Here is a 237,336-nt window from a genome sequence, read left to right on the forward strand (position 1 = left end):
TCTACACATTGCTAAATTGTTGCCTACATTTCGGGGCAAAATTATTATTATTTTGATGATAATTTTGGACTCGCATCTTTTTTCGAAAAAGTATGACCATCGTTTGGTGTTAAAATGTGGTAGTTTTCAGCCAAAATTTAAATGTTTGTGGTGATGTTACCAAACTCCGAGAAAACTCAAAATATGTGTCAATTTTCGTGAAACGTTTTAACACTATATGTTGGTCGTACTTTTTCGAAAAAGGATGCGACTCCAAAATTATCAAAATAATAATATTACACCGAAATGTAGGCAACAATTTAGACATGTGTGGATTTGTCTTAATGGGCTTACCTTTCAATCTCCACTTGGCAAATTTGTAGCCTACATTTGGGCACAAAAATGTTACATTTTTGGCGGTAATTTTGTCCTCGCGTTCTTTTTGGAAAAAGTAAAATCATCGTTTGAGTTTCCTCGGACTTAATTTACATCACCACAAACATTTCTATTTTTTATTCAAAGCTAACACATTTCAACACCAAACGATGTTTTCACTTTTTCCAAATAGGATGCAAGGGCAACATTTTTGTGCCCAAATGTAGGCTACAAATTTGCCAAGTGAAGATTGCTCCTAAAAGAAATCATCAAAAAACGAATATTTTTCCGCCTAATTGTGAGCTACAAATTTGGAAAGGGCCCGTAGGACATAGAGCTTGATAAGCTTGATAAGACCGAGCTTAAAAACGTGTCCGAGCTAATTTTGACAAAGACTTTTCATATAATGGCTCAGCATATTTACAGTTGAAAAATTTATATTTTTTGTTGTTGTTTGACGACGATTTCCTATTGTTAAATTCGATTTGTTTTTAGTTTAAGAAATCTCTTAAGTGATAGATGGATACGCTGTGTATATGAGCAACCTTTGTTACAAGGGCAGCACCTTTATTATTTTAATAAATGTTTTCTTCTTCCGAGGAAAGTTTAGCGCGTAACTGATATCTAGGCTAAATATCACAGAATTTTGGTTACGTCATACAAGTCAATCAACGTGTACATCGTTGCAGCCATCAAACACACTACCCAAATTATGAAACATTTCTAGGACTACCGATGCAATATAATCGCTGGAAAAATTCAGAATTACCAGCGCGGATAATAACGACGTCGTAGAACGGCAGGTATACAAAATCGGTTCCCCATTCTTCACGAACAGTTTTTTTTCTACGTGGGATGCAAATAGAAATTTTGTAGTGCATGAGATAGTGTATATAATTGAAGAAAATGTAACAAATTTACAAGAGGCACACTATATGATATCCATGACGATAATGCCTTAATATTTGAATACTTGCCAAGAAAAGCTAACTTCTCGTTGTATAATGTCATACATGATGTGAGTGGAGAGCTAGAAATTGGAACTGTATTTCCGTGTAAAAATCTTTTGTATCCCAAACATAGGCAGTGCTATTATTTGGGTTAATGTAGGTTGTTATTGCTGGAATACTATTCATGTTTATCCAACGAGATATTTTGTAGTATTATTCAACAAACATTATGTGTAATGCTTTGATTTCAAACACCATGTCGTCTGGTGTTATTTGATATGAGTGGTACACAAATTCTGTACATTTCACATATAAGTTATCGTCCAATGCACTGTTCCACTCTTTTTTATCTTTTATATTTTACAATTTATTTACAGTGAAATTCTCGGATCGGTATGATGGCCTTATGTAGCCCTAAATTCTGAGACATTTATTGTGAAGAAAAATTAGTTGTCAAACATATCATAACAAATTCTGAAAGACAACAAAACCTTGTGGAGCTGCATATCATGCCAGCACGTTAGTAAGCGGGCGTGACGCAAGTCCACTACCAAAAAAGTTTTAACAAAAAATTTTTGAGGCTGGCGGAGAATATTTACAGCAACTTTTTGAGCAACTTCTCCCCTTAACTCCAACGACTCTCAAACTAGGATATTTGGAATCTACGATCATCATTCTGTCTGTGAAAAACGATAACACTGTTCATGCTGCAGCGCCATATACATTATGCGGAAATATTATTAACTTAAATCCGTCAAAGTTTCTACGTATCAAGATTGTGAAGAGAACGTTTGTTTTTGCTTGAATTAATTCAAATATGTCTAGAAATCGTGCGCAACGTGTTAACATGACTGAGTCCTAGCTTTGTATCTGTTTATTTACCGTCTAAACAGTAAGTTCGACACTTGTTTCTAATGACGTTTAATTCAGAGCGATTGTAGAGTCAAACCACATCGAAACTTTCTGTTTCGGAGTTATAAGTGAGAGTTTTGATATTTGAAAAATTTCGTCATAACCTAACTAAAAACGTGTACTGTACACACAACTTGTCTCTATACAATCAATTTCGCATAATATACCAGTATTTTCGTAAATAGTACAGCAAAGTTGCTATAATGGAGTATACATTTTCAGTTGTGGTTATGACGAAATTTTTCAAGTGCCAACGCCGAAAATGTCAAAACTGTTACTTTGAAACGGCGTTCGGACAAAATAACCCCGGACGAAATAAATCCGGACATAATGTCCCCTGGACAAAATAACCCCGGACAAAATAACCCGGACAAAATAACTCCGGACAGAATAACTCCCAAATAAAAAAAACGATATAGTTACTCGAATATTTTCAATACACTCAATATATTCGAATATTCATGAGTACATGGTCGATATGTTCGAATATAGTCGAGTACATAGTGGATGTATTCGAATATATTCGAGTATCTTGTCGAATATATTTGATATATGCGAATATAGTCGATATATTCGAATATAATCGATCATGTTTGCTATATGCGAATATAGGCGATACATACATACTAGTATGTAGTCGATATATTCGAATATAGTCTAGTTCTTAGTCGATATATTCGAATATAGTGGAGTGGAGTACTTAGTTGACATATTCGAATATAGTCGTTTATATTTGATATATGCGAATATAGTCGGTATATTCGAATGTAATCGGGTATATAGTCGATATGTTCGATGATAGTCTAGTACGTAGTCGATATATTCGAATATAGTCTAGTTCTTAGTCGATATATTTGAATATAGTGGAGTGGAGTACTTAGTTGATATATTCGAACATAGTCGTTTATATTTGATATATGCGAATATAGTCGGTATATTCGAATGTAATCGGGTATATAGTCGATATGTTCGATGATAGTCTAGTATGTAGTCGATATATTCGAATATAGTCTAGTTCTTAGTCGATATATTTGAATATAGTGGAGTGGAGTACTTAGTTGATATATTCGAATATAGTCGTTTATATTTGATATATGCGAATATAGTCGGTATATTCGAATGAAATCGAGTATATAGTCGATATGTTCGATGATAGTCTAGTATGTAGTCGATATATTCGAGTATAGTCTAGTTCTTAGTCGACATATTCGACGATAGTCTAGTATATAGTCAACATATTCGAATATAGTCGAGTACATAGTTGTAGTCCATATATTCGATGATAGTAGACATATTCGAGTATAGAGTCAATATATTCAAATTAATAGTCGATATATTAGAATGTACTTGAGTATATAGTCGATATGTTCGAATATACTCAAGTATATAATTGATATAATTTAATAGATTATATGCTGCGCCGCAGGCCGTGGAAAAAAAAAAATAAAAAAGCGGGGTCGAGGGGCGGCAGCCCCCGCAGAGGGGGGTGAAGGGGGGAGTATCCCCCCTTCAATGTCGTCATCATTTAGTCCAGGGGTTATTTTGTCCTGACCTGATCGGGGTTATTTTGACCGGGGTTATTTTGTCCGGGTTATTTTGTCCGGAGTTATTTTGTCCGGGGTTAATAAGTCCTAGAGCCTTTGAAACAGGAAGTTTCTATAGGTTTGTTCCAGAGTCACTTCGAAATGTCACATTTAACAGAAGGCAACTTAATCTCAATTTTCAGGTTGACGAAAAATTTACAAAGAAATTTGTGAACGTTTATCTTCACTCACCTCTGTGGATGAAATCGTTGTCGTTCATGTTGTCAAAGTTCGGGTTTATAGATCATCTTCAAGGCCGTTTGAAATGCCATACACGTTAGGAACTGTCATCCACGTTAGAAATAATGTCATTTGAACGAGAGATTTTGAACCGCCGCCTATTGTTCGTTCTCTTTTTTACACAGGATTTTAGACTTAGGACTCAAATGGCAGCTCATTTTTGACATAAAAGTTTGTGTTAAATAAAACCCAACGCCAATGAAACTAATGTGAGGTTACGTTTGAAAGTACCGTAACTTGAAGATGATCTATAATTTACAGTTATTTGGAACAAACCTTATACAGTGTTAAAAGAGCGTAAAACAGGGAAAAAACCAGTTAATTTAATTGATCTCGATGTCAAAATTTCGACTCTCTTCAACTCTGTAAATGGTTCATCAGAAATCATTTGATTTGAACCTTTACTTCAGACTTAGATCTTTGGTTTCGACCAATACATCCAATACCAGATACGAACCTTCTAAGAATTCATTGGTTAAAGAAAAAATTCTGTTTGTTTATTTATAAGATTGTCAACGAAGAAGCTACCAAAACCGAGTTTGTTTTATAGGTTTTCAAGAAAAGTACTAGAAGACTAGAAGTACGTTTACTACCCACCCCATCAGAAAGTTGACCATTACGTAACAATTTACCTCTGCGAAAATCGTCTATAACATGTGGACTATTTTTGGTTTATTTTTTTCGTTTTCCTATGTGGAAATCAATTTTCACAGAGGGCTGGTATTAAACCAGTATAAATTGGAACGCTGCAATGCTGCAACGTGCTTCATTACTTCGGAAAAAAACTTTGAGATACTCGCAAACTCACTCGTGTTTTTGGCGAACTTGTTTCGGCAATTTTATTTTGGACAAACCAAACACTTGTCGAAAACACAGTTAACATAGCTTGTTGTTCAAACACATTTGTTAGCTTGTTTTTATCACAAAATTGTTACCTCATGTAATGAATTACTTTCGCAGCATCTCATGTAACCTACTATTACTTGGTACATGAGGGCCTGACATTGTAAGGTTATGATAGAAACCAATCGATGTAATTCAGAAATTATATTCTATGAATCAAGATTAAATCAACTTGAAGAATAAACTTGAAATCTTGAATTCAACTTAGATGCTGACAGAAACTAGTCAAACCGTCTCGGTATATGCAGGATTTATTCAATTATTTTTTCTTTTTCTTTCAATATAGTTTAGCATGAAGTATGAAATGAGAGATGATATTTGAACCGTTTTCCGAGAACCATACCTCATTTTTTCGACATATAACATTATACCAAAACTTCGTGTTGAAATGTTATCAACTCAAAAAGTTTTCTAATTTTGTCAGTTCCTATTATACGACGAAACCAAGAAGAGAACATGTTATTTTAAAAATCATGTTGAAATGCTAACCCAATAATTAGAATCACCGTAGTCGTCCGTCTACTACTATTTCAAATGAAAGTTACCAATTTTTAATTGTTACGTAGTTGTGTGATGAACAAATTTAATTATAGTCGGGGGGATTTGCTGAACTTGTTTTAATTAAGTTATCTGGTTGTAGCGTTGGAAACACTACTTTCAATCTAATACGAAAATTTAATAATTTCAGCCGAAAGTTGTCATAAACCTCTAAACTGTTGGCGAACTTTAATGCATACTGCTACAAGTAATTAGGTAACTCATGTCCGTCTCACATTTTGTAATTTTGTTGTATGTAAGGTACATGCATGCAAATATTTGAACACCAAACTTTTAAATGCTGTGTTGAAGGAGTGACAGTGTATGGTACTGAAAATCTGATAAATGTTGATTGATGTAACAGATTATTGTAACTTAAATATAACCAGTCCAGTTACAGTACTATAATGCTAGCAGCCTGTATCGACTCACTGAGGCATGAGGCAAACTTGTAAAAGCTTCGGCACTCTGAAAGTAGGTAGGTAACGATTTGTATCCAATTGAAATTGCGGCGAAACCGCTTAATTTTTGAATCAGCAGATTTTTCCGTTGATGACAGTAGTAAATATAACCGTTGTACCACCAACCAATAGAAAACTGCTCTAGAAAGTCATGCTACAGGGTCCAGAAAAGTCACTATACAAATACACGTGAAGACAAAGTCATTGGCTCAGCTTCACTCTCAGCTGTACAAAGTCACAAAGTCATAGTACATCGCTTTTGAAGTAGTTTCCCCATCGAACACCAATCAATTCGTCTTTAGATTAGCTGGAGCACACATTTCAATACCTACCATATCCAACCTACCATACCATCATAATCGTTGCATCCTTTACTGAATTAGAGCTACATACATATCATAGATCGTACGATCAATTTCGAAAAGGAGAACCGATTCATTTCAGCCATAAAGCCAATACTGCACCACTTTTACCTGATATTCACGCTACAATTATTCCAGCTCACATTTGAAATGAATTTCCGAAATGATGTTTTATCGCATATGGCAACAAATAACTTAAAATTCAATCAAATATTCAAACCATTTAAAATCACATTTCCCAATGTAACATAACATTGCAGAGAACACACCAACAACAGGTGCCCTTTTTCTGAACTTAGGGAAATATTATCTTCAAATTTCTCTTGCATAATACACGGTGGGTATAGGTGGATGTGTTTTCAAACCAACAAAATATGTATTACCCGCTCAAAGTATACAATTTCGTTTCGTATGTGGACTGTTCTACGGTATGGAGCATTGTAGCATCGTGGTAGTGTGGTTTAACTGCATACAGATATTAGCAGGAAATTTTGACCTAATAGTATTTTAACGAGATTCTGATGGGTTGTTTAATGTAATGATAAAATATTTTAACCTCAGAATGGGTTCAGACTCTGAACTTCAGAGGATATTTCCTTTGTAAAGAAGGGAAATAAAAGGTGGATGATGGGTTTGTTGCATCATAATTTTTGTTGTTTTCACGGTTCGTTGAGTGGTATACTTCTAAAATAAATTGCATTTCTCATGTACCTTTCCCTATGAAAATAGTGGTATTGTTTTCTGAGGGTGGAACATTTCGATTGCACTTTCACTTACCCTCTAATTCCGAATCCTGACGACGAAGTACCGGAAATTTGGATAATCAAAAATCAGAGTTTTTAAACTTTTCAAAATTTAAAAATGGAAGTAATTGAGGGAGTTCTAACAGCAAGCTGAATAGAATTATAGGAACATCGGTTTTAATTTGGGATTTAATTGCATCTTCTTGGACTCTTTATAGTTTTTGACTGGTAGGCTGGGTGAAAGATGAGAGGTTGTGCGGTTTTTTGCTACTTCTTAATTTTAATTTGGTCTCCTGGTTTTCGCGTTAATTGTTGTTCTGTGTGGCGAGGACTTGCTAAGTGCTTCTGAGTGCGTGAGCTGTGCTTTTTCTGTGTTTGTGAGGGAAAAAGATTGATAATTTTGCGTTTTTTCCTTCGCTTGTCGCCATCTTGGTTGCTAAGTTTACGTGAAAAATGGACGTCAAGTGCAAACGGTAAGAATGCTCTCTAGGAGCATCGCAGCCCAAGCATCAGTGGAGCGACCGTTGGAGGTCCATTGACGATATGTGACCGTTGGAGGTTCCCGTGATGATCAAGAAATGTTCTGGATTATGAATTATGTGCAACTGTTTCCCGTACTATGTACCCCAGATTTTCCGGCGTTTGCATTTTGATTGTCCCTTTGTGACTGAAGCACGTGTGTGTGAAAGGTGAAACGAGTGAAGGATAAGGTAAGACAAACTAGCTGAAGGTGTTGAATTTTAGTAGCTAGTCCAGCCAAGACTGATCGGCGCGGTTGTTGTTACTACTGGGTTGAAGTGCGTAGAGATCGAATGAAAATGCAGGATGAACGTCAAACCACGCAGATTGGAAGAGACGAACAGACGGCGATAAGGAAGGAACATGACAATGGCGGTGAGCTAAGTGTACGGTAAGTACACTGATTTGAAGAATGTCTTAAGGTGGCACTCATCACAGAAGCAATCAAGGCGATTGATGTCAGTGATGACAGTATGGATGAAAATCAAGAATGAAAATTGTTTTTTTTTTTCAAACTTTTGAATTTTGTATTTTTTCTCATTTTTGTATTTTTATTTTATTTCTTTCGTGAGGAGTATTGGAGTATATTGATATAATGACATTTAGTCACCCTAACCAACACAGAAACGTGATGTATCGAATACGGTTTGGGTCAGTAATAAAATACTCGTTGAATGATTGACTTTTGCATAGCTGCATCCAGATACATTACAAGATGAGTGCTAACTTTTTGAATAGGATGAAAGCACTACAGAGTAAAGTTAACCAGGCAGGAGCGCTGATTTTACAAGGGACCTGAATAATCTAGTAGCCCAATATTTTTTGCGAACAAAATTTTTCAATTTATGTCAGTGTTCATTTGAGTTCATTTTCATACAATGTATTAGGTGCCTTATTTGACGTTTCGAAAATGAACCGCTCCTGCCTGGTTTATTTTACTCTGCCGTGATGAAAGTCTAAAAGGTTATTTGCAGGTTATTCCATAAATACCAATTAGGCGTTACCATTTTGCCTAGGGAACGTGGGGAAAAATGTTGGAAGCTCGCAGTTCCTCGAGCGGTGCAAATCTTGGCTTATATTGTAACATTCAGGCAACGGCTTCAAGAAGCCCTGATTCGAGCTTTCCAAAAATAAAAACAATTTATTGAAATCGGTTTTGAATTGACGGTGTGAAAAAAGTTGTTCCACAAAATATTAATATTTAGTAAGGATTTCAAAATAAAAAACAAAATTGTCGTGTTCAGTCGATACGAGCTTACTTTATACTAATGAACCACTTCTCCGACCGGAAAGGCGATATTTATATGCCATTTTCCAGTCTTCTACTAATTTTACTCCAACGTCAATCCACGCCATTAGTCGTATAAATTTATTCGTCAGAGAGAGCTTTTTTCTCCTTTGTTACGATCTGTCAGTTTTTCTATTTTGCGATTTAGCATGGAAATGAAAACTAAAATTGAGATATCTTTGCTGTTTTAAGTGGTTTTTCATATTTTTTTGGACCAAAATGTTTTAAAATGTGTTTGGAATCGATTGGCATTAACAGATTGTGTGAAAATATTATTTTCTATTTTATTATTTTGTTATTGTCAATCGAATATATCGAATATTCCAAACACACTTTAAAACATTTTGGTCCAAAAAAATGTGAAAAACCACTTAAAACAGCAAAGATACCTCAATTTTAGTTTTCATTTCCATACTAAATCGCAAAATAGAAAAACTGACAGATCGTAACAAAGGAGAAAAAAGCTCTATCTGAGGTATAAATTTATCCGACTAATGGCGTGGATTGTCATTTTAAAACATGAACGATGTGAAGTTTGCAACTAGTATCTGGTACTTATTTATTCACATTCTTGGTTATGCGCTTATCAAGCGTGTACATAGGGAAATGATATTTGTTAACTAAAGCTTAAATGTAATGGGTTATCATTCTATTACATTTTTAGTACATTTACGCTAATGTCATCGATCAATTTTTTCTGTGAACTATCTTCACTGCTATGACATTTCATGGACCGGAGTGAAGTTTATTTCACGTGAAAATAGAGCGGAAAGAATGAAGTACTGAAGAAAATTGTGGTGCTGTTACAGGCCAACCGACTTTTAATATGAGTCTACCAAACTTGTCTAAGCACGTGTAAGCAATTTTGTCTTATCTACTCTTTTGTTCCAAGTTGTCGTCATGCTGTAACGCATGTCGAATAAATAGAAATATTTGCATTGAAATTGTTTTGGTATGCATCACAATTCCTTCCTCTTAATTCATCTTTGCTCATTTTATTATATTCGCTAGTGAATACCTGTCCCAAAATAAGAAATTCCAAAAAAAGGATACAAATTGACACTTTCGATATAAATAAATCCATCCTCAGTTAGTGTGGTCCGACTATTTTCGTATTTCTACCTATTACTCTACCAACATAATTCTGATTCTGTTGCTACCGACATTCGAACATTTTAGTCAACAAAACTCGCCCGAAACTATTGATCTCAGCAACAAGCCCATTGGGATAGGTACTTAAACCGAACAGAACATGTTAATGTTTATTTTGTACTAGCAGTGAAATTGCTGCTCTAATGTTATGTGACATTTCATTATCTGGGAAATCACATGCTTTTAGTTTATATAAATGTGTGCACGCTATCTATGCCGCTATATTTAGATAGTACACACAGTATTGCAATGTGAATTGGAAATAATAATGGAACACAATACCAAAGCCGTATAATTTACAGATTTTTTTTTTTCCTAATATAGAACCGTTCATATATGCCACTTAATTGCATAGTGACATCATGAATAAGAGAGTAAAAAGCTAAACAGTTCTCGTACACACCGATCTGAATTTTAATTCTGACCAAGTCACATTCATTTATCGACTTCGATGTCGTTTGGTTTGCAGAAAAATAGACACTTCCAAGACCAGCAGACACTCATTTTATGAACAATCCCCCGACGGCAACAGAGGTCAAAATTCTTTTGAATTATACGGTGTCGGACAGGGCTTATTATTCGGAATAATTATTCTTCAATTCTTTAAAAATTCTTCAAAATTCATAAAAAAATTTAAATTTGAGAATTTGTGAGAATCGATGAAATAGAGGTTTCTTCTGTCAGTGTCAAATAAGTTATCAATTTCACAAAGCTAACCTCAAACAATGACAGATTCATATACATTTTTGTATAGACTATATGGACTATATGATCAGGGCGGGAAAGCCGAAGACTGGTTAATTATAACTTGCCTTTGGGTACTTGTCAAAGTATTTGCTTCTCTTTCAACATGATACGATGCGAGCGAGAGGACCGAAGATCAGTTTATTATAACTTGCCTTGTGGTACTTGTATTGGTAATATTTCTTTCTCTTTCATCAATATTCTATAAAGATTGTGGTTAGCTTTGAGAAAATGATTTATTTATGGAATTTAGCTCCTGAAATTCTTGAAATCGGCTGTATTTTCCAGTAGAATTTTTCACTTTCAAACTCGAGAGGGAGGTGATCAAAAACCGAAAAGATGCTGTTAAATCCTGAGTGACGAGTGTTTTCATCGAGTTAAAATGAATATATGATCAAAAGGTGCAATCGGTCTGTTCCAAGGCCATACGAGTGTAAATACGGTATTTTTCTCATGTAAACATCTGGCGCTTTCGAGCTGAGGAAAATATCCCAGCAGATATGGGAAATAGTTTTGAGGTTTGAAACAACCTGTAATAGACACAGTTTAAGGTTTATGCTGACTTGTATAGACATCGTTGTGAGTTTCGTGTGACGCACAGGGTCGTGTTGGGTGTCATTTGAAAGGTATCATTTGCATATACTATCGGTGCAAATAGGGTCTTATGAAGCGCTGGGAGCGTCTACAAAGCATTTTGAAAAGAATCCCTTAAAACATTCTGAAACATCTTGAAATTTGTTTTTAAAAAAAATTCTAAAAATTCCGACTACTAAGCCCTGGTGTCGGGTCTCTTTCCTTTTTTTTTTTGGTTCACACATAAATGTGTATTGCATTGCATATATGGAAATCTTTGCGGGCATTATTTTTATAACGAAATTCACTGCTCCATTGTATTAGAGACACGTACTTCCAGTTTCGTAAAATGAGAAAAAGTCGGTTGGAAATAGAGTGCGGAGTTTATTAAAAAAGAAGGAGAAAATATGAAGAAGAAAGACCAATGTGCAGAAGACTGTGTACTGTATATAATACACGGAGTGGAGGAGATATCGTGTAGATGTACCAAATCATCAACTCCATTGGGTGTAGTGTATAACGAGTATTCGTACATTCACGTGGAAATTAATGTGAGTACATTTAATTTATGGCAGAGACGAAATTTCCATAACTTTTTCGACTTAACACCATTGCCGTTGGATTTGTGTTTAATATTTATTAATTCCATTTAGTATTTTACTCGTTACCTCGCCATTTGTTCGGCAAATGTATATTCAATTTACATGGTTGTTTGCCATATGGGTCGTGTTACGTGCTCATATCTGTGGTTTTGTGGATTATTATGTCACGAAAAACATAACCAACTTTCTTTCACTCTCCGACGTTTCCTTCCTTGCAATTTACAAATTTCTCTTTACCCAAAAATTTGCATGCTAAATTGCACTCACAGTGATGTAGTCGTGTGTATACCGATTTTCTATTGTAGCTAAGTTAGATCCAACTGCTCCAAAATTCATATTCATGTAATAATAAGAGAATGTAGCACATTATTTCGTTGCAGCATGAATACATAAGCAAATTTTATCAAAAGGTTTTTCGCATGCAATTTAGAGGATACACAGTTAACATTATTTTTGTTGCATAAATCTAAATTATTTTCGACGGAAATTGCACTATTCATGAAGGTGCTTTCATTTTATGATAGATAAACTTTTAATATTTTCTTTTTTCATCATCCGATACGTTTGATAGATGTTATGCCATGAATTAAAGTTGTACATTACACTTAAAACGGCAATCCGCCTGTCTCCTCCGGATGAAAAAGAAGAAGAAGAGTTTCACATGCTTCTCTGTACCTCAAGTAGTTCAGTGAGCTTCTTTTAGAGTATTTGGTAAACGTAGCTCATAGATTAAGTATAAACTTGAATCCATTGGTGCAAGTGTACGACTATAGAGTGTAAATCATAAGTTGAGAGTGGGAGGATGTCTCGTATTCAAACCGCAGGTACCATGAATCGGACGGTCGATTTTACAGAGAACAAGAAAATTGAAAACAAACCAACAAACAACCCAACAAGATAGTAGCAGATCTTACTATTGTGACATGATAATTCCCCTAAACGTAATTCCAATACTGACAATCACATAGAGGGTGCATTTGAAATATACAGTCCTTTTATCCATTTACAAAAGAACTGATATCGGTAGGGGTGACCCTTTCATCTTCGACACGCAAAAAGTAATGCATCCCAAATGGCAGCTAATGAGGAAAGAAGTGTAAACAACTGAAAAACTAAATATGGTCTGTCACAAGTGGCAGATGTTGATGAAATCACTGTAAAGAAAACTGAAGAACACAGAGATGTCCTGGAAGAAGACCGAATCATGTGGCACTGTGTGAGAAAATGGAGAAAAGTCAAAAAGTTCAGTCCTACTGGACAAAATATAAAAGTTTTTAGTGTGTTAGGACTTGCGTCACGGCGCCTCAGTGTTCTTTTTTTCTTTTCTTTTTAAACATGACAATCGTACTTGTTTCATGAACATATATCCAGTGACATTTTATGTGTGAAATATTTAATTAAATTTATTGTTTTGATGCCTTAAAATGCGTCGAAAATACTATAACATTATTCAATGAACCAATTCTGACTGCAAATCATCCAATTCAAATGATTTTATTAAGCAAACTTCAAATATTTACTGCAACTTTCAATACCTTCGCGCATAAATAAGGTAAGTTGAATTATGTCAAATTCAAGTTACGTTGCTATCTGTACACGAAAACGACACACACACATTCAAGAGATGATTTTTCATTTTTGTCATTTTGTTTTATATGTCATTTTCATTATACGGTACTTGTCAACGTAACCCCATTTAATTTTTCGTCAAGTAGTCCTTAACCTCAATCAATTGACGTTAACTGCGTTCAATTTACTGATTTTTATATGAAAATCGTTCGTTCAATACATTCGATATTTTTCGACATGTCTGACAGTTGGGATCGTGTCTGACGTTTACAAGGTCATGAAAATGATCTATTGAGAGGGGCCCCCAGAAAACCCGTGCTTCCACTTACATAATAAACATATTATTAAGGGATCTACCCTTGATCTATTTTAACATTTGGTGTTCAACTGGAGCTGACGACAATATCACATAATTTTTTATTCGAATCTTTAAAGAGATGACGTCGAACCACAGGACTAACTTATTTGTTGAAACACGGTAATTATGTTTGACTTGTCAGATTTCAAATATAGAGCCTTCGTTAGCGTAATAGTGGCGCAAGTTTCAATGTAAAAAAAGAAATCAAATGCGATTATATAGAAACATAATTTGCCATTTATTAAATAACACTTCGCAAACTCCGACTTACGACTTACGAAATACAAAGATAATTTTTCGAAAACAAATAACTGATTTCGATGTTTTATTATTGAAAACATTGAACAGACACGGCTGAACGAATTTTTTGTTTTGTCCCCATAAGTCGTGTATACAGTATACTCGAGGACGACTGCACGTTTAAACAATCGCAGAATTCCGGAAATAATTGCTTGTAAAGGTACACAAACGAACAAAAAAGGAAAGGTCGAAAGTAGATTTTTTTTTGATTTTCTCATAAATACAAATTATTCAAAATCACAAACTGTGTATTTATCTACCTGATACTGTTATCCACAAAACGAATATGGGAATTTCCGGATAGGACATCCATAAAAAGGGAAATCACGCAGCACCTTTTTTCCACTTATCCGAACATGGAAAACAAAACGAATAATTTTCTTGTCCTTAAAAAAAGAGAACAAAAGAAGCTTTAAGTCGAGTTTAGTTAGGGTTTTTCATAAAATATTTATATGCATCAACTTGACATATTCGAAAAGGTACAAAAGTTTTATTTGTGTCGTAGATCCTATGAACTTATAACTATTTGTTACAGAACTTCGTTCGTTGGTTAAAATGAAAATGTAAACGATTTTGTATTGGTGTTTATCCGAAGCATTTGGCAAAGTTTACGAAAGTTTAAAAACTTTTTTTTAAAGTTTTTAGTGTTTACACAATATCATATCGTGGAAATTTTTTTTTGCATTTAACCTAGCGTTTGATTTCATAGCAGCAGGTGCTGGTAGGATTTTGTGTAGTTTGACATGATTTTTATTGGTTCACGTCTTTGACATTATTTTTTTACGGTTGTACGTAAATACATTTTCCCGTAACCTATTTGCTGATCAAACGTAATATTTTTATGTAAAAAATTCAATTGAAAACTGTTTCTAAAGGAACGTTTTCCACCTCATTGAGTTCGAACTATTCGGAAAAGTTTTGCTTATTGTTGGAATGTCGTTTTTGTCAGTTAGCTGTAGAATTACGGGTAACAACATTTTCTGGTATCGCCCAAAACCACTTACAGTGGAGGTGTGACGCAAGTCCTGTTATCCACTTACAAAAGAACTGATATCGGTGTAGGTGACGCTTACAGATTCGACACGCAAAAAGATATGCGTCACAAATGGCGAAAGAAGAAAATTAAAACAAAAAAAATTGTGTCACAAGTGGCAGACGATTCGGCTTTCTTCCATTTGAATTCCATTCTTTCAAGCAATATATTTCACAATTATAAAAATTTTCCTTCCTCAACATCTGCCACACTTGTGACGCAATTTTTTTTTAAATAATTTTCTTCCTAAAATTTTTCTGGTAAGATTTTTGTTGATAAAACTTTCGCGTAATTTCCTCATCAACTCTGAAAATTTGTCTTTTAAACGAACTTTATATCTGTCATATTTTCCGAGTGATAGGTCCCATAGCTTAACACGCTCATAGCTCCGAAATTATAAGCTTTTATAAAAAATCCTTCAAATTAGTTTCTTAGAATTACGTCCTTAACATACCCTGAAATTTTCAGCCAAATCCACCGGTAAATTCGAAAGTATCGTTGCAACAGAGTGACAAAGTAACTACAAATTTCCAAGTTTTGAAATTTAATATCACGGCCAAATTTTAACCTTATAAGACGTGTGATAGCTCGTTGAACTCGTATGGACGCCCAGATTCCGAATAAAATACTTTGGGGGTAGTAGGAGCAAAGGGGGAAAGTCAAAAAGTTCGTAATCATGTTCCTCAGTCCTACGGAAAAAAAAATTTGTCAAATTTTTCAGTCTGAACGGACTTGCGTCACGGCCCTTTACTAACGTGATATATTTGCGTGTAGATCATTGTCAAATAGCGGTTCATTGTCTAAAATTAGTGTCAAATTAGTTGTCAAATTCGCTCAGCTAAACCTGAAAAAAAGATTTCAAATAAATTTTTTAAGCTTTAGAGCTGAATGAAATTGACAATTAATTTGACAGATCAAACGACATTGACGTCTATGTCATGTTAGATGAAACAAAAGTTCAGTATAGAGTTTAGACATACCTCTTGCAGATCATAATGTGCAAACTTTAGATGTATCTGTTGCAAAAATCGTTGTATGAATCTCGGTGCAAAACTCTCCATTAGGCTCACGATGCGTATTAATACACAGCTTAGACTAATCATACCTAGACAGGAAATTACCAACAGAATTACGTAAAATGTGTGGTGCCGACATGGAATACGCAATATTTGACGGTGTGAGTTTTTCCGATAAACGAGACTTCATTTTTACCCCGAGCTATGTAACGGCTTTTATTGCTTGCCCCATGCGAAAGTTGATTCTTACTTATCAATTTGGCCCATGCGAAAATGGTCGATTACATGACACTATCGACAGTCAACTTCTACTTTCTCGGGGTACACAGGCATTCACGGAAAACGAGTTTTCGTGGGGTGCAGCCAGATGAAGAAGAATACATCATCTGAAATATTTTGTGTTTTTCAACATTAAAATGACAATAATAATTGATCACATTTGTGCGGTTGCTCTTATCTCAAAATTGTTCCCTCAGGTAATGAATCATTTTCGCAGCATGCACTGTAACTTACATGCTGAGGGCGTCGAAAGAAGTTCTTGAAACATGAAGAGTACGGTTTTCGACGCATTTACTATTACATGAAATTTTGAAACCTAAACCAAGTTTCTTGCTTTCCCCAGATGTGCAATAAGCCACTTTCGACCCTATTGAAAACGAAAGCATTTAAAATGACATTGTAGTTTTAGACTTTAAAGGTTTTCATATAAATGGATGAAAAGACAATTGTCCACTTTTCCTGAAAAACGTTGGTTTCACAACCTTTCGAGGCAAACAACATGGAGCAAAGAAAAATCTTAAAGAACTTAAGGCGCAGGGAACTACACAAGTGCCTGCACTATAAAATTTCTAAATTATTTCTGGAATTATTGGTTTCAACCGTCATTCGTTCCAAACTTTTATTATATTCAAAATCAGCCTTTATTCGCAACCTCAACTGAACGTAATCTCATGGTATCGTTTTATTGCCACACAATAGCATTACGAATGGATACAATAAACCAAACTGATATAAAACATTGTGATTTTACATGTCGGACTGCGACGAATAAATAAATCGAACAACAGAACATCAATAACGCAAAATAAATAGAAAATGTATTTAACTTCGACTCCATTTTTGTTTGCCGAATAAAAAACAACAACAGAAATCCCGAAAATAAATACACCAAAACCATAGCCCAATCGATTATTGTGGAAGGGTTATCGGCTGTCATTTGTATACAATTGTATATTACTACAAACAAATCAAAAATATTTTGCTGCATAATTTGCAAAAATGTTTTAATTGACCCAATTCAAGTATTTTCAGATTAAATGAGGTTTTTTAATTGGTAACATTGAATGTTATTGTTGCAAGTGCAATGTAATAATCGTTTATGCTAGTTTATTTTGCCACTTTAAATATTCCAAAATGCATGACTTCATCTCTGTTAATATATACGATAGATCAATTCAATTGGGTTCACTTACAGACGGCAACTATGTGTGCATGCATACCATGCATACGTACGTATACAACTTATTTTATGAGTGACAGTTCAATTAAAACTTATGCGGCAGCTCCCCAGTAAAGAGGGGTTCAGGTTATGGGCCGAGAGTCCGTGTGCGTTGAAGGCTATAGACGGACTATCAAGGCTGTATACTTGGGGAGGTCAAGCTAATGCAGATACGCGGATGACAAACACAAAATTTGTCACTGTCATATATTTTCGTAGTAGATGGATTCTTAAATTTGACAACTTAATCGTAGATGAATTGTTTTTTATGAGAAAAAAAAACATCGAATGATGTCCTGTCCATCGACTTACCTAAAATTGATGATAATCGAAATAATATGCAGCTGCTTTGTCACATATGTCTGTGACCAACTTCATTTACTAATAGCTGATCAATTTGGAGCAAATTCAATAGTTTCCTGTTTACGTTTGTCAACAAAGCAAAAATATTTTCCATTATTTCCTAATCGTTTTATTGTAACGAAAATACTTTCAGTAAATAATACCAGACTTTTACCAAAACCTACAAGCCATTAAGTAGTCCAACAATGAATCGGTTTCTCAAAATGTATTCGGGTCCAATGAAATGAAAATGATTATTTGGGGGGTGGAGTAAGAAAAACAACTAGATTTTCCTACAAGTTTTATTAACTGTTGGTTAACTAGACCAAATGCTTTATGATAAAATCCTAATTTAGCCGATAAATAAATAGAAGCGAGAAATATTTTCATCGAAACATTTTTTTTTGTTTGGTAAATACAAGAGCATTGAAGCCGTCAAGGCTTTCAGATATAATATGAAAGATGAAAGTGGTATTAATTCTATCAATTTTCTTCAACGTTCGTATGAGCTCGATTGTGTACATTTGTAGTATGTGCCTAGACGTAAGAGTATGATTCAGTCAAATGTAATTGAATCCTTCATTTCTATTGATATTGATTAGACTAACAAAACTGTCAGTTGCATAAAGAGTGGCATAATCAGTTCTCGCTTAATTAGTTCATTTAATGTAAGAGGCTGTACAAAAAATGAAGTACAGACTTTGAGGGTATATCGAAACTCGTACGGTAATGTACGATGTTGGAGGGTTTTAGACAATTGGCAAGTTATGTACGGAGAATTTTACACCAGGTCGTCAAAGATAGAAACGACAAATGCCGTGGCGGACCTTGGAGCTACACTGCTTTACTGAAACAACTAGCACTCGACTTCGTCTCGATGAAACTTACATACAATCGCTAAAACGAACTGGTGTGCATACGTTATTTTGCACCAGCTGGTTCCATTTGGAATTGTATGTGACCAGCTGGTGCAAAATAACGTATGCACACCAGTTTGATTTAGCTATTGTACTTATGCAAAAATTATTCTCGTGGTATACGAATTCACACGTATATTGTGATTGAGTAGTTTCAATCCTGTGATGCACACAATTTTACACTCGTCACGCCATGAAATACGCAAACAACAAAACCAAATATAATTGAACTTGAATGTATAGAGGAAGAATGAGAATAAAAACGAAACCGAAAATACGCGATATGAAGCCGAACGAGTTGATCGTTCGATGTGCATCACACTACTCGTAAATACGGAGAGGACGGAGAGTAAGCTCCGCCTTCATATCAAATTTCTCTCTTTGACGAATAACATAAACAAACTCCACCATTAAGGGAAACATCGCCTGGATCCCTTGACCTGTTTGCAAGGTCTGCTGAGAGAGAACTAAAAAAGTGTGGTTTCCGATAAATTTTGACGCGTTATATTCAGTGTTTTCATGGTTTGGCGAGTGTAAATTGTATTTCATTACAGCAAAACATTGTTTCCTAATGATCAGACAAATGATTCACCGAATTGCAAGTATTACCAAGAAACTCGCTCATTAAATCGATATCTTGTTTACCAATATCCATAAGCATTTTGTATCACAATCGACTTAAAATAACGATGCAAATTTCGGAATATACCTCCAATCCACGGTTCCGGTCGACATAAATCTGTTTATGGGTTTTATTTAAATTAGTTGAAAAGTTTCATCGGTTTCCAGTGAAGAGAAAAACAATCAACCAACAATACATACACTCGCTCCTCGGGTTCATTTACTTACCATTTCCAAGTTGTGAATGAATAATTAAAAATGTTGGAATAGCATTTTGTAGACAGCAGCTGAAACTTTATAATCCTTTTAGGAATATTCATATCTCGTGCGTCTCATAAATAATTGAATAACAAAGGAAATTTCATACATTAGGGCACATGCATCGTATTTTATAATGTATATGCCGTTTTGGTTTATTACGTAAAGTCTTAGAATTTATTTATTTCCACTATAATGCGGTATAAACAAAAAAGCATTTAATTTACTTCCCACCAAATTTGTTTAACGAAAAAACAATATTTTCATTAGTAATTAATTTACACAATTGCCATACAAGTACATAAAACCAGTTGATGTGGAATAATTTTGCTTTATTTTATGTCAACTTTATGTTGATTATTACATTACTTATATACACAAATTTAACTATTTTATGTTTCGGAATAGACGCTTATACATATCTCCATAGAATTTATATTAATCAACACGACACAATCGATGATTAACAAATTAGAAAAAAAAAGTGCAACTTCATTATGGTTCTATATCTTTTCAATGACATTTTTTTTGCTCTAAAACATCACTTTTTATTCGGTTCTGATATGAACTGTCATTGTAAAACTTCTTGAACTTCTTGTAAAAAAAAAAAAATGAAACAATATTATGAAAAATGATGGAAAACCAAGGGAAAATCGCTGTGTCAATAACATTGATGGCTGATAGATAATGTCGAGGGTAATGTTTTGTTTTGTCGAAAGAACGAAACTTATCAACACATTTTGAATCATTCGATATAGGATTTTCAGACTCGGAATCGGACCAATTTTCATGAATCGTGCCCGCACGTTAGTAAGCTGGCGTGACGCAAGTCCACTACCAAAAAAGTTTTTTTTTTTGGCACGGTAGAGCATATTTTCAGCAACTTTTTGACTTCTTTCCCTTGTGACTCAAGTTTCTTTTTGTAAAATTTTCTTTCACAAATTTGTTGGGTAAATTTTTTGGTTGATAAAACCTTTGCGTACGGCGCACAAGTTTTTTGAGTGATACTTTTTATTTGAAAGGTATTTAATGAAGCGGTTGAACTGTTTTCTTTTAACTAACAAAATAGCCGCAAATCGCCATATTGGATTTTAGCAAAAAAAAATAAAAAAATCACGGCAGACCAAAATAAACTAGGCAGGAGCGGTTCATTTTCCAAACGTCAAATGAGTGACCTAATACACTGTATGAAATTGACCTCGAATGAACACTAACAAATTGAATAGTTTTATTTGCTACGAGATAATATAGGTCGGTGAAAAACAGGTTACTCGGAAGAAGTAAAACTTAGAAAGTTTTTTTTTGGCAACAGGGAAGTGATGGATTATTTGTCTTTCCATCACTTAGGGGGGAGGGTTGATTTTCTGGGAGCGAATGAAACCGTTCCAGAAAAAAATCTGGTCTATGGACCATAGACCCCGAAAAATTGCTATTCAGACTACAATTATTATTAAAAGATTTGTATGTGCAGATGAATGCTTGATTTTCTCTTACGACGTTTACGTTCCGTTTAGCTAAACCCCGCCTCTTTTTTATTGTTTAAAGAGTAAACGGAGCGTAAACGGAGTAAGAGGAAATCAAGCATAAGCACCAGATGAATATCCCCAGCTGATCTACTACACACACTTCTTGTATGATAAACAATCAAAACACATTCTTAACAATGTTTTTACTTCAATCATATTTACTTGCGCGCATAGATGACGTTAACGTAGAAATATTTTTGTGTGTAGAGGTTGGCTTGGAATTGTTTACAATACAAAGTGTTTTTGTTTGTACAACAGCTGGTGCACATACAAATCAGTTGAAAATTTCGGGAACAACTTTAGGCGGCGAAATATATCGAAGCAAGCTGCAAGCTTCAACCAAAAAAAATCCATTTTCTATTGTTATTTTTGAAATTTCGAGTAGAAATTCAATTGAACTTTCAGGATTTTACGTTGAAGAATACTTGGCTGACCTCGTCTCAGCTTCAATTTAACTTTTTAATGTTTTATTTGCATTTTTGTGTTTAAATTATCACTGAGTTTTTGGAATTGAATATACTTTAGTGGAATTTTTGGAAATGAATACTTAAAATTGGAATTGTTGATACCTTCGACTAAATAGGTATAGACAGGAAATATTACTTATGCTGTATGTATAACATACACAAAATACACCAACACATTCATACGTCGATCAAACGCCAGACAAAATTTGAAAAATAATCCATACGACTAGAATCAACGTTTGCATCAATTCAGAAAATGCAACACACACCGTTAACAGGCTTTTCGCCTAACTGATGGAGATGACATTCCCACAAACAACGCACTTCAAGCAAAAGTGATCATAGTCAACAGCTGCCAAATAGAGTACTATTTTGTATGTAATGGTTTTTTACAGTAAGTTACAGTGACACACTGTCAAGTTTCAGTACCCTATTTTAGGGTATCACTCATGCTTGAAGTGCATTGCCACAAATGATGAAACGAACAAAATGAACACGAACACAAACCGATGTCATCCATAGAACCATATAGCCACAATTAATTTTTCTTTGTTATTTTGACAGTTTTAATATTGAGGAGGTTATGGCTCTATGAATGACGGTTTGACATTAAATTTCGCCTTGGAAGAAACCATAGAACTGAACCAAGCACAAGAACAGATTTTTTTAACGGAACTTTAGCCTCTCTAATATGATTGCCACAAAATAAATAACATTTTTTGAACCGCCACAAGTATAAATTTAATGAGAGCCTCTACAGTGGCACAAATTTAAATTTTTTAGTTTACTTTAAAACGTAGACAAGTAGGTCATTTCAAACAGATTGATAGAAATTCGCACAAATAATATTGTCAAATATTATTCTATAATAGGTTTGTTCCAAGGCCATATGAATTGTCAAATTTCATCCACAGAACCATAACCTCAATAATATTTCTTTGTAAATCTCGTTGATCGATTTGTATGAAATATCACGCAAGCGACGTTCCTGCGGATGAAATTGTCGTTTTTCGGGTTGTCAAAGTTCGTGTTTACAGTTTTACTTGCAACAAACCTATGACAATTTGTCAAACAATTATATATGAAACATTTATTTATCGAAACCAAAATACTGTCAACAACTGTAGAGCATGTATCCAAAATATAGAACACCAGCAACCTTGATCTTTTATAATAATAACATAGTAGGGTTGCATACGCAGGCCCCTATTGAAAAATCTGTTCTACTGCTATGAAGAAACCCATTCGAATTTTTATATGAATGGTCAGTCTATTACTTTTTTGTCTAAGGTTGGTACAGTGTATGGACTACAGACATACAATCTATGGAAATACCGAAAGAGTTTTGTAAAGTGAATATTAACTGTTAAATGTCTTATTTCGCAAAAAAAATCGTCTGCAAATAAATTGAAATATTTAATCAGCAGCGAAAACTTTTTCCATTCAAATTTCATAATAAAACGATAGGCATTCGTGAATGGTAATTTGAAACTCGGGCTATATTAGTAACGGTGATAAATGATACTATGGAAACGCAAGCAGAGTTTCAAACCATTTCCAATTAGTTAAAATTAAAACTTTATCTTTTGCCACCAATTAAACAAAACAATTTTTTTTTGTAAATAAAAATTTCGTATACTTGCACAATGCACAATGAAAAAATATTGTTTCAATTTCGAATTGCAAACCAATTTAAATATCATAATTATCAGATGAAGGTGGTGCGCTGTTGCAGTTATCATACAACTATATAATAGTTTTACATATACATTCCGTATGCAACGGTTTTGCTGTTCTCTTAAACGGTAATTACATCAAGTTTTAATATCACAAGAACTTTAAATGAAATTTAGACTTAAAAACGAATTCGGTTCAAAAATATTGGAACGGCCGTCTGCAAATTAATTAAATTTTTATTTTTTAAATTCCTTGGCGCCACTTTAACATTATTATTTCTATTATTATTTCTACGTTCAATTTTCTTTTTAACTTAGCAATAGTACTACCATCAACAATAACCATAGTCTAACGACAATATTTTTAACAATTACGCCAGTACTGCCATGATATAATTCAGCAAGACTTTCTCCTGGAAAAATAAAAGAAACGATAAATGTTTTGACATTCTCTTTTCTTTTCTGTACACAACGTTTCCAGACAGAAATAAATAGAAAATAAGTCGACATTGAACGAAGTTTATTGAAATCGCACTGTGAGCGCATTTCATATTGAATCGCTTGGCTTCCGAAGCACGATCTTCAAATCGAACGAAAAAAAAATGTTGATGCAGACACAGCAAACAAAAAACGACATTCTTGATTGACTATAGCAACCCTTTAAGTACAATCTATTCAATAAAAAATGATAGAAGTCAACGGAGTAATTGAATACAAATGCTGTGGGGGCCTGTTAATTGTGATTGTTAAAGCAAAATTTATGAAATTTGAATAGAGTTTCAAAAATTTTGTGATTTTTCTTCACAGCACTGCTCCTAGCATCAACACTGAATTGACAAATGTCAAATTTGAAGGTTTTAGTGACGAGGACTAGAGCTTAGGATTGTTTGTATCGTATGTTTTAACTAATTCAACGAAAACATGCCATCTATCTTCACAAAAGGAACACAGTACGTACTGTGATTTCATCAGACTCCAAATATTTTTTATGTTCATGCTAGGAGCAGGGCTGTGGTAACTGACATCTTTATTATTTTATTAGATTTCACAAATTTATCAAAAATTCGCCAAATTTTATTAAATTCGCAAATTCCTCAAAATTTGGCAAGAATTTCGGCAAATTTCGTTAAATTTCAAAATATGCAATTATACTCGACTAGATTTATGAAATTACACAAAAATTCGCCAAATTTTACAAGTAATAGACCATACGAGGGCTAAATTTATGGAATTAGGATTTCACGAAATTTCGTAATTTCATCAAAACTTCGTCAATTCCTCAAAATGTCGTAAAATTTCACTTTTCCGATATTTCTTAAATTTTCAAATTTCGTTAAAATTTTCAAATTTCGTTGAAATTTTCAAATTTCGTTGAAATTTTCAAATTTCGTTAAAATTTTCAAATTTCGTTAAAATTTTCAAATTTCGTTGAAATTTTCAAATTTCGTTAAAATTTTCAAATTTCGTTGAAATTTTCAAATTTCGTTAAAATTTTCAAATTTTGTTGAAATTTTCACATTTCGTTGAAATTTTCAAATTTCGGTGAAATTTTCAAATTTCGTTGAAATTTTCAAATTTCGTTAAAATTTTCAAATTTCGTTAAAATTTTCAAATTTCGTTGAAATTTTCAAATTTCGTTAAAATTTTCAAATTTCGTTAAAATTTTCAAATTTTGTTGAAATTTTCACATTTTGTTGAAATTTTCACATTTTGTTGAAATTTTCACATTTTGTTGAAATTTTCACATTTCGTTGAAATTTTCACATTTCGTTGAAATTTTCAAATTTCGGTGAAATTTTCAAATTTCGTTGAAATTTTCAAATTTCGTTGAAATTTTCAAATTTCGTTGAAATTTCAAATTTTGTTAAATTTCATAAATGATATGCCCTCCTAAATGCACACGAGCAGCCCGCAATATAAAATTAAAAATAATTTGAGGAAATAAATTGGTCCCTTGGAATCAACTTACCGTTTAAAATGTGTACATTTATTGTGTAAAAGTCATTTGGTCCTATGGAACACGAATAATTTCCACTGTCTGATCTGCCAACTTTCGCAATAGACAGAGTAGAATTGGCTCCGTCGTCCATTAAATCCGAACGTACACTAGAAAGAGCAAATTAATTTATGAAAATTCTCTCAAGAAATCTCTTTCATTTGGTTCTAATTGAAATAGCAGTTCAACGCTAGGACAATAAATTAATTAAGTAATTAATTAACAAAAAATTCCATTAAAGTCCTACAGCGCTACACACTGCAGTTCAAACTCACTGGGAAAAAAAATGTTAATTTCATTTTATTTAACTAGACAACAATCTCAAGAGATTCTATAGCTGCACTGCATAAAAACATTTTAGAACGCATCCATAAATTTTCAATGCAAATGGACCATGTTGTGCACCATGCATGGTGCATACGTAAAAAGAAAAATGAATTCGCTCCCAAGTCATTTATTTTTATAAAAATACATTTAATGCCGAAGGGAATACTTTTTCCTGATTTTCGTTTTTCTTTCTGTTTTTTTTCCCCTTTAAATAAACTTTAATTCCTCGCCCAGAGAAATGTTCTTGAATTTGAAAATGCAATCAATATTTATGTTACTGATTATTTGTTCACATTATACCGATGCTCCCTGATGTTTAAACTTCTGCCGATATTAAGTTAACGTAAATTCGAACCGTTTTGTTATTGAAGAGGGTAGGGGTGAGAGAGATAGGAAAAATTATGGATAATACCCAGAGCGAATGTTTCCACATCCAATTAAACGAATAGCCTATTCAATCGGTTGTGAAACTTTTGTTCTTATTCAATGTGTAGAGGTACTTATATAAATGTACGCGTTGGATCTGACCCAGAGTACGTTGTACGCTTCGATGCATTCAGTATTATTCTCAGTAAATATTTTTCAAATCGATTCGGTTTCTGACTATCAATTTGGAATTTGTTGAAATCTCATAATGGAATGCAAGGGTAATTACGCGATGTAATATCGACATTTCATACAAACAAATTCCAGGTTAATATTTTTAGTAGAAAATAGTGAAGTGAAGCACATGAGAGTATTTTCTCAAGGTCGAACAAAACGCTTCTAGTGGAATTTCGTCAAAGGATATATTCAAGAGGATCAAACTAAATGGCTTCCTTAGACAGTTTCTATAATGATCGAATCAAACGCCTTCATGCACAATTTGTATAAGGATGAATTTAGTAAGATCCAACAAGAAAACTCCAAAAATATTATAAATGTCGCAAACAACGCTCTAAAACATTACATTTTGAATATCAATAATCAGAGTTATATGAACATCTATACTTTTCGTTGCATTAAAAAGTTTCTGTATTGGAATTTTGCGAGTTTTATTCGTAATACTTTGGCTATTCGCACAATAATGTTGGAAACGTTTTATGCAACCTGGTGATAATAGTTAATTAGCGAATGTACGTCTCCGGCTCGTGTTGGAAACCCCTCAATAGCTTTAGAAAGGCCTTTTAGCATATGTTAGGAACAATGTTTTTACTAAACGAACTCAGAAATACGCGGCGAAGTTGCGAGATTTGTTTAGAAAATTGATTTTTGATCAAATCAACGCGCTTCAAGCAAAGGTCCTTCGAGTGACAAAATACAGCACTATTTCCGTATGAAAACATCGGTAACATTGAATATTTTTATCGGTACTCAGGAACATCGATATCGGCGAAGTTTACTTTTCCCCACAAATTTTGTAGATTTTCCCAAGGTTCTGAAAGAACAGGTTAAGACAGCCACGGTGGCGGGTGACACCAAATTTTATAAACGCACTCACTACAGATAGTGTGAGAAATCAACTTAAAGAAAATATTTTTTTTTGGAAAATTCACAATTTGGTTTTTGTTGAGTTGTCTTAACCTGTTCTTTCAGAACCTTGGACCTAGGAACCTTGGATTTTCCTCGCATATTTCTTTTGAAGGAAACGAGTTACATAAGAAAAGAGCTGCAAGTGAGTTGTCCGTTAAAAAAAGAGTTGCAAATCGAGTGGCTTGCCCCTCGAAAATATGTAAAAGTAAGATGTCACTGACGAACTTTCGATTTTCATTTTATTCCAATTTAATTTTCAAGTACTGCCAGATTCGTACTTTTTCGATTGTTCAAACAACGATATATAAATGGGATGGTGTAACCTGTCAATTTTATAGAAATGAGTGTCGCAATGATCAAGAGCCTTATTTATCCTTTGATATTCTTACATTGACACCATGTGTAATAAATGTTCAAAAAGCTTTTGTATTATTGAGATGAAAATAAATAAACGTGCAATGAATTTCACATGACTTGTTTTGTTTCGTTCACATAGATACCTTGTGTACCATGATTCATGAACAAAAAAAAAACAATAACAACAAAATGCCGTAAAAAAAAGGAAAAATCAAATTTAACCCAGTGAAAAGCTAATCAATATTTTTTCTGCTTCGGGTTAAAAACCATTTTCGTTTCTTCTTTAAAAGTCGATTCCCATTTTATTTTGTATTTTCATTATTCGGTATTTCTATTTACGACATTTTTATAATGCACGAATACGATGTATAGGAACGTTGTTGAATGTCATGTTTCTTTTTTAAACAACAAAAGTAAACTCAACTGGCACTTTATACTCTTTAGATTTTTCTGCGAAAACATTGTAAGCACACACTGACACAAATTTACACCGAGCCACGGAGGCGTTTTTACGCAGATCGGGCAGCAAACACGAAAATCTTGATAAACTTTGATGTATTTTCATAGACCTGGTTCTATTTTTGGGAGAATATTTTCCCACATTTTCTCGAATTTTCCCATATTTTCCTTAGTTCTTGCAAAAAATGGTTTTGGAAAGATTTGGAAAAATGTAGAAAAATACGGGAAAACCTTTGTTGGCTAGTTCACAGTTCCTGAAAAATGGTTGAAAAATGACTGAAAAATAGTATACGGTCACGTGTGGAAATACAGTCCAAAGTTACCAATTTCTATTCTAATGGTATAGAAATACTGCGCTGTTGGTAACTTTGGTGAAATATAATCACCAATAGCGCAGCATTTGCATATTATTAAAATAGAAATTGGAAACTTTGGACTATAGTTCCACACATTTTTCAAACATTTTTCAGCCTGTGGATAGTATGCTATTTTTCAGTTATTTTTCAACAATTTTTCAGGAACGGTGTACTCATCTTTAGCATTTTGAGCTTGACATTCTTGTGACGTTATTTATCGTTTAATATAGACACGAGATATTATAAGTGACTTTCAGTGTTTCAGCATCAAATATGGAAGCATCAAAGCGATCTGTATTTTACAAGTGCGGACTTGCCGTTGTAACGTTCAAAGAGCTTTCATTTTCCAACAGCTTTCTACATTCAACCCAGTTTTCGGTCATTCATTCCGATTGATCTATTTTCATCAAATGTTACAACATAATTTTCACAAAGACAATACTGCAGCATAAAATGGACGCAGCTGAATTTCCTTCACATTTCCAGTAAAAGAACATGACAATTGCTCGACTTATTCACATAATTTCCTCAACATGACACTGTGAACACGACAAAAAAAAAATGTAGAAAACGTCTGCATGGTTCACTGAATAATGTATAGCTCAAACATACATTGTCCTTTTGTTGTTTTTCCGTATCATGCACAGTCTTTTCGCAGAATGTCGTTAGTTGTTATTAAAACATTTTCTTCTATACAATAATTTGACGGGGTAGACACAATTCATTACATTTGGATATGATAAATACCGACGACATTTAATGAGTCTTGTGAATTCTGTTTGATGAAAATAAGTTTTTGCTGAAAGACTTTTACTATGCGAACTGTAACCTTTTGTTCAGTTATTCTGTAAATTACTTTAATTCGATATGTTCGTATGAATGGCACAGGAGCAGACAAACATGGAAAAATTTCCAAATCATTCAAAAGAAAACAAAAGAAAATCGTTGAAAATTAATGAAAATCCTAGAAAGTTAATGAAATCCATGAAAATCAAAAGAAAATTATTGAAAATCGGATGAAAATCCATAAAAACATCGTAAAAATTCTTAAAAATCAAAGGAAATACACGGAAAATCAAAGAAAAACCATGAAAATTATAGGAAAATCTCTAAACGTAAGAGGAAAATGATTAAAAATCGTTGAAAAATCATTAAAATCTTACGAAAGTCCTTAAAAATCGTGTAAAAATCAAAGGAAAATCCATGAAAATCATAGGAAAAATCTTGAAAATCATAGGAAAATCAAACAAAATTTTGACAAATCTAAGGAAAATACTTAAAAATCGTGTAAAAATCAAAGCAGAATCCTTTGAAAATAAATGGAAATTCTTTAAAAATCGTGTAGAAATGCTAGCTAATCCATTGACTCAAAATACACGATTTTCTGACCCACGTGAATGACCTTTACATAAATTTTATTCGACTTAACAACTCCCCAAACTACCTACCACTTGAATCGAGTTAAATATAGAAATTGGATTGGGCGTAGTTACGATGTAACGTGTAACCATAACTTGTAAACCATTAGAATTTTAAAGCCAAGTAATTGGATTAAGATATACTAAGTCATTCGAACAAGTCTTTTACCGAGAAAAATGTAATTCATTTCCTGGCATTACATATACTTTCGCGTAATCGTCATGAAATTGTTTTTCAACCGACTCGACTGTACAGTATTCACATCGAACACATTACTCCCAAAAAAAAGTTCTCAAACCCCAAATGGGACAACATGTGACAGGAAAAATAAAACGAAAATTGTTAAACATAAATGTGTGTATCTACTATTATGTGTACAAGCATAACATATACAGCACACGGTGCTCTATATATCCTACCACTGGCGTAAACGAAACTTCGAGTATAGAAAAACACGATGGGACATTAAAGGATGGGTTTTAATGGGGGGCGTAACAATAAATTTAAACCTAATAATCATCCAGAAAATGTATTTTTTAAGTATTCATGTGAGATGAATTATGTATGACAAAAGTTATTGTTGCGTGTGTTCTTTTTGGTTGTTCCGTTCGATGTGCTCTCGAACCGTGTGTGTTTGTTTGTTGTCAAATAATAGAATATGTCGTAGAATGTCTGCAGGAAAAATCGACATCAAAGAACATGTTATTACCTTCCAAGTGTACATATTATGTACGCAAAGAAAACAATAAAATTGAATGGAGATGGAGACAATCGATGTAATAACACAAACACGGTAATTGATTGCCGTTCACATTTTCACATGATTTCTTATCAATCAATGTTATTTTACGATCCAAGACAATTATAATTCGAAAATCGGGGTTGAATCAAGCTTCATCGGACAGATTTATAGTCAGGTCGTTCCACCCCTCACAAAACAAACAATAAAATTAAAATTCAACATACCTGATTCCACCTCGTGTTGTATCAAAATTCAGCATTTTTTCACCATGCAACCAATACACCACCGATGATGTCATTGCAATGTGTCGCACAATACAAACGAGTTGAATGGTTGAATCCACCTCATAATACTTATCTACCAACAGTGTACCATGTTCGTCGGCAATTATTACTTCCGGTACTGCAATAAAGGACACCGAATAGATTAATTTAGAGTTTTAATTTCTATATTCGCTATGCATCCCCGTTGATTTCGTGGAATGGAACCATCCCCCGGGGAGTTGTAATGAAAATTGTAAAACAGTCAAATGAAATGATTATTTGCGTCAGGCGAGGAATTAAATGGAACGTATAAAGGTCGAGTTTTACGTACAAAGGGGAAAGCGTTAAGCGAATTTATTCACCGTACAGATTTTCAATTATTAAAGGTTTTGCACGTGGATTGAGAATATTTATAATGGAAAATGGAACTTGATTCAGAACGATGCCACAGTGGCACCTGGCACTGGTACGTGTCCACAATCAGAGAGCGCCCCAGATAACACTGATGTTAAAGTAATTCCGATCTGCTGTTACAGTACATGTTGAGTGGAGATTCGAGATTCAGTATTCAGTTCAACAAAATTCTGCATCTTTTCGTTTCACGGTCGAAAATGAGACTTACTTTTCGATTCATTAGTCGTATTAGAAGTGTTGTATTAACCCTTTCAACAGCTTTCTTCTCTACTTCAAGCATATAAGCAAGACATTCGATCACTGTTCAAATAGTTATTTGTTAACTAAGGGAAGAAAATAGGAAATTTCACCAATAACGAAGTGATACCAGAGTGAAGCGAGAGCCGCAATTCGCTCAAGGTGGAATTTCCTGTTTCTCCCCGAGGTGAATAGAACGTTTCTCATGGTTGCGTTTTGCGAAAATCCGTATTTTAGTTTACTTTGAAGAAAATGAAATAAATAGTGGGTTTTGGTATTCAGCCAGATGATGAAATGATCACTTTCTCACCCAATATAGCTGAATCCGCCATTTTAGGTGAGAAAATTTTTATTTTCTCACCTAAAATGGCGCCTCTCAGAATAACAACAAAATGACATTTTCCCAAAGCTATAGTGGACAAAATTACGATTTTCGCATCGCTAGCATGAAAAATATAATTTTTTATATCAGACCATGGCGGCGGTGGTACTTGATACAATGCTTTAAGAACAATATATCACTTTGCTTACGAACAAGTCTAGCGATTCACAGATGAAATGACATTTCACATATCGCCAAGCTTGCTAACCAAATGACAATTTATATAGCAGTTAGTTTCAACAAGGCTACCCATATTACAGACATGGATAGAGGAGAGAGATGGGTAGTGAATTTTGACAGTTGACATTTAACGAAAAACAATTGCTGTACGCGCCCTTTGCTTCATTTCAATATAGAAAATTTAGCAGGAAGTTTGACTTTGTATGACAATGCGAAAAGAACTGAAAACAAAAGAGATTTTTCGTTAACTTTGATGTCTACTCGAATGGACAAGCAACTAATAATTAATTAAGTTGGCCGAAAACTTCTCTACCGCATTAATAATATATCTTAAAGAGACCGACGGACATGACCACATGGTTTATGCAACAGATATTTTAAAACAATAATTTATGAGAGGATTAAGCTGATGAGGTTTTGATTACTTTCCAGAAATTAAATTCCTTCATGAAAAACCTGTTCATCGTTTTTCCATTGTATAAGGTTACCACCGACAGACAAGAAATTCCATTTACCTTTTACTAAAAAACCTATGCTCAGCAGCCATAAAAATGAATGAAAAACGACTCATCCATTAATTTATGTACTACAAAACAACGAATTCCACACGATCCGACCTCATAGAACTTGACCTCTTTCTCCATCTTTTTTTTAAAGAAAAACTTTTCTTGATCCCCCAAAAACAAAAAACTTTTACCTGGGATTTTAACACGTTAACTTCATTAATGTATAATAATACACTCATAAAATGTGTATAATATAACCTGAAACAACGCCAGAATTAATAATGACTATAAAAGGTGTATGAATCATGTATATATCCGAGGCTGTCTATCTATACTGTGTTAGGCCATGAAGAAAAGCTTAACAAAATGTTTATCATCATCGTTGTTGTCTGTCGTTGTCGTCATCGTCTAATTTAGTATTTCTATTACAGATATAGAGGCAAACGGTTCAAACAAAGTGAAAATTCCGTATAATGAATTTGTGAGAAACAAATGATAGCAGAGGACCTTTGAGAATAACATAATTCAATATTTTATATATTGGTGAACAATATGATGAATTCCATTGTCCCAATTTTGCGTTATGAAGGATGTCGTTTATGTCGAGACGAAGATCTTATAAGAAAGAATAGAAGATTATTGACGTGGACCAAATAATGGAAAATTATCGAGTACGAATAGTTGCGTAAAGAGCATAAAGAGCCATGTAATTCGTACAAGATCCGGCAGCGTTGGTAAGAAATTATAAGTGGGATGGAACTCTATTGTAGAACAACATTTTAGAAATTAAACTAGAGTGTCACAAAATATAGTTGCGTTATACGCTCTACGAAGCTGCAATAATATCATGTGCATGACAGCTGTCAAAGGTAACATAGGGAAAAGTGAATACGATTCTAAAGGTGCGTTCAGTCTCAAATAAATTCACCCGTTTACACAAAAATGTTCATCCGTTTACTTGACAGATGTGTTTTAACAATAGAGAAAATGTGAGGCCACGCCTTTTCTAACACGTGCTCGATTGTTAGAACGTTACGCTCCGTTTACGTTTTAAACAATAAAAAAGGGATGTGGTTTAGCTAAACGGAGCGTAAACGGAGTAAGGGGAAATTAAGCATTATATCTAAGTTTACGATTAAAAAAAGTCTTACAAAGCTGTCATGCAAAAGGTATGAAAACCGGAAACGGTGATGACTACAAAAACTGAAACGTACCGGTCACCTATGGAGAAACATGTTTTGATTTCTGATCTGCGGTGAAAGTTAACGTTTGACACTAGGTAAAGACTCAGACAGAATGAATTATTCACGCCGTAAGTGTGCTTAAAATTTGAATTTTAAGTGAACGATTCGATGAAAAAGTGAACCGAAAAATACATTTCAACGCTTCCTTGTATGAAAATGACGCTACGTTAGAAAGATCTCCGCACTTTCCATTTTGAATTTCGACCGCACTTACAGCGTGAATTGGGACGAATGTATAGAGTGTTCATAGAACGCGATTTTCGACTAGTTTATTGTAACTGGTCTCGGGCGCACACGTCAAAATCACTTGCAAATTCAAACTGGACTTACTCTCAATGTTTTTGACAGCTGACACTGAGGCAATTAACATTTAACTAGTCGGAGCTCTCCTTAAACACTATTGTGTAAGAAGAGCGGAAAAAGAGAGAAAAAGGAAAATTATTCAACTGGTATCGAACTAGTAATATGTCAAAATCTGTATGTGAAAGTCCAGTTAACTAGGAATAGGAGCAAACGAGTTAACTTAACTGAGTTCGATGGGGAACACTCTTTTTGACATTCTTTTTAAACACTAATAGAGTGTTAACGAAGAGATATATCGGCTCATTTAGAAGTTACTGGCCTTGAGGATAATGATTTTTTGCTGTAAATTTTGGCAGCTTGCAACATTTGAAGGGAATCAACTTCAAAAGTAATCCCTGAATTAGTAGACATAGACAACAGTCAACTAGAAATCTCCCATTTTTTTAATTGCTGGTGTCGCATTATTTATGATTTTCTTCCAATCTATTGAACTGAGAAAATCGGATTCTAAGAATTGACGAGAAATAAAACATTTTCGATTTGAATGACTTAAAATCGATAAATAAGAATAAACACCCCCCGAGCGCTGTACGTGGGTGTTTTTGTGCTTTGTTTTGATTTTCTTTTCTTTTAAAGTAAATATCGCAGACAGTTTCTCGGGCAAATTTTACACCAAACTTTGTCTGCGGTTTTAAATTAAAAATATAAAATTTCGACGACCGCATAAAACGTTGTTATTGTCCCTGCATATAATTTATTTGGCAATGAACTTTTTGAAATAAAAAAAAAAACTGGGCGAATTGCCATTTTGCAACGCTCGTTAACTAAAAAAAAGAATTGTGAATAAGCAAAATGCCATATACTACACACAGCGACGGGTTAAATTAATTGCATTGTTATGTTTATTCTTCCATCCCATTTCCAATGTTACACAACTTGAAAACAATGTTGAAAAGGAAATCTTCTCGGACAGATACCATCCTACAATATATCAATTTCTCAAGCAGAAACCCGTCAAACGAAAGAACATTCACGACCACCTTTGGTTAATCAATATAAATTCTTCAACTTTCTCGATTACACCTTTCAACATGAATGTCTTCTGTGACACCGTAGTAAACCTATTTTTCTTCAACAAAAGAAAAAGTTTTTTTTTCTCTTTTACATTCAACTCCGCTGAGCTTTATAAACACTTGAATGAAGTTTCGAGTGTATTGAATCTGTATTTCATTCGGTGTACAGTTTTTGTTGTAGATGGGTTCTTTTATATACACCCAATCAATACATGTATCCTAAAACAGTAAACACAATGCTAAATGTGTGGGACGAGGGAAAAATTATTCGTGAATCTGTTAGCTATATGCGTCAAGGATTCAGAAAATCTGTCCTAGTTACCCTTCGAGGTAATTACTTAATATAAAAATCGCACTTGAAATGAAAAATCAATTTGACGTCTCAGAAGCTTATCAACTCGTAAGCATACTTCAGACAATAATTTTAGAAACGATTCTGCTCTCGGCGAAATTATAGATAATAAGGGTATTCCAAGTCTCGAGTATATCGAGTATAAGTCGTATAAATGATAACTGTCAACAGAAAAATAATTAAATTAAACAAAAAGCCACTCTGTAGCATAGGATGTCAGGAGTCCGGTAAGGCAATTAGTTTTTCAATCGACCCAATATCTGCCGAGTGATAAGACTAATAACACGAGGTGGTCGACATTTAAATTTGGGCATCTATTTTTTTGTCAGCAAATTTATTCTTTTAGTAGCAAAATTATTTATTTCATCAGCAAATTTATTCTTTTTTTCTGCAAATTTATTTTTTTAGCAGCAAATTTAATCTTTTTTATCAGCAAATTTAGTGTTTTGTATCAGCAAAATTAGTCGTATTTTCAGCAAACTTATTAGTACTCGAACAGCATCTTTATTGCTTTCTGAGCAGCAATATTACTGACTTTAAGCAGCAAAAATAATTCTTTTGCAGCAAATCCCTGGCAGCAAATTTATTACTTTGTAGTCAGCAAATTTATTGTTTTGTAAAATGCACTTTTAATGCCTTCGAACAGCAAAATTAATACCTCGAAGTTATTGCTTTTTGTCAGCAAATTTATTGGTGTTTCAATTGCAAATTTATTTTTTTATAAGTAGGAAAATTACTATCTTCAATCAGCATATGTCCCGCAGTAGGACATATAAAATTATATCACTAACACCACTAACACGAAAACGTCAACTCAACAAGCGACGAAAAGTAGAAGTTTCCGTTGCCTTTATTGCGAAAAACGTTGTACACAACTCGGTGATAGATCTTTTAGGCACACGATGTGTATTGTCACGCTCGACCTGCGGTATCGAGTGACAATCTACACACCTAGTGCCTAAAAAAGCATTTATCCCTCGATTTGAATGGGGCTTCGTAATTTCGTTATGCGTAATTTCTAGGATGCACACCTTTCATAATAATTTCACTTTAACTAAGTCTACGGATCGCTCGGCGTGTTAAAACGCTCTTTATGGACAATGAATTACACAGACTAATTATTAGACGATGCGAGAGAAAAAAAATTAACTCCTAAGTTACCGACACCGTTCCGGCGCCCGGCTCGCATTGCGGCCCTCCGCTTCGCTCCGGGGCAATGGGCCGGATCGCTCGGCGTGTTAAAACGCTTTTTAAGTGCAATGAAAATTGGTATCCATTTCGTAAAAAGAAATGAATTGTCCGTGTAGTGTCAATAACTATTTACGTTGACGTAAGACGTGAAATAGTAATTTCTGCAGCTAGTTGCGAAAAGTGGTAGTTTGTGTCACTAGATGTAATGTTATCAAACGTGCGAAGCGAGCGAAGCATGTGACAAAAACTACCACTTTCACAACGTGTTGCATACAACTTTTTCTGCAACCAGCTGCGAAAAATGAACTTTTGAAAATTGTTACACTGCGATTATATATCTCAATAGCCGAATGGTTAGAGGTGTTGCTCGATAAGCATTGGGTTTTGGTGTCCATTTCACCACTAGTGACGAAAAGAATATATGAAAATCCATTTCACCAAAAATAGATAAAAAAATAGCTAAAATAAACAATTAATTTTGCTTATGACAAGAAATAAATCTGCCGACAAAAGTAGAATATATTTGCTGTTGCAAATCAATAGAATTGCTGTTAAAAAATAGCTAAACTAAACAATTAATTTTGCTGATGACGAATAAATAAATTTGTTGACAAAAGTATTAACTTTGCTGATAGAAATAAATAAATTTGCTGCTAAAAAATAGCTAAAAAAATATTTAATTTTGCAGATTGCAAAAAAATAAATGTGCTGACAAAATAAGATTAAATTTGCTGCTTCAAAAAAATAAATTTGCAGACGAAGAATTAAATTTGGTCACAATAGCAATAAATTTGCTGAACTAAAAGAATAAATTTGCTGCAAAAAAAGAATAATTTTGCTGACAAAAAAAGATTTCCCTTTAAATTTGTTTTTTCCAAAGTATTATCGCTCAGCAGATATTGGTCCGATTGAAAAACTAATTGTGTTAGGGGAGTCCTGAGATCGTGCGCTACGCACTGGCATTTTGTTTGACGAAAATACGTCGAGTCCAAATTTATTTATCTTTCTGACTGACAGTTGTCATTTGTACGACTTATACTCGATATACGGGATATACTCATTATACTTGAGACTCGGAATACCCTTAATGTATGCGAAGACTCGTTAAAAACAAATGAAAAGAGTTCAATGTTCAAAGCGTCAAAAATACTACGAAAGAAATACTCACCAACGATCGTTAAATTTATCAGCAATGCCAGAGGTCGAGGGTAGCTTGAAACTAGAATTTTTTTAAAAATATTTTTAGAGATTACAAGTAGTCACAAATGAATAGTAAGATGAATCCATTAGCATCCGCAGTTTTCGTAGGTCCACAGATGGAAACTTTTATTTGCGATTATGATTTATGTAATTTGTGTAATTCCGTGCGCCTTAAGTTCTTAAAGATTTTTCTTTGCTTCATGTTGTTTGGCAAGAAAAATTGTGAGCTTTAAAATCTTTAAAGTCGAAAACCGCCGAAAACATCTTTGGAACAAAAAGCGTCCCGGAAAATTCATCAACTCTGAAGCGTTTACATATACTTATAATCACTTCACTAGCTTGATGTATCATCAAATCGGGTGATGAAATTATGAAATGATTTCAAAGTTCTCTTTCATTTCATTTATGATTCACTAGACTTATGCATGCAAAAAGGTATTTGATAGAGGTTGGTCATCCCCTTGCCGCTGTTGCCATTGATGAGATGTGGAAGCACCGAAAGATGCTGATCCCAACATCATCTCATAGTTCGAATCAGTAGCAGAGACAATTTTCATTTTCAACATTTAAGCCATTTTCCCTGGAGATTTCCAATCAATTTTTCATACATGAGGTGTAAACTACATTCAAATACTTCTGATTTCAGCCGAGCGGCCATGATAAATGTCCAGGAGCCCAAGTTATGCCTGAGAAACTCATGTATGTCTTAATCCGGATTTTAAATTTTTTTGTAGATTTGTAGATTTGTAGCTTTATTCTGGTCAAGGAACGTTAAAAGACGTTATTGAGGATTTTTCATATTTGAAAATTGCAATTTCGAAAGCTTTTTCGTGTGACACAACTGCTTTATTGGTCGATGGAATTATATTTGTGACTGTTCATGAGTAACTCATACAAAATACGGTCAAATCCTCTTTGTTTTAGACAATAGACATTTCTTACATTTTTAGCGATTTTTAAAACTAACGTTTGGAGTTTTAACAAGTTTGAAGTCATCAGAGGCCAGTTCCTAAAAATAAGTAACGTCTTCATGGTCCACTGTTTTCCTTATCCTAGAACTATAGAACTGCAGGGAATTTACCTTATGAATTCTATCGATGGTAAAGGTAACAACAGCTAAGTTCATAAGAAAGAAACTTCTTCATTATACAAGGAGTCGTGAAGTGAAAATCTCGATCTCAATATTTTCTTGTGTGCTTTGAAACGGACATTATACAAAACTGGCAGGCACAGGCGTTATGGAAGTTCTGGGTACGAGAGCTGATACGAACTTTAAAATGAAAAGCTTCGTGTACCGAAGGAAAAAAGTTAGATATGCCCGCCCATCTCTACTTCGGGTCACCCATTTCAAAGTAGAATGTTTATGTATTTCCACCCCCTACTGCTTCTGATTCTTCCTTTAAACTTTCAACTTACCTTGGCATTCGTACAGTCCATCATCGGACTTATTTACATCAGCAATTTTCAATCGCCAATTATTCGGATATTGAAATTCCACACTATATCGAATGTCACCGCTGTATGTTTGCATACCTACAGTGAGCAAGTTTAATTTATCGTCAATAGGTCTGCGTTTCACCCACGAAACCTGCGAAAAATTGTGAAAGTTTACAGTTTGCATGTTACCGATAGAGTCGCCACTTTTTTTGGTGTTCGGCAGGGACTATCTGGAGGAAAACGTTTTCCCATTTTTTCACAGTTTTTCCTACATTTTCCCACTTTTCCTCAATTTTTTTTACATATTTTCCCGAAAATGTTTTTTTGTGGAAATTTGGGAGAGATGTAGAAACGTAGGAGAAATATTAGGAAAAAGTTGGGAAAACGTTTTCCTCCAAACAGTCCCTGGTGTTTGGTATAAACATATTTCTATCGTACCGTTTTGTCTTGCAGCAAACTAACTCTACAATTTAGATAAGCTATACTTCCGGCTTGTGCGGTTACGTTGATTAAATTGTCGCCGGAATGTAAGTCATCAAAGTGTGGTCCGTATCTGGAAAATTTAAATGAAAATGGAATTCATTTCGTATGTTGATTAGATCACATTTTGGTGATGTTCGTAGCTGTTGGAATTTTTTGTGGGCTATGCATAACAGCGCATATAGGGCACATTAGCAAAATTAGCAAATTCAGTCGAATATTTTACCGTTTCCATTTTTGGAATATTCATTAACCTTCCGTTTTCCTTCTGCAAAATTCAATTAAATTTAACATGAGGTCTACAACGGTATAGGAACGAAGGGAAAAAATGACTTGTGAAAATAAGGAAAATTGAGACGTGCTCTCAATTAACATCCGATTTTTATTAAAAAAATCTGCAATTTCAATTCATATCAGTTCAGTTCATTGAATTATAAATCGGTCTACCAGCACATCGTTATAATTACTATCGTTGAGACATCTGCCATTCGTTTGCAACGTGACCAAGACGGTTTACCATTATCTGGAGCCATTACCTATCATGATGATGATGCTTGTTCGTTGCCAAATGCGAATCAAAAATGTAATTTAGCATAGGCGCATCGGTTTTATGACTTCTGAGTGTTGAATTTGTTGCAGCTGGCGATGATTTAATTGCTTTCGGTGCAATTTGTTGGGCACGCAACGACTGACTTTGGCCATTTTTCGATTGCGAATGATGTTTGCGTTGGATAATGGATGGATCCATTGTCGTTAAACTCAATGGGTTTGCTGTTGTAGCCGGATATATTATAGTTGTTCGTGTTTTTGGTGGTAATGATGTTGCAGACGATATTTGCTCGTTTCGGGCGGTCATCGCAGAATGAGGAAGATGAAAACGTTGGTGTTTCACGTTTGGTGGATCCATTTTCATTGTGCCTGGAAGCGAGACATTATATTTTATTATTATTAAACCACACAGAGTGTACTTAAGCTATAGTATATATGAGTAAGTATTACAGGCACAAGTTTTGGCGTTTATTAGTTTCTATAGCACAGTGTCGACGCAGTGGCGCATAATTAATTTATTGAAAACTTTTCCTATGAGATTATATTTGAAATTAATTCTCAGATTACAAATTCTGTGTGTTTGGCTGCAGTTTTAGGCAAAGTCGTTGAAACAAAAAGTTTTAATATCTTTTCCCCCTTCCTTTTGATGACGTATCGTCGTTCTGTTAAAATAATTTTAAAGTCGAATTGTCCAACAAAAGTCTGATAATTAAACTCTTGCACGATACGTATTATAACAGATTACATCGACTCGTAAAATTACCCTCACACAAATTTAAACTATAATTTAAAGTAAAAATGTCGAACATCTCTAATATAAGATCTAAGTTCTTTATTATACTGTGGCTAATGGCACTGGGTGCCAATAGTCTCTTTATTATAGTAAGGTTTATCGCACCCGGTGCCATTAGCCTCAGTATTATGAAGAGACTATTGGCACTCGGTGCCATTAGCCTCAGTATTATGAAGAGACTATTGGCACTCAATATAAAAAAGTAGATTGAAAATATTGGAAAAATGAAAATTTGAATTTCCGGAGATTTCGAAAAATAAAGCTGTTTCGTACAGAATCCTAGCGAATTCATCCTTTTAAGAAATGGAACTTGAAGGTGTTTCGTTCGATTCTAGGGATATAACCTTTTTACAAATTGTAACGTAAAGGTAGTTTGTTCGATCTTAGGGAATTCGTCCTTTTACGAAATGTAATGCAAAGGCGCTTTGTAAAATAGTAGAATACTGGGGAATTCATTCTTTTACGAAATGTAACGTAAATTCGGATTGTTCACGCTTAAGGAATTAGTTTAGTTTAGTTTATTTATGTCATAATATGAGTAAGGCCTGTGAGCCTTTTAAAGTACATATTACAGTAGGATGTCAATCAACGCAAAATTAATAATTAAATATAAGTGAAAATTCAGATTGTAAGTTCATAACTACAGGCAGTAAATCTAGTCAAAGTACGATAACAAACCGCTTAAGTCAAATAAAAATAAAACCAGTTGGGACAGAGCTACAATAGAATCGCATACAAGCATCGACACATTATCCGTGGGCGTAGGCAAATAGCTCAGTCACTGAAACGATGAAATAACGAAATGGGTACAACACATGAATCTTAGACACAAAAATGGTCCCTGCATGCACCCTTAAAGCCAGTTAACGATTTAATACATCGAGGATTCTGTACGAAACAGCTTTATTTCTACAAAACACACTTACGTTACATTTAGTACAAGAATGAATTCCTCAGTATTCTACAAAACGTGGGCCTTTATGTTACATTTCGATGAATTCCCTATTATCGAACAATCCGCCTTTACGACGAATTCCCTATGTTCCAACAAAACTCCTTAACGTTTCATTCCGTAAAAGGATGAATTCCCAAATCGCATTTACGGTACATTTCACAGCAAAATTTAATTTTCGTAGTTTCAAATCTCCGAAATTTGAAAAATTTCGACGTTTCTTGCTCGGTGTTTATTCACGGTTATTTATTACCAGATTTTCTTCTCATTTTGGTACGAGTTTCTCCAATTTCTGTATTTCTCGCGGTGCCAATTGTCTCTTTACTGTGGCTAATAGCACCAGGTGCCAATAGTGCCTTTATAATCCTGTGGCTAATGGCACCGGGTGCGATTAACATTTAGTTATTTATCTACCAAGGTAGGTATGAAGGTATTGTTGACACGACGTCGGCTTCGCCTCGGATCGACAATCGACATCTAGTGCGAAAAAATACCTTCATACCTACCGTGGTAGATACAACGTTTTTCGCAATTTCGGGCCATAATCACCTTTCCAATGCAAAATATTACCAAAATTTCTACCAAACATTCACATGCAAACATGAATTCATTTGAACGATCAAGCAACCTGTTCTATACACACATTGCAAAGCGATGTATAGAGACGCGCTAAATAAAATCAAGTAGTCAATGCTTAGTATGTACGCTTCAACAATACGTTCTGTATAATTGTGTGACTCTGTAGCCGAATGGCTATGGTCGTTGCTTGGTGTTTGCAAGAATTTTGGTGTTGGATGTTCAAATCCTGGTCTGTGCAAGGTTTTTATTTATAAAATTTAGTCTTTCTTAAAGGTACTGGGCTATGTAGCGTGCGAAAAAAATGTGAAAAAGCCCAAGTGCGAAAAAATAATCAAAAACGCACTGTGAAATAAATACCTTCAAAACGACATTAAATGGATGCATGGAAAGGTGATGATTATGGACCGGAATTGCGAAAAGTATAATAAAGAGACTATTGGCACCCGGTGCCATTAGCCACAGTATTATAAAGAGACTATTGGCACCCGGTGCCAATATAATAGTCTCTTCCAATAAGATTATGCACCTCTTGCCGAAATTGTTATCGAGACGTGTGGGCATTGCAGGTCAAGCCGAAGGCGAGAGTGGTAATGCTCACACGTCGGTAACAACACAAGAAGTACCATTTCATTTACCCCATTGCCAAGTAAGGTATTTTATTCAAAAGCTTGAGGTAAAGTTTTGGATCGGTGCAGTAAAGCTTTTGCTTTTGAATAAAAGATATTTTTCATCTATTTAATAAAACAAGTTGGTTACAATAGAATTGTGGCTACCAGTATTAGTCCGAAACAAGATTTCACAACTATAGATTAGAATATTTTCGACAAAATCCGTATTATTTATTAAAATCATTATCCTTCTTAATAAAAGTTCGTGAAGCAAGAAGCGATTCATATCAATCTATACCGAGACAAGTAAGGATGAGCCACACTTTTTTTAAGGAAAACAATTTTAAACAGAGAGGATAGAATAGACAGTCGTTATATTGGAGTTCAATTGCATTTTTAATACTTCGTAAAGGAACAGCCATATCCAATTCAAAGCGAGTTGGACGTGTTGGAGCATAATGTTGGAATTAAAAATTCCACAGAAAAAAATATGAAGTTGTGAAGAAATATAAGTACTTTGGCGAGAGATTTTGTGCATTGTTCATCTTTATTTGCACTTAAGCTTAGAGAGATTCATGTGAATGGAAAAATCGGGTTAAATGGACCGATAATGTTTCAGTGAGTGAAGCAGTGCATTATGAAAATTTTCCTCAAAGTAGCAATACTGTTACGGATTGACAATTGTGCATATTGTCATGGTTTTTGAGGACAATTATCGTCTGACCTTTAACACTCGCAGAAAAGTGAATTCTGTTATGATTTGAGAGTCCTTGGGGGTTATATTAATTTGTAAATCTAATAGTTCGGTCAGCAAATGCAAATCCGATATGTTTTGACATTTCGTGCCGAGTCCCAAATGAGTGTTCACACGGCATAATAAAATAAACCAGGCAGTAGCGGTTCATTTTTAAAAAGTCAAATATACACTGTGCAAAAATGAACTCAAATGAACACCGACACAAGTTGAATTAATTTTGTTCGCAAAATATACTAGATAGTTCAGGTCTCTAGTCAAATCAAGCTGTTCTGTCTGATTTATTTTACTCTGCCGTGGTGTTCAAGAAAAATACAAACAATGTAAATCTAGTCCTTCATTTTGTTAAGTAAAATATTTGGGTTTCAAGTACGAAGCACAAAAACTACCACATCACATCAAAAACATTCGACTGTAAAAGAACAGAACTGACTGAATGACAATACAGACGATGTACAATTCAAATTACACTTAGTACAACGAGAGAACGAGAGATGTCGCTCATTTCGATTTTGACCTTAAATTTAATGGTCCACATATTTTCACAAGATTTTATTTGTTCGGATTTGGTGTTTCCGAATTTTGGTATACAGCAAGGCATTTCTGGACGACTCATAGTATCTTACGACAAAAAATAAATGACTCTGGTTCCACGACGCAATTAGTAAACTCTACGTCAATTTCCCAATATCCGCCAGAAATAATATTTGTGTTTGATTCTTTCATTTGATTTGAAATTAAATTTTTGAACAAGTTTACAGAAATTCTCCTCCAGAACCATCTTCAAACTCTGCTTGAAACAATATTGGATATAAGGCAGTCTTATGCTTATATTCACAACTCAAACATAAAGTGGTTTGAATAGACAGAAAACCAAATTGAAAAAGGCTATCTTCTGTTTTAATTCAAATAAATTTTGCTTAAGAACTCTGGTGTATAATTAAAAACGTTGTAATACCGTCTCGAGTTTATGATTATTATACCTTACGTTGTTAGAAGAGCTGAAGGTTATTTATATGCGCTGTTCAGATATTATAATATTTTTGTAATATGATGCTCGAAAAAGTGAACAGTCTTTCAAAAGGTATACATAATTGGGACATTTGATAAGATATTTTCCTTTTTGTATCAAAAGAAAAAGAAAATTTTAATAAGTAAAGAACGAGAAAATTTGTCAAACCGTTTGAATGGCTGTCTCATTAATATTTGTGGTATGAAAGAATAGCCAAAATCCTTCAGTATCGTAGGCTGCCGGAGGCGTTTTGAAACATAGTGAAAGGCAATCAAAACGAAAGAATATAGCTAAAGACTGAGAAACGGTTCAATGAGAGAAAAGGTCGCACCTGTTGATTTTCTACGTAGATATACCCGATTCTGACGTGATAAAATATGACTTTAGTCAAGATGTGGAATGTAAACGTCTCTTCTAAATAATTTAAAATCAACAACTGAAGTAGTACGACCACAGTTAAATCGTAACCTTTAAACATCCAGACGAAAAAAAAACGAAACCAAATGAAACCTTTGATAATACAAATTGAAAAAACTTTTACTGCAAGAGTGTATTGGTGTGAGTAAAAATATTTTCCCATCACTAGTAAGACTGCCGAAGTGAGGAGAAAAATTGGACTCGAATGGGCAGCGTTCGGAAAACTTAGGATTATATTCAAAAGCAATATGAAGAACAGCCTGAAACGGAAAGTGTTTGATTCAAGTGTATAAACATATGGAGTGGTCAACGTTTAACGAAAGCATTCGAGAATAAAATGAGAATAGCACAGTGAGCAAAGGGACAAAGTATGTATGCTTGGGATTTCGCTCAGAGATAGAATAACAAATCAGTGGATTCGTTAACAAAAGAAAGTCGTTGACGTAATGGAAAGTATAGAATCTCTGATGTGGAATGGAGCACAAACGTTCGACCAAAGCCATTATGAACTGTAGACCACCTACAACACCTATGGGAAGACCACCAGAACAGCAGGAACAAATTGGCAACAAGTGCAAGGAGATAGGGGAGGTCTACATTCTACAGTATAGATATTATAGAGGCTAAGAAAAAGATGAAGTGAGGAAAAGGACACTTCCGATGTATGTGCGCGTGTTGGTTCTCACCTATAGAACCAATCCACACACGGATACAGAGAGTATACTTTCCTCGTGCTGCACACTCGAACGTACACACCTTGTATGTATTGGTCTATGTTGAAATGCAACTATTGTACACTACAGTGGGAGAAATGAAACAAGTCACATTTTCAACGATTATAATCCCATCGATGTTATTCGACGCGGAATATAGTGTTTCTCTAAAAATTTGTCCACTACTCTTGATTGAGTTCTCCTATGTTTGCAATACTGTACTGTATTCTGTACTGCAAGTGGTGATCTCTGTGTTTAGAGTTTTTGAAAAATATATCGATATGATGTATACTAACTGACACATACACATCTAATGGAGATTGAAATACACATAGAAGAAAGAACATACACATCATGTGATGACCAACGGTTCAAAATTGGATTTGAAATAAAAATGTCCACGGTAGCTCAATTGGTTAGAGCATCAGCCCGGCAAGTTGAAGGTTGTGAGTTCGTGTCTCACCCGTGCACATCAAACATTTTTATTTCACATCCAATTCGATTCTAGTATTTCTAAAGATGAAAATTAAAAAGAATTCGTCGCGGAATATAGCGTTTCTCTAGAAAGATGTTATTCGACATTTATAGAAGCTTTTTTCCACTACTCAGTCAATTAGAGTTGGCTTTCGGGTAGTGCACCAAGAATATCGTCACTCCCATTTTTTGAACACCTATACTATAATCAATTCAGTACTTACTTGTTTGTCGTAACTCTAATATTTCAGGTACATCAGTCACATTGAGCGATGAATCGATTATCTCGCCAGCTGATATGGTCATAACGTATAGCATTTCATTTAAGATTACATGTATAATAAAATAAAGAAAATAGAGTAGATCGCCGAATCGGTACATTTCGTTTCTAACAAATGAATTGTTTTATGAGCGATCGGTGTCGGATCTTCCATTTGTCTAATTGATTCAGTTCATGTCGATGATGGGACATGTCCTGACGATATTCTGGAAAGGATAAAATAAATAATTATTAATTAATTCGGAACTTTCATATGCATTGAATGTCTTATCTTGTAAGTATTTAAGAAAATTCTATGTTTAACATCCCAATTGTAATGCTAGGCTAGATCTAATAGAATATGGTTGTCGCTGTCGATAAAAATAGAACTTCTACAAAATTAATGACCAGAATGGGAAACACCCCTAATGTGAAAATTGGGATGTACGTATAGTAGTGACACAAATATATACCAGCGTTATAACAGTACGAGAGAAAAGAGAAAGAGAAAAAGTGGAACTAATGTAACGGTGCATATATTCCGCTTTTGTCCACGAAACGAAAACATCGATTCGCCATACCATTTTCGAAAACATAGACAAAGTGACAGTTCAAATGAGAAAAGTTCTATTTTCTCCCTACTGGAGAATCATTGAACTTTTCGATAAAAGTTGCAGTGACGGAAAACGTCGAATTATGTTACTCAGGCGAAGGAAAGTGTTTTCCGACTTGCCAATCTTAATTGACTCTACCTACTACTTTTCAAACCACTTGGACGCTTGAAGTTTTATATGGCGCCACAATCACACGATGTTTATATCGAATGAGTGAAGCAACACATCTAGTGACAAAAACAACACCATTTCCCAACTTTTTGCTTAAATAACGATTGCTTTACTGTATATCCGAAATAGAAATTGTTCACATTGTCGATGAAAGTACAAACCAGGTATGGTCTGTCCATACAAACCGGAGGAAATAGCGATTTCATATTGAGAAACTCACCTTTCAGTGATTTTCAATGAAAGGTGAGTAGAGCACTGCGCCGTTCAGCCGATGGACAGTTGGCGGCTAAAACGTAGCCGACACCCTTTAAAATTTAAAGTTTAAATAAATAAATAAATAAATAAATATTCGGAATTTTTGGTAGGCACGCGATCGCCAGCTGAAATGAAATTAATCTAGGTCCTCTTTTGTTAAACACATTTAGTGTGGAATCATTTGGAATCCACAATGAGTCCCAAATCAAAATACCTGATGATATTCACTTTTGTACTACTGTATTGTTACAATCGAATCAAATCTCATAGAAGTACGCAAGTCAGAAGTCAGTTACAGAGATATTTGTTTCATATGAATTAGGCGAAACCGCTTCTATTGAAAAATGGAATCAAACATTCAACAAAGGCTTTAGCTGTTTAAGCTGATCTCACTCGTACTACAACTACAACACGCGCACGTTTTACTATTTCACATGTAGTACATTCATGACTTTATTGTACTGCCCTCTACCAGTCGACAGGTGCATACACAATTTTGTAAGCCAACGAAAAAAATTGCTGCAAAATTCTCCCAAACTGTATTAAAACCAAAACTTTCGCAAGCCATCTTCCGCCGCCGATTTTTAACACGGCTGAGAGGGGTATCGGCGGCGGTTCCGGCTGATGTGATTTTTCGGCGGCGGCCTCGGCGTGGCTGAACGGCGCAGTGCTCTAAAGGTGAGTTTGTTTATTTCCTTCGCTCCATACAAATTTTGACATTAGACCAATACCTATAGAGTATACTTTCATTGCATATTGTAACTGCCAATGCAATACAAATACTTATCGTCAAATAGTCTGATAATCGAAGCATTTGTACGTAACACTATTGTACAGAACTCGAAGAATACATTGAAAAATGTATTGATCGCAAGTTGAATTTAATTTTTATGCATCCAACATGAATTGCTCTCATTCAATTTTGAAGGAGTTTTTAACACAATCAAAGCAACGTTTCGTTGATTCGGAATTGTTGGAATTTACGGTATTATTCGCAGTTGACTGCCAGTCACTTCGAATTTACAGCCATTCATCTTCACTGTGTACACATTATTTTATGAGAGTTTTTCAAGTTTTCCATCGATCCATAATTTCCGATGATTTTATAAAAGAAACATTTTTGAATCGACAATAAAATTCGCTCCATAAAATAACCAATTGTTCAAATGTAATACACTGACTTATTTGAACGATAAAATAATTTCCAGCATAAACATGACTGTACATTTTATTATTGACACGGTCCATCAAAATCCTAGCTATATCATCGGAAAACCCTCTAACTTGGAATTCGATTCAATCACCTTAAAAGCATTTCGAGAGAAAAAAGAAAGAAGAAACGAAACTCTTAAGAAGCTCACGTACGAAACATATTACAACAACCCAACAAAACGGAACATATCTTACACCCCGGAAAATTTGTTTTTCTCTTAGTGCCTGGTGTTTTTGTAAAGTTTTCAGTTTATTTTATGAGAAAGTTTGAGTGTACGTTTTAAGGAAAATTATCCGACAATTTCGTTTCATTCAGTAGCTTTTTTGGAAATTGTTGTTTTTAGGAGCATTTTGTCGCTAAAGGGAAATGATACACAGAAAGTGGTGAGATTGTTTCGAATAATATTAATTAATTTATGTAAATGTTGGTAGTTATACAGTAACAGACAAACTTAAACATTATTTAATTAATTAATAATTTTCCAGATGTTCCATTTATTTAGCAAGCCCAGCAGTTGCCGTAAATATATTGCATTCTCTCATTTCTCGTTCCAGCATAAATGACCTTTAAACCATGCTTTGTGTATTGAATTTCGATACCTTATGAGAATCTTGTGTGCATTGACGTCGGCATAAAACCATCTAAATGTTCATACCTTAGTGCATGTTCGTTTTCAATGTAACCATAATATTTTGCTATCCGTTGCATTCATCACAAATATCAAATGAAATTTAATCCATTCTTCAACTCTAAGAATTAGTTCGAAACGGAACGAATTCTCCGAAATTTCTAATGAAGAAATGAACCTGATGAACCAAAAACAAAAAGGCTCGAGGTTACGTAAGAAACTGTACGAGTTATATATTTCGAAAGAGTTTTTGGTAAATGAATCCCAAGAATAGATGATCCTTCAAAGGGCTTTTTGAAGTTCTCCAATAACTTTAAAACGCAAAATTAATAAAGTTCTTCATAATTTTTGAAGAAGAAAGCAGAACTACCGAGTGCAAGGCTTGTTCCCTTGCCTGTAAGTCAGGGTCTTATGCCGGAAAGGTTGTATGATATGTTACTGTTTGTCCCAATATTTTGCTTGTAAACACGATAACTTGAGTAATTATCAACCAATTACTAATTCTATTTTTTTAATCGACGCAGAATTGAATTCCTGAGGTTAAGTTCGGAAATGGGCTATGTGGGATTAAGTATCTGGAAGTTATTCCAGAAAAACAGTATTTTCCACTGTTGGAAATTCAATCAATCGAAAAAGATTACTTTGATGTAATCTGATTTTGTCGGTTACTTATATCCATCTATCACACATGATAGTCAGCTATCACGGTGATAGTCAGCTATAGAAGAATGATGTTTAGAAACTAAGAAGAAATGTAATAGAGTTTTCCCATATTTTAGTACATTCTGTCATAAAATTACTGCTGTCACTGCGCTTATTTTCATGTGAACCAACTTCACTGCTGTGACATTTCATAGGAATGAATCAATGTGAAGTTGTTTCACAAAAAAATAGTCCAGTAAGAATGAAGTACTATAAAAAAATGTGGCGCCTCTACAGGCCAACCGACTAGGCGAATCAATGTGATAGTTTGATATAGTCAGGGATAGTCACGTGAAAGTCAGCTATCACGCATGATAGTTTTCTATAACACTGATAGTCAGCTATCACTGGCAAAAGTAGCAGATCTCGCGCCATGAAAAACCAATGAAAAATGTATGGAACAATCAAATAGAAAACTTGAAAACTCCCACGAGTGTGAAGTTTGCGGCAAGGGCCATAATTCACACGAGTCCTTGTCTATTTATGATTTATTGTTGATTAAAAATCTGGCCGTAAATTTACAAGAAAATAGAGAACAGAAAAAGTACTTTTCAGTCAAGGGACCTGACCCGCCCAAACGGTTAGTTATTGGGAAATATATTTACTCAAATACTGGAAATTTCAGTACTTCTTTGCGCTGTTAATAACTAAATAAAATGCACTTTTGCTGAAATAACTTCACTCTGGTCCATGGCAGTGAAGTTGGTTCACAAATAGAGCGCTGAATTTTGTAATTCTATGACTAGAATTATTTAAAAAAAAATCAAACACATTTGAGCTTTAGCTTCAAAACCACATTACCCTTTTTCCAATCCAGTTGCTGAATACAATTTTCGTACGATCAAAGCTTATCCATATTCTCACTATATGACTTTGCCATATGTGTGCTTTTTAAAATTGCTAAAGTTCATATATATTGCACTGTCGCCAAACGAAAAGCCACATGGTTCCCACATTAAATTGGATATAATATTCCAACATCTTCTTTATGCCGAAAGACGTCCATTCTTATTCGGTATACATATTGAATCCATTGAATCAATTTGAATACATTTTTCTTGTCTGCCTACGGATAGCAACGCCATCGGAGATGATTTTGTATACGAGAAAAAGTAGAATTGCAAGCTCGTATAGATGTATGGAAGGTCGTAAAAAATGTAACATTTATTCCTTATTTCTTGACGGAACTATTTCACTTTTATGTTCCACCAATATCCCACTGGTTATGGTGGTTTAGTAATGAAAGTTATGTATAATACACCAAACGACAGACATTATTCAAATATCCATGTATCATATTTGGGATCAGATGCTTGATCATAAATGTTCATATCTGAGTAATAATATCAGCACATTTTATCCTCAAAAGGTCAAAGTAGCGTAAGTAATGGCGATTTTTATTTGGCCCATCCATTGGATCAATGAAAATATGCTTTGATGGAAAATGTATATTGCATTTAATGCGCCTTACCATAAAGGATTGTTCATTTAGTGCCGGAGGCGTAGATTTTACGTTGTAGATGAATCAGATGAACGCAATAAATTTAAAACTTAAGGTCTGGGCTCCACCAGCATATTTGTTTAAAAGTTCCCAAAAGCTCACAATTCTACAAAACAGGTGGCGCCACTTGGCACTTTCACTGGTACATAATTTTTTCACTATGACTTATGTCAGCACTTCGTTTGTGATCTTATTATGGATTTTAGGCACGCAACTGTCAAGTTGGAGGGGTCCTTCTGAAAAACAGAAGACCTAAATCGGACGCATATTCTACTGGAATTTTTTATATGTGCCCAGTAAGTTATTCGAGCCCAAGAACCAAAATTACTTTCAAAAAAATTCTTCGAAGCATGTGTGGCTGGTAAGAGGTCATCAAAGACCGAAAACTTGCACTTTTCTTACAAAAATTTCTCCAGTTACACGAGCCATACAGGATCGTGTGGGGTGTCATTAGAAAGGTAATTGCATGGGCAAATAGGGTTTTATTGGGGTTTGCTAGATTGATTTACTGATTTCTTCAAACTGGTGGGATCTATACAAACCGACCTTAAATTTCCACAGAATAAAGCAACGGTAGTCCCATTGAAACATTTAATACCAAATTAATGCCCGTTTCAATTAAATTTTCTGACATAACCGTATCTTGTTCGTAAATCGTGTTCGAAACAAATTAACACAAAATTGTGATTTCAAGGCAAAGAAATTATAGACGGAAAACTCTTAGCAACAGTATCATCGTTCAATTCCCAATATTATTTTTAATCCCTGATGGAATTACAATTTTTCAATTTTTAGCGAATATTTAAAAATCTAATACCGAAAGAATTACTTTTTGAAAGTAATCCCCTCGGACCAACGCACTTCAAGCAAGAGTGATACTCTAAATCAGTACCCTAACTTGACAGTATACAATTTTACACTGTAAAAAGAGTGGGGATAAAATTTCATACAAAATAGTACTCTATTTGGCAGCTGTCATTAATAGCACTTTTGCTCGAAGTGCGTTGCTCGGACCTAAAAATTGTAATACCATATTTATCTGTGAGGATAGGTCTACCGCCGCGGTCGACCTATTTTGAGTTTTATCTGAGGACACCAATCATTGTGAATCACTAATTTGTAGTAGAGTAACTAAGAATAATAACGTGTGCCACACTGTGGAGATCGCTAACAGAGTCAGCTGTTTTCAATTTTACGGTTCTTTTGATATTTTTGCTCAGTGGCTCTTTTGGCAGCCAGTCCGTCCTTGGCTGGAAATCACTTGTGTGAAAAACAGTGATAAATAAGTAAGTACCTGAAGACGTTTAGCCGAATTTCTTGAAAACTATACCTAAATGATTGATGGTTCTTTTACCGAACACCGATTATCTTTTCTGTTGTTTGACAAATTTGAGATTGATAATACACAACATCTGTTAGATGTAGTGTACTTCACATGCTATCGAATCTTCAAGATAAATGGATGAGTCGATTTGGCTTCAAATTAAATTCACATTTTCCTCAATATACCTCTCCTATTACGCACATAAATCTCTAAATACAGTCAGTACTCTTGAAGTATGCATTCGATTAATGTTTAAAAAAAAAAAAATTCTCCGCTATATCCCTAAAGCACCGTGCTGACTGACAGCTGTTGTGATCAATGTTCCGACGAAAACGTGAAAATCCTTTTTTCCACACATCGTGTACACCAAACCTCCCATAGCTATAACATGGATTCACAGTTGTAGGAAGTATTATTCTTCTGTAATTCTATTGTTAAAATCAAGACGTACAGACGTTCGGTTTATCTTATTGAAAGGTGGCGGGGAATGAAGGTGTTTTAAGTGATTATTGATATGTAATGTTCAGAGCTATATTTCTTTCGTTGTTGCACGGAATGTGTATATCCGAATAACATGATTGTGTTATCTATATCTATATACATGCATAATACGACTATACATGATGTTCAAGCGTTCACGTTATGGTTCCTAATGTACATACATAACGATGTATGTTTTCGAAAATATGCCATTATTGTGTCAACTACGTAATTTATTGAATTTGTAGAGAAAACGAATGATCTCTTCTATTATGCATAGCAATATTTTCGCTTCGATGGGAAGAGACATGATGAAAATGTTTCAGATTAAAGGTGACAATGCATGATTTTGTACGTAATTTTGTGGTTTACACTTTTCAGCCAGGGAATGAGTTTTGGGCGGTTCGGTGTGTCGATGTCGTTCGGGAATGGGTGGTGGTAAATGTAATATTTTATGTGGAAAATATGAACATGTTTCAACTATTAATCTTTAGAGTGATCAAAAATGTGTTGCTGTTTAGTTTATATATGTGTATGCATAACCTAATACAGAAGAAAGAAAAAAAAATGGTTGAGTGATATATTCGCCAGACTGAAATTTCAGCGGGGCTCGTGTTTTTTCCTAAGCTGTATGAAATGGAAATGTATCGAGGATTTCTTTTTTGCTTTGATGAAAAAATAAACCCTTCTGTAAATTTACAAAAGAACAGTCTCCTGAACATGTAAATGGAGTAAAATATGGCACATCGGGCTTAAATTCATTTTTATAAGTTTATTTGCTGTATAAATTCAAATTTCATGGTGCTGTTTTGCGAAGTGCTTTTTTCAGATGCTTAATGGGAACTTAAAAAGAAAGAGTTACACCGCATACAGTGCAAAGGGCCAAAGCATTTTAAAGAGACTATTTGCACACAGTTAAAGTATGAAAGAGTATTTGTATATAGAAAATCTCTTCTCTGAAGTGGGATTACGGCATCAGTTATCTTTTCTCAGTTCAATCTCATCTTTAACGTTAGAGAACGATTCACTATTTCACTGAAAGATGTCGCTGCAACAAAGCCAATGTCAACAGAAAAAATATATTTTTTTCGACGGATTTTAGTCAAATTAAATGTTATTGTTCTGCACATGACCTCAGGATTGCGGAACAGTAGTCAGTTTTTAAATCGGCTCCATATCGGCTTGGCTAAATAGCCTCAATACAAACAACACACTCCGTAGAGTGTGTGTTGTTCGTATAGAGGCTATTTAGGCTTGGCGATAAGAGTATTCAAAAAAGGATATGATGACACAAACGTTTTCTCTAAGCCTTATCTCCAAGGAAATATAGGGCCTATTGAAAGCCTGATTACTGTTCCGGAGTCCTGAGGCCTGAGGCGAGTAAAAAATTAATTATTTTTCTGTTGACATTGGCTTTGTTGCAGCGACATCTTTCAGTGACACGTTGAATCGTACTCTATCGGTAGAGTTGACATAGAATAGTGGAAAGAGAACTGATGTCTTGATCCCTCTACTGGAATGGGATAATATGATGAGCCTCTCCTTGGCTGAAACGTGGTGGCTGTGGGATTCACCTTTTTGGTACTACTCCCGGTGGAAATGTGGTAAGAATGAAGTTAGGTTCTGGCCTCACCTTTGGTATGCGGTGCATGAAACACTGGCATAAAAAGGTAATCATCTGACGCGCCGATTGAGCGTATCTCAATCTACTCCTCTTAGAGAGGACGAGATGTTAAGCCTTCGGGCAGGAAATCTCGTATAATCTAAAGATATTTATTCTGGATGTGCTATCACTTGAATTTATTGTCAAGGACAAACCAAACGCAGCGTCGTACTATGTGTAATTCACGGTATTCACATATCAGAGTGCGTTGCAATGTATTTTTCAATTCATTCGTTCGTCCACTGATTCACACAAAATTCAAATTCTGAAGAACGCACTTATGGCGTGGTCGTTGAAGTTAAGGGGAGGAGGTCAAAAAGTTGCTATAAATATGTTCCTAACTCGTGGGTATGAAAAATTGTATGAAAGAGAGTGCAACCTACTCTCACGGTGCAAATAGTCTCTTTGGCTATTTGCACACAGTACAGACAGCCAAACTATTATAAAAAAGACTATTTGCACACAGCACTCAGCGCCAACGTATTATGAAGAAACTTGTGGCACACAATGCAAAATGCCAACGAGTTATAGGTTTGTTCCAAGTAACTGTAAACACAAACTTTGACAACACGAACAACGACAATTTCATCCATAGCAACGTCGCTTACGTGATATTTCATACAAATCGAGCAACGTCGCCTACGCGATTTACACAGAGATCTTATTGAGGTTGAGGTTGATTATCGTAGATGGATCGACCAGTAACTCGAATCGCGATGTTGGCATGCTGGAATCGGCCTGGTTTGGTCTAGGGAGCCGACGTTGCCGAACACTTCTTTTCGCTCTATGAAATTTTGATTTTTGAAAATTTATTTAAAAATATAAAATGAAATATTTTTGACATGGTTCTATGGGCGAAAATATTCCAAATGGTTACCATTTTATGTTAAAAATAAAAAACATTAATTACTTCAAAAAAAAGCATTTACCGGATTTTCGAGATTTGCACACTTTTTTGTATTGATGGGCGCCATTTTGAATTACAACGCCACCTGCATACTTTTTCAATCAGTTATATTTTTCTCGTATGCAGAAAGGTTCAAGGAACACAGGAATTTTTTCCTACTCAATTCGGATCAAAATTCAATTTTATAGAGCCGAAAAAAGTTTTAGCTAACGGCGGCTCGCTGGCCCAAACCAGCCCAATCAACCAGCTTGACAACATTGCGAATCGAGTTTGTGGCCGACCCACCTACGATAATCAACCATAAAATCGCTTTTCACATTCAATATGAGCGAAAGGACAACTCGAACGGTATTATAAGGACATTTAAAAATATAGAAAGAAGTGGCAAGATTCGTAGCCCAGACCAGACATCCTGAGGACAACAATTTAAAATTTATTTGTTATCCCCACAAAATCCTTTCATTTCATTGATCAAAGTTCTGGAATTGTGAACGGTGATTGTTTCCTATTTGTCGCAGTGACACAATAATATTGCTCGAGAGATGTATTTGAAAAATCTATTCCGATCTATCGCACGCTAGGTTTTCCTTCAGTCTCTCCACTGCATCCTAATGTTCTAAAATACATATATAAAATGTCTAGACAGTCCGACAAAAATTTTTTATGAATCGTGAAACCATACAACATAACCGAGATCATAACTGTCCTGCAGTCTGAACATTAAATTCTAGCATTCAATTTTCAATTGTGCAACCAAACACATATTCTAGTTAAGTAAAATAAATTACTGCTTCTACACCCAGAAAGACCAGAGTATACTATTCATTGTTCGCTTTATGATGAATGATGATATATGGTGGAAATGTCACTATTTCTGAAAAGAAAAGCTACGTTCATAAATCAGTCTATGTCGGGAGTTTTTACTTTGGTGGTATCAACGTAAAATATTGTTTTCGAAGAGCAAACAAAATGTGTGGGACGAACATGTGTGCGGTTGGCTTATTATACAATTGTATCAATTCCAAATATTATGAGATGGTCTTCTCCAATTATGTCATGTTCGTATTTCCAACATGCCAGAAGACTGTGAATTCGATAGGCCAAAGAAGTTGGATGTAATATTACCTCAACTATACGAAAATAAAATAATTAGCGACGACCAGTTCGCTTGTATATCAAATCTTTTATTACCGTGACCTATGACCAACCATAAGTTCATTCATTCACCCTGCATAACAAATAGGAACAGTCTCATATATACTATTTCAGTTAAATGTCCACAAAAATGTTTTGACCTTCGCCGAGCCAAAAGTGTAACAGGAATACCAGTGTAAAAGGAAGAAAGTTTCGTTATTGGTTTGGTATAAATTAGGTTTGCGAAAATCGATATATATTCGTATCGGAAATGCCCTTCAGATAAATGGCCAACCGGACAAACTAATACAAAATAAAGTTTCCGCAGAAGACGAGAGAAAAATACGCATATTATGTGCTCATCACAACATATAAACGAAGTAGGGAAGAAAAACAACAACAAACATTTACAATCTACATAACACATTATTGGGGATATGATGGTGAATGGTGATGGTGGAGGTTGTTTTAGATTATCACTTACATGCCGAGAATAATAAAAATAGAGAATGATCGGGCGATTCTTTTCTTTTTCATCATGCAACCAATGCTGAATAACTAAACATCATATCCGTTGCCTTCCTTTTTGACGTGACCTAATTTATAATTTACAGACGACACACATTTGCAAATTAAAAACAGAGGGGACATACAGTGGCATTTCATTTTGGTCAAATAATAATATTGAGACTCAATAATTGAGTTGAAACGCTCACTGCAATATTCGAACATTCCCAGAAGATTGTCCGCTCATTTTCTATTTAATGGTCTCCAGAGAAATTTCAACTTCATTGTTACTGTTATTCGTTGCTCGTTCGAACTTCTCTATCAATAGCTTGCACTAAATAAATCTACTTTCCCCCTTGTTCTGAGCAGTGTATACGAGAAATACAATTTATTGGTTTACGGTATTCTGCTGCTGTTCTATTCGTTTGTGATCAGGAATGATCTAAAAATAAATCGTTTAATTAACGGGATAGCATATTGAATCGAAATATTACCAGATAGAGCTGCGTAGCGTACTGGGCATAACTAAGTCCTAGAGCTATTGCTTGTATTTGTCGTCGGTTGTTGCAATTGCAAAGAGATGACTAAAGCCGGTCAATTTTTCTTCATCAACTCGGTGGTCTGATTTCCATACAGATACGGTCAATTTTAGCGATTGGGGGCGCTAACAAACAATAGTGCAGTGTGTAAGTCGAGGCTTGATTGAATTGCCAGTTGTGGGTTCGAAACTCAACAGCAACACAAATAATTCGTTTCATCAGGTTGTGTCCACAATAATGACATCTGATTGAATCGGTTATTAGGTTACGTCTTGGACTTAGTACAGATAAAGTCTCGTTACATGCAATTTCCCGTTGGTACTGTCATTCAGTCAGTTAGGGAAAAAAATAATCGTTTTTTTCGGCGTCGGCTATTTATCAACGAAAGATTAACTGTTTATTCTCTGTTAAGGGTCAAGGTTAAGGGTAAAAATATTACGTCTGACACGTATAAAGTGTGGTAAGGAAGTTATACACCAGTCATGTATGCGTACTTCAACACGACACGTATATTTCCATACATAGTCACTGTATAATATACGATGACTAAGGTAAGAAACATGCCACTCGTATTTTATACAAGACGTATGTATAACAATAAATGTCGTACGTTAGCACGCATACGTGTCTGGGGTATAACTTCGTTACCGCACTTTATACGTGTCAGACGTAATCATTTTTCTGAGTGAAAAACTGACCCTACGCGACGTACGCGAAAATATTCGCGACAACAACACAAAATGCCAATTTTTCTGTTATGGCAACCCCTAATTTCATTTATAAAATCAGACGATCTGTAAATTTCGCATCGGAAAAAATAAATGTTTTCAATTCCAGCTTCTTCCCAATACAGCAGATCAGCCCAACAAGAATGTGATTTAAACAAAATCGATGTATTGCAAATAGTTCAGTATGGCGGTAAACGTTTATGAAATAAAAATTTCAAAATCTTGCATCGCAATTGGAAACCTCGCACACGTCTTTGTGTAAAGGCGCAGTAACCGTAGTTTGACACAGGGATGTGTTGAGTTTATTTTGGTCTACTTCAAATATGACATTTAGAACGAAAGAAAATCGATACCTACGTCACTGTAGAAGAAAAGTAAGCTTAATTGCCATCTGACATTTGTATTACTTTGTTTTGTTAAAACTAGGAGCCGAATACGTCTCGACTGAATATCATTTTTTTTAAAGGAAACTCACAAGGACTTGCGTCACCTTTACCCTTAGACGATTTTTTGACAGATTTTTTAACAACAAGAAATTCGTTATATCAACCAAAAAACCATTGATCATTCTCATTAAAGAAACGACAAACTTGACAATGTATTCACTTACTGATACTGTTCCCCATCCCCCCACTCAATCAATTGAAAAGAGAAACCGAATGTTTTTTTTTCATTAACAAATTGTAGATGAAAGCAAAACTGTCCGGTAAATTTTTTTCCAGTTCAGTGATACAAGCAGAGAAACGGTTCAGTAATCCGGTAAAGACAAGCAACGAATAGAAAAAAAAAACTGTAGGTGTTGAAGAAAGCTTTCTTCGAAATAAGAAAAATATCAACGAGGTCGATACGAAATCACATATCACAATTGACATTCAACACGAGTACAAAACGCAATTATCCACCTTAATTTAAAAAAAAGAGAAGAAATAAATTTAGTTTTAGTTTTATGCTACAAGCACAACTGTCAAGGCGAAGTACTAACATCGTCGATTTTCAAGAACAAGAATTTCAACATAATAAAGCCATAAAATTCGTCGTGCATAAGTAAGTAAAACAGTCTTTGAATTCGAAATCACATTCTAGATATAATGTGCTGTGCAGTGGCTTTTCCATGTTTTCTTCGTCTTTTTTTTATCGACATTCTGCAATTTTCAATCATGTTAAATAGACAATATACGAATGTAACAAGGACTGATTTATACCGCTTTTTTACTCCGATTTACGGTTGAAAGGACCAAAGTTTAAATCAGTATCGGTCTGGGTGGAATCAAGACATTGTTCGTCATAATAGAATTATCATTAGGGTGTAAGTACAGACAGTCAATTAAGCGAAAAATCAATTTTTTTAAAGCATTTTTTACGTGATTCTCTGAGTTCTATATTAGCAACGAAAAGCATCGAGAGGGAAAACATTTCATGAAATGGTGGACAGGTTTTATATTCATTCAATCGCAATCGAAGCAAAATAAATCTGATATTTGATCATATTTTAGTAACTCTATGTTACATCAGGGCCTATTTTCGTGATTCTAATTCGAAAAGAATAATTCGAGAAAAGACAAATGCCTCCGAAGTAAAGGAGGCTCCATATACTCGAAAAGATCTCTCCGTTTTCATTGAATTTACGTCTGCATTTACTTGACGTTTAAGATTCGTTGAGATTCGTTTAAACAATAACACACGTAAAACGGAGAGAATTATTTGAGTGTGAATCTGACTAAAGAGTTCTTTAAATGTCCTGTATATGTACATCTACATCTATACTTAACTAAAATGCGTATCGTTTACTATTAAAATTTATTAGGTATGGGACGATGGGACGCCTAAAGCTGTAATCGCACTTACGCTGTTTAGCTCTCTTCACTTTTTAACAATGGAAAGTGGGAGAGGCTTCAAACAAACGATCAAACAGTAAACGGAGAGCTGAACGTCTTAAATGCGTAGAGATCTTTACAACATCCATTGAAACCTAAACCAATTTTATTGTTTTCCCTAAGTGTGTAATAATCCACTTTCTACCCTAAAAAAACAAAAACATCGATTCGCTATACCATTTTCGACAACACAAACAAAGTGACAGTTCAGGTGAGAAAAGTTTTATTTTCTCCACACAGGAGAGAAACTGCTGTCACTGCTGCGTTAACAAAACGCAATTTTCTCACTGGGCTGAAATTTTCATACAAAATTGTAGCTCAATTTTGGTTCAGTTGAATTTTTGTATTGAAATACAGTTTGAGCTACCGAGAGTCGAAATGTTTTTTTTTTTGCGATACGGTCCCAGATAAATAATGGCAATCGGCGTAACTTCATCATATACATTCTAAGCCCTTGGCATTACATGCCAAATTTTACGAAACATGTAAGCATTAATAAGCGTGTGCGCTAAGTCGCAATAATTATCCACCTTCCACCGGCATTTTACATAAATAGCATGATACGAACCCAGAAATTTTCAGCAATTATTCAAAAATTATTCTACCACATGTAGATTCCATGTAGATCTGGATACAACACATTTCCGAAATAACCGAAAAGAAAAGGTGGAGCAAGGAACAATGCGAAAACATTTTTGATTATCAAACGTAGATATAGCAGAAATTTAATTAGTTTAACGAAATAGTTAATTTGGTTTTAATGGAAATTTTTCCTGCTGCGGTTATTTTGAGAATGTTTGTCAGGCAATCATACATTATCCGTCATTCTTCGCTTGATTGGAGATTTCGAATAATTAGAATTAGACTGGCAACCGTTGCTATAGGGTGCGGGGTTAGTGTGTTATCAATGGAGCATGCTGTTAGTTCAGCTATGAAAGCATGGGTGTCGCCACTAGAGAAAAGGGGCTAGTTCTATATTGAATTGTAAATTCAGCTATGAACATGCATAGATGTCGCTACTAGAAAAAAGGGTTAAAAAAACTCACCAGACTTGCCCTATAATCAAGTTTTTGCGGCACACATATAAGAAGTGAACTGGAAAACTAAATAAATTTCCTTTTTCTAACAGAAAAACTCCAATTTCTATAAAATTGCTTCTGATAAGAGACTCACTCATCGATTCAAATTTTATTTTTATCAGCAAAATGGTGTGTAACCACCATCTACAACCCGACGACATTTATATTTTCTCAAATATATCGAATGACACGATATTATCTTCTCATTTCCCTACATGTCACCACTTAAGGTTTTTATTCAGCCAATAAACCAACCCCCGTTCATGATTCGATCGAAATCAAACAATCCCACCATGATGTCGCACAATATTACTGTAACGTATTCGAACATGGTTATTCTCAAAACTATAAATTTTCATCAAAATCATCTTAGTTGAAAGCGACGTAAAAATGATAACAACAAAATATAACATGACATACAGACCGACCTTATATTTCTTTATTCTCAACACATTTCGTTTGGAATAGTAAAGATTTTCGAGTTTTTTTTCGAGGACGGGTTTTTCTTCTTCTCTCCACTTCTTTCGAACATCTCAGCATGAATTTTGTGAAATTCACAATATGTGACTGGGATGTTATGTGTAACTTGGTTATGTCTCACCCATCTGTATAGAAAAATCAAGTAATGGGAATATAAAGATAGAGAGGAATATCGTATGCTCGCACGTGAATACCAAAAGAAAAATATTCTGTGTGCCGAGCGGAAATTAAACTTGTGATATCTGGATGATGAGAAAAGAACATTTCTCGTTCTAAACACGTAATAATTTTTTTCTTTTTATTATTTTACAAATATGAATATTATAGTGCCGATGTACGTATTTTATTAGATATTTCATGGTGAACGTTTGCCTACATAATAACACGAAGAACATATGGAATATGTGTGTGTACGATGCATGTGATATATGTCAATATTAAGTTAGAATGTTACAGAATGTTCACATCGCCTCGTTTTTTTTACGTTCTCTAACATTTCTTTTATGTGCAAGACTCAAAGACTTCGAATTTTATATACGAATTTCATATTCAGAATATATGGAAATAAAAACCTCACAGCCGTTGAAAATATGCAAATGTCTGAAATGAGAAGAGATTTTGTGTTATTCAATTTTATTATCTTTTCCTCCATTTATTTTTGTTATATCACTTTCGACGAGATATTGGAAATGCATATGTTTATGGTTTAATAAACCTCCAATTTCATACAAAAATATTTCTCGGTGACTATGCCTTACGGGGAAACTTTAAATCCATCTTTGACTAAACATACTACAATGTGCTCACATAACGTTATATCAGTGAAGCAATAGTTATTTTCCCAATGCATACTAAAAGGCTTTTATAGCGAATGAGAGGCTTCCAGTACGAGCTGGAGATGATTTCTGGAATTCACAAAAAAACCCTTTTAGCTACGCACTGCAAGCATGAGTGATCCTAGTGACAGCTGTCAAATAGAGTAGTATTTTCTATGAAAATGCTTGAAATGCGTTACCCTTAGCATAAGTTCATAAGTTACGAACAACGTCTTGATTTGATTTGTTCGTTTAGGGACCTCACCAACAGCCTTTTAGAGCCAATAACAAGTGCAGTCTGGACCACCGGCTTAACAAACCTCAAAGTATGCAAATACTCTGTTAGGACAGTTAGGTGCTTATCGCCTAAATGTAGACACACAAATTCAACGTATTTGGGTTATGCCATACGAGTCATTAAGTGTGTACATCGTTGCAGCTTGAGTTAACTTTAGGACGTCACCAATGCCATGTGGAATCGTCTGACACTGGATTCGAACTCGGATCATTTTGGTGGAAGGCTAGTACGTAAGCACTGAGCCATCCCGTCTTGTTTATAGTGAGCTGGAAATGAACGACGAAATTGCAAAATAAACAACGACAGCCAAAATAGCCAAAACGCATAAAATTACTGGCGAACATTTAAATTCACCACATTAAATTCAATCGTAAAGAAAAGACCATGTGACGTTTCCCAACGAAAAATCATAGAGAAATTGGTCGTATTTTAGTTGCCTTGTATTGAAATCGCTATTTTCTCAAGTCAATGTCGAAAAGTAAAACTTTCGTCGGATTTTTTTTTTTAGAAAAAAATGGTACGAAACTCGTTGATAAATGCCTTTTTAGGCACACGATGTGCATTGTCACCGAGTCTTTTTTCTAGAAAAAGTTCTATATAATTTTCTAAAGTTTCTTCCACTTCCGCAGAGATAGAGAAAATTGTCAACTGCAAGCTGACAATTTCTATAATGTTTCATTTTCACAGCGCGAATTTCGATAATTTCTTATTTACTCATTAATAATTGCCAGATTCTTAATAGTCTAGTAGAAGTGTTGCCGAACTCGCTTCGCTCGTGTGGCCAATCTCACATCTATTCCGAAAGGCATCATTCTCTAAAAAAGCCTTTTAGCATGCGTCATTTTACATAGAATGTGGCGTCAATGTGTTGTGAGCAAAATATTAACATGTCCGATATCAACGCACTTCAAGCATGAGTAGAACTCCAAATAGAGTACTGAAACTAGACAGTATATCTTAAGCATTGTGAGAAAATGTTCATACAAAATAGTACTCTATTTGACAGCTGTCACTCGATGCACTTTTGCTTGCAGTGCTTTGCCGATATTCAACATAGATAATAATGTCATCTATTATACGTGAAAATCGCGAATATGAAAAGTATGAAACGAGTGACGTACACAGTACATTTAATAATTTATTTCGTGTACGAATTTACCGTTTGAGATTTTAAAAAACCTTTGACCGTCTGAAAAGCCTGCTGTTGGCTGTTTGTATTTTCGGAATTGTTTCATGCATCATGCACAGTTTAAAAAAACGCAGCGAATGGATTAGCTGGAGGTAACAAAGAGTATATGAAAATTTGCAGACATATAGGTATAAACAAAGAGAGAACTTTCACCGACAAACGTTATCGCATTATTTAAAGCAAAAACTTGAAATTGAATAACGAAAGCAGTGAAATTGGATGAGTTAAATTAGCATATATGAAACAGACTTTAAATTCTTGGATTATCCTACTATACTATCATATTACAATGCTGCCGAGGCCACCACATACCATCATTAAACAACGTTTATTAAACATTTTCACCTCTCGCATCAAATATTTTAAAGCGAACGACCTAGTTTTCGTTCGGTACATAATGTATAGAATAGACGTTATGAAAAATAGGAAAAGTTATCATTAGCTGAGTGTTTTGTTTTGTTTTTCTTATTTCTGTTAAAAATCGTTATGCATCCATGCATTTTCGTAGAGATGAGCAGTTCGGGGATTTTCGCAAACCCGACCCGAATAGAATTTTCGAAATCCGACAACCCAAAACCTGGTGAAACTGAGACTCGACCAGAAATAATTTTTTTAAACACGGAGCCCGATCATGTTGTGGGACTACTATATTCCTAGAAAAACTATAAAACCTATTTCTTACTGTACCTATAAGCAATCAAAAATCTTATTGAAAACCACACCCGGCTCGAACTCCAACTCGAATTACATTTTTGAAATCCGATAGCCAAACAAACCGGCAAAATTAAATCGGGACGGTCAGGTCTCCACATCTCTACATTTTCATATTATACAAATATTGTTTACTAACTAATAATACGAAAATTACATATCACGAGAGTAATACTTCAGATTCGGATATTCACCTCAAATGATTGATTTTCGGTGTTTGGGTATTCTATGTATTTCATGTTGCTGTCGTCTGTGTCAGAGGTGATTAGTCTACTGATTTAAATATAATTGAGGTAAGCTACTGCTTCTAATTCTAGAAGAAAAGACGTCGTCTTAATGACACTAAAGTGTTACAAAAATATTAATGTTGCTTGTAGCGGCTCCACTAAATTGAATTAATCGAACTCTTTATGTAACGCCAATGGCGCCAATGATTCAGTAATGTGGACACATGAGTGTGAAGTGTCAAATATATTCACGGAAATGAGACAGTATAAGAGAACGATTGTCATACAACAGATGAGCAAAGTGTGATTTTATCAATATCGAATCTTGGCGAATTTGCCATCATCTTGAGTGTTTAATAGTTTAATTTAACGTAATCGATTAACGTAATTAACGTAATTAAATTAATCGATTTGCGATTTTCTAACGCTTGACTACGACAATGAAGAGGTTGAGTTCCTCGTAAATTATGTTATTTCCGTGTGAAGATCGGTTACTCAAATTAAGCGACTGCACGATAACAATACGACCGTTTCAAAGGATTTTATCGGATTATGTCAAATACTAGATTAATTTGAAGCTCATCGTTTACCACAAGAAAATAAACAGACTTTATATTGGGAAAAGTTTCTTTTTCTTAACGGAGACCGTGCTGTCAAACATCTGGAACCCGTCATATCCTCAAATCAAATCCTATATTTGGGACAGGTCGTCACAATTCCATCAATTAATTTTGTTAAGAGACTCCTAGCTCTCAACAAACTAAGAAAATTTTGTTTGATGACTCAATAAAAAGTAGTCCATGAGCCATAAGAGAGCGAGCGGTCGAGTAAACAAAGCAAAAATTGAAAATAAAAACAATTTTGGCTCTCACTCACACAGAGTACTTTTTTGGTAAGTGGAAATCAAGCTTTAAAATGTGTTGTTTTTGAAAGCACTGACCCAGGCGGAATATAACATTTGAGTAATACCTTAACCTTGACTATACTTTATCGCTTGTCTTGTCTTGTAATGTCTTGAGATTTTTTCTCAATTTTACGTCGCACTACTCATAATTAACACCAACTCCATTGAAGTTGAACAAACAAACCATTAATGTAATCCGAAATAATTCATTTTGCATCGGGGAATAAAGTTAGAAAAGCAATTAACAATTTCGCTAGATATGCAGTTGACACATGAGCGAATATTAAACTGAATGAGAAATGCAACCTTGCGTGTTTCCGAACAATAATATGGCAGTTGTAAGCCATTATTTTAGTGTTCGAATAAAAGGAGCTTGGTGAAATGCAGTTGCTCTAAATCTCATTGAAATTATGGTAAGACCGTAAGACATTTCAATTCTCTTGTAATATTGTCGAATTGTGTTTTGGTTTCCATGTAAGTTTTGTGCACAATTGGGTGATGAATTACAGTGATAGTGAAAGTTGTTATGTTAAAATTTAGTCTCGTAAATGGTATACATAAAATAGAAATTAATCTGATCGGAATTGCTCAACTTCATTATACGCACCATTGCGTATACAATATTTAATTGAACATGTTCAAAACACACGAGGTATCGAAAACGAATTTCGACCAAAATTTTCTTTGTTCTTTGATGCTTGACGAAACGATAACAAAGAGAATTTTGATCGAAACACGTTTTCGATACCTCGCGTGTTTTGAGCTTTAATCAGACCACACTGAAAAGTGAAAATGTAATATGGGCACTACGAGCGCATATTTCAGTGAAATAGTTTCTCTAATTTCGCTAAATTTTTCGAAATTAAGGTAAATATATCTTAGTTTAAATAAGTTCAGTAAGGTCAAGTATCCAACCAGTCGGTGAAATGAAACTCATGCATTTTTTCAGACTAGCTTTGACAGATCGCCCATACATTTTCTGTCAAAATGTCATTTCACCGGCTTATTGTATATTTGTCTTATGAATGCAGCTTAACGAAACTCAAAATTTGAGATATTTTAGTGAATGAATTTTAGCGAAACATGATGTAAATCTTTCACTAAGTTTCGCTAAATTTCACTAATTTTTACTAAAAATGGCATGCAATCAATGTTGGGAGCTCTCACAGAAAATGTATTTTTTTGGTCGCCCAGTCAACACGCAAAGTTAATGCAACTAAATTTTGAAAACTTTTATGGCGATGCAACCAAAATTTATTTCATTTTTGTCACTATTTGAACACTATTTAAGTCCAGGTTGAGGCGCCTTGCATCGCCATGAAAATATTTGCGCAAATAAGCACCTCTTTAACCTGGTCTTAAGTTGAAGTCATAGTCGTCCATTTTCCAGCCGATTTACCTCCGTTTCCCAGCCATTTACTTGACATTCGGAATTAAAAAAACGGAAATGTAAACACTAGAAACGTCACTTAAATGAAGGCAGACTTTAGCTATTGGAAACTAATTATTTTTGATAAATACTAACACTCAAACTAATTGAAATCTTGACTGTCACTTTTGATTGACGAGACTAATCTGTCGTGAAGAATTTAACCTCTTAGTTAACTTTGACAGTATTAACTGAGCGACCAAAATTACCGTCAGTGAATGAAATAGAATTTCTGTACGCGCTCTTGAGTAATGCGGAGAAAATATACCCTGGGGGCGCGTACAAGAAATGTAATGGTTTCTCTCAGTTACCTTTCAATGACAGAATTGTTATTAAAAATTAACCGAGTGAAACATTTACATTTCTTGTATTCGCTCCAACAATGAGCTCCAAAAAAACAATTAGATGAGTCACGGGAAAACTCAATTAAATTCTCTGTCATGATCTGTTCTACTCACAACAGTGAATAAAAACGAAATTACTAAAAATGAATACATTTTTTTTTAAAGCGAAAATCAACATTATAATAAACAGCAGAAAAAACACGAAGTTTAATTTAAAATTCCAACTAAAATTTGAAATTAAAAAAAACTCAGTTATAACAATTTAAATGCTGAAAACTAAATTAAATTGAATTGTTTCAAACGAAAACATTGACCGAAAAAATATGCATTTTAATTTGGGACAACAGCAACGTTTATTGTGTGCACTGCTTTTAGCCGTATATAAAACCTCAAAGCTGATGCACAACAACATGCATTGTTAAATCTCCGATGTTCACAGATACGCTGTGATATACAATACATCAGCCCTCCAGTTAACTGACAGCAAACATTTTTGTTTTTATATTAATCAGTCTGACATTTATGCATGTAGCCATTGATTGTTTATTGCAAAATTTCTGTTGTGATGCAATCGAATATTGTATTACTCAATTACCTTTTCATATACAACATTTTATGTAAAAGGTAAATTGTGTGCTTTTGCTGCAGTTTGTAGGGGCAACGGGAACAATGAATATGCTAGTATCTCTCGTGGATTTACTTTCAAAAATTTAAAACAATTGTGTCTGGCTTAAGCAGCTCTCTAGCAACCGCATACACATTACTTACAAAATAAGGTCTAAAATCGATAACTTCTATCTTACATACAATTCTCATTAGAGAGCTGCCTCGGTCTGGCCTTTTCTAAGCCATATCGCCAACACATGTCATTTTGTAGCAACCATGACAAGTAGCTAATTTACTAGATTTCAAGTCGATCTCGTTGCATTAGAATTACAAATTTGCAGCATAACAGGCTCATTGAAGGCTAAAAGGAGCAAGATCTGTACACCATGTTTATCCGCACTTTAGAAGGTGCGTTTTTGGTATCGTCATCATCATATTAATAGTACATTACTGCTCTAAGGCTGTATATAAGAGACGTGTACGTATACGAGAGCTTGCGCGAGTATTAGTACGAGTCTCTTATATACAGCCTTATATCAGTGAGGTATTTTATCAATTTTTCTAGTGATATAATTTTACTTGCAAAACCTTTAGCTCTCTAGGGTGAATTTGTGTATATAGCGCACAATCCACATACACCCACCGTATGTGATAAAATGTATGTTCTTTGATCATTTTTTTTAATGTTGCAACCTTTCTTGGACCTATCTTTTGGCTATGGCACAAGAGGGTTGGCCTGTAGAGGCGCCACATTTTTTTCATAGTACTTCATTCTCTGCGTCTTCTTTTCATGTGAACCAACTTCACATTTGTCATTACAGAACAAATGTCACCATATGAAGTTGGTTCACATGAGAATAAGCGCAGTGACAGCAGTAATTTTATGACAGAATGTACTAAAATATGGGAAAACTCTATTACATTACTTCTTAGTTTCTAAACATCATTCTCCTATTGCTAAAGAAGGTCAAGCTAATCATTTGTCTGGAAGAACTTTTACTAAATTACTTAGATTCGGATAGACCCAACGAAAGAAATCTCCTGTGTGAGAAGTATTTTTAAAATCTACTTATATCGCTAGGGAGCTGCGGGAACGGACCACAAAACACTTTTTAGACCATTATTTTAATATTTTCGTAATTTATTATAATTCCGTCAACTTGACGTGTACTTTAGACTCACCAAACCAGTGTATCTGAACATGAAAGGTTTTTTACATGCTACATGCGTCGAAACCGTAGCGAAGCCGAGGTCAATAAACACACGAAAACTAAACTTTTCATCTTTTTATCCCTAGTCATGTAATAGTATTTTACATGCTTTTGAAACCTAAACAAATTTTCTTGTTTTCCCCAGGTGTGTAACATGCCACTTTCGACACTAGGGAAAACAAAAGCATGTAAAAGTATATGTGTAATCGAGCAATGTTTCAAAATGTGAGTTCATATGGATTGTATTGTGGATTGAATAACGTTGAAAACAGAAAAAAAATCTAACGTAAGTTCATCGGGTGTAAGGTTAGAAAAATTGCGAACATCTTTCGATGAAATTTTTGGGATATTTTCGACAAATTTGTAATTTTTAGCACTGAACTGAACACAAAACTGAATTCTAGATTTTTAGAAATTTATTTGGAGGCATTCCTCGACTATTTAAGTAAAGTCCAGGGTGCCGAAAGTTGACAAGCCGCAATTATTTTGAATGTGTTAAACTCTGACTTATTTCTGGAGCTCGTCGAGACCGAGTTCGAGATCCCGATTTGTTGAAACTGGACTCGTTGGAAAGGTCATTATGAGTTATTGTAAATAGGATGAAATGTGACAATTTTAATTGCGCTGCAGCGCTGCATAAAACGTAAAAAAATTGTTTTGAGCGAAAATGGCCTCATAAGATATTGTGGAGTGACGAGAAACTAACCGCATGAACTCTTAAACGAATTTCTTAATCGGGTATTATTCAAATATGTCGTGAGTAATCAGTATAGTTTCTAAAGTTCCTAAAAAACGATGTTAATTTTCGATGTTTAGTTGTATGTACGCAACTCTGATCTATTTATAACAGTTTCCCTCACATCTAATTATTTATGAAAGTTGGTTAATGGCTCTGATATTCTCAGCTCCAATATTAATCTCATTCCCGTTCCCATCATGAAATGTCTGCAGTATAACCATCAATTTTGATGATGAACTTTATGACAAAATCAGTATTTATCTCAATCATTTCACACAAACAAAAACTGTGCTCAAACTTTCCGTTTGCATGAAATGGCCAAATCACCAATGATGTCTTCATCCTCTCAGTTTTTTCTTGCTATAAATAAGCCATAATTACAATCAATCTAAAACGAATCAATCTTTCCGTAAACACTTTGTGGTACCAGACGAGAAAAGAAAAACCTAAATCAACTTTAGCTTTATTTGCGAAAATACCCTCGATTCTAGTACATAAAATATATTTTTCCCTTTACCCAAGCATTCTTCAGATAGAATTTCGAAATAACATTTCCAGTATTATACACACAGGCACACCATATTACAGCTCCAAGAAACATACTTACGTTGGAAAATTTACGGCCTAATTACGCAATTATTTTTCTCTTTCGCGAATTGGGGAGCTTTTATCGTTATTACTCCAAGAGATGGCATATTATATACGTAACAACATAATATATTTATATAAAATAGCCTCCCCACATACCGGTCATGTCGTAGCCAAAAACTATAATAATAATAAGCACTATGAAACTTTGTAACATAAATTGCGTTTATTACGTTAATGGTACATGAAATGTATATTTTATGGGAAAAGAACTGCAGTCCAGTTATGTGGGGTGAAATGAAGAATATTTAATGAACGAAAGGATGAAAGAACGAATGCCTATTTAATGTATGAATATAAACTAATATGTGTGACCTGACCATAGACCCGGTGGTACCTTTTTTTGTATAATTAAATTTCAAATGGAAGATTAATAGGCAGCGCTGGTATAGTTTATCTCTCTTTTTCTTGAATAAAAAAATTGCTTGAGTTCATCGTTAGCCAATTTAAAAATTGTTAACGATGTTTATATACCGGCTTCTGGAAATTTAAATAACAATTAGTGGTTTCCGACGAAAAATTTGTATATCTTCTTGGTAAACTTTTTCCAGTGCGTCTATGTAAGGTAGAAAATTCATTAGAGTTGCGGTAAAATTTTAATTTGTTTTTTAATTTTGTTATTATACTTCAACAACGGGATTCTTTTGAAAAAGAACCCACTGAAATCGGACTTCCTACTGGACTTATTGAGGTGATTAAAAACTGAAAACATACACTTTTCGTATGGGAATTCTCAAGCTATGTGAGAGAGTCGTGATAGCGCGAACTGTCAAATAAACAAAGCAAAAATTGTAGTAAAAATTCAATTTCGTCTATCACACGGAGTGCTTTTTTGGTGAGAGGAAATTAAGAGGAATCTACACATGGCTAAATTGTTGCCTACATTTCGGGGCAAAATTATTATTACTTTGATGATAATTGTGGACTCGCACTCTACTTGGGAAAGGTACGACCATCGTTTGGTGTTAAAATGTGTTAGCTTTCAGTTAAAATATAAATGTTTGTGGTGATGTAACCTCAGTCCGAGAAAACTCAATATTTCACGAGAATTGACACATTTTTTGAGTTTTCTCGGACTGAGGTTACATCACCACAAACATTTATAATTTTCCTGAAACCTAACACATTTTAACACCAAACGATGGTCGTACTTTGTTGAAGGTTGTGAGTTCAAAATTATCATCAAAGTAATAATAATTTTGCCCCGAAATGTAGGCAACAATTTAGCTATGTGTAGATTCCTCTTAAGCATTACAGTGTGTTTGGTGATTACAACGATGTATGTACACCATACACACATATATACACATATATTTAGCCTATACTGAGGCGAGATATGAATAAGGCACCTCACTTTTATCAGAGAGTTGTTAGCATACTTAAAGGCGTGGCTTGGAGTCAAGCTAAGGCGCTGGTTCAGACTAAGCTTGTTTGGGCTATAAAAAGTGGTACTGACCCTGTCATACTTTCATCTTTCAATGACAAAAAATTGTGTTGAGTATCATTTAAGAGGCCTCAAAAGAGGAATACGTGACGCAGTTCAGATCCGCTTCAACGTCTGATATCAGGATCTGGCGACGTATACTGCGGCTGAACCGCTGAATGGAAAAATTTTACCAACATTTTACAAATGATCTCGTTGACCTATTTTCCAAAGCATATAAACATTGAAGGCAATGCAAATCCACAAAAACTCACGGATCCCAAGTTTCGACTGCATTTTTGATAACATTGGCCACAAGTCAAATTCAATTTGGTAGATTGCAGCTCCAAAAACATTATTACGCGGAACGTCACGGATGCAACACAATTTTAATCTTATATTCACCCGAAACTCTAGTTCCCTAAAGTTTGTGTTCCAATGAGCGTTTGCGTTACCTTCAGTGTTTATATATGCTATTTTCTTCGGGAGAGCGACCTCCGCTACGGCTCCGATTTATTTTTCTTTCCCACTCAAGTATTATTAAATTGTTGCGAACGTTTATGCATTTCTGCTTGAAAGTTTTGTTTGTATCAAGATAGCTTCACAACATTATCGTACAAAGTCGTACGGGTCTATCATCTTCAGAAAAGCTTAACGGTGCACAAACAAATAAAATTTCGTAGAAGAGAGAACGAATGCATAAGCAAAAAATAAACCTGTAATGCACAGTTTGTGTATCTTATTGGTTGAAATGAAAAGTAGTTATGTTTATCCCGCAAAGCTTTTCATCCATAATCTTAAGGTTTATATACAAACCATGGAGAACATAGTTTTGTTGTTATAGACTAAATTAGTGTGCAAAAGAACGATATGAAGTTTTAAAGTTTTTTTTTCAGTGCAACACAATTTACCATAAAGCAGGTTTTATGTTTTATTCGTTTAAAATATCCGTTGCACTGCAGCGAGTTTAACTTTTTAAATTCGTTTAAATAATATTAAAAAGTTTACGATGATGACAAATTTTGTAGGTATGCTGGATGGGAGAGTATATGCAAATTGGCTGTGTTGTGAATTGAATTACTTATTCTTTCCGCTTTTCTAAATTTAAATGGAAACTTTCACGGTTGCAAATTTTCTAAAACAAATTCAACGAAGACATATTGAAAGTATCATCCACTTCGACTGTAACTGTGTTTCCCTTTTTAGATCACTTCTGCAGACGTCAACTTTTTCAAGTAGAAAAATCTAACTTGACGTGAGAATGTTAAGACAGATGCAGAAAATAACAATGAAAGTATAAACCACTCATATCTGGGATATAACACGCCTGAGGCATATTTTTTTCAACAATTTTCTCTCTCATTTCGTCTCTTAATTTCACATATATTTTTGACGTATTGGTTGGATATGGAGTTTTTCTCCCATCGGTTACATGTATTCAATCTGTCATCGTCAGGCGTGTTCTATCCCAGCCATGAGTGGCCGCTTATCATTTCTTTGGTTGACGTTCATTGGAAAATAATAGTATTTTACACGACTGGGGATAAAAAGATGAAAAGTAGAGTTTTCGTGTGAATTTTGTTGATCCGAGGCCGAAGTCAATAAACGCACGAAAAAGAGACTCCTTATTTTTATCCCAAGTTATGTAAGGAATTTTCTATGTCTCTCATGATCCGCGCGGGTGCATAATATTTATTACATGCTGAGGGCATGGAAACGGGAAACATTGATGTGTTTTTGGGACAATGACGAAAATCGTGTTTAGGTAGATAGTGTGATATCATCCCTTGTGTTCGGCTGGGACCTTCCACTAGTAAATGCAAAGAAATAGAGGGATTCTTTTGAAAAACACCCTACCGAAATCGGACGCATTTTCAAGTGGACTTTTTTATATGTACGTTTTGTGAACCTCGAGAAATTTCAGTAAGAACAGTGTAAGTATTCGGTTGAAAACTCCAACTGCACGTATTTCAGTGTCAATAAATTTTAAACACAATAAGCCTATTCGGCTCAATAGTACATGTGATTACCTTTCTAATGACACCCCCCACGACTCTGAACGGCTCGCGTAACTGGAGAAATTTTTGTAAGAAAAGTGCAAGTTTTCGGTTTTGGATCACCTTTCACCAGCCACACAAACTTCGAAGATTTTTTTTTTTAAAGTGGTTTTGGCTTCTAGGGTGGAATACCTTTCTAGGCACATATAAAAAAGTCCACTGGAAAATGCGTCCGATTTCGGTAGGCTGTTTTTCAAAAGAATCCGTCATATATGTCGAATGACAGCTGGTTTTTTGAGAGAGAATTCAATATATTTTCTCTCGACCAAATTCAAAATTATTCGACATATTATGTATTCCCCATATCCGTCGAAACGACCCAGTCGTCATGTTAGCATCTCTCTGTCTCTATCAGATCGAATGTTCTACATGATGGTATACCGACTTCTCAACGCGCAAAAATACCAAATTCCCTCCCTGATGGTATACAGTAGTCGACTTTCAGATCGGATAAAAATGGTAACAGTGGTTTGCTTACAGGCTTTAACATTTCAAATGTCTCACTGTCATTTTTTTCAAAGAATGTCATTGTGAATTCGCAATGACACAATGAAATTCTCAGAAAAATTTGACAGTGAGACATTTGAAATCGTTAACAATACAACTAAAGAGACAACCACATTTCTTAACTTGTTGCATAAATTACTATTTTAGACACTAGATGTGTAACTCGGTGGCATAAATGCCTATTTTGACGAGACAAATTTTACATTCATGAAAATGAATTGATTGCAAAACCACTAACTTCAGAACTTATCCTGGACTCTAATCAAATTACGTGATACGTACGTTTTGCCCCAAACAAGACCGGAGTTTCCACCGCCTATAAAATTGTGAACAACAAAGATAGTCCCGAAGTGCAATATAATTATCGTACAACATTTGATCTGATGCAAATGTGCTTGATTTCATGTAGTCTTGCTTCAACCCCCTGATTAAATAATGTTATAGATGTTGAGAGGGGGAAACCACCTAAAAGAGTTACACGCAGAAAAATAAGTTTGAAAACCGTTGAAAGAGATAAAAGAAAATCCATAAAATTGCTCGCCTCGTTGCTCGCAGAAAAGAAGAATTGGGAATTGCTAGAAAGAAGAAAAAAAAATGGCGAAAGAGTTACAGAGGTTTTCCCCTCGAGAAGGTGTTGCGTTATTATTTTATTGAATTGATTTTTGCTTTTCAATTTATGAAACAAGGTTGACTGTTGATTAATTAAGTTGCATGTTATTACAAGGTCTTACATCAGAAAATACGTCCTGAAGTTCACTATGATTGTGATCGTGAAATGTATGAAGTGTTAGCAAAAAATAATGACTTGTAACGCTCCATGGCACGATAACTTAAGTAATTCTGAACCGATTTTCACAAATTTGGTTTCAATCGACGAGTAATAAAATACCTGAAGTCAATTTCGTTCAATTTACAAAATCGACCATGCTCTGGGAGCTATTCCAAAAAGAGTTTTTCTCTGGTTTTTTGATGGCACGATAACTTGAGAAATCCGGAACCAAAGGAAATGTTAGTTTCATTCGACGAGAGGTAAGATTTTTAGGGTCAAGTTTGTAGATGGACTATATCGAACTCATGACCTTGGAGTTATTTCCAAAAGAATTTTTTGTCGTTTTCTTGAAAGGACAATAACTGTAGTAGTTCTGATCAGATTTCATAAAATTTTGTTTCCTTCATTGAAGAATCCAGTTCATGAAGCCTGGTTCACAGATCAACAAAATCGATGTAATGTTTTAGAGAATGGAATTATAATGTTTTAACAAAATATGCTTCGATGTCTTTTAACAACCCAATAGCGCAGTGTTTAAGTCAAAACTTTACATTGAATTATTGTATTTGCCAGTTGTGGGTTCGAAACTCAACCGCAACACAAATAATTTGCTTGTTGTCCACAATAATGACATCTGATTGAATCGGTTATAAGGTTGCGTTCTGGATTTAGTACCGCTATAAGTCTCTTTGTGTTACATGTAATTGTTCGTTGGTAATGTCATTCAGTCAGTTAGGCGAAAATCCCATTCTCTGTGTGTTTTTTTATAACTGCGTCAGTCAAAGAACCTGACCCACCCAAGTGCTGCGGCCTACACTTGTAGTAAACACTCATTACCGAAGTTCAGTACACTTGTTACGAAACTCAATTCAAACTCAATTTTGTATTGTTCAGGACACAATCAGCATGAAAATCAATCGATATGGCGTTTTCACTATTTCTGCTATGGAGGGGGGGGTTATTTCAATTAATTATAATCTAATATTGTTCATAATTTGCTATTATGATATATACGTTCCAACATATCTAATCTAATCTATTCAAATCGAAAATTAACGCTGCAAAATATGGCCGATGGGGAGCATTGGAATTATTTACGTAATTTATCGTTCCACACAGACTTTGTAATTTAACCGTATCGATCTGGGAATTTTAGTTCTGATAGTTCTCGATAGGAAAACTAATATGAATAGTGGACACCAATCAAACAGAGAAACGAGATCGCAAAGTATCGTGACAGCACCCGCACAAATGATATAAATAAGCAGATTATAAGTGTGATTTCCAGTGCTTATATCCTTTCGCTTCGTTAAATATGTGAACATCAAACTTAATTTATTGCACGGTGTGGTGTTTCCTATTGCGCTTTTTATGATACCAGTTATTAGAATTAGTAAACTGGGAATTATTAAATGTGGGGTAGAGAGATATGAGTTATATAAACAGCGTAACATGTTAAGGAACGTATCCACATAATAATGGGGAGGACACATAAAGAATATAATTTCCTGACATTTTGACAGATGGTTTTATCATAAAACCATCTGCTGAAATTATTAATAGTAAAAGCGCTTATATTAAATGTGTTTTCGGCTATTAACTTCTTCTTTTTTCTTTGCTCCAGCGTCAAAATAACTTTTGGGATGGCTGGGACGATTTATTATTATATTTCGTTATACAATACTGGACGCTTGATTTGTTATGCACATAAAATCGTGTCCCTGTGCAATTAATATAATTTTAAATGAATCGCCATGGTCTTCTGTATATACATTAAAGACCAGCAAGAGCATAACCTGCAGTGGTGAGGTTTTCGAACAAAAAGGGGTTTGAGTGGAAAGTTGTGTAATTTTTAGCAAACAAAAAAAAATTGTCAAATTGCTTTGGGGTTGAAATGAAATATGTGTTAGGCTTGGACTAAAGATTTTACAGATAAAACTTCAGCCTCTCTAAAAAAATGCATTAAAAATAAAACTTTCGGACATTACAGTTCAATTGAATAGCAACTGCTGAGCAATTTTTAATTAGCAGTGAAATTCAAATGGAAAACTTAGCCCTGTGAAAATTAAAATGCAAAAAGCTACTAAGTGGTGAAGCAATTCGAAACTTGAAATAGTTATTTCTTTACCAAGCGCTCAAAATAGAGAGAAGCGACCTAACTGACAATTCATTGGTCAAAATGTTAATTTTGTCTTCTCTTTCTTCATAAAAGAGAGCGGGGACAAAATAAAAATCCTAGTCTGATTGTGAATGAAATACCCGATGTGGTCAACGCATTTCAGTTACTTCAATGCTGCGTGCGTCGAAAACCGTACCTAGCATATTTGAAGTGAGAATTAGTGAGAAAAGTGCAGCTCTTTCTCTTAGATCCTTAGGTCCTTAGATAGAAGTTTTCTTATTCGATCTGTCACTTTGTTTACGTTTTCGAAAATGATATGACGGATCGATGTTTTCTATTAGAACTCCTATTTTCTCCTCTCGGTAAACAAATAACTATTTCACAACTTCTTCTCCTTCTTATTCAGCTCATTTATATCCACTGCTGGACGTAGGCCTCCCCTAGCTTCTTCCACTTTGTACGATCCATCGCCACTTGCTGCCAATTCGTTCCTGTTATTCGTTTAATGCTGTTGTTCCATCGTTCTGGTGGTCTCCCATCGGTCTCGTTGTGGGTGGTCTCCATGACATTATATTCTTGGTCCATCGTTCATCGGTTGTCCTGCCCAGTTCCATCTCAGCTTTGCTATTCGCTCCATGACATCCACGACTTTCGTTTGCTGTCGCATCCATTGATTGGTATTTTTGTCTCTGAGCGATATTCCGAGCACTATTCCGACGTGAGAGTTTCAGCTCCATACGTCAGTACCGGAAGAACACATGAATCGAACACTTTACGATTGAGGCTGTTGTTCATCTTGCTTTTAAATATTAAATTGAGCTCTCCAAACACTGCCCATCCGAGACCAATTCTTCGCCTGATTTCGGCAGTTTGATTGTCCAAACCCAATTTCAGTTTGTGGCCAAGGTAGATGTAATTGTCGACCCTTTCGATCACTGTGTCTCCAATTTTAATGTCTCTGTCGTCGTCGATGTTTGTCATTTTCTTTGTTTTCGACAAGTTCATCTTGAGTCCAGTTTTGCTAGATTCGTCATTCAACTGTTGTAATATCACTTGGGCCTGGTCTAGATCGACTGCAATCAAAACAATGTCATCAGCGAAAAGAAGGTGGCTCAAGTACTGTCCATTCATGTTAATTCCCATCTTGCTCCAATCTAACTTCTTGAAAACACTTTCCAGGGCTGTTGTGAATAGTTTTGGCGAGATGGTGTCACCCTGTCGTACGCCTCTACCGATTTTGAACTTGTCCGTTTTCTCGTGCAGCTTTATGCAAGACGTAGCATTTTCATACACATACCGGATTGCATCTGAATACCTTGAATCTACTCTGCATTCATCCAAGGAACTCAGTATTGCCCACGTTTCGACCGAATCAAACGCTTTTTCGAAGTCGATGAAAATCAGCACGATACCAATCGTGTACTCGTTGCACTTCTCGATCAACATTTGCATCACTTGGTACTGTAACCGGATCTGAATCCAGCTTGTTCCTCGGCTTGTTCGACGGGTTGGTAGAAGTCCAATTTGTTTGTCGCGATGATTTTCATATACAGTTTGAACAGCGTTGACAGAAGACTGATGGGACGGTAGTTTTCCAGCTTTGTTATGTCGCCTTCGGTACGATCGGTACGCCATCCTCACCGGGAGATTTTCCATCTTTCATTTCCTTCAATGCTGTTTCGACTTCTTCAACCGTTATATCAAGCAGCTCTTCCGATCCCACGTTAATAACTGCTGGTCTCAACGCTGGCGAGAAAATAGTCATTTTCTTCCCTCAGCTGGAAACTTTGGAAACCATTGTTGTGAAAAACGTTGTGTTCGGGAAACAGTTGGAAATTGCGTTTTCTTGGGTGACTTGTGACAAACAACACCTCCGTAATACAATTTCCAACTTTGTTTCCTTCAATGAACAATAGTAGATTCCTACACCTCTGTCTAAAATGTTTATTTTGACGATTTGAAAGTTATGTACCGAGCCTAAGACGTAAGTTTGGAGTTCGTTCATTAAATTGAGTTGAAAATGACCAGCCCAATAAATTCCGATCCAAAGTTCCATTGACGATTATTTACACTTAAAAAAATGGAATTGCAGACGAAAATAGAACCATCGCTCCTTTCGGATTTTATTCACCCTTTTCTGTCATTAAAATAAAAGCGATAGGAAGCAAATTGAAACATATGTCGAAAACGGAAAATTGGTATTCGCTGTTGTATTTTTACGAATTGTCACGCGATGCTATAAATTTCACAACAAATTACTTAAATGGTCGGAAATATTTTATGGAACAAGAATGTTATGTTAACAAGCGAAAAAAAAACTACAACCGGAAGTGTGTGAAATCTTTATGGAAAACTTTTGGAAAATTATTGATTTTATTGGATCGAAAAGGTTTAACATCGCACTTCATATTAATGAGTCGAGCGTGCCAGCATGTTATGGACCCTCTCAAAGAAGTTTTATAGAATGAGTCTATATAACTTCTCTTTGGACCCTCTCAACTTAACGTAAACTCGTGGTGAAATCGATTTGTCAAAGAATGTAGTACAGTCACAGGCAGTGAAATTTATGCATGAATTTTGCTTTAGCTATTTTTCAGCTGAATCAATTTATCCAATTAAATGTTAAGGAATCTTCATCAATAACGTTACAGGTGAGGTGTTCAAAAATGTGAATTGTACGTTGTTAACAATAAAAATAACAAAAAAACAAAACCGCAAACAAATGGTGATAGTTATTTTGTGGTAAGTGTACCTTGACATCAATTACAATTAAAGTAAATATTCATGTGGGACTTGTATTTATTACCCTCGAGCAACTAAAATATGGTTGTTACGACAATTATGTGTTTAATATCTCTAATTGCTAAAGCGTGATGGACGGCAATTTTTATTCCATGAAATATCAATTCAGCAAATATTAATGGAACGATGTAATTTAAGGTCAACAATTTAAATATGAAAATATAACTCAAAATAATAAACAAATCTTGGTAAGAGGCGAACGAAATACTGATGCATGGAAATGAGCCAGTTTAATTTTGTTAAAGAATTGCTATGACATAGCATTCCTCCTAGCAATAACATAGAAAACATTTGGAGGCTTATGGTATTTTAATTAGGCTTTGCATTTCTTTCGTTGAGACAGAAGCCACGAGTTAAAACACACAACAAATGCAAGAGTACGTATCTGTAAATAAAGGTTTTGACATCTGACATTGACGTGTTAATGCTAGTGTCACATGACAGTATATTTCCCTTCTGGATCACGATGAGATATTTTTAGTTTTTAAAGTTTCATTAATTTCCCAATACACTTAAAATTAATTAATTAATTGAAATCTTGTTCGGATTACGTTCAGGTCCAAAACATACATGTTGTGATCCTATCCGATCTCTCCCATTCGGTGCAATGGAAATGTGTTAAAGATTGAGATAATTAGTTTGGGTTTAGTTTTATTATACACCCTGGAAGCAGGTTCATAATTGAATAATGACAGGTTCTCCTCCAAACTCTGTTATCTTTGTTTTTGTTTTGAGAAGTTCTGTAACATGTTCTCGCTTCGTGCAGAAAATCGTTTTTCACACTTCGAACATATGAAAACCGATGTTTGATGCGCTCTAGTTGGAATTTTCCATTTTCTTCCCCCGGTAAACAAATAACTATTCAATCCAATTATGTTTAAGGCGAAAACGTAGTGGTCCTTAATAACGGATAGAGTCGATGTTTTTCAGATCTCCATACCCTTGTCATTGATATAACATTAATGGACCGTAACGCGAGCACAAAACGTCATTCTCGCTTGACATACTTTACCCCCAAAGATCTTCTGAAAATTTCGTCTAGGGAAGCTAGTAGTTCAATATACAAAGAATGAACAAAAGGGAAAGCTTTGCTTGAAGAACAGATCCATTTGTGCAGTGTGTAATTAAGCGGAATTCATTGTAACGAATAGAGTGGATTAAAGCCCATGGAAAAGTAAAAGACGTTTGAAGACGTAAAAGACACAGTTTTGATTGTTTGTGTGGGTTAGCTGAAAAGCAGCAGAAGAAAATTTATGCTGAGATTTCACTGTCTCTGACTGTATATGAGATTTTTTCAGTTTCGTCGATATTTTCAGTCAATTAAATTTTTCCAGTTTATGATATTTTGGCGGTAAATTTGAAAATGACTCTTATCGAATTCAAATTATTGCCCAAAATATCATAAACTGTAGCCATTTTTAATTGACTAAGAACAAAGATGACTTTCAAGTCTCAGATAAATCTAAAATTGTGTTTTCTTGGTAAAAACTGTATCAAGATTGAAAACGTTGTATACGTGAACTAACTCTGTGGAATGGAAAACTAATGCATCCAATACAAAGAATTTCTTACATGCCCGTTTCGCCTAACCAAAAGTCTTTTTAATTTTCCAATTTAACAATTTCCATATTTCTCCCGTAGGATTAAACTATTTTATTACACGTTCATAAATTTGAATGGAATTGGCTTTACTTTTAACGATTGCATTTTCTTCCGTTCTGCTCTACTGTAACCCAAATGCCTTTGTACAATTCATTTTATTTTTCATAATTTTATGATTATTTGAGGATTACTATACTGAATATGAAGATAACCGAATCATAATAGCATACAGCGGGAACCGAGTCGAAATGAATTCGAAAGAAATACCTTTCGCATATTCCACTTTAAGCTCCCATTCCTCTTTTCATTTTATGTCTACATACAAGTGGTGAACATTCCGATATGGAATGATATGTTTAACGGTTCAACGGCACACACACATACACATAGCACCACGCGTTGTATGATTTCTTTTTATTTCTTGGAGGCATTATTATAATTTTATCGTTGAATGTTTCCAAGCAATAAACGTTTTACGCATATTATATAGAAATTTATGTATGTACGTCATTATGTGAAATGAATTCTTCTGTTCTTTTCTGGGTAGATCCTAACACACCAGACTTTTTTTTTTGTTCTGCGCTTTCGCCCCCGATAGAATTTATTGGAATGACCATGTTTTATTGTTGTAGAGAATGTTTGAACATCCAAGGCATTATAGACATTTTGAGAGATTTAATGGATATTGTGTGGACATGAAGTGAATTTACGTTATGGGAAAATATAAATGGATTACATTCGACTACTTTAGAATAATGTTATGCATATAATGTAATGTGTGTGTGGTACGACGGTGTACATTATGTACTGCTGCGATGGAAAATCTATTTATATTAGCTTTTTAATAACAAAAACCGTTTTTATTTAAAATCGAAAATACGCGTTCCTCTAGAATGAAAGTCAAATAAAAAGCTCTCGTGGCGAGTCAACTACTTATGCATACTGTGAACGTGAAGTGTATTACACAATTTCTGATAGAGGTGTGCACCGCCGATTTTACGCCGGCGCGCCGCCGATTTTTGGCTCACGCCGACAAACGCCGCCGCCGAGAAAAATCGACCAACGCCGCCGCCGCCGCCGATTCCTTTTTCGTCGCGCCGAAATATTACATATTAATCAATTTTTTACAAAAATATTCCTTTTATATGCTCCGTACAAACGACACTAGGCAATGTCTTGAAGACATAAAATTCCTCTTTCTGTTTAAAGATTTGTCGATTAGTTGTCCTTTCAAAAATTTAAGATTTCAGATAGGTTTTCAGGCCATGTCAGAAACTCTATTTGGTTATTAAACAATGAAATTTCTAGGTTCTAGTTCAAATCTGAAGCTTCAAAATAACGTGATAAAATAACAACTAGATCAATGATTTAATAATTTTATGTCATTGAACTAGATATAATCTCTACCAAACATTTTGTAAATTCCACTAAATAATTTTGAATTTTGAGTTGTACCACCATTATTTATATACCCCTCGATAAATACGTTTCGAAGGAATACACATTGGAGAAAAACACAAACGTTTTTAATGAAATTATCTGGCACTAGATATCAACCACTCTCACTCGAAGGAATTTTTAGAAATGTTGATACAGCGCAATAATCGATTAACACTAAAAATTGAATTGAATTTTCGTAAGACTTAGTGACATATTTCTGGCCAACCCATTCTTCAAATCGATTTTTCACCGTGGAGAATAGAGAAAAATGTAGATCTTGACGTCTAGCATATTTTTCTGTTTCTGTACAAAAATGTCCTATTATGGCCTCACAATGAAAACCCGATTTAAAGAATGTTTTGCAAGCCTTTGTGGTACAAATCTTTCATTAGTCGGTATCGAGACTTTGACCCTTCCAGGTCTTAGGCGCCTTTTTAGAAAGTCAATTAAAAATCCTGTAAACGTTTCGAGTTTCCATTGTACGTCAAACATTAGTTAATTGACTAAAAAGTATTTCCAGTTTCCCCGACATTTTTAATGAATTGATATTAGATTAGAAAAAAACTAAAATTTAAATTTTAAGAATAAATATTAAAGATTTCGGCGCGCCGAAAACGCCGCCGCCGCCGACTCTAATTTCCTTTCGGCGCACCGCCGCCGACTTCTCAACACTCGGCGCACCGCCGCCGACGTTTTCAAAGCCGGCGCACACCTCTAATTTCTGATGAAAAATTGAAAAAAATTTTCGTTTTAAATGACGTGAATGGTGTTTGCGAGATTAATCAAGAATCTGCTTAGCTAGGTTCCACCACTTGGGTGGGTCAGGACTCTTGAAAGGCGAATTTTATAATTTAGTTTTAATGATTTAGTGAAGCTTTATTCTCATACAGTTTGTTCACATTTAGAAAACCCAGTTTTAGATTTACTACATTCATACGTGTTATGTGCGAACATAGATGACCTTAACGTATGTAGCTTGCCTTTCAATCGTTTTCGATACAAATGTATTGTCTTTGACTACCAGCTGGATATGTTCAGCTGTTGCTGATTCTGCACAAGTTTTACTTTTAATAATTGTATTTTGGCACAAAATTTGAATTCGTCAAGGGATTTTCAAATTTTGCGCCAAAATATCATAAACTGGAAACACTTTATTCAAGGTTCTGAAAGAACAGGTTAAGACACTTCTGAGTTGATGACGAAGGCGGTAAAACAAAATTTACACAGATTATGTTGAACACACTCATTACAGATTGGGGCTGTTCACATATGACGTCACACTCTAAGGGAAAGGGTCTCTCAAAAATAGTCATTTTTGGACTTTTTTTGTTATTTTCAAGTTTTTCTTGTTCACAGAGTTCCCACGGCTTAGGAAGGCTCCTAAAATTAGGAATTTTAGGAAATTTTAAAGGCAATTTTAGGAGTATTTTAGGAGATTTGGAAGGTAATTTTAGGAGAATTTTAGGAGGAATTTTTTTAAATGTGGGAAAGGTTGTATAAGTAATTTCCGGAGGAATTTTTGCTCTGTTTCTCTGTTTCTCATACACTTCGTAAAATACTAAAAATGTTTAAGAAAATTGACAAAAAGTTATTTTTTTTGTCAAAACATATTTTTCCTTATGTAGTTTAATAATTGAAACTTTTATGATTTCCTCTTTTCTGACGCCAGTCTCGACTAGCCAGCAACTGATCCTTCATCAGGTTTTTCTCGTCGACTGCGCCTTTCGAATTAACAAGATTCACCATAATTTTGTTTCCATCATTTATCAGCTCTTGTGCACTAATAGTATGTTACATACCAAGGATCAAAAAAATGTTTTTTCTTCCTGTAGTACCAAAACCGTCACATTCACTCACCAAATTTAGTACCGAAAGAGCAACATTCTCCCCTACTATTTTCTCTCAATTTTCATTCCCGCTTATGTCATTTTCGATCCTATCTTTATTCTTTCCCGAATGTGTCAAGTTGTTGTATGTACGCGAATGTAATGTTTTTAGTGTTTTGTGACAATGCATTCATAAGGATTGCTTTCAGCATTCATACGGACTGCTTTCGGCATTCATTCGGATATCTTTCGGCATTCCTACAGATTGCTTATTTTTCGACATTTGTGAGAATACATGCACACGGAACGGACTTCTTTAGGCATTCATACGGATTACTTTCGGCATTAATATGGAATGCTTTTGCACCGGTATGTTGTTCAGTTTTGTTGTTATGTTTTGTTCGGAATGTGACTTTGGTACTCCAGGAAGAAAAATAGTATACAAACCACGGATCAAAAAGGTGTGTTTTAGACCACGGTGGTGAAAACGTCCAGGGATGGAGCGACCTGGGTCTAAAACACACCTTTTTGATCCTTGGTATCTAACATACTATTTTCTACTGGATCTGGAGAGATTTCTCGATATCGGAAAGTTTTTCTGAACTCGATTTTTTTTTGTGAAGATGCTTTATTGAGAATATCTTCCGCCTCTTTATTCTTAAGAAGTAGTACCTTCGACTTTTTGTTGTTCGAGAAAAGTAAAGTACATTGGAGCACATCTGGAAAATACGTCGATTCATTAGGAAGTCAGTGACGTTTATATTATTCAATGTGTCCTTAAACGTTCGAAGTGACACGATAGTCGCATCTTCTAACAAACTGCGATCCTCGATAATGTATTTATTTTCGCTAAATCCACGTTCAGGATCGCTATTTGCATGACTCAAAGAAAGGAGTGTTTTCGCAAGTTGAGTCAGGTTCATACAGAAGTTCAAATTCATTGCCGCATAATTTTGCTGTTTTTACCGTTTTTAGTTTTTCAGTATTATTAAAAAATTTCTTCGAGAGTGTGACCTCATTTTAGGAATTTTAGAAGATTTTAGGGGATTTTAGGAGGATTTGGTCCATTTTATGAATTTTATGAATTTTAGGAGGAGTGGGAACTCTGTGTTCATTTCCGTACTATTTTTGTGAATTTTGGTCATTTTGGGGGATTCAAAAATTCTTAGTGTGACGTCATATGTGAACAGCCCCTTGTGTGAAATGTCAACTTTATAAAAATAATTGTTTTTCTAGTGAGTGTTAAAATTGTCAAAATTTGTTTTTCACCCGCATTCGTAAGTGTCTTAACCTGTACTTTCAGAACCTCGACTTGATTTACTGAAAACACCGATGACTTTTAAAACTCTAAAAAATCTCAATTACAGGTTCGTTCCAAGTAACTGTAAACACGAATTTTCACTGGCCGAACGAACACGATTTCATCCACATAGATCGGTTTTCATATAAATATTAATGAGGTTATGTCTCATAAATAACTCATGAAAAAACATGTGTGATCCCGACTAGTGTGAATTATGGCCCTCGCTTTGCTTTCGTTCAAGTTGTGTCGTCGTAATACAAATATCAGTAAAGATCGATAAAACGTCCAAAAATAGTATTCCGAACCAGTATAAAGTCCGAAAATGTTACAGACAATTACGTTCTTCATACATTTTTCATTCATATAGTAGAATTGTTTCGTTACAAACATTTTTCGATATTTTCTGCCATAAGACTCTGAATATTTCTTTTAAATTTCATTCAAATTGATTGCATACCAACACCAACGGAGGAAATCGAAGGTGCAATAATACTGTAGCTTTTACCGAGCGCTTCCGGTGGTGCCCATACCTAACAGTTTTTGGGCTTCGCGGGGAAAGCTATTAATTGGTGAAAAGGACGGACGTCACACCTGCAAATAACCTACATAAACCATACACATACGTTATATCACTTCACAATTCTACACCATCTACTACACGGGGTAGAGTGAGTATTGTGTCTTTTTAATGGAGTTTCGGGGCTAATTATAAAATATGCAGACTGAAATTTAAGAATTTTTGACACCACCTTGCACTCTTTCAAAAAATCCTACCTGCTATCTAAAAATGCTTACGAAATATTCTAATGAAAAGTGCTAAATGAAGTCGAAGTTTTTACCGTACGAGATAGAAACGCAAAAAGTTTTGTTTGTAAAAACTTAAATACGAAGAATCGAACTATCGACACAGAAACATATCCCAAAAACATATCCGTGTGCATGTACTTTTCGTGGTAAAACTACCTTCGAACCTGCAAGAAAATTGGCTTTGTAGGAAAACTATAAAATCTGTGAAAGTTTTACCAAAACGATATCAGAACATCTAAAACTAATTCTAAATCCTAGATGTGGCGAAGTCGAAAGTTTTTGAAAATTCTGACCTGATTTACTTATGATGGAAAAGATTAAAGATGTCACTTTCTCGAGAATTTTAATCCAATTATGCTATTCATTCCACAAAATCAACCGAAGGTTTTAGGGGGAAAACAATTTTTTGGCCTAAATGCAAATTTTTCATCGTTTAAATAGCTATTTTCATAACTGGGTCGACATGGGTAGAAGAGAAAGTAGTGAACCTTGACATTTGTCACTTCACGAAAAACATTTGCTGTACGCGACCTAAGTAAATAATGATGACGTGAGGCATATAGCAACACAATAGCAGAGATGATGCCCGTATGATTTAATTAATACTCTGAAAGAGTGCGTTCAATGTTATTTTATCACATACGGCGCGTGTGCGGATGTCAAAATTACTTAACTAGAAGAATAATTCAAAAATTACACTTCAGGTCTATGTTGTTGTCTCGTTTTCGCTTATGTGATAAAAATTTTATCATAAAATAGAGTACACACTTGTCACTATCAGTCTCGGAAAGCTTCGACTTCTTAGTGACAAGTGTGTAATATAGATCGCGTACAGCTGTTGGCGAAATTCGTAATTCCACGAATCAAAACAGACATTTGAAAGCAAATACGTTGGGTATTTTACTGGCTGAAGCAAGATTTCACATTAACGGTCCTAAGCGCGTAAAATAACTTTACGCCATAGCCATGTCCAATTGGATTGTTACTGTGAATTCTTGTTCTTCTTTAACCATCTCAACAATTTTATAAAACAAGCGTGAAAGCTTTCGGTTTCCCAACCTAAACTTGCGCACGTTCAATTTCCGAGAACACCGCTCTGACTTTAATGCGGGCGTAATTTATGCCCGAGCGACACAACGGTAAAGAAACACAAAAATTTTCCATTTCAAATACTTGAAAATTCGAATGTAAAAACACGATTTGCTAATTGAAGTAATTTGTCGTACGTACCCGTTTTCTACTTAACTAACACATTTCTATCCGACAATTTCTTAATTATCGGACAAAATTCTGTCTAATCATTAAATTAAACCATTTTCATAATGTTGTCGTTACACTTTTACATTTTGATGTAGGTCAATGTAATATTTTAAATGTTATGCTAATTTCAATTACCCTTGTCTTGCATTTATTATTCCGTCAAGAATATTGTGATCGGCTATATGTAGCAAAAAATTCAACAAAATGAATGATAAGTAAGAGGGAAAATTTTGAGTGCATTGCAGGGCATATTTTATGGAATACGTACAAATGTGGATGACTTATTGGGGTAGACAATTATGGTTCGTAGAGTTCGTGAGTATGGCGATTTAGTAGACGTTTGACATAAAATATATGGGATAAATGTCAAAAGTTCACGAAAACCCTATTGCGTGTATCTTTTATTGGTGTTTTTTTTTAGGTTCGACACATGTATTCGCACTGAGAGCTTCTATTCAGCGTCAAATTATGATCATCTATAAACAATAACTCGTGCAACGTTGCGGGAGGTAAAATGTGTGTTTCGTTTTAAATCAAAGTTGTGCTAATTCCTTATTTACTTTCTACAATTTACACAATGACGTGTATGCGATTTATTAATTTATATCACTGAAACGCTGAGTTTGCGCTACAACACAAAATTTACACTACATCGATACATTGAATTCTTGATGTATTGGAAAGTCGATGGAAAGATACATTGAAAAAATTCAATTTTAGCGATTTGAAAGTGACAAAAATACTTTAATTGACAGCTGCCAAACAGATTACTATTTTGTATGAGAAATCTTCAAAGATTTTTTTACATTGCCAAAATTTGTTAGATACATTGTCCAGTGTCAGTGCCCTACTTAGAGTACCTCTCATGCTTGAAGTGCGTTGGTACGTCGTTATCTGTAGGATCAGTAAAAGTTTCTAAAATATTTCTAGCTGTGCCCACTCCTAACACACAACGATGTATGCGAAAATATTCTCCACAACCACACCAAATGCTTAATTTTTCTGTTGTGGCAACTCTTAATTTCATTCATAAAATCTGATGAACTGGCACTTTCGCATCGGCAAAATGATTTTTTTTATAGTGAACAGAATTGGTAATCTTGTATAACATGTTGTGAAAAGGCCCAGTAACTGCTTAATTGCATTCACCAATTGCAAATTATGAATGAAAAATTGAGTTGTAATTACGCATCTGTCACATTTGCCACAACAACATCAGTTGCCAAATTTTCACGAAACAATTTTTTTCGATTCTGCCGCAACGTATCTTACCAGTGACTTTTCAATACAGCAATTCAGCACGCTAAGAATGTCGACACGTTGCGCAAATTTTGTGCTTTAGCGCAAATTCACTAAGATTTTATAGATGGGTACACAGTTCGTGAAAAATGCATGCAAAATCGACCGCTGCAAAATGCTTGCAAAATGTGACATAAAATGTATGAGCCAAATGTCAAATATTTTGCAAACACAGTGTAAACATCAGGTTTACACCGAGCTTGCAAAATATTTGACAGATAACTCATATATTTTATGTCGTATTTCGCATGGGTCCATTTTTCATGCATTTTTCACGATCTGTGTACTAGCCTTATGAATGGAAATTTTTCAAATCTCTAAAAAAATCTTAGAAATACGTTTCCAAAAAAAAAAAAAAAATAGGCCCTGGTGCATTAGCAATATTAGCAAACTATTTTATGTGATAAGTAAAATTGATGGTTAATAATTAAATATTTTGTGAAATTAGCAGTTTACACGAAAAGCAATGAGAAATTCAGATCAAAAAAACTTTTCTGGTCAATCAATAATTCAGGATGATTTTAAAATATACAAATGGGTTTCGTCAACAAATCCAGTCCTCATTTTTTGTTTTGTTTTAATTTGTTTTGTGTTTTTTTCTTTTTTTAAATCCGTAATGGAATGGAAATAATGCTTTTTGGATTAATTTAAATGATGTTAATGCTTCAGGAAATATTTATAAATTTATTGAACAAAATAAATCAATTTATTTAACTGATTTTACCTGATTACAATACTGTTCTTGGTTGGTCTTTGTATTTTTTTGTTTTTACATTGTCTGCCACTCATGCTGAAAAAAAAATGTTTTTTGCATAAATTTATTAGCCATCATATCGAATAAATATTCACAAAAAAAAAACTTAGCAACAAAGTGGTGGGAAATTTTTATCTCATAAAAACCCAATTTATTTAATGCGGCTCATTTTATCGCATAATCCATAAATCATAGTTCATCGTTGTTTCATTTTCATTTTGTGCAATGAAACAACTAAAAAAAATTCGTCAATTTTCGATAAAAATAACGATGCTAAAGTTTCTCCTCGTAACACAAAAATAATAAAAAATTGATCGCTTGCATCGCACATCGTCTCTACCAATTTTCCATAATACAAAACTATCAAAATATGAAGTATAATGTAGACGCAAATGAAATGAAAATTTATTTTACGAGATTTTCTTCGTTTACATTTTTAGTTTAGTATAGATAGTAACGAAGTCTATTAGCTATTGCTGTTGCAATAAAAGTTTATCGAAGAAGCGAATTGTTCGTACAAAACAACGAAATGTATATTATGTTTGCAGTGAGACAAATTGGTTCTCTTTTAAAAGTTAGGGATTTATTCGTGGCCAAGACATTATTTAAATCAGCTTATAATCAGTGAACCTAGAACAGAAGATAATGATATATTTAGATTAGGAGAGAGCCGACTTTTCTACACGGTAAACATCAGGAACGATAATATCGTTTGCAGAACGATAATATCGTGTTTTGGACGATAATATCGTTTTCTGAACGCTAATATCGTTTTCGGAACGAAAATTGTAACGTTAAAAAGCACTTCGCATATGTCAGATAATATCGTTTTCGGAACGATAATATCGTTTTCGGAACGATAATAACGTTTTCGGAACGATAATATCGTTTTCGGAACGATAATATCGTTTTCGGAACGATAATATCGTTTTCGGAACGATAATATCGTTTTCGGAACGATAATATCGTTTTCGGAACGATAATATCGTTTTCGGAACGAAAATATCGTTTTCGGAACGATAATATCGCTCGGAACGATAATATCGTTTTCGGAACGATAATATCGTTTTCGGAACGATAATATCGTTTTCGGAACGATAATATCGTTTTCGGAACGAAAATATCGTTTTCGGAACAATAATATCGCTCGGAACGATAATATCATTTTCGGAACGACAATATCGTTTTCTAGTGTTGTGTACTCGTACATGATTCTTCAATCAATGCCGAGATCAATGTCTCAATTTAAAGAATTTCTTGAACCAAAATTGGACAAGTCGAAAAATGACGTACACACAACCATTTTCAAAACATTGAAATCTGTTCGATACGAGTTTCATTTTACTTTGTTTGGGGTTCTTACCTTCAAATTTGTTGAATTATTAATCGTACAACTATTCTGAAATAGTAAGTTTTAGTGTTTAACATGTTTAAACAGTGATGCGAAGTGATTGTGTGCAATGCATTTGCCGCAGATTCTTGTGTAATATTCTGCGAAAGGTTCGCAAATTTCTCGGCACATCAAATCAAATTCCAGCAAAAATACGTTGAATTTAGGCTGGTTTTTGGGTTAAATCCGACAGTGGACCTTTGTATTGCATGTTATTTAATATGTTAAAGCCTCATGCATATCGAACATAGTTAAATATAAGGGTTACCGTACAATATTGTGCGGTATCGACGGTTAATGTACACATGTTTTGTTCTGATTTCGATATGCATGAGGCTTTAACATAGTAAACATCATGCAATACAAAGGTCCGCTGTCGATTTCACCCAAAAACCAACCTAAATTCAACGTATTTTTGCTGGAATTTCGCAGAATATTACAAGAATCTGCGGAAAATGCTTCGTCAAGTATATCTGAGTTTTGTACACAATTGAGTTGAATTTTGTTAACATTAGAAAACTATTTATGGTTGACATTAGACTTGTAATAAGAATCAACTTATTTTTCATTAATTTTAATTTCTTTTCATGTACACACACGGAATTTTGAAAACCGACACATTTTCTGTTTCTGTGTTTTACTTGAGTTTCTGATTTCACCATATAAAAATATATGCAAAATTCACAAGAAACCAGTAGACCACGAAACAGAAAATGTGTTGGTTTTCGAAATTCCACGAGTGTAAGAGAACATAACATGAAAACAAAATAGTTTCATTTATAATTAGGTCCGATGATGCTCAACTGTAGTTGCTGGAATTCACATTTTCCCTTTTCTTTTAAAGGATATAATCTATGCGATTGGAACTTGATGGTTACTAGCAAGGGCTATGAGATTTCTTGAGATTGTCATCCTCTAAAAATAAACTAACTCAGAATCGCATTATGCCCATCAGGCACGAATAGAGCAATTGAGAAATTTCACAATTTTAGAAGATTCCGTCGTACTGGCCAAACACCTTAAGAATGAATTTGCCATGGTATCGAACAACTGATATTCAAGCCACATCTGATCCGAATGATCGATGGCTCTATAGAATCGTTCGTCTCCCCTGACAATTTTGTGGAACAACTTTTTTCTGGTTGTCTTTTCATTTTTGGCAGTAGAGTTGTAAAAGTGAGCTATGTCGCATGTTGAATAATATTTATTTGTGAACTAAATGTTGAATTATTTCGCCAATAAACAGACGATTTATTTGGAAGTGTGCGGGTTTGTAGTGATTAGAATACATACCCAAAAAAGATCGAAAGGTCCGTATGTGGAAGCGCTAGACATTGAAAATCAGTATATGGTTTTTGGTTTCGGAATCTCTTGGACAGCAGCGACCAAACAAGTTTTACAATGGATAGTAGAGGGTAGTCCACCAGGAGTCCAACGATACTACGGATGCCGTTGGCCGTCGCTGTCCAAGGTTGTGACAGGAAATTGAGAAAATTTCGGATCGGATCGCATGTGGCTTGAATTTCATTTTCATATAAGCAGGATGAAGTTTTCACAAATTCATTCTTAAGTTGTTTCATGCCGTAAATAATGTCACAGAAATTAGTTTGGACAGTTTAGGCCATTGTTTGATGAAAAATGGAATTTCACGATCCAATTGACTACAATAAAGTCTGATCAAGATATTGAAATCGAATCTCGAATCGAATTGAAAAAAAAGTTTGTCTTTTTTTCTGAACTACCGCACCTTTGCTACAGCCAGTAAAAGAAAAATATTTTCGGATTCCGTATTTAATATTTTACAAAGTTGTACTTTCTGTTAAATAATATAACCAAGTTAAACAGTTCTTTGTACATGAAACGAAAAGCATTTAGTAAGAAAGTGTGTAATTTTGATCTGTCCTCTATTGTAGGATTGCTACAATGAAAATTTTTACAATAGGTAGCACATGCGGGAGCAAAGCTGTGGATTATTTTAAAAATCTAAATGGTGCAACTTGCTGATTTACGATTTCTGCATCTAATAAATTTTTATGAGAGAAATGTCACAGTCACACGTAAGTATTTTAGTGCAAATAACTCTTGATTATGTACAATGTAATGCTGAAAACAGACGAAGCATTAAGAATTTGTTTCGATGAAATTTTTCATTGTTTCAGTTTCGTTAAGCATGAAAAGTGACATTAGAACAATGAAAAATATGATCGAAACCTGATTCTTAATGCTTCGTCTGTTTTCAGCATAAATTTAACGAAAATTTTCTTTTGTGTTCATCCCTTTTCGCATTGTCTGAAACTCTCGAATAGTATAGTCCGATAAATCATGCCGTTCACTTTTTAAAATACCTGCCACTCACCAGTCAGGCTTTGAAGTTAACTGCTATTACCGAATAATCAGAGTTAATTATACTTACTTTGCATGCGTATCGCTTTTGTGAAAAATTGTTAAGAACCTTACCACAACAGTAGAAGTTTATCAAAGTAACTCACAACACTAGTTACAAATAAAAACAGAAGAAAAAAGACATTTTTTTCTAAACTTAAGGGTTGGTTTGGTCATTTGTCATTTAAAAGGCTTTACAAAAACTTTAACAATAACATAACAATCCTTTTGTGTATTGGCACAGGACAAATTTATATTCATGGTGGAAGTGTCGGAATATTTTGAATCATAAAATGCAAATAAAGCATTTTCAAAACAAAACAAACTTTGCTTCAAATTTGAGAAAGTGTGTATGCAAATAGTATGTAGCCGAAAGCAGCAGAGCTATTGTTTCTAATGTTAATGAATTCTTTGTGCTAAATAATAGTAATTCATGCAACTAGTAAAACATAACTCAACCTTTGACATAAATTATACTGTATGAACGAAATATTGTATGAACGGTCAAGTAGGTTATATCTCAATAGACAAATGGTAATGCTCAAAACAAACGAGGCATTGATGACGAAATTTTCGAAACTGTCAAATGAAGTTAGAACTTTTTCTATTCAAAATCGCGACTGCTGCATCTGTCAATGAAAACTAGGACCAAAACACGTTTTCAATGCCTCGTTTGTTTTGAGCATAAGAGGTGTTGCTCGATAAGCTTTGGGTTTTGGTGTAAGGGTTTAGCATTGGGTTTCGTACCACTAGTGGCGAGAAGGAAAATATAAAAAACAGAGAAAAAAGATCCACCCAAAACACGTATGAAAAAGTTCAATTTTCGCAGCGCATTTGCAGAAAATATTTATTAGGGTACGGTAGAGGCAGTGAAATTTCAACATGAATTTGCTTCAGCTGTTTTCAGTTGACCCACAAAAATTATCAAAACTGCTTACACGTTTTTAAACGGTTTTACCACTACCACGTGCGTTACAAACGCACGTATACTAAGTAGATTTCGTCTAGGGTGATTATTTCTGACCAATGCACACATATCATGGTATCCTTTATGCTATCCTGTCATCATTAAAATCTTGAAGCCCCCTAAGGACCTCATCTCCTTATCAACCTATTAGTTTACGCTCTACATGAACCACTCCAGGCGAACAAAATGATCTCTATGATTAGTTACCAAAATGATCAGCTAATCTTTAGGGTAGAAAGCAAAGAGTGTATGGCGTGAACCTCACTTCATTATACACTGTAGGGCAGGCACATTGTCGAATCAATGATTAGTCATTCGACCACTGTCTCGATCTGTGAGAAAATTAAATGCGTCTTTCGACGTTTTCCAATAATATGCAGTTCAACAATACCATTTCTCATGAGGCTATGGCAACAGTGGTACTTGATGCAGTACTCTATCGAAAACTATACCGATTTGCTAACGAAAAGGTCTAGCGAATCATAGTTGAAATGTAACTTATCACCCACCGTATATCGAGAGCAACATGACTAAAGGGCGTCCTACCATTTTTTAAACAACGATATCTTAAAAACATTATCTTGAGAACCATTAGTATGTCTCAAAATCTGACAAATGTTCACATCTTTTAGGGAAAAAAACGTTTAGTGAAGTCCGACCAGCGGATGGAAGGACGCTCTTTAGACATTTTGCGCTCGATATGTAGACTAATGCAAGTTTTTTCAAGCATCCATAAATCCCAACATTGCTATGCGACTTGAGTTTTGATTCTTCTATAGATATGGAGTGCAACGTATCTACATTTGTTGTAGGCATGAGCTTTTTTCTGAATGGTTATATCCTTGGATAAAATTATATACCAGTCGTTCCGCACACTTGTTTTTAGTAGTTTATTTATTGACATATATGAGGGAAAGCATCGAGGCGATGCCGAGATTTCCGTTCATATGTCGCATAAATAAGCGAAAAAGAGAAATAATATCTGTTCATAAGTGCTAGGACAATAATAATTTGGGGAAACATCGCGCGTATGTAATAAATATTATAAAAATATACTCTCAAGTCATGCTGTCAGGAACCACTCGATCAGCCAATATTGTGAGATATTGTTAAGATGCTTGAAATGGTTCAACGTAAAAGTTTGATAAATATCTTTACTTGACTGAAGATAAAATATTAAAATTGTAAACAATTTCGTCTAATTTGCCAATATTTCAAAGGTTCTTCAAGAAGATTCACTTAATCCTCCTTGTTCGCGAGTTTTTAGATGGTCCTTCTTTTTTACTGTTTTTGCTTGACGTACTAATCTGTTATCCATACCCCAATACCCTCTCGAGTGTATTGCATACCCTCATTTTTTACCTGCATCTCATCTAGCATGAAATTATTCAACTTTTTCCTTCGTTCACAAAAACGTAGACATTTTTTATAAAAATTCAATAAGACTTCTTTCTGTGAATTTGGTGTTCATTTCATTTCGCTTAGCACAATGAACAACGGTTTGTAGCAGAAAAGAATCCGGAATTAAAAAGAAAAATGAAAATTGGATGGATAAAAACGTTTCCAGTTGCGATTCTTTTCATCGTTTCTTTTTTTTGTGTGGATGCGAAAACATTGTATTTTTCTGTCGCTCTCGCTGTCGTTACATATAATACAAATATTGTACCATTCACAGACTGATCTCGTTTATTTTCATTAGCAAAAGGAACGTCACAAAAACAATAATTTTTCTGCATAAAATGTAGTAACCCTTTCACGTTGTTTTTTTATAACAGTCGCAGTTTCATTCTTTTTTTTTGTTCTTTTTTTCTTTAATAAGATCTTTAGCTTAGTCGCATTACGCTCGACGCCCGTACCAGTATTTTTCAATGAAGTACTCAGAATTATAGTTTTGAGAAGACAAGACCATTTTATGCGTTCAGAATGAAGAAGAAATGCGTGCGAAGCATTGTTACTAAGTTACAAAAGGCATTAACTTAAAGGGACCGTACCTTACGATATAGAAGGTCTTGGAGAGATGCTGAAAAGACATGAGTATACATTGTACTATTTGTTGATGGAGAAAACAACGACTGAGTAATAAAGGGTATTATCTGGGAAATTTCTATAGATGCAAGGTCAGGGCCGTAGCTAGGGGAGGCTTCTGAGGACATTCTGAGAAAATCGATTTATCATTCGAGAAACAGTTTGGTCAAGTCCCGGCGCTATGGCCAACAAAAACGTTCAATTTTATCTATCTAATAGCTATTTCGCTAACTAGTTGGTAAAGGAGCTGTTTTGCGCACTAGATGTGAGATTGCTGATACGAGCGAAGCGATACTCCACTTAGATACTGAAATAAAGGGATACCAATTAGGAATAAATATTGCAGTAGATATAGCGGCTTCTGCGCACTGCCACTGATATAATAGTATCTCACATCTCATCAGGTCATGACGACTGGAAATGATCAACCTATACGAAGTAGGGTCATACCCTTTTGCATGTACAAGTCTAGCGAATCACAAGTGAAATGAAAGTAAACGTTCATATCATTTCATCACCAGATCTATCTGGTCAAGTGGTAGCGCACAGTGCTTTTAATGAACATTTGGTGTGTATCAGCTTTAGCTACGGCACTGACGCCAATGTGTTGATTTCTCGAGTATATATGAATGAAAAACCTGTTAATGCACCAGGGCCTATTTTTGACAATTTCTTTAAAGAAAAATTCCTCAAATTTCCAAAAATAGTCAAAATTTATTAAAATCTACATAGACCTAAACTCAACTCAATTAAAGTTTGTAAATGGTTGGCATTCTACAGTTTTAATTGTTCCACATCGTTCTACGTGTTGTCAACAAAAGAAGCATGTGTAATTGAAGAAACGTAAAGACAAACGCTACTTCTATGTGGTGGAATATGTGTGGAACAAATAAATCGAAAGAAAATATTACCAAAAATAGGCCCTGTACATCACTACTATCACACACGTCTCAACGAAGAATGGGAGCTTTCCAGTTCCTCAAAGTGTTTAGGAATGCAATGGACAAGTTTAGTTAATTTACAGTATAATTTGGAATGTCAGTAAAGAGAGAAAAGTAAAATTCGACTGAGTTGGGGGTCACACAAAATTTGTTTAACAAATGAAAATCTCAATGTCTTTCATTCTTGTTGTAAGAACGTACCTAACCAAAATTCGAAAATCTAGATTTTCACTTTTCTCTCCCTGTAACTACAGTAGGCTTTCACCTAACTTCAACACATCATACCGGTTGAATCGTAACCAACTCAAAAGTCCATTAAGACATTTCGATTCACTTGAAAACATTTTAATAAGTAAATGGATTTTAACGAAAAAAAAGGAAAACACGAAACTTATTCCCATTCATTTTCTAATTAATTCATGAGTGCTGTTTTAACATAAATAAGTACAAATGTTTTATGCATGTTCGTCTTCACTCGTTTTAAGTAAGTATATATGCGATTTGAAGTGCAGCATGCAACAAGCACCAATCAACGTTTTCTCATCCGTTGTTACAAACTTTGGCGAAAGTTTTCTCCTCTCCTTTTTTTTGTAATTTAAAACAAGTTGTTGTAGAAAAAAATTTAGTTGTACACTTTCCTATTTGTTTAGTTGTAAAAAGTGTGTTTTTTTTCGTTAGTTTCGAAATGGGTTCGTATCTGTATGAAAGCTCGAATAAAAACTTTTTTTTTAACACAACGTCTGAATTTCATGTATAAAAAAATGTAAGGCGTTGGTTAGACGTTAAATTTATGTATGCTAAAATTTATGTTCATTTTGATCGATTGAAACCTTTTTTTTCATTCAGGGTTTCGAGCTTAAGCTAGGACTTAAGTTGTCTTATTTTAAATGTCTACTCAATTCACCCTGACAGAACCGTATAAGAAAACATTTTTTACACAAGTTCATCTAGTATTACGTAAGGGAGTAAGTTAAAAATAAAAGGCATTATTCGTCGTTTATTCTTTTAAAAAATCCCAGAAAAGTTTCGCTCTTTTTATATGCTGTATTACCTACTGGTGTCTATTTCTAATATGAATCATAGACTGTTGTCAGGAGCTATAAAAAGTATTGTATCAAAAAGTAGGTAGACCGCTTACCTGACTACAATTTCAATAATTCCCTTGACTGAAAGTCAGGGTCTTACACCAGAAAATACCTTAAAATGTTTGCAACAACTTTTGAAAATCGACGAAAGGCTATCAAGTTGACAGTTGGAATACCGAATATACTATATACAAAGTTCATGGTCGATAATCAGATGTTTCAGTATTAAAAAAGATAAGCAAACTGCATACTAGTCCGACAAGTGTGAAGTTTGCGGCCAGAGCAAAGCAAGAATTAGAATATTAGAATATTAGACAACTTTCAGTAGTGTGAAGAGCGAAGCGAGGGCCGTAATTCACACGAGCTATGACATTTCATTGGAATATTAGACAACTTCGACGAGTGTGAAGTTTGCGGCGTTTGCAGCCAGATCTGGGGCCGTAGTTTACATATGTCGCGATAGTTAACTGAAATGTGACAAAACTTCGACGTGTGTGCGGATTGATTTTTAAAAAAAGACACCGTCGATTTCAAGACGATCAAGCATTTCCATTTCGACTTCCATCATTCGTTAAAAGTATCACGGCGTTTAGATACCGAATCTTGTACTTCTTTACTTATACTTCATGTTTTGCTATAAAAGCAAACACTAGCCCGAGCTCATCGATTATATTTTTGTTGTCGTTGTCGATAACATAGTGGAAGTTTAACGAAGAAAAAGAAGAAGAAGAACAACTTGAAAGCATGACCTAAAATAATCAAAATTATATTGAAAAAACTGTCAGTCGAGGGACCTGACCCACCCGAAAGATGGGAACTAGTAATAAAGTGAAGAATTTCCAATACTCTACCATTCAATAAACGTTTCGTTTTCCTGACAGCGTAAGCATTATAGTGTGAAATTGTATTTCTTGTACGTGCAACCAAATAATCGAAAACTAACCACAAAAGTACTGTGTTAACACAGAAAGTCGACTTGACATATGCGATAAAATACCGTAACTAACCCGGGTTGGTTCGGTATCAACTCCCTCACTTTACAATTAAAGAAAGTTCATCGTCATAGTCCCTTTTATTTAAAATTATGTAGCTGAAGCTGCCCTGGTAAACACAAATAAAGTGGTAATTTCAAAGCAGGATGTAAGAAACGAAAAATAGAGAATATCGATGCGGTATAGACACAAGTAAACAATTACAAGTCCTGAAATGAATATGTGTGCGAATTGTTTCGAACATGACGGACAGTGCGGTTGTATCCCAAAAAACATTGTCTAAGTTTTACGATGTGTTTCGTATACATTGGTTATTGTTGTATCGTTGTGTCGAATCATGTTGGGATGTAAAGTAAAGAAACGAAAGGAAGAATGGCTTTCGAAGAAACATTGTACCATTGTTCGTTATATGATGTAGAACATGGGGTTATATGGAGATGTATTACATGTTGTTATATAAGCTATAAACCTCTGTAAATAGCTTCAGAAAATGGTTTGCCCTATATTTACTACAGCCGAAACGAATTTTCTCGTTTATTTTTTCTATCTGCAGTATGTTTTATCTCTCTCTCCCCATCTCTCTTTTTCTCTCTATGGATGTTATATAACGTCAGGCATCTATTGAATCAACAAATCTGAATTTTAACAGGAGAATAATTTTAATGAAATTTTTCTTTTCTCATTATCTTAAGAAATTGCGATGGAATTTGAGCTGAATCCGTTTACGAAATTGCTATTAAATTGTTTACGATTTGCTCTTAATTTAAATACATCCCCCGACTACTGGCCATGGAATTTTAACTTCACTAGCGATTTCAATTTAGTCCATATGCCATATCGGTCTTAACAACAATATTTAATTTGTAGGAAAGTGATTCTTATGTGGAATGATTAGGAAGACGAAACTAGATCGTTAGAACATTGGATGATAAACTCTCAAAAGTATTCGGTAATTAATGTTTGTTTTAGTTATTTTCCTAACACATGCTAAAGGGCGTTTTTAGCGAATGAAAGGTTTCCAACACTAGTCGGAGGTGAATTTTGGAATCAAATTCGCTAAAAAAACCTTTCAGCAAAAGTTACAACAACTTTTCGCAAATAACGTTAAAAAGACGCGACGAAGTCACGATATCTTAACACTAGTTAGGAAATGGTTATTTGTTTACTAAGGGGAGGGTGAAGCTAGAGCTGCAATTCGAATATGTTTTCGAAAATCGTATGGTAATCGATGTTTTTGCTTCGTGGAGAAAAAAAGGGCAAAGCACAACATGCATGCATGAAAAACGTTGTGTTCACCTCTGGGAAAAGAATAGGAAATTCCAACTCGAGCAATCACTCTTCATGGAATTTCCTAATTTCTCACTCGGTAAACAAATAACTATTTCATCCGTACGTGAATAACCATTTCTATACACGAAACAAACATATCAATTTGTTTAACCATTTTTTAAACAAAAAAAAGTGACAACGAAAAAAGTCTTGTCCATCCCAAACAAGAGGTAAGAAAATAAAAAATGCCTCCTCTGAGCTGACATCATATAGAGCACGTCAACAAAACGCCATTTTCTCACCGCATTTGAGTGGAGGATATAAAGTTATTACCGCCACACGGATGATATAGTTTACTCAGTTCCGCTTTGGTTCGTCTACATTACGAGGAAGTATTCGGTATTCCAGTAGATCCTAAATTCGATCTACTAGCACACAAGGTACGAAGTATTACCAGAGCGAGGCAGTTCATGGGCTACATAAAGTCGATATCGGTCTTGTCCCTCCCAAACAAGAGGTGAGAAAATAAAAAATTTCTCACCCGAACTGTCATAATATAGAGCGCGTCAACAAAACGCCATTTTCTCACCGCATTTGAGTGGAGGATATAAAGTTATTCCCGCCACACGGATGATAAAGTTTACTCTGTTCCGCTTTGGTTCGTCTACATTACGAGGTTAACTCACCTTTAAGAAACCGATAAACGCATGAACTTGACATATTTCTTCCTTCAATCCAGACAGAGTGCGTACTACTTAAATTACCCCTGAAGGTAATTGTTCCATTGGCATAAATTCGACCCACCCTGAATTTTCCATGTTATTTTTTTTTTAAATCGTCTGTCCCAGGATGGCCCAGAGAATCTTTTATAAAAGTAATTTGTTTTTTAAATATGTTTTTCCCATGCCTCAAGAGCGACTGTCATTTTCGGTGCAGTATAGAGATATTGTTTGTACCGCTGAATGATTTCTATGACATATTGGCATTATGAATGTCTCCATTCGGCAGTCAGTTTTCCGGATTATGACATTTCGACAAAAAAAAAATCGAATTTACTTTCGGATAAAATCGACAGATCATTACACATAAAGACGTGATGTCCCGCACCTCTCTCAGAATAATAATCTCGCTGTTTCTACGCTCCTTTCAACAAAATCGGCAATTGTTATTGAGTAAATGGCTATAGTTGCGAAGCAAATTTTGTTCAATGATATACAAAAAAAGGCCAGACACACGTTGAATACACTAATGACATTTCAAAACATTACTAACGCAAATCTAAGGAAAGTGTCTTTTTGAATGTGCCATTCACATTCAAATTTTCTATTACGAAATTCGTTTGGTGAAAAGCATCTCGATTTGCACATTTTCGTTGAATAAGCAGCGAGAAAACTCTTTTGAAAAACGAAATCTTGATATTGAAATCTGATATAAATAAATGAAGCGAAGAGTGAAATTTAGGTGTATCGAGATACACTTTGCCGGATTTTTTCTTTTATCGCATGAGACTTTCCTGCGGCCATAAACTCGTGAATAAAATACGTGTGTGTAGGTTCGGGTATGTGACAAGACTGGCGATGCTAACCATAATGGTTTATGTGTACTCGCACAATATTTTCTTTTCGGCAACGACATTTCAACAAAAACATACAACAAATCGTAAACCAACGTGTCATGTGTCATCGAACTGAATGCCCATCGACAATCAACAAATCCTTTATCATAGCCATTAGCCAAAAACGGATGGTTACATTTCAGTGTGTCTCGTATGTACAACAAACAACGTATCCCAATGAAGTGATACCAATTGAAGAGATGACCCAGATATTGAGTGTGTGTGTGTGTGTGTGTGCGAATGAACAATGTTATAAGTAACTAATTAATCAAAATGACAATTTTATCAGCAAAATTCGATTACAATGGAGTATGTAACATAATAATTTCCTTGTCGAATGTCAACATTTCTTTGTCACTTGTGCACAATATTATCGGGGAGATTCTTGATGAGAACGGAGGTTGTTTTTTCTGCTACAAAGACGTCCATTGTTCAAGTCATCAACAAGACAATTGTTCTAATAGATGTGTTGGAAGATTACGCCGACGATACTTTTCGATGGATCGAAATTAGTGAATGAAAAGCGAAGTGTATTCTGTCTCGATAATTGGCTTAAGTGGGTTTTTAGCGTAGGTAGGTACTACTATTTCATTGATTTTGTACTCTGTTTCTACAGAGAATGAAATTCGCATACAGTTTTCCACACGAACTGAAAATTTTGACAGATAGCCCATTAGTCAAAATTTCATTTTACCGACTGGCTGTATCCGTGGATTTAAAAGGTGAAAAAAAAAATCGCTGCGAGGCAATAAGATCAATTTTCTACTGCAATCATTGTACGTGCTTCACAAGAATTTTTTTTTAGTAACATTTGGAAGTGGTCAATGAACACTTTCTTTCATAATTTCGGGAACGCCTTGAAATCTTTGAAGACAAGTTGTTTTGCAAACATCTAATTTGTACAACAGAACAATGGCTTCGATTGTGAAAATTGGAATTTTAGTTGCCCACATTACGGTTTGTTGCGGTTAAGACGAATTATTTGAATCTAAATTGAAGCCTGAAGTTATCCGCAAAAAAATTATATTTTCGATGATAGCTTTGTCCTCTCATTCTTTTTGGACAAAGTGCAGCCATAGATGTCAAGAGGTGGTAACTTTTCATTGAGAAGAAGAAACGTTTGTGGTTATCATCAAATGCTAGGCATAAAACGATGAAAATTCTTCGTCCAGAAAGAGTTAAAATAACTGAAAAACCATTTTTAACAGTTTATTTCTGCTTAGGAAACCGTACTCTTTTTCGCTGGAAACTTTATAATGAATTATACTAAACATTGACTCACTTAAGAGTTCTCATCCATTTAGTTTTTTAAACAACCAATTCATGGTGCCACCTAACGTTGAATAGGTGAAATCGTCAATATTTCCATGTAAATTTCAGATCAGCTGATAAAAATGGCTGCCGCCATTTTTTCTGTTCGCTTCAGTTTCAATTGTTTTTATTCGTTTTGTGTGAACAACTAAATGAAATTAGCTAAAGTGAAACCATTAAAGCATCAGAATCAATAGCAGGAATCTGTGAAGTGTGCATTTGTATTATGAAAGTTTATGTGTGACGAGAAATATGTGCAATTTATGGAAAAATTCGGTTGAAAACGGGCATTTTAAAAGTTGAAAAAACAATAATCGGAATTACTTTTTCAAAAATCAGAAACCATTATTGCATCCAGAAACGTGTAAATTAAGTGTGTAAATAAACCATAAGCCTCCTTGTGTTGTACCCTAAGAGAAATCACTGCAACTTTCAGACCCTTTTTTACGGTTTTGTGCTATGAAAAAGGGGTGATTCCTTTTAAGAAAAACTACTTCTGCCGATATTTATGACATTTATGACGTGCCTTCCGAACCATGCCTCGAAGTATGCAAAAGCTATGTGAGGAAAGTTAGCTTCTTAATTTATGTCTCGCCTAAATGTAGGCTAGACAATATGGGTTACGTCATACGTCATACAAGTCATTCAGTGTGTACATCGTTGCAGCCACCAAACATACTGCAACTACCCAAATTATGAAGCTTGTGAACTGCACGTTGCCAATGCGATATAATCGCTAGAAAAATTCGATGAAAACCTAAAGCCGGCTATGCCGCCAAGTACAGACTCAGAGTTCATACCACAGTGTGCAGTTAATTAAATTGACTCTACGTAGTCTTGCTGACTAGTTTGTATAAAAATATTGTTGGACTTAAGAAAACAACAGAAAAAATCAACATTGTAAGAAACTAATGAAACGTAAGTCAGAGGAAGCAGCCAAAAAATAGAAGAAAAAGCAACGGGAAACAATACATTTCATTCAATTTTCTTGGAATATAAAGTTTATTCATTTTTCACTGACAACAAAGCCAACAAAATTACCCTCGAGACTTTATTCTGATGCTTCTTTAATTTACGAATATTATGCACGTTTAATGTACATGGGACCATTTACACTATAAGCATGCTAGAAATGACGAACTTTCAACTCCTTTCCCCAAGTCAAGCTAAAATGTATTTTATTTTTTACAATGCTTGAAGCTTTCTTCTGACGGTAAACGTGAGTACTTTATGAATGAACCCATGGTTCATCAATACATTGAAGGAAATGCAATATGAATCGACCTAGAAGTACTAGATTTGGGCGAATGAGGGTGAGCATTTCGAGTATAAAATGCAAGTGGTCGGTTTATTCAGGTATACGTCCTTTTGAAGTCATTTTAACACCACTGTTTAAGCGTTCGTGCTTAAAATGGTACGATACGTGCTTCCATACTCTTGCTAAGAGCATCTTTCTATATCGGTTGCTTCATTGCTATATCTTCAGACGCAGCAAAATAACAAAAGAATCGTTCCAGTTATCAAACAACTATTTATACACGTAATAGAAAGGATTTAAGGAACTGGAACGGTTCTTGTGTTATTGTCGGTGTTTGAAGATAGAACAATGATGTAACCAACTAAGATACTCTAAGTTATACGTTCATTTAACAAAAGTGAAGACAGGATGTGCCATTTTCAGTAGAAACACCAAGAATGTGGTGAAAGGAAGCGATCAGTTTTACAGATAAGAAAATATGTTAACTTCTTTCACTGGAGACAACTTTCCAAGAATAATATTGTCTTTCGGTTGAATGTTGGAGCCTATAAAGTGTATTATAATCGGAAAAAGTCTCCAAAGCAAATTTGTGCTCACAAATTGAAAATATGAATTTTTTGGAAACTTCAACAACCTGAATTAAATTGACGAAATTCACATTTCAGGTCACCACAGGTGCCAATATACCAATTCAGATTCAGACTTATCAAAATCTGATTCGGGTAAATGTGTTGGTGCTAGACTGCAACAGTTCCAATTCGAATTGTTCCGAACATTATTGTGAGATGTGATGAATAGATAAACAGGTTGTTACGAATTGTATCGTCACACGTCTATGGAAAATAATGCGATCGATCAGGCAGGCTGAGAGAAGAATGAATCGAAGGAAGCAGAGCGGAAAAGTCAGTGACAATTGTGATATAGAGGAAAAATATATAAAAAGGATCGAACGAGAAGTTACGGGACAGTATCCCCAATTGAAGAGTTTTATTGTAGAGTAGAAGTTGTGACACAGGGAAAACCAGGTTCAAAATTTAAAAAAAAATCTGAAAAAAAAACGAGAAGAAGTGAAAATAGTATAATTTGAAATTGGGCTGAAGAATTTATTTCTTCAAACTCTTTAAAAAAATTGAAAATTACCCACCAACTTCACATAAAGGCACAATGCAAGTTTTGCAAGAGAAAATACCAAATATTTTTACACGCGCCGAAAACCGTACTTTTCGTGTTTCAAGCACTTCTTTCGAATCACTCAGCATGTAAAGTCCATTACATAACTCGGGATAAAAATGAAAAGTCCCTGTTTTCGTGTGTTTATTGACCTCGGTATCGCCAAAATTCACACGAAAATTCTACTTTTCATCTTTTTATCCCTAGTCATGTAAAATACTATTTATTTTGTTCATTTGTCAAAAGCTTCTCGATTTTTTTTATTAACAAAAAGAGCTAATTCTATATCGTTCCAGCTATGAGTTGCATAGTATGCTTTGTTCATACACATTTAAAAAAATTATCCAAACGGATTAAAAAAGCTTAGTCGGCGTGTTCTATTAAAAGATTAAAATAAAGCAAAATTCGACGAAAAATATCAGAATAGAATAAATCTGTGGGGGTAACATTACTAATTCCAATGAATGGACATATCAGGTATAGCCGATTCTTCAAAATCGATCGATTTATATACGTATTCATTATTCATGTCAAAATACTATGAAAATGAGTGCGTTTGAGTCTGTTTTTCAAAATCGGTATGTCTGCGGTGACATTAGACCATACCTAGAAGTTTATATTCAATGAGTAATTCCATGTAATAAATTCTATTCACGTCGTAAGTGCGATCGAAATTCAAAATGGAAAGTGCGGAGGTCGTCATTTTCATACAATGAAGAGTTGAAATGTATTTTTCACTTAATATTAAAATTTTTGGTACACTTATGGCGTTAATTGATTTGATTCTTGTAGACAGCGAGATTTGTTTCCACTTTTACGACGTCAAATATTTGGGGAAAAAAATCTCAACGAATGTAAAGAGAATATACGCTTCATACATTGTTCGCTCCCCCAAGCGCGAGTAGCCACTTCATTTATGAATTATTTAAGTCATAAATTTACGAATAATCCTCAATCGCGTTATCCAACAAATACGAAAATGCCAAAAGTCCCAAGTGACACATCCCATTAAAGGGAGAACAGTTTGTTAATACAACAGCGGACATGATTTTAATTTATCTTTCTGGTAAAATAAAAATCGATTGGAATAAAAAATTCGCATTACTCAAAAGGGTAAGCCTGAAATGAAAAGCATTTTTGGTCAAAAAGCTTTTTGTACACGATTGAAATCCAGCGCTATCCAACAATTTTCCATTTGTATAGTCTAACAGAAAAGGCCCTCCCACCATCTTTAATAATAAATTACATTTTATTTTACAGCCACAACGGTGGAAATATAGTAAAACATTTGCTTCTAAAAGGTTCCGTTTTCTATTATCGTCTTGCAATGACCTGAATGGTGAAAATACCTTCGTTAATTCCAACAAAGTCCATTTATCTAAAAGAAATTAGTCAGTCGTTGTGATCAGCGAAGCCATTCTCTAACGATTCGCAAGCTATACACTAAAATCTCATTCGAAACGAATTTTAAAAACTTCACCGCTCATTTGAATATATCGTTAAAATTCATGGCAAATATACCGTATTATTGTATCAACAGGCATTAAAACCAACCCGAAAATAAATACAGAAAAAATCTCTTTTTTTGCGAATATTCTGCAGTAAAAAATAGGACACTGCAGACACCACCAAATGTATTATGAAACACGTCCAAATTTGAATAATGCATTTATAAATATTTAGTTCAAAATTGTATACATCAACGCGAAAAGGAAAAAAAATATAATTCGTATAAACAATGCAATCATCGTAGGCACAATTCAATTTGCATTAGTTTTGTGGTACTGTTTGAATACGCTCCCTGTTCTTGTTTTACCGATTTCAGGTATTTGGTCGTAAAATTGTATATTGGTAAAACACCTAAACAAAGGAAGAGAAACAAGAAACGATATAGTTTGTAAAGTCTAATTAGAAGTTTGACGCGTTGGACGTATTCTAATACATGTTACGTGTATTAGATTATTTGTATAACGTGCATAATATACCAAGCCCAACATAACGTATGATTAGTATATTTGCCACAAGTATAGCTACCTTACATCGTCTATAATATAAAGTTTAATGTTTGTTTGGACATTTGTTTCTTTATAGGCGGCCAGACGAAAAGTCAGAGTTGAAACATACCGACTACCAAGGAAAAGTTAGGACGAACGCGCGAAATATTATCAATAAATAGCACACTTGTATGTTATGTATGTGTGCTATTCCAGTTGAATCGCTTTACGCGTGCTCGTAGAAACAGTAAATCCGAAAGTCAATGCGAATTGCATCAAATTACAATGTAGAACGTGTGGTAGTGGGATGAAGAAAAACAAGAAGTTTCATAAAAGGGCTGTATAAAGTTTGTTTGCCTCGCTATAGGAGAAAGTTAGGAAGAACGCGAAGATTTTAGTTACTTTCATGCGTTTCTTGACGCGTGGATTCTTTTTGTCTGTCGGCGTCGTGGCTACATTTTTTGAACAGGGAAACGTTTTTGTAACGCGTTACACTTTTTTATTGATGAGATTAAATAGCTTTTTGGCTAAAGTTTATTTTCGACTGTCTTTGAAAGGGAAATTAACGTTTGACGCTTGAAAATATTTTTGACGCATGAAAGTATTTTTTGACATGTTTATAATATAAATATGTTTATATTACAGTGATCCTGAGCGAAGCCGGGGATATCCAACTAGTTTAACGTATTTGCCTTATTTGTCTGGGTGTACACTTCAAATTCTCGTTATATTCTGATATTCTGATATGTCAATATCAGGTTATTTAGTACTTTGTAAATAATTGATAAGTTTACGATGTCAGTATGCATACCATCAAATTAATTTGTGTAATTTTGCCGGTACAATACTGTTTAATAGCTTGATTTTATTAAATAAGGACACAAATTTTGCCCTGCTATTACTTATCAACTATCCGTATCGTTCTTTATCCCACATCTAAAATGTATCATTTTCCGCATCGGTAAGTTCCGAATTAGATTGGAAATGCTGTGCAGTGATCGAAAACACAATCAATATTTAATTCGTGCTAATTTAGTAAGATTGAATTCAGTTCAGCAAGTTAGAGACATGCAAAAGCAATTAAAAATATTCGCATTAAACTTTTGCAATCAATTTAATATATTGGGAAATTTCGGCATCGTGGGACTATATAAGATACATCTAATTTAAAATCATTTATTTCAATTTTCGGGTTCAATTAATTTAGGAAGTTTTCGGGTATAGATTTTTATCGTTTATCTATACCCGAAAACTCAATTAAGCGTATCAATGGGGATTTGGTATCTCATTTTCTCTAATTAAAATTTATTATCATTAATTAAAAGATCTATTGCTGTTGCAAAGGCTTTCTCACTAATTTGCTATAATAACACTGGTAGCTTTCAGTATTATCGTTCTACAGTTGATTTGACCACGTAATCCTTTTGTTATTCTCAATTACTCACGCTGCCATTACTTTCAGAAAAACAATATAGACCGGAATCCGAGCCACCCAAAATATTCCCCAAAATAGAAAGAATTTCAATTTCAATTGATTTCAAACCGCGTTTAAGGCCAAGTATACAACCAGCAGATGAAATGAAATTTGCACACAAAATATATTAGCCATCTGTCAAAACTTTCAGCTCGTGTGGTCAAATGTATGAACATTTCATTGCCCCAATTGATTGATTGATTGTTTTTTTGTCTTTAAGCTAAGTATACAGCCAGCCGAGAACGTACATTTTGACAGAATATATATGGATTGGATATGGACTTTCGGTCACCTTTGTGTCTAGCAGCGAAATAATGACAGGTATATCTGTCATTATTTCACTGCTAGCGAAAAAAGTGACAGAAAGTCCATTAATATTCTGTCAAAAATTTATTCCATTCTTCACTTAGCTTAATATTTATGCTACCAATTTTTGTGTTAGCACACATTGTTTGCGTTTTGACCAATTCGACGCAGAATGTTATTCTAAGCAAAAAAATTGTTCTACGGTTTGGCTCTAAAATGCACAGATTTTTTTGATAAAATTAATTTTGTTTATAAAGTACGACCCATAATCGACCCAATTCAATTTTCAGCCGCCTCAATAGTGCCGGAGGCCGTTTCCAGTCTAGATGAAAATAAGTATGTGTAAGGTGTTCTGCAGCAAGAACTACATGGGTATCGACAATTCTGATAAAAAAAATCTAAAAACAGTTGAAAATCAAAAACATAGGGCCGCCATTTTGTAGTTTTCTTACGGGCGGACGGCTGTGCGTTTCGAAGTTTAGACGAACTTATAAAAAGATCAGTGCATTTTAGAGACATAACGTAAAACAATTCATTGTTTAGAATAATATTTTTCGTCGATTAAAAATAAAATTTGTCAAAACTTCAGTCCCCTATTATGTTTGAAGATCGTTCAGCTTTTTCGTTGTAACACAAATTTTGTTTGTTTTGTTCAGTTTTTGTAAAAAGGTGTGTCAGCACCATAGAGGTAGACTACCTAGAGAAATTATGACCCGAAATTCATTGAAAAATTATGTCACACTCACCATTAACGCGAAAACGTCAACTTTGCTTTGCTTTTGACGTTACGACTCTCTTTACTTTTTACATAAGAGTAACTTTTAATCACTAACAGTACACTGAGCTGTCACTCATACAAACTATTAGGTAACGGGTTCTACAATTTTGTAGGAGTGTCTTAGTGTGATCCAACAAATTGATCGGAATTTATGGACGAAAAATCTGACGTTACCTATTTATGCTGACACAAATTCTATTTTGTCGTACGAAAACTTTGGTAAATGTTTCGACACATTTCGTAAATGGATGAATTCCCTATGGTGCAACGAACCGCTTCGTTGATACGTCTAACGTTTCGTAAAAGGATGAAAGAATGGTTGAGTATAACGATTTTTCGATACATTTCGTAAAAGGATGAGATCACTAAATTAATTATTGTCGAAAATGCTAATGTCCTTGGTGTGAGGACGAAATATTTGGCGATAAAAAAAATCTATCAAGCTATTGAGCAAATCCTAACCTTCAACTCTAAGAATATTCATCCTTTCACGAAATTTATCTAAACGTTTCCTGAAATCGGCAAAAAAAATTGTTTCACCTCATAATCTTTGTGTTTGCACACTAAAACTTAACGAAACAAAAATTTTGTGCCTGCAGAAATATTTGTGTTAAAACGGAAAGCAAACTAAACGAACTCTTATTGTGCCAGCACACAAAAATTGACACTATCTTAAATGGGGTGATTTCAATCTCGATTATCTTCTCCACAAACACCATTGCATACAGATAGCAATAAGTTAATTTTTCGTCGGCATATTTATCATACAGGCATATTAAAAAGAAAGACCATTAAACCGCTAACGAAACACTGAAATTTAATGCCAAATCAGCAATGTATAATCAAATATAAATTTTATCAAGTTCATAAACATCACAAAAGTTTAATTTTCTCTCTTCACAGGACAATGCTTCAGAAACAGTACTTTTAACGAAAAATTATTGCTGCCACTTCATGAATAGCTGAGCACCTTTTGGCAATTGTAGAAAAGTTTCCATCCTACCACGTATACTCCGCAAGTATATTCAAATTGCTTGACAAAATTAAATTTCAAGTTTTTATTGCAATCATTTATTTAAATTTAATTCCCTTGACATTAATAAGCTCGATTCAAACCATCATAAAGCGAAGAATTTTGGTTTTTTTCCGGGTATTTATTATGGATTTTGGGAAAATGAACATTGGGGAATTAAATAACTGAATGGGTTACCGTAAACAGAATGTTCGTATTTAATTATATTCACATTCACAGTTCCATTGAGCCGAGGCAAAACTGACAAAAATCGGGCCTATTCTTCCGGGAAATTTAATTGAATTTAATGAAAAAATTGTTGTGGGATTTACTTTGAGTAACTTTAGAGTTTAAATCAAAATATTGATATCAATTTCGTCGAATGGTTTCCTGAAAATGTATGACATTATGCTACCGTACCTCGAAATTTAAACATTTGAATAATCCTCCAATTACGTGGAAGCTGTTGATTGTTTTCAAAATGACAATGGGAGGAAATAGAAAAGTCCAATTTTCAACGATTGCAGTCCAATTAGCTATTCATTTCACACTCAATATCCACCTTAAGAGTAAATTTGCGAAACTTCGAACCACTTGAAAAGAAGCCATCGGAGATTTTTAAAAGCCAGGATTCAGTCGACTTTTCTGAGCAAGTCACAGTAAAATTTTTGTATCGAAATAATTTTGGTTTCATACTGGAACCGGTCAAAAATTGGTCTACACTGGGGTAGTCAAAATCGTTTTTGATTGATGTCTCTCACAAAAAGAAACGAGTTTTTCTGAAAGGCATTTGTCGTTTGCAGACGCACACGTTGGATTTTTTAAAAATTTCGAAAATCTTCGTGTCAACGGTGTAGGAGACATTCTAAGATGAAAAGATTACAAACTTCTCGAAGTGTTTCCAAAAAAAACTACAGAACATGACCTGGACAATATTGATATCGTTGGACCGGTAATGACCTCTACTATTCGTGCCACAACAAACCTAGCGCGGCAACTTCTCCAGGAATCCACAATTTTCGTTCAAGTGTACTACTACAATTTGCCCTCTTAATTAAGATGGCAAACACATACTCAATTAGCCCTCTTAATTAAGATGGCAAACACATACCAATAAACATTTCGTATTTCATGTTAGGACCACATATTTTACGTAATTTTGTTCGAAATTTCCTCTCTGTATCTATGCCTAATTACTCTTAGGTCCAAGTCGTACTGTAGTTTTTTGTAAACACTTCGAGAAGTTTGTAATTTTTCAGTCTTTAGAATGTCTCCTACACACTATAGAGAATTTGATACTTTGCTCTCTCAAAATCTTGCATCTCTTTTTAACTAAGTTTTGTATGAGTATTTGAATTAGGGTATGTAAGTTTATATAGCACTCCGCAGAACTGTCAACTTAGTTTATTTACAATTAAATCCAACTTGACGAAAACTATGTATTTTTGTCAAGTTAGATTTTTCTTATAAAAATACCAAACGTCCCAGAAGTTGACATCTCGCGAGGAGCTCTTAATATTATCATTGGTAATGCGTGTGGAATTAAGAGCATTGGATTGTTATTGCAACGTTTTATTTTCCTTCGCCTGTAAAACATAAACCAATTTCAAACATTGCTGCAATTTCCAATAGATTCATTCAAATCCAATTTAATTTTCTTAATCGACAACAACATCGACACAATATTTTTTTTCATGAAATTCCCCTGTTTCACATATATAACAACAATCCAATCTCACTTTTTTTCCACACACACACAATACATCAATCAACATAAAGCAGCGATAAAAATGCTATATGCACATCTCTTGATAGCAGTTAAAAAAAACCGGAAGAATAAGTTTGGTTAGCTATATACAATATACAAGCTAACCAAGCGTCGTAAGTAACATTGGAGATATATTTCCGATTTATTATTCAAAACCATACCATTTCAATCAAAAATAATCATCTCTTATGACAACATCCTACGGCGATTAAGATATTGAAAAGGAAAAGATCGACATGTTGATTTAGATTCAATGCTATATTCGGCTGGCTGTAGGTATCGTCGACGTGGGTATATTGTCGTATATTTGGTCATTCTTCATTTTTTCATAGACAATTAACGAAACTTGAATGAAAAGGATATGCAAAATGTACGTCATAAGATTTTGAACGGACTCCCATCGGTAAAAGCAATCGACGATAATTTGCAAACGAAACGCATTAAAAGGAAGCGGAATAATTTCAACTAGTTGTTCCAACAAGAGCCCTGTTAGAGGGGAGCGAAGGCTGCGAATCGCTCGTGTTGTAGTTTCCTATCTTCTTCCAGAGGTGAACACAACGTTTTCGATACATATGTGCGAGATTCTATTTTCGCAACCGAAAACGAGAGCATTTTCTTTGTCTCGGATTTTTGTCACTAGATGAGATAAGACGGGCATGAAAACGGATTGCTGTGCATACTCATATTTTAGAGAGATTTTATAATTGTAAATCGCATGATTCATCTATTAGAACGTAGGTGTCGCTAATAGTTGATACTTTTAATCACGATTATAACGTGACGTATGACAACTTAGTTTTTTTTAAAAACCTATTAGAGTCCCTAGAGCTAACTACTCTTAACTGACAGCAGAGACTAATCATTAACGATTAGGAAAAACCCTCTGTCGTGAGTCCATCGCTCTACTGATTGATCAATGCAATTCAAGCAAAAGTGCTCCGAGTGACAGCTGTCAAATAGATTACTATTTTGTATAAGAAATGTTTCCAGATTTTTTTTACATTGCCAAAATTTCTTTGATACCCTGTCACGTTACATTCTCTATTTAGAGTGCTTGCTCTCATGCTTGAAGTGCGTTGGATTGATATAATTACGTAAAATCAATGGTACAAGAAAAGTTATGTAAATAACTATTTCTTCCCTGTAAAAACAAGAGGTTAGAAAATAGACATTTTATACCCCATGCTGTCATCAGACAGGGCGTCAACAAAACGTCATCTTTTTTATGGTCTTTTTAGTGGAGAAAATAAGGTTAATCACACGCTCAAATACAAAAAGAAAATTAATTACATTTTTTAGTTCATTCATACATCGATTTCACTCAATACCATTTTCAAGCCGTGTTTGTATTCGTGTCCTTTCCAATTAAATTATCAAACTGCTAGTGTTCGTATATATATTCTTCGGTTTTGTCTCGCAATATATTAACTCTAATAATAATATCACTTGTTGTAGGAGATAATAATAAAACAGAAATTCTATTCGTAGCAATTATCTAATTAGGCACTGCCGACTTATTGGCAAAGTTGATGTCCATGGTAATTAAATGACGTTGTAGGCTAGAAACTCGAATAACATATTGCGCTTTAAAATAAATTTCATTTCATTTCATAAATTAAACTCCTGAATACCTAGAAATACGGTAACGAAATCCAAAACGGTTTTTTTTGTATTATGAAGGTCTATATTAAATACTCACAACAAGCTCAAAGACCGAGATACTAATACAAGCAATCCATAATTGAGACAAGGTGTCAGGTTTTCAATTTTACTATCAAATAAAAATATTTTGTTGCGTAGCAATAATAATCTCTCGCTATATTCAAGTGGAAGTTTCTGAAACGATTCTTAAAGGGAAATCCGAAGAAAATTTTCAAATAATTTACAGTTTTCAATGAAAACATTTTGAGCCGGGAAACTGTTATCAGAACATGGTGAATATTTTACATGTTACATCTGTCAAAAGCACTACTTTTGGGGCTTTATGCATATCTTTCGAAAAGTTCAACGCATGGCTTTCTTTGGAAATTTTATTTTGAAAAATTCTGAAAAAATTGAATTATTCAGAATTTTGAGTTCAAGAAATAAGCGCCTTGCTTTAGCGCGTTGGGACCGAAAAAGGGGGTTTACAGAAATTTACTCGGGTTTTCGCTTGCAAGACACGCGAAAAGCCTAAAACTTGCACATTACTAATACAGTCACTTATCGTCTCAGATGTATGTACAAAATTCACCCGAAAAGTTGATCCAAAAAGTAAACTAAAATCCAGTATTTAAAAAACGCCCAAATGTATGCTTTTCAGCAAAGCATCGATGCCTCTTAAAACTTAAACCTAATTTTTAATTTCCAATGGAGCTATCAAACTTAATACGGCACAGCAATTAGCAGCCGTGAATGTAATAGCTGTGAAAATTTTACTATTTTTCCTTTCCCTAGACAAGTAATTCGAAGCTTTTCAAAAGCATCAAATTACTTGCTCTTCCTGCGAAAATTATGCCAGTGAAATGGGATCGCTTAGCATATTTTATCCAATAATTTAGGGGATTAAAAGATACGATTTCTCTTAAAGAAACAATCGATTACATCTGGTTTTCGTTCCACTCGCAAACCAGAAGACATAATCGCAAATAATGCTAATTATTCATTGCACACGTCGGGTATAATTTATGACTCATAACACAGTATATAAAAGTGTACTTTACCGAGAAAATTAGCACAGGTGGATATCCCAAACTTTTTTTTTGCGGTTTTTGTACTTCTCGTGATCCCGTGTTTAAGAGGGTCTTTTATGAAAGCAATAAAAGCTTCTTAAGAGCCTATAAGCTCAAAAGGACAATAATAACAAAGAATTTCCGTTACAATGGCGGTGGCCATGAAAAATTGTGTATATTATCAGCACAGCATGAATAAAAGCGATTTAGAAAATGATGTTGCTGAATTTAAAATTTACTCAAGGTAATGCTGTACTTAATCGAGAAGAAAGCAACTGAGGACCATACAAAACAGGGACTATTTGGAAAAATCGTTTTTTACAACTTTTCTAGATTTCTTTTCACGACTTAATTCATAGATGTCCGAACAATCAACATCATTCTCATAAACAAAACATTCTCAGTTTAACCAAAAATAGTCCCTGACCGACATACTACACATGACGACAATTCTTCAACCAACAATCGTACAAAAGCGTGAGTTGCATTACAGGTAGATTAGATAAGACAGTGTGTGTAAACAATTGTTAGACAAATTGTCCATTTATAGTCGACAGGTGGTAAGGCGCCTTTATAAAAATATGTAAAACCAATACCCTCCCTAGCAACCAAACTACAATTATTAAGGTGGTAAATACGTTTATGAATCACTGCTACTTTGTTCGCTCGTGTTGTTGTTGTTGTGTTTACGCCATATTAAAAATCAGCGTTTCTCAAACTTATTTTCCCCCCTAAGTCGATTTTTTGAGAGAGTTTGGATGCTAGAGAGAGTATTGGTAAAACTTTTATGATCATGGGGTATTACAGGACTCCAACCTAATGGTCCAGTATATCGAGTAGAAATCGTATATATGACAACAACTGTCATAAGAAAAAGTAATAAATTTTGAGTCGGCGAAGGAGATTTTAGGATGATCTTGGAAATTTTAGGATTTCAAGGAGTTTTAGGAGTATTGGCAGTCTTCATAATTTTCGACTTTCACATCAACATAAAATCCAAACAATTCTAGGCGGTAACTAAATTTGACACCTGTCAATTCAGTATTCATAAAACCAAAGCAATTCTCCAGCAATCTCTTTACACTTTATTTACCAAATCAAGAGGCCCAAAGTCAGACAGTGTACATTTACAAATTTTGATTGGTTAGAAGTGTATGAATACGGTTTCATAGAAAGTAAGGTGTATGCGGTTGCTGAAGAGCTGCTTCGCTGCAACAAATGTATTATTTAACGTTTAACGTGAATGATTTATGTGTGGTGTGGATGATGAACATGTATGGTAGTGCTTATACTTTCGATACGTATGCTCCAGTTTTTCGTTCGATACGGAGTTGCATTTAACAAAAAGGAGAAAAGTTTTCCAAAAAAATCTCATTTTTATCGTGAAATGATGATTTAGCTTCATTACACATTCAAAATGTTGTAATATTTCGTTGGAAATTCAATTATGCCATACACAAAGTAAATTTATAAGCCAAAGAAAAAAATGCGAAAGAAAAACGTTTGCAAACGATACACATCCTCAACTTCAAAAATCAAAATAAATTTTCACGTTTTCTCTTTCAACTCAAATGAATTGAGATGTGGGAAAGAAACACACAGCATACTCATATATTCATTGGATTGTTACAGCATAAACAATACTTGAACAAAACTTTACTTTTTTCTTCCTCAACAGCAAAACAACAAAAAATATCAATCTTTCAGAAATTTCCATACAATATCACTTCATCATTTCCACCGATTTTTTGCTCGTTTTTATATGCTTTCGTTATTTTTTCGTTATTTTCTCCTTAGATCGAATGTTATGGCATTTAAATGGGGATGTGTTTTCTTTAATAATAAAAAACAATTCTCGTGAATGGTTTAATCGATCAGAGCTTCAGTGCTCAAGATATTCGTAGCGTTTTTTAAATATCTCTTTGCTTCTCGTCTTTCTGTCTAAATCCGAATCGAAGTAAATTTCTGATCGATTTTCATGAATGGCATCAGTCAGATTAAACTCAGCGATTCGGTTTGAAATTGTGAAGCACAAAAAGTCGTAAATCATGACACATATGAAAATAATGGGCGATAAAACGATGTCCAATAAATTGTATATTTATGATGAAACAAAAGATAAACAACGAATGGGTAGGAGACCTGCATTACATCCAATCAAATAGTAGTATGAAGACAAAGTGAAGTTGGGTACTGTTCACATGTGACGCCATGCGGTTAGGGTGGGGTGTTCGTAAAACTTGAAGTTTCTTACAAATTTTTACTAATTTGGATAAATTCCGCGTGACGAGAAGGAGAGGGTGTTGCAAAATCTGTAAAATATCGTGACGTCATTTGTGAATGACTCCTTAGAGAATTGTGAAAATGACACTTTGTGATACCCCAAAATGATAGGAGAAGTGCTTTGAACGCCTCAGATTATCTAAAATTCACTTTCAAACGTAACCTCACTTAACTTTCGTTTAATGTTTCGTTCGTTCATTCATTCATTCATTAATCCGAATTTCATTTCTCAAACGTGCATAGAATTTCTTATGTGAAAATTACGACAAAAATAACCAAAAAGTCTCAGAGTAAAGGGCTTTTGAACTAAAAAGAACGCCAGACGAACTCTGAATTGTCATTTATTCATTTTGATCCCATGTTCAACTGGCTTTTTCATTCGAAAGCTCTACACGCTCCCTTAACACTATTCTTAATTTGGAATAAAAAAACTTAGGGCGCGTACAGCGATTGTTTTTCGTTAAGTGACCACTTTTTCGTTAAGTGACCACTTTTTCGTTAAGTGACCACTTTTTCGTTAAGTGACCACTTTTTCGTTAAGTGACCACTTTTTCGTTAAGTGACCACTTTTTCGTTAAGTGACCACTTTTTCGTTAAGTGACCACTTTTTCGTTAAGTGACCACTTTTTCGTTAAGTGACCACTTTTTCGTTAAGTGACCACTTTTTCGTTAAGTGACCACTTTTTCGTTAAGTGACCACTGTCAAAGTTCCATCTCTTTCTCTCAATATCCTGTTAAAAACTGTAGCTAGTGAATGTTGACGAATAAATTGCTGTACGTGCTCTTATGCAATTTCAGTTTAAACTGACAGAAAATTTAACGAATGAAAATATGCGCATAAATCATGTGCATTGAAAAGTCTCTTTCGTTTTCGTATCACTTTAAAACGAGATTCAAATTCATTCGAATTTTCGCTAAAGTCACAAATCACTAACAATGACATGTGCAAAGCAAAACTTCTCGAACTGATGCCGCAATTAAATTTACAATCACCACAAACACCGACCACTATCAAAGCAAATAATAAAGTTTCGCCAACAACAACGGTCAATGGTCAGTTTTCATATATAATTTGTTCTAGCAGCTCTTTATTATTCCATCTACTATCTCGATCCACATTCGTGTGCACACACCCTACTTTTACCGTAGTTTAGTTCGTTTTATCATACAATTTACCCCACTATAAATTGGTTAATGTTATAAAAACTCAATACACAGAAGCTGTGTGACACCATTTAGAAAGTGGAAGCATACCACTAAATATAGCACCGCTTTTGGGACCATGACATGCTTTCATTTTATAAAGCGAAAGATTCGAGCAATCGAAAAAAAAAATCAGAATTAGAAAGCCATGTTTCAGTCGTAATTCCCGTTTCATTTTCTTTATAAACGTCTTACGGTTTCGTTTTAAAAATAGAAAGAAAATCTAAATCTACCAGAAATACCGGTGGTATCCCGTATAAAACGTGTAAAATGAGAATGGAAGATATTTGCCGTATTGTTTGAAATAGGTACACACGTTGAATGGGTCCATTTTTAAAGAATTTGTTGTGGACGTTGACTTTATTCTATTTTTAATGCTGAATGGAAGAAAGGAAGAACTTGAATGAGGCGTAAATTTGTAGTGAAACTTTCCATTATTAAGTTACGTCCACACCATGCATTGGCTTAATGGATTTTGATTATTTTTTTCTTGTTTAAATCAACAAACTTTGTTACAAAATGAGTATTTTACTTACCACAATAATGTATTTTATGCGTAAAACTTTCCAGTTCCTCTTACAATAATGTTCGTTTTGGATATGTGTTATAGATTTATTATTCTTGCCCCCCAAACTTAAAACGTTAATCGACCATGGAAGTTTCAATAAAAACATTTATCGACCACAACTTAACCGAAACGGAAATCTCGAAATTCTTTTTGACTAATGTTTTAAACCGTTAAGTGGTATACTAATACGAAAAAATCTTTGATTGGTATCTACTACAAACGAAAGCAAGCGAAAATCATATCCGATTTCGATAAAGAGACCAATTTTTCTTCTTGTTTTTTTCTGATTCGAAAATGATTAATGAAATGTTGCATTGATAAGCTTTCACAGCAGGAAGCACATCACTTTTCCGGTAACCACATAAATTGCGAGTATTTTCCACTTTCTCTACTTCACATTAATCATTCACTGAGAGTTGTGGAACAAAAAAAAAAAAAAAAACTAAACCACCGAGCAACGAATAAACATTGGCTTATCAACACATACCTTTTGTCCTCTACGCGTTTTTCATATTCATAAAATACTATAAATCATTCGAAATGTGATTTGAAAACCGAATCGAAAAAAGAGCATTAACGCACATACACCGCCGCAGGAGGCATAAACAAAACTAATGTTTCACATCGAGATAAGCGGAAATGTACAAATATTTTAATTCTTGGGGAAGGTGTATATGACAATCAAATTTGTGTGCTTGTTGCTCCGTTTCAGTGGTAGATTTGGTGATTTTGGTGATTGTGCGCAGCATTGCGGTGTGGAAACGAGACGGGTAATTTTGATTGGGAAATGGAGGGGAAGTTGAGTGGTTCAGATTTTAGGATAACGAAAAGGGAACGATATATGGACTCATGTGGCGTGAGGCATTTAATGTAAGAGATTTGATGCAATTTGGTTTTTTGTTGCAATGGTTTGCTTGCCTTATCATACTGTTTCAGTACTAAATCGAAATATTTCGGCAGATATTCCATCCAGAGTGTCTTCGCTACTTTAACCAATGTTTTTGTTTCTTGTATACACCGACTCTATGGTTGCAAAATATCCTTTTATCTTAACTCAAACAGCTGCTGTTGATTGCAAACCACTTGTTTTTCTATTTAGATGTCTAACGTTGGTTTACCGATTATCGGGATTCCTTTCGTCGTTTGTTTGTTCAATAGGACACTTTATTCAAATTTTAATTACCTGACAAAGGAAGCAAAAAAATACTAACTCGTGGTCTCTCTCGAAACATTGACGAATTATGTGACAATAGAAACTCGTTCCATGCTGGATAGTATTTACGACAAAAAATTAAATTCTTTTTTCCTGAAACAAAAACGTTGTAAAAGAACATTTTAGTTTATTCAATCCCATATGAAGTACAATACATATACAACAACGAGAGATAAAATTTGGCTCCACCGATCCTGCATGTCCCTCTAATGGTAAACTTTTATTTTTAAATGAAACATTTTTCGAATTCACGTTTTATAATATAAACTCTAAAGTATATGCATTGTACCCAAACAATAAAATAGAAACTGTTTCTGGCAATGATTCAAATATGTCGGTATGTCCTGCACGAAAATTCCAACAACAACAAAAAAAAGTTGCACTTTGGAAAGCTTTGGCAAAAGAAATAAATCATTTATTAAACAAACGCTCCTTAAATTTTGAATAAATTGTTTGATTGTACATGTCCATTCTGTCCATAGAAGCACTTTCTCATATCTACATTACAATAGACGTTTTGTGCTTCCGCTGATAAAAGTTTTTGATAGGCCTAAATTCGGTATGAATTAAGTCTCGGCTTTTGCACATTTTGTAAGTTGATAAGTAATTATTCTTAAGAGGCGCCGGTACTTAGTAGTGTCGTTGATAAGGACCATTTATACGAGAAAGTGTACAATCGTATAAAAGCTGAGCTACTCTTCTAAAAGTTAATTTTTCTCTTTGTAAAGTAGTTAAACTTATCAGTGGGTTCCTTAAGAGCGTACAAGGGTTTAGCTTCGGACAAGAACCAAAATTGAGCGAAAAATAGGGCATGTTTAGGAACGTAATTCTCAGGATGCAAGAGATGGAATATAACAAAAAATGGACGAACGGTTAATTTGAACCTTACTTAACAAAAATGTGTTTTGACATTTAAAATATTGTTTCATTTTCACGAATATTTTTCACAATTAAAACACGTTTGCAAGGCAAAATTGTTTTCCACTTAAGGTGGTACATTTTTTCGGCAGTACATCGAGAATGGTCACATAAGTTGCAATATCAAAACCGTTTCTTATGTCACTTATGTCAAATTATGTTTTCAATTTTTCGAAATAAGTTTTTATTTTCAAGAAATTAACCGAAAACTATTTTGTTTCTATCACGGCGGCCATTTGGTTTTCACTACAATTGTTAAAAGTTTCCTATGTGCAGAATGAGCACCAGCTGAATATCACCAGCTGGATCTACTAACACACACTTATTGTATGATAAACAATCAAAACACATTCTTAACAATGTGTTTACTTCATTCATACGTGATATGTGCGCTCATTGATGACGTTAACGTAGAAATGCACTGTGTGTGGGTTGTCTTTGAATTGTTTACAATACAACGTGTTTTTGTTTGTACACCAGCTGGTGGTATTCAGCTGGTGCTCATTCTGCACATAGGAAACTTTTAGCAATTGTATATTCTATGATCTACATCTTCGATGTTCAATCAAAAGAGATGACGCTATAGTATTTGGTTTTTGTCCGAAGCTAAACCCTTGTACGCTCCTAGTCGTCCTAGTCGTACGTTGCGAGTCTCGTATTTCACTTTTGATGATATATTTTCATCAGAATCTTTTTCGGAAAATGTACGGCCGCAATAACGGCCGCCATTGTGTTAGCTTTAAATAAAAATTTGTTTTCCGTGAAGTCGTTTGACCAGCTCTGAGAAAAGTGGACAGTTAAACGAAATTTTCATAAACTGTTCAGTTTTCTCAGAGCTGGTCAAACTGCCACAACCAAATCAATTTTCATTTGACAGCTAACACATTCGTGGTCGTTATTGCGGTCGTAACTTTTTGAAAATGAATTATGGTTGAAAGATATCCTGAAAAGATTGAAAACTAAACTAAAACCCTAGAATTAAAATTAAGTTCCCAAGCCACGGCTTCATCTACTGTTAAGGTACGATTTTGATTTATAAAGCCCATAACTGCTAGGGATCCCTTACAATAGCAAAATGTATAACACAACTAAAGAAGTAAAAGATTTTGAGTCAAACATGACGCGATATTTAAAGCAAAAGCAATGACAGATTGAATCTTTATGTGGGAGATTATCTCCCGGAGAAACGAGGGGTAAGTTTCCAAATTATATGTGTAGTTCGAGCTATATTTTAAATTGTAATTTTATAATTGGATTACATCACAAATATTTACCAATTTCTAGTTCGACAAATAATTGAGAAATAAACGCGTCGTGTTAATTGGACATTCAAGACACAAAGTTTACAGTGCAATCATATTGTGACAATGCCCTTTTCTTTAACCCTTTACATCTGGATAATGATTGTCTGCTCAGAATAAACTTTCATGCCAAACTGACTAACGTTGTATGTGCCCCCACACATATATACCTCATAACATATTGTTTGTAAACAAGCTTGTTTACTCATTTCACAAACTTTGTCGAAGCTATGAAGCTGATATGATTTGCGAATTAGCCTTTGAAGTTTCACATACTTTGTCGTCAATACTAATTTACATTTATGTCGAATCACTAACACTGTACAAACTATGGAATTTAATAACATCCAGAAACGACATCATTCATTATCTTACCACCAACAAATAATACGAGTGTGTCCCACACATTTTATTAATACCATACGCAAGGCATAATACATTGATACTAAGTTATGAATTTTTGCGATACAAAGAACCTAGTCGCTCCGATACGACAATTTAATTAAACACCAGCCAAGCTGCAACGTTAGCCCCGTACGATCTCGTATTTAACTATAATTGTTACCGTAGCTCTCCTAACTTTGTAACACTAATGATTGTGGATTTGAGCACTATTTCACAGGACTCTCAATGATTGACGCTGTCGTCAAGTCGGTCACTTTTGTCACTTCATCGAACAATATTTTCAATTTAATTTCCTAACAAAATAATTTTGATTTTTAAATTTCGTATCTCAAAAGACCGAGTCGAAGGCAGTGCCATCGCTACGCTAGATTGTCCCCATACAACACTAGCTTAAAATCAGTGTTACCAACACAGGTTTTTTTGTCCCACGAATATTCGACTTTGTCGTATATATCACTCTTGCATATATGGCGTAACTCTAGTTCGAAGGTTCGTTCACAACAGTACGTAAGTTAACCTAATAACGAAATATTTACCTAATGCACTGTACGAAATAATTGCGAAACGTATACCTTCTGACAAAAAAGTATAAGCAATGGAAATTCCGTAATCAGGAAACAACTATTTGTTTGTTTGTTTGTTTATTCCGATTAATATACAGGCCACTACCCTAATAACATATTAACCGTTAATTTACGTATAAGTTGTCGTTATTAAATCATTAAATTCATAGTCTCAAAAGGAGATTAAAGCGAAAATCAAAGAAAAGAAAAAATTAAAGAGAAAAAGATCTTACATCCATTGATCAAACTGTAACTCTTAAATGTCATAGAGAGACTTAACTCGGCTCTTAAACACAGAAAACTTCGGTTCCACTATGTCAATCGAAGAATAGTATTGATTGTGGTTGAGTCAGGGTTGAGTCGATGTTACCGTGAACCAGTTTATGGAGCAAAAATTCATCGAACTGTAGTCGACGCGTTTCGAGTGATTGTAAGTTCAGTTGCTTCAGTCGAGTGTGGTAATCCGGTTGTATCCAATGGAATTTGTAGTAGAGCATGCGGGAGAATTGTTTAACATAACCATAAAGTTTAGAAAACCAAATCGCAAAATATTGATCCAGGGCCTATTGTAGAGAATTAAATTCCCGGAAATTTCTCCTTTACACAATACGCAAAGTTTTCAATATCATTCACAAAAGCTTACCGCCACACAGAGTCTATACGCTACAACAGAAAATGTAGCCTAAGTTTTGTAGCGTAGATTCTTGTTGTGCTGAATTGCTAAAAAAGCAACTAATAAAACAACGGAGGTACTTTGATCTATTTTTTTGTTATTTTAGATTAACAGACAAAACGCTCCTGAAAAATTAGGGAACTTTGTGAAACTTAATTCCCCTAAAATAGGCCATGTCCGAATCTATTTTCTGTTGAAAGCTTACACATTTCTGGTCGCTTATTCCATTCCTATGTTTTTGAAAAAGGATTGTGGTGGAAAGATATCAGCAAAAGTAAACTAAAATCTAGTATTTAAAAAACGCCCAAATGTATGCAAGACATCGATGTCTCTTCCAAATGCAACAAAAGTCACGAGAATCGGTTGAAATGTAATCTATTTAGAAAAGGAAATACTTTTAGAGACGTGTAACGGCCTTAGTCCAAGGACAAAAAGAAATATTTAAAACAACATTTTATTTGGTGTTCAATTACCTTCCAAATAAAACAACAATTTGAAAATTCGGATGAAATTCACTCGATTTATATGCAAAATCGCTTCACTTTGGTCGCAAACATCGCGCTTGTTGGAATTTCCTATTCCTTCCAAAAGTGAACACAGTGTTTTTCATGCTTGCAGTTGTGTTTTTTTTTATTGTCTCCACGAAACGAAAACATCGATTCGCCATCTTCGCCATACCATTTTCGAAAACATAAACAAAGTAACTGTACGAATGAGAAAAGTTTTACTTTCTCAAAACTGCTGCACTTTTCTCACTAGAAATGTCATTTGACTAGTCGTCAAGCAACACAATTCATCAGTATTTCGTTTCAATTGCAAAATGTGTTGTTTTGCTTCGAACTCCGAGTGTTACAAACGGTAATTTAATCCAAATAGCCTCCGTACTTCGTACGGGACTGAAAATTTAATGACTATGCACATTTCACAATGAAAATGTTTTGTTCTGCTGTGTTACGTTCTTTTACAATTATATCTCTTTTGTCAAGGGATTTTCTTTGAACACAATTGTGCCCGAAGAAATTATTTAATCACAGTACAGACCCAAAAATAACATTAGAGATTGTGTATTCTGCACCATATCAGGGAAAAAACAGAATAATTGGATTTCAAGAAGCTTTATTTTAATTTTTCTGGTTGAAATATTTACAATTACATTAGGCTAATTAGAATGTTCATATTTTCGATAAAAACATATTTTAGCATTTAGCCCAAATCGAAATGGTGCTATACAAGGGAGCTGAAAAACAAAGAGCAGAAAACAAAATTATAAATTCGATCAATGGTTCTTTGAGTACATTGTCATGCAGATATAAGAATCTCTATTAAATTCGTAGAAACTTCCATTTGCGGCAATCCAATACACAAAAACAATATTAACAACAGAGTAAAAAGGACAAGGTTCACCAGCAATGAAGAAATATGGTGCAGACTGAAAATACCTTTTGGATTAAAACGGAAAAGTATGTTAAGAGTGCTCACCCCTTGGCAATTTTCTAGCCTACATTTGTGCGCAAAAATATTCGTTTTTTGATGATTTCTCTGAACCAAAATCTTTTTTTGAAAAAGTAAAACCATTAAAGCATGTAAAAACGTGTTACTTTTAAGACAAAAATTGGTTTGTGGATGATAACTTATTCCACTTTGAGAAACCTTTGCAAATGTGTAAATTTATGTGCTTTGCAAAGGTTTCTCCAAATGGGTTAAGCTATCTACCACAAACCAATTTTTCCCTTAAAAGTACCGTTTTTTTACATGCTTAAATGGTTTTACTTTTTCAAAAAATGATTTTGGTTCAGAGAAATCATCAAAAAACCAATATTTTTGCGCACAAATGTAGGCTAGAAAATTGCCGAGGGGTGAGCGCTCTTAAAAGTCATTGTCCTTGAACTGAGTCTTTGTACAATAATGCTCATGCATTAAAAAGACTCATGACCCTTGACTTTTCTTCATCGGGGTACTAATAAAAACTGACACCTGCATAAAATTTAAATGTAAAAACTGACGGAATGACAATACAAACGATGCATAAGATGCACTTAGTACAACGGGAGAACGAGAGATGTCGCTCCTTTACCGCAAGCCAATGAACAGATTTCAATCAGGTGATGTTTTTGTGAACATTTGTTCAGAGTTAGAGTTAGAGTTAATGATTCAATACAATCGCTAAACCGAACTGGTGTGCATACGTTATTTTGCACCAGCTGGTCACATACAATACCAAATGGGACCAGCTTGTGCAAAATAACGTATGCACACTAGGCCTGTTCATTTTATAGAAATAGTCTCAAATTCATCTGGCATGGTGTCTATCTGGTCCGGAAGGCTAAAATATTGGACCCGTATTTTTTTTAGAATTTTAAAAAATAGTTTAGATCTAGGGAGCGAAGCATTTGTTCAAATGTACGAAAGCGTTGGTTAGAAGAGAGGAGAATGAGGGTGTATATCTTTTTTACTCTTCTAACCAACGCATTCCTACATATGAACAAATGCTTCGCTCCCCAGATATAAACTATTTTTTAAAATTCTAAAAAAAATACGGGTCCAATATTTTAGCCTTCCGGACCAGATAGACACCATGCCAGATGAATTTGAGACTATTTCTCTAAAATGAACAGGCCTAATGCACACCAGTTCGGTTTAGCGATTGTAAATTCCATTTAATTCGGATTCAATCATGAAGGTGACTGTCAATGCATTTTATTCTCAATTAATATCTTGTAATGTGGGGACGTGTTTAAGTCAGTAGAACTTAGTATCGATCCCCAGAAGATATCAATTGGAATCAATCGTATGCCACTGCTGCAGTTCCGCTTTAAGCTTTTGAGCGCCATCGGGCAATTGGAAAAATAGACGCCAATTTAGTAAAGCTAAATTTTTTTAAGGACCTCGGGCGCCATTTTTTTCTGCTCCACTTCGGGCGCCACGGGCATTTGCCCATTTGGCCCATATGGAAAAGGCGGCACTGCTGCTGACAGGTTATGGGCAAACCAGTAAACGTTTGTTCACTAATGTTCAAGTAAACGTGAACTCAGAGAAACAAGAAATATAGAGAAATTCACCAACAGCAGTCAGTTAGAATCACGTGCAACATTGAGTGAATTCAGAGAAATTTCAAGAAATTCACTATAATTCGTAGTCAGTTAGAGCTACGACGTAACGTAACATTTGAGGAATTCAGTAGAAATTCGCCAACATCCGTAGTCAGCTAGAACTACATAGAAAACGGAATTGGAAAAAGAACAAGAATTTGAAAGAAAAGAAAAACAGAAGGACGTTCCATGTCAAAAAGGAAATTTTATTGGTACCGATATCGACGAGACCGACCGTTATGGATTCTTGTTCTGATCAATGATACCATTGAGGGGTAGATGGGAATGCAGTGTATCATTGAAGGGTAGTGTTAGAGTCAATGATTGAATTCCATTTAATTCACATTTAATTATGTGGGCGAGTGTCAATGCATTTTATTCTTAATAAATATCTTGTATAGTGTGGACAGTGTGGACATATTTCAGTCAGTAGAACTTAGTATCGATCCCCAGAAGATATCATTTCGAATCAATCGTATACCATTGCTAACACAAATCAGATTGACAGAATCATAGTGTTGCGGTTGAAATTCGAACTGGTAACTCAAGAATTCAATGTGAATGCTTGGTCAACACGCTGCGTTATTGAGTTGTCGAAAGATATATCACGAATCGATATTTCAGTTCAGTCCATGAGTTTATACTCGAGAGGTGACATGGTGGCGCTGTCGATCGAACGAAACCACAAAAACAGCCAGTTCGGAGAGACTGGTAAATGAAAAGAAAAGTCAACATTTGTAACAGAGCTTTTTCATAACTCTTCCCATTTGAGCGCACAATGTGAATGGCCCCTAATATGATTTGAGCGGGTGGAATTTGAAAATAAAATGAAGACATTACATTACATTGTTAGTAAATAGCTGCGTGTTGTATGCCTATCGTCTAGTTGACAAAATATATTTACAATTCCAACAATTATTTGCATCATTCTGTAGTAAATATGTCTCTTGCGTGCCTGGCAATTCCCCAAAATTCTAAATTCAGCACCTCGAATTGCATTGATATTACCACAATCTCACTTAATAAACTTGAATGATGAACATTGATATTGAGACGTGTTGTGATTGTGCGCACAGTATTTAGCAGCTATATGCAACATAGTTTCGTGATTTGCAACGCACCAAGATAGGTTTATTTGTGTGCTTGCAGTCTCCGATGGTGGTGGTCTTCTAGTTTTTGTTTCAAATAATGGCTTTGGTGGCACAGATTTTCCTTTGGATCAGTTTGACTACCATTGGAGTTCAATGTCAATCTTGTAAGTTTTCAAATCGACGTTTATCGTAGGCAGTTAGCTAAATTTATCGGTTTGATAGTAAAGGAAACAAATTTGATTGTGACAACCGTATTGGACGTGCCATACACTATGCTCCGTGACACGGCCGAATCAAATCTGATTGGCAATGATCGTTTCGAGGGCTATGTTGTTGATTTAATCGATACTATTTCCAAACAGCTGAGTGTGTACTTCAATTTCGTATTTGATTTCTCGCTGATTAAAAATTGATTTACAGAGTTCAACTATACATTGCAAATAAATCCGTCTGGTATGATTGGATCGGTCGACAAATCTGGTAGATGGAATGGAATGATTGGTGAAATAGTAGATGGACGGGCACATATCGCAGCTGGATCGATATCAATCACTAGGAACCGGTAATTACAAAATTAAATTAACTTTTAGAGTCTTTCGCTTACTGTTATGAGGCATCAGCCACATAGTTTCACGGTAAAGGACACATTTACCTCGAAATGGAAATGGCGAGGGAAATGGCAAGATATTGAATATCCAGTCAATTTTACCACTGTTAAAGCCCATCGTCCTATTTTGATCTATTGCAGAATTGCAGTCAATTTTTCTCTTTGAATGTCACAGATAAGTCACAGCTCTTATTGTTGTAAACGCACCATCTGGCAATTTAAGTACCTTACTACTGAACAAATATTTAGGTAATTCGGGTTCATACTTTTCGACTGCGCACTGAATTTTTCGAGTAGCGGAACTAGACCTCAAATTTACACTGCAATCCCACATTCATCGATACACTACCCATCCATGCTTAGTGACATTAGAAAGCTAGAACCAGTAGCAATGATGGGTGCATTTTACTTCACATATAAGTCTATTTGCGCAGAAAGTACATGCAATAACCTTTCTAATAACACCTTACATGCCCCTGTACGTTTCGTGTAGCTGGAAAATGCGACCGATTTCGGCAGGTCGTTTTTCAAAAGAATCCCTCTTTGTGGATTCACACTCCACACAAATGTCGAGTTGACCTGACGTGCCGTCGCGTCGAGTAAGGTTAAAACAAGTAGATCTTCGTATCTTTCTTATCACGGCCAAAGCACAACATAACACTCATGAATACTATTGCCTATTCTTGAGTGATTTCTCTGAACTCTTTGTGTACTGCCGCTTGACCAGATTCCTTTTTTTTTTTTTTATTAAGATAGCTGCCCTTATTTGGTTATTAAGGGTCGCGCACGGAGGCCTCCGTTGGGCCCATTGTGCTCGCTATAATTTTTGAGTTTATGAGTTACTATCTGTGGTGAATCTCCCTGTACTAAAAATGTAGTTCAGGATATCCTGTGGGTGAAAGTTCTTTATCTGGTTGTACAAGATGGTATAGTTACCCAGATATTTCCTTCTGTTATTTATGAATGCCGGACACCAGCAGAGGAAGTGCTCTGCGGTCTCTGCTTCATGCCCACACAGCTCACAGCTAGGGTCTGATCGTTTGCCAATTGTTGTTAGGTGTTTATTAAAGCCGAAATGTCCTGTCACAGTTCCTGTATATGTTTTTAGTCTTGTTCTACTTACATTGATTAGATATTTTGAGTTTTTATCGCTTATTCTCAAACAGAGCTTGGCCTGCCTGCAACCTGGAACTGAGTCCCAGTGTTTGATGAACTCTTTAGTTGTACGTTCTTTAGTTTTTGTTTTAATGTGAGAAGGTGCGATACACAGTATCGGTTCTGGACTTAACGGAATGATTGATGTCGCTATTTTTGCCAGCTCATCAGCTTTTTCATTACCTGAGATTCCAGAGTGTGCTGGTACCCAAATTAGTTTTACTATATTCGTATTCGCAATATTGTTAATTTTCTCCCAACATTCTATAGATAAAGCAGATTGAAACTCCACCGCAGAAAGAGTTTTAAGCGCTGAGTCGCTGTCGGAGATTATGTAGATTATATTGCCAGAGATTTCTTTATCAGTAATGATGTGGCATGCCTCTATTATAGCTCTTATTTCAGCTAAATATATTGTGCTGTATTTACCTAATGGTAGAGATATGTCAGTATTAGTCTCAGTGCAGTGTATACCCGCACCAGCTGAATTGTCCATTACTGATCCGTCCGTGTAGATTTTGATGCCGTTTCTCGGGGGTAAATCGCCGTTTAGCCAGTCATCTCTGTGCGGTGTGATCACCTCAAATCTCCTGTCAAATTTGAAGGTTTTCGCTGAAGGCCACTCTAGTGATATTTCGTTCTCTATCGCTTTAAACCATATCCTGGTATAGTCGGATAATCTATGTTGGTAGCCCTGGGTTTTAGCTAGTCTATCCAGAACATTAATGGCTTCAGATTGAATGAGGATATGTAGAGGCGGTAGGTTTAGTATGGTTTCAAGTGCATCTGTGGGTGCTGACTTCCAGGCCCCTGTGATTGCTAAGCAAGCTAATCTTTGAAATTTCCTGAGTTTTTGTTGAACATATTTTAGGTTACAGATATTGTTCCATACGAAAGATCCGTATAAAATAATAGGTCTGATGATGGTGGTGTAAATCCAGAACATTACTTTGGGTGATAGACCCCAGTTTTTCCCATATGCTTTACGACATTGCCATAAAGATACTGTTGCCTTTTCTATACGTGTATCGAGGTGTGGGATACCTCTCATTTTAGCATCGAAGGTAACACCTAGAAATTTAACCTGTTGGGCCATATTTATGGGAACGCCTTTGATTTTGGGAATGAAAAGTCCCTCGATTCTAGTGTTTCGTGTGAACACAATCATGGTAGTTTTCAAGGGGTTAATACTTAACTCATTTTCGTCACACCATTCCGATATAGTGTCTAAAACTGTTTGTAGCAGACCACATAGTGCGTTAACACTAATCCCTCTTAAGATAGTGGCTAGGTCATCTGAGAAGCCTTCCGTTTGAAAGTTATTGTCATTCAGCAGTTTTAGGATTTCATTAACAACTAGCAGCCATAGAAGAGGAGGAAGAACACCTCCCTGAGGACAGCCTTTTGTAGTGATTATAGATATTGTGGAATCTCCTAAGAAGACAGAAACTATCCTGCTAATTAGCATTACTACAATCCAGTCAATGATGCCCTCATCTATGCCGTGTATTAGACAGGCTCTTTGTATTGCTCTGTATGTTATATTGCTAAAAGCACCAGTAACATCGATGAAGCAGCCTACTGCGAATTCTTTTACTGCCAGTGAGAGATGAATTGATTGAGCTATGTTGTGCAATGCGTTCTCTGTTGATTTGTTAGGCTGATACGCGTGTTGTTTGTGGTGTATTTTATGTATCTGAAGTGGACCGTCCCTAATGTATCTATCTATCAATTTCTCCAGACATTTCAGTATAAATGATGTTAAGCTAATTGGTCTATAGCTCTCCGCTAGGGAGTAGTTAGATTTGCCTGGTTTGGGTATAAATACTACTTTCGTTTCACGCCAACATTTTGGTATATGTTTGAGCCGTAGGCTCGCTCTGAATAAATTGACTAGAATATTGCTAATTAGATGTAGTGGATTCTGTAACATACCGGGAAATATTTTATCGATCCCCGGAGATTTCAGTGGGTGGAAAGATTTGATTGCCCATTCGACTCGGGCTGACGTTACTATACTGTTTATCAGGTTCAGGTTAACTGTGCCATTTAGTGGGAGCGTGTTGAGATTATTTACTTCGTTTAGTGCAATATTGTTTGGAAAATGGACATCAAGGAGGTGTTTGTAAGTATCGGTTTGATTTTTAGTGTACTCCCCTGACGGGAGCAGGAGCGCTCCTACATTTTGTATTGGGTCCTTCGAAAGGACTTTGAACATTTTTGACGAATCGTGAATATTGTTAATGGTACTACATTGATCCCTCCATCCAGTCCTCTCACGCTGTCTGAGATTCTTTGAATAAGTTCTAAGCTCTCTGTAGTATTCATCGAAGTTCCTTGTTATTTTACACTTGTTAAACATTTGCCTGACTTTTTTCCTTTGAATTTTGTCCTCATAAGCGTAATAAGGCACAGAGTTGCCCGCTTTGTGTGCCCTCACAGGACATGCTTTCAAATGTGCGTCTGACAGTAATTTCTGTGTTGTGTCAGCTAATTTTTCAAGATCTTGAGTATTACATGGGTCATGTGAGAGTTCAAGAGTACCGATACCTTCTTCAATCATCTTGACGTAATGATTCCAATTAGTTAAAGCTAGATTTCTAAAGAGTATAGGAGGCACAGGATCCATACTTACTTTGAACATTATACAGCGATGATCAGAAGTAAGTATTATATCCGTTACTGTCCACTCGGTAATGCTATATTGTAGGTTCCGGGAGCAAACAGTTATGTCAAGAACTTCCTTTCTGAGTTTGTTTACAAAGGTTGGTTTATTCCCCATATTTAGAATTTCCAGGTTTGTCTTTAGTAAGAATTCCAGGAGACTTTCTCCTCTTTTGTTGATGTTGGTGCTACCCCATGCAAAGTGGTGTGCATTTGCGTCAATGCTTGATATCAATTGCAAATTGTTCTTATCGCAGTAATCTACCACTTTATTAAACTCCGAAGTGGGTGGTTCATCGACTGAATCAGATGGGAAGTACGTTGAGGTGATAATAACTGAGACGCTGTTGTTGTTTACCTTATAAGTTAGCATTGCCACTGCCTGATCAGCCGAACTTAGGTGATATAGCGGGTATATGTTCAAGTTGTTGGAGTGATAGATAATTGCCCTGACTTTTTGGTTAGAGCCTGCTTGAACTATGCTACCGTTTTTCATACTTAGACCCTTGACTGTATTTTGCCTCACCACTGGTTCTTGAATTAGGGATATGAAGGATGCTTTTGAACTAAGGAAATTATTTAGCTCTGCTGTCGGGGCGTACGCTTTGTGCAGATTTATTTGATAGAATTCCAGTTCATTACTCATTCTTGGACTTAGAAACTTTTTCGTATGTAGCTGATTGGCGTACGAGTTGAGTGCAATGTTTGGTAAGTGAGTCAGTTGTGCTGACAAAGTACCCTGAGAATTCGCTGCTTGGATTACCAGTGCCAGGTGCTGAAGCTAAGCGATGATACAGTGAAAACGAGGAGTTGTATGATGCTGAATAAAGATTTTTATTGAAATAATTGAACAATTCTGGTATCTTACACTTGTGACTAATTACGCGATTGGTTTGGTAGTGATTATTAGCGATAATGCTTGAGTGGTATTTAGATGAGTTGCCGGTATCCATTAGAAATTCTCGAAATTAATTTTAGTGCGCCCGTTCGCAAAATACGGCCTGCCGCCAATCGCTTTTAATGCCTCTACCGAAGCTTCATCGACGCCGATGACCAGATTCCTTACCAATGATCTATATAACAATTGTGTGATGTCTACGGTTAGTAGCTTGCACGATGCTCTTTTCCAACGAATAGGTCCCGAACATGAACATGGTGCATTTCTGTGATAAACGTTCCTAAACCTATTATGATTCGAGTTGATTCCTCGGGCATTTACCAACTTCAATCATGTTTTTTGAAGAATTTGGGTTGTTTTCGACATAATCGATATCAACAACAAAAATACCTTAAAGGGTAAAGGTGACGCAAGTCCTTGTATCTTTAGTTGCAAAATAACTAAGATCCCCAAATGTGATTCGGTTTCCTTCTATTAATTAAATTCCTCAAATTTGCCACTTGTGACGATTTTTTTTTTTGAGTAAATTGTAAATTCTCTGGTAAATTGTTGGATTTAAGACGCACCTGCGTCACCTTAGCCTCCAAAGTTTTTTTTCTTTAATATATTGACTAATATTGATCCATAGTAACATTGAATTCCTTATTACAGTGAAAGCGCCGTTGACTTTACCGTACCTTTTATGAATTTGGGTATAGGAGTTATCGTCAAAACCGGTAACACCGAATGAAATTCCACCGAAACTTTGAAGTTACATTCAAATTTTTACAGAAATTTATGAGAAAAGTGCCCTGGATGACTTCGTAGACATATTTTATCCATTTAGCAGACACTATTCAACCGTCACATTTTTCCTGCTCACATTGATCTTTGGCATAATCTTACTGGTACTTCGACGCAAATACAAAACAGCAATTTTCAGAATACTGCTGGGTATATGGTTCCTATTTCTCTTTATGTTCACTTCGTTATACATCTCCCAATTGGCATCTAACTACAACTCAAACTATTACAAAGTTGAAGCTTTTAGAACATTCGAAGAACTAGCTTCACAAGATCATGTGGTGTATGGTTGCATAAAAGGTATCGGAGTAATTGCAAGAATTTCCTATCCTATTTATGCAAATAAATAAAATAATCAGGTGGATCCACGGAAGCGTTTCTTCGCGATTCAAAGCACCCATTGTACCGTAAGATGTGGTCACGAATGGTAGAAATGGAACCGACTCCATTTGTCCTTACCAATATGGAAGGTAAATCATTGCCAGTTTACACAGTCATCACCATATTGTGAAAGTATTATCTCTCCGAATAGGTATAGAACGTGTTCGGCAAGGTAATTACGCATTTATATCGGAGTCATCTATTATTGAGTACGCGACGTCTCGACATTGCGACTTGCATCAGATTGGCGACCTCATTACCTCTAAAGGTTTGATTGACTCGAGACTCGTCTAATCACTTTTGCAATTGTGTTGTATGTTCGCTTTTTTTTTGTCACGAATGTAGGTTATGGATTAGCCGTACAGCAAGGATCACCGCTACGGGAATCTCTTAGCTATGCCATTCTACAATTGCAAGAAGATGGTACACTGTCACTGTTAAAGAATAAATGGTGGAACGAGCTAAATGGTGGCGGTACTTGTTGATGTGATTTCTAATTGTTTAAATTCGTTTGACATTGTTTTCCTGTTATTGGTTCACTGATGAGTTCAAGTTTTGCACATACATGTTTACAGTCAGAGGCAGTGAAATTTCAGCATAAATTTGCTTCAGGTGTTTTTCAGCTGATCCACACAAACAATGAAAACCGTTTATTCGTCTTCATACGGTTTTAAGGCTTGATTTCAAACTTACCACAAAAGGACTGTGAGAGACAAAATTGATTTTTTTTTTAAATTATTGATTTGTTTACTTGACAGCTCGCTCTCCCACGGCTCTCACTTGGAGTACTTTTTGTTAATTGGAAAGCATACGTAACACCATCACGCGCGTGCGTGTAGTAGCTTCAACTGTATAAACCGTTTTGATTGAGTGTGTGGATCAACTGAATAACAGTGACACAGTGACAAGTTTCAGTCCCCTATTATAATTAAGTGTACCATGTACCACTCATGCTGAAGTGCGTTGGCTGAAGCAAACTCATGCTGAAATTTCACTGCCTCTGACTGTATAGAAAATGAGTTAATTAAAACAGAAACTATTTCTGGAATTTGCTATTTCTGTCTTTGTCTAAAAGCACAAAGAATGTTTCGATGATGAAATTGTTGTCTGACCACAGTGGCACTATACTTAGCTGTAATTTCAGATTTCAGTATTTAGTCAGAAATTTAGAGCCTCGGTAAAAGCCTACGAGGTGGAAAGTTAACCTGTCACATACGACTATTCATCTGTTATCGATAACGACGACAAAAATAGTGACAAGATCTGGGTAATATGGCCCTTTATATGGAAAAAAACATGTTAAAAAAATTGAAGTACAAGATTTGAAATCAACAGATTAAAAATACTTTGATCGATGGAAGAGATAGACCCGATAATAATACTGGTCATATGCCCCGATAATAATACTGGTCATATGCTTGCCGTATGTAACAGGTTAAAGAGCTCTTTTTCGTATATGTGGTGCGAATGGCCTTTTTTTCTCCGCTCAAAATTCATTTGGTCTGATGACAGCTCACGTGAGAAAACCTCTACCATCACCAGTGTGGAGAAATGAAACGTGGTGTTCACCTCTGGGAATAATAGGAAAAAAAACTATTGCTAAATGCGACTCCTACGTCACGGTTACTCGGACACAAGCAAGATAATTGTAGAAGTGATTGAAGTACACATACTTACAACCATACATACCAGAGGCGGATTAACAGGCACACCTGAGCAATTAAGAATGTTAAGTTTGTTCATGTGATAAAACCTTTTTCCGATGACTTTTTTAATTAGTATCCACTGGCTGAGGTATTGTCTGGCTTGTTACCCAAGACATACCTGACTATACGTTCAGAAGGCAGCATGCAAATTCAATTAGACTATCAGTTCGGGGTTAGAAGCTCTGGTCGGGCTGTCTATGAAGAAAGGCGCTCTATTCGAGCATTACGCCGAAACACACGGTTCCCCGTGATAGTGACTCTAGTCGAGCTGTTCGTTTATTTTAGAGTCACAGAAGTGACTAATTGTGTGGACTGTACATGGAATTCATCTTCTTTGTTGGTCCAGTGCGTAATATTTATTGAACTGAAAAGTAATTACTGAAGCGAAATTGCGTAAAAAGTAAGAAAAATGAATTAGTGCATTCCATTGACACGTAACGTGAAGTCCGTTGACATCTAATCCCAACGCTATAGTTTATGGGAAGTGTACAATTGGGAATATGACTCTTGTTGATCATTCCTATTTTCGGAATTCACAACGTGTGGGACGTTTTACGGTCGATTTGTGAATTCGCAGAGCTGGGAGTGGGATGATTGTTGTAGTCAAATCCACTAATTCCTGATTTGTACGATAACACAATAGGCCCAATAGAGGCTTAGGTGTCGGGTTCGTCCCTCCCTAACAAAAAAACAAATAATAAGTTCAGGATGCGCAAAAAACCACTCGACGTAGGTGGAACAATACGCCAGCGGGACGAGATGAAGGCCATGAAGATCACTTCAGTACAAGAGTTCTAATCCGAATTCCATGAAGTCGATATTTTAAAGAACACCACACCACTGAACTGAACTTTATCAAATTGATGTCTTTGGATAGTTATGAAGTTCAGTGAACTTGTTCTCGGCTGGGTGTGCTGTAGGTCCCGGGTTCAAATATATTAGGTGCAGAAAATTTTTTCTACATAAAACTCAAACGTTTATTCCAGTTACTCGTCAGAAAAGAAAATTTTGTCCAAGTACAACTGGTTCGGATGGGGTCAGAACTCTTAACTATAATTCGTTATCACATAACAAGAGAAATACTATTGAAATAGAGATACAGCAATTTGTCTAGCAACGGTATAACTAGATCGTCGGACCAACACAACCTATCGTGTTACTTAACCTCAAGAATTCCAATCTCTGCCAAACAACTTTTTTTTAAACGGTTAAGAATTACTCCAGTTATCGTGTTAACAAAGGCTTCTTCTGAGATGGTTGATACAGTCCAAGATGGTTGAATCAATGCAACTTATTTTTGAACTTGTTATTTCAGATAAATAAAAAAAATTCCTTCGCGCGATTGACATCGATACATCTAAAAGAAAATAATGTTACCAGTCCGAAATGAAAATAGTTCCTGAGGGATTAAATTGTATTTCCAAAAAAGATTCGGTCGCGTACTGTTCTAAGAGTAATTATACCTACAGAGAAATTACGTAAAAATATGTGGTCCCAACATGAAATACAAAATGTTTATTGGTATGTGTGTTTGCCCTCTTAATTAATTAATTATTTGAACTATCAAAAGTGAAAAAGCGTCAACATGTAAAATTATACGAAATGAGTATCTTATTCAAACTGATGTTGGGACCACATTTCGTCGTACAAATTTCCTCTCAGTAATTATACCACACATCATTGGTATCATTGGAAAAAAGAGACCAGTACCAACGACGGATGAAAGGTTTTCCATTTTTTAGTGGCTTTGTGGCGGCAGAGGATCACTTACAATTTCTCCGACGTAGTCAATTTTTTTTCAACTTCTTGTCACCACTTTGGACAACAAACGGCTACCGTGTCGTTGGACTCTTCAATAATCAAGAAGCCCAAAACTGAATAATGATTTTCGATGTCTAACGCTCCCATAGGACAGCAGTGTCTTTGAATTATTATTTTTTCTCATGCGACATGGGTGCATGGGTCTACTTTTACAACTCTGCTGCCAAATGTCATTTTAAATTCTTTGACATTGTCAGGACTAATGATTCTATAGCCACCAGTCATCCAGATGGTTTGAAACTCATTTTCATATACGTTACGGTTATTAAACACGGTTATTAGCGACATGGACAGTCCATGATGGGCTGTCTATTTTTAGCTCGCGATAAGAAAGTGTAATTTCTCAAAATAGTCTCAAAAGGACCGAACACATCCTCAAAATTTACTAACCTCTTCCGATGAATTTCATTCCAAATATTGAGCATCCGGAAGCGTTTTAATGACATTCCGGTGGAATTTTTCAACTTCAAATTCTAGCTTTATCGACACATTGCCTTGCATTACATAATACAGCACCAGGCCAAAGCTCACCGGTTGAAGAAGACTGACTGCGGTCGCCAGTCGTAAACAAATTCTGTGTTAGCTGAATTATGCTTTAATTTCCACTAATTATCCTCGAAATGTTATAAACATTGAAAGAGCATCGAAGGATATTTATGTTAAATGATGACGAGAAATTGACCGCTGTCGGACTGCTGCAATTTCAAAATTAGTGATGGCCAGCCTTGGCACTGTTATCCACTTGTTCTTCCGCATCGTGGGGCCAGTATGTTGGCCGATTGATTGCATCCAAAGCAAGCTGAAACAGAGAAAATATTTTCAAATTTCTGAACCGAATCGATTCGTTATCAGCCGGGTCATACATCCGGGAACGCGTCACGATAATCTTCCATGGTCATCTCTTCGTACGGCAACAATGACTTCAAATGCTCGATCGATTTTTGGTGCTGGTTGATTCGAGCATCCGAAGCGCTTTTGAATTGCTGAATATCAGCTTTCACTTGACTCTCCTGGGCGACAACTTGGGATGTTACGTTGTCCGGTGGATATGGAATTTTGACGGCTTCGTAGTTTTTCTGGAATGTGTCGACCAATCCAGGAACGGCAATGCGAGACTTGTAGTAAGCCCAGTCGATTTTCGGAGCGGATTCAGGGTTGGTGATAACACTGCAATGAATTCGGTCGATTGTCAGAGAATATTCACATTGCATCCGAATCAAATTACCTTCTCAAGTATTTGTCACTTTTGGACTTGAACTGATTGAAATTGAGACGTTGTGACGGTGGTACACGTTCAGCCAAAGCACTCCAGTTAATGCTAGATTGGGCAATACGTTTTGCGGCCATTCTTTAACAATTTCGTGGACTGTGAGACTGGAATATTCGAACGAAATGGGAAACGGCGGTGAAAATGAGTTTTTTTCCGATGAAAATTATAGGAAAATCGAAGTGAAGACTTACCAGAGAAAAAAAGGTTATGTTATGTAAGAAATTCAGCTGACAGTTGCACCAGAGTGACATATAGCCAGTGTTGACAGCACCATTGACATTTAGCTTCAAAGTAATTTTCTGAAAATAGGCTAAGACACTTAAAAAGGCGTGGTTTATCAAAAAGGATAGTTAGTACATGGATCGTGAAAAATACATCCATGCAAAATATGACATGAAATGTATTAGTTAGACCACATCGAAATTTTCTGTCGTGAAGTGACAGTTTTGACATTGACATTTTTGACGTTGTCATTTACACACAATTAAACAATTAATTTTGAATAATATTACAGTATTATCGTAAATATCACAATAAGGATACGATTACAAATGACAAATGAAATGACAAATGACAAAAATTTTCAGATGTCAATAATGACAACGTCAAAAATGTCAATGTCAAAACTGTCACTTCACGACAAAAAGTTTCGATGTGATTTGACTCTTATCTATCAAATATTTTGCAAGCTCGGTGTAAATCTGAAGTTTACACTGTGCTTGCAAAATATTTGACATTTTGCTCTTACATTTTCTGTCATATTTTGCTAGCATGTTGCAACGGTTGATTTTGCTTTGCACTTATAGGTGTAATCACTTTTCACCGAGCAGTCTGCGTAGTCTTTTAAAAGATTGTGGATTTGAGTACTAATTCACTGGACTCTGAACGATTGACGCTGCCGGTCACTGACGCGAACAATATTTTTATTCATATGGGCAATGCGAAGGAAGATTTAAATTTCTTAGTAAATGATTTGCTTTTGAAATTTTGGAGGTCAAAAGACCGATTCGTATGCTGCGCCATATGATATTTGAGGTAGTGATGATGACGATTTCTACAATCTATAAAAAAAAACTTGAATTTGTCAACAACGTGTGGCAACACGTAAAAAAAACAAATCCACTATTACATCTACCTTGCAAAAACCCTATCGAAATGATGTCACATACAAACAAATTCATTCACTACGATAGGTGAAAAGGTAATGCAAATGCGCAGTTACGGTCAGATCAAGGTAAATATAGTGAGGAGGTAATGCCATATACAACCGAATCAGATGTGCAGTGGCACGAAAGTTTGCTATAAACGCCATCTCTCCCTGTCTTTAAAATAACAAAATTGTTTAGAAACCTGGGCCATCTGTTTTGTGATAGGCACAACATTTTGTGAAACACAAGTAAATCATAGTCAACCATTTTAAAAAAAAGATGTCAGTGGCAACGAACTATTGTGCTAGGCCGCGCGTCTGAATGGCATTACCTGCGACCATATATTTACCTTGGGTCAGATCTCCACCTTCAGATGAATTTTGTCTTGTTATGTTGTACACATATTGAATTCGTTTGCGCCAAGTTGCAGCTAGTGGAGATGTGAATTCGATTCCATAGTTAAGAGTCTTCTTTAGTTCGAACTTGCGGGAAGTGTCAAATGAATCAGAAATTCTTTTGTGCAAACGTTTGACAATTCCCGCCAGTTCTTTGTTCAAATCAAATTTCCCCTTCGAAACACTTCCCGGTCATAACAGTCTTATAAACTTAGCAGATGTAACAACATTAGCTCACATTCGTGGAAAATTAGTCTGAATTCAACAGTCAAGAATACGGAGGCAAAACGGAATGAAAACGGATGACTGTGAGGCTACCTTTATTGAAAAATTAAAATTAACTCTTTCAACAATATGACTTTTGAGGGAACCCTGAAAAATGTCATTTTGAATGAAGGTTTATAGTTTCATTTTTCCATGAAGCAGCTTTCACAAATCTGTCAAGCAAAAGGAGATGAAACGTAAACGTTTTTATTGATTGTGAATCCTGCTTCGTCTCTTACGAGCTGTGCAAATAGAAATAATAAAAGAAAGATGTGCTCGCAATAACTGTTTTATGGATGTCAATGTCAGTTGTATGTGCCAAATCAGTTGACATTATCATCCAGCTAAACTCCACCCATATACATTGTACAGTGCAGTGTGGGCAACGTAGAGAAACTTAATTTTAAAACTCACTGAAACTTCGTGCTACCATCTACATTAAAAACACATACCGAGCGAGCTAATTTTAATCTATTGTCAATGTCAGTTGCATATGTCAAATTAGTTGACATTATCATTCAGCTAAACTCAATGTTTGAAAAAATTTATTTGAAATTTAATTTCTTTGTTGTTAGCTGAATCAGTTTGACAACTAATTTAACACTAATTTGAGAACAAACCGCTACTCGATAATGATCTTTTCGACTTAATTTAAAGTAAAATGAAATGCAGACTGACAAATCTTTGCCGACTCACTCTTCAAATATTTTGTCAGCACTGAACTTTTACTTCAGCTACAGTGTCACAGATGGCGCCACTCGTATCAAGACATACAGCGCTGAAGACGCTAAAATTGAAGCCGATTGAGCCGGTAACGTTATTGTTCCCGCTTTGTCAATCTCGTAATAATTTCTGTTTATGTTTTTCGTTCGATTCAGTTCTCTATTTCGCAACTTCCATGTTCGTTGCAAATTGAGGTGTAGTTTAATTGTAAGTAGCTCGAGCATCGCCAATCTTCAAAGAAGAATCAGTTCGACTTGTTCCGGTGTGTCACCAACCGAAAATTGTGTAAAATGAGGTTGTAACAATGAAATGTACTGATAGGAGGTTATGACAACCGTTTCTTTTGTTTACGAATTGCAGCAACTTTTGGAATCCCGAAGAACCGAACGAAGAGGAAGATGAAGAATTTGAACGGTTTTCTGGACGCGATGGGGTATTGTTTTTGATCGATGCACGTACCATTGCCAATGATGACGTACACTTTCGGAACGTTTTGAGTTTGATCGAAACTACATCGATGAATCGGATAATCCAAAGCGAAAAGGATCTGGTACGGGAGTTGTTGTTACCTCGGGAAGCGAATTCGATTTTTTCTGATTTTACTCTTTTGGTTTAGATTGGTATTGTGTTCTACAACACCGAACACAGTCCATTGCCAAGAGAACAGACTGACACCGAAGCAATGTTGGTCGCTCCGAACAACACAGCCATTTTTATGCATTTGAATGCAATGTCTAAGGACCATATATCGCACATTAAACACTTCAAGGAATCGCTGGATTTCTTTGACTTCAAAAATCGGTACGGCTGCAGCGACACAGAGAGTTTCGTTGAAGTACTTTGGTTGTGCTCGCGAATGTTCATGAGATGCGGCTACAAGCTGAAACAGTCCAACATAATTCTGTTCACGAACAACGATCGACCGTATCCGGACCCGTCCAACGAACTCGACAAATGCCTGGTTCGTGGCAAAGATTTACGCGATCTTGACGTTCACTTTGTGGTTGTCCCAATGGTTGACGACGAATTCGATGTGGAGAAATTTTACCGCGAATTCGTGTGCAGTGTGAATGACCTGGATCCGGAGACATACGAATTTCCGTCACCGAGTGATCAACGGGACCAGTTCAGCAGCAGAGTTTTCCATCAGGATTATCGATCGTCCTGCTTGCGACACTTTAACTGGACCATCGGGAAAGATTTAGTGATTGGCTGCGGTTTGTACGCCTTTGCCAAAGATTTCAAACCATCAAAGCAAGTGTACCTTCTGGCCAGTACTAACGAAATAGTTGTCTCACGAAGAACGTATATGACTGGAACATTAGACGAAGAAACGATGGAAATGCAGCTCAACAAACGCTTGCTACCCGGTGAGCAACGGAAAGTTCAAGAAGTTGGCGGACAGAAAATCGTTTTCACGCCCGATGAATTGACCAAACTCAAATCGATGGTGGAGCCGGGAATGAGATTGCTGGGATTTAAGCCGATGAGCCAGTTACCGTCCAATTGTGCGATGAAAAGTTGTCGATTCATGTTTCCGGATGAAAGCCACGTCAAAGGATCGAAGAAATTATTTCGCGCCCTCTGGGAGAAGTGCGTCGAGAAGGACAAATTTGCCATGTGCGTCTTCGCTCAAATACGGAAAGTTGCGCCGAGGTAAATGGACGAATGGACGAGAGAAAAGCAATTTGTTGAAAATAATCGATTTAATTGTTCGTAGATATGTGGCGCTAGTGCCGCAGCAACGGGAATCGTACGGAACCGATGGCTTTCGAATTTTATACCTGCCCATGCAAAGTGAGTAGAAATGTTTCTGTTTTACCATTTTTCTTAGAAAACTTTTTCTTGCGACTTGTGCCACGAAAATGGAGCGTCAGTTCAATATGTTAGTCGACAGAATTCTCCCATCTTTACGTCAGATTCATCATTTTAATTACCACTTGACCTCTGCTGAGATAGAGGTCAAAACGTGAAAATTTCCATCAAAACATGGTCCACAAAAGATCACAAATTTTTTCGTCATTCTATCTGTTGAAGATGGTACATGAGGGTTGAAGAGGCTGCATGCTAAATTATCTGCGTTAGATTTTAACAGCAAATCTCTCGTCGAATAATTCCACAATTTTACAGTCAGAGGCAGTGATATTTCAGCTGTTTTTCAGCTGATCTACACAAACAATCAGAACTGTTTATACGGTTGAAGTTGCTAGTGGTTTGATTGTTTGTGTCGATCAGCTGAAGAACAGCTGAATCAAATTCATGCGGAAATTTCACTGCCTCTAACTTTCACTGCCGATCCTCTGATATGGCGGAGAGTTCTAATAGTTGCTTTCAAACAAGTGTACAAATTGAGCTTTACATCTCAACAAACAACACTTCAATTGTATGGCTGCATGGTGCATGGAAATAATGTTTCTTTCCGGGTAATCGAGTTATCGGTAAACTGTCTAATCAGTCTGCCAACGCACCTCAAGCAATAGTGATCATAGTCAATAGCTGCCCAATAAAATACTATTTTTTATGAAATTGTTCTTACAGTTGTGTGACACACTGTCAAGTTTCAGTACCCTATTCAGTGTACCGCTCATGCTTGAAGTGCGTTGGATTTATGCATTTTTCGGTGGTTTGTTCAACGAAGGTCCGATTTCCCTGTATCCAAATTAGTTACGAAAATTTTTCCGGTAACTACTTTACCAGGATATCGAATATGCCCAGTCTACATGGCCTAGAATAAAAATCGAATTCCCATATAGCACAAGATGTAAGCGACACATCGCGATTAAACCACTACCACTTCTCAAACTGATTTCTAGAGTTCTTATCCTAGGTGGGTCTGTTATTGGGAATTTTATTTACTAGAATTACTGAAAATTATCGAAATTTACTGAATTTTACCCAAAGTTTACCCAAAATCTACTGAAATGTACCCGAAATTTTTTTTCGGTAATTATCCTGTGCTTGTACGTCAGAAAAAGTCGTCGGGAATTTTAATCTATTTTGACGATTGAGAGGTCAAAGTTTCCGAAGTAATTTTGTTTCTTTTGGGTCTCCCGACGCTAAAATTCAAGGATAACAAGCGTAGACATGAATTGTTTGTATCCTATGGATTTGGGGAAGGACTAAGGTGTCTGAAGGTCAGTTCCCAGAATTCCGTCACTCCAGAAGGTCCAACTTTTTTCCAGTTCTAGAACTCAGAGAGAACGAAACTTTGCACGGGGTATTGTTGTATCGTGTATTGTTTTTCAGTGGATGATCTCGTGCAACCAGATACACTTTTCTCGGAACACTTAATTTTGCAACTATAGTTGGGAAACTTACCAGTAGTTACTGGCTGATGAGAGTTAGAGTTAGCCGCCGACGCGTTTTTTACAGTTTGTGATGTTAATTTAGTTTTTATTGATTGAAATTATTTTTTTTTTACATTCAATTTCATGGATATTATATTCTAATGCAATCTCATGTAATCTCATTATCATACAGTCTATTAAAAGTCGATGACAATTGAAATAATTAATTCTAATAGCTTTTGTCAGATCGTAGTCATACAAGACCAATTCTTTATTAATAACCCTTTGGGCAAACAGAATTGCGGGGTAAATAATGTCTTTCGTTTGATTCCAACAACCATTTACTAGCATCACAATCTAGGCAATTTGCAGACAATGCTACACGAAAACGACTCTTTCGTTCATCATCAATCTCCTGGATATTCTCGGCGATCAACAGTTCGTTTGTGTAAATATTTTTTATTTGAACATAAGTAAGATCATTGCTCATTAAAATGTACCAGTTGTTTTGGGACAGGTCACTATCACTTTCGATTGCTGTAGGGAATGATTCATTATGAAAGCAATATTCTACGCTCAAGTAATAATAGGAATGATATACTAACACAGAATTCGATTGTGCGCTCAGAAACTTCCAGCCGTTTTCAAATTCAGTAGGACGTAAAAACAGTAGATATTTCGAGTACTTTTCCGAATTTGAGAAATACAAATATTCACCAGAATGGAGATCAGAATCAAAATATTTAATTTGCCATTGAGTGCTATCGGAAAGTAGTTGGTTCAATTCTGATGGGATTTCCCTTTCTACAGTCGAAAGTAAACATTCTTCTACCGATCCATCATTCACTGCATTTCTTAGGATTCTTACTTGTAGGATAACATGAAAGAGATGTTGATATTGAGTTTTTCTACGCATTTCAGAAAGCACTTCGCTGATCAATTTCAGTTGGTTCGCTTTCGGCAGTTGCATAGAAAATTGGAAAATCCGATCCATTTCACTAAAATTAGTTAAATCGATGCCCTGAACTATTCTCGGGATCAGTTCGAAAATACGACCAGGATTTTTGCTGCTGTTGATAACAGTTATCAGTCTATTCAAATCGGTAGCAACTATCAACTCCTTAATCTGGTTCCCTACCGTTAATAGAAGGTTTTCAAACATTTTTCGTTTGACATTGTCTTCATCCATCGATTCAAATTTCGTTCGAATGAAATTTTCTAAGCTTAACAAATTGATTACATTTATCTGATTCGACTTGGTAGCTTCGACCAAAGTGTTGTAAGCTACATTTTGCAATTCAAGCGATGGGATCTGGTCTATAAATAGCAACAAATTGTCAAAACTATCTTCGTAATTATCGACGTAGAAGCCGACAACATTTTTCATGGCTGATTTTGCATCAACAAGTTGACCAAACTTCAAAATCGCGGACGCCGTTTTGTTTCGATCGATTTCAGAGGCACAAAATTGAACAAGAATCTGATTGAGCTGGTTTTGCAAGACATCAATTGTGCTGATTGTTGTCGTTTCGATAGTTCTGGTAGTGTATTCTAACTGAGGAACTGCTGAAGCCTCATACGTTTCATCCACTGAGTCCGTGCTGATTGAATTAACCAAAAACATGAGCCAAAATATTAGGGCGATTAGGTCCATCTGGAAAAAGTTTTTTGTTTGAAAATAACCATGGGAATATTCGGAGTTATTAGTCGAAATGATCAGTAAATGTGAGAATTCATCCGTAATTATAAGAAACAAAACTCGACAATGTTCCTCGCCACTCAAAGGTCACAGTAATGATTGGGCAAACTTTCTCAATGTTTATTAACTGAACACAAAATTCACCTGGTTAAGCAAACATTTTGACACTCGTGCACAAGCAACCATCAAATTTTGGTTCTACCTTGTTGAAATTGAAAGAATATCAACAAATTTTCGTATTTTTCTTATCACTAAAAAACTTCTGCAACGCCCTAAGCTTTTTTGCTTATAATCTCAACCACATTACATCAAAATTGCTGAACTACAGTTCGGCACGCCTGGGTTAACACTATATTTTCGGTGAATTTTATTACTTGAGAAACGGTACTGAATCTTCAGCTAGAGGGTAACGATAAGCTCTAGAAATAAGATAAGCCGTGTCTACAATGCAAAAACCTGCTGCCCAATCAATATCAAAGATTTATATTGCAAACTTAATTACTTGAATAAAAAAAAATCTTTATACCTTGATAACTTTACGTTCTTTAACGTCGTGCCACACACTTCCAACTGTGGAAAATAAATGTAGGCAATGAACTATGCTTCACGCCCGAATACGAATTGCAGATAACACTAAAGTTGACTTTGTACTTTAAAAGGTTTAGTTCAGTGTACATCACAATCGAAAGATCACAGAGAGTCAATGGAGAACATTGAGTTCTACTTATATATTGTTTATAAAATTTCATTCTAACACTACGAGTGTAGGAAACATTGATATGCCTTTGTGTTTGATTTGCAATCTCTTTCGGGGAAGAACCCTTTTATTTCGCTTAATTCAAATCTGTTTTACCGAATACATTTTCTCTGCATTACCGAATACTAAGTTTGTATTATACGACTCATTTCACAATCAATGAACATTTTCTTTGCAAATAATTGTCGAAGACCAAAACGGAACGAATTTTCAAGACTGAAAATGCGTAATCATGAACATTTTCAATCTTAATCTATTTCACGTATACAGTGCCCACCGTTTACAAACTAGCCAGTATTAACAGGGATTCCACGCACTAACTTTTCTCACTTTTTTCAACTATTTTCAGTCCCTTCACTCACTTTTTTCAAAATCACTTAAAACAAGTTGGAAACTATGTTAGATTTGTGAAATTTCGCCTGAAGCGCTCAAAACTCTCCATTTTTTTCTGGTCTTGTCATTTAGCAATATTACCTCTAGAGTTACAGAAACTTTGAGTCGACTCGAATTACTGTTAATAAGGTCTACTTTTCATATTTGTGGTTTTTAGTATTCTCTCAGATTAGTCTACGTTTTGATCACCACTTTAGAGGTCATTCAAACAGAACGCACGCTTATTATGGTGGAGGAGGTTCAGACCGAAGCGTGAGCTTCATTCATTTTCAAAATTCAAGTCAGTGCAGGCAATTAAATCTATGAAAAAGAAGCTGATCTGATCAGAGCTTTAAAGCTGTCAAGTGTCAGGTTATGTGTAAAACTGCCACTTTCATACAAACTTTCCTGATATGGTAATTTTCAGACCAGTTATGGATAAAGTTTCAATGAAACAAACATCAAATGAAAGCCGCAGGACACAAGAACAAGAGGTAAAAAAAATGTTGAGCGCTAAAATTGTTAGTTTATTGAAATTATGATGAAGGATGTAAGTCTGTTTGATTGAACATAAAAATTACAATTATTGCTTCGTTTCGTTAACTTTTTCCCTGGCGTCCGTAATTTTTCAACCAGAAATTTTTACCTTCTAAAAATGCGGTTCGGCTTTGCAGTGAATTCTTTCTTCCGATTTCTCTTCAACGTTACAAATACCTTTTGGCTTCGCGTAAAATCAGGGTATAAAAGATCCTTAAAACTCACTTTTTTACCAACTTTTTGATCAGAAAATCAACTACTTCTAGCAATTATTTCCGTAACTTTTACACACTTTTGACTTTAAATTTTTGGGGGCTGTCTAAAAATACTAGCTGAATATCTTACAGTCATAAGACATCTATTATTATCTAAGGTCACGATTACATCATAACGTTAAATAATATCTCACTTAGTTTCTTTGGCGGTATCTACGAAATACTTTTCAAATCTCTACTTTACATTTCATTCCTTTTTGTAGATTCTTAACCTGTCACAGACAGAAAGCATGTCGCCGACAACATGACTAAAGGGCGTATCTCCGATTCTCCGATATATCAGACACTACTGAACCGATTTTGAAAAACCTGTTTTTTTTTTTTTTGAACAAGTTATGAATTTTGAGCATTTTTCGTCATATACTCTAGAGACTTGTCAGTTTTTCGACAAAATCTTCCGAACCATATGGTCGATTAACTTTACGTCGGGCTCTTTCACACCTTTTCAATACCTTTCAAGGAAAAAAAAAGTTTATCAAAATCGGGTCAGTAGTTTCTGAGATATCGGAGATACGCCCTTTAATTATGTTGCCGACTATATCATCAGTATTATTATCGGGTCTACTGCTTATTTTCAATCCATTGATTGATTTCGAATATTTTACTTCAATAATTTGAACATAAATTTTGACATTTAAGACCGTATTAAAGTAGACTTCTATTTTTGGTTTGCCTTCAATAAAAATTTAGTCAGCAATGTAATAAATGAAGCTGCAGATAACATTACGGGCACTTTGTACTTTAAGGGTATGTAAACGTATCTCACAATCGCAAAAACATAGAAGTGTATGGAGACCACTGTATGGATAGTTTGTAAATGTTTACATTCATTCATATTGCTGATAAAATTTAATTTTGCCTGGTATGCTACGGGCTTAGAAAACATTACTATGCCTTTGCGTTGATTTGCCTTATCTCAGAGGTCGAACGTATTATCTCTTTGTTGCATGCGTCTCTTCATACATTATTGCTTATAATCTGTTTAACCGAATAGATTTGCTTTACAAAACTAATTTTTTACATACGAAAAATAACAAAATTCAAATGCACAAATATGGAATTTGCGTATTGATCAATTTTTTAACAAAATTTTCGAAATTACTGATTGCATAAATTTACTGTTCGAAATTTCAAGGAGCAGATTCAAACAACAATTTATAAAAAAAGGACAAAATCGTGTTTATTGGGATTCTCGATACTTAACATATGAACAACTATGACAACATATGAATATTTTTCTCGTAGACGCAAAACCTTCTACGATTTTCTTACATTAATGGCACACTAAGCTCACATATTTTCGCACATTCCCACCTGTGATATCCGAAATCTTCAGGATATCATACAAAATTCGAAAATTAAATCAAATCAAATCAAATGGTCGAAACGTTGATAAAATGAAATGAAATGAAATCAATTCCAATCATAATCCAATTTCATTGCCGAGCTTTCATATTTTGTCTCTATTACCCTAGCCAATGTACACGAAGTAATTTCAACCATACCGGTCCTTTCCACCAATTCAAACCAACATGAACAAATGAAATCCGGCAACAGAATTCGTTGGTTGTAAAGAACATATATTGGCGTGCCTCGAGTCCGTTTTCACTTCCACTCTCCAACCATAGAAACAGCGATTCATTTTTTTCGTTGGACGCAATAATCGTGTTTCTATTTTCAATGACTACTGCTTAAGTGATTCCAGATAGGACCAGTTCTCCTTTGGTTGATTGGTTTTCCATCCATTGTCCACGGTGCTCGGTTTTCACATCGATTTCAGATTTATCCGATTTAACTCCAATACAGGGGTCGTACTACTCCTTATTTTCCTGATTTTCCTTATTTTTGAAGAAACCACCTTATTCCTCCTTATTTTTGAAAAAGTTCCTTTTTTTCCTTATTTTTCAATAATTTTGACGAGAAAACTACATTTTTGGATAACAGATAATAAAAAAAAATCGCTGCGCGGCAGAATACTGAGCAATAGGGTCATCGTAAATCTTCACCCGATCTCCTACTGCTAGTAAACAAACCATAGAAATGAAGTTCCTTGTTGTCGATTTTACTGAAGAAAAATATCCACGTGGATTACAGTAATTTTGCTACCTTCCCACTCAATGGGAAGAGCGGTGTTGAAGAAGGGGAGGGAGGGTAGAATTGAAGGTAACGGACGAATGTTTGGAAAGAATTGCCTCTGTCTCACGCTAAAAAGCGCGGTCATACTAAGTCAGTTAAAGCATCGACTTTACAAAAAGTCAGTCTAAGAAACAATCTAACGACAATAGAGCACAGTGGGGGAGGGGGTCCCAAAGTTTCAAAATTTTGGTGGACGCCACTTGTGTGCGACCTGTTGGAGGCTTGAAAAGGTCAATGGAATCTACCTGTTCCAAGTCATCTATGGGAAGAATCATTATTTTATTATTTCACTGATGTACTAAGAGGGAAACTTTCCCAACAAACTATTTGGTGGTAGATCACACAAAAAAACAAGACCTACATAAACTTAAATTCATTTGATCAAATTATTGTGTTGTTTACAAATTTGATATAATTCTGACCTCAAATCTCTACTTCACCTAAAAGAAAATTAAGGAATGTAGCATATTGAGAAATGTACAGTTTTATCCTGAGGTTCAAAACACGACCTACAACCAATGGAATGTTGTAAAGAGCCATAGTCTTATTTTGTGGGTTGTGTGGATTATTTGTATTAATATTTACACGTAAATATTCACAGTCCACAAAATAAACAATTGACATGGTATAAGAAAGTAGCGGTAAGCTAAGGTTAATAATTTCAAATTAACTTTTACTATTAAACCATGGTAATTCATAGGCCGCGTTCAGGAACGAAAAATTCTTCACTGAGTGAACATTCGTTTCGTTGAGTTAACGCTGTCAAGTTTAACTTTGAGGTTAGATTTCTCACGATGTACTTTGGTCGTGAAAGTTTACCCAGATGTCATGAACGTTTCGTTTCTGAACGTGGCCCATTGCGTTTAAGTGGATTTAAGTGGATTAAATTAGTGTAAAATCGTTGAATATGGGTATGGGAATTTTTGAAAAACTTCGTAATTTTTGATTATGAGCCTAAAAAAGCGTGCAGGGGGTGTGCGTATAAAAAATCATCAAGATTTTTACCCAAAAATTTACTTCCAAGCTCCTTATTTTCTCCTTAATTTCAACCGAAAAATTCCTTATTTTCTCCTTATTTTTTTAAAAAACCTCCTTATTTCCTTAATAAGGCACGTCATTTTTGAGTGCGAGGTCTGCCAATAATTGATTGACTGTCTGTGACCAGTACTTCCTTCTAGTTGATTGCTTCATCGATTCTATGACCAATGTCCTCGATAACCTGGAACCAGCGACTATTTTTAAAAAATCTTAAAAAATTTCTCAAAAATAGTCACTGCCTGGAACCGTTGACCAATTTTTCCTCCAACTCGATCCATCTCAGTGACACTTCCTCTGTCGTATGTATAAATCGTCATACCTTCAACCAATTGTTCGTCTATAAATTTCAATGATTCCATTCGATTGATTCTCGTTGATCACACACTTCGAATGATTCTTGCAACAATTGCTTTCTCTGGATCCACCAGTTCTTTGCTACTTGATTCTTTACATTCTATTGAATGTCCACGGTTGCTGGTTCTGGCTTCGATTTCAGATTCTTCGAAATCTCTTTCAGCGATTGTTTTATTGTCGATGACTATCGCCTTTCCGATGATTGATTTGTCCGTTTCGCAATCGATTTCTATTGATTGATTTCGACTAATTCTCGTTGGTCGGATGTTTCGATTCTCCGACAAAATGTTTGAACGAATTCTTCCAATTTTTTGGTTGCAGTTAACGTGACTTCAAATTTTTAGAAAGTCATTCTCGCAGCGATTTCATCACCATCCCATCATCGTCTCTTCATTCTCGACGAATCGATTTTTCGAAATCTTCGTCAACATATCTTGGCAGGTCTGTGCTATTTCTTGATAAGTCGATTCGTTGCATGCATCGGCTGCTTCTTCGAAAATGTATTCATTAATTCGCTTATCGATTTCAGCAACTTTTCCCATTCTACTCTCAATGACATATGTAGACATTTGTAAGTCTTTTCTAGTTAATTCCCTTGACTGAAAGTCAGGGTCTTACGCCAGAAAATACCGAAAAATGTCTGTAACCATACATGTACACTTTGATTGAAAATGTATGAAATGTTATGAAAAACGTTAATGTCTGTAACCGTTTTTTTCTTGTGGGCAGGATAACTCGAGTTATTCTTAACCAATTTCAACAATTTTTTTTTTAATCGATGTGGAATTAAATTCTCGAGGCTAAGTTCGAAGATGAGCCATGTGGGATTAAGAATCTGGAAGTTATTCCAGAAAAACCTGATTTTACACTGTTGATAACTTCTCTATTAAATACGATACGATTGCTTTGATGAAATTTGATTTTTTTTGGATGTGTGTGTAAATCATTTGAATTTGTTTTCGCCAACGAATTATATTAGAATTGATGGTATACAATCAACTTGATAATTGACTATCAAATTTGACAGTTGACTATCAACTTGCTTGATAGTTGACTATCAAATTCGACAGTTGACTATCAAATTCGACAGTTGACTATCAAATTTGATAGTTGGCTATTTGAATATCAATTATGAATTTATGTATAAAAAGAACGCATTAGCTATGTCTTTTGTCACTCCAGAATCATCTTATAAAGAGTACACATCGATCTAATGATCTATGATCTAATACCATAAAATGTTTGTCGCCTAACAATGTACAATTATCAAAAATTAAAAAGTATCACATTTTTGTTTTATGTGTGTTTTACCTATTGAAAACGAAAATGTGATACTTTTTAATTTTTGATAATTGTATGAAATGTGAAGAAAAACGTAATTGTTTGTAACCTATTTTTTTTTTGTCACCACGATAACTTGAGTAATTCATAACCGATTTTGATGATTTTTTTTTAATCGACGAGGAATGGGATTCCTGAGGCTAAGTTCGACGATAAGCTATGTGTGATCAACGCTTCGGAAGTTATGCCAAAAAATAGAAATGTAATAAATGAACAATATAGTTGATTTTCGATAATTGGTATTTGATAATTGCTATTTTATATTTTATTAATTAACAAGCAGCATATACCTAAAATTACATATACACTACAGTGAGTATATAGTATTACAAAAGTCAAGCAATTCTAACATTAGACAACTTCGACGAGTTACGGTATCGTAATGCAATATTAGACAGCTCGGACGAGCGATAAGTTTGATATTAGATCAAACCTAATATTGGACAACTCTGAAGTTTGAAGTTTGCGGCCCGAGCGAAGCGAGGGTCGTAATTCACACGAGTTGCAGTATCGTATTGCAATATTAGACAGCTCGGACGAACGTTAAGTTTGCGGCCAAAGCAAACCAAACATTAGACAACTACGACGACTGAAGTTTGCGGAGCGAAGCCTGGGTTGTAATTCACACGAGTTGCGGTATCGTATTGCAATATTAGACAGCTCGGACGAGCGAGAAGTTTGCGATTAGACTAAAACTTATTATTAGACAACTCTGACGAGTGTGAAGTTTGCGGCCCGAGCGAAGCGAGTGTCGTAATTCACAAGAGTTGCAGTGTCGTATTGCAATATTAGACAGCTCGGACGAGCGATAAGTTTGCGGCCAAAGCAAACCAAACATTAGACAACTACGACGACTAAAGTTTGTGGAGCGAAGCGAGGGTTGTAATTCACACGAGCTGCGGTTATTCCCTTGACTGAAAGTCAGGGTCTTACACCAGAAAATACCGAAATATGTGGGTAACAAAAAAGTTTACTGTGCTTGAAAATGTATGAAATGGCATGAAAAACGTTTAATCTGGGTAACAAAAAATCGTTCAAGGCACGATTTTTTTTTAAATATGTGGAAGTAAAATACCAACGCTAAGTTCGAAGATGGGCTATGTGGGACGAAGGATCTGGAAGCTATGCCATAAAAACAGGATTTTACACTGTTGATTATAGCCTCAATCGAAAAAGATTACTTTGATGAAATTTGAATTTGTTGCGTAGTGTGTGTAAATCGTATAAGTATGTTTTCGATGATGTGCATGAAACAAATAGGAAGAAAAATTTCGTCAGTACATGCCCAGCCTCTAACCGGTAAACATCTCTTGTTAGTGAACTGCTAACAACTTGATAGTTGACTAACAAATTTGATAGTTGACTAACAAATCTGATAGTTGACTAACAAATCTGATAGTTGACTAACAAATCTGATAGTTGACTAACAAAAATCCGTCTACTAAATACCAAAGAAAGATGTTTTTACTGTCTTACGGCAGAAAAATGCCTGCTTTCAAATGAAATGTGGTACATGTCGCGAGAAGGCGTTTTGTTCGTTCCTAGGGAATTCATCCTTCTACGAAATGTAATGAGAAGGCGTTTTGTTCGTTCCCAGGGAATTCATCTTTCTACGAAATGGGTTTTTTTTAAATTTTTTACCAAAGTGAAAAGGCCTCTCATCGTTCCATATTCGTTAAACTTCGCATCTACTCTGATTCAATTCGACAAAATGGCAATCAAACAGAATAATACATAGCTCATACGAGTTTGATTGGTTGATTGAAAATCTTGCTGCAAATTTATAAGAAACATAAGAACTCAAAGATCATTCGGTCTTACGTTCAAAGATTTTTTGAAGAATTTTGTTGTAATGTATAGAGTAATCGATATATTAATGTTCTAAATTTGACAATTTTTTTAGAAATACAGCATATGTAAAAATAAATTAGGATCAAATGTAGGCATTTGTATCAGTGATGCTTCGGAAGTTCAACAATGAAAATGATCAAAAAGATATTGAAAAAAATTATCAGTCAAGGGACCTGACCCGCCGAAAAGGTGGGACCTAGTTCTCTGGCTTTTATCTTTTCCACCAAAGAACTAAACGATTGGTTCAATATCTTTGCCAACGCATTGCGTGATTTCTTTAAATTTTCCAAAATCAATTTTTACGAATTTGACGATTCAACCATCAGTTTTTAGTGCAAACGATCCTAATTTATCGACCTCGTCCTGTCACGGTCGCCATGTTCGAAATTTTAAGGAGCAGATTCAAACAACAATTTATAAAAAAGGACAAAATCGTGTTTATTGGGATTCTCGATACTGAACATATGAACAACTGTGATCGAATGAATATTTTTCTCGTCGATGCAGAACCTTCTACGATTTTCTTACATTGATGGCACACTAAGCTCACATATTTTCGCACATTTACACAATCTCCAAAGGTTTCTCCAGGTGGGATAAGTTATCATCTACAAACCAATTTTTCCTTAAAAAGTAACACGTTTCTGCGTGGTCTTATGGTTTTATCTCTTAAAAAAAAAGATTTTGCTTGAGAGAACTCATGAAGAAATGAAAATTTTTCCGCCTAAGTGTAGGCTACAAATTTGCAAAGGGTCCATTGGTCTTAAATCAGTTGTTTGTGATACGAATGGATATTCCTGTTTGTCATCTCAAACTTCTTAAATTGTTCGTCCTACCTTAATTTACTCAATAATTGGCAAAAATGAAGAGAAGTTAAGGTAATTACCTAAGACAATCCCTTGTTCACGATCTGTTGGAATCTCTACAAATCTGTTAAATACCACAAATTGCCATTCAAAACACTTTCCAACGAATTTTTTTGATTGGAAACATTTTTCATAAAAGATTATTAAAATGCGAAGAATATTGAATCCGTAACATCCGTTATATGGGAATTATCAATGTAAATTTCTTCTTCCTCAAATTACTTTTCGAAATTGAATAAATTTTCCAACTTTAAACATTTTGTACCGCACCGTACACAAAATTAACTTCCCACACAAACATATTATGGCAAACTTACTTTCACACACGTAATGTTATGACAAATACATTTGTTTCCATCAGATTGGTTTATCAAGTCAATTAGGGAAGACATTTTAATATAAACTTTATGCAAAGGAACTCACTCCTACGGCTTTTTTGTTGTCAAGATTATTCAACAAACACTTCAGCTCCAGGTTAACATTCTGCGACCTTTTATTTCAACCGAAGTTGTAATGTTAGCTGAAACAATTTACAAATCGTTATGACATGGACTGGTGATGTTCTTTGTAAGAGTTTTGTAGAATACGCCTCGCCGAACGCAAACAATGGATTTCCTACATGAAACTTGATGTTTGTGGGATAGTTGGCACTGTAAGAGAAGGAGTGTTTTCTGTCAATTGAGAGAATGAGGACGGAATTGGGAACCAACTGAAACAGCTTGAATAAGAATGGGCAATTGACACAATTTCTACGAAACGAAATCTGAACAACTCTTACGACGTTACCAAAATGGCAAAAAATGTTTCCCTTGTTTCATTGTTTTGTTTGAATTAGAGGTGAACGGGCTGCCTGATTTTTCGGGCCCTGGCCGGTTGGTTTTAGAGTATGAACCCTCTAGAATCTAGAATCAATAGGCAAATACTTATTTTTGTTCTGTCTAGTCTTTACCATACTTCATACAGGATTTCAAGATCAGGTCCGATTGGTTAAGTTTTGGCTTTGAAATCATTGTTTTAAGTCAAGCTGGGTTACAGTAGCAGCACTCAGAAAGACTATACGCACGTTCCTACACACCAAATACTCTTTTCCTCTAACCAGACATTTTAGTGACACAGATTCACAGATATCCAATGACATGGATTTTGTATGCTATTTCGTCACTATTTAATCCTTGCTTGCTCGAAAGTGAATGTCAATAATTTCACATACCAATTCTACACTTTATAGGGCGTCATACAATTTGTGTTTTTTTGTCGAACACAACAGAAAAGCATAATATTTTGTATTGTTGAGCTACGTGGTTATTATATGTGTATCTCATACTGAAACCAATCTCTTGTGTTTTTCCACTCAGCATGAGCTTTATTCATCCATCCATACTGAGAACAATAAAATAAATCCTCGAAATATTCGTTCTAAGACTCGTATGCGTTGTAGATAAAAGGGAAAATTGGATTTGCATTTTACATCGCAATACTAGCACGTTTGATATGATTGATGCGCAGTTATTTACTCTTTGATATTAAGTGATGAGAAGACTGTTTACCTGTTGCTTAAAATATCAATTGCAGTCCGCAAAATGGTATCCATTTATTGTCATCGAAGTACTAGATTTTTTAGATGAACGCAAATTTCCACGATGAATTCTAAATCTTAGACATTTTTGAGATAAGAATCGAATTGAATTTAAAAAAAAAGAAACATTTTATGCGAAGTACTAGATTCATAACAGTGTGGGTGGTGTCGAGACACTAAATGCTATACTATTAAGAAAAATAAGATGAAGGTGATTGTAGCTAGTGGAATTTTGTTAAATAGATAAACACTGACCTCTTTCCTTGAGATTGGAATATAGAAGACAATGAGGCAATGAGGATGTTGGTACTTCTATCAAATGTTCTTTTCTTATTTAGAATTAGAGACAATACGTCAGTACGGGGTTGTGCGAGTCCCGTGTTTGACTTGTCTGTGACGATTATTTTTTAGTAAAAATTTTCTCGTTACGTTTTGCCTCGAAGCTTTTTTTTTGAATATTAAAAAACTAGGTCCCACCTTTTGGGCGGGTCAGGTCCCTTGACTGATAATTTTTTTCAATATCTTTTTGATCATTTTCATTGTTGAACTTCCGAAGCATCACTGATACAAATGCCTACATTTGATCCTAATTTATTTTTACATATGCTGTATTCCTAAAAAAATTGTCAAATTTAGAACATTAATATATCGATTACTCTATACATTACAACAAAATTCTTCAAAAAATCTTTGAACGTAAGACCGAATGATCTTTGAGTTCTTATGTTTCTTATAAATTTGCAGCAAGATTTTCAATCAACCAATCAAACTCGTATGAGCTATGTATTATTCTGTTTGATTGCCATTTTGTCAATTGAATCAGAGTAGATGCGAAGTTTAACGAATATGGAACGATGAGAGGCCTTTTCACTTTGGTAAAAAATTTAAAAAAAACCCATTTCGTAGAAGGATGAATTCCCTGGGAACGAACAAAACGCCTTCTCATTACATTTCGTAGAAGGATGAATTCCCTAGGAACGAACAAAACGCCTTCTCGCGACATGTACCACATTTCATTTGAAAGCAGGCATTTTTCTGCCGTAAGACAGTAAAAACATCTTTCTTTGGTATTTAGTAGACGGATTTTTGTTAGTCAACTATCAGATTTGTTAGTCAACTATCAGATTTGTTAGTCAACTATCAGATTTGTTAGTCAACTATCAGATTTGTTAGTCAACTATCAAGTTGTTAGCAGTTCACTAACAAGAGATGTTTACCGGTTAGAGGCTGGGCATGTACTGACGAAATTTTTCTTCCTATTTGTTTCATGCACATCATCGAAAACATACTTATACGATTTACACACACTACGCAACAAATTCAAATTTCATCAAAGTAATCTTTTTCGATTGAGGCTATAATCAACAGTGTAAAATCCTGTTTTTATGGCATAGCTTCCAGATCCTTCGTCCCACATAGCCCATCTTCGAACTTAGCGTTGGTATTTTACTTCCACATATTTAAAAAAAAATCGTGCCTTGAACGATTTTTTGTTACCCAGATTAAACGTTTTTCATGCCATTTCATACATTTTCAAGCACAGTAAACTTTTTTGTTACCCACATATTTCGGTATTTTCTGGTGTAAGACCCTGACTTTCAGTCAAGGGAATAACCGCAGCTCGTGTGAATTACAACCCTCGCTTCGCTCCACAAACTTTAGTCGTCGTAGTTGTCTAATGTTTGGTTTGCTTTGGCCGCAAACTTATCGCTCGTCCGAGCTGTCTAATATTGCAATACGACACTGCAACTCTTGTGAATTACGACACTCGCTTCGCTCGGGCCGCAAACTTCACACTCGTCAGAGTTGTCTAATAATAAGTTTTAGTCTAATCGCAAACTTCTCGCTCGTCCGAGCTGTCTAATATTGCAATACGATACCGCAACTCGTGTGAATTACAACCCAGGCTTCGCTCCGCAAACTTCAGTCGTCGTAGTTGTCTAATGTTTGGTTTGCTTTAGCCGCAAACTTAACGTTCGTCCGAGCTGTCTAATATTGCAATACGATACTGCAACTCGTGTGAATTACGACCCTCGCTTCGCTCGGGCCGCAAACTTCACACTCGTCAGAGTTGTCCAATATTAGGTTTGATCTAATATCAAACTTATCGCTCGTCCGAGCTGTCTAATATTGCATTACGATACCGTAACTCGTCGAAGTTGTCTAATGTTAGAATTGCTTGACTTTTGTAATACTATATACTCACTGTAGTGTATATGTAATTTTAGGTATATGCTGCTTGTTAATTAATAAAATATAAAATAGCAATTATCAAATACCAATTATCGAAAATCAACTATATTGTTCATTTATTACATTTCTATTTTTTGGCATAACTTCCGAAGCGTTGATCACACATAGCTTATCGTCGAACTTAGCCTCAGGAATCCCATTCCTCGTCGATTAAAAAAAAATCATCAAAATCGGTTATGAATTACTCAAGTTATCGTGGTGACAAAAAAAAAAAATAGGTTACAAACAATTACGTTTTTCTTCACATTTCATACAATTATCAAAAATTAAAAAGTATCACATTTTCGTTTTCAATAGGTAAAACACACATAAAACAAAAATGTGATACTTTTTAATTTTTGATAATTGTACATTGTTAGGCGACAAACATTTTATGGTATTAGATCATAGATCATTAGATCGATGTGTACTCTTTATAAGATGATTCTGGAGTGACAAAAGACATAGCTAATGCGTTCTTTTTATACATAAATTCATAATTGATATTCAAATAGCCAACTATCAAATTTGATAGTCAACTGTCGAATTTGATAGTCAACTATCAAGCAAGTTGATAGTCAACTGTCAAATTTGATAGTCAATTATCAAGTTGATTGTATACCATCAATTCTAATATAATTCGTTGGCGAAAACAAATTCAAATGATTTACACACACCCTAAAAAAATCAAATTTCACCAAAGCAATCGTATCGTATTTAATAGAGAAATTATCAACAGTGTAAAATCAGGTTTTCCTGGAATAACTTCCAGATTCTTAATCCCACATGGCTCATCTTCGAACTTAGCCTCGACAATTTAATTCCACATCGATAAAAAAAAAATTGTTGAAATTGGTTAAGAATTACTCGAGTTATCCTGCCCACAAGAAAAAACGGTTACAGACATTTAACGTTTTTCATAACATTTCACAAGTTGATAGTCAACTATCAAGTTGATAGTCTACCATAAATTCTAATATCAATCGTTGGCGAAAACAAATTCACATGATTTACACACACATCCAAAAAAAATCAAATTTCATCAAAGTAATCGTATCGTATTTAATAGAGAAGTTATCAACAGTGTAAAATCAGGTTTTTCTGGAATAACTTCCAGATTCTTAATCCCACATGGCTCATCTTCGAACTTAGCCTCGAGAATTTAATTCCACATCGATTAAAAAAAAAATTGTTGAAATTGGTTAAGAATTACTCGAGTTATCCTGCCCACAAGAAAAAAACGGTTACAGACATTAACGTTTTTCATAACATTTCACACATTTTCAATCAAAGTGTACATGTATGGTTACAGACATTTTTCGGTATTTTCTGGCGTAAGACCCTGACTTTCAGTCAAGGGAATTAGAGGTATATCATATGTGTAGCAGTTCGCAAAGCTTCTCTTTAACCCATACGACTTTGATAAAATATGAATTCAAAATATATTAAAACATAAAACGAACAAAAGCGTACAAGCAAACACCGAAATGAGTTTATGGTACAAATGGCTCTATTTTTGTTCGGTTTTCTTTGTTTGCAAATTACTTTTTATTGCAAACTTCCACATAAATTACTATTTGTGTTGACGGCTTTGTTATTGTGATACTCTCAGGTTCGGTTCGGTTTTTTTTTTCATGTTCCGAAGGTAATCAAAATCAACCTGGAAAGCATATAAGTCAAATGAAAAGCTTCACGTGTAACACTTGTCTGGCTTGTTTGTGATATATGCAAATAAAAGTTGAAAATTATTTTGATATTTCGGTACTCTTTTTCATGAATGTCTTACGCAGAAACCCATAGCTGCTTTAACATTTTGTAATATATAATTAATTAAATCTGATTAAAAAATACTGAGAAGGACACATTAGTGGTAGGTTTCTGGTTCTCTGGACTTTGACATACATTTTTAGTATGAACTGGAACAACATTATTGGACATGGTGGAACGTTGGTGGCTTCATTTTGTGTTAGATTGAGAACATTGGTGGTTTGAGTTCCGCTGGCTCGAACCTTACGGACGACCCGGGACTTTATTCGGCCCGATTAAGCTGAAATTTCAATTCTTAAAACTTTTTTTTGCCCGACTCGAACTTGGACGGATCTTAGATCGTTTGGACTTTTTGGTAGTCAGTCCGGCCATCGTATCATCCATACATGACGTTCAGGATTTTCTTCAAATATTTTACTACGCTTCCCCTTCTGTCCACACTTTTCCAAAATCTATATCATGACTTTGTATGACACTCGGTGCAAAGGGCTTCATTAGGTCTGCGGGCCTTGTGTGAAGATAACAAATCTAGTATACCTAATAAAGCACTTTAGACGCGATATCATAAATAACTCATCGTTTCCATGGAAAAGTTTCTTAAATAGTAAATATTGGATTCTCTTCGGTTAATCTATTGTCTATTCAGAGAATTTAATTCAAACACATTTTTTCTATGACTATAGTAAGTAAGGAATGCGAATTATTTGATCTCATGTTCAGATCTTACAAACAATGAATATTTACTGAATATGCTCCCTTCTGCAGTTCAATCAAAATTGCTGGTAAACAACGCATTTAAGACGAATCAATTGCTTTCAGATTTGAGAGGTAATTAAATAACAATAAATTTGAATCTTATCTTTTGCCATGGAACTGCTATCTTCGAAGAATTACCAATTTATTTTCGTTTTCCCTAAAATTTTCACTTTTATTGTCCCTTTAATCAGATAAAATCTAATTTTAGAATTGGTTAAGTGTCTTTTAATTGCCAATAAATGATCTGTTTTCAAAATAACATTGAATGGAGCTAGCAGCATTTTCTAAGCCTTCGTACAAATACTTTAGGTAAACTTAAACTTAAAATCAACAAAACATTCCTAGTTTGACAAAAACTTTCCTAGCAGTTTCACTTCGCATTGTGCGAATGAGTGGCGGCTCAATAATATAACTAAATAGTCACGTAAACCGCTTCAATTCGTAATAATTAGTCAAATAAATGTTTGTCGAAATATTTGCGGGTTATATTTTGTAAGCAAGAGTTACAAAAGCAGCCTTCTTCAGATGTTTAGCAGTCGGAACTTTACAATTCAAGAATGTATCGCTAAAATGTAGTTTAATACAAGTAATTTAACTGGGAATTTTTGCTTCAGCTGCTGACGTACAAACTTACATACATTGTAGTTGTAGATGTATAAAGGCGGTTGTATTCTACATCAGTCATTAGTGGAAATGACTTCTACATTTCAATTATTGTCCCCGAGACGCTGAGGGAAAGTGTGAAAAACCCACGATAATATCGTCTTAACTGGAAATTTTCGTCTTCTGGTCGATATTATCATCTTCTGGTCTAGATTTTCATCTTCAGGACAATAATATAGTCTTCCGGTCGATATTAATATCTTGAAGTTATTACAATAACATCACCTTGGGCAATAATATCATCCTAAATCTTGGGCGTTATTCTCACACAGTGGGCTATATTATCAACGTCGGGTCGTTACTATCGGCTTCAAACCAATATTATTGTCCTGGCCGATCTACTCGGCACATACTTTGCTGCAGGCACGATTCCCAAAAGCTATGGGTGGATTTTCGTCCTGATTGTAAATCACATCGGAAAAATTTTCTAGCACGTCAGGATCATGAGTTATTTCCGTTTTAAGTTAAACTGGAATTGCATTGGTGTGAGCGAGACCAATAGTGTTGTTGATGTTGATGTTTTTCGTCATGAATGATTGCATCGGCCTGTAGTCAATAATATTGACCTGACGACGATAATATCAACAGGAAGACAATAATCACGTACTGGGCGATAACATATTACATTCTGGGTGATAATATCGTCTTTAAGGCCAGGCCAAGGTGTTTACTATCGCAAAATCTGTAAACAAATTCACCTGGCCTTAAGACGATATTAATGCCCAAATTTGTTTTAATTACATTAAAAGCCAAGACGATATTACAGTCTCGGTTGATAATTTCAGGACAATATTATCGTCTGCTTGGCGATATTATCATCTGATGGGCGACGTTATCATCTTCTTGGCGATATTATCGTCTTCTGGGTGCTATTATCATCTGCTGGGCGGTACTATCGTCTTCTGGGTGATATTATCGTCTGCTTGGCAATATTATCATCGTCTAGGCGATATTATCATCTGCTTGGCAATATTATCATATTCTGGACGATATTATCATCTGCTTGGCGAAATTATCATCTTCTTGGCGATATTATCATCTTCTTTGCGATAGTATCATCTGCTTGGCGATATTATCATCTGCTTGGCGATATTATCATCTGCTGGGCGATATTATCATCTGCTGGGCGATATTATCGTCTGCTTGGCAATATTATCATCTGGTTGTCGATATTATCATCTTCTTGGCGATATTATCATATTTTGGGCGATATTATCATCTGCTTGGCGATATTGTCATCTTATTGGCGATATTATCATCTTCTTGGCGATATTATCATCTGCTTGGCGATATTATCATCTTCTTGGCTATATTATCATCTGATTGACGATATTATCATCTGCTGCGCGATTTTATCATCTGCTGGGCGATATTATCATTTGCTGGGCGATATTATCATCTGCTGGGCGATATTATCATCTACTGGGCGATATTATCGTCTTCTGGGCGATATTATCATCTGCTGGGCTGTATTATCATCTGCTTGGCGATATTATCATCTTCTTGGCGATATTATCATCTTCTTGGCGATATTATCATCTTCTGGGCGATATTATCATCTGCTTGACGATATTATCATCTGTAATACAGTCTTTGACATTTCAAATGTCTCACTGTCAAATTTTTCTGAGAGTTTCATTGTGTCATTGCGAATTCACAACGGCATTCTTAAAAAAAGCCACGAAATTACTGTAATATTTAATGCAATTGTCCATAAAATGTGAGCGGTCGCTATAAAAAAAGGATTTTTCCACACTGTCCCGAAACGTCCATCAATACACAACGTATAAAATTAAGATACAATGTCTTCTCAAAGCAACTGACAAGTTTATCGGTGCAAACAATTATGTATCACCTTTAATAGATATCCCTGTCAACATCTAAACATACTTCCGGTGAATTGGCATATCGAGAATTATATTATTGAAAGGATGACACATTCCTTTTCAAAATGTACACTGAAACGAGATCTCTGTATTGTGCACAGAATGTTCTGGTTGACTGCAAACTATCAACATTGCAAATCTTGTTTACGGTGCATTGCCTCGGAATAAAGATAGCTATAAACGGTGAGGATTTTCTTGGATATGTGCCAAATAACATTTCTCTTTGAAAGGCAAATCATTACAACGGAATTTTGATTATATAATTTCGTATGGAAATGGTAGAATGAAGCGTTATCCTTTATTAAAAACGTCGAAATCAAGTACAGATTTTCAAGTAATTTCTGGCTCATTTAGTGTTAATAGTGTTGTTGTTAGTTATGGTGTCTACGAATTGAAGAGATAAGAGCACCATAAACACTATTTTTTTATAAGGTTATTTGCTCTGCTGTTTGTTTCGTAACATACACAATGAAAGCGTAGAGAAGCTTGGTTTAACGACTCCATTGCGAAAATCATAACTTTTTTTCCTTTTATTCTTTGTCAACACAATTTATCTCAACATTCCGTAATAATATACCAAACAAAGCTAGACCATTTGGCTGTAACGTATTTTGTAATTAAACCGTTTTATTGATCTTTTCTGGGAATTTTATGCATTTTTCGACTACATAATTTAACGAACTTGGATCCAAAGGAATTCACGATTTGTCTGTGCTTAGAACCATTTTGCGGTATATATACACACGCTAATGGAACATGAATGGAAAGCGAAATGATTTTCCATGTGGGAATAAAATTCATAACTTTTATCGCTTACCATAAATTTGAAATTAATGATATGTTGACGATTCTGTGCCCTCAAATCGAATACAATGTGATATGTCCCATAAATATACTGGCTGTGACTGTGCCAAATGCACATTGATTCATTATGTCAACATTATAATGTGTTAATGGACTAACAGTTTATTATCACTGGTATCTACAGCTAAAAATACAGAAAATTTCACTTGATATCCCTTGCAAATCTGTGTGCGTCAAATGTAAAATCATCTCGCAATTAACACAGACTTAACGTTAGATTTGGATTTGAGAGATGTGGCTCTAAACAATATTGTCCTCTGTCATTACTTGTATGTTTAGAACTGCTATATCAGATTCATCAACCGTATATTGAATGCTTTTGTCGTAAATGTGTGTTAATGGAACCTATTCTATTGTGCTTGACTATCGACCGAAATTTGAATTTGTATGCAAATTGAAATGGACTATGATCACGGTCAGGTAGGTCATAGGATAATTGACAATTATTAATTGTAGAAATGGCTGAAACACTTCTTCCACACTATACACTTGTGGAAATTGATGAAAGGTGCGTACATAGTTCGAGATGAAAGTCTCAAAAATGCTTGAAAAATAGACTCAAGTAAAACGGTTGAAATCTTTTGACAGAAAATGTATGAGTCATCTGTCAAATTTGTTTTAAGACATGATATAAACTTTCATTTTTCAGGTATTTTTCAAGCATTTTGCATGCTGACGAACTGTGTACTAACCTCTTCATATTTGAGTTTGATTCTATCAACTTCTAGCTGCAGCATAACGTTCACTGTAATTTGATTGTCATTCCATCTCCAGCTGTACACTCTATTGCTCGCTGCATGTGTTTAAATTACTATACTCTCTTAGCTATTCAATTCAAATACCGACGTGCAACTATAGTGAACTACTAGTGGCCACCACATAACATAATGTTTACATCGTAATTTAATTAAATGTTCCCCTGTTGCAGAATTTATGTGCTCAATTAGATACCACACCGATGTAAATGTACATTTTGTATAAAATGTTGTTTGAAGATTTACATCATCGTAATGAATAAAAAAAAGCAAACAATATGACCGTAGCCTGGCTCTTTGATTCAACATTCATTTTCTATTAAATTACTTTTTAACGGAACCGATTACAGTATAGCAATAAATCGAAAATTCTGCTGTTTGAACCGCAAATCAACACAAACAAACTTGACAAGGGTTGGTAAAACGAATTTGAATGGTCAGTTTTTCTCTTTGTAAATGACACAGTCCAACGAATGAAATTAAATTTCATATTTAATTGCCTTCGTGCATTTCGATGTTTCATTAACAGACTGGTAACAAGTTCGGAGGAGCAAATGTCTATTTTCTCGCCTCTTGTTTACACCGGTGAGAAAATAGATATTTTCTTTACCAGCTTTGTCAGCTTTGTTTATTATATCTTGGAGCACAACGGTTTATCACACCTTGAACATATGAAAATGAAAAACGTTTTGACCACCTCTTGTTGGAATTTCCTAGCAAAGTTTGCACATATGTTTTGAACGTGAACAAAATGAAGTCTTTTCAAGCCTTCACAAGCCGCACTTATATGTGACTTGGGTTGATTCTTCTATATATAAGGAATGCAATGTATCTACATTTGTTGAATTTTCAACCACCAGACGACTAAGTCATCAATTATATGAGGTTGAGCATTCAGCACATCAACAACGAATCCGTGCCATTAGACAGACACAATGTCGAATCGAAAATAAGACATTCGACCACTGTTTTGATCTGAGAGAAAGTTTGACGTTTTGCATTGATATGCAGTCCAAAAGTACCATTTCTCATCAGGTCATGGCGACAGTGGTACTCGATACAATGCTCTAAGAACACTATACCGATTTGCACACGAACAAGTCTAGCGAATCATAGTCGAAATTAAATTTCTACCCATCACCAAACTTGCTAATTCGTTGCCAGTAAGTGGTTTATTTATTTATTTATTTATTTGTCGCCTTTACAAGTTATTATTGACCTCGTGGACCTCACATGTAACTCGAGTTTTCAACTTTCTATTCTAGTTGTGTAATATAGGATTATGCAACTCTTGACAAAATTGTAATTTTGTCGAGTGAGACATTTGTGGCTCCAGCTGAAGGCGTTGGCCATAGTCCCAGGAGTCTAACCAACAATTGGCTGCATTTTTTTATTTTATTTTAAATTGTCATTCCCCCATTTTGTTATCTCGTTTTCGCTGATACGATAAAACAGTATATCATCATTTAAGGGAGAAGAATTCCGGCAAACCTCGACTATTATATGATCATAATCTACTATTATCTGCCGAGAACATACACATCGAGATAAACAGGCTTACACTAGAGGGATAAATGTGAAAATATCATTTCAGGCAGATAAATAGTTATTTGTTTAACGAGGGAGAAAAGTTGGAAAATGCATTTCTGGTGTGTTGTTTGTGTCCAGAGCTCATTCACCTGAGAAAAATGCAATTTCTAACTTTTTCCAGAGTTAAACACAACGTTTCTCATAACAGAGGCCTCCAAAGCTTCAGCGGAGAGGATAAATGACTATTTTCTCACCTGCGTTGTAAAAGAAGAATTAAATTCGTTGTCTGTACATTGAATAGAAATGCTTTAACTCTTCGCACGTGCATTGTTATTGTCGTATATAATTTACATACATCTACATACAAATTGTTTCCCATCACATTCAATAACAACGTTCAGCAATCACCCGAAATTTACGCAATTTTGAAACCGGATTTTTTATTTTGCGATCTCTGTCACTCTATGTCTAACCATCGTTTGGGTTCTAATATCAACCAGCATGTATACATGTTAAAATAAAAAAAACTTTCATGATAAAAGTGGACATCTGTGGATTTTAAATGTTTATATCTTCCACCTCTCTCAATGAACCCGAAAAAAAAGGAGAAAATTGGACGCTGGGCGATAAAGTGAAATGTGTGCGTAATACGTTTTTAGGAGATAACCATATTATGACTGGAAAAGGGATGAAACCAATGTACGTAGAGTAGTAGATGTAGGCATAAAGATGTTTATGATAAAATCGTGTCAAACGATGCCAGTGGAATACACCATGGAAATGCTTATTCCGTGATTTAAATGGTGGTAAATTGGCATAGCTTTAAGAGTCGTCTATGGAGATAAATTTGCAGAAATTATTTGGCTGAAATTATGTCTTTTTTATAGCTGCAGCCAATGGAAAGCGTTCAATTTCCTTTTTTAATTTTTACTACCATTAAAAACTGAAAACTTTTAAGTTAACGATGAAGACATAACCATAACGAACCACACTATCTTATAACGTCTAGTGAATGGCACTTTAGAAGGATTTCCAGCTTTTAATTTTATATGTTTGTCAATTTGCATTTGCCCGAACTTTTAATGTGATTTGCTTCTTTTGAAATTTAAGTATTTTAAAGACACCCGACTGTAGTAAAAATTAGAGTAAAAATAATCTGCTTATATGAAGAGGCTGCTACAGCTAGCACATTATAAAACTCGTTTCACGGAATATCTTTTTAATAACCGAATGCTACAGTTGTTTTTACTTTGCATTTCACAAGCAACTAAAAGGAGACTGCCTCTCGTATATAGCAACATTAAATAAATAAAAAGTTTTTTTTCCCTCGCACACACATTACTTTGTCACTGTCAAAGTTTGCAATTTAAATACCGGATGTTTTGAACCCCATTACGGTAATGAATACTTTAAATAAGGAAGTACCTTTTATCCTGGATGCATCAACATTTTACCGTGATGGAGAAATGGAGCTTGGTAGTGAAATCAATTCAATTCAATTGTTCGATAGTTCAGAACTTTTTAAAGTAGAACTAATTGTGTTCATTGGTTTGCAGCATTTATTGAGTGACCCAGTTCGTCGTTCCATGAACGCAGTGCATTTAATTGTAACGGGTACATAAAAGTGTCAGCAAGTTTACGGTTTTAAACAGGAAAATTGTTCTGCAATTTTTTACGAGATGGTAAAAAATTTGACAATTCCAATTCGGAAAATTTCACTAACTTCCAAATACTGCATTCAATTGAAAAATTTCCAGTTTAATTCCAAACATTCCATTCAAATCCAAACATTCCATTCAGTTCCGAAAATTCCATTAAAATCGATACATTCCACTCAGTTCCAAGCATTCCTTTTGATTCCATTCAGTTCCAAAAATTCCATTCAAATCCAAACATTCCACTCGGTCTAAAAAATTCCATTCAATTCCAAACATTCCATTCAAATCCAAACATTCCATTCAGTTCCGAAAATTCCATTAAAATCGATACATTCCACTCAGTTCCAAGCATTCCTTTTGATTCCATTCAGTTCCAAAAATTCCATTCGAATCCAAACATTCACTCGGTTCCAAAAAATTCCATTCAATTCCAAACATTCCATTCAAATCCAAACATTCCATTCAGTTCCGAAAATTCCATTAAAATCGATACATTCCACTCAGTTCCAAGCATTCCTTTTGATTCCATTCAGTTCCAAAAATTCCATTCAAATCCAAACATTCCACTCGGTCTGAAAAATTCCATTCAATTCCAAACATTCCATTCAAATCCAAACATTCTATTTAATTCCAAAAATTCCAGTGTATAATTCCAAAAATGCAATTCAATTCTAAAAATTCCATTCAGCTCCAGAAATTCCAGTGTTTACTTCCAAAAATTCCATTCTGTTTCAAAAATTCCATTCAATTCCAAAAATTTCGTTATTCCAGAAGCAAAACAAAAATGCAAATCCCTAATCATTCAATCTAATTTCCACTCGAAATGTCAATATTTCCATTTAACTCCGAAAATCCTCTAAATTTCAAAATTGCAATTTCTCATTTCCAAATATTCAACTAGCCACTAATCCCTCGCTTTTTTAACTTCAAAATAAAGAGATGACGACGGTACGAAATGTACTATTTCGTAACAAGTCAGGAAATGACTATTTTTTCAGCACCAGCCGTAAGTTTTCCCGAGAAGTGAGAAGAATATTTCGGCGATTGATAGGAAAAATTTTACTGTTCGGTAATTGTGTGCACAGATTTTCGAAATCTTGATGACCTATAGACAAATTCAGTTTCAATATTCAGATCACGAACATTTCTATTTTTTGTTATTGAACTTAATGAATGTACTCTTTCAGCTGTTTGTTGTTATTGCAATTTTCACGAAAACAAACAAGAAAATTACTGAGAAATAGACACAGCTTAAATTTTAAAATATTCGCCTGGAGATGGTTTCTTTTCGAAGTTCTTTTTCGTTCTGTATTGTTGAATCTTTAGTTGTTTGTACGCAAATAATCTCAAACAAATATTAACAACAGACGATTTTTTTTAATTGTTTCGTTTGTTGTATAGACATCTTTCATTTTTTCGATTTTCCATTTTTGCAGAAAAGACGAGGAAAGTGAAGGCATGTTTTTAGGCAATGACTTGCGATAGAACTATTTTGTAAAGTTAAAATGTTCTAGCAATGTAAACCAGTGAAAGTCCTACAATTAGAGTATCGACACCTGTCGTTGCAGTAACACCGTCGGGAGCTATTTCCGGAAAGACATTTAATTATCGGAGAATATTTCTGGCGTGTAACAGCAACTATCCGCGAAAGTGACTAATGGGGGATTGTAGCTGATCTGACCATCTTATAACTTATAACTTATTTGAATCTCTCATTTCATGTGTATAACACACCACAAATTATTTGGGTTGCAAGCCGAAAAATTGGTGGAAGTTAAAGTTCTGCTTAATAAATCGATATTGCTCACTGATTTCTATTATTTTTATGGCCGATGCGATGAAATTATATTACGATGCGATGAAAATGAAATAAACCAATAAAAGATAGCTTGTTCGGATCACAGAACCATTGATTTCGAGTTGCTTCTAGTTTTCGCGGTATCACTCTTTTTTAAGCTTTTTCTTTTCATTAAGAATTTATTACGCTTATAATCGATGTCTTTAGACATCTTTTGCTAAAAATATGCTTACCAATGATAAAAGAATTTTAATTTAAGAACCTTAGACAGTTTATTGTCATTAGAGACAACGCTAATTCTCAATTTATAACTTTCCGTTTTAAAGGAATGCATCAGGCTATTTGCATTTTAATTTTTTTTTGTGTCAAATTGTTCAAGATTCTTGAATGATATTTAAAGACCACTATAAATCGTCAAAGGAAATTCAAACATTCTATTTATTATGTATACCAGTATCAGTACCTCAGTACCAAGAAGTGTCATGAACGTTGATCAATTTCAAATGGAATTGCAAAGGCATTATTCAGCTTTTATTTTTGTATCGAAATTTCCGTCACGGAACGAGTTATGCTTTCAACCGTGTCACTCTATCTCTTTCTTTGCCTTTTACGTGCACATTTTTGTTCGATAACTGTGTTACACTTCCTATGCATAATTCATCTTCCGACTATTTTCATCATTTTTATTTCAAGCAGCGAATATGTTCTAGTTTATAAGGGATCATTCATAAATAACGTCCGCTTTTTTCAGTGCTGCCAGCAGGTTTGAATCAATAATATGTCAAAAAAAATACTTTTTAGGGACTTAAATGTGTGCCCACCCAAATAGTCTCCTGATTAGAGGATAAAACACTCATTAACTCTAGTCGAGAACGCACTTTAGCCTGACATTAAGCGAGTTATTAATGATATAAATCTGCTGGCAGCACTGAAAAAAAAACAGACTAACCTCTAAATCGATTACAATCCCAAGCATATATCATACAACCAGAAACCAACATACCCATTCAAAACAAAACAATTCTTTTACAGCTGACATTCGAAATTTGGATGTCTTCGGTTCCGAAGTACCGGAAATACCGGACAATGGCATCGACACGATGAAAAAGATGGTGAAGAAACTGAAATTCAACTACAAAGCTGACACATTTGAGAATCCATTCCAAAGGGTAAGATGCGGCAATCAGTTTGTATTTAACCATCTCTACAGCAAATCATGCTTTTGAAGACGTTCTACGCCAATTTGGAAGCCTTGGTGTTCGAGGAAGAAGGTGAAGTAATTGAAGATTCAACAATGCCAGACATTACCTTCCAGGATGGCAAAATCCAACCAATCGTTGACGAATTGATTGGAATTTTTGGTCAGGTGTGTTTGAAGAGTTGAATCGTGGGAATACTGGTGTATCATTTATTTGTTGTTTTCGCAGGATGCTGCGGCAGCGAAACGGCCGGCGTCGGCGAAAAGCGGAGGACCAAGTGCCAAAGTACCGAAAGTATCTGCCAATCGAGATGATATTGTTTCTGCCATTACCAGCAATAATGTAACGCAATTCAACTGCAATTGTCTTTACGGTTTGATTAATTTCAATTTTCTTTTCTCTCATGCTCATTTAGACCACTAGAGTTACAGTCGCGATGTTAAAAGAATTCCTAACATCGGAGGGTGTGACTGGACTCACCAATAAAACCAAGGCGGCTTTAATTGACATGGTTAAGTTGCACTGCAACCTATAAGTTTGCATTTTTCGTTTAAAATTGTTACAAATTAATATTAAAAAGAAATGATTATAAATGAGAATGTGTCGTTGGTCATTTGGTGCTTTGTTGGACAAGGTAAGAAGTTATTTTCTTTTCAAATCCAATTCTTGTTGGTACACCGACAAACTACCTTTACACAACTGTCCTTTTTCTTTGCAACTCCCACTGACATTATAAGTAGCACTTTCTTCAGACGACAATATAATATGATACACAGACAGCACAGTATGTGCCTTGAATGTAACTAAAATGTAACAAAAACATTTAATCTGTACCGATATGCATATAGGTATGTATCAGTTGGGCATACGTTTCCCTCTTCGACATTGAGTGTCTTCTAAGAAAAGAGCTCCACGATTGTTTAGTTGCAAAGAAAGACGGATTTTTTCTCGTATTTTGTGTTGAAAGCGAACACGATTTTTTTGCTTACACTGAGTATACAAAAATAGGACAGCCTGATATTCCCTATTGTTTTCTCGTAATAAAAACAGTTGGCTTGCAAATGAAGCAAAGAAAATGCAATATTTTTTTTAAAGTTTATGAAAACTTCTGACTAAAGAAATGAAACTCATTAAGAAAGTACTCACAACATCAGCTAATTTTTCTGTCATTGCTTTATCTACAGTTAAGTGTCTAGAATGTCGAAGAAAACTTCAGTCCTAATGTTTATCATAAAAACACACCCGTGGCTACACAAACTTTACGTTGCGTTAATCTTTCTTAAACTTAATTAAAACTTCTGTTGTTTTGGTTGTGGAATTGGCATGACAAGAAAAACAGGTTAACGGTGACTTTATTTTTCTTTCCATTTGGTCAATTAGATCTTGAATTTTCGGTGATACAAGGATCAAGGAAATGTATGAAAATTGTTGAATGTCACATTGACAAAAGAGAGTTGAAAATTTCACTCGTTTTGGGGTGGCAGTCATTACATCTGTGGCAGTCATTACATCTGTGGCAGTCATTACAGCTGTGGCAGTCATTACAGTTGTGGCAGTTTTTGCATCTGAGACAGTCATTACAACTGTGACAGTCATTAGAGCTGTGGCAGTCATTACAGCTGTGACAGTCATTACAACTGTGACAGTCATTACAACTGTGGCAGTCATTACAGCTGTGACAGTCATTACAACTGTGGCAGTCATTACAGCTGTGACAGTCATTACAGCTGTGGCAGTCATTACAGCTGTTGCAGTCATTACAGCTGTGGCAGTCACTACAGCTGTGGCAGTCATTACAGCTTTCGTAGTCATTACAGCTGTCGTAGTCATTAAAGCTGTGTCACGTAGAGACATAGTTACCCAAAACAGGTGAGATTTTCAATTCTTTTTTGCCACTGACAGGAAAGTAAATACCAGAAAACGTATGGTTCATGTCTTGTCAAACTTAAATCAAAGCCATTTAATACTACTTCGGTTGTAGATGTTATTATTAAGAAACAGACTCTATGAATATCTATTTTGTGTATTACTCCGGTCTGTTCTGCGCTCAAAAGCAGAGAAGAGTCTTTTCAATTATTTCATTATCGACCAAAAATCTGAGAAGGGATTACAGCATCAATTTTTTTCCCTACTTCCGTAATTTGTATAGGTGGCTTAACGATAAATTAACAAAAAAAAACTTTTGTTAAAATTTGTCACTAAGTTTCTTATGCAAATTACATTAGACCAGCGTTTGGTCGAAGTATTGCTGGAATCTTGCTGAACTTATTTAAATTACGAAAGATTTACCTAAATTAAACTACTAAAACTTTCCGAAATTAAAATTAGTGAAACTCAGCGAAATTAGAGAAACCATTTGGCTATACCAAGAACAGACATTTGAATGAATGAAACTATACACAAAAAGACTGACTTCAAAGAGTGACAATTTGATCTTACAGTAAGATGCAGGAAAAGACAATAAAAACGCATAAGATTCAATTTGGTGCAAACACGTGGATTTTTAAGTAAAACATTTGGATGTATGGAGTTATACTTGGGACTTGAAGTCTGGCTTTCAGTTAAAATTCAGTGTGTAGTGAACTTGTAGTACCGCATTGCGCTTATTTGATTTTTGTTAGTGACAACTATTGTTATTATATTGCCAATTTGCTTTTGTATTCCCCGGTGAAAAAAAAAAACGTATTTGAGACCCTTTTTGAGACCGAAACTTTTGTATGGCCGTGAGACTACGTATTTCGAGCCTTTGAGAATATTTGAGACCGAGAATTTATCGAAATAGTTCATCGGAGTTCATCCAAAATTCATGAGACGTCTCTCTTTAGACTCATTTGAGGATGTTCTAGTCTGACTGAGTGGTCTGGTTTCGGATTTCCTAGACGTAGTGAGACTGACTGAGTGGTCTGCTTTCGGATTTGCTAGACGTAGTGAGACTGACTGAGTGGTCTGCTTTCGGATTTGCTAGACGTAGTGAGACTGGATGAGTGGTCTGGTCTCGGATTTGCTAGACGTAGTGAGACTGGATGAGTGGTCTGGTTTCGGATTTGCTAGACGTAGTGAGACTGGATGAGTGGTCTGGTTTCGGATTTGCTAGACGTAGTGAGACTGGATGAGTGGTCTGGTTTCGGATTTGCTAGACGTAGTGAGACTGGATGAGTGGTCTGGTTTCGGATTTGCTAGACGTAGTGAGACTGACTGAGTGGTCTCATTTTGGATTTGTTAGACCTTGTGAGACTGGATGAGTGGTCTCATTTTGGATTTGTTAGACCTTGTGAGACTGGATGAGTGGTCTCCTTTTGGGTTTGTTAGACGTTGTGAGAATGGATGAGTGGTCTCATTTTGGATTTGTTAGACCTTGTGAGACTGGATGAGGATAAATGAGTGTCATAAAAAAAAAAAACTTTTTCAGACTTCTAATTTTTGAGTTTTTTCTAGACCGTTTGAGACTTTTCATATTTGATTTCTTTTTAGAACTTTTTTCTTCGTTCGTTATTTATCGGAAGATTTTTTTTGTACTTCTATGTTGAGTTCACAGATGGCCAACTACCCTTTACTTTTTTTATAATTCGCTAGACCAAACTGACTGAAATTGTAGAATCGTTAGTAATATTTGAATTTTTTTATTTTACCTTTTTTTATTTGTAATGTTTTTTCCGGTCACCCATCCAAGTACTAACCGCGACGAATGATGCTTAACTTTCAATTTGGACGGCCGTCGACGTTCACGTGCTGCTAAATCAGATATATCTATTTGGAGTTCTAATTTTGAACCGTTGTTACAATTTCCGAGGTCGGATGAGCAGTCTCATTGGCAGGCGGCTTGAGACCGAGTGAGTGGTCTTTTTTGAAGAAAATAATTTCTTCAATTACTGAGACCGGTTCAGTGGTCTCATTTGAAGAAAATATTTTCTTCGATATCTGAGACCGAGTGAGTGGTCTTTTTGGAAGAAAATATTTTCTTCAATTACTGAGACCGGTTGAGTAGTCTCATTTGAAGAAAATATTTTCTTTGATATCTGAGACCGGTTGAGTGGTCTCATTTGAAGAAAATATTTTCTTTGATATCTGAGACCGGTAGAGTGGTCTCATTTGAAGAAATCATTTTTTCGATTTCTGAGACCGGTAGAGTGGTCTCATTTGAAGAAATCATTTTTTCGATTTCTGAGACCGGTAGAGTGGTCTCATTTGAAGAAATCATTTTTTCGATTTCTGAGACCGGTAGAGTGGTCTCATTTGAAGAAATAATTTTTTCGATTTCTGAGACCGGTTCAGTGGTCTCATTTGAAGAAAATATTATCCTCGATTACTGAGACCGGTTCAGTGGTCTCATTTGAAGAAAATATTTTCTTTGATATCTGAGACCGGTTGAGTGGTCTCATTTGAAGAAAATATTTTCTTTAATATCTGAGACCGGTTGAGTGGTCTCATTTGAAGAAAATATTATCTTCGATTACTGAGACCTGTTCAGTGGTCTCATTTGAAGAAAATATTTTCTTTGATATCTGAGACCGGTTGAGTGGTCTCATTTGAAGAAAATATTTTTTCGATTTCTGAGACCGGTTTAGTGGTCTCATTTGAAAAAATAATTTTTTCGATTTCTGAGACCGGTTCAGTGGTCTCATTTGAAGAAAATATTATCTTCGATTACTGAGACCGGTTCAGTGGTCTCATTTGAAGAAAATATTTTCTTCGATATCTGAGACCGGTTGAAAGCTGTTGAGGAAGACATTGACTTGTCCGAGGTGCTGCTGTTTCGAATGGGTTCAGCAGAAGAAACATCTGCTTCAATATCATCAGAAACGAGCGACAAAGATCCTGAATAGAAATTGTTACCTCTTTGTCTCTTACCTTTGGTGTACATTTGCATGAATCTTTTTTGACGCAAAAAACGTCATTTTCGTACCTTTAGTGTACATTCGCATTTATCTTTTTTCATTTTGTTGACGCAAAAAGCGTCGTTTTCATACTTTTTTCGTTGTTTTGACCAATTCAATTTCCTTTGTTAATAAAACGTTTGATTTAATTTAAAACAGTTGTCTCACTGGATCTGCAGAACGAACCAAAAGAACGCAAAACCTCAACTATTCGGTTGCATTTATTTTTAAAATTAGCATTTTCTTCGAAAGAGACCACTCGACCGGTCTCAAAGAATTGAAAAAATATTTTCTTCGAAAGAGACCACTCGACCGGTCTCAAAGAATTGAAAAAATATTTTCTTCGAAAGAGACCACTCGACCGGTCTCAAAGAATTGAAAAAATATTTTCTTCAAAAGAGACCACTCGACCGGTCTCAAAGAATTGAAAAAATATTTTCTTCAAAAGAGACCACTCGACCGGTCTCAAAGAATTGAAAAATATTTTCTTCAAATGAGAACACTCAACCGGTCTCAGAAATCGGAAAAATTATTTCTTCAAATGAGACCACTCAACCGGTCTCAGATATCAAAGAAAATATTTTCTTCAAATGAGACCACTCAACCGGTCTCAGATATCAAAGAAAATATTTTCTTCAAATGAGACCACTCAACCGGTCTCAGATATCAAAGAAAATATTTTCTTCAAATGAGACCACTAAACCGGTCTCAGTAATTGAAGAAAATATTTTCTTCCAAAAAGACCACTCACTCGGTCTCAGATATCAAAGAAAATATTTTCTTCAAACAAGACCACTCAACCGGTCTCAGATATCAAAGAAAATATTTTCTTCAAACAAGACCACTCAACCGGTCTCAGATATCAAAGAAAATATTTTCTTCAAATGAGACCACTCAACCGGTCTCAGATATCAAAGAAAATATTTTCTTCAAATGAGACCACTCAACCGGTCTCAGATATCAAAGAAAATATTTTCTTCAAATGAGACCACTCAACCGGTCTCAGATATCAAAGAAAATATTTTCTTCAAACAAGTCCACTCAACCGGTCTCAGATATCAAAGAAAATATTTTCTTCAAACAAGACCACTCAACCGGTCTCGGATATCGAAGAAAATATTTTCTTCAAACGAGACCACTCATCCAGTTTCGCACAGTTCACCAATAAATGTTAGCAAAGAGACTACTTGTTCCGTCTCAAGCGATCTGGACATATAACTGCAACGAGACCACTCATCCAGTCTCGCACAGTTCACCAATAAATGTTAGCAAAGAGACTACTTGTTTCGTCTCAAGCGATCTGAGTATATTACTGCAACGAGACGACTCATCCAGTCTCGCACAGTCTGGCGAAATAATATTCGAAAAGAGACTACTCGTTTGGTCTACGGTATTCTCATTTGTTCATCCGAAATGATTTTAGCAAAAACAAAAATATTTTGAGACCTAATTGAGAATTCCAGCAATTTTGAGACTGGAATTAGACCGTTGAGAATACGTATTTCATGGTCTCGTGAGACCGACATTTTCACTGGGGTTGGCGGAATCCAAGTCAAAATGTCTATGTTGTGCTCGTATTAGCTCGGTGCGGATTAGTTTGTTTCGCATTCCTTTGAAGAATGTGTTGCGACACAGCTTAATTACACCAAATTGAATCTTATGCGTTCTTATTGTCTTTTCCCGCATCTTCCACTGTTGAAAAAATACTCTGAACTTTGTTGATACTGTATCGTTTTAAGAAGTAAAAAATAGCAATAATCATCAATCAATAAGCCATTACGATTTCTCACCTTGATTCTGGACAAGCGTATATAATATGGGGCTCTTGAACCGAGCGTCGATAATCAGCAAAATATTTTCGTTAGAAATTTTTCTAATAAAACCGATTTTCTTCTCAAACAAACATTTATCAATCTTGTCAAGCTAATAGTGTTTTGGCGCTAACAAAGTGGTGCTCATATTACTAGTGTCGTTTTGGAACAAATATGAACGATGTGGATACAGATGAATAAACAAGTTGTCATATACATAATGCTCATACTTTCACATAGCCCATGTACATCGCAGACGGTTATATAAAAAAAAAAAACAAATTTATGTCCACCGATAAAAAATTAAATTGTAAAATCCTCTCGTATCCCTTCTCGTGCACCCAATCTTTGGTCAAGTAATTTAAAAAAAATAACCAAATTATCCCTTGTCTTTTTTCTTGTATTGTGCATAAAGGTACACTACGGATGTATCGATTCATATACTCTGAACGTTTCGTATTGTGAAATGAAATTCCTTAAAGGTGAGACAGTTTATATTTACTGGAATTTTGTGTACACCAGAAAAAAGGTAGACGAAGAACATTCGTAAAATGCGAAATAAATTTTAAGACACAAACCCAGTCGTAATAAGTCTTTGTTCGAGATAATTAAGGGCCTACACTTTCAATAGTCCGGTATAAATGAGCTTTTTTATGTTATTTATGTTCAGTATAATGACCGGTCGAACATTGATTTATTAAAAGTTAATTAGAGACGACACACTCATCCAATCAATAACATCAAATCATTAGCTTCTCGATTAGATATAATCTTTATGAGCACGTGGGATATGTAACTGAATGACCATGACATTTGCTAAAGATACATATGGTTCACAGTTCTGCTTGAACGAAGAGAATTTAATTGCAGAAACATGACATGACCCTCGTTTGCACAGGTTACATTCTGCCTTTTTGTATTACAGTCGAATTAATCATTTTAGTTTGAAAGACATCCCGTGCGGCGGGCTAGCGGTTTTCAAATATTTCAATAAATTAAATTTTTTCAAGACAAAAGAAAACATAAAAAAATTTTGTGTGGAAATTTATCGCACTTTCTCTCGGGTACTTTCTTTTCAATGTGGAACGAAAATGTGTGGGGCCATTATTTGTGGAAATGCTTCATAAAGATGACATTATTGCTGAAGATCTTTTATACAGCATAAAAATTATTTATTGTGCAATTCAGAGATATGCTAACAACGGTTAAGTGGATTAAATAAATTCTATTTACTCGGTGGAGAACGAGTGAAGTAAGGGAAAAAGGTATAACAGTTTTACCAAATTGGTTTTTCTTCGTATTATTTTTCTATTTTTTTTTGTTTGTGTGTTTTCGTTGAGCGTCGTTGAGTGTGTTAGAGAGTTTTACAACCGAGGTATTGTGCTACATCTATACAAGGAATAAAGGGTTTTCGCAAAGCTTAAAGAAAAACATTGGAAAAACTAAATCCAAAATGTACTTAAAATTGTCACAACGGTCTGACACAGCCGTTAAATTTACGACATTTAAATTAAATGGCTTTTTGTGCTAATGTTATTGCAATTGAATTTAATTCAGACGCTCTAAGGACTGAAGGAGTGAGAACTCTATGTAATTTAATCAAACCAATCGTGTCCATTCGACTGGTGGAGTTAGTGCGGGGTCTCATACGCTGAACAGATCTTGAGAATCTGCATCGGTAAGTTCCTAGGAGGCCACTTTTTCGGATAAAAAGGGTTAGTTTTTAATAGATATAACTACATCACCATCTGTAGACGGGAAGCCTACACGGTCCTGTTTCGGATTTAAAAGTTCAGTTTCCTGTAGTTTAGATAAATGGCATCGTCATTATAGTGAAATCGTAGTTTTTAGAATATAAAAATTTTCATTGGCTTTATTCATTCGTTTTACATTGTTATTACTTCCACATCATCCTTACTTCCACATCATCATTCGTTCCACGTCATCATTCGTTCCACGTCATCATTCGTTCCACATCATCATTCGTTCCACATCATCATTCGTTCCACATCATCATTCGTTCCACGTCATCATTCGTTCCACGTCATCATTCGTTCCACGTCATCATTCGTTCCACGTCATCATTCGTTCAACATCATCATTCCTTCAACATCATCATTCGTTCCACATCATCATCCGTTCCACATCATCGTTCGTTTCACGTCATCGTTCGTTTCACGTCATCGTTCGTTTCACGTCATCGTTCGTTTCACGTCATCGTTCGTTTCTCGTCATCGTTCGTTTCACGTCATCGTTCGTTTCACGTCATCGTTTGTTCTAAGTCATCATTCGTTCCACGTCATCGTTCGTTTCACGTCATCGTTCGTTCCACGTCATCGTTCGTTCCACGTCATCATTCGTTCCACGTCATTATTCGTTCCACGTCATTATTCGTTCCACTTCATTATTCGTTCCACATCATCATTCGGTCCACATCATCATTCGTTCCATATCATCATTAGTTTTACATCATCATTCGTTCCACATCATCATTCCTTCCACATCATCGTTTGTTTCACGTCATCGTTCGTTTCACGTCATCATTTGTTCTAAGTCATCGTTCGCTTCTACATTATCATTCGTTCCACATCATCAATCGTTCCACATCATCAATCGTTCCACATCATCAATCGTTCCACATCATCAATAGTGCCACATCAACATTCCTTCCACATCTTCGTTCGTTCCACATCATTTTAGGATATTTAGGAATTTTCAAGAATTAAATTGTTAAAATTCAGAAATTTAAGAATTTCAGGAATTTCAAGTATTTTGTGAAGTAAAGAAAATACTTACAATACCTAAAATTCTCAAATTACAAAATTTTCAGATTATTTTTTGATAAATTTAGAAATTGAAATTCCGCATAACAAGCCCTGCTTTCAACTCCCACGAATAAGTGAAACGAGGCACTTTAAGTTGCTCGTCATGAATGCGTAGGAAATGAGGTTTAAGAAATAAAACTGCAGAATAATTCTGAGAATAAAACTATTATGAAATAATAGATTTTAATAGGGATTCTATTCAATGTTGAGTAAAATTACAAAAAGCCTTTCAACTCACACAATTTTATCAAAGTATCAAGCAAAATTATGAAATCTTTTCTATTAAAAGTCGATTCCACGAATAAACCTGAACCGGGAAAGTTTCGAAACTCACGGTTCCGGGAAGAAAGCATTATTTCCATTCAATCTACATTATGTAAGCGTTTTTAATAAAGAGATTTTTTTTAATTTCTTTGAGAATTGTGTAATTACGTTGCGACTACAAATTTTCCAATAAAATGTTATCGAATCGGTTCGCCTGTTTTAACAAAAAGAAAAGCCAGAACCTCAAACCCGTAAATGAAAAACTCGACAAGCGATATGGCTGATGCGCTCATGTTACATCATTTTATTTTAAATTGATTAAGTTTCTCAGTTTTCCCTTCGATGCGTAGGTGATGTTACAATCGAATTATTTCTGAAACAACTTCTCTGGAAAAGTTTTCATAATGATGATTATAGATATACTAAGAAAGTGACACGAGCCAAGTCTGACGAAGTTGATAACAGCTCAAACCACAATCTCTGATAAATAATCATCTACGCACTTGGTCTGACTATCACGAACCGGTGAAAATATGTTGAGTATTACGCTGCAACTGTTTCTTGGACCCTTTCAATTCATTTGTGACAAGGTCTAAATTTTGCAACCTGGGTCATTCTACCGTGTTGTGGTCGGATATTTTACCACATCAATCAGAGGAGAATTATTTCACCTCTCACTAAATTTGGTGAAATATTGATTTTAACTTAAAACTTTTTAGGGATCGTTAGGGATAAATGACGACAGCTTTTTTCAGTGCTGCCAGCAGCTTTAAATGATTAATAATTCGATAAATATGCATTCTTGAGAGTCAATGTGTCAGGGGTTTATTTGAGTGGGTAGAACACACACTTGACTCACGAAAATGCATATTTATGGACATAATAATGATTCTGCTGGCAGCACTGAAAAAAGCGGATGTCATTTATGAATGATCCCTAAGCTCACAGGCAAACTTCATGCAAAATCCATTAGTAATGGACCATTACATAACTTGCGATTGAAATAAAAAGTCTCTTTTTCAAAGGTTTATTGACCTCGGCTTCGCCTCGGATCAACAAAATCCAAACGAAAACTCTACTTTTCATCTTTTTATCCCTTGTTATGGAAAAGACTATTTCAATATTAGGGAAATGAATGCTACTTGGACATGTAATGCAGTTCGTTAAGCAAGTTTTCGTGTTGTGTTTCTGTACTCCGGACGTGTGTTATACGATTGTCACTCATCCCATTTTTCTTTTCCTGGCTTTATTTAAATTTTGATCTTATGGCTCAATGAATCATTGACCACTCATGTGCTCTTTGCATTTTTCTTTTGTTTTGTTTCCCTCCAGCAATATGCCAGAAAATTCAATCAATTGCTATTGATTGTTACACGATAATTGAATTGACGGAACCACCCACTAAATGACATATTCCAACAAGTGATTATTACCGATTCAATGAAAGCCGAACCAAAGCATTTGCCAAACCAATAAAATCGAAACTTTGTTTGTTTTCGATTGTACTTTATTGCTTCCATTATTTGTATCCTAATTTGTGTATACCAAATAGAATTGGTTCTTGCTCCACAATAAAACGTTGTGTTCGGACGTTTCGAAGGATGTTAGGTAATGATACATTTAAATGTTCCTTGTACTGCGATGTTTGAATGTATCGTAGATCATTCAATTAGTTTGTCCGTATCGTTGGTGTTTCATGGAAATAAGGATACAGAATTTTGTGCTGTGTGTATGCTCAATAATGTGGAGTAGGGTATGGAATAATAATGTCATAAATTGTGTGCCAAATTTCAATTTGTAGTGTACCTAATTTGATGTGGATGTATTCGCATCACATTTCTCGTAAACTATGGGTTCATGATTTTTTAATAAAAGTATCGAACTGATTTTCCCTACAATAATTGGCTATCTTTTGTATTGTCGTTGGGCAGGTTGTTATTTAAAAAAAAAATCGTTAACTGGCAACCGTTAAGGTTGTAGTTAACTGCCTTGATCCGCCTAAAAAGGGACAATAAGGTCTAAGAGCACAAATAACAGAAAATTGAATTGAGTTAAAATAAAAACATGAAACAAAAAGATACCCAATACACTCATTCCGTACATTCGCTGCCACAATGGTATATAATAAAACGATGAGCATTCCAAGAAATAAAATCCACCTACTTAAGCCACCCACGTTATAGACACAATGCTGTGTAAAATGGTAAATGGAAATATGGGACCGAATAACAAATGTGTTCCTCGAAGCATGTAAAAACATTAAGCTTAAAATTAAAATCAATAGAAGCCGGCACAACAGAAATATATATATATGTGTCGAGACAGAGCAAAGGATACTAAAAGAGAGTACTGGGGGATGTGATAAATATTCGGAATGAGTCGTATAATTTTGGCTAAACGGCAATCAGGGATTTGCTTGATGGTGTAGTCATAATTTTATGTCATTCGGAGTACAGGTGTTTACTGTGAGTAATTGTAAATTGAGCGAAATGTGAAATTTATTTCCTTGGTTGGCGATTTATAACCTTTTTTCGGGCGTTTTGTTTTAATGAAATGTGTATATTGTTAGGAACAACGGCAATATGTTAATGAAATTTAAGCAATGCAAGTATTCCGATTCATCCGTATTTCAGTTAACATAAAACCTGAGTTATACGATTCTTTGTAAATTTCTTCTAGGCAAACATCAAAGATAGCTCAAAAAAGGATAAGAATTTTCCCAACTTTTTAGCATCTAAGTTGAATGTCTTGGATGTAATAAACGAATGAACTTAGGAATTTTCCTTATCCAAGATTACAATCTCAAAGAATTTTACGTAAATGCTATGCAATTAAAGTGAAGAAATTCATTTCAATAAAATAAAAATTCTTACGTTCCCAAGCATAACATCCGCTTAGAGTATATAGAAATTAATGCTGCAGATTAATTGCTAAGAGCACTGTAAATGAATTTGAATATTTGATAAGCTGACTCTTTGTTGTAGGTAATTTTGAGAAAATGAAATACTTACCGGAGATCTTTAAAAACCCTTTTACAAGACGTTCGGCTGAAATTATCCAATTTGATTAAATCCCTTTCCCTTAACCCTTTCGCTGGACCTGCTTCAGACTGCTTAAGAGGTCGGTAAGAAGAGATAATAATTAATTAATTAAACGACGAACAACAAGAACCGTTTCAAAGATCAAACATTGCAGTAAGTGGGACACATAATAGGGGTAAACCATTATTGTTTGTAAAGTTCGTAGGTAAGTCAATTTCGTAAATTTTTGACATTAAATGTATGGGCGAAATGTCAAAAGTTTACGAAAATTACACCATCAGTATAGGCCTACCACGATTTTAGAGATTTCTTAAGAGTGATATCGCCAAAACTTAAACTAATTTTGCTGAAAATAAATACAATTGGTCGTGAAAACAGTTTTTTTTATAGCTCGACATGGGCATGTTTCTAGAAGTTGAAATCTGGTTGCCTGTGACAGACATTCATAAGAATAATAAATAAATAAATAATCATCGATAAGGTTCGCCACCCATTCTGGACTTATGTCTCAAAATATGGTCAATTTTTGGACAGTCCTGCTGGCTTGCAACATTGCTTATCCGTGGAAGTGACTATAGTGTTTTGTAGCTTGACTTACCCTCTTTCGTTCCATGTATAATACACTCCAGATAAATTGTGTTGTAAGCCAAACTCGATTTTCCATACATTTTCCATAGTTGGGAACGGTTGCGACCGTTTAAGATAAAACTCAATAAAATCCCTTACAACATGTAGGCAGACCGGTTCTCTTTTCTAAAATACTTCTACCCTCATGTATTATACGTGGTCATTTACACATGGCCCTTGTATCAGGTCTGGTGTAGCCTACAAAGTAATGTGATCATCTATCGATGTCAAAGATAGATTTTAAGAAAATGAAAAATGTTTTTGAAAATCATCTGATAAATGTTTGTGTTGTGGGTTTCAACAAGGTCGAACAACATTTCACGCATACAACGAAAGTCCAATGAACCATATTTTCATATTTTCGCAGATATGACCAGCTCCCCAACATAGCACTTTCCCAAGACCGCCGTCAGTAAAAGTTTGGTAATCATTATCTGCAGACTTCGGTTTGTGTTTTAATGTTTTGGAAATGATGTAATCACCGTTGTCTTAGGTAGATCTTCTTCAACTCGCTTTCGGAACATATTTGGTGTTCAAAATTATGGAGCAAAAAACCCTGCATACATCCTATAGGATGCTATTAAAAAAATAGGATGCTAAGGACTCTATTCTTTCTAATTAACATTACGTCACGAGAACTAAATGAACCCCTAAATCCTTGAATTCTACTCAATCGGTTTTCATAATTTTTCCCCGAAACCTAGAATAGTCTGAATATGACTAGATATTTTGTTACATCTGGCCGAAAATACTCTAAAACGAAATTACTGCACCTTAAACTCCCCCCCCCTCTTTTCTCTAAAACGACCAGGAATCCAGCCTGGCACCCGAGATTTTCGTAATCAGGGCATCGAACTCTACCAGAAACAGTTAAAACATCTTGCGGCGCTTTCGTGGACACAGAATGTTCTGTGGCCCCTCGACTAGAATCACAAATAATTTTATGAAACTCGGTATAGTAGTTCCAGAGATATGTGGTAGTTACGACCTTTCCGGTTTAATAAACAATATAAACATGCAACCTCGTATACCTATCCTAATAAATCATTCATGCATTCAATACGGAGAAAAAAAAATTATTTATCAAAGACAATTGCAATCAGCAGAAAAATATTCTTATTACAGATTCAATATTCCGTGTTTGAATGGATAACATATCCTTCCTACTCATTTTTCTTACGTAATACTAGTAGTATAATACTATACCAGATGTACACTGCATTCCACGGCTAATATCGTGTCACCATGGCCCGACAACGAGATCGTACGTACATTCATATAATATCCATTCCAATATTTAATGTACGGCTACATACTTCATCGTCGTCGTCCTGAATGACGATCCAATAATGAAATATCCGTTGACATGCAAATTTGCATATCATATTGAAATATATATTTTCCATTTATTGCTTGTTATGATGATGATGACGAGATGTATGCATGTATAAAATATAGAAAATGCGGGCGGATATACCTAATATTATGTATCACAAAATAGAATGTCCTTTATCAATATTACATAGTACCTTCCCATGTTATTATAGAATATCACAATGATGTAATTTCTTTACAAAATATCGAGTGAACTGGAAAAATAATAATAAACGAAGAGGGAGAAAAAAAAACTTTCTCAATAAACATTGACATCAATGTGAAAGACGACAGAAAAAAATGATGGATTTTTAATGTCTTCCTTTCAACAGATACTTTTAGGTCTTTTCTCTCAATGTACAGATATGATCAGTCGTACTATACACACGTTTGTGTTATGTCGCTTTTCAATATTTCCTTCTCGTATATTTCTATTGATTCCGCTAATGGAGTCTAGTGTAGAACATTCAAAATATTTTAATAATTTTTAATATATTTGCATTTAAGAATTTCCCTTTTGTCGAGTCTTTCAATACCACGTTACATCCGCCGTACCAAATACTCGAAACTTTCAACTACTCGTATTTGAGTTATTTGTACACCGATACATTTCACAAATATTCCAAATGATATCAATAAAATTCAATAAGCGTTTCAGGGACGTAAGCAGCTAGAAAGTTTTTCAAGAGCCAGATTCAAATATTGTTTCTAGATGCAATAAGATACCATTTAGTATTTATATAGATGCTGTTGGCACCTGGGTGCATAGTTCTGTACACCACATCAAAAGTCTTTTCTGACAGCAGATACGCGAGCGCCGCGTCCATCGTTTTTTCGTTGACGTCCTCTGCAACATATCAAAAATTCTTTTTCTGAAAACGAAATTTGTTACTTCTGACTCGCACGCATACATAAGAGTGTACTTATATGACAGTTGTATGGAAGCCTCTCAACGAGGTCGATAACGTCATGTTTTTAAAATGCAATTTTTTGTGGAGCCCGAGATTGACCTAGATTTCAAATTTCAAGAAAATCTATAGGAACTTTTAGGAGTTGCTGGTTGCTGGATCATCGGTAATAGTATTGGAGGATTGGATTCAATTTTATTTTATTTATTCCTCCTATTGGAGGTCCGATGTCTTCTCGAAATAAGAATCTTATCGGGAGTGACTTTAATAGAGATCTTATTCGTTTGAACGGTTTATTCGAAGTGGAATCCAATCCTCCAATAGGTTATGGGCCCAGGACAGTAATAAGCTTGTGAATATTGAATTTTTCATCGGACGATTCGAATCGAAGAGAATCGAAAAATTACATTTTACGAAATTGAATGGAGCTAACTATCAGACATGGAAGTTTAAAATGCAAATGCTTCTCATCGATAAAGAAGTCTGGGAAACAATATCCGAAGACCGACCAGATCAACCAAATGCAGAATGTTTGAAAAAGGATGGAAAAGCTCGTGCACAAATTGGCCTTTTGGTCGACGACAATCAGTTATGTCACATCCGAAAAGCACAAACTGCTGCAGACGCATGGAATGCACTGAAAGCTCACCACGGAAAATCGACGCTAACGAATAAAATCTTTCTTTCGAAACGATGCAGATGCCTACGAACGGTGACATGGAAGAACAAGTCTGCACTATCAATTGTCATGATAAGAACTTTATTGCAAGTGAAATCCAATCCTCCAATAAATAGATCATTGTCAAATAGTAGTTTCCTATCATATTCTCTCAAATGAAGTAGTAAGTCTTAATAACGTGACCTAGAAACCTAGTACATAATCATGCTAGTAATTATGCCTTTACACTATTCGATTCTTTAGATGACTATTGTTTTAGCGAATTACCACAAAATAATAATATAAATTTGGAATCTAGATAAATATCCTTCCACCCGTAGATACGGGCCTGCATTTTTCATATCAATTCATAAACAAGTATTGCATTCTATTGTAGTGTGTCACATCAGTTATGTTTTGTGTATTGTGTGGTGTGTACCAATTGCCCTGATTCGAAATATATTTTTTCCACAAGCTACAAGTGTAGTCTGAAACTTTTGTTTCGAAATACCATTAATTACGTGCAAGCACATTCCATGTGCTAATTAAGGGGTTTTCGAACAACTGTAATTATCAAGTGCCCCACACTGAACACTTAGTAGACAGATAATAGTTATTTATGCATCCGAGTGATAAATGCTTGTTTAAGCACTAGATGTGAAGATTGTCACTTAAGGCCGTAGGTCGAGTGTGACAATGCACATCGTGTGCCTAAAAAATTATTTATCATCGAGTTGTATACCACGTTTTTCGCAAAAAAGACAATTTTTAGAAAGGTACCAATTTGGGAAGAGTGGAGAAATCTATGCCAGGGTTTAATAATAATTATATTATGCGATACCCCTCTTAGACTCTGCTGAGAAAAGGCAATAGATTTGCGACCATGATACTGTGATTTTGAGACTTTCATATTCACCAGAATATCGTCCAGAAAACGATAATATCGCTTTTTGGACGATAATATCGTACTGGATGAAAATAACAGCTGGACGATATTTTCGTTGTTATCGTTTTCTTTATGATTTTATCGTTGTTTATCGTCGGTAAACAGTAGAGAGTTTGCGCAAATGACGTATAAATCCGAATTTATAAGTTATTAGTCACGTGGTTATAAGTCATAAGGTTTAAGTCGACTACTTATAAAGTAAATGTTATAAGTTCATAAATTTATAAGTCAAAAGTTTATTGAAATTTCCAGAGATGATGACCTGGTGAATGGTGATGGTGGAACAAAGTAACAAATCTTTAGGAACCAATATAAAGTCGATTCAAGAATGCCAAAAATCCATAAATTAACCCACATCAACCTGAAACATGTATCAAACTGATGTTCCTCAGCTGAGAAGAGTGAGAAAAGTTAAAGAACGGTGGAGAAGTAAAATGTTATCGTCATTCTTCGTGATTTGGGGTAAAGTAGTCTCGCACACCACACAAATTCATGGTATGCGAGACTCACCTCTAAGTGGTGAATCTCGCACAATCTTGACTTTTCGTTTAATGTCGTAAAAGGAAGCATACTATGATTCGCATGTGCGAGATTCCCCGACACCAAAAGACTTGCTGAAGAAATTTCTTTCTGGCTAACCATTCTAAGAAGCTACATGTTAGGATCATAATTTTTCTATTATATTGCAGAGATGTGTTGCATGAACTCATCTGCTGATTAGCCCTACTCACGTTAAAAAAAATTGGTTCAGATCTTTCGGAGGAATGTCGATTTCGTTTCTTTATCGAATCCTAAACAATTCTCTAGAACATCAAAATTGACAAAAAATTGTTTCCGAGTCGCGCAACGCATTTGAAATTTACATGAAAACGCATAGAAACGCATGGTAACGCAGAGAAACGCATGCATTTTCGATTGCGTTGCGCGACTTGGAAACAATTTTTTGTCAATTATGATGTTCTAGAGAATTGTTTAGGATTCGATAAAGAAACGAAATCGACATTCCTCCGAAGGATCTGAACCAATTTTTTTTAACGTGAGTAGGGCTACTGCTGATGTCAAATCAGGAGGAATACCGAAAACATTTTACTTCGCCTATGCTCCTCAAGATCTTCAGGATTTTTCAGGTTTCTGTGGATAAACTAAATTCCTAGTTCAAGACACATGACTACAGTATTTTTATGGATTTTTGGGATTCTTGAATCGCCTTTACATGTTCCTAAAGATTTGTTACTTCACATGGTCCACCAGGTCACCATCTCTAGAACTTTCGGCTTGTAAACGTTTAACCTATAAACTTATGAACTTACAACCTTTATTTTATAAGTAGTCGACTTATAACTTATGACTTATAACTTATAAATTCTGATTAATATGTTGATTTAAAGCCTATTTGTCATTTGCGGAAACTCTCTAATAACCCAGGAAGAAATTATCATCCAACAGTTATTTTACGTTAGTTAGAAAAGAACAAGTGTGTGAAAAATTTAAATGTTAATTAAATTTGCCAAGTCTTAAGTTTTTCTAAAGAAAAATAATAATTAATGAGTGACGCAATCTCATGATGAATGCTGATTTTCCGAAAAATTCTTAAAAGGAAAACAACTCTGATTCGGATAAAAAGTTTCATTTTTCAAAGAATTCTTCAAATGAAAATAACTTGGATGGAAACATTTTTAATTTTTATTTGAAGGATGCTGTTCGCACATTGTGCGAATAGTCACATTATAATACTTCGGTTATGCGCACAATGTTCGAGTAGTCAGGAAGATTGTACGCAGATTGTACGAATAGCCAAAGTATTATTTGCACATTTTGTGGAGACTGCAGTTTTTCAAGGTCTCAATGGAGCGCCTAGATAGGATGTATTTTGACAAAGCAAGGATAAACTCACTTGGAACACACCAAACTTCTCCCCTTTACACTGTTTGTAAATAAACAAATCAGATTCTACCCTTAGATAGTTTTTTTGAAGGATGAATTAAGTGGGATCAAATAGTGACAGCTGGAACCGACAGAAATTCACGACGAATATTTCGAGAACATACTTCGGTGAATTTTTGGACGCTGTGAGCGGAATTTCTTTGCGAGGAGACATTAGGAAGGCTTGGCGAGATTGGTACTCTTCTCAGTGGGGTGTCACTGCCAGGACTCTTAGTTGCTTTGCCTCACTCGCCAGCTTTAGCTCTCCGGCTGGTTCATGGTCTAAAAGTTTACTCACTGATGTGGCTGGGTCCTATTTTGCTTCTATATGAGTAAAATGATCCGGACTATTCATAGAGCTTAGGCTTTCGGGCTATAGAGTGGACAAGGTCGACGGATGGATTGGTGGTGTTATGTCGCTGAGAGATGCTAGTTTTTCCCGGCTTTTATTTTGATTCCTCGCAAAGACAACGTACACTCGATGAGGGTACATCTCTCTGTATTAATATTCGAGGAATGTATTCCATGTTGTGCAAAACTCTTTGCAAAGGGACGATATGGTCGCCGTGTCGGGTCGTTGTGCTATTCAGTGGTGTGCCATCGTCTGGACACGCTGTCATTTCGCTTTTTGCACCGAAGGTCCTCGTCTCAAAGGTGGCTCGTCCGTCAGTCTAATTTAGATGTAAGGGCTTTTGGGCTAAATAGTGGTAAAGTTTGGCGGTTGACCTTTTGGTGGCGCGCTGCTGAGTGACGCTTCTGTCTGGCTCGGCTTTCATATTGGCCCACTGCAGAGAAAATTTACGTCCGAACGGGCTAGTCTTATAAAATATGAGACTGGACCAGGTCAATATCGAGCGGAATGTAAATCACAGGCTTTATCAATCCCAATGACAAGGACTGTGATTCGGGCGACAATGTTGCCTTACTCGCTGTCATTAGTGTAAGGTCTAAGGGGTGAGACACAGCTGTCCTCCCAGTGGCTTTCTAGAATTTACAGTCTAATGAAACGAGGTTGACGCCAGTCACTCTTTGCTTTCTGCCCTAAGGATTAGCTATCATTTTGGTACCTAATCATAGGGATCAGTTTGCTCGCCTGGAGTGATTCGTGTAGAGCGTAAGGCAATAGGTTGAGAAGGAGATGAGGTCCTGAAAAGGGCTTCAAGATTTTCATGATGACAGGGTAGCACAAAGGATCCCATGATCTGTGTGCATTGATCAGAAATGATCACCCTAACTGATTAAATCTAAGTGGGATCAAACGAAACTCCTGGTTACACCGTTTGTACATGGATGAATTTAGAAAAAAAAAACAGATTTCTCCTTTAGGTAGTTTTAGAAATATGAATTCAGTTGGAACACTCCTTCCTTATACAGTTTGTAGAAGGATTAACTAACTCCTTCTTTACACAGAATGGTTAAGACCTGAATTAACCGCATATCTGAAAATCAGTAAAAGTTCTCGGTAAATCAGGTCATATTTCAGATATATTGAAGTGTGAGTGTCTTTTATCGTTTCCACATTTCCGCGCAAAAAAAATATTTTTCTTCACAGTAAATCAATCAATCAATTCGACGAACATTTGACAGTGAAGACTATTCAAATTATGGTTTTAATACGAGATTCTTGCCACTGCCTAATAATGACAACAAAAAAATAGTTCATCAAACTCATAAAATTTGACGACTTATATACAATTCAACTACGATTGGCGAGAATAAATTCAATAAACTTGACTCTTAATGGCCATAGCTGTGCTTCTCACTTTCGATACATCGAATTCCGGATGCGTCTTGACTATGTCTTCGTACCTTCGATAAAAAAATATAATTTCAATCAAAAACTTGCTTTAACATCGAAAGAGTCGTAAAAAATACCGGATTTCTGCGTTAGTTACAAAGCCACATCTCTCCGCATTTCTGTTTGAATAATCCGATGAAAACATACTGTGCGTTACTTTTATACCGAACTCTTGACAAACCAATTTTCTGGGGAGGTCAGGCATTTTTTTAAATTAAATTTGTTTAGTAACTGTTATGAGTCGACGAATTCAGCATACCTGGTCTTCAGAAATTCGTCACCAATTGCTCGACCACGATACCGTTTATCTACGGAAAGTCCATGCGAAGCTAAATACTCCTCAACACCGTAGTGATCGTAGACATTGAAATGTTCATACAACAAATTAGCGATGCTAAAAACCATTTTAGTTATTCTACTTCGACTCTGTAAATGAATTTATAAATTTCAGTATCGGCTTAGTGACGACCATGATGTTCAGTTTCATTTACAAGGTTCAGAAAGACGTCGTCGAATTTATCTTTTCTGCTACAGACAAAAATGAAATGCATTCCAACGATATCATCTGAACCAGCTTTGAAGCACACCAGTGGAAGCTTTTGATCTACGATCGCTTGCCATGCCAATTTGAAATCATTGTAATATTCCAACTTGTCTTCTAACTCAGCTGTTGAATGTGGAAAAGAAAAACATTTGTTCGAATAAAATCCGTCTCTGGTTTGTCGACAAGTGCCTCTCACTGAATTGCTGGATAATCGGCTGATCTTGTACGTAACCCTCAAACATATGTTGAAAAGCGTCTTCTGCTCGAGATTGTGGCAAGTCCTGGATTCTGTATTCTACCAATTCGTCACTGTCGACATCACGAGCTTTAAATGTGTGCCAAATTTTTGGATATTCCACAGAAGTTGGACGAATCCAACTGAATTTAATTTTATCGTTCGTCATTGTAATCACACACAACAAATAACACACGTATGGACGTCGCAGTAACGACTTAAGACATCACAGCACAGCTGCTATATTACTCGGTTCGGTTCGGTTTCACACACGAGACATTAAAATTTTGGTTTTTGTAAATACTTTGACATCGAAATATTAACTTTTCGTGATGTCAAATTGAATGACTTTGTTTAACGCACTTCAAGCAAAAGTAATCATAGTCGAACAGCTGCAAGATTAAGTGCTATTTTGAAATGGCTTTTACAGTGTATTACAGTTGTGTGACACACTGTCAACTTTCAGTACCTTATTTAGAGTTCCACTCATGCTTGAAGTGAATCGCTTTGTTGCACTATTGTGTTAACTTATGGTAAAGTTACAAAAAGTCAAGAAATGTTGTTTTACCCACACAGTGTGTCACCGAATTCGGTTTGGCGAGCGGAAATCTCACACCGTTTCGAAACATGTATCGCAAATAGCTATTACACAATTCAGTGAGCGAATTCGATGTTTACGCCGCATGTGTCCAATGTGACTTGAACCAGTCCTACTTCATCCAAAAATGAGAGCGAAAAGAATATATCGCACCAACATTGAATGAGAAAAAAAGTTTTTCGCACCCAAAATACATTTAACCGTCAAGTGGAATGTGGTGCAATGCAAGGTTCTGAAAGAACAGGTTAAGACACCCACGAGGGCGGCTGACACACAAATTTTGACAAATAGATGCTATTTATTGAACATACTCATTACAGATTGTTTGAAATGTCAACTTGAAGAAAAAAAATAGTTTTTATCAGGTTGACATTTCAAACAATCTGTATTGAGTATGTTCAATAAATAGCATCTATCTGTCAAAATTTGTGTGTCACCACCTTCGTGATCAACTCAGATGTGTCTTAACCTGTTCTTTCAGAACCTTGGTGCAATGAAAGTCTAGAACGTATGGTCGATCGGCGAATTCGTCTTAAACGCACTCACATTTTATGTGAAAATAATATGAAAATGAGTGCGTTTAAGTACGAAAATCAAATTTTTATGTCCTCCGGGCGGACGACCATACCTGTTTTACACTTTCATTGGTGTGATAGGTTTTACATTGTTTTTCAATGAAAATTTTGATTATTTATGTCTGATCTCTGATTTGCATAAAACGTTATATGATTATACGAATCGCACACATCGCACATGATATAATGACAATTTCGGCTTCGCCTCGACTTGACAATCTTGTGCGATAAAATACCTTCATACGATTCTGGCTTCATAAATAACTATTACTCTTGAACAAACATTTCATTCTTCATGAATTTACTTTGTTTAACCAACTGTAATGTTTTTTGCTGCAGCATGGATGTGCGGATGGTGCGGAATCGTAATAATGTAAATGTAACACATAAACAATTGATTTGGCTTTGTTTAAATTACATGCAAATCACTGATGTTGTTTTATTATAAAGAAGAACATATTTGAATAAATTGATATCACATTTGGTGTGATAAAAAAGTATTTCACCGAATGATCGTTTTTTAAATACATTTGCGGTATTCGATTTGGTTTCTTTTTTGCTGGGACTGGGTTTTTTCTGCTGGGAGAGAAAACGTACTAAAACGTTAAAAGCTGTCAAAAGAGGTGACAAAAGGATAAGCTAAATTTACAGAAATCACACATTTTTAGTTCGTTATCTTTTTCATAATTCAGTTGACTTACTTTGAAATATTGAAAAGACATTCAAAAGACTGTCAGCAGTCTGTACGTTTTTTAGAACACATATTTACTAACACATAAACAATTACAAAGAGGAATCGGAGCCATGTTAAAATGCAGCCGATCGTTGTTCTCATTTGATGTGAATGAAGCCGATCGTTGTTCAAATTTAATAAGAGTTTTGTGAGTTTTCAATTCTATTTTAAAAATAGAAAAAGTAGTTTTTTCTATTAAGTATGTTGTTGAACAATTACTTTCTTATAATGAAGTAATTTATCAAAATAAATTCCGACTGAATGATCTTTACGATTGATATGCTTTGTTAGCAATCACTGTCGCCACATTTCACTGCAGTGGTGTAATTGAAAGATAATCAAAGTTTGCGACGTATATAGGAGTATCGCTACGAAAATCAGACATTGAAGCAAGTTTCTGAAGGAACAGGTTAGGACACCCACGAAATAGTTTTTATAAAGTTAACATTTCAAACAATCTGCAATGAGTGTGTTCAATAAAAAGCATCTATTTGTCAAAATTTATGTGTTACCGCCTTCGTGATCAATTCAGAAGTGTCTTAACCTGTTCTATAAGAACCTAGCTATGAAGCGCGTACCATGTTCTATGTACCTAACCGTGTAAGATTTCTGGCGAAGTATGGATGCTATTAATAAAATCGAAATCTGACGAGATCGGAAGTAAGGCTTAACGACCATCTCCATATAATAATTATTTGCATCGGTCTATCGACTCTGTTGGTTCTTGTGGTCTAGCACCTGAGACTGGTGTACATAACCTTAGGGATTGTCCACTTTACACCAATCTCAGATGATGATCTATCGAGGGATTCGTTTGAAATAGAACGTACCGAAATCGGATGCATCTCCCAGTGGACTTTTTATATGTGCCTCTAGGGTGTCTCTAGATACATGGAATGTATGGTCGTGTGAGGTGTCATTAGAAAGGTAACTGCATGTAGTTAAACGTGCTTACTGCAGTTATTACAAGCAGTTGAAAAAATACATAAAAATTTGACATAACCGTCAGAAGTACGCCGATATAGTCAAATTTTTACTCTTTTTTTCAACTGCGCGTACAATTATGAAAATTTACGAATTATCACATTTTTGTTTTATATGGGATCTGAAATTACTAGTCCCACAGATTCTGACAGATGTTATATTGAATGCAATTTTTGATATTTTTTTTTCAGTCGAAATTTTTGTCGCACATGTATAACGACCAGTTTACTGGGATAAAAACCAAAAAACCATTCAATATCAAGACTGTCAAATTTGTGGATCTAGAAATTATGTAGAATCTGTTGAAAACGAAAATGTGATAATTCGTTAATTTTGTACGTGGAAAACCGTCAAAATGTTGATTCTTATATTACGTTAGACTTCTTTAGGAGTATTAGTAGAATCCGCAACGTACCCACAGGTCGTTTATCGCCTACAAATATTGTTTGCATTTACAATTACCTCTTAATAAATTAAATTTGAAGAGTATGAACCAAAATAACCGAAGGCATTCTTCGTAAAATTATAAATTTATTTTTCATAGCCTTTTTTCAATTACACCACGATGCTTATTTCGTCTCTATTCAGTGCATGTTTTTTTTGACGAAACTGTAGAATAACTTTTCTAATTACCACAAGAATGTCCCCAGGCAGCCGTTGGTTGTATACATGGGTAGGACGGAGGAAATGGTGTTCTTCTCATCTCGCTTAGATGTAGAAAAATATGAATATTTGCAACGTTAATAAATACATTACAAGTCATATGATGAATCCCTGTAGTAATAATGGAAACTCAACAATGTAATTGCTGAACTTGAGTTAAAATTGACTTTGTTTACGGGAGCGCAACATCGCTATTTAACAATTGGGAATAATATATTCATTGAAAATAAGAATTAAATCTTACGTCTCTTACCGAAAAGTTTCTCAAGCTTTTGTAGGCGTACGAACAACATTTTTAGTCCATTCGAACTTTTGCATGAGAGTGAAAATCATTCTGGTTTCTTGACAAAATTGATGCAGGCCTTGAATATGTTACCCCATCTCAACACTATATCCTTTTGTGAGTAAAAGGATGTGTACATTGAGAGAGAGAAACAAAAAGGCAAAATTTCGACACAACAATTGTATTTATGTCGGTTTGCCCTACAGATGAAACAATAGACATGCAATGACAACGGCTCTCCGTGTTTGAATTATAGGCAGGTTGGTATTTAGCGATTGTAATGTAGGTGACACTACTTTCTATGTTACAAAAATTTGAATATCGGACATATGTTCAATTTTCTTCCGCTACGCGCCGCACTCTTCGTCGCAAATCATTAATATCCCGATAATCTTACACACAATCATTTTGCGGCAAGTTTAAGTTTTACAATGTCACGACAGACGTATATCGCTAACACATTCACGTCCTTCTAAAATTTTCTTTTTGGCAGCGTTCCATTTCCCGCTAATTTAATCGGTCTGTTGGCGATTTTCACGATCAACAGATGTCACTGCTTTCTACGTATGATTTGTACTTCCTGGCCATTTAAACAGCGACGTATAGCGTCAAAATTGACAAAAATTCCTTTGTTCTAATGTCAATTTTGACACCATTTTGACAGTTAGTGTTATCGTTTCACTATTGGCGATTTGCAGCAAAGAGTGCGACGCGTAGCTGAAAGATACCTTTTTACATAGAATGTGGCGACAATTGGTTGTTGTGATCAAAATTTGAACATACTTGTGTCCGATATTCAAATTATTCAACATAGAAAATGAACTGAAGCGGCACACCATTTCTTACAGATCACCAACAGATTCGTCAATGGTGAAGGAGATATGGATAAGATGTCCGATACACTGGGTTGGGGTGTTTATATATGGCAGGCTCACTAATTTCCGACACAAATTTCACAATAACATCGACATTCGACGATCCACAATACCTCCCAAACCTTCAGACTAACTTACGATATTGTGCGAAACTAAATACCAACAAAAATCTCTTCGAGAAAAGTGTGACGCAGTCTTTGAAGTACAATTTCTAAAATAAATGATATCGCTAGAGTTGACGCTTTCAGCTTCGTTACGCAAAAATTAAATTTTACACCCAATTTTAGTTCAAACAAGCTGGCTTAGTTTTTCTCATCATCTGCCAAATAATTTTTACCAAAAAAAAATTGACTGGAAACAACCAAAATTTTACCAAAAAAATCAGCGTCACATGTGGTAGATAAATTTTCTTGCTGGTCTGTTCCTGAACATTTGCCACTTTGTGACGCAGATTTTTTTGGTAAAATTTTGGTTGTTTCCAGTCAAATTTTTTTGAATTATTTTTTTGTTCGAATCGTGTTACGAATACCTTTCATTTGATGGGTCGCACGCCTCTGTAGGTTTCAATACAGCTAAGCTACAGCCGAAAACGCGTTCCCGACCCTCGAAAACCACACTCAGAAACCACTTCGAGGCCAATAAAACAAAATTCTGGTTTTTCCTGGGGTAATGGCGTATCACATATTCATTTTTATGCCCACCCTGAGACTCCTGCAAAATTTCATGGAGATTGGCTGACTGGTTTCCGAAATCGACCGTCGATAGATAGATAGATAGAAACATACAGAGTAAGTTGGTGTATTTTGTATGAAAAGTGACCAATTTCAAAACGATGTATCTCCGGCAATTTTAAACCTACATAGTCGAGTGATAGCTCGTTTTGCTCGTATTTGAATATGATAGAATATGATAGAATATGTTTTGTGGTGATATAAACCAAAGGGTAGAAACTGAAATGTTCGGCTATATATAGTTGCCGCGTCTCAAAAAATTTTCTTCGTTCTTTTTTTGGAAGTTAGACTGCGTCAAGTCCTCCGCTATCGCTCCGGACATGATCTCGACCGCTGAAATCGTTTTGCTGATGAATTAACCATTCGGAAATTGGAATATATTTGAAATGCAAAAAGTGTATCGCGTCTCAAACATTACTTTTACTCGGATTTCATGATTTCTTTTGAATATAATCAGAAAACGTCTGAATGCGTTGAAAATAGTTCTTATATCGAAAATGTATACAACCCCCTAACGGCAATCATTTTGCTTTGCTAGCTGCATAAATACAAATAAAATTGCAGTATAGCTGTGAACATAGGGGATATGATATTTTCGAACGATTCTCACAAAAAAAACGACGTTTCCTGTTCACAATTTTCTCGATTCAACATCAAAAAGTTATTATTGTTCGATCATCTGTACAGCAATAAATGGAAATTTATGCATTTTTCATCCATTGAATATCGAATTAAGGTACTGAATATATTTAATACACAATAATAGAGTGGAATCCGAACGGAGGAGCGTACACTGTATACTATCGATTGAAACGGAAAAAGAACAAAATCAAAGAACATGAACCAAATCAAATATTAATGTAACACACAATCAAACAAACAAGAACAGAAAATGTACTCAAGAAAATAACTTTTGATTATTATTCAATAAATGTTTATGTTTACCGACATATGGATGGATTTTATGTGGCATCACATCCAACATTATAAACGAATGAAAAAGAATCCATTTTACCGAAATCAATTCAAGACGAGCTTGGTGGAACTGTTTAAATTGTTAATTAGTTGGGCTTAAAGAAACCACTTGATTGTTTGACGTTATGGCATGAGTCTCTGTTAGGGCAAAATTACGACAGAACTTTTGCGTGTCAAAACTGTAAGCGTCACCCCCACCGATAGCAGTTCTCTTGTAAGTAGATAACGAGACTTGCGTCACACTTCCACTGTAAGTGGTTTTTGGGCGATCGACAATAACGAAACTATTGGTTGTGTGTAATATGTTGAACGATCTTCTGAATCAGTTCAGTTTAATACTCTGATTTCATTTCGATTATGTTTCGATAGACTTTTTCGTGTGCAAATTTGTATAGTGTGCGTTCGAGCACTGTAACTGCTACAGTGTAGCAAGTACCACTGTCGCCATGAACTGCTGAGATATTGTATTTTGGAATTGCATATTAAAGCAAAACGTCGAAAGGCGTATTTAGTTATCTCTCACAACGAAACAGTGGTCAAACATCCTATCATTAACACATTATGTCTGAGGCAAATCGCATTTTCGTATTTTCAGATATGTAACTCAAATTGCCTACGTTAGTTAGTTGATTAATTAATTAGTCAGTCGATTAGTTTCTATGAAAAAGGACGATTTCGAATATGCGATAATGCATCACCCTCAGCGATATCAGTTATTTTATAAGTAGACACAACGACTTGCGTCACTTTCACCCGTTAGGGTTTTTTTGACTGATAGGTTGATTTCCGATTTCAACTCACATAGAAAGGTCCTGTGATCATCGGACATTTTGAAACTAATATCGGAAGTGGATACCATCAGGGACTTCAGTTTTCATTTTTCTATCATATATCACGCACCGCTTGTTTAATATTCGCGCTGTTCAGTCACGTAAAATTTTCCTAATTTATTTGCCTTTCGGGAATGCTAGCAATTTAATGAACCTTTTAAAGACTGCTGTTCGCTACGAATAACAAAATTCGAGTCACAAGGTGCAAATATAAACCGTATTAAATGAATGTATTATGTGCTTAAAGGTCATCTCTCCGGAGACGATGGGGACAAAAATGAGCAATTAGGTAAAATGTTACCTTCATCATAGAGTTTTAGTTTGCAAATTGTGTGGGATGCACAGTGGTAGTGTAATGGATTGTCTCTCATGTTCGATGTCATTAATGCTTTTTTTTTGGAAGATCTCTTGTATGTTGCAAAATATTCTTACTTGTACCTGAATTTCAAAAGAACAACTTCAATCTCGATGACACTCATAACAAAGATTATATGCTTTCTACCACGGCAGCGTAAAATATTTCACATTGATAAATACCCACACTGTACGTTGCCGTATTTCCACCGTCTCAAGAGGAAGGAATGCTCGCTCAAAAAAACTTTGTTCTGTTGACACTGAAAATGCTAAGAAATTGGAGTAACTTAGTGACTTTAGTATCATATTCTAACTCACAAACGACTTTAATCGTTTGTGACCGAATTCAATAGTCGACTAGAGAGAAATTTAAGCTCAAATAATGTAATTGAATGAGCTCAATTGGTTAGAGCATCAGCCCGGCAAGTTGAAGGTTGTAAGTTCGTGTCTCACATCATACATTTTTATTTCACATCCAATTGGATTCTAGTATTTTTAAAGCTGAAAATTAAAAGAATTCGTCGCGGAATATAGCGTTGAATGTTTGTAAAACTCTAGTACATTTTGAAAATGTCATTTTCTCATAAAATTACTAATGTCAGCGCTCTAACTTCACTGCCACGTCATTCACCAGAAAGTAGAGCGCTAAGCATGAATACTGAAAAAAGTTGCCGCACCCTAAAAGTAGTTTTAATAGTTTTTACGTAAAATATGTGGTCATAAGATGAAATCATGCCCGCACTATAAAAAAGTTTTCTCTTTTTTAGACGGTTGAGCATATTTACAGCAATTTTTTAACTTCTCTCCCTTGGCTCCAATGGTACCCAAACTAGGATATCTGGAATCTAGGAATACACGAGTTCAACGACCTATCACACGTTACTGCAGCTTCAAGTTGCACATATTGAACTAGGAAATATTGATGTTTGTATGAAAATAAGCAAGATCTCGAAATAATGCCCCATATGTAAGAATAGAATTTACAAAAGTTGGAAAAAAACCATATCTTTGGAGCTCTCCAAAGTCTTCAAATATATGCCATATAAAATCTAATTTGCATGTGTGTGCTCTAATTAAGTATAAACTTACACTAGATTGGCTTTTAAATTTTGGGATGACAGGTGATTACTCTGGAACTTCCTAACCTCCATTGGATTTTTCGATGGATTCGGGTTATTTTCGATATGAGTGCGATGTTCAAAGGTTAGTTCCAAAATTTTGAGATGACACATGATTCCTCTGGAACTTCCTAACCTCCATTGGATTTTTTGATGGATTTGGGTTGTTTTCGGCATAAGCGGCATGTTCCAATGTTGGTTCCTAAATTTTGGGATGACAGCTGATTCCACTGGCACTACCTAACTTCCATCGGATTTTTTGATGGATTTGGTTAATTTCGACATGAGTGAGGTGTTCCAAGGTTGGTTCCTAAATTTTGGAATGACAGATGATTCCTCTGGCACTACCTAACTTCCATCGGATTTTTTGATGGATTTGGGTTATTTTCGGCATAAGTGACATGTTCCAATGATGGTTCCTAAATTTTGGGATGACAGCTGATTTCGCTGGCACTTCCTACCTTCCATCGTTTTTTTTTTTGATGGATTTGGGGTATTTTTGATATAAGTGAGGTGTTCGAAGGTTGGTTTCCAGATTTTGGGATTCAGACTGATTTCTCTAGAATTTTTTTAATTTCCATAAGGTTTTTTGATGTTGTCGAAATGACATACTTACAAAAGTCAAAAACCCTTAAAGGGTCAATGTGACGCAAGTCCTTACTTACAAAATAACTGATATCGATGAGGGTGACGCATTGTGCGCCGTACGCAAAAGTTTTATCAACAAAAAATTGACCCAAAAAATTTAAGAAAGAAAATTTTAGAAAAATAAATTTGCGTCACAAGTGGTAGATGTTCAGGAATCTATTGTTAGGAAAATGGATAAAAAGTGTACTGAAAGAAATTAAACGAAAGAAAACCAAATCATCTGCCACTTGTGACGCAAATTTCTTTTTGTAAAATTTTCTTTCACAAACTTTTTGGGTTTTTTGTTGATAAAACATTTGCGTACGACGCACAATGCGTCACCCTCAGCGATATCAGTTATTTTGTAAGTAAGATAAAGGACTTGCGTCACATTAACCCTTTAAGGGGTTTTTGACTGATACGAACTGCTTGCTAGTATGTGTTTGACCTCTCAATTAAGTGGGCAAATTGAACTATCAAAAGCGTGATGTTGGGGACACATTTTATCGTACAAAATATCCGTCTAGATATAATTTGTCTAAGGTCGCGCCTATACATGCACACCAACAAAGGTTTCCTAAAGACCTTCCAACATTGCTGCAATTTGTAATAGAATGTAAACCCATCCCATGCTTTTGAAGATGGTTGCTAAAATATCTTAGTGAAGTTAATTAAGGGGGAATGTCTAATCCCCTTACCATTTCGGTTTTGATTGTTTAAAATGAGCTTATCTCTCTGGTGATAATGGGAGCGGGTTACCGAAACGTTTTGCAGATGTAATGAAAGCAAAATACAAATCGCTTTAAATAATCCTCTTAGCATCGTTTTTAGTGAAACATATGTTTCAATAGTAGATTTCATTGAACATGACTATTCACTAATAGTTAAGACTCAGACCTGAACCTGATTTGACGTATTTTTGACCAGATCTCATTTTGACCTGGACCTGAAAATCTGAAACTTGATTTGACCTGAATTTATACTGGCTTACTTTAGGAAATTCTGCACTATCATCATGCCCTTCAAATACAGATTCTTTGGTGGTCAGTTTTCACATGCTAACTCTGCTATGCCCTTTCAAATTAGCGTATATAAGACGTTTTCCATAACAGTATAAATCCATCACTGCAAATCTGCAAATCACTACATGGTTATGATGGCACAAAGATTGATTGATATGAGAACTAGAAATTAAAATACTTTAAAGTAAACGAGTAACGAACGAATGTTATACCGTCCTATTCTCTTATTATGTAGTGCGCCATAATGTTCTGCAATTCCACGCATTATATAAATTTAATGACTCTCCTCAAAATGAAAGAGTTTTTGCATAATGAATTAAAAAATAATAATTTTCCATTAATAAAACCACTAAACCCCTATTACAGTGCCATGTTCCTACGGCAGATAAATCTCAAAGTATCATAAAAAATTCAAAAGAAATACCTATAACAAGGCAATGCGATACTTAGAGACCATATGTATCTGATACCTTCAGTAGATATGATGCTATTGCTTGCACATAAAACATTTTTATTAGAAAAATTGACTCAATCATACTTTGAGAAGCACACGAAACGTTTTGTGAGGATTAGGGTCATTGGAAAGGGGATAGAATGGGCTCGGCATATTTTAACTAGGTCGCTACTTTGTTAATCTATACAAATCAATCGGATATGGTCACCCATAGCATGGTACACTAACGGAAGTGAACCTGCTATTCACCCAGGATACATCCGAGACATAAAAAGAAGGAAATAATTTATTCATGTGATGTGAAATTCTTGTACGCAGGTGTACTGTGTTGTGTGTGTATACGTACATAAATGTGACTTGTACTTTATTATTACCCAAGGTACTTCGACTTTTTATTGTGAAACAAAAACAGGAAAAAATTGTTATACTAAAAGAAACAATGGGCGATGTTTTCTATAATTTATCATAAACATCCATTTTGATAGGTATACACATAAAGCGATACGCCTTCGGGATGGTGTACTTAACTTAATGATTGTTTTCTGCCACACATTTTATTATGCTAAAGCTATACTTACTTTACCGAACATTTGCTTTTGTTTTCATTAAAATTTTAACGGAAAATACGCCTTATATGTTGCTGCTTTGGCATGCACATTCCATAAAGATGGTTGTTTGTAACCTGCTCATCGCGTAACGACGCGACGCATTCGTTTTTATTTTATTATATTTTTTTTTAAGAACGTAGGGATTTCGTATGTATTTAATGAAGACGTTCTTTGAAACTCAGTTTTGTAATTTTCAATATTTTGATCTCACTGTTACTTTCATAGGGAAATTGAATTGTTTTTTTAAATTTTCAATGTTATTGCTCGAGTCAATCTTTTCATTTTGTATAACCCGAAGAGAAAATCCAGAAGTTGTGAGCGTTGAGTAAAGGAATAGACAGTTTACTCACTAAGCCTCGGGAAATGAATGATTGATGAAAACTGTCATAAAATGGGTTAGAAATAAAAATCACTGTTCCTCAGTAAACACACTATATACCATATTCAGAACCATCCTGTAACTTTTATTTCATTTGAAACACCCTATATTCATAGAGAGTTCTCAAGGCAACAATAATGCAGAACAAAAAATATTATTCCCTTGACTAAAATTCATGGGTCTTACGGATGATAAACACTCTAAAATGTTTGTCACACAATGTTCACTATGATTGAAAATACATGAATGTATGACCAAAAACCTTAAATACAGAAAATGTTTGTCACACTTTGATGATTCCTTGATAACACGATAACTCGATTCATTGTCAATGGATTTCCAAAAACTTTTTTTTATTCGACGGGGAATTTAATTCCTGAGGTTAAGTTAGAAGATGGGTTGTAATGAACGGGTGATCTCTGAGATATTCCTAAAAGAATTTTTGTCTTGTCGCTTGATAACACGATAACTTGAGCAATCTTCAACGGATTTCCAAAAACTATTTTTTGTTCGACGGGGAATTAAATTCCTGAAGTAAAGTTCGAAGATGGGCTATAACGCACGGGTGATCTCTGAGGAATTCCCAAAAGAATTGTTGTCTTGTCGCTTGATAACACGACAACTTGAGTAATTCTTAACGGATTTCCAAAAAACTTTTTTTATTCGACGGGGAATTAAGTTCGAATATGGGCTGCAACGAACGAGTGATCTTACAGATATTCCCAAAAAAGTCACTTGATAACACAATAACTTAAGTAATCCGCAACGGATTTAAAAAAAAAAAACCTATGTAATAGTCATAGAGGTAGACTACCTAGAGGAATTATGCCCCGAAATTCACTGAAAAATTATATCACACACAACCACTAACACGAAAACGTCAACTTTGCTTTATTTTGACATTATGGGTCTCTTTACTTTTGACATTAAGAGTCCCATAATAGGTAACGTCAGATTTTTCGTCCATAAATGCCGAACCATAACGCTAACCCTAAATCCTGACAATAAAGGCAAATGTCAAACGATAAAGGCAAATGCAAAAATAATTAAATTTCGACTAGACGGATTCTGATCAAACAAAATGCCAGTGTGTAGCGCGTGATCTCAGGACTCCGGAAAACTAATTAGTTTTTGAATCGGACTTCTATATGCCGAGCGATAAGACTTTAAAATCATGACGAGATCAATGTGTAAAATTTTAACTTTTTCAAAGTCTTATCTCTCAGGAGATGTTGGTCCGATTGGAAAACTAATGGCTTTGTCGGAATCCTGAGATCATGCACTACACAGTGGCATTTTGTTTGATCAGAATCCATCGAGTCGAAATTTAATTATTTTTGTATTTGCCTTTATTGTTTGACATTTGCCTTTATGGTCAGGATTTAGGGTTAGCGTTATGGTTCGGCATTTATGGACGAAAAATCTGACGTTACCTAATAGTCTCCTTATCATACGGAGTAATTTTCGACTTCCCAAAATTTTTTTATTCGATAAGTACTGAAATAACTCGGGTTAAGTTCGTTAATGGAAAATACTGGAATAATAATCTGTGATTTATTCCAAAAAAAAACTTTTATATGTGATTTCTTGCTGTCTATGCTAGAAAAAAATGAATGAGTGTGAATTTTGCAGCCAGAGCGAAGCGAGGGCCGTAATCACACGAGTTGCATATGCACACCTTATTCATAAGTAAATGGGGCCGATTTCCAGTAGTTTTATTTGCTAAAAAAGTCTCAGAATCTAGAAAATTTCAACGAGTGTGAGCTTTACAAACAGAGCGAAGCAAGGATTTCCATAAAAAAAATTTAATCGACGAGGACTGAAATTCCTAAGGCTTAGGATCGTTGATGGAAAGTATTTGAGCAATAATCTAGACGTTATTTCGAAAAGATTTTTAGCCCCGTACGAAGTACAAAGGGGCTTATAGGATTACGATGCCGTGTGTAATTGATGGAATTCGAAGCAGACGGTAAGGGCAAAGTGTTTGCCTATGTTCATAGATGACGCATCAGCAATAAAAATTTTGTCTGTCCGTCTGTCCGTCTGTCCTTCTGTCCGTCTGTCCGTCTGTCCATCTGTCCGTCTGTCCGTCTGTCCGTCACGTCAATATCTTGAGTAAATCGAATCCGATTTCAAATTTTTTTTTCCACTGAAAGATAGTCGAAATAGTGAGGCTAAGTTCGAAGATGGACATATTCGGGTCGGCCCTTCGTGAGTTAGGGCCACCTAAGTGATTTAAGGTCTTTTGGTGATATTTATGGCAAAATAAACGATGGAAATGTAAATGACACGGCAAATGATAGGTATTGTCAATACCAATCCAGGAAAAAAGTTTTTTTAAATCGGGTGAGTGGACCGTGAGTTAGGGCCTTAGAAGTGAAATGCTACTAGGGCCCTATGTGTATTTTACATAGAACTCGAGTAAATTTCATTCGTTTTTCGTAATTTTTGTTTGATTTGGAAGATAATCGAAGGCCGAATAGAATGTTGTTGAAAAAAAAATTAAATTTGGGTCCTTGGCCTAAGGCCGCTACTAGGGCCCTATGTGTATTTTACATACAACTCGCGTAAATTTCATCCGTCTTTCGTAATTTTTGTTTCATTTGGAAGGTAATCAAAGGCCGAATAGAATGTTGTTGAAAAAAAATTAAATTTGGGTCCTCGGACTAAGGCCGGTACTAGGGCCCTATGTGTATTTTACATACAACTCGCGTAAATTTCATCCATTTGTCGTAATTTTTGTTTAATTTAGAAGGTCATCGAAGGCCGAATAGAATGTAGTTGAAAAAAAAAAAAAATTTGGGTCCTCTGACTAAGGCCGGTACTAGGGCCCTATGTGTATTTGTACTCAATAAATTAAAATTTTAGGGCTATTTGAAATTTTTGTTTCATTTGAAAGGAACGTCGTACGGGGCTTCGTAATTGCGCTATGCGCAATTTCTAAGATGTACACATTCCATAATAATCATGTCCGAAGCGATAGCGGAGGACTTGACGCAGTCTAACTTCCAAAAAAAGAACGAAGAAATTTTTTTGAGACGCGGCAACTATATATAGGCGAGAATTTAAGTTTCTTTCCTTTGGCCTGTATCACCACAAATCCTATTCTATCTTATTCGCGCTTCAAATACGAGCAAAACGAGCTATCACTCGACTATGTAACTTTAAAATTGCCGGAGATACATCGTTTTGAAGTTGGTCATTTTCATACAAAATACACCAAATTGACTTTTCCCAAACAATCAAAATCTTTCAACTTACTCTGATGTTTCTATCTATCTGTCTATCTATCTATCGACGGTCGATCTCGGAAACTAGTCAGCCAATCTCCATGAAATTTTGCAGGAACCTCAGGGTGGGCATAAAAATGAAAATGTGATACGCCATTACCCCAGGAAAAACCAGAATTTTGTTTTATTGGCTTCGAAGTGGTTTCTGAGTGTGGTTTTCGAGGGTCGGGAACGCGTTTTCGGCTGTAGCTTAGCTGTATTGAAACCTACAGACGCGTGCGACCCATCAAATGAAAGGTATTCGTAACACGATTCGAACAAAAAAATAATTTAAAAAATCGGGGCAGATTCGTTTGAGCTAGAGTGATTAGAGTGACCAAATTTTGAGCTACTCGAGCGTAGGATGAAAGGACTAATATTTTTTTGGGTTATGAGAGATAGATAATTACTTTCTTCAGCAAAGTCTCAGAGTTTTACGAATACAACAGAATATGTGAAAAATGTCGAAAGTTGGAAATGGGTGGGTTAATTATGTTTTTAGAGGTATTTCTTGAATGGTGACAGATAGAGAGTTACTTTCTTCGGCAAAGTCTCAGAGTTTTACGAGTAGAACAGAGGGGCATATGTGAAAAATGTCGAAAGTTGGAAATGGGTGGGTCAATTGGGGTTTTGGAGATATTTCTTGAATGGTGGCAGATAGAGAATTACTTTCGTCAAATTTTCGATTTTCGTCAAATTTTCTGAATTTCGTCAGATTTTCGATTTTCGTCAAATTTTCGAATTTCGTCAAATTTCGTCATATTTTCGAATTTCGTTAAATTTTCAAATTTCGTCAAATTTTCGAATTTCGTCAAATTTTCGAATTTCGTCAAATTTTCAAATTTCGTCAAATTTTCGAATTTCGTTAAATTTTCAAATTTCGTCAAATTTTCGAATTTCGTCAAATTTTCAAATTTCGTCAAATTTTCGAATTTCGTCAAATTTTCGAATTTCGCATGTGGCAGATAAATTTTCTTGCTGGTCTGTTCCTGAACATCTGCCACTTTGCGACGCAGATTTTTTTGGTAAAATTTTGAATGTTTACAGTCTAATTTTTTTTTTGTAAAAATTATTTGGCAGATGATGAGAAAACCTAAGCCAGCTTGTTTGAACTAATTGGGTGTAAAATTTAATTTTTGCGTAACGAAGCTGAAAGCGTCAACTCTAGCGATATCATTCATTTTAGAAATTGTATTTCAAAGACTGCGTCACACTTTTCTCGAAGAGATTTTTGTTGGTTTTACTTTAACTACATTAAACGGCGCAATAGGCTTACGGTCAAAGTAGGGTGACAGACGCACTAGGGTTACGTACGCAATAGATATACGGGTTTGTACGGGGCTCAGTCGCAGCAAACGCTCCGACTGTTCTGATGGCTCGTTTTGAGTGATTCTGTGGTAGTTGTTTATATACAAAGACATTGAACGAGTGTGTGCCACACGAGTTTCATTTTTGTTCAAGCAAGAAAATATTTTCACCACCGTTTATAGCAGACAATATCACTTAAGATCGTTTGAAAATGTAAGGCATAGCTCGCCTTGTTTTCTAAAACTTTGTTTTGAATAAAATAAAAGGAATGCGCAATTTAAAAGAAAATAAATAGCGCGCCGATTCTCATGAATTTGAGAATTCTTATCTTGACAGTAGTCACCTTAAAAGTTACGAATCGTATGGATATTCGCATTAAGGTGACAACTGGAATTCTTAAATTCACGAGAATCGACGCCCAGGTGCAGATTTTCGTATTTTCGTAGCTTTAAAGAATTCGTAACTTCACAGTTCTTGTAGGATTTTATACACGCAACTGTCAAGTTACGAATATTTGGAGTTACGATCGCATGAGAATCGATGTCGCAAAAATTAATTGAGAAAATCAGTCAGTCAAGGGACCTGACCCACCCATAAGGTGGGGCCTAGTTTCTACCTGAAAAAAAAACAGCGAAAATATTGGTGATTAACAATATTTTCTGACTTTGACCGTATTTTTTGCCCACCCTGTGAAATCTAAGAATCTTAAAAAAAATCCTAGATGTAGCAAATTCAATTCTCTGTCGATTTCATTATTAATATTTGCTCTAATTTGGTTTGAAGTGGACTGCCCTCCAAACTTCCCCCCCCCCACCTTTTTTTCTCGAAAACTGTCAGGATTTCAGCCTGGCACCTGAAATTTTCGTAATCTGGGTAACAAGGACTTTTCAAAGCACCCAAGACATCCCCTGCACCTTTCATGGACACGGGATGTTCCATGGCTGCTGCATTATAAGTAACTATTGATTTATTTTTCAATTAGGCAGTACAACATCATCTTCTTATTTAATTTGTTTCAATATACTTGTGTAGACTATGAAAAGAAATCTATGCAAAGCTCATCGTTCTCGATACCGGAAGACCAGCAGTTTCTGAAGTACTTTTGATGTTTAGAATATTTCCTTCTGATTTACATAAATGCGTCCCATTTTCTTGTCATAAAACTTCACAGACTATCGTTAGCAAGTCTATATTTTCCATCTCAATAGCATTGAATGCAACTTAAATTCTGAAATGGTACAGCAATGTTTCAAGTGTCGTTATTATAGAACCTTATTGATATGTTCATGTACGTCAACATATTTCAATTTAAGTGATACGACAAACATTTTTCCGCTATTGCATTTGCATTCACCTTCAATAAGATCGCCCGACAAATGCAATAGAAACGAGAAAATTGTTCAATTCGAATTTACCTTGCGTAAAATTTGTTCTGCGAATTTGTTTTCCGAATTGGAATGTGCAATAGCAATATGTTGAAAGCAGGAGCAACTATACAATTCTGTCTTTTAGGAACATATGCTCTGCTCACTGGCTATGAAATGTATTTATTATGGTGTTTTGACGCCATACAATCCAAAAAGCATAGTGGAACTTATCTCTTTCGTAATATATAATATTGCATGAAAACCGCATTTATATCTTATTAAGTATTTACCTGCGATGAGAGTCATGTTACGGTTAGCTTTTTCGAATCTACTTAAGAGTTTTTAATCTGTGTCCAACGGATTTATGTGTCCTGGTAAATTTATTAGTTCTACTATTTTGAATGAGTTTTAAAACCGAGCGAGATTAACATTGTAACAGAGATTAATGTCTGCCGCCGAAAATCAAAAATCTTTTCAGATAAACAGCAGATAATGTCACATTATCCATTGCAATCCACACACTGTTATTGGCGTTGTTAGTATGCCTATTAACGAAAAGACATGTTGGTAAGACTGATTTTAAACTAGTTTCATGTCAAAGTTGTATGAGACGATGTAGCGCCTACAGCACTATAGCAAAACGCTACACCATCGTTTCATACAATTTTGACGTGCAACTAGTTCAAGATCAGTGTTACCAACAACAATATTCAACTTTTGTCGCATAAATGTCACTCCTTTATATATCATATATTATGTATCTAAGGGAGAAATATTACTTGGGTGAGTGTGTCCCTAGCCCAACGGCATCTAGGTATCCATTTTCCGGCATAATGTTCTCCTCAACAAAGCAAGACAAGTTTCCGCAGTATGACATAACGTCCGATTGATCAAGATTCTGAAAGAACAGGTTAAGACATTTCTGAGTTGATCACGAAGGTGGTGAAATTCAAATTTTGACATGTTTTGTTAAACACATTCATTACAGTATGTGTGAAATGTCAACTTGAAAAAAAATCTTCAAGTTTTCTTTTCGTATCTTTACCTCTTTTACCTGTTCTTTCAAAACCTTGCGATTTATCTCCCTAGGAAAACATTGCGTTGAGTAAAAATGATTGTTCATGTTCACCAAAGAGGGTTCTAGGAAATTTTTAAAATTTAATTTTAAGAGCGAAAGTTTACGAAAGTAACTGTTCCTGTTCCTCACTATGATACACACAGTAGGTGAAGACATAATTTTTCATCTTCGCGTGGCGTGAATAACCGTTTTTATATACGAAAAAAATACATCAATTGACGCCGTAAGTGCGGTCGAAATGCAAAATGGAAAGTGTGTCTAACATAGCGTCATTTTCATACGAGGAAGCGTTGAAATGTATTTTTCAGTTCACTTTTTCATCGAATCGTTCACTTAAAATTCAAATTTCTCAAAACCAAAACAAAGTGACAGCTGCAAAGAGAGAAAAATAGTTAATTTTATGCGCGCGTTTTATTTTCCCTTATTTTCTCTCCTCAATAGACCATGAAAAAATTGTGTTTTCTTGACGACTTGTCGAATGACATTTCTCGTGAGAAAAGTGCACCACTTTCTCTCACGTGGGATGAAAATACAACTTTTCGCTTCGTGGAGAAATAGGAAATTCCAACTCGAGCTAAATAGCTCTTGTTGGAACTTCCTACTTTCTCCCTTCGGTAAACAAATATAACTATTGTTCAACTAGGGAAGAAAAGTTGGAAACTATGAGAGCGTAGCGAGAACCCCAAGTCACCCGAGAAAATGCAATTTCAACTTTTCTTTCTGTTGTGTTTAACATTTTTCACAATAAAGACCTTTGAAGTTTCAGTGGAGGGTAGAAAATGACCTTTTTTTGGAATGCGTTGTGAAAAATCTAATATATGATGCCGGTACATACCGATATAACATGGTGTCTATTCAAGTTTGAAGACTATATTTTGGTGTTAGCTTTGATTTCAAATAAAGTAACTTGATTTAAGGTTTCACCGAATCCACCATATTCACCTTTTATTGTCGATACATGATAAAACAGAAAATTGCTCCGTTTATATCATATCGCGAGAAACCAAAATATTTTCCGAACAGAAAATTCAAATTGTATGATTTGTGTGTGCGGCTTTTTATCTGTTTGCTTGGAAGGAAGGATACGTTCTCTTCACTTCTCTTTTGAAGTCAATTCAGTTGTATAAAATGCAAAGTGTCACGCCATACATCAAAAAGTGACACACAACGTTCAAATAAAACAGAAAACTTATGCCTCGCATGTGTTATTTGCATAAAATATTCTCAAATCAGCAAAGAAAAACAAGCCAAAAAATTCCTCTCTTATTGGATCTGATAGATTTTTGATAAACATAGGCTGGCTTTAAAGGATTTCAATTTCCGAGTGCCACGTCGACGATATACCACAGAATTTTGTGTAGACAAAAATTTATGCAGACATTGGAATCAAATCAGGATTATTGCTTGTGCACGAATAACGAATAGAATATATTTGTATGAAAAGTGAGAATCGTGATGTTTTCGTCTTTGTGGTGCTGGTATCGTCTTATTTAAAATATGAAAATAAAATTGGGTCATCGATCATGTAAATAAATTTCAGACTGAAGGTATTCTCGAAGTTGTTTTACTTGAGCTATCCATCATGCAATTTATACCACTCCCCAATCAAATAAACATTCACTTAATTCTCCAAGGTAAATAATGTACATGCAACAGTCGGCGACTCTGAAATCAGTTATTCGTTTCGTTTCAGCTGATTTTCAGCTGGTCCACTCGTACAAACAGCACATGATTTACGTCTTTATACGGTATTATCAATGCCATGTGCATGCGTGTACCTATTTCAGCTGAGTAAACAAGTATAAACACTTTTGTTTGTATGAGTTAACAAGCTGAAACGAAATGAATGACTCATTTCAGAGTCGCCGACTGTAAGTTGATGGGTTGAAATAATGATAACTTGGTTATAGTCAATCATTTTACATTGATAAATAACAGAGCCACTTTGCCTGGTGTATTTATATTATTCTCACTCTATCCTCGATATATATTCAACATTTTTCGGTAAAGTGTATAAAGCAAACGGAAAGGATCCCCGTTATTGCCACAAATTCATTTCGTGAATTGCGACAAATTTTGTTTTTATTATTATTCCAAGCGCGTTTCGCTTGGCAAACACTGTCAACATCAAAACTTTCCGCACATATGTCGTAGTCGTATATATATATTACCTTCTAACATAATTTATCCCACATCCTTTGCAAGAATATTTCAAGCATATTTCAGCACTTACCACCATGCACGGTCTTTCTATTTTAAAATAAATATTATGCGAGACGTTTCTCTCCACATCAGCAAACTATCACCGATCTACGAAGCGAATTAACTAAAAATTAAATTGGCATGCAGCATGCAGTGTTTGCAATGTCCTGGGAACGAGCAATGGTGTTAGCCAAGAAAAAAAAACTAAAAAATTATTTTTGCATTGAATGAAATTGAGAAAATTACAGAGAGAGGAGAAGATAAATTCTCAAAGCCATAAACTACATGTCAGACATGTTTGTCTTGCAAAGGTTTAGCGTGCAATCTATGCGATTTAAAAGGTGCTGAGTCAATGTGATTGGCTCTAAGTAACAAAAAATAAAAGTAATTTGACTTTTTTCGGTTGTATCAGCTCCCTTCTAAGACAAAATGTCTTAGAGACGATGCAATGTGGATGGGAGATGAGAAGCATTATTGCTTCGGATAGACACATATCACTGGAAGTGTACACAGAAAAATATTGACAAAATCAATCTCCATCGTAAAAAGTTGATGGATGTGGAGAAAAGCGTACAGAAAAAGGAAATTATTGCTCAAATTCGGGTATGAAGCTGGGACGTTTCGTAAACACACTTATTACCCATACCCATCATTGGAATGTCGCTATATTTTATGGAAAAAATGCTAGATGTGCAGAAGGCAAGGCAGAGGGTTTAATTGGTTTGGATCAAAGATTTTATTGTTATCGTTTATGATGCGTCTGCGTTTGATCCTTCTCTTTGATTTTAATTGCAGGCAATTTGACACCAACCTAAGAGTAATTATCTCTAGAGAGAAAATGTCGAATAAAATTACGTAAAATATGTGGCCCCAACCTGAATTACGAAATGTTTCGTAGTATGTGTATCGACCTCTTAATTAAGTGGGCAAATTGAGCTATCAAAAGCGTCAACTCGTACTAAATGCATGCATTGGTATAAAATCGTACGAAATGTTGATCTTATAGGTTTCTTCATCGTACGGTAAAAACGAATTTTGACAGGCCGAAAACAACCGACCGTCATCCACAGGAAGCAAACATAACCGCAACTTAAACAAATTTATTCGTGAAAACTTCAAAGTGAGGTTTTGTTGGCTTCTCTGTGGATGACGATTGACATTTTGAACGGCCTTGGAAGAAACCTATACAAACTGATGTTGGGGACACGCTTTATCGTACGAAATACCAGTCTAGGTATAATTTGTCTAAATAACATACTATGAGTGGCAAATCGGTGGAGCAATGGACTCATACGCTAAGGGTTCCAGGTTGGACTCGGCTGAACAGTTACCTGGTTTATCTAATCACTTGATGAAGCACCAATGAATACGTACAACAGGCCCATTTAAGGCCAAGGTGCAGGATTCGTCCCGCTCACTGATCCTAATGAGTGGCAAATTTATGCATCGTCGTTAACACGGGTCTGATGAGTAAGATATTTTGTTATTTTTTTCTGTTTGTAAACATTACACACTGGGATGATAATGACACCTTACTATCACTGTAATTCTTCACCTTTAGGTTTCAATCTAACCAAAGGGTAAAATTTCGATTGTTTGATATTAGTTTTTGCCATCACTAGGGATGAAAAAGTCTGTTCGGCACCAGCACACTCTCGTCTATTACAGTAAAATATGCTTCAAAATAGACCAATCCAAACGCGGCGTGTACTTTCCTCGTGTCAAAATCGACACTTTTTTTGAAAGCTGATCTTTATATTCCTGGAGAATGAACCGTCCACAAATCCCGTCATCACTTTTTCATCAACTATTTTTTTGAAAGTAATTTCAGCCCCGTGAGTACTTGACCCAAGCCTTCCAATGAGACCATAGTCATCTAAGGTCCTACATTTCCTTTAGAAATGTTCCAAGGATTAAAAAACGCGATTTTTCGTGTTTCGATCAGGCCACAACTGGTGGATAGAGAATATCTGAGACTTGGCACCAAGAAGGATATATAAATCAGCTTTAATAGTGCGTAAGAATCCCTCTTTGAGCAACCGTTGTCGTTGTTTGTATGAGTTCTTCTTTTGAACAACAACCATTTTTTTCCTTGTTATTAACCATATGAGTTTGCTTGAGGGGGTGGAATTTTGATTTAAAACCACATGCAATTAAATCTAAAAACCCGAAACCCAACAACTCATTGTAGAATGTTCAATGTACATCTAAAAAAAAAACTTCTTCAATTTAGATATTCGTGTTTCATTGTTTGCAAGATACGAGAATTGGTACACATCAGCTTCTTGTGTTTGTATTTATAACAAGGCTTAAACTTCATATGGTATGAGGGGATGGGGTGTATCACCTTGGTTGATACGATCAAAAATAATTTTTCGCCCTTTCTATGCGATATATATAGCCAAAAGTTCAAATAAATGTTTCTGCTGACTGTTTCTGTTAATTTATTCTCGAATTTGCATTTTATTCCTACAATGAGTCCCTTTCGTGAAACGACCCGATCTGTGTGGCTCTTCATTTAATTTCATCCATTTAATCGTACAAATAAATGTTACTAGCTCCAGTTAAAGGAAAGTTTATTACATTCCAAAGTCATCATTGGATAATCCCTAATTCGATATCTTTGCTTTGAGTCAATATTGCCCCAAAGGTAGAAACGTTGCTGGGTAAATAGATCATTCATAAACATTATAGTTACATATGCGAAGCGATATATTATGATGGCTTATATTTGATTTGAAGATAAATAAACAATATGTCGCTTTAATATTTCTATTCATATTATTAACGAGGATTTAGTTCAACGAATTTCGTATGATGGATAAATGGATGTGGAGGTAGTCATTGGTTGTGGGCGCAAATTTTCCACATTCGAAAGTTCATGATACGCGAAACCGTAGTTTATCACTACGTATTTAAGCGAAATTGTGTAATTCCATGTAAACCATTTCGCATTGAATAACGTTCCTTGAATCGGAATATATCCGGTAGTAATATGAAACTGGAGGCAAAGAGATTTTGTTATTAAATAAATGAGGATTCGATGTTTTGCTGTCCATAGATAGAATATGTTTTGCTGAGATAGAATATCAATAACAAATACATTGTTTTCAGAATCCATAATGCGATTATGTTTCAATAATACGTATGGGGGTCATTTGTTGTTGCGCTTTCCCGAAATTAATCAGCCAACAAATTTTAAGCGCAAATTTGCAACTTTTTTAAATTGAATAATCGCCCACGCGTGTGAATAACCTATAGCTGAATATTTGCCTGCGCAGGTCTCCAACACACAGAAAATATTTGCTAAAAAAAATGTGAGTGAGTGAGTAAAACTGGGATTTTCCTTGTACAAAAGACTAGCCAAAACCAATTTTTCTTCAAGCTTGATTTTCACAACATTGTCCATCCTACTAGTTTAACCGCATCCATTACATGTGCAAAAAGGCTATTGTTGAAACGCTTCCATTGCCACTTTAAAATCGATTACAACAAAAAATATTAAAATTCAACGCACGGTGAGAGCAAATAAGGAATAAGCACAGTTAAGAAAACCAAGGTTCTGAAAAAACAGGTTAAGACAAAACTATGAGTTTATCACAAGGTCGGTGACACACAAATTGCGTCAACGGCTACGAAGTTTTTATAAAAAATGCAACTTAACAAAAACAAAATTCTGAATTTTCCGAAAAAATGTTTTCTTCAAGTTGATTTCTCACACTATCTGTCTGTAGTGAATGCGTTTATAAAATTTGGTGTCACCCACCTCCGTGGTTGTCTTAACCTGTTCGTTCATAACCTTGAAGAAAACCCTAGCATAGCAGGTATCGAGTGCCGACACATCACAAAATTATGTCAAATAGATGCCTAAGGCCTCTCTAATTTTCATCAAAAAAAAAATGCGACTATGTCAGTGGCGGCCATCATTCAATGTCAACTAAATTTTATTTTATAAAAACAGCATCTCACAACGAAGAAATACTTTTAGCGCGAGGGAAGAGTGTGCAGGAGACTTACAGCCCGTGTGGGCGAATAATCATGAATGGACTGTTTGTCCGCTCGGGCAATAACTTTTTTTTCCAAATGCGAAATGCACAATATCGTTCTCTTGATATGAACAGAGATTAATTTTTGAAATTTCGAAATTTAACTTGTAAAAGGCTTTACCGACATTAAAAGCCTGTATGTACATACACTGTCTACAATAAAGGGACAAAAAAATAATCAAATTAAATACTTACTGCAATTTAATGTTTCTACTCAGCATTCAAGCTGGCACAGCCAGCGTTTTATGAAGCTTTTCACTTAACACAGATAAATATGAGCAGGAACACAGCAATGCTATGGCAGTAACCCCAAAACAATTCACAGTATTATAAAATGTACATTTGAGTTTAACACACATAACAATTCATCGGATGCTGAGAAGAAACTTGAATAAATCATGTCAATACTTTACATAAATTATGGAAGTTATGACGGTTATTAGACTCCCTGTAGTAGGACCCAATTTATGGCAAGACAATGTTGTATATTAAGGACTTTTATCCTTTTTCTATTTTATGTTTTGTCGATGGTGTCTTTGGTTTTGCTAACAGTAGGTCTTTTTTCGACTTGATTTTATTCTTGATGTCAAAATGTTCATAATTGGTCATTCCATCTAACCATCTATCGGTATATTAATACGGTCGTGAAGAATTAACTCGTCTCGTCAGTGACAAGAGTCAATGAAGATGTCAATTAGTTTCGGATTTCAGTATTATCAAAAATAATTAGTTTTGAATCGACAAATCGTGTGTAAATTGTAACAAATTAATTTACTAAATTTCGTTTGTACTGAAGTGTCAGGTTGTCAAAATTTAGTTTCGTTAACTCAGCGCGTTCACTCTTAAAAATAGAATCTCTGTACTGGCTTGATTTCCACTGACAACGAGCCATCAGAACAGTCGGAGCGTTTGCTGCGACTGAGCCCCGTACAAACCCGTATATCTATTGCGTACGTGACCCTAGTGCGTCTGTCACCCTACTTTAACCGTAAGCCTATTGCGCCGGTTAATGTAGTTAAAGTAAAATTATTATGTAATGTGTGCATCTTACAAATTGCGCATAGCGCAATTACGAAGCCCCGTACGACGTTCCTTTCAAATGAAACAAAAATTTCAAATCGCCCTAAAAATTTTATTTTTTGAAGGGCCTAGTATCGGCCTCAGTCCTAGGACCCAAATTAAAAAAAAATTTCAACTACATTCTATTCGGCCTTCGATTACCTTCCAAATCAAACAAAAATTACGAAAAACGAATGAAATTTACTCGAGTTCTATGTAAAATACACATAGGGCCCTAGTAGCATTTCACTTCTAAGGCCCTAACTCACGGTCGACTCACCCAATTTAAAAAAAAAAAATTTCCTGGATTGGTATTGACAATACCTATCATTTGCTGTGCCATTTACATTTCCATCGTTTATTTTGCCACAAATATCACCAAAAGACCTTAAATCACTTAGGTGGCCCTAACTCACGAAGGGCCGACCCGAATATGCCCATCTTCGAACTTAGCCTCACTATTTCGACTATCTTTCAGGGGAAAAAAATTTTTGAAATCGGATTTGATTTACTCAAGATATCGACGTGACGGACAGACGAACAGACAAAATTTTTATTGCAGATTCGTCATCTATGAAGATAGGCAAACACTTTGCCCTTACCGTCTGCTTCGAATTCCATCAATTACACACGGCATCGTAATCCTATAAGCCCCTTTGTACTTCGTACGGGGCTAAAAAACTACCCTGTTTTGCCTTCGTTTAGCCAAACCATGCCTCTTTTCTATTGTTTCAAGTGTAAACGGAGAGACAACGGAGTGCTTTTTTCGCAAGTGGAAATCAAGACTTACTCTCAGATTAATTCGATAGTTGTTTAGCTGTTCACTGACTGTGACAAGTGAAAGTAATACAGTTGAATGTAGACACCGGTACTTTCGTTATTCTGAGTATATATACCGGTATTTTCTGTTTTGTCATGAACCATGGTATATATTTGATGTAAAATAGAAAAATGCAACGTAGACATAGACAACCATACTTTGCCCGGTAAACTACGAATGCTAGACCTTTGTGCTGTTTATCCGGGTTGTTGCAAAACACACGAGGCTTCGAAAACGTGTGCAAGCATCAAAGAACAAAGAAAATTTTGATCAAAAACAACGCTTTCGATGTATCGTGTGTTTTTCAATTTGCATTTTTTAGGTGATTTTAACATTAAGAGCGGTGAGCAATTTTCTAGCTTATATTTGTACGCAAAAATATTCGTTTTTTGATGATTTCTCTGAACCAAAATCTTTTTTTGAAAAAGCACGCAAAAATGAGTTACTTTTAAGAGAAAAATTGGTTTGTGGATGATACCTTAGTCCACTTGGTGAAACCATTGCAAATGTGTAAATTTATGTGTTTAACGCGGGAACACACCACTTTTAATGACTTTACATGTAAAAAAATTCATCAAGGCGACGAGAATCATCACAGGAGCTGAATTTTTGTATGAAATCGGCCATTTTATCATCAACTGGGAAAAATGTATCACGTATCTGTATCTGTATCTGCGTGACCTACCCAAAGTTTACAGCTATGACCGATACGAGCAAAACCGTTAACCCCACTTACTACCTATACTAGTTATGAAAATAGCTCCACTTTCTGCTTTGGTTGAAACCATTTTAAATTGTGCCATACATGCATGGGTTGCTTAATTTTTTTTTGTATTAAAGTTGCACATTTGTCTACAGCGCAAAGGATTTAATATGGTAACCGAATTATATCAAAGCGACTCTAAATAATGTTTACCATGTTGTTTTGTCACTTTATCACTGCCTGAACTTTATTTGGCAACTTGCCTCTTCTCTATGTCATTATTGTATCCACTTTTGATATTATAAATTCTGCTGCAATAAAAGTTTGTTTTTTTTTTGCTATCTACACATTTCTAGTCGTACAGACAAAGTTTGTCATATCGGTGCTTTTGTACGACTTAGGATGTTGTCTGACATACTCCGTTTGTATGCTACTGTACGTACACATATACTTTCTATTTTCATCTAAGCTAAACGTACCAAAATTTACGACAACTTTTTGTTGCATGAAATATTTCAGAATTCTCTTTGCGAACAGCACAAATTTTCCGTTAGAAACGAAAAAGGATGGTAAACATTGTTCAACAATTTGTATCGTGTTGCTGAATTGCTACTATTGCTGAAAATTTGAAGTTTTAATTTTACAAATCGAATGACATGGTGTATGGTGTATTGCAGAGTTAATTATCAGCATCTTAAAATACCAATTGATGAACAGCTGAAGCCGTTAGTAACGATATTTGCATGGTACAGCAACTTCCGATATTAGCGGTAATAATAACAGCGAGGTACATGATACGTTGAACGTTATTGCTAAATACACACACAGCTCAATAATTCAATTTTACTCAATGCATCGCCGGAAGTGATTCATTACTTCCCTGACATTAAAATCTCTTTTCCCGGGACTAGGGACTAAAATAATTTAGATAATTCTTTGGAACTTTATTGATTGTCTTGTGTGATTGAAATGGTATTCACTGATAAAAAAGATTTCAAAATATTACCTGTGACAGGAACTTGTCCTCAGGTAACGTCCCACATCCCATTGTGAGGAGTTAGTGAGTTGTTTACATAACCAGGGATTTAAAAGGTTAAAAGTTTGTTGATGTGAGGCGAAGAAGAGATCAAAAAACACACGAAAACAAGACCTTTTACTTTTATCCCAAGTTATGTAATGGCCTTTGCATGCTTAGGACATCAAAAGTAGTGCTTGAAACATGAAAAATACGATACATGTAGCGTAGCATGTAACTTAAATTTCGAACATAAATATCAAAGAAAAACAACTCCGTATCGTCGTATGAATACGTTTCCACAGAAAAAATCCGGTGGGTCTTTTCCAGTTGTATCAGAAGTTTCAGTTATTATTCCTTGTAAATTGAATTTTCTTGGAGCAAAGTATAATGTCATTGAATGAATTTGCTCTTTTGTTCATAACTGGTAACAAAATTGATTTCAGTGCCAAAAAATAAGGTGATAAGGTGGAGTCATAATTTTTTACGAGACTAGTATTAATCTGTGGTAAGTTTTATGTGCAACGCAGGAAACATATTTATTTGAACTTGAGCCACTGAATAAAAAAGGCTTATTTTCGATAATGTTAACGACATCATCGCAACAAACACAAAGCCTTACCCGCAAAGAAGATAAAAATCTTTTGCAAAAATACTTGATGATTCTCTTAATTACAAAATACTTTTGCGGGAGCGTCGACATCACGACATAATTTTGATATTTCGATGAAAAGTTTTCACTGAATTCACACCACGTACATAGTCTTTGATGGTATAGAGAATTTAGAATTGTTACCAAATTAGAACATTACATGACCCATGCCTGGCATCTTGACAACCCTTGCCACACATGTATCGTAAGAATAGTATATCACATCACTAGAACCAAAATGGTTTATTTTTGACCCTGCGCTACGCAAGGTACATAGACATACTGAAGGTAACGCAAATCCTCAACGAATAGCAAGAAATACGGATCCAAAGTTTCGGGTGAATATAAGATTTGTTATGTTGCATCTGTGATGTTTGGCGTCATAATATTGTTGGAAGTGTGTTGTTTAGTATTGAGTTTTGTCATGTGTTGCAACCTAACAAAGTAAATTTGACTTGTGTCTAACATTATAAAAACTATATTCACCCGAAACTTTGGATCCGTGTGTTCTTGCGGATTTGCGTTACCTTCAGTGTTTATATACTTTGGCGCTACGCACCGCTCTATCTCCGGACGTCTTCACCATCGTGATCAAAAGTTACACCTTTTTTGATCCGACTAACAAAAACTACTTCATATTAAGGCGCACTAAAAAGTCATATTCCGAAGAAAAATTGACGCAACTGGGACAAAAAAAGTGTTGAGAAAAAGTAGGAAAAGCTGTTTTCGTTTTGGATTTCTATCTGGTGAAAGAATGCGACGTTTTTGGCCCGTCTGTAAAAGTAGTTTTTGTTATCGATTCAATTCTCACTGTGATTCAAAAGTTAACAGTTTGATTCAGCCTTATGCTGCTACCGTCTGTATTAGAAATAAGTTAAATAAATAGATGGACGAATGAATGTTTCAAAAAGTTTCTTTTCCGAATGCAGTACAAAAGTCACGTAAAACGATTCCAATGTGAACACGTCCCAATAGTTAGGTTCCCATTTTACTGTGCTCTTGTTGCAGATCGACAAACACAAAATGTGTTAATGGGAATAGAGAATTTGATGATGAATGAGTGACTGAATGCCACACTGTAACGCAGATTTGTTTGTGGACTTTTTAATGCATTTGAAAGATTTTTTTTATTCAAATGTGGGTAGTGCTGTTTACCGTACATTTGTTTTAATAAAGAATTATTATGCGGCAAGTAACTTGGTGTAGTCAAGTACATTATGAAAAATATGAAAGCTACATGAACGTTGTTATATAGCAGCTTTGAGAAAGATTACCGTTTCATAAAATAGATACTGTGTCATTATGCAAACTATGTAGCTACGGAAATGCCTGCAATTTTACAATTGGAACTTTCATAACATTCATTCTCCGATCCATTGACTACTAGATCTCGTTAAAATTTCGTCAATAAAAGAATTTGGTGGGCGTCGAATCATTTCTATTTTGCATGAACAAGTTCAGGGCAAAATTTTATTTTCGTTCTTTTAATTCTATGTTGATGCAATTTATTAAGCCATCCATGCCCATAAAGATCCAATAAAAACTATAGGCAGCACCTCTTGGGTGGGTCAGGTCCCTTGACTGAGTTAATTTGTGATTCATTTATTCCAGTCTTAGTTTTTCCCATTTTTTCACATTTTCTGGGAAATTTTTCTAAAATTTCCATTTTTGAGATCAGGTCCATGCGTCATTACCAAGGTCAGGTTAATACTTAACACGTAGGGGATAATGCTCGAGTCAAATTTTTGATTTTTAGAAATTTATTTAGAGGTATTCCTCGACTCTCTTAGCACTTTCCAGTGTGCCTAAAGTTGACAAGTCGCAATAACCGGCAACGTGTTTTAATTTCCAATTACGCCGTTTACGCTCCGTTTATTTTTTGAACAAAAGAAAAGAGGCGAAGTTTCGATCAACGGATACAAAACGGCGTAAGTGGAAATCAAGCATAAAGCACCTTACATCGCATGTAAACATTGTGATAGTAAACCGCTTTAACCTGGCCTTAAGGTGTTGTTCAGGTCGAAAATAATTGAAAAAGGATGAAACGGTAGAGTAGATGTTCGTAGTAACGTTGAAATGTTTTGTCTACCGACGAACGCAAAAATTTCGTGGTAATAGATTAAGGAATTTGTTTTTATGTATTGTACGTTGACAAGTGGATCGCCACCGGTTTCTGGTGGGTTTCGATTTTTGATTTTAATTGAGAGGTTTTGAAATTCAGTCTCTCTATGTTGCCCTCATTGCAATGTCAAACATATGTACAAGATCTTTAATTTGTGCATCGTGAAGTCCTTTTTCACCAAGCGATCAGCGTACGCTTGGTGAAAAAGGACTTCACGATGCACTAATTAAAGACCTTGTACATATGTTTGACATTGCAATGAGGGCAACATAGAGCGACTGAATTTCAAAACCCGCTGAAACCCCGTGCTTCCATCTACTAACAAAACACATACCGAAGGAGCCAATCTTAATCTATAAGGAAAAACAAATTCTGGTCAAAATTACCCCAATCTCACTACTCCAACATTATGCATCTTCGAACTTAAACTCACCAGTTTCATTTGACGTCGATCAAAACAAAAATTTTGAGAATCGGTTAAGAATTACTCAAGTTAATGTGGTAACAAGTGTTATGGACGTTTTCTGTTTTTAACGTTACATAAGACCCTGACTTTCAAACAGAGGAATAAGAAATTCAGAATTTGCAGACGATTGTACCGATATAACCGACTACCACCACCACTCAAAAGATAAGGGCTTCGTTTCGTGTACGAAAATGGGAAAAAGAAGAAAGGATGATTGATAATAAAAACAGCAATATGTACAAGCAGACCCCACCAAAGAAGAAGCAATATTAGATGTAGTAAAATTCTGATTCTGATTCGATGTTATACTTATTGAATGTGCCAGATTCGGTTGTGTGTATGATGTTTATTATACGCATTATAAACATGGGGCTGTGAGTTTCTGTTTGCAAACAAAACTGTCAATTGTGTTTAATATTTGATATGTGAATGCTCAATGTTTGTTTTGCGAAAAAGTTTGTGACAAGTTTGGAAAAATATTGGAGGAAGTCTGTCACTACTTATAATTAATATAGGAAACTGTGTGGTGTATTATGTGTTGTAAGGATGAAATCATAGTTAATATTTGAACATGATGACGAAAACCAATTAAGATGATAAATATTACAATCGTGTCATAAATGATGGCCAAGATATTCTTTTCTTTTAAACAAGTCCCTCTTCATGACAATAATTACTCGGCTAAATCATTATGATAAATCATCCGAGCAACAGAGAACTTTTTTTGTTGGTGCCGGGTTAATTAAGTTTCACTGAGTTTAAACCGTACCGCTACGCGTAGGATCTATTTGATTTCCATCTAATTAATGAACAAATCTAAATTCATTACAAAACGGAAGAAAAAAGATGAAAAAAGGAATTAACAAAACCCGACGACACTAATTGTTTTTCTTTTCGAAATACCTTGGGGGTAATTCATAATAACTTGTCCACCTTTACTGAATTATTGAAGAAAAATTAATTCAACTCAAAAAATGTATTTTTGATCAGCAATTGGCGTCTCGAGAATTTTAAGAGAATTTCATATTTTACACCCTGAAAATTATATTAGGGGTGGTCGATTCTGCGGATCGAGAATGGGAACGGTACAAAACAGTACACCCCGAAAAACTTTTCAGGTGAAGCAAAATCAAGAATTGAAACCTTCACCAAAAACGAGCGTTAAGATATTTTCGTCCTGCTTTTTTGTTACTTCTACTCTGTACAGTCCACACTATCATGATTGTATGAAAAAATCTTGGAAAAAGTAAAAACTTGACATTGGTGTGTGACCCAAGTTTCCGATGGTCCCTTTAAAATGGCCCATCACCAGAGCCTAATATTTGGGAATTAATTCCCAAAAAATTCTCTAAAATTCGCAAATATTAGGCTCTGCCCATCACAATAAAATATCCACTGTTTTCGACTACATTTTTGAATTTTTGAAAGCTTCTAAGACAATTTTCAGTATTCGGTTTTCCACCATCTGAAGTTGTTACACCCTTAACATACATAGTGCCTCACGAAGTGAAAGAAATCAAAATTAGTATTTTCGAGCTATCGATTCTTACTGTCGATACATGTCGATACACACAGCAACGCGAGTTGGACATAAAATTTTGTTGGACATTTTAAAACTATTGGAAAAGGTCCGAAAACAAAAGAAATTTATGTGAAACTCGCGTTGCTATGAGTATCTACAGTAACTCTTGATTTCCACTGCAATGTTAAGTTAACGCAACATTTGTTTTTGTTTTCAGCAATTTTCGCAAATTTTCCAAAGACAAAAGGTAGCAAATGCAGGTTTCAGATTTTATGACAATAGGGAATGTCAGATTGGTCGAACAGAAACGGAATGTCCAACACAAACGGAAACACCAACAAATTCTCGTTGGGACAATGTGCCAAAGACAAATCGTTTGCGTTTACGTTTGTGTTGGACATTCCGTTTCTGTTTGAACACTCGGACGTTCCCTATTGTCATAAAATCTCAAACTTGCATTTGCTACCAATTTTCTTTGATTGATTCAATTCAATTGAGAAAATTTAGCAGCAAATGCAAGTTTGACTTAAGACAATGCTAAAAGAGCTGAAAACAAAACAAATTTTTCGTTAACCTTACATTGTTGTTACACAGAGAGATGATAATATATGGCGTCCCGCCTCGCCGAAAGCAACTCTCCATCTGTTATGATCTCTCTGCTGTTACCGGTCATTCGATCATTCACTACGTATCGTCCAAGGTAAATATAGCGTGGAGGTAATGCCATATGTAACAGAATCAGGTGGCACGAAAGTTCGATACAAACATCATCTCATCTTTTCGTTAAAAACTAAAAGTGGAATAGAAACAATGGAAACTCGGGCCATCTGTTGTGAGGTAGCAAAAATATTTTGTGAAAAAGATGTAAATCATAGTCAACCATTTAAAAAAAAGAAGATGCCAGTGGCTGTGGCATCGAATTTATGCGCTACACCGCGCGTCTGAATGACATTACCTCCACACTATATCGTCGGCAACATAACTAAAGGACGTATTTCCGATATCTCAGAAACTACTGAACCGATTTTGATAATTTTTTTTTCCTTTAAATGCTGAGAAGTTATGAATTTTGAGCCAGACGTGAAGTCAATCGGCCATATGGTTCGGAGAATATAGTCCATTTTTTTAACAAAATCTGACATTTGAGCCGATTTTGATAAAATTTTATTTTTACCTGAAAGGTAGTAAAAAGTAATGAATTTTGAGCTCGACATGAAGTCATTTGCCATACGGCTCCGAAGTTATTGTAGAAAAACTGAGAAGCCTCTAGAGAATACGACGAAAAGTGCTGATTTCACTGAAACTTTTGTTATTCTCAAAATTCATAACAGATTTTTTTTTCGAAATCGGTTAAGTAGTTTTTGAACGCCCTTCAGTCATGTTGCCGACGATCGATATATACCTTGGTATCGTCATGTGTCTTTACAGCTGTAGGAGTAGTTGTAGGAGTAAATAACAACTCGATACTGTCATGGACACAGAAGAACTTTTCCCATCTTAATTCTAATAAAAAATGGATTTTTTTCGGAGATACGAGTTGATGTACTATAAAGATGAAAGTTACAATGTGAAAATTGTTACTTTGGCGGTTATCAGGCGAGTGCTCTAAACTTTATAGCGTACATAAAACGCTGCTACAAATGGTGTAAAGTGAAAAGTTTTACAAAACAATTTTATGTTTGTAAAAAAGAAGAAGAGAAATACTACGACTTAAACGGAAAAAAGGACGAATTGTTTTTATCTGTGGAGATGTTCAATCGGCCGTAAGTAACTTTTTCCGTTCCTTTCAGACATTTTCACTCTCAAATGATGCTAAAAAATTTCAACGTATGATTTGTACCTCTTGGCTATGCATTTTTTCTGTTTCAGTACGCATTCAGTGGACATCTTTTAAATATTGTACAGTTTGTAGCTATTGCAACGGTTTCCATAGATATAGTGAAACACAAGTAAATCATAGAGTAAACCATTAAAAAAAAGGTTTCATTAGAATCGAACTTATGTGCTAGGCATTACCTCCACACTATCCACACTAGGGTGTAGCATTTTGCAAGTTTATTTTAATTTTTTAAGGCCTGCGGGTAGGCTCGATGCAGAATGGTCCCCTGATCACGAAAATAACAAAAAAAAAAAAAAATAAAGTTCGAAGCTCCCATGAGCACCTCTGAAAACCGACTTTTTGGTCACAGAGCCATAGTGAAAGCAGTTCTGCCGACTGTGTTGAAAAAAATTTGTTAAGTGTATACGATAACTACTCGTAGAGACTATGGCTTCAATTTGGCATACTTTAGAATTAAAAAAAAAATGACTCACCGATGAAACATTACAAAAAGTGTTCCCGACCATGACTTTTTCAGAAATTTTTTGGAGTTAAAGCTTTCCAAAATCTGTGACTGGAAAGCAAAATAGTCGTGTCGTAGCTCATTTTGAAGGGAATTTCAAGAGCTTTCAAACGAATATAGACTCGACGTAAATTTTTAGCGGATTGCAGAGTCATTGAGTGTATAGAAAATGGTACGAGAAAAACCAATTTTTTTAAATTTTCACAGAATTTATGCAAAAACGGTTCCAAATTGTTCTTAGTATTGGTGGCGTGAACAATGCAGCAATCCTGGGGAGAAATAGCCGACTTTTGGGCCAACTTTAACTGTCGTAACTTTATAATCGAAAAATCATCGAAATGACACTTTTTTTTGTCAAATTTCTCCTTACATCGCTCATTTCATTTCAAGTTCTTCTTGACAAGATATTTCTAGTGAGCACTAATTTCCTATGAAATTCCGTATGATATTTCCTAAAATCGACATTATCACTTCCTTCAAAAAGTATCGAAATTTTAATTGATTTTGACGTGCGATAGGTCGTTAGAAAGGTCTCGACGAGTTTTAGGAAATAGGGTAAAATTTGACCAGTTTTGTTGCGCTACAGCGCTACAGGAAGCGCTATAAAAATTGGTTAAATTGATCGAAAATGTTGTCCGACGGAAACAAAAGAGGGTTCGTTGGATAGGTCTTGACGGGATCTAGGAAATAGGATAGAATTTGAGAAAATTAGATTTAAGGAGAAAGAAATATCTGCCGTAAAGCTCTAACGCTAAAATTTGTATAAATTTCCTAACTTTTCTTGTAATAGTGGTCCAATTTCATTAAATAGGGATTCGGAAGATCTCGACGAGATGTAGAATGAAATTGAAAGAAGTTGTAAATAATTTAGAAAAAAAAATCTAAAAAGCGATAAAACCACTAAATTTTACCCAATTTTCCTCAAATTTCATCGAAAAGTAGTCGAATCTCTACATATATGGAGTCTTTGAAAAGGTCTGGTCCAAGTCCAATCAAACTGTATATTTTAATGAAGGCCTTTATTCATCTTTCCAACTTCCTGTGGGCACTTTGGAAAGGTAACGTTAAACATGAAAAAAAAGTCTTACAATTTTATTTGATATAGCTTTACATTTGGTGCTCACTAGACATATCTTGTCAAGAACTATCAAACTGAAGAACTTTGATAAAATTACAAATTCTACGGGGAATTGTGTTGGAATTAATCAATAATTATGGTTGATAGGACGAAAACATCTTAAAGTCCATAGCAGGATGGTGACATGCTCTTCGTAGCGTTTGTTTAAACAATTTCAGCCTAACTCTAGAAAATTTTATGAAATAGAAAGCGATAAAAATTTTATGTCACTCTGCATTATAGTTAATCGTGGAAATGACATAAATTACAATAATTTTACGAAAACACTAGAAAAATAAACGAAAGGCTAGCTTTTTTAATAATTTCCTGCACCTGCCTGGAATTGATCTATAAGAACCCTCGCCAGTTAAGTGATGCACCCATGCACGAAATGTACATACTCCAATGATTATGATACGAATTCCCGGGAATTTACGATAATATTTAAAATAACAACATTTTTTTGCATAGAGTATTCAAATTCACCAGCAAATATGTATGAGCTGAACGACTTACTGTAAAAAAAGCCGTTTCTGCCTTCAAGTCGCAGCTGCCTTCATCTAAAAACCGATTTTTTATTTTAAAAAGTAGATTGAATTTTCCGAAACATTTTCTAAGGTAGGCTCAGACGGCCATTACATTGGCTTATCTTTAAAACAAGCATTCAATTTGAAAATGATATCTGTCTGAGTCGAGTCAGATACGGGCTAATCGGTTTTAGCTGTAGGCAAAACCTTTTCACATTTATGATTAATTTACCTGTGACAATCAGATAATCAAAGAGAATATTATTTGCAAAATGCAAATAGTTAGGATAGTTTGGGTAATTGAAATTAAAGGTTATTTCGATAAATTGAGGTAAATGGACAACTTTAAAGCTTTGGTTGAGACATTTTAATTTTTCTAATGAATAATTTGATAATAACATGTGGTGTTTAGAGCAATGTACCATTTGCAAATTCGCAGCCTACATTTAGGCGGAAAAGTGTTCGTTTTTTGATGCTTTATCTGAACCAAATTCAATTTTTGAAAAAGTAAAACAACTAAAGGAAAAATTGGTTTGTGGGTGACAACATGTCCCACTTGAAGAAACATTTGCAGATTGTGTAAATTTGTGTAATCTGTACAGGTTTCTCCAAGTGGGATAAGTTATCACCTACAAACCAATTTTTCCTTAGAAGTAACACAGTTTTGCGACTTTTTACTACTTAAAAAAAAATTGGGTTCAGTGAAATCATCAAAAAACGAATATTTTTCCGCCTAAATGTAGGCTATAAATTTGCAAAGGGTTACTCTTAAAGGATACCGTTGAGAATCGTGAATTTGCAGCATAAATGTTCATAAAACAGCGAATACTATTTCAAATCACTCTAATGAATATTGATGCCAAAATATAATTCCTTATTTACCAGACGAAGACGAATCTTCTTTCACGCCACCACCACTGCCTGTTAGAAGTAATAATAATTCATAACACGTTGTCGATGTTTTGCGGATATTATTGGTAATATTGGCTATAATATCGCTGGTAATATTGCTGCTCGTATCGTTGTGTATCAGACAGTTGATTTAATCGAAATGGTTGATAAAACTCATTATTGATTTGTCTGGATGGATAATTTTCGAATCCCTGCTGGTCAATATTCTGTTGCTGTAAATGGATTTCTTGGATGTTCCTCAATCGCTGTCTGTATTGTTGCTGGCGGTGTTTGTAAACAAACAATGGCCGGAATAATATTTCTCGTTTGTAGCGATTCAAATGGAAGAAGGGTGTGTCCACAGCCGGTGTAATGTTGCGGAGAAAAGTTGTGAATATGAATAAAATGATAATGTGACGGCATGTGCCCTGAAAGGAGGAAACGTTCTGATATTCAAATTATATTTTTCCAACCATAATTACAGTGAAAAAAAC

At 35.2% G+C, this 237,336-nt stretch overlaps 6 protein-coding genes and 4 long non-coding RNA genes across 12 annotated transcripts; 5 read left to right on the top strand and 5 right to left on the bottom strand.

Moving 5' to 3' along the window:
* Positions 1–23,432: 23,432 nt before the first annotated feature.
* On the bottom strand, positions 23,433–123,124 carry LOC119077793. 2 transcript variants are annotated; one of them, XM_037185101.1, is made up of 10 exons: positions 122,403–123,124; positions 91,903–91,968; positions 47,010–47,271; positions 40,471–40,852; positions 39,893–40,007; positions 39,434–39,605; positions 37,986–38,036; positions 30,897–31,074; positions 25,474–25,610; positions 23,433–23,917 (listed from the first exon to the last, which is right to left on the bottom strand). In XM_037185101.1, the coding sequence occupies exons 3-10, from the start codon at positions 47,164–47,166 to the stop codon at positions 23,814–23,816; spliced, it is 1,296 nt and encodes a 431-aa protein (XP_037040996.1). In that variant the 5' UTR covers positions 47,167–47,271; positions 91,903–91,968; positions 122,403–123,124; the 3' UTR covers positions 23,433–23,813. The 2 variants fall into 2 exon arrangements, with proteins under 2 accessions (XP_037040996.1, XP_037040997.1); XM_037185102.1 differs by lacking the exon at positions 91,903–91,968.
* Positions 123,125–131,637: 8,513 nt separating this feature from the next.
* Positions 131,638–139,583, top strand: LOC119077794 (probable glutamate receptor). Of its 2 annotated transcripts, none has more exons than XM_037185103.1 (8): positions 131,638–131,851; positions 131,910–132,053; positions 132,108–132,249; positions 137,663–137,727; positions 137,783–138,094; positions 138,154–138,264; positions 138,327–138,443; positions 138,521–139,583. In XM_037185103.1, the coding sequence occupies exons 1-8, from the start codon at positions 131,785–131,787 to the stop codon at positions 138,658–138,660; spliced, it is 1,098 nt and encodes a 365-aa protein (XP_037040998.1). In that variant the 5' UTR covers positions 131,638–131,784; the 3' UTR covers positions 138,661–139,583. The 2 variants fall into 2 exon arrangements, with proteins under 2 accessions (XP_037040998.1, XP_037041000.1); XM_037185105.1 differs by having other exon boundaries at positions 131,664–131,851; positions 131,915–132,053.
* Positions 133,397–154,116, bottom strand: LOC119077801. The gene is made up of 3 exons (XR_005087876.1): positions 153,900–154,116; positions 152,511–152,512; positions 133,397–133,409 (listed from the first exon to the last, which is right to left on the bottom strand). It is a non-coding gene; the product is annotated as an uncharacterized LOC119077801 (long non-coding RNA).
* Positions 142,282–143,285, bottom strand: LOC119077797 (ATP synthase subunit d, mitochondrial). The gene is made up of 4 exons (XM_037185108.1): positions 143,164–143,285; positions 142,928–143,076; positions 142,566–142,869; positions 142,282–142,501 (listed from the first exon to the last, which is right to left on the bottom strand). Exons 2-4 carry the CDS (start codon positions 143,047–143,049, stop codon positions 142,412–142,414), a joined length of 516 nt encoding a protein of 171 aa, XP_037041003.1. The 5' UTR covers positions 143,050–143,076; positions 143,164–143,285; the 3' UTR covers positions 142,282–142,411.
* Positions 145,602–177,298, top strand: LOC119077790 (ATP-dependent DNA helicase 2 subunit 1). The gene is made up of 8 exons (XM_037185099.1): positions 145,602–145,797; positions 145,863–146,052; positions 146,119–147,158; positions 147,223–147,299; positions 176,533–176,669; positions 176,729–176,866; positions 176,928–177,041; positions 177,115–177,298. The coding sequence occupies exons 1-8, from the start codon at positions 145,793–145,795 to the stop codon at positions 177,232–177,234; spliced, it is 1,821 nt and encodes a 606-aa protein (XP_037040994.1). The 5' UTR covers positions 145,602–145,792; the 3' UTR covers positions 177,235–177,298.
* On the bottom strand, positions 148,869–151,114 carry LOC119077791. The gene is made up of 2 exons (XM_037185100.1): positions 151,015–151,114; positions 148,869–150,443 (listed from the first exon to the last, which is right to left on the bottom strand). The coding sequence occupies exon 2, from the start codon at positions 150,441–150,443 to the stop codon at positions 149,064–149,066; it is 1,380 nt and encodes a 459-aa protein (XP_037040995.1). The 5' UTR covers positions 151,015–151,114; the 3' UTR covers positions 148,869–149,063.
* LOC119077799 lies at positions 156,340–159,667 on the top strand. Its single transcript, XR_005087874.1, has 3 exons — positions 156,340–156,542; positions 156,757–156,761; positions 159,350–159,667. It is a non-coding gene; the product is annotated as an uncharacterized LOC119077799 (long non-coding RNA).
* A 19,469-nt stretch (positions 177,299–196,767) lies between the features above and the next one.
* Positions 196,768–217,869, top strand: LOC119077800. Its single transcript, XR_005087875.1, has 3 exons — positions 196,768–197,198; positions 205,378–205,384; positions 217,854–217,869. It is a non-coding gene; the product is annotated as an uncharacterized LOC119077800 (long non-coding RNA).
* LOC119077796 lies at positions 197,547–198,837 on the bottom strand. The gene is made up of 5 exons (XM_037185107.1): positions 198,489–198,837; positions 198,240–198,415; positions 198,008–198,174; positions 197,826–197,936; positions 197,547–197,759 (listed from the first exon to the last, which is right to left on the bottom strand). The coding sequence occupies exons 1-5, from the start codon at positions 198,694–198,696 to the stop codon at positions 197,672–197,674; spliced, it is 750 nt and encodes a 249-aa protein (XP_037041002.1). The 5' UTR covers positions 198,697–198,837; the 3' UTR covers positions 197,547–197,671.
* LOC119077802 lies at positions 207,321–215,610 on the top strand. The gene is made up of 3 exons (XR_005087877.1): positions 207,321–207,335; positions 213,532–213,534; positions 215,523–215,610. It is a non-coding gene; the product is annotated as an uncharacterized LOC119077802 (long non-coding RNA).
* Positions 217,870–237,336: the final 19,467 nt, after the last annotated feature.

The sequence above is a fragment of the Bradysia coprophila genome, unplaced genomic scaffold (assembly GCF_014529535.1).
Source record: "Bradysia coprophila strain Holo2 unplaced genomic scaffold, BU_Bcop_v1 contig_24, whole genome shotgun sequence".
Lineage (NCBI taxonomy): Eukaryota > Metazoa > Arthropoda > Insecta > Diptera > Sciaridae > Bradysia > Bradysia coprophila.

What these genes read in the sequence shown, in the direction of transcription:
- LOC119077794 (XM_037185103.1), top strand. Translation starts at nt 131,785, where the DNA reads ATGGCTTTGGTGGCACAGATTTTCCTTTGGATCAGTTTGACTACCATT. An exon ending in TGGAGTTCAATGTCAATCTT is followed by an intron (nt 131,852 to 131,909) that starts GTAAGTTTTCAA and finishes TCGGTTTGATAG; the next exon opens with TAAAGGAAACAAATTTGATT. An exon ending in TACTATTTCCAAACAGCTGA is followed by an intron (nt 132,054 to 132,107) that starts GTGTGTACTTCA and finishes ATTGATTTACAG; the next exon opens with AGTTCAACTATACATTGCAA.
- LOC119077790 (XM_037185099.1), top strand. An exon ending in TGATTGGAATTTTTGGTCAG is followed by an intron (nt 176,867 to 176,927) that starts GTGTGTTTGAAG and finishes TTGTTTTCGCAG; the next exon opens with GATGCTGCGGCAGCGAAACG. An exon ending in CTGCCATTACCAGCAATAAT is followed by an intron (nt 177,042 to 177,114) that starts GTAACGCAATTC and finishes ATGCTCATTTAG; the next exon opens with ACCACTAGAGTTACAGTCGC.
- LOC119077793 (XM_037185102.1), bottom strand. Translation starts at nt 47,166, where the DNA reads ATGTACCGATTCGGCGATCTACTCTATTTTCTTTATTTTATTATACAT. An exon ending in AAGCATCATCATCATGATAG is followed by an intron (nt 40,008 to 40,470) that starts GTAATGGCTCCA and finishes TAAATTTTCCAG; the next exon opens with ATACGGACCACACTTTGATG. An exon ending in TGGACTGTACGAATGCCAAG is followed by an intron (nt 38,037 to 39,433) that starts GTAAGTTGAAAG and finishes AAAAAATTCTAG; the next exon opens with TTTCAAGCTACCCTCGACCT.
- LOC119077797 (XM_037185108.1), bottom strand. Translation starts at nt 143,049, where the DNA reads ATGGCCGCAAAACGTATTGCCCAATCTAGCATTAACTGGAGTGCTTTG. An exon ending in AGTGACAAATACTTGAGAAG is followed by an intron (nt 142,870 to 142,927) that starts GTAATTTGATTC and finishes AATTCATTGCAG; the next exon opens with TGTTATCACCAACCCTGAAT. An exon ending in ATCGTGACGCGTTCCCGGAT is followed by an intron (nt 142,502 to 142,565) that starts GTATGACCCGGC and finishes TCTCTGTTTCAG; the next exon opens with CTTGCTTTGGATGCAATCAA.
- LOC119077791 (XM_037185100.1), bottom strand. Translation starts at nt 150,443, where the DNA reads ATGGACCTAATCGCCCTAATATTTTGGCTCATGTTTTTGGTTAATTCA.
- LOC119077796 (XM_037185107.1), bottom strand. Translation starts at nt 198,696, where the DNA reads ATGACGAACGATAAAATTAAATTCAGTTGGATTCGTCCAACTTCTGTG. An exon ending in GCCGATTATCCAGCAATTCA is followed by an intron (nt 198,416 to 198,488) that starts GTGAGAGGCACT and finishes CACATTCAACAG; the next exon opens with CTGAGTTAGAAGACAAGTTG. An exon ending in GACGAATTTCTGAAGACCAG is followed by an intron (nt 197,937 to 198,007) that starts GTATGCTGAATT and finishes TGACCTCCCCAG; the next exon opens with AAAATTGGTTTGTCAAGAGT.